This window comes from Macaca mulatta, chromosome 11 (assembly GCF_049350105.2).
Source record: "Macaca mulatta isolate MMU2019108-1 chromosome 11, T2T-MMU8v2.0, whole genome shotgun sequence".
Lineage (NCBI taxonomy): Eukaryota > Metazoa > Chordata > Mammalia > Primates > Cercopithecidae > Macaca > Macaca mulatta.
The window spans coordinates 76,942,262-77,191,085 of NC_133416.1; the positions used below are offsets into that span (position 1 = coordinate 76,942,262).

Here is a 248,824-nt window from a genome sequence, read left to right on the forward strand (position 1 = left end):
TTATATTTAGGAGTGAATCCAGCTACTAGTGACTCAGCTATAAGAATTATTAAATTGGTAATGCAATTTTTGTTGCTTGTTAGAGAGACTTCTCATACTTTATGGTTTATACTTTGGAAGCAAATAAGCTCTAGAGGAAATGGAGCAGGTATGTATTAAGGAATTTAAGTTTTTGCTGTAAGTTTGGAAATACTTAAGAAACTCTAACTTTCTTAGCACAAGACTTTTAAAATTACCTATAGGTATCGAAAGTAATTATATTGATTTATCCCTTTTTTCTAGGTTAAAAAAATAAGTGTCTTTTATTGGTGGTAGCTAAATGGATCTAGTTGATGAAGGTGGAGATATAAATATATTGGTGTAAAAGGACAAATAAGAGATAAGACTATGTATTTATTGCCCATTTATGTAATTACATGTGTCACTAAGGACAAAGGTCCTTAAAGACGAAAAGCAGAGTAGAAACAGTTGCCTATATTAAGAGAGATGAATTTGCTACCTCTTCCCTCTTCATGAATTTTTTAAAAAAATGCATGGTTGCATATCCTTCCAGTTTTATAATCACATTTGAAAACTCAACCGTCTTTCTGGGCACAATTTGATGGCCGAAGATATGCTTCGCTCCAATAAAAAGAAAATGATTTTTCAAGAGCATTCGTAGGCTTCGAATCAAAAGGACAGTACTTACTTCCTGAGGTCTGATAACCATTGTTTTACGAGGAACTAGTACTAGGACCACAGCACCATGGATGTGGTAGGCGAAAATGAGGCCCTGCAGCAGTTCTTTGAAGGTAAGAGGCCAATTTCCAGCATGAATTTGCTGCTTCTGAGAAATGCTCACTATCCCTGTTTCACCTTTTCCGTATTCCCTTAAACTTTGTTTTGAAAGAAATGCTATCATACTTAGATAACTCTCCTAATTATCGAAAGTGGGGGTTTATGTGCTGCATTGGAAGCAAAAAATCGATGGTATGGGTAGAGATTTTAAGCAAAACAGGATTTCCATTTTATAGTTTGGTTGTTAGAATCAAGGAGTCAGCATATTTATATTATTATTACTTGTCCCTGTCCTGTGCTAGATTTTATTTTTTCCCATACCCTATGTTTAAAAAAAAACGACATAGCCATGCTCAGATTCTATGTGAAGGGAAACGTGACTATCCTTTGTACATAGTAAGGTATTTTGCATGAGGGAGAATGAGAAGAAGTGAGGGAAGACCTGTTCATTTACAGAATCTAGGGATCAGTCAGCAGCGCAAGTGCTTTTGGTATTTCTTGTGCTTTGTAAAGTGCCTGACAAATAATATATATTTAAAAGTTGAATGGAATGGACTGAATAGTAAACAGTGCTGAACACTAAAGAGTGACGAGGCATACCAAAGAAATAGTGAGATTCTGTGTCACTATTGGGAGGAATCAACACCATGGGGTAGTTTCTGTGACTTGGATTTTTCCAGAAATGGCAAGAAGGAATATAACACCAAGAGAATTATCACGTTATCTCAGTCCTACCATCCATCCCATTGAGTGTTCTGTCTCTGACAGTGGCCAAGTTGGTATTGTCTACCTGAGTCATGGTTGGCACATGGTAGGCACACTAATGTTGCCAGATTGTTATTGCCTGATTTTACATCATATGTACTTTTCATTTGAGCAGTAAGTAGCAAGCTTCAATCTACCATTGCATCTATTTTAGAGAAACCAGCAATTTATTGTATACATGCAAAAATCTACTCCATTTCCTTCTAGAGCTAGGGAAGACCTGAATATCAAATCTGGTCTACCTTCTGTTTTTTGAAAGAGGTTTTATTTCTATAGGATCCCTATACTGTCCTTGTTTGTACTATTTTTGGAGGTTTCTATGGATATAGTTTCTACAAGTCCCCTCTGCAGCTTGTTGCAATTATCTGATCATTATTATAAAATTATTTTTCTTAGTCCAAACCAAACTCTGTGGCTCCAAGTGAAGCCTTTTTGATGGGGAAAGTCCATTCTCTATCAAAAGAGAATAAAATGGTCAGTGTTTTTCTTACATTATGTTTGAATAGTTGGAAAAGGTGGTAGACGTCACAAATTAAAATGAAGGCACTAGCTTAAGTGATTCCCATCCCCCTGAAAATCACACAGCTAATTGTCAGTTTTTTCTTATCTCTACTATTCAGCAAATACTGAGCACCTACTCTGAGTCAAGTTCAACAACCACTTCCTTTAAATAGTAGCTTGTAGGGCTTTGGATACCTTCTCTTACATTTTAATAATTTCCTTTCTCTTGACCCTTTTCAAATCTTTAAAATGAAGACAGCTGAACTGAAGCTGATATTCTTGATCTGCAGTCTAGTGCTCTCCCTCTGAGCTATACCCTCTCCTTGAATCTGATATTCTCATGAGAAGAGCCAGTTGTTTCATGTCATGCTACTAATGATATGTTACTGTTTCTAATCAAATAAAATTCAAGGTTTGAAAATCAAGAAAAAAATTTGACAATTTGTTACCCACCTGAAAGCTATTTTCTCCATTTCCTCAGGCTCTTCATTCTAAGAAACTAAGCCCTAAATAATGTACTTTTTCCCTTATAGACATGTTTGTATTAGAACTTATCTCGGATTAAATGGCCTTGACTGTCAAAGCTCATGATGATCTTAGTTTTTATTTTAAACTTCCAAACGTGACTAAATCTTCATGGTGTCTCAGGAAAGTGACAAGGGTGGTTGTTCTGGGTAGCTGAGAATTCCGGTTCTAATTCAAATCCCCGTCTGCCACTGATGCAATAGGTAGGCTTGTGAGCTAAAGCAGAAGAGGCGCCATCAGGCACTCTAGAGATTGCAACATCCTCTGGAAACTCGGACATTGAGTTTCATTGTAATTCTCTTTTACATGTAATTACATGTAATTCACTGTGTTTGTGAGATGTTTGGCTTTTTCAGCAAAACAGTACCACTTCAAGAAAAAGGTTGTCAGAAGACAGGTGCATTGTTTTATTTATAATAACTAAAAATTGGTTACAACCTAAATTTCTAATAGTGGTGGATTTATTAATTATGGTTCTAACATATAATGGAATATTTTGTAGCTATTAAAAATGATGATGTTTATGATCTTAAGGAAAAAAGTGAATTACAATGTGGAATATGTAAACCCAATTAGATATATATAGATAACTTTCTATAACAAAGTTTATTAAAACTGGGTTGCAAACAGTTAATATATTTCCATTCATGCACACACAAATACATAGAAAAAACCGGATGAATATACTTTAAGCATTAACAGTAACTACCTCAGAGTGATAGGATTATGAAGATTTTTATTTTCTTTATACTTTATTATCTAAGTGCTTTATAATTTGAATATATAATGTTATAATCAGGGAAGAGTTTATCTTAAAGAAGAATAGGTTTAATTCAGTAAAACGCTTCTGTTTAAGATCCATGTGTCAAGAAAAATTGTAAAAGATTTTGACATGGATTAAAAGGATTACTGGGTGTCTTCCATAGAAAACTATGCCTAAATCACATCATTCTGGGCTATGGGATTCTATGGTATTTGTGCCTTTCGGTGTAGTAGAGCTATTTTAAAACTCTGTAAATTGCAGGAAACTGATATCGATGCAAATGATTTTTATGTATGGATATGCAAATGAAATATGTTCTTAGGGGGATTAATAGTTTCAGTAAAAGCCATTTTTGCGTTTATTTATAAATTCATTCTATACAGTGTATGTGTGTATCTGATGTTTGAATTCTCCTTTGAAACAGTTGTAACATCTTCTTGGTCCCTTCATTAATTAAGTAGTTAAATACAATCTCTAACATGCATTCATATTATATTTCTATGAGAGTCGTGGTTATATCTTTAGAAATCTATATGCTTTAACATTTGCAAAGTTTCAAGTTAACTTGAAACTTTAACGTTTGCCAAGTTTTAAGCTAACTTGAAAACATTGTCAATTTCACTTCAAATTTGAACCAGATTAATAACATCTGTTGAGCATTTACCACGTGCCAACCATTGTGCTATTTACTTTACATCATATCATTTTATTCTTACAACAATCTTCTGGATAAAAAGGAATTAAAAAATAAAGTACAGTAAATCCCATTCCTCACTTTACTTCACTTATCTTTGATAGCTCTAATCTCAGACTCCTAATTTGTACTATCTTAATATCAGAGGACTCATTATTTGTTTCCAAGCTCTTAAAAATAGTTTATTAAAAGTGATTTGAAAACAGTATTGTTGATTATATTTAATCTCTAAAGAACACATTTTTGAGAAGCTATTTATCCTCTTCATCCTGAAGTAGGTGCTCAAATGCTTTGCTAGCTTAGCATTGAAAGCAAAGAGGAGATTCTGGCCCAGATTGAGCAGAGTGGGAAAAAGTATGCTGTGGGAAAAACTACATACTAAGAGTTGATGACAAGTAAAAGCTCATGAAGGAAACTGGCAGAAACTCCAGCTCACTTGTTGAGGTTTGTGGGAGTAGCTGCTAGAACCTGTGGAAGGACAGTAACCACCAGGCAGTTCTTGAGATCTACGAGGAAGAATAGTCTGTTCAGGAAGCTGCCATCAAAAAAGCTTTGAACATTTTCTGTCCATCTCTCTGCTTAAGATTTAAATTCTCCAGGTAGCTATTATCAAAAGAGGGCAGTGGGGATGCAGGGAAGGCAGAAACATCTGCTGTCCATAGGCTGTATAGGAATACCATGGAAGTGCCCCATGTTCAGGAAAATGGGGGAAATGCTGAAGGCTTTGGAGCAGACAAGCAGTGACTGAAGTGCTCAACCCAGATGGGATTAATCTAGAAGGGCTTCAGGGAGGTTAAGCAGAATTGCCGTGTAGAGGAGAGCCGTTGCTTGGAAAAAGTGCCTATATGATACTGGCATTTAGTAGGCACTGATATTTATGGAGTGAATGAATGAAAGAACAGTGCAAAACACTAGTCCATTCAACAAGCAGATACTGAATTCTGACTAGAGCTGGGGCACCTAGCAAGTTCAACTGTATGAAGAGGGAAAACTTGCCCAGTAGCAGAATGGTCCAGTGAATAGAACAAACAGAGGGAGTTGAGACAAAGTGTTGCCAGTTGATAGAATGCCTCAGATTCCATTATTAGCAGAGATAAAATGATCAATGTCTTAAGTGGTTTCTGTATATTATTTCTCCAAAATGTGAAAACAACTTTGATTGGCTGGTTTCTGAATTTCTGACAGAAGAATCAGAAGCTCTGAAAGCCGAATGCAGTGTAGAGGACAGAGGCTGCCCAGTGCTGGCACTGGGCAAGTCTGTCTTATGGGTAAAGAGTATCTCCGGCCTTAGGCCAGTCTCTCAATTCTCTGTCTTTGGGGCCACCACTTTCCCACTCTCTTAGACAACAAGTTTCCTATGTCCTATTCCTTCTGTCCTAATAAAACCTAAGCTTGCACAGAGGAGCAAATGGCAAATGATCTAACACCACCTTACACCTCTGTAGAGTCTTGTATTCAAAGTGCTTTCATAAAACATTGAAGCTCTCTTGATCAAAAGGAGCAGAAAGATTACTTCCTCCAGGGGCAGGTCTGGTTAATCTCTAACGGTGGAATTTTAGGTATTATGTTGTACCCAGCATCTCTGAAATTATCCCACATAGTTATATATACATACCTATATAGATAATATCTCTATATAGATATATATATAGATAAAATATATAGAGATATATCTATACGGATATATATGGATATCTATATATGTGAGATAATTTCAGAGATGCGGGAGTTCATTCTTTACCTGTGCAGGCAGCCTCTGATTCTGTGTGGAAACGGCATGGGCTTCCCAGGAGACTGGGAACAAGAATATGCCAAGGACAGGAAGAACCAGCCAGGTCATGCAAGGAATTTAGGATTATCTGAACATTTCTATGAAATTATCTGAACATTCCTAAGAAATACCTTTCTTCTTTCATGTGGGGATCTCCAAAATGAAGGTGATTTAATTAGAATTTGAAGTGTGCTGTAAGGAGATTAGAGCTGACCTTTTATCACCTGCCCATGCTACCTTTGAGACCTCAGATTTATCACCATCTTTGGGGAGTCCTGGAACAAAATCACCCAAACAAACCCTTCTGAGTGGAGGATCCCCCACCTTTTTTGGTGTTACTGATATTGTCATCTTTCAACTTTGAAGTTAGAACCTGGTTTCTGGAAGACTCCACAATGTCTTGGAAGCTAAACATTCAATACATGGACAATTGTGGATAATATAGGTAACCCAAAAGAAGAAGATAATTATTAGTAGTAATTTTACTATTTAGTGCTAACTATGTTCAGTTTTGTGTCTATCTTGTGTGCTTTTTAAAACAAAAATGGGATTATATAATTTGTGCTTTTTAGTAAACATGCAGTAAGCATCTCTTAATGTTAGTTATTCATCATCAACAGAGGTCAGTAAATTATGGACCACAGGCCAAATCTGGCCTGCCGCCTGTTTTTGCAAATAAGGTTTTACTGGAACATGCTCTTTTACATATTGCCTGTGGCCTGCTTTGATGCTGTGATGGACAAGGTGAATGGTTGCAACAGAGATCAAAACACTATCTGGCTCTTTACAGAAAAAGTTGACCAACCCCTGATCTACAACCTAATTAATAATCATAATAACTGTTTTCAAGCACTTACTATGTGCTGAGTGCAGAATCATCCTTAGGAATATAGGTTCTGAGTTAGTTGTCCTGGCTGTGAATCCTAGCTCTACCATTGACTACTTCTGGGACTAGGGATAGGTTCATAAGGCTCTGCAGGCCTTAGTTTCCTTGCTTGTAAAATGGGGATAACCCTATCATCTCAAAACGTGGTTGTGAAGCACTATGCCTGGCACAGAGAGACAATAATTTTTAGTTACTATTATTCTCATTGTTTCTTAATTATTATTTTCTCCATTTAGCGTCAAGGCAGCCCTAGGGGATTTCTATCCTTGTATGAGAAACATGAGGCTGACAGAGGTTAGGTAACTTGCTTGAGGGTTATCCAGATAGTAAGTGGCTGCAAGGTCATTTATTCCTTACCTTGTTTATTCAGTCATTGTCAAAGTCAAAATAAAAATGTAGAGATGAATCTCTAAATTTAATGTTTTATTTGGGAAGAAATAATCGCAATTTGGAGCATACAGGCAGACTAGGTGGTCTTTGGTATGCCTGAAGAACAAAGAGGAGACTGGAGGTTTTATAGAAAGGAGAAATGTTATGTATTGTTCTTTGAGAGAATTAATTTGCACTATGAAAGTTTAGGGAGCTGGCAAGTTTTGGTTGGTAAGTGACAGCGGTGGATAAAACTAGTTTTAAGAGTTGTAGCAGGTTGTTTCAGCAACGATTATATATAAAACTGGTCTAAGGTTATATAGCAAGCAGTTTCAGCATCCAGGCTTGTAGAGAATTACATTTTTTGAGCAGTGTTATATGCCCTGAGTGCTTTTTCCCCCTGGCCTCATGACTTTGTTTTAGTTGGCTGTGACAAGAATGACCTAATTTGTATGATCAACTTTCACACAATCAAAAAATACTTGACTGTCTCTCATGAGCCTGCTGCTCTCCTAAGAACCAGGGACTCTGTGATGAATAAGCAGAGTCCTTGCCTTATAGTGGCTTCTTCTCTAGACAAAGGGAGAAGACAATAGGAGATAAATAAAACAATGATTTCAAAATGTCATTAATTATGAAGAAAATAAAACCAGATGGTGGTGCAGAGAGTCTGATGAAGACAGAGTTACTTGAGCTAAGACAATCAGGAATGGTTTCTGAGGGGTGACATTCAAGCTGAGACCTGAAGAACGACCAGAAGCAAGTCATGCATCTGTCTGGGAGAAGAATGTTTTAGGTAAAAAGAGCAACTGTGCAGTCACTGAGCTTGAGGTGGTTGGGAGAGGGGTAGGAAAGGAACAGTGAGGTGGAAGCACTTGAAGTATGAGTGACAATGGGGAGGGTGGTAGAAAATGACATGAGAGTTTGGTTTTTATTCTCAGTGTGGAGAGTTTTAAGCAGGAGAACAGGCAGGGGCAGATGGATGGGATGTGGCAGTGAGGAAGACAGAGGAATCTGTTTAGGATGATGCCTAGGTGTTGGTGCCAACAATTCGTGGATGGTAGTACAATGTACTTAGATGTGGAAGACTGAAGAACAGGCATATGTGTGTGTGTGTGTGTGTGTGTGTGTGTGTAATTAAGAATTCATTTGAGACATTTTACATTTGAGATCTCTTTTAGACAACCAAGTGGAAGCGATGAGGCAGTTGGATTATTGAATTTGAAACCCAAGGAAAGATTAGAGCTGCTGATGTCAATTAGAGAGTAATCAGCTTATAAGTAGTATTTAAAGCCCCTGAGACTAAGTGAGATCACCAAGAAGAGTACAGATAGAGAAAAGGGTCCCAGATCACATTTTGGGATCCAAGTGAGAGTAGCAAAGGAATGTTTGTGAGGTAGGAGGGAAACCAGGAGAGTGTGGTTGTTAAACTAGGAAATAAAGTGTTTCAAGAAGAATATGGTCAAACATTTCAAATGTTTCTGAAATGCAAGACAATTGCCTATAGAATCTGGGAAAAAGAGGGTTGTGTGTGACCTTGAAAAGAGGTTTCCATGCAGTGGAGAAGGATGTCCAGTTGGTGGGTTGAAGAGAGCAGCCTGTGATAAATAAGAAAACCACTATCATTTAATGAAGGAAAACCACTGCCATTGAATGAATGCTTTACTTTATGTTAGACATTGTACTAAGATTTTAGCTATATTAATTCTTAATTTGCACAACACAATGAATGATAATGTTGTCAGTATTTTAGAGATGAGGAAACAGATTCAGAGAAGTTCTGTACCTTGTCCAAGGTAACACAGCTATTATGTATGTGAAGTGCTTAGATTTGGACAGAAGTCTGTCTGCTCTGAAGGCTTGTGTCCCTATCCACTGTGCACATTGTCTTCTAAACAGGTCACAGGGAACATCTATAGAGATAGTTGTAGAACTCATGTCTCCTGTTAAGATAACCAGGGCTGGCTGGCTTGCTTTCTCTCTCTCTCTCTTTCTTTCTTTCTTTCTTTCTTTCTTTCTTTCTTTCTTTCTTTCTTTCTTTCTTTCTTTCTTTCTTTCTTTCTTTTCTTTCTCTTTCTTTCTTTCTTTCTCTTTCTTTCTTTCCTTCTTTCTTTCTATAATTTGCATGTAAAATTATTCTGGACTGCTAGCAGTTGGCACTTCACTGCCATCTGCCATTATTCCTTTGAAAATCCCAGCTCTAGCACAAATAAGATGAGGTGTTAGTGGTAAAAAAGTAATGGCTTATGTTCATTGAGCAGGCAGCTCCAGAAACTCACAATGTAAGTCCACTAATAAGAGTACAAAGATATCAGAACACCATCACTGTTCTTTAGTACTGCTCTGTGCATAACAAAAATATACAGAGGGAAGTTAGGCAGAAGGCTATGCCCAGAAGGGCAGTATAAATATTAACTCTTGATCTTGTAATTTTAGGTAACCTGACTCAGGCAAAAAGTCCAGCAAGATGGGACCCCAATGGTTGATACCCTGGTGTTAACAATGTAAGAAACAAATGTCATATATGGCAATAAGAAATAATGTGTTCTGAAGAGAGCATCATGTGACTTGATGCTGAGAATTAGTGTCATTCTCATAGGGTTAAAGCTACCAATAGCTCAACTATTAAGAGCTGAGAAATATGCTTCCTAGGAATCTCTGTGGTATGCAGGCGAATGGCGTATGCCTTGTTTCAGGCAGACTTGGCTTTGAATCCTGGTTTATTTGCATCTTAGTTGTGTGACCTTTTAAAGTTTCAATGTTCTCCATCTGTCAAATGGGGATAATCACACCTACCCTCTTATGGTTGTGAATATGAATGATAAAATGTTAAAATGATAGAATAAATGGTAGTGGTTTTATTATAATATTTGCAAATATGAAGGAACCAAATTGCTTGCTTTATTTATTGTGAAACAAGAATGAGTACAGCTACATACGTAGATCCAGACATTTCTTTTTCAAAGAAACACTCCTGTCTCCAGGGAATTATTACAAGTTTTACATGTTCACATTAATTCCAGTGAATTTATAATCATAAAATCCATTTATAGCCCTTAGTTGCCAAGCAACAAAGGACAAAGTACTGAGTATTTCCTTTTATTGCAAAAGGTTCAGCTTTTTCATGTTGGTCTTGAAATCAACATTTTTCAGAAAACACATAACAGTGAAACTTAATGTATTTCCAAGGTTTAGTTGGCATTCTTTGGGGATAGACTCAAAGCTGAAAGAAATACATTGTTATTATTGTCCTGTTCTTAGATCGTCTAAACCATTTGTTCTAATTTTATAGTAAACTGTAAGAAGTTCTAAAGTTGAGAGACTGCAAATTCATTTTAAGGAGATAACTTTTTTCAGTTTACCTATGTTCTGTGATGCTTTCACTTTAAAAGAACCGGTTCTTTTATCTGTCAACTGTCTTTCAGGAAAGTCTGGGGCGGTACGAAATTCATACAGAAAAATGTTATCTGCTGACCTTGTTAATCACTGATCTCAAGTAGGTCATTTAGCCATGCCTTGGCAAGGTTTGGGGAAGCTGGCTCAGAACTGAACTAAATTCTCTACTTCCTTAAAAGGGATAGAAGTTTTTAACTACTTCTGCTGTTTTTGTTCATGAAAAATCAGAATTAAAGTTTTGAAAGTCCATATAAATCCAGAAGGATATATTACTATTTAACATCCTGTAAAGAACTCCAGTACAACTCATGTATTTAACCGCTCATAAAAGCATGCATGGGAAACAGTTTTTAAATTTGCATAGCTATTTTTTTTAATTCATCTGTATTAAAACAGTGCAAAAGCAGATTAGACTTCTTTGGAATTTTACTGCCTTTGTTCCTATATGTGTTCTGTATATGTAGTGGATTCCATAGATGGAAAGAGTAGAGACAATGATCCCCTTTTTTTCTTCCATTGTTGGATTAGGGAAGCTTGTTGCTTTGAAACAAATCTATCGATAAGTCTCATGAAAGTTCCTGAAATGGAAAAGGTTCCCTTGTCCCCCTCACAGGGCATGTGACAGGGGCAGTGGCTCACTTTTTCAGTGCACCGCTACTCAAACCTCTAGGGGAGCATACAGACTGGCAGGCTGTGGGGCTCCAACACCACGGCAGTGTCTAGAGGTGAATGCTGACAGCTCCTAAAGCCCCAGTGGATGTGTGTTACCGTGTGCTCTTTTAGTTTTGCCATCTGTAGGCTTGTGTTAACCAGCTCAACTAGACCCTCTGCCTTGTCACAAGGACCGAGGGCTTTCTGTATCCCAGGTTCTTGCCTTGGTGTACCGAAAGAATCCGATCATTACATGGGCTTGGAGAATGAGTGCAAGGTTTTATTGAGTGGAAGTAGCTCTCAGCAGATGGGGGAACCAGAAGGGAGACGGTTTTCCCACTCAGTGGCCCGGACTGCCCTGGCCAAATTCCATGTGCCCCTGCCGGTCAGTGGCTAGCCGGCATGCCAGTGTGGGTCCATTCCTCTTGACATCCAGCCGCCTGTGTGTTCCTCCACCAATGTGCTCCTCTTGCCCTCCAGCTGCTTCTGTGTCTGGGTCTCGGGTTTTTATAGGCACAGGATGGGGGACGTGGCAGGCCAGGCTGGTCTTGGGAAACGCAACAGAAATGCCTGTCCTCACCTAGGTCCATGGAGGTGGAGCCCTAACTAGGGAACACGCCCTGCTCTACCCAGCACTCCTGCATCAGTCCTATGTGCAGGAAGAGGCAGAAATGACACAGATGATTATAATTCCACAAGATAACGCTAGTCAAAGCTCTTCTGCTAAGAGTAAATATTCCTTGGAACAATTTTTCTGTGTGAATATAAGAGTAAGATCTAGCTGTTAGCATGAGCAGGCTAATTCCAGTCAATCAGAAGAAGGACACTTTAAAATCTATTATCCATCCATCTCAAGTGTTGTTCCTTCAGAAGCATTTGAAGAACTGCCATTAGCTCCTTTTATCTGCATAAGGATAAGACAAACAAAAATTTGCTTCCTTCCCCTGAGAGAGGCAGGTTTCTGTGTGAGAATCTGAAGTAACCTTTACTGGTGGTAAGGAGGTGAGGTCTGTGAAACAGTGCTCAGGACCTGTCCTCCCCTTTGCTGGCTTTTTGTGAAACAAAAATCTATAGATAGCCACCAATATTAACACGGGTTTATTTTGCCAGTTCATTCTTAACCCAACTTCAAAGTTTCTTTCTCACTCTGCCATTTGTGTTATGCTTGCTTATAGAGTTTGAGATTTTACAAACTCTTGGATTTCCATCAACTTGTTTGTCCTTCACACATTAAAAAAAAAAAATTGAGCCTTAACAAATTGACAGATGTGTCTAAAATCAGACTGATAAATTTCAGGCAAGACCCTGTCTTTTCATTCCAAGTTCAGCGCTCTTTTTATCTGCACACTACTCCGCCTACCTAGAGGGAAAGAGCAGGGAAAGACATGTATTGGCCCATTAGCTTCCGTATTCTAGAGCGAGATGCCAATAAATATAATCAGTATTTGGGAAAATCGCCTCCCTTCTATCCTCCCCTCACTTACCGCTAGCCATTGTATAATTGCTCACAAACTGGCCGCTGGCTACCCAACCCCACTACCTCTTCAGGACAGAGTCAAAGTTTCTATTTTTTCGGACTTTTCCTAACCTTCTGCTAGGATGTAACTGATGTGTCATGAGTTCAACAATCGGTTCATTGTTCTGAGCCCTGTCTCCGGGGGAGTGGAGGCAGAGAGCAGGGGAGGAATTAGAAAGGGATGCACATTTACTGTGTGCCATGCACCAGTAGTAGATTCATATATGTTATCACGTTTCATCTGCAAGCAACTCTCTAAGGGTGGTAAAACCCATCTCCTTTATCCAGATGAGGAAGTAGGCCCAGAGAAGTTAAGTAAAAGTAGAATTTAACCCAGGTCTGCCTGACTTGCAGTTTTCCAAGTCTCATGCTCGTCTTACCTCTGGGTCACATGGGGCTCCCTCTTTCTGGAGCACACTTCCCTGCCTTGTTTACTTGGTTAACTTGGTTCACTCCAGGTTCTGACTTTGGCATCATTCCCCCAGGGGCTCCCAGTGTGTTTCCACAGTACTTTGCACTTCACCTTTCAAAGTATGTAATGAATGCCTTTTTTCTGTGTCTGTCTCCTATGGACACCTGGAAGGAGGGAACTATGCCTCCTTCATTCCTGTTTCCTCAGCACCTAGGGACTGGTACATAGCAGTCACTCAAATGTATGTGTTGAGTCAATAAATAAAAAACTCAAATCCTTTTTCCAGGATTCCAAGTCTTCTGGATTTCCTTCTTTATCCTGCAACTTGGCTGAAGACTAGGCCCTCAGACAGTGCTCTATTGGACTGTCCTTTCCCTTTCTGCCTGACTTGGGAGGACAGAAAGGCATTGCTGGGGCAGGACAGGCACCCCTGAAAGCCATAGGTGAGCAGTTTTCTTGTCACATCTTGCTGAACTTGTGCCATGCAGTGTCAGCCCAGGGGACGTTGATTTAATATTTAACACTGTACATTCCAGGTGAGCCAACTCACCTGCAGAGCCTGTGGGTGGTGTCTCCTCTTTAGCTGTCCTTCCTTTTGAAAGGCTTTGTCCCTTGCTCCCCTGCCTCCTCCTCTTCTCCCCTCTGTTTTCCTTCTTCATCTGCCTCCTCCTTTTTTGGCCTTGGGCAAAATTAGACTTTCTAATAGGCCAAACCAGAACAATAATTCTTCCAAACCTTGGTTATAAACTCAATGAGATTACTCATTTCTATGAGACAGGTTCCTGTCATTTAAAAGAAATTGTCAGCTTCTCTTTCCCAAATTTATCTTCTATGGCTAAAGTTAATATTGCTTAACATGTAGTCAATTGTGTTTTATTTCTTTTTGGTAGTTTTATTTATTCTTCTGTATATTAACATTAATGTGTATTGTTGAAGAAAAAATGGATGTAACATAAAAGTTTAATCCTCACATTGTAGGACTGGGAAAAGGCTTAGCTGTATGGTTTCTCAAACTGCTGAAAAAATTGATTCCCAGACTTCCAGAAAGGCCAGAGGATCATGCTTAATTTATATTTCAAATCACTAATTTAAAAGGAGAAGTGTGAACAGGATAATGTACTAGTAAAGACCCTGAAATACTTTTACCATGATAGAGGTTACATGATGCAATGAGCTAGTCACTTTCCCTTCTTAGTTTGAATCCCATTACAATTTTCAGATTATTCACGAGAAGCTGTGCAAAGCCACAAGGGCAGCTCTCTAAAGACATTGAGCCAACCAGCAATCATTTATTCTTTACCCTGAGTGATTCCTAAGTTTGTGAAAAAGCAGTGAAGGATGGATTCATGTGGCATTTCAGTAACTGTAATGTTAAAGGAACGTAGATCCATAGCATGTTAAAGTTACATATGGCTGAGTTACATATACTAAAGTTACATATACTGTGCCTACATCAGCAGGCACACCCACCTTCTTTCCTGCAAACAGAAGCCAAATCTTTTCAGATAGAGGAGGAGAGTCCTTGAACCTAGAAAGAGCAGGTTCTGACCCAGCTCTGTCAGATGGATTGTAACTGATTTAAACTAGTTATCATCATCTCAGTTTCCCCCTCTCTTTCCCTTTGGTCTTCATAATTCAGCACTGCAACTCTTCTTTGCAACCCCTTCTAATATTTCTAAATAAAGGTTAAATGCCAATATTTACTGAAGTACTTAGCAATATTAATAATAATTTAGCATGTCTTAAATTTTTATTAGATATGTCATTGTTTTTATTAACTTTTAGTGTTTTTATTCAACTCTACATTCTTCTACTATTTTTTGCAGTTCTACAGAAAGCAAGGTTGTTCAGGAACACGTACATTATGTTATGGTAGAAAACACCTGAGCCCCTGCAGTGACACTTGTGTTATTGCAACTTGAGCAATAGTTAAGCTCACTAAGACAGCTTCTCTGAAAAATAGGGATAATCATAGTACCTATCTCATAGAACAAAACTGTTTTGAGGATTAAATGAGAAAGTAAATGTAAAATTCTTAGCATAGTATTGGTACATAATAAGTGTTCACTAAACTTACCAAGTATTATCAATCTTCTCCATTGATTGTCTCTCAAATAGCTTAGCTTGTGATTCTTTTGCTCCTTGCTGGATCTCCTCTGGATCCTCTACTATTTGTTAGCATTCCTTTTAAAACCTGGGTCCCACATCCTCAAGATCCGACCTGTGCATAGAGAAGCAGGAATTGCACTATCCTAGTTCTGTACTCAATATTTTATTATAATTCTACATTAGTTTCCTTGTCTTTTCAAAACCTATGACAAAACTAAAAGACTCGTGTCTTTGTCATCTATTCATTCATAAACCAAATTTGCCCATATTATATTTACATAACTAGAAAAACCAATGCAAACCTGTATGCTTAAGCTACTAAATCTCATCCTGCCAAAGTCAGTCATGAATGCAATCAGTCAAGATTAGAGTCTGACGTTTTCTACTATATTGTTCCTTGCCCACTTCCTTCAGGCTGTCTGAATGTGTGTCCAGTTTGTCTTCTCTATATTTTTCTGAATTACAAGTAACATTGTTGAGAAGGATGAGAGCAAATAATTTTATGCTGAATTTTAGGATTTTCTTCAGTTTAACTCTCTGGGGGGACAGTTATTCTCCCAGGTACAAATTCACCTGATTCTAGCATAATTTCCTCTACATTTCTCCATCTTAGCTACAAATGCAACCATTTTTGACTTCTCCTCTCTACTCCCGAGTTGTATCAAAAGCTCCTTCTAAATGTCTGCTTGGGTCTGACATCCCACTGCAGTGTTCCTGCCTGTTGACTTCCCTGTGCTCCCCTCTCCTGCCTTAGTGCTGCTCACTGTTGTATCCTTGACGCCTTGCACACTGCTCTTCATTACATATGCAATGAATTTTGGATGAGTAAGTTCATTTAGTGTCTAGTTGAAATAAAGATATACATTTCCTTTGAGAGTCTCCTAATCTGCCAGTCAGGCAGCTGAACAGGAAAGGCAATGAAGTCCTTTTGCACGGCTAGTTCTTGGTAGACACATGTAGGTTCCTGGATGTTTTCTGCTGTTCTTAGAGTCCAGCAGCCAAGTTTTTGACAATCTTTGCCAGATTTTTGCATCTGTAACAGTTTTAGAAAACCCATGTGGGAGTTGCCATCCTGTTACACAATGTGCTTGAACTATTTATTTACTCAAGTTGAATAAAGGTTAATTTTGATTTTATCTCTCAATTATCAGGCACATAATAAATTCCAGGTGATTCATGTCATGTTAAAGTCCAGCCAGAGATAGTCTTCTAATTCAGTTATTATTTCCAACAATGGGTCATGTTACTTCTGTTTGAAATAACTGATTAGATTCTTCTCGGGTCAATGTAAGACTATCTGTACTAGGAGACTGGGAGATTCCCAGGATTCCAGGTTGTTAGGTGGAGTTTTTCTTGGGGGCAGTGCCCTGCTGCTCACTTCTGTCTCCAAGAGTACAAAAGAGTACATGGCCCCATGCAGATAAACTCATGCTCCTTCCCCGGCTCCTCATCCAATTCTCTCATATTTCCTATTTCAGGTCACCAGCATGACCATCAAGACAGGGACTGGGAGTCACCTAGATTTCTTACAGTCAATCACAAAATTCAATGGCTTATCCTCCCAAATACTAGTCACATACAGTGATGTGGTAAATGTGTAATAACCAACTCCCTAGTTTTGGGGAAAGGGAAAGTCGGGAAGCAGCCCTGATTTGTAGCGTTTGCTCATTTCCATGGTGTAAATGATCTCACTATGGCCGATTTCAAGCTACTCACATCACATTAAATATGAAGTTGGAAGAGATGTGCACAAGCTTGTACAACCTGGCTCCAGCACATCGCTGCACATTCTTCCACTTTCCTGACCACACCGCACCAGGTCAGACTTTCACAGCATTCAAGGCCCTAAGACCTATTTCTGTTGATAGTTGTAGCCTTGTTCACCCCTGCTCTTAGAAGCTTTTCCTGGCACCTTTTTGCTCCTGTTGAGTCATTAAAGTGCCCCACAAGGCCCTGTGTGCATCTCTGTTGTCACATTATCTTGCTATGATATGTTTTTATGTCAGTTTTTCTTACTGGTCTATAAACTCCTTGAGCACAGAAACTAATGGTAATGACCAGGGGTAGCATTTAGTGAGCTGGGACCTATGCTAAGCACTTTGCATGTATTATCTCATTTAATTCCCACAACAACTCTATGAGGTAGATGCTTGTAGTGTATTAACCTCATTTTGAAAATGAGGAAAGTAAATAAAGAAAGACACTGAGAGGCTAGTTAACTTGTCCTGGGTTACACAGCTAAGTCTCAGCAAGGATGTAAGCCCTAGCCTGACTATAGAACCAGAGTCCTTAACTACTATTGCGCCTTTGTGTTTGGTCCCTAACCCTTAGCACTGTGCCTGGCCCATATCACATGTCCACTGTGTTAAGAAATGCAATATGGGAAGTTTAATGTTGGCAATGTCCTTGACTAGTCTCTTTAAACTAGTCTTGCCCAGCTTCAGTCCAGTCTCCCAACTGCAGGCTAAATGATCTTTCAGAATTATAAACCTAATCACATCACTCTCCTGCTTAAAGTTTTTCAATGGTTCTATCATTTTCAAGATAAAGTTCTTATCATAATACACTTTCCACCATTCATAATTACATCTACTCATTCAAAGCTTTATTTACTCACCTAACAAGGTCAACAGTTATTGAATAGCTATAATGTTTTAAGTCCTGTTCTAGATGCTTAGGATCTGTACAATAAAAAAAAGTTTTTGCCCTAGAAAGGCTTAGAATTGAGCAGAGAGAAAGAGATGCACGATACATAATTGCTATAGTGGTTGAAATAAAAGCACATACAGCTGGCAGTGGGGTCCAGGAATGGTGTGGCTCTCAGTCTCTACCATCTTCTTCACCTGCCTCCTGGCTGTGGTCAGACTATGGGCACGTTTCCACAGAGTCCTGCTGTTGATTATTTGAATTTATTTGCCCGTGCCTTTTGTGTTCCTAGGATGTTTATCATCTTTCACCTAGTGAATCCGTACTTAACCTTAAAAAGCCCTCTCAGGTGTCACTGATAGGAAGTCCTTGGCTCACCCAAGGCCAGCCTAATTAAAAGACTCCCATAGTATCCAAGCACACGTTTATCATTACTTAATACCTTGCATTGCTATAGCTGATTTTCTTGTCCCTCACTGGACCGTGAGCTTATTTCTTATTTTATTTCAGGACACAGAGTGAACACTAAGTAAATGTGTAAGTAAAAGAATAAAGCAATTAGTCAATTAATGATTGGTAATATCTCTAAGAAAATGTCATCCTTACTTCTCTAACTCTGGACTGATTGTGTCTCTACACACCAACATTAGATTTTAGATCCAGTACTACATTTAATGGATTTTTCAAGGCCAAAGTATTCTAAGCAAATGAGAGAAGGGGAGTATTTTATTTCTCTTCATCTCCTCCATCTTCTTTTCTTCCTCTCCTCTTTCTTCTTCTTTGAAATATCTATTAACATTTCCACTCCAGTTTTTCATGAACACTGGCATGTCAGAGGGAAACTATCTTTATGTTTAAATCCAGAAAGCAACCGTTTGGGAGACCCTCATTATTATTTTTAAAATCATTTAAACAGCTAGAGTTGTTGGAACAAATTTTGTCATCTTGCCAGTTGTCTGAATACTCTGGGCGTCACTGTGTGGCACCAAGTGTGAAAGAATAAATCAAGAAGAGGGCCTTATCAGTGTTGGGGAAAGCGATGAAGAAAGCTGTTGGATGGAAATAAAAGATATTTATATAGGACTGGCAGGTGGTGAATGGAGAAGGCAGGGAGTCCTGAAAGCAAGGTCTTTGCTGTGTCTTCCCTGCTCACGCCCTTGGAGAAGCCCCATAGGCATATGTAGACTTTTTAGTAGGTCCTGTGGATGCAACTTGGGTGTGTTTGTAGTACTCCCTGATGGACTCATCTTCATAACCAAGTGCATTTTTATTGTCTGCCAAAGGCCAAGAGCAGCAGGACATCTTACTGTCTTACAGCTCTTGCTGCCCCTGGAAAGGGATGCAGAGAATTAGGGTAAGGAAGGGCTTTGCTTTACAAAAGCAGTACGGGGACAGTTTCTCTGACACACCCAGGAGGCCTAGGCAGCTTTTCCCTTTGTAAGCAAAACTGTGGCAGCCCCTCCTAGCTACAGAAGTAAAGAGTGGAACCTGATTTCAAACTGAGCCTCCCTGATGGGGGATAGGATGCTTACGGGTGCCCTCTTGGCAGGCTTGGGTGTTATAAACAAGTGTTAAAAACATTTAGAGCAAAACGTTTATTTTTAAAAGCATGAGATTTATTTTAGGAGCCATTTGAGAGTTGTTCTCTGTGTGTAAAACCTCCTGAAAACAATTTTATGTGACACTGTGGATTTATCTTTTTGAGTAATTTCCTTTGGATTTGGAAAACACAGATAGGATTTTGGAGTCCAAGAGGAAGCCAGCTACTGCAGGGATCATCTCTCCTGATTCGTTAAGGTGCTTGGGCAAAAGCCACATCAGCCAGGTCCTAGAGCTGTGGCCCATCTCCTATTTCTACCTGGGGGAGTGGGTGGGGGCCGGTGGGTGATATCAAGCAAGTGACATAGAAGTCAGGTCTTAGAATCTATGGGCCACCTCCTATTTCTACCTGAGGAATTGTGTGGGGTGTGTGGAGGGGAGAGTGAAGGGTGCTATATAAAGCAGATGGGACACCAGCAGGGGCTTCAGGGGAAAACTAAACAGATTCCTCCCTCCATCTGCTTCTGTTAGCAGTCGGTTTGCCCAAAGCCCAGTGAAGCAGTAGAAGCAAGTCAGTCCTTCCTCAGTTGGCGGGCATTGCTGGGGAGGCGGCGGAGCACGAGGCGGTGGAGCATAAGGCAGTGGTGAGAGCAGGCTCAGTAGCCTGGGTTGGCTTCCCTGTGTGCCACTTACATGCTGTGTGATTTGGACAAGCTGGGTAACCTGTGTAATCACTTGGCCTTTTCTGTAAACTGGGAGTAGTATTGATGGCCACCTTCTAGGGCTGTTAGGAAGATTAAATAAGATCACATAAGCAAAGTGCTTATTGTTTTGCTTGGCCCAGAGTGAGAAATTCCAACTCCGAGTGTCCCTGGATAACTGCAGAAGTATTCAAATTGATCTCCCTTCTCTTCTTGTACCCTTATAATCTTCCCACAAGCCACCAGAATGACCTTCGAAAACATAAAGTATATGATGTCACTCTCCAAAAGCTTCCTATTGCTCTGCCCTCCTGTCCTATGCCCATGCTCCCATGCTCTAACCCATTGGATGATTTGTTTCTTGCCACTGCCATTTTTCTCCACCTGGCACGCTCTGCCCTTGGTCTCTGCATGGCTCCCTCCTGAGAGAGGAGTCCGCATAGAAAAGCGCTTGCTCCATCACAGTCTATTATACCAGCCTGTTTTGTTTTCCTCATTCTCTGAAAATACCTTGTATTTGTTATTTTTTATATGTCATGTGTGTCCTACCCTACCCCCAATGTCGCCTCCTTTCCCTCCCTTAGAATGCAAGCCCTCTAAGGGGTTCTTGTCTTCTTTTCCACAGCTGTGTCCCCAGAACCTTGTGCAATGCTTGGCACATGGTAGGTCCTTAGTAAATTGTGGTTGAATCAATGAAAGAATGAAGATGTCTTGTCCATCCCAGCCTTTCTTCAAAGTCCAGCTCAAGACTTAACTCCACTATGAGGTCATTTCTGACCATCTAAATCTCCAGGAATCTCTCCTGTGAATCCAGGAGGCATGTGGGATGTATGCCACTCATTTTCGTCTTAGCTCATGTCAACAAATTGAGTTGGTGATGTCTCCTCCACAATTTTCACAATTCTAGAATGTGGAGAAAGAAGAAAAGCCTGCAAATTCTTATGAAGCCAGCATAAAACTTGAGGGGCATTGGGGTGGGGGATAGAAAGCAGAACTATTATATATTTAAACTGTACCTGGAAAAAACCCACAAAATTTATTAAGACCTCATTCAATTTCATCATTCAATATCATCTATTTCAGATTTTAATAAGATGAAAGAAAAACTTTATCACTTTCCACTGTTGGGAAAGGTGAAAAAAAATTTTCAGGTTCTACAGATGTGAGTACTATAATCCTCTAGCAAAGCAAAGCACGGAACAAAGTGTACCTCACAGAATGGCGATTGGGAATTGCCAAAGATAATACCTGCATCATGCGGTGCTCTTGACACTCTTCTAAATGATGGGATTGAGTGCATTTGTTTATCCGTGGCAGCTTAGAGAGCAGTTGACTCCAGCAAAACTGGCTCTCCTCTGCATTCAGCACAAATAAACTCCTCGCCTTAGCTTAACCCTTGGATGCTGGCTTTTAGATATTGTCTATTGACTATCAACTAGTGGCAGTCAGGAGCTACAATTCTTTGGTGATTCTCTGGTGGGGTGGGAGGTTCTTGTGCCACTCAAACTGCTGCGGTAAGACAAAGGCTTAGTCAGAGGACTCTGAAGGAAACTCACATTTCAAGGCCCTTTTGTTGTTGGGTGCTAATGTATTCTTCTGCTCAGAAACTGCAGAAAGGATGGGGGAAGGAGGGCATACAGAACAGAAAGTGTATGCCCCAGTTATGTCACCTCTTTACTAAGGATCATCAATCCAGTCCCTGCTAGTGAAGATATTCATTCATTCATTCAGCAACTATTGTTTTTTTCAAAGAAAAAGATCATTTTATTCTTACTCTGAGATGAATTTCTTATATAACTTGATGATTACAAAAGTAATACATTTAAAGAATAAAACAGATGTATAAAGAAAACAAAACAAAGCACTATCACTGAAGATAATCACCATTAACATTTTGGATTCCATCTCTGTGGCTTTTCTATCCATTTGTTATCCAGACACATATACTTCCTCATTAGCTGACTCGAGTTCTAGAAAATATTTACCTCATTCTTCCAATGACTTCTCTCCCTCTCTCTTTAAAAAAAGAAAAGAAAAAAGCTTTAGTATTATGAGGTTACAGTGACGAATAAGACAACTATGATTTTTGCCCTCATGAACCTTTTCTAGTGAGTAAGATGCAGGCAATCATTAAGAAGCTTTGATTTGGGAATTATTAGTCCAAAACCTTAGAAGCAGCATTTCCTTTCAACCTTGCTTTTCATGTATTCTGAAAAATTCAATTTTTATGTAGTCAAATTTATAGACCTTTTTTTCTGTATATTTTTTGGTATTCCTATCATGGTTTAGGAGTCGTCTTCTCCTTCCAAAATATACACAAATATGTACCTGTTTTCTTCTAGTAATATTATGGTTTATCTAAATCTTCCGTACATTTAGGAATTCATTTTGGTGTAGAAGTGAGATTCTAGTATAGAACGTAGCTTTTTTTCATAGACATAAAATGATACATTTATCACAAACTAAATTCTCATAAATATCTTTGGGTTTATTTCTGGACTTCATTATGCTCAAAATATTGGTCTGTTTATTGTTGCAACAAAATATTTATGTTACTTTTGTACATCTTGTTGGTAAATATCCCTTTTTCACTCACATGTTTTTTATTCACTGGGTACAAGATTTTGCAACCCACTTTCTTCTCTTGAGACTTTGTAAAATTTATTAAATGGCTGCATAATATTTCATTGAATGGACCTTACTTAAGTAATATTCTTGTCAAACATATACAATTTGAATTTAACCGTAAGATAATAGGCAAACTAAAACTGAGGGACATTTTATAAACAACTAGCCTGTACTCTTTGATATGACATGATAACCCAATGCATTATGCTATTCTGGATTAGATTCAGGACTGGAAAAAAATGACTATAAATGCTTACTACCTGGATGATGGGATCCATACTTTCAATCTCAGCATCATGCAATATACCTATGGAATAAACTTGCACATGAACCCTTTATTTCTAAAATCAAAGTTGAAAAAAAATTTTTTTGCTGAATACCGAGGCTTAAACCAAAACAGAAAATATTTCACTTTGTTTTTCATTTTTTTGTATTAAAATACTTATGGTCATCAAAAGACGCTAAAACTATTGGGTAAAAATTTGATGAGAAACAGTATGTATGTAGAATCTCAAAGTATCTCCCCACAAATTACAAAAGGAAAGCTTTTACAGTGAGGAGAGCTGGCAGACAGTACTTTAACCAAGGAATCAACATTAACATCAGTCATAACAGGACATTATTATCCTCCTGGTGTAAGGCACTGAGAAGTCAGTAAGAAACTAGTACATTTATTTTCATTTTGTAAACCAAGGAAAAGGACAGAACTATTTTGTTACCTGTTGGCAGGTCTAAAAAAAATGTGAAACAAGATATTGAACTTCTTGTTGAACTTAACTGGAAATAATTTGGCCAACCAACAAAACTGCCATCCATCCTTCCATCCATCCACCCGTTGAATAAATGTTTACTTTGGACCTCTTCCATTCTATTGATCCTTGTGTATACAGTAAGAAAGACACAGTCCCTGACCTTAGAGATTTGTCAATGTTTTTAACTATTGGCCATACTGAAATCTTCATGGTTCTCAAGATTTTCAATTTGCCTTTGCAGCTCAGGGAGCCAATGGTACTCTGGAGAACCTAGCCCTGGACACAAGTCTGTTGGAGGAATTCTTGGGCAATGACTTTGATTTGGGGGCCTTGTAAGTAATGGGAGCACTGCTCTCTAGTTGATGTTTAAAATATTATGAAATGATTAAATGAGCTAAGAAGTGTTCCCTCCTCTTCTGTTTTCCAAAAGAACTTGGGTAGAGTTGATGTTATTATGTCTATGGATCTTTGACAAATATCACCAGTGCAGAATTTTCTTTATGAGAAATTCCACTCATTCCTCACCTCCACCTGCAAATTCAGTATATTTAATAGATGTGGAACTATTCGGGTTATCTATTGATAGTAATCAGCTTAGGCAGTTTGTGTCTTTCAATGAATTTGTCCATTTCAACTAAGTTGTCAAATTCATCAGCATAAAATTCTTCATATTCCCTCATACTTTTAATGTCTGTAGGATCTATAGTGATGATTCATTTGTTGTTCTTGATGCCAGCAACTTGTGTCTTTTTTTTTCTTGGTTAATCTGGCATGACGTTTATCAGTTTTCTTAATCTCTCAAAGTACTAGCTTTTGGTTAAAGTTAAATTCTTATTTTTTTGTTTTCTATTTCATTGATTTCTGCTCTTATTTTCTGCTGTTAACATAGGCACTCTAGCCTTTCTTATTTTTAATTTACATCTACTAAAGTTCAAATTTTTGTATAAATTTCTATGAGTTTTGACAGGTTCATAGTAATATAACCACTTTATCATAACACACAACACTGAAAAATTTCCCTATGCTGTTCATTTGTGGTCAGACTCACCATCTACCCTGATCTCTGGTAACCACTGGTCTGTTTTTTGTTCCTATGGTTTTGATTTATTTCAGAATGTGACATAAAGGAAATCATACAGTATATAACACTTTGAGTCTGCCTTCTTTCATTTAGCATAATGTCTTTGATCAATATTTTATTCCTTTTTTTATTACAGAGAAAGATATCTTTAAGTGGTTACAACAGTTTGTTTAGCCATTTATCTGTTCAAGGACATTTTAATTATTTCCAGTTGTGGCAATTATAAATCATGCTTCTATAAATATTTATGTATGTGTTTTTGTGTGCTCAGTCGTTTAAATTTCTCTATGATAAGTACTTAGGATAAGAACTGCTATATAATGTTGTAAGTGTAAGCTTAACTGTAGAAATATCCACATTTTGTAGAATGGTGGTACCACTTTGTGTAGCAATGCATGAGATATCCAATTGCTTCTCTTTATTGCCAGTTCTTGGGTATTATGAGTTTAAAATTGTTTTTATTGTAGCATTCTAATTGGTTTGTAGTGATGTATCGTGTATTGATGTGCATTTTTCTAATAACTAATGATGTTGAACATCATTTCATGTAGTAGTTCACCATTTATACATTTTATTTGGTGAAGCGTTAATTCACATCTTTTGTTCATTTTTAAAAATTGGGGTTGTTTTCTTTAAGTTTAGAAAAATTTTTAGATATTCTGGATGTAAAAACTTTGTTAGGTGTGTTATTCATGAATATTTTCTCCAAGTTTGTCACTTATGTTTTAATAATCTTAACAGTGTTTTTCTCAGAGCAAAAGTTTTAATTTTGATGATGTCCAATTTATTGAATTTTTCTTATATGGCTTATGGTTTATAGCTAAGAAATATAGACTTTACCTAATCCAAATTCCCAAAGATTTTCTTTTAAAAGTTTTAGAGTTTTGCATTTAGGTCTGTGATCCATTTTGAATTTTTTTTTTTTTTTTTGTATAAGGCTTGAGATATAGATTGATATTAGTTTCTTTGTGTATGGATGTCCAATTATCCCAGAATATTTGTTGAATAACTTTCTTTCGTTAAATTGCCTTTGCACAGTTGTAAAAAAATCAATTGACAAAAAATATGTGGGTCTATTTCTAGACTCTTTATTCCTTTACATGATCTATGTGCCTATCATTTTGCCAACACAACATTATCTTGATTACTATATATGATCTTTATTACTGTACACAGGCAATTTATCATAAGCCTTAAAATCATATAGTGTAAGTCCTCTGAATTTTTCTTCTGTTTCAATATTGTCTTGGCTATTCTAGTTTCTTTGACTTCCCACATAAATACTAGAATTAGCTTGTCAATATTTAAACAATTCGTCTGTGATTTTGATTAAATTTTTATCAAACCTAGTGATCTATCCAAGAAGACTTGACATTCTAATAAAATTGAGCCTTCCAATCTATGAACATGGTATATCTCTCTATTTATTGAGGGCTTCTTTGATTTCTTTCATCAGTGTTATATAGTTTTCAACATAAAAATACTGCACATATTTTCCTAAATATTTCATGTTCTTCTTTGAACATCATGTTTTTTTCAATTTTTAGTTCCAATTATTCATCATTAGTATATAGAAATATTGATTTTCATATATTGGGCTTACAGTCTTAAGTCATGTATTAATTCTAATAACTTTTTAAAATATGTATTTCTTGGGATTTTCTATGTTGACAGTCATGTTATCTGCAAATTGAGACAGTTGTATGTCTTTCTTTTCAAACTGTATATCTTTTGACACTTTCTTGCCTTACTGAACTAGGTAAGACCCAGCTATAGTATTGAATAAAGAAGTAGTGAGACTAGACATATTTGCCTTGTCCCTGACCTTGGAGAGGAAGCATTTAGGTTTTATCATTAAGTGTAATGTTAGTGATACATTTTTTTAACCATGTCCTTTATTTGCTTAAGGAGCTTCTCTTCCACTGTTAGTTTGCTGATAATTTTTATTATAAATGGATGTTTAATTTTGTCAATTTTTTGTGTATTTATTAATTATATGTTTTTTTCTTCCCATCTGTTAATATAATGGATTACTTCACTTAGTTTTTGACTAATGAACTGCCCTGTATTCCTGAAATAAACCTCATTTAATTGTGATATGTTATCTTTTGATATAATGCTGGATTCAATTTGGTAAAATTTTGTTGAGCATTTTGCATCTATGTTTATAAGAATATTGATCTGCAGTTTTGTTTTTTTATATATTATTTTTTCTGGGTTTAGTATCACAGCAACTATACCCTTTTAAAATTCCTTTGGAAATGTTTCCCTCACTTAAATTCTCTGGATGAGGTAGTATAGAATTGGCTTTATTTCTTGCTTAAATGTTTGGTGGAATTAATCAGCAAAATAATCTGTTCCTTTGCTTTGTTGGAGGGTCTTAAATATAAATTTAATTTATTTAGTAGATTCAGGGCTATTTATGGTATCTCATTCTACTTAAGTGAGTTAGTTTGTTTTACTTTTTTCTCAAGGAATTGATCAATGTTATCTGAGTTGTTAAATTTATGGCCATAGAGTTATTTATAGTATTTTTTATTAACCTTTTAATCTCTGAAGAGTCTGTAGTGATATTCCCTCTTTTGTTCTTCATATTGGTAGTTTGTTTCTTTTTTCTTTTATCCTTAATCAATCTGGACATTTATCAGTTTTGTTGATTCATTCAAATAAGTAGCTTTTGATGTCATTGATTTTCTCTATTGTGTTAGTTTTCAATTTCACTGACTTCTACTCTTATCTTTATTATTTTGTTCCTTACGCTTAATTTGGGTTTAGTTTGCTCTTATTTTTCTAGGTCTTTAGCGTGGAAATGGAGTTTGTGATTTGAGGTTATTCTTTGTTTTCTGATTTAAGCATTCAATGCTATACATTTCCCTCTCTATGTGGCTTTAGCTGCCTCACTCAGTTTTTGATATACTATATATATATATTTTTTTCCAGTTCAAAATACTTTCAAAGTTTCTTTTGAGAAATTTTATTTGACTTTCTTTGACTCATGGGTTGCTGGAACTACATTTCCAAATGTTTGGAAATTTTCCATATGTTTTTCTGTGACTGGTTTCTAGTTTAATACCATTATGAACAGAGAACATCCTTTGTATGATTTCAAATTTTGTTAAGGTTTGCTTTATGATCAAGAATATGATCTATCTTGGTGAATGTTACATATGCACTTGAAAGAATACTCACTGTGCTGTTGTTGGATAGTATTCTATAAATATCAGTTAGGTCAAGTTGGTTGACATTCTTGTTCAGGTCCTCTATATCCTTGCTGATTGCTTTCTACTTACTTTATCTATGACAATGACAGAAATGTTGACGTCTTCAAGTGTGATTGTGGATGTTTCTACTTCTCCTTCAGTTCTATTGGATTTTGCGAAAGCAAAATTGTATTGAATTGAAAAGTTATGTGATTAAATGTGAACACATTTAGTATTGTTTTGTCTTTCTGGTAAACGTAATCTTTTAGCAGAGTGATGTTCCTTTTTATCTCCTTTTTCTTATTCTGAAGTCTATTTGGTCTGATATTAATCCAGCCACTCCAGCTCTCTTTTTTTTTTCTTTTATTCAACTTTTATTTTAAGTTCAGGGGTACATACGTAGGATGAGCAGGCTTGTTACATAGGTAAACTTGGGCCTAGGTGGTTTGCTGCAAGGATCATCCCATCACCTAGGTATTCAGCCCAGCATCCATTAGCTATTCTTCCCGATGATCTCCATCTGCCCCCCACACCTGGGGCCCCCAACAGGCTCCAGTGTATGTTGTTCCCCCTTGTGTTCATGTCTTCTCATAATTCAGCTCCCACTTATAAGTGAGAACATGTGGTGTTTGGTTTTCCATTTCTGCATTAGTTGGCTGTGGATAATGACTTCCAACTCCATCTGTGTCCCTGCAAAGGACATGATCTCATTCCTTTTATGGCTGTATAGTATTCCATGGTGTATCTTACCACACTTTCTTTATCCATTCTATCATTGATGGACATTTAGGTTGATTCCATGTTTTTGCTATTGTGAATAGTTTCGGCTCTCTTTTGGTTAGTATTTGTGTTATATATTTTTGCCATCCTTTAATTTTAACCTATATATAGCATAAAATTTAAATTAGTTTTGTTTTATTCAGCATATCATTGGGTATTTTTCCCTATCTAATTGGACAATTTCTGTTTCAACTTAGACAATTTATATTTAAATTAATTATTGATATGTTTGGATTTGAGTCTCTCTTTTTCTTTTTAAAAATGTCCATCCCCTCTGCTTTGTGTACTTCTTTTCCCCCTTTTCTGCCCTCTTTTAAATTGTGTGAAGATTTTTAGTATTCTGTCTTAATATATTAATTGCCTTTTAGACTCTTTATATGGATTTGTTTTCAGAGGTAACTCGAGGGAAAACAATCTACATACCTAACCTCTTGCAGTCAGTTTAAAGATATTTTACCACTTCATATGAAAACTAGAATGCTTATAGCCATAAAAGTCCCCTTTCTCTTTTATATTGTAGCTATCATGTGTATTGCATCTATATATATTCAAAACTCTGTAAGACAATGCTATAATCTTTGGTTTCAACGTTCATATATATGTTGAGGAACTTAAGAAGAGAAAAAATAGGCTATTATATTGACACAAGCATTTACCATTTCTGTTGGTCTCCTTCATTTGGAAAGTTCCACAATTCTTTCTGGTATCATTCTTCTTCAACCTTAGGAAATCCCTTTAGAATTTCATTTAGAGCAGATTTGTTGGTGATAGATTTTCTTAGTTTTCCTCCACTGAATTTCAACTTCCTTTTTAAAAGACATTTTTTTGCTGAATATAAAATACTTGGTCATTAGGGTTTTTTCCTTCCACAGCATTTAAAAAATGTTGACCCACTGCCTTCTAGCCTCCATGGTTTCTGATGAAAAATAAAAAGCTATTTGAATCATTGTTCCCTTGTATGTAATATATCATTCTTCTCCATCTGCAAGATATTTTCTTTATCTTTGATATTCAGCAGTTTGATTATATGTTTCTAGGTATGAGCATTTTTTTGTATTATACTGTTTGGGATTTGATCAAATTTGAATCTGTAAGTGTATAGTTTTTACCACATCTGCGAAATTTGTAGCCTTTTTTTTTTTTTTTTTTTTTTGAGGCAGAGTCTCGCTCTGTCACCCAGGCTGGAGTGCAGTGGCATGCTCTCAGCTCACTGCAAGCTCCACCTCCCAGGTTCACACCATTCTCCTGCCTCAGTTTCCTGAGTAGCTGGGACTACAGGCACCCACCACCATGCCTGGCTAATTTTTTGTATTTTTAGTAGAGATGGGGTTTCACCGTGTTAGCCAGGATGGTTTCAATCTCCTGACCTGGTGATCCGCCTGCCTCGGCCTCCCAAAGTGCTGGGATTGCAGGCATGAGCCACCTCACCCAACCTGCCATTGTTTTTTTTAACATTTATTTTTCTTTACCAATGTCTTTCTTTTTCCCTTTTAGAACTCCAAAAATTCAAATGTTAGCCCTTTGATAGTTTGCACAGGTCACTGAGGCTCAGTTCATTTTTTTTCAATATTTTTTCTCTCTGTTGCTTATATTGGATAAGTTCTATTGATTTGACTCCAAGTTCACTGGCCCTCCACTGTCACTGTCATCTCCATTCTGTTATTGAGCCCACGTCAGCATACCTGCAAATGCCCCTGCCCTCCTAAGACAGAGAGTGAAACCAGGCCTGAATCTTCAATAGTAATGGAGAAACCTGTATGCGTATACTTCTGGTACCTGGCTCTTATTATTCTCTGCCAACAGAAACTTCCTTGGCAACAAATTGTGGGAAGAAGTTGAATTCAACATTTTTGAAGGAAGTGACACACACACACACACACACACACACACAGCTAGTAGGTTGCCAAATGTCTGAGCCCACACTCTGAGCTGGCTGTTCTGTTCTAGGCACTGCATGGGCTGAACTCAGATACTAATTGCCCCTGTGCCTGCCCTCACATTCCTTTCACTACATCGCAGTAACTTGTATGAATTGTGGACCATGGATATATCCTTTTCTCTGACCTGGAAGCAACCTGCCAAAAGTTGTATAGTCTCTCTCCTCTAAGTGTCTTCTCCTTAAGTGAAGGTTCCACTGATTCTACCTGGGTTCTGTGTAATCATCTAGACTACTTTTTATAACTAATAGAAAGACCTTTAGCTGTTTAGAGGGAAAAGTGAACAAAGGTCTTCATCGAAGAGCTGTCTTTTATAGGGATGGAAATGTATGATACCATTCCTTGTCCACCATAATGGTCACAACCAATGCTCCTATAACAAAAGACAGGCTAACAAGAGAAAAGCATAAAAAATTTACTTAATTAAAGTTTTATGTGATGCAGGAGTGTTCAGAAATGAAATGCAGAGACTCAGGGAAAACTATTTTTATTTTTATGCTTGGGTTCAATGAGGAATGAACAGCTGTGTAGAAATGTAAGTGGACAAAAGGGTGTGATCTAATGGTAACAGACTGAGGGAGGAAACCCAGCAGGGTCTGTTCAGATTTTTCTTGGCTTCTCTGTGTAGCATTGCTTCTTCCAAGCTGTGGGGTAGGGTCTCTTTGGAATGAGAGTCCCTTTGGAATGAGATAGAAGGGAGACAGTGACTTTTCTGGGTTTTATGGCTCGCTTTACGGGGAGGAGTTCTAGTATCTATGAACCATCTTGGGGAAGAAGAATTATGGTTTCTGTGATTTGCTTTGAGGGAGAAAAGGGCATGAGAGGCAGGAGGACAGGGGAAGGTCAGAGATACCTTGCTTCTGAGGTCCTTCCAGTCTCCTTCATTTCAAAGTACTTAGCATGCCAAGGCACCGTACTTTGGGGTATTGTGTTCTGAGCTACCTGGGAGGTCCAAAATCTGCCTTATATTTTAGTCTCCATGAAAATGATGGTCTTTCCTACCAGACCAGAAATATTTGCCTATAGGCTTCCCCCTTGCTATTGAGATTCAGGACTGGTTTGCCCAGGAGGCTTCACTCTCTACCTTTGAGGCAGGTGACAGGGCTTGCAGATGAGGTAGAAGAGGAAGTTACTATTGTTGAGCATTTACTAAGTGTTGGGCATTCTTTGCCCTTCATATATTCACTTATTTAATTATATATTTGATGTAATACATCTCGTTCTCTAAGCTCTTCCAAATAGGTATATTATCTATGTTTTACAGATGAAGAGGATAAGGTGCAGAGAGGTTAAGTAACTCTCCATAGGTCAAGACACTGCAAAGCTGAGATAAAAATCTGCCTGGCTCTAGAAACACGCCTTTTCTTCCACATGAAGCTTTTAGATTAATTGATATTTTAAAGGAATGTGAATCTCAGGGAAATACATGAAATGTGTCTAAAATTATCTACCAAATGGTGTGACTCAGAGTAGATCTGTGCCATAGTTCATAAAGATTGTCAGAGTTCATGTTCATTAAAGGAGAGCCCTATGATCAGATAACCTGTCATTACTTGATTAAAAAAATGCTCAGATGCATGCAGTTAAGTGAACTGCAATAAAATCTGAGTGAGAACAAGCAGAAACACAGCTATTCCATGACCACAGGGACATTGGGCTAGTTCAATGATCATTAGAACTGTACAACCTGTTCAAATACTCCAAGTTTTAAGTATTTCTAAATACCAGGGTCTTTATGCAGGTTAGTTTCATTTCATAGTTTCATATCACAACAGCACTGGTATGTAGGGTTTTTTGTTTTTTTATTTTTGCCTGGATACTAGAGGTGGGATTCAGACCTGGGTTTACTACCAATCATGTTACTTCCCCTCTACCATGTTGCCTACAGTGTGTGTCTTCTAAAGATATCAGTGGCAACCCTTTATCTCAAAAATCTAAGAGACCATTGGGCTGCAAATTTCTGAGAGCTAGTTTAAATCTCATAGGCAGATTTTCAGATCTTAAATATATTAAAACATTGAATTATTGGCCTTGTGAAAAAGGAACAAATGCTCTATGAAAATCTTGTCCTATTAGATGCTGTGAGGAAAAAAAGTTCCATGGTCAATAAATTAGCTTGTGACTCACTGGCTTAAACTAAATTACATAAGTGTTTTTACTGCAGGACTTCTCAGTGCCTTCGATGTGCTAATGTGCAACTAGGGAAGAGCAATGGAATGAAGGGTTCCTCAAACTTATTTGGCCATGGGCCCCATTTGGGACGTATTATTCATGTATGAGCATGTATAGGCATGTATGCAGAGCTGAGGCCAGTCCTGTCAACATGTGAAGGTTTCTGTAAATTGCCCTTAACTCTTTATTTCCTTACGGTAGAGTCTGGGATAGCTGTCTGCTTAGGAGGAGCAGGCTAAGGTCCTCTGTGATTTCCTGGGTTAGCCAGCCAGTTACCCACTTGGTACACAGTTGAGCTACGGTGGTGAGACGTACTAGGAAATGTCCAGGTATGCAATGCTGCTTTGAGAGAGGGAGATTGGAGAGACTTAGGGGAAGCATAAAACCCTGAAATTGCAATGAAAAAGGAAAACAAGCATTATATGTATATGTGTGTAGAGAAGGCAAGGCTCTAGAAAAGAGACTAGTAGGCCGGGCGCGGTGGCTCACGCCTGTAATCCCAGCACTTTGGGAGGCCGAGGCGGGCGGATCACAAGGTCAGGAGATCGAGACCACGGTGAAACCCCGTCTCTACTAAAAATACAAAAAAAAAAAAATTAGCCGGGCGCGGTTGTGGGCGCCTGTAGTCCCAGCTACTCGGGAGGCTGAGGCAGGAGAATGGCGTGAACCCGGGAGGCGGAGCTTGCAATGAGCCGAGATCGCGCCACTGCACTCCAGCCTGGGCGACAGAGCGAGACTCCGTCTCAAAAAAAAAAAAAAAAAAAAAAAGAAAAGAGACTAGTAAATCTTCAAGACAGACTAAATTAATGCAGTTTGGTTTGAGTCAGTGTGCTTAGTAGGGGTAGATATAATGAACTTTAGGCTTTGAGATCTGGTATAGGGGTAGGAGGGAACTAGCTGAGGACACCGGTGTTTGAATAGGGGACGTTACAGGAGGGGAAACAGACGTGTTAGATCTGTGAAGGAATCAACTGCAGGTTTCATTTTGTTTCATTCTAGTGTTAGAGCTTAAGCATCTAATATTATGGGTTTAACTTAGGACTTGGCTTATTGGGTTTGGATGGCAAATGAATTAGGAGTCAGTTACCAGCTGCATGTCTTGGTTCTACCATCACTCTCGTGGGGCTGATAGGCTGTACTGTGATGCTGCGAAAGGGAGTGAGAGAGTACGTGCAGTTCTGTGAGAAGAGCTTGTTAAAAACTGTTTGAGTTCGGTGACTGGTTTGACTTCTGAGTTCAAACTGATAGAATAAGAGAAAGCCTGAAGAAGAAGACTGGGCTAAAACGTTATCTGATACTCCTTGATTCTAAGGATATCTGTGCAAGATGAAATGACTCATAATAATAAGTAATTTGATTAGAATGGTCTGTATTTAAAATACCCTGTTATTTAGAGGATAACCTCTGGTGGTAGACCATCTGACTCCAGCTTGACTAACTATCAGATGAATAATCACGAGTGAATTATTTAACCTCATCAAGCCTCGGTTTCTTTTTTCTTTTTTTTTTTTTTTTTTTTTTGAGACGGAGTCTCGCTCTGTCACCCAGTCTGGAGTGCAGTGGCACGATCTCGGCTCACTGCAACCTCCACCTGCCAGGTTCAAGCAATTCTCCTGCCTCAGCCTCTCAAGTAGCTGGGATTACAGGTGTGTGTCACCATGTCCGGCTAAATTTTTGTATTTTTTTTAGGAGAGACGGGGTTTCACCATGCCGGCCAGGCTGATCTCAAACTCCTGACCTTGTGATCCACCTGCCTCGGCCTCCCAAAGTGCTGGGATTACAGGCGTGAGCCACCGTGCCCGGCCAAGCCTCGGTTTTATTGCCTGAGGATTAAGGACAATGATGGTGCGTTTTCATATGAGAGTCGTGGAGGTTAAATGAGACACACATGCAAAGGGTTAGCATGGTGCCTGGCTCAGGGTAGGTTCTCAAAAAAGTATCTCTATATCTAAAGCAGCAGAGGAGGGGTATGAAAGGGTCAGATCATTGCAGTCTGCCAGCACAGAGCTGGAGGGGAGGAGTGGCATCTTATTTGCCTTGTTTTTGACTGCCCTATCATGAAATGATTTTCTTGGGCAACTATACTCATTGACAACATTTCTTCCAAAACTCTTTCCTGTATCAACTTCTAGATGGTGGCTACAAACCCTAACTGACCTTGATCAAGTATTTATTGAGTGCCTGTCACAATCTCCCCACTGGAGCACTATGGAGTGCACATGCACACACACATGCACAGCATGCACACATGTGCACACACATGCACTCACACACACACTTGCACAGTACACAGTACACATGCAGATATGTGCACTCACACACGTGCACACACATGCACTCACACACACACACAGTTGCATAGTGCACACACATGCACACATGTGCACTCACACATGTGCACACACATGCACTCACACATGTACTCACACGTGCACACACACGTGTACTCACATGTACACACAGATATGCACTCACACATGCCCACACATGCACTCACACAGAGTAGGAAGACATATTATTAATGTGAAAGTTCATATGAAAAGATAAATCATATACATGAAAAATTGGAGGAAATACTTTAAATTAAACAGCCATTTTTATAGTTGGAGCATGGGGTAAAACAGTGAATAAAACAGATGTAATCCCTGCCAGACCAAGGGCACTGTGGGGGGAACAGTCTGCCCTGGCAGGGCACCCAGGCATTTTTCTTAGAATTGGTGATGCATGGTGATAATAAAAAGCAGACTGACTTTTTGTAGGCTTAGTACTGTTTTCAAATTGTCTACAGACAATGCATTTCCTTATTGCCTGCACCTGGGGTGAGCAATTCCCATTCCCTCATCCGTGGCACACCATTGTTGTCATGCCACTCCGGTGGGAAGAAAAAGACAATGGCTGGTCGTCTAAAGTCACTCAGTATGATGAAGACAAATAAGAATAAGGCAAGGAGGAGAGGCTACCATTTTAGATTGGGTGGTCAGGAAGGCTCTCTCGATATATGGATTTATATATACAGCATATTCATGGTCATATGTAGTTTAACACAATCTCTCGTATTTGTTAAGCACCAACTCTGTATTGGGCACTGTGCTGAGCTGAGCTCAGTGTGAGGTGCAATAGAGTGTTAGAGAAGGGGCAATTGGTGTTGTGTGATGGCACCGAGGAATTCATTGGAGAAAACTAGGATTGGATGACTCAATTGTGAGTATCCCACCTAGATAGTCACATGAAGACACACCATGTATGTGTCTTGCCTAGTGCCTGGTAGAGTCATGAGCACAGTAGGCACTCAGTAAAGACTTGAGCAAGCCTGGTTGCAATATGAAAGAAATACTGGCTGCACTGAGGGCAGCATGTTTGCCATGGATGTACGTATCACCTCAACTAGCTGGAGGGCAAAGTCTATTTTGTACACCCTCTTTTGGTTCATGTAGATTCAACCCCTGGGAGACTGTTTCTCCATTCATCCTCCAAAAGACAAAAACAAGTTGTATGTCTGAGAGGAAGGGGTTTAGAAGGCAAATTATTCTATTTTTTATTAGCTGCTAAGAATCTCTTGATTTTCCTTTTTTTTTTTTTTTTTTTTTGTGACAGACTCTTGCTCTGTCGCCCAGGCTGGAGGGCATTGTCGAGATCTTGGCTCACTGCAACCTCTGCCTCCTGGGTTCAAGGAGCACATCTGGCTAATTTTTTTTTTTTTTTTATCTTTAGTAGAGACAGGGTTTTGCCATGTTGACCAGGCTGGTCTTGAACTCCTGACCTCAGGTGATCCACCCGCCTTGGCCTCCTGAATCTCTTGATTTTTACAACTCTTTCCTGCTGAAGCTAGAGACAGAGTTGGCCACTCAAGGTGTGACCCATAGTGTCTGTTGCTCTCTGGTGTTTGTCTGCTTTATGGAAATCCTTTTAGTATAATAGACAAGTTTGGAGCACAAAGACTGAAACACAGTCTGATGTGCATTTCTGGGATTCTTGACATGATGACTGTGAGTAGGAGGGGCTAAGAAGTGAAGAAAAAATTACCAAACAAGTGTTTTACTAGGAGCTAATCATTGCTCTTGTTTGAACAATTTGGTCAGTTTGAAGGTAGCTATCATTAATTCTCCCTTCAAATTCTCTGAAAAGAAGTGCAAAATTTCTCTAACTGTATTAAAATGCATTGAGCATGGAAGCATATAAAATACAATGAGATAAATGAGTAGCTATGGTGAATTTTGGAAGGGGAAGGCACTGTAAAGACAGCATTTAATATTTTTAAATCTTCATCTTAAAACCACCAACACATATTACTGTCACTCAACACAGGGACTTTTGGTTTTCCTTAAGGGACTGCTGGATGGAGACTGCATTCCTGTTTATAATATGCCAAGCCGTATTTTTTTGAGTAGATTGATCATTTACTTGTGATTTTCAGTTTTTATTTATGTTATTGAATTCAGTGATGCCTGTAGTGTAAGGGTAACTAAACAAAGGCCTAGAGCCTTAAATGTGGAATTATGAGATCACAGAGTCAGTTACAAAATTTAATTTATAGACTTAGAGTGATACATGTTAAGAATTTAAGAAGTCAAATGATACTGTATATAGCATATAATGGGAGATTACCAGCAATCCCCCTGCTCTACCCCTGTCTTTAAATTCGCTCCCCCAGAGGCAGCCATTTTCCAACTTTTTGGATATTTCTATTGCCCTATATCTAAATAATGTTTTTATATTGCTTTCTTGCTGTATACACTTGAAGAACATAATATAATCTTCTGGGAAGATTTAATTTTCTTATATCACATCCTACATTCACTTCTACACTCAACTTCCTAATATCATAAAGTTGTCTAAAATTTTAAGTTATCTCAATATCCAGGGCTTACATTACCATAATGTGTCACATATAATTTTCTTTTCTTTTTTTTTTTTTTTTTGCTTTGTTTGAATCATTGCCTTGTTTTTACAATTTGTTTGGCTTTGATTCCCTCAAGTTCTCTAAAAACAGCTGAAAATTTTTCTCAAAAATAATCAGTTATTTTCCTCTTAAATAAATTCCTCAATCTATGTATGTCTTTAGTGACTTTTTGGTTCTAACAACTTGTTCTCCCCATTTTGTTCTATCATCAATGAAAGAGGAATGTTAAAATGTTTAGCTATGTGATTGTACAATTGTCTACATCTTTTAGTTTCACTAATTTTTGCTTTGTATATTTTGAAACTCTGTTATTAAGTACATAAACAATCATGATTCCTATGCCTTCCTAAAGAACGACTCTTTTATTATTGTGAAATGAGTCTCTTTGTCTGTGGTGGTACTCTTTATTTTGAAGTCAGTTTTAGCTATTATTCTTGAAACTGCTTCACCCTTCTTGTACACATTTTTCTCTTGCTTAACTTTTGACTTATCTGTGCCTTTATATTTAAAGTGATTTTGCAGGCAACAGAGAGTTGCTTTTTAAAAATCTGTTCTGATAATTTCTGCCCTTTTTCCCCCTTAGGGACAGGGTCTCACTTTGTCACCTAGGCTGAAGTGCAGTGGCATGATCACAGCTCATCGTAACCTCAAACTTCTGGGCTCAAGTGATCCTCCTGTCTCACCCTCCTGAATAGCTGGGACCATAGGTGTGCACCACCACACCTGGCTAATTTTTAAATTTTTTTTTTTTTTTTTTTGAGATGGAGTCTTGCTCTGTTGCTTAGGCTGGAGTGCAATGGCACGATCTTGGCTCACTGCAACCTTCACCTGCTGAGGTCACACGATTCTCTTGCCTCAGCCTCCTGAGTAGCTGAGATTACAGGTGTGTACCACCATGCCGAGCTAATTTTTGTATTTTTAGTAGAGATGGGTTTCACCATGTTGGCCTGGCTGATCTCAAACTCTTGATCTTGTGATCTACCCTCCTCCGCCTCCCAAAGTGCTGGGATTACAGGCGTGAGCCACTGTGCCTGGCCTTTACATTTTTTTCAGAGACAGGGTCTCACTATGTTGCTGAAGCTGGTCTTGAATTCCTAACCTCAAGCAATCCTCCTGCCTCAGCTTCCCAAATTATTGGGAATTATAGTGGAATTCCCAAATTCCCACTGGAATTATAGGTGTGAGCTACCGTGCCTGGCCTAATTTCTGCCTTTTAATTGGAGTGTTTAATCTTTTAACATCTAATATAATTATTAGTATTGTACAATAGACCCCCTTATTCATGGAGGATAAGTTGCAATACCTCTACTGGATGCCTGAAACTGAGGATAGTACCGAACCCTATATATGCTATGCACAAATTTCTTTTTCTTTCTTTACAATTTCATGAATAGAAGATTAATTCTTACAGTAGATCAGGGGTGTCCAATCTTTTGGCTTCCCTGGGCCACTTTGGAAGAAGAAGAATTGTCTTTGGCCACATGTAAAATACACTAAGATTAATGATAGATGATGACTAAACAAACAAACAAATCACAAAAAAACTCATAACGTTTTTTAAAAGTTTACAAATTTGTGTTGGGCTGCATCCATCCTGGGTTACATGTGGCCCATGGGTGGCGGATTAGACAAGCTTGCAGTAGATTCTAGCGATAAATTTTCAAATGTTCACTTAAAGGAAGCACTTTGTGGCTTCTCTTGGGCATATCCAAATTGCCAACTTTACATGTCTTGTGTTTGGAACCATTATTAAAGTAAAATAAAGGTTACTTGAACACAAGCAATAAGATATCGTGGCAGGCAATCTGTCTGTCTTAGGCTACTAAGACAACGGGTGGGTAGCGGATACAGTGTGGATATACTGGAAAGAGGGATGATTCATGGTGTGTGGTTTCATCATATTACTCAGAATGGTGTCCAATTTAAAACTTATACATTATTTTTTTCTGAAATTTTCCACTTAATATTTTTGGACCAAGGTTGATTGTGGGTAACTGAAACCTTAGAAAGTGAAACCACGAATAAGGGATGACTATATCTGTAGTTAAGTCTGACATTTAATTATTTGTCTCTCTTTTTTTTTTTGTCCTCTTCTGTTTCTTATTCTTCTGTAACTCCTTTCTTGGTTTATTTTGTATTATTTGAATAATTTTAGAATTTCGTTTTTTCTGTTGACTTTAGTTCTACTTCTTTGCGTTATTTAACTTTTTACAGTTTACTTAGAGTTAATGAGTTAATATTGTACCACTTTACATAAAATGTAGAACCATCAACAACATAGTTCCATTCATCTCCAACTCCCATCCCCTATGCTATAGTTGTCCTAAGTATTATACCTATGTGCATTATAAACTTCACAAAATTTGCTTTAAATGCTCAAATGTATTTTATTTGGTTATTTTATTTTATTATTATTTTTGAACTAGGGTCTCAGCCTGTTGCTCAGGCTGGGGAGCAGTGGCAACTCATGGCTCACTCAAGCCTTAAACTCCTGGGCTCAAGTGATCCTTCACTCTCAGCCTCCTAAGTAGCTGGGAACACAGGTGCATGCCACCACGCCCGACTAATTTTAGTATTTTTTGTAGAAACAGGGTCTTGCCATGTTGTCCAGGCTAGTCTTAAACTCCTGATCTTAAGCAGTTCTCCTCCTTCAACCTCCCAAAGTGCTGGGATTATAGGCATGAGCCACTGTGTCCACCTTCAGATGTATTTTTAAAAATTAAGATAAAAAATAATTTACATTCAAACATATATCATTTTTATTCTCTTCATCCCTTTTCATAGTTTCAAATTTCCATCTAGAACCATTTAGAACCATCTAGAACCATTTCCCTTTAGCCAGAATAAGTGTCTTTAACATTTCTTATTGTACATGTCTATTCTCGAATTCACTTAGTTTTCTTTTATCTCAAAGTATCTTTATTTTGATTTCATTCTTGAAGACTATTTTCATTGGATGTCAAATTTGGGCTTACCAGTTTTGTTTTTCTGTAGCACTTTAAAGATGTTTTTGTATTGTCTTCTGGCCTCTGGAGATTTTGATAAGTCAGTGATTATTTGAATCACTATGACCTTGCACATAATGTACTGTTTTTCTTTGGCTACTTTTAAGACTTTCTCTTTATTTTGGTTTACAGTTACTTTACTCTGATGTGGTAGATGTATTTACTTTGCCGAGCTTCTTAAAGATATAAATGTATATATATAAAGTAAATACATGTACATAATGTATATATCTTTATATACATTTATATCTTTTCCTAAATTTGGAAGATTTTGGCTGTTACATCTTAATTTTTTTTCTATTTCATCCTCTCTGCAGGTTCATAAATCTCTTTTTCTGTCTCTTTTTTAAAGTTTTAAAAAAGACATTTTTTTCCTCTCGTTTAGATGGGCTGATGTCTATTGATGTATCTTTGAGTTCTGTTTTAAGCCCATCTGATAATTTTTTAAAACTTTCATTTCTGGAATTTTTCTAAGCTTAGAATTTCGATTTAGTTTTTTTATTTGTAGTTTTGATTTCTTTGCTGAGATTTTATTTATTTCACAAGCATGTGCTTGTCTGTTCCATTTAACTTCTTATAGTAGCTGCTTTGAAGATCCTTGTCTGGTAATCCAGTACCTGGATCATTTCTGGGTTAGTGTTCACTGATTGTTCTATCCCTCCAAGCTAGGCCGCATTTTTCTGATTCTTTGTAGAGCAGTTTTTCCAACCCCTGGCGGCGGCCTGCTACGGGTCCATGGCCTGTTAGAAACCGGGATGCACGCGCATTCCCGCCTGGGCTTAGCCTCCTGTCAGATCAGCAGCGGCATTAGATTCCCTTAGGAGCGGGAAACCTGTTGTGAACTGCATGTGCGAGGGGGATCTAGATTGCATGCGCCTAATGAAAATCTAACTAACGCCTGATGATCTGAGGTGGAGCAGTTTCATCCCGAAACCATCCCCCGCCCCCACTACCTCCATGTCTTCCAAGAAATCAGTCTCTAGTGCCAAAAAGGTTGGGGATTGCTGTTGTAGAGGTAGCTTTACAGAGTGGGGAAGCTGATGTAAGGGTCCAGTTGTTTTTGTTCAAATGTTCAAGCAATCCTTTTGTTTTCAGCTCTACCCTTAGCCCTGAATGTAGAAGCTCATGATGACTTCTGCGTCCTGGGCTTTTTGAGTTCTGTTTGATTGGAAAACTTCTTGGCTCCCTCTGTTACCTCCACCATTTCCAGGCAGTCTTGGTTGTGTTTTTTCCATTCTACTAGTTCAGTTACCATCTGGTCTATTTCTGTCTGCTGCCATGTTATTAAAATTTGGTCTGCTGGGGTCTCTGCTCATATTCTCTATATGCTTTGGTATATATGTCTCTTTATTCCTTTACGTTTATTTGAGTGGGATTTTTGGAAGTGGGTAGATGTGTGTTCTCTCTTCCCTTATTAATAGGAAGTGAATAAATTATAAAGAACTAATTTGAGGAGAAAACAACTTTTCTGGTAAACGATAAAAGCAAGCTTTTCATCATATTATGTTGGACTTTTAAACAACATACTAAACTTGAAGCTTCCTCTCCAAGCAAGAGAATCAAGTAGAGGTTGGGGGTGCTTATGTATGATGCAGCATCACAGAGATGCTGAGCTATAAGCAACTCGTAGGTCTTTTGGAACAGAGATTTTCACACTTTTTTAAAAAATAAAATTTTACTGGCTGGGTGCCGTGGCTCACGCCTGTAATCCCTACACTTTGGGAGGCTGAGATGGGCAGATCACCTAAGGTCAGGAGTTCAAGACCAGCCTGGCCAACATGGTGAAACCCTGTCTCTACTAAAAATACAAAAATTAACCAGGTGTAGTGGCAAGCGCCTGTAATCCCAGCTGCTTGGGAGGCTGAGTCAGGAGAACCGCTTAAACCTGGGAGTCGGAGATTGCAGTGAGCCAAGATCATGCCACTGCACTCCAGCCTGGGTAACAGAGCAGACTCCATCTCAAAAAAAAAAAAAAAAAAAAAAAAAAAAAATTTGCTTGCACTTCAATATATAAAACAGAAAAAAGTTATTTTCTCCCCAGCAATTTAAAATGTTCTTGTTATAAACCCCTTGAGCTCCTTTCAAGAGCTTTGGGATTCCCTGGAGCCCAGATAGAAAATCATTGCTGTGGGGACAGCAATTTACATTTCCTTGGCCCAAACAGTATGTACAACCATTTTTTTTTTTCTGGTATAGAAGTATTAAGAAGTAATTATTTAAAAAATTTTATTGATACATAATAGATGTGTATATATATATTTAGGGGTAAATGTGATAATTTAATACATTCATGTAATTTGTAAAGATTCAATCAGTGCCATTGGGATATCTGTCAGTTTAAATATTTGTCCTTTACAAGAAGCAATAATATTAAACTTTATTGGGCACTCACTATGTTTGGGACATTATGTTATGGGCTTTTTGTACATGATCTCATTTAATTCTCACAACAATGCTGTGAGGTAGATGTAATGATTATTTCCATTATGTAGATGAGGAAATGGAGGCCTGGACAGGTTACATAGTTGTTCATGGATACACAGCTAGGAAGTGGAAGACCTGGGACCCAAAGTCCACTCACTTAACCAGGAAACAACCCTGGGCATGGTCTGCTGGGCCCTCACTTCCCAACCCCCTCATCCCCCATGCCCAGCACCAGGAACCATCACTGTGAGGCCTGTATACTGAGGGTAGTCTCCTATTTCTGACAAAAAATACAATGGATTAGAGTGAAACAAAAATGCAATGCATGTCTCTAATCTTCAGGCAATGCCAGCTCCCAGACACCCCGCCCTATTCTGCATCCGACTCATGCTCTCCTCCGCAGGTCAAAGGTGAGTGCAGTCCGCCTTCAGCACATAACATCTTGCACTGTTGCCCTTCTTCGACTCTGGGCGGTGAGAAAGGGGCACTTCTTGCTTGTGTCTCTCCTCAGGTGCGTGCTACCGAACCCTAAGGCCCACAGCTGGGAGAACTCCAGCTCCTTTTCTCCACCCCACAGCTGCTCCTGCGATGCCGCCCATGCACCCGCTGCAGAGCACCTCTGGAATGAGCGACTCCAGCCAAGTCCACGGAGACTTTCACAGCTGCCACTCAAACGCCAGTCATCTTGCCACCCCCCTAGACCAATCCGTGTCCTCCCATCTGGGGATAGGTTGTTCTTACCACCAGCAGCCTCTGTGCCACAACCCTGGGTAAAGAAAAAGATATTTAGTTATCAAAGACCTCTGCAGAAAGCCTCGGTGCTGCCTGCCTCTGGCAAGGACCTAGAGAGAATGCACAGTGGAGTCCTGTCCAGGAGATGGCAGTGTTGAGACACATATAGGACGTCGCGAGGTCCCAGTGTTCTTGGCTTAGACAATCTTTTAATTAAAAACCCTCTAAATCCAAGGTCCTTCTTCAACCAAAAGTTAAAATGTCAGGAATATACAGTGAGGTTCTGGATGATGGAGGAAACATTGTTAGCTTATGCAGCCTCAGCTCGACTACCCAAGGGGATTGTGAATGAGCTCTCCGAGAAATATCTGCTAATTAAGCCTTAACTAATGTTCTTTTCTTCTGTCTTCTCCCCTTTTCTTTCTTTTATTTCCTCTTCTGGATCTAGAGGGTGACAAAAAGAGTAAAGGCCATCAAAAATTGCGGTAAAACTCCACCTGAAAAAAATGGTCGGGTGTAAAATGTAAACCTATATTTTATGTCTGTATCTTCCCTGTCTCCGTGAGTCCTCTGCCATTATAAACATTGTCAGCTTATCTTTCAGGTTGGTGAATCTCAGATCCACTTGATCAAGGGAAACTGAGTTTCAGCCTAGTAGGGCTCAAGGAACCTTAACTAATTGGAATTAGACTTAGGAAAGCAGAGAGCCTGGGAGATTTAATTTTATTTGATATAACATGGAGCAGAAGGAAGAATCCTAACCTTCATTTTGGTGTCTTGATTTTAGAGCCTCATTGCCTCCAACCAAGAAGAGAAAGTGTACGCAGGCACTTGAGGACTCCAGGGACTGCCAAGTGTGGGCCTGCCACTGCAGACCAAGTGAGCAAACCGGGGCGGGGACAAGGACAATGCCATCAAAGCCTTGGGCATTAAATCAAGGCTTTTTACCAACCTTTGAGCAGCCCTACAGAAGTTTCCCTCTCACAGAAGAGCAATGAGAGGCTCTGGTAGTTTGGTTCTTCCCTCTGGCGTACCTTTCATTCAGGCGGGGTCACACAGGTCCTCCCAGGAAGAGATGCTGTGCTCTCTCTCAGGTGCAGGTGAAATGCCAGTCTTTCAATTTCAGGGACAATGTGTCTTAGAGGATCCAGATTCCAGGCCTGTGGAAGCTGTGCAATATGGCAGTGCCTTCAAAAGCCTGCTGGTGTGCCCATTGCATTGCTGCAATCCTTCTCAACCTTACTGTGCAAGAAATAGCGTGAGGATCTTGGTAAAATGCAGACTCTGATTCAGTCTCCAGGGTCTGAGGTCTGCATTTCTAACAAGCGTCCAGGTGATGGTGATGCTGCTGGCTCATGGAAGGCACTCTGAGAAGCAAAACTTGCCGGGTTTTTCCACTAGAACAGGGAGGTAAAAAGCCGAACTTTTCTTCAAACTCACTTCAAACTGGCAAGTTCCCAGTGGATGTTAGAAATTTTGTAAAATCATTTTGGAAGTCTTTCATCCGAGTCATCTAATGTCCAAGCGGTCAGTCTTCCGGTTTTTTTTTTTTTTTTCCTTGTTTTATATAACGTGTAACGCATCATGTTTTGAGCCAAGAGACCTGATTAACAAAGTAGCTTTTTGAAGTCTAAAGACTTGAACTTCAAAATTTTCAGAGTAAATGCTATGGCACATACTAGCAGAAAAGGATAACATTCTAGGCCAGTTTCTGTTTGTTTGTTTGCTTATTTGTTTTTGTAAAGATGGGTTTCACTAAGTTGCCCAGGCTGGTCTCGAATTCCTGGCTTCAGGTGATTCCCCCACCTCAGCCTCCCAAAGTCTTTGGATTGCAGGCATGAGCCACCATATCTGGCCTCAACCCAGTTCTATTAGCAACTGTGAACACTCAAATGTGGCCAGTGTGAACAAATTCAGTGTACCAAGTCCCATTTCTTCTATCCCGGTTGGTCAGCTTGGCAAGAGGTTGAAGATTTCCTTCTTGGGTCCCCCCGTCCCACCACTGTCCCCAAATTCTAGAGGTTTACACTGTCCAGAAAAGAGATGTGCGTGGCTTCACCTGAGTGGGAAAAAAACACAGTCTTTCTTGCTGGGGCTGCTGCCTTTGCCTTTGACAGCCCCATGGTAAGAGCTGATTCTCTAAGGGACCTCTGGCGTCAGCTCCAGCGTGGGCTGTGGAGGCCTTCTGTGGATGATGACTTCACCCTGTCAGTCAAGTCCCACCCATCTCCTGGGAGTGCGGTCTCAGAATTGCACTGGGCATCCATCCCTCATATCAACTAAACCTCAAACTGCCTGCTTTCTTTTTATATGCATCCAACATGGTCAGCAGTTGCTCACCATTTTTTTTCCAACCTTAGAAACACAAAATGCTACTTAAAGCCCCATTTGTGGATAAGTTGGAGCTCTCCATCCACCTTCCTATGCAATGCTACCCTAATTTCTTCAGGGATCCCCACATCTAGCCTGTAGCTTTTTTTTAAATGATTCTCAGACATAAAAGGCTGAGTAAATTTGTAGCCAGACGGGGGAACCATCTGTTCATTCTCCTGCAGATGCACTAGCTCACTGAGGGATACAGGACAAGTCACTCAAGCCTTCCAAGAATTTCCTCATCAAACCAGATTGCTGCTCAAATTGTCCTGGCCATCCCAGAGTTAGGCTCCATCCTGTCATGGTTTTCTGCTGCCTGTCCCAGAAAGGTCATTGATTCTTCGCCATCTTCAGAGAACAACCATGGAAGAGTGACGGAAATGGCTAGGATTTCCAGCAGATAGGAAATCCTATATCCCTTGTTTAAATCCCATTCACAGGTCACTGAAAAGCAGACTAAAGATAACTGAATCCAGACAACAGTTTCAGAATGAAAATGAGCAGGTTCCAAAGGCCAAAAAAAGAAAAAAGAAAAAAAAGATACAAAACAAAGCATTTAGTTAATCTGAATGCCACATTCTTATTACAATTTGTATTTTTAGCAAAAGTTTTCTAGTCAATAATTCCTATTTGATGTTGCAGGGGCCAAGGTTTCTACAAAGGTCCTGGGGAAACAGCACATTGCTAGAGGAAGGAGGCGGTTATGCCATTCTTACAGGCAGAAGGATCACCAATTTTTGATCAGAGATGTCCTGAACCAATCAATAAAGCTTTTCTAGTGACCTCCTCCCAAGTAGTACACTTTGGCTAAGGGTTCCAAGATCCTCATTTATAGGGCTGAAAATGTAGAATTACTGGATAATTGCTTAGAGAGGAAGTTCTGGTAGGCAGGCTCCTACCAGCTGGTTCCTGGCCCTACTTGGTCTGAACCCCAAATAAAAAAAGGGTTCATGGCCTCCCTGAGAGACTTCAACCCTCTGTTATTTTGAACCTCAAATACAAAAGGGTTTTCCAGCCCTAGAGTCATGGCCGGTGGCCCACAGTCAGAGGTGCACTGGCTGAATTTACACTGTAGCGTCAGAAAATGTACTTATCTTGTCTCTCCAGGAATCTGGGATTCCCAGAGCCTTATTTTTCTTGATTATGAAATGGGAATAATAATTTTGACTTTACCCATCTCTAAGACTTTTTAAAATAAGTGAAGCAAACATATTTTGAAAGGCATTCAAATGCAAGCTATCAGTTTTCTCCAAAAGGTCTGGACTTAGGCAGTTTGCTGCTTTTACATTCTCACTTCTGTTAGATTTTTCTCAAGAGAACCTTAATCTAGCATGAAGTGAAGAGGAAGATTTGAATCTCACCTCTTCCACTTAACAGCTGTGACACTGGGCAAGTTATTTCAGGTCTTTGAAAGTCAGTTTCCACATTTGTTAAATGAGATTAAGAATCCTTACCTCATAACCACTTTAGAAATACTTTAGGCAGTATCTACTAAAGCATGTCCTACAACCCGGTGATTCCATCCCTAGAAGTATAACTAGCAGGAATGTGTACATATGCCCACCAAAAGACATGCAAAAGAATGTCTAGAGCAGCATTACTTATAACAACCACAAACCAAAAAGATACCAAATGGCCATCAATGGCAAGATAAATTGTGGTATATTTATACAACGGAGTACAATATGGCAATGAGAATGAGCAAAGGACTGCCATTTGCAACACTAATGAATGAATCCCATAAATATACTGTTGGGCAAAAGAGGCCAATGAGGCCAGGCATGGTGGCTTATGCCTGTAATCTCAGCGCTTTGGGAGGCTGAGGTGGGTGGATTGCTTGAGCCCAGAAGTTTGAGACCAGCCTGGGAAACAAAGTAAGATCCTGTCTCTACAGAAAAAAAAAAAAAAAAAAAAAAAAAGCCGATGTGGTGGCACGCACCTGTGGTCCCAACTCAGGAGGCTGAGGTGGGAGGATAGCTTCAGCCCAGGAAGTTGAAGCTACAGTGAGCTATGATTGTGCCATTGCACTCCAGCCTGGGTGACAGAGCAAGACCCTTAAAAAAAAAAAAAAAAAAAAAGGCCAGCTCCGCATACAAGAGTATATATTACATCATAGTATTCCATTCCTATAAACTCTGCTATGGTGTTAGATTTTAGGATAGTGGTCAGTCTTGGCGAGGAGAGACTAATTATTGATGGGGGCATGTAGGTATCTCCTGGAGGGCTCAAAATGTCCTATACCGCTAGATCATTTTGTAAAATATAAAATTGTGTACTCATGATCTGTATACTCTTCTTGATGTACAGGGTCCTTCAAAAAAGAAAGTTTATGGAACAAAAGGATTCTTACCTGGGAGATAGTTTAAGGAGCTGATGGAATACTATGTAAAGTGTCTGGGATGGCACCTGTGGTGCAGAAAGCACTCAAAGCAGGAGACCATCACTAGTAGTATTAATATGAATAAGTTCTAGCACTAGGCTCAGGTGTGTGCCTTGGGTTTCAGTGTGGGCCTGTAATCCCAGCTTCTGGTCCCTAGGCTTTTCCCATCTGATAGCCATCTCCCAGGGAAGCCACAACTGTGTCACCCCTACTGGAGCGGCTGCTCTGATACCCCTACTGTTTAGATGACAAAGGGCAGGAAATGCTGTTGTCTTTGACAATCCTCCCTGCCCCTGTCCACTCTCCCCATCAGTGTCTGCAGGAGTCGAGCTGGCTTTTGGATGCATGCCTGGGAACACTGACCTCGCTGCCACGCTTGAGTGGGAAAGGGCATGATTTAGCCGGTATTCAGTCAGGCACATGGGTTAGTCGTTTCACATTAGATAGAGCTACCATGGAGGCCAACAACAGAAGTATTTCCCAAGGCTTCTTAGGAAATTCTGAGCCACCTAAGTTGAAACAAGTACAGCGATAATGACAGCGCCACTAGTGAAGGCACCATTGTTTAAACTCTTACCAGTGGCAGACACTGCGCTCTGCGTTTTGCAGTCATGGCCTCATTGAACCCCTTCAACAACTCGGGAGGTAACATAGTTACTCCCATTTTGCAGATGGAAAAACTGAAGCTCAGAGAGCTTAAATCATTTTTGTAAGATTGTTCAGCCCTTAAGTGTAGAATTGTGATTCAAACCCAGATCTGCCTTGATTCGAAACTCCAAGCTCTCAACCCTTTCTTCATTGTAGGGGAGAGGAAGACAAAAAAGAAAGAATTACGTTCTCTCTTTCTCTCAATTTGGTGTAAGCAGGATAACCATAGAAGGGTTTCTTTCTTTTTTTTGAAAATAGACCAGGTGGCTTTTGGAGGAGTGAGAGCCTGAAGAGCTCCTTGCATTGTCCACTTCCTGTGTTTGTAGCTGGGAAAAAAGTTTTTCAGGGTTTTGAGAAATCTTTCTAAAATAGGTGTTTTATAAAAACAAAAAATGCATATTTTGCTTAAGTGACATTTAATAGCAATACCCCAAAAGAAATACTTTTTTGTTTGTTTGTTTGTTTGTTTTTTACATTTGGGATGAAAAGCAACTTGAAGCAGCTCTATTTATTTATTTTAGGAAGTCCTCAATGGAAGTATAAAGAAAGGAAAAGTTTGAAGATTAAAAAACAACCCAGCTCCTTTCTCTTGCATTCTCCAAGCTGTGGGCTTGGAGAATTCTCCAAGGTGGACGCATTCAATAGGAGCTAATGTCCTATTTGTACATTGTTACTGAGAGCCTGAACCTGGTCTCACAAACACCCACTATTTCCCATTCCCTCCTGATGTCGGGCATGAATGATGGTAAAGGAGTTAAAAGAAAAGGGGACAGCAGGCCAGGTGCAGTGGCTCACACCTGTAATCCCAGCACTTTGGGAGGCCAAGGCAGGCGGATCACCAGGTCAGGAGATTGAGACCACCCTGGCTAACACGGTGAAACCACATCTCTACTAAAAATATAAAAAACAAGCTGGGCGTGGTGGCGGGCGCCTGTGGTCCCAGCTACTCGGGAGGCTGAGGCAGGAGAATGGCGTGAACCAGGGAGGCGGAGCTGGCAGTGAGCTGAGATCGCACCACTGCACTCCAGCCTGGGCGACAGAGTGAGACTCCGTCTCAAAAAAAAAAAAAAAAAAGAAAAGAAAAGAAAAGAAAAGGGAACAGCAACCATACCAATACCATTTTACATAAAAATTATCTGAGGTTGAATCCATATGGTTTAGGAGGCATACTCAAATTAAGACAAGTTGCAAGGATTATGCAAAATAGTAGGTTGCACATGTGAAATTGCTGTTATTTGACCATTTTTGACATAGAAAAGTGGCAGTTTTCTACAGTTGATATTGCACACTAACAAGATTTTCTCTGTTACTTTATCTTGGTTCTAGCTTCTGAAAGTGCTTTCACTTCCATTATGTCATTCTCTCTGCTTGTGTAATGCTGTGATGTGTAAAGATGGCAGGATACATGTTTTTAATTTCTGTTTTGCAGTTGAGGGAAGTAAGACTCCAAGTGAATAAATAACTGGTCTAAGTTCAAAAAACTAGTTGGACCACAGAATCTTGGAGCCACAAAAGACCTGCCAAAATTAAAATATATTGGTTGCAGTGAACAAAAACAAACCAACATTGAAAAAAAAGACAGCAAACCCTCAAACTGTCTTGTGCAAAAAAAGCAAAATAAAACAACAACAACAAAACCAAGCAAAAAACAGAATCAGGGGAACCATTGGCTCCTGTAACCCGAGGTTTAGAATTGGGTCCCAGAACTCATATGACACTGTGAGGACTGGGTGCCCTTCATTTTTAACTCTGCCTTCTGCTGTGCTGGCATCATTCCCAGATGGGCTTTTTCCTCATGTCCCAAAATGGTGCCAGCAGCTGCTGGCGATGTATCTTGCAGGTTCAAACTTCATGGAGAAGAGTGAGCATCCCTGAAGTGCTGAGATCTACTCTGCTTGAATTGGGATAGGCCACATGTCCACCGCTGATGCAATTACTGATGCAAGGACTGAATGCTGTACTTTGATTGATTGAGCTGGGTCACCTACCCTCCTGGCTCTGGGAGTGGACTTCACTGCAACCACACAGACTGAAAGTGAGGAGAAGCTATGCAGGATGTAGGGTAGATAGATATTAGGAACAAAGTTTCCAACAAGTCCCCCCACCCGTTGACATTGCTGACTCCAGGCTGCTTCTTTTACAGATGAGAAAATGAGGTCAGCAGCACACCCCCTACCCCCAGCACATGACACTTCCCTGGTCACTTTGCCTTACACATGGCCCACTCATCAGCTTCATGCTGCTAGCTGTGAGTCTAGGAAAAACAGCCTGGAAGGAAGGCTCTGACCCACCTGTTTCTTTGCAGTGACAAGTAGGAGTCACAGCTGTGAAGTCCAGGACCCTGACAGTGAGGGACAGCACGGAATGCCTCCAGACCAGTGCTCCCCTGCTCTGAAGTGGCAGCCATACCATAGTGTTCCTTGGCACAGCTTACTAAACAGTCATTATGAAAAACTGTAAGTGGCCTTGGGTGGGCTGGAGAGTGAGGGGAGAAAGGCAGTGCCAAATCTCAGTAGTGAGTTCAAGCACTGGAGCTTTGAGGTCACCTCTGGTCAAGTGGGGCAAGTCAATGAGAAAGTGTCTGTCTTACTCCTCATTTTTTGCATCCTAACAAAGAAATAGTTGGGACATGGGTTTCTGGCCTTCAGAAAGCCAGACTTATAGTTCTATCTGATTATAATTTAACCACTAAATGATGGAGAAAGAAGGAATCTTTCTGGGATCATAGGCCCAGTTTAAACTAAAAACTGGAATATAGACGTTCCCCAACTCACTAACATTTAATCCTGCAGTTAATTTATAATGCCATAAAATAATTTTCTGGGGGCCACATTAAATTGTGAGCCAATGACCACCACCAGCATATATGCTGTGAATGAATATTACCAAGTTCATTGGCAATATATCCTGCAGCAATCATGGTAGGTGGTTTCTTTATGGTAAGGAGTCTGAAGCCAAATAATACAAAACATCCTAAAAAAGTGGAAAACCTTCACCCAATTTTTATGACATAATATAGTTTCAAGAAATAAATGTGGACTCCTATATTATTATTCTTAAACATCCTTTAAACTTCTTTATTTCTTAGCATGTAATTTACTTACCTAAATTTTCTAGAATTTTCACTGGGCTATAACTTGAGTGCCTTTTAACATTTTCCAAATTCAAATACAGTAAAACTATCACTAGAGCTTTTATGGTGGATGTACTAGGGGGAAGAAATATTTTCCTTAAAACAAAATCTAGGGAGTTGAACAGACTTTGGGAGTTGGTATGTTTAATAAGCTAAAGGAAGCTCATTGCTCATTGTATCATTGAAATGTCATGACTTTGTGTCTTTTCTACCGTGTGCAATTAGAAAAAGAAATGAGGGGTCCATGGGTTTTGGCTTTGAGGCTTGGCCTTCATTAGATTATCTCTTGGGGAATACTCCATGTTCTATATGAAATATGAGCACCGAGGTATGAAACTGTCACATGCAGGCTCAATGTTTTAATTAAAACTTAACTGCTTCCAAGGCTCTATGCATCAAGTTGATCAAGTTTTCAAGGTAAGTGTTATTTCTCTTCTTATTTGAAAACATTTTTAAGTTTTTTTGAACAGCCTATCTTGGCTCCAATAATCTAGAAGAAAATGAAGAACACAGAGGATATGGAAAGAAAGGAGAACACAGATAGTATCAACTCAAAAGTATTGAGGCAGATTTATGTTGAGTATTTAGTCATAATTCACTTTTCCTAAGCAAAAAAGGCAGGCAATATTTACCCAGATTAGAATTCAGGCCCTCCTAATTTCACTACTTATATCAATGAGACAGAAAAACACCCATCTTTTCTTATATGGTTAGGTCTAATTTGTTACAAAAATATCATTTTCTTAAGTTACCTAAAAACAGTACAGTTAGGGTATTAAAATTTTATCAATTTTTTTTCGGAATAATGTTTCAATGCTATCAAGGAACTTTTAAAAAACCAGTTTAATTGACTTTATACTTAACTTTTGATATCAAAAGCAGAATTGCCATTCTTAGGTAAGCAGATTTCTATAATCAGAGGTTGGTGTTTAAGGTTCAGAATAATCGTCAACAGTATAATTCTTGTTGATTGATTCCATTTCTGATTACTGCTGCCCTAAATTTCAGCCTAATGCTCATATCTTAGCTGTACTTTTTTTCAGAGTTTTTGACAGTGAAGCATAAAACATCACCAAAAATCTCCTTTTATTCTCAACCAAGACAGTTCTTACTACCCTCGGTAGTAAAATCTATATTGTTCTATCCATCTAGCCTTTAGATGAACAAATTAGCAGAAACCTGAGTCAATAAGAAGTTTCCAGATGGCATAAGACGTGTAGTCTTTATGAAATTCTTCATTCAATGGATTTTCTTTTTGCTGCTGGCAGGCACTGTGATTGTGAAGCCTTTGACTGATTGGCTTCTTCAGGGTAATCAATGACTCAATAACTTGATCAATTGGGGAGGTGCAAAGAACATGAACACTCTTCTCCCAAGAGACCCATTAATTTTTTCTGTTTCTGGAATTAGAGGAAAATTTAGAAACTCTGTGTTATTCATCATAATAGCAGCCATCCAAACTGAGATCCCAGGATGCATAGAGCTGTACAGTAGTACAGCAGTGAGTACTGCCCTCCTCTGCTTGTGGAGAGCTTCTTTCTTGAGAAGAAACCCGCATTTAGGAAGCTTGATGAATTAAAAATCCTGCTGCATATTTTCATCATGCATGGGAAAAATTCACCAAAGAAGTTTTCAACTTTTATATTCTCTATTTGATAATGTTATGCATTTAATATGTTTTCTTTTTATGAACATTTTAGAATTATTTTATTAAACCTATTACAGTTTGAGTATTCCTTATCTGAAATGTTGGAGATCAGAAGTATTTCTGATTTGGAAACTCTTTTGGATTTTGGAAGATTGTGTTATACTTATCCTAATCCAAAAATCTGAAATCTGAAATGATCCAGTGAGCATTTCTTTTGAGCATCATATTGATGTTCAAAAAGTTTTGGATCGGCTGGGCGCAGTGGCTCACGCCTGTAATCCCAGCACTCTGGGAGGCCGAGGCGGGCAGATCACCTGAGGTCAGGAGTTCAAGACCAGTCTGGCCAACATGGCGAAACCCCATCTCTACTAAAAAAATACAAAAATTGGTCGGGCATGGTGGCTGGAGCCTGTGATACCAGCTACTCAGGAGACTGAGGCAGGGAGAATTGTTGAACCCAGGAGGCGGAGGTTGCAGTGAGCTGAGATCATGCCACTGCACTCCAGCCCGGGCGACAGAGCAAGACTCTGTCTCAAAAAAAAAAAAAAAAAAAAAAAGTTAGGATCTTGGAGCACTTCAGATTTGGGATTTTCAGATTTGGAATGCTCAATTTATATACACAAAGCATTGCTATTGGAAACAGCAATGTTAAAACCAATAAAGCAAAAATTTGATTAGCCACCCTGCCACTATCCCATTTCTTTCTGCAGAAGTAACCACCATGGTAGGTTTTCGGTGCTTTTACCAAGTTGGGAGAATAAAAAGGAAATGACCATACTCTAGTGAAAACAGGTTTCCAATCGATTGTGTAACTGGCTCTGGTTGATTTGATTTCAGAGCTATTCCTAGTCTAAGCTATTCCTAAGCTAAGTCTGCTTTTTCATATGATCATCAATAGGCTGAATATTCTTTCATCCAAGTGACTTTTTAGATATTGTGTTACTGGTGAAATTTTGGGACTTTTTTTTTTTTTTTTTTTTCCCTAAAGGAGAAAAGAGATTAATTCTACCCCAGATATTTCACAAGTCTAAGTAATGTGTTGACTTCTCAACATCTAGCCTACATTTTTCTATTGTATTGTGGAGTCAAATTAAAAGTCTAGAAAGCACAAAGGGGAAAGGCAATCTGAAAAAATAATGCTTCCATTTGGCAAGAATTATACTTCTGACTGGGTGCAGTGGCTCACGCCTGTAATCCTAGCACTTTGGGGTGCCGAGGCGGGTGGGATCGCTTGAGGTCAGGAGTTTGAAACCCAGCCTGGCCAACATGGCAAAACCCTGTCTCTACTAAAAATACAAAAGTTAGCTGGGCGTGGTGGTGCACACCTGTAGTGCCAGCGACTCAGGAGGCTGAGGCAGGAGAATTGCTTGAACCCGGGATGCTGAGGTTGCAGTGAGTCAAGATGGTGCTACTGCACTCCAGCTTAGGGGACAGAGCAAGACTCCATCTCAAAAAAAAAAAAAAAAAGATTGTATGTTTTTGTGAGAAAATAAAAAGCTGGGAAATAGCCAGCTGTGTTTTGAAATGTTATTTTTATTTCCTCATTAAAAATTTAAGAAATCAATTGATTAAATATAGCAAAAGGCACTTTTCACAGTACATTTTCTTGAAATGTTTATATAACTAGTATTGTTAATGAAAATAAATATGTAGAAAACATTTGTAAAACTGGTTTCTTGGTTTCTCTTTTCATAGACCTGATGTGGGCTATCGAGTTGTAACAGACAAAGGATTTAATTTTTCACCAGCAGATGAAGCTTTTGTTTGCCAAAAGAAGAATCATTTTCAGATAACCATTCATGTCCAAGTTTGGGGAAGTCCAAAATTTGTTGAAACCGAGATGGGCCTAAAGCCAATAGAAATGTTTTACTTGAAAGCTTTTGGCATTAAGGTGTGTCTTTTATTTAGTTCAGTTTACATCAGTCAACATTTATTTTGTTTCAGTTGTCTATTACTGCATGACAAACTATCCCAAAATGACTTAAAAGAATAACAGTCCTTTATTTTGGTCACAAATCTGCAACTGGGTCAGGGTGTGACTATGACAACTCATCTTTGTTCAGAAGTCATCAACTGGGGCAGCTTAACTGGGCCATTTTCAAGAAGTACTCAGATGCCTGTTGAGTTTGGGCTGGCCATCAGCTGGAGCTCAAATGGGGCTCTAACTGACAGGGCTTAGCTCTTCTCCATGTGAACTGCTCTATGGGATAGCTTGTGTTTCTTCACAGCATGGTGGCTGGGTTCTAAGAATAAACATTGCAAGACAAGTGAAGTGAAAGATGTCCCTTTTTCTCTCTTTCTTTCTTTCTTTCTTTCTTTCTTTCTTTCTTTCTTTCTTTCTTTCTTTCTTTCTTTCTTTCATCTCTCTCTCTCTCTCTCTCTCTCTCTCTCCTCTCTCTCTCTCTCTCTCTTTCTCTCTTTCTTTTTTCTTTGAGACATGGTCTTGCTCTGTCACCCGGGCTGGAGCACGGCAGCATGATTATGGCTCATTGCAGCCTTGACCTCCCGGGCTCAAGTGGGAGCCTCCCAAATAGCTGAGACCACAGGTGTGTGTCACCATGTCTGGCTGTTTCTGTGGAGATGAGGTTTCACTATGTTGCCTGGGCTGATCTTGAATTCCTGGGCTCAAGTGGCCCTCCTGCCCCGGCCTCCCAAAGTGCTGGGATAACAGGCATGAGCCACCATATCCAGCCAAGATGCAAATTTCATAAGCCTGGGCTCAGAAAATGGCACAGCATCACTTCAAATTGTAGTTTTATAGTTTTCAGTGAATACTCTTGCAATTCTTTTACTAAATGTATTTTTAATTATTTTTATTGATGTTGATGCATTTCCATATTAAGTAGATCCATTATTTTCATCAGATTATCAAAGAGATCTGTGACCTAAAAAAACGCCAAGGAGCTACTAATTTAGTCAATATCCCTCCTCTACAGTTTAACAGAGGGGAGATTGAGGACCAATAAGGTTATACAATTCATCCAAAGTAGTAAATGATAGAGCTGGGTTCAGAATGTAGGTAATATGACTTCTGAGTGATCAAAAAGTATTTCTTAAATTGTAACTTTATATCCAGTTCCTAAGAGGGAGAAGCGTTCATTATCTGCATATTTTGTTGTTTTTGTTGATGTTTTGTTTTCTTTAAGACAGGGTCTTACTCTGTCACCTAGGCTGGAGTGCAGTGGCTCTATCACAGCTCACTACAGCCTCAACTTCCTGGGCTCAAGCAATCCTCCTGCTTCTGCCCCCTAAAGTGTTGGAATTACAGGCATGAGCCATTGTGCCTGGCCGACATATTTTATTCTGATAGCTAACCTGGGCTTAGGCACTAAGGCTTGGCTACTGCACGCATAACTGTTCTTGTACCAAACTGAGCTGTTAAAAACAAAACAAAAACAAAAATACATAAAAACATCAAACAAACAACAAAAAGACATTCATTTTATGAATATGAATGTAATATTAGTTCATTGTGAAAATTTTGGAACATAATAGAAAAGTATGAAAAAGAGATAAAATTCATTTGTATTTGGGATCCACCATTTGGTAGCCTATTTTTTTCTCATTTTTTCTGTTATTGAAATTAATCTCATATTGCTAGTGCTATATTGTGAACATCACATTGTATGATATTATTAAGGACCCCATAAAAATATTGTTCACAAAGATGATATAGTTTTCCATTGTATGGATGCATCGTGTTAATTATTATTATTAGTTTTGTTTATTTTCCATTTTTTATTGTTAATAAAACTTCAGTGAACATCCATGTAAACCCACCTTTGCATAAGAATACATTCCAGTGGGGAATTTACACATGAAAGATACAAATATTATTAAAACTCTTGATATAGACCACCAATTGCTTTCTAGAAAGATTTGTTACAATGTGAATACCCATCAGTTGTATATTATAGGGCTGGTCTCATAAGTCCTTTTCAATATCACAGAACAAGAAGAGTTGGTAGCAGATGCTGAATAAATGCTAATTCCTATGTTTTATTTATTATATTGTATATCATTGTTTTTTCATAGTAGAATGTAACCTCCCCAAGGACAGGAAATTTTGTTAATTGTGTTCAGTTCTTATCTCTAATGCCTAAAGCAGTTCCTGGTACATAGTGGGTGCTCCATAAGTACTTCTAGAATGAATGAATGAATAAGAAGCTGCCTTACCCCTGATGTTTAGTCATCTTCTAGCCTCCTCTGTATTCACTGCGTACCTGAAATACTCTGCTGTCTTGTGTTCTCGTTGTTTAATTTCACAGGTATTTATTTCTTTCCTCATCAACAGAACACTGCGTTAAGGTAAGGACTCCTGTCTTATGTGTCTTTTCATGACTTGTTCCTCCTGCCCAGTGCCTAGGATGATGCCTTGAAAAGCTTTTTAAGTACTCGAACATTCTTTGCTAATTAACATTTTTATAAATAAATAAATTAATTAATTAATTTACTTTTTGTTGTTTCATATAGGTAGAAGCCACCAATCAAATAATTGCTATTGAACAGTCCCAAGCAGATAGGAGCAAAAAGATTTTCAATCCTGTTAAGTAAGAATTTATTTTCTGAATTCCTATGTGAATATTTTGTGAATAAACATCTAATTTATTTGTTTATATATATATATAATTTTATTTATTATCTAATTTATTTTGCTTACTTAAAATGAAACCTACCACAGCATCCAAATTAATAATGTTAATGTAGGTTTTTTTTTTTTTTTTTGGAGAAAGAATTTTGCTCTTGTTGCCCAGGCTGGAGTGCAGTGGCACACTCTGAGCTCACTGCAACCTCCACCTCCTGGGTTCAAGTGATTCTCCTGCCTCAGCCTCTGGAGTAGCTGGGATTACAGGCATGAGCCACCACGCCCGGCTAATTTTTTGCATCTTTAGTAGAGATGGGGTTTCACCACGTTGGCCAGGTTGGTCTCGAATTCCTGAACTCAGGTGATCTGCCTGGCTCAGCCTACCAAAGTGCTGGGATTACAGGTGTGAGCCACAGCGCCCCTACCATTAATGTAGTATTAATGTTAACATTATGCATATATGTTTATCAACAAAAATAGAGTTGTACTATGCATTGAAACTGTTGTAAAAATTCTTTATAAAATGATCAATTTTTAAACCACTGTTATTTTTATGTTGTTTATTGCTAAAAACTTTGCTAACAACCTTACTAACAATTTTAGTTCCTTGAGATAAATCATGGCTAGATCTTTCTTTTAATTTTTCATTTAAATCAGCATGATGTTGATTGAATTAATTTCAAGATTGTATATCCATGCTGTACTTAGAAGTCATTTTTTCTTATTCTTTAAAGCCATGTTAATAGTTTGCGGAATGGATTCCAATATAGAAAGCATATATAGCTGGTAGTATGCAAAGCAATATGGCAGTCCAAGCTAGAGTCCTCTCTGTAGGATGACTTAGAGTGAGTGGGATTTGCTTTTTGACTGGTTTGGCTGGGATACAGTGGAGACATCTCAGGGTTTTGACCCTGAGTCAACCCCCTTTGGGCTGAGAAGAAGATGGTTTCATGGCCCGGACAGTCCAGAAGCCACTTGTACAAACACAGCACTAAATGTGTGTGGTGCGTCTGGTTCTCCCTTGCCTGGGCAGGGTGTATGTGGCCTTCCTTTGGAGGAAGCTGCCTCCCACTGCTAGGCTAGGAGAGGCAAATACGTGAAGGGCGTGCAAAGGCATTCATGCGAGACCTAAACTGCTTCAGTCAAGAGGTGAATGCTGTCACAACAGTGGCAGTGGCACAAATGAAAGATTTTCTTTCCCCATTGTGGAGGTAAAAGGAACCATGCCGGGTATATGGAGCATACGGCCCTTCTGAGTTGGAAACTCCAGGCTTGAGCTTTTGCTGACTGAGCATTTCTTACCCTTCAAGATATTCCATGGCCTTCCTGGCAGCTATTCCTGACCATGCTGTGGATAGCAGTTAATAATCAGTGACTAGAATAAACTGTTCTCCCAGTGTGGTGACAACTGGGAACCAAGCATAGTTGAGAGTCTGAAAGTGGATTAGATATAATCAGAGATTTGGTGTTCTCTTATAGTCTGTTGGTTTTTTGCTGTTTTAGAATTGACCTACTGGCTGACCAGGTCACCAAAGTAACGCTGGGACGATTACACTTCAGTGAAACCACAGCAAATAATATGAGAAAAAAGGGAAAACCAAATCCAGACCAGAGGTACTGAGGTCACTGTGTGCATGGCAGTGTGGCTGGGTACTTTATCTGTCCAGAAAGTGCCCTCCTGGGGCCCCTCTGATCCTCCTGGTGCTACCAGCCAGCACACAGGGCCTCTAAGCCACTTTCCTCCCTTCTCTGACTCTCAGTTTATTAACATTTCTCCTTTACCTGTGGACATCTTTCTTCTCCCACACCCATACCCTGCAATGCCCACCTTCCTGCCCTGCCCTATCTCTGCCTGGCTCGATTCCCTCCATGGTTTTCTAGAGTGACCACGTTTATGTTTCATTGCCATCCAAAGATTGAGGACTGACTGCATTTCTCAACCAGTGTGCTGGTCTCTAGTCCTGAAGTTCTGCTATGGCCTTTTTGATTAAAAAAGAAAATAAATAACTTGTTTTCATGATTTAAACCTGTGGTTTTCAAAGTGTGATTCCAGGACTAGCAGAGATGGACACTTGTTAAAAATGCGAGTTCTCGGGCCTTACTGAAGAATCAAAAACTCTGAATCAAAAACTCTGGGGATGGAGCTCAGCAATTTGTATTTTAACAAACCCTCCAGGTGACACTGATAATGCTCAAGTTTGAGAACTGCTGGGTTTAGAACATAGGTTTTGGAGTTGGATAGAATTGAATTTGACTATTTTATACTGGCATTTACTAGGTGAGTGACCTTGGGCATATAACTTAACCTCTCTGGGACTCATATTTCTGTCCTGTAAAATAGAGACAATAACAATATTTTACTCCAATAAAGTATTGGAGTAAAATATTGTTATTGTCTCTATTGGGGATCTAAATAGACTAATGTAGGTAAACTGCTTAGCATGGTACATGACACACTGAGCTCTTGATAGTAGCTAATACTAATAATGATAACGGTTACTACTCTTACTGGTTTACTTTAGGTGCAGAGGGAAACTTGTTCTCTAGGAGAACAGGAGTCTTACAGAAGAAGCTGGTGACGTTTTTTCATGCAGTTCTTAGGGCAAAAGCTTCTTTGAAGAAGGCAGTTTTAATTTTGACTTTTAAGAAGTGGTCTAGTCTTAAAACTGTCTCATCAGTGGTACATATGAAGAGGTAATTGAAATAACAGTGATGAAAATTGCCTTGGAAGCAACTGAAAGGGAGGTCTCAGTCTTTGGCTAAAGTCAAGCCCTGAGGTTGTCGAAGACATAGGATACATGGCCAAGAGCAGGCTGAACTGGGAAGCATCCAGTGTGGTGGGGCAGACCCTAGGAGTCAGCCTCCATTAAGGCCCAGGCCTTAATGTGGCTTCTGTGGCTCTGAACAAAGGGACTTTTAAGGTGGCTTCCTGTTGTATTTGTGAGCCATGCTGTGCTGAGGGCCCAGGACTGCAGCGTGGAGAGGCCTGTGCTGAATCAGCACCCCAGACCCCTCCTGGGACATCTCCCCAGGGTGGCTTGCTTTCCTGCTCTTTGGGGGCCTGTAAAACAGCTCACAAATACCACCAACTGGGCAAAGAGCTGACCCAGAACAATAGCAAGGGAATCAACTACTCTCTTGTTTCACTGCGGGGACAACTTAGAACGGAAGGGAAAAGGTAGTCTTTAAATAGGCAAACTCTTCTCGATAAGTTCACTGTTGATCAACTGTTGGGTGGTATTTGATTGTACGAATTGTGTCTCCATTCCTGATGTGTTGGCATTGGTCTGCTGTCTCTGAATTAGATACTTCATGTTGGTGGTTGGACTGTATGCTGCTAACCAAGACCAGTTCTATCTGTTGTCTGCCCACGTCTCCGAAAGGATCATTGTAAGGGTAAGCTCAGTTCTCTGACTTTTCTGGATCCCACATGCTTTCCTCCCATGTAGGCGGAATTTGAATTTTCAGTGGTGTGCTCGAATATACTATTTCGATGATAATGATAGTAATAGCAGAAACTATTATTTTAGTTTTCACACGGTTGTTCACAACCAGGGGCAGTTTTGTTCTCCAAGGGTCACTTGGCAATGTCTGGAGACATTTTTGGTTGTCACAGCTGGCATCTAGTGGGTAGTGACCAAGGATTCTGCTCAGTACCTTACAATGCACGGGACAACCTCCACAACAAAAAATTATACGTCCCAAAATGTCAGTGGTGTTGAGGTTGAGAAACTCTGGTTTTTACTCTATGTTCTAGGCACTGAGCTAAACAATTTCCATATGACATCATTTTACATTGTTATGCTTTCACATTACATTATTTATACCCAGAGCAACTGACGCTTAAGAGGCTAAGTAACTAATCCATGATCTCACGAATTGTAAATAATGGAGCCTGGATCTCTCTGACCTTAAAGCCCACAGGGCGGGGAAAGTGGTAGGAAAGCATTCCAGGCCAAAAGTGATTGGTGGTACAGGGCATCTGGGCCACTGTCTAGCACATAGGAGTGGCTGGCTCAGCACATTTTGCTGAATGAATGATTGGTCACAGCTCTGCAGGGGAGTCTTGGCAGCCACAAAACATAAAGCTGTTGGCAGCTGCAGCTGCAGCTGTGTGAGTTCAGGCTGGCCACCACTGAAAATACCAGAGGCATGAAGTAACAGGTAGCCACAGGCCTGGCAGCCCTGGGAGGGGCTGCGTTGTTATGGATCTTTGAAGTGGTACAGGGAGGTCATGCAAACTCCACTAGAGAACAGTGTTCACTATGGGCCTGCCCATGTATGTGGCTTTAACCTGAGGCCCTGAGGAAGAGAAGAAGATCTGCCCGTTTGGGGAAATGGCATCTCTCCTTGCCCGTGTCAAACTGTTCTGAAACAAAGGGCCTCTGTAATTCCTTTTGTCAATTAAAATTAATAAGCCTTCTATTAGTGGAAATCCTTTAACTATGTCTCAACGTTGTAATGGAGATGAAGTAATGACAGAAATGAGGTAAAACACTTATGTGTTCAGCAATCCCAGGGTTAGGGAAGGACATGCACACCCCAGGCTGCATTTTTGTGGGGTCTGACGTAACCTGCAGCAAATGAGGATCCTCTGGGGCAGAGGCAGGTGGGGCCCTCTCCTTACATCATAAGCTAATCACAGAGGTGGCTGTCCATCCCTCTGCAGGGGCCAGGGCCATCTTTGACATCTTATTTAATGTAATCTGGAATTGCCTTGCTGTGCTAACAAATCTGATTTAAAGTAAAGTCTGGAAACCTAGGTTGCATATTGTTTCTCTTAGGAAGGAATAGAGACAGATAATGCCATTCTTTTCAGAGTCAGCATAGATTAGATATCATGACAGTACTCTCTGGAGCTGTATAACACTTGCTTGAGACAGATAGTCTGCTAGTTACCTGCATACTTGGTATAATTTACCTAGTGACAAGGTTTCTCCATTTGCTCTTGACAGCTCCTGCAAAGTTATACGCAGCTGCCGTGCAAGTCCATACAACAGCAACATGAGAGGGAGGGAGCTCCACTCTCTAGCATTCTGTTTACCAAAAACTCTCTGTTACTTGGCACCTCCTCAAATCCAAAGCACAATGATAATGAGATCATAATGATGACTTTGAGAAGTTGAAAGTTCTATAATTCATATTTGGTATGAATACCAAAAATATTAAATTTACTCAGCACAATTTGGATGTCATGCTATCCACTAAATTTCTATTTTAAAAAATGATTGTATTCCAAATCTGATCGTTTTCTCCCAGACACAATTTTGGTTAAAGAGAATACCCTATTCTACAAGCATGCTGGATAACACAAAAGTTACCTTAACAGCAATGAGAAGAAAAGGATTACTAAGATCAACCGTTCATCCCCCGACTAGAAATATCTTATTGATAGTATTTCATTCAAACTGTAAAACACAGAAGTGAAAATGAATGCAGACTTTTTGGTTTATCTAATTGTTTAAGAAATGGCATTATTGTTTGAATTAGTGAGTTTTAGAAATGTCCACAGAATACATTTTCTGCCACCTGAGATTTTAGAGGGGCCTATACAGGTGCATACAAATGGGTCGGGCAAAGGGCAGACAAGCCAACATTCTACAAAAGAGCTTTTGTAGCTCTGGTTCTGTTAGTTTGAGCTCCAGCATGAAGAAAGGGAAGAAAATTTGACAAAGACACTATAAGCTCTGACCACATTAAATGGAGAAATGAAAACTGCATTTAAGCAAATCCAGACTTGTTCTGTGGCCTAAGAACCACTCGTCCTAATGGCAGAGATTGACATTTTACTATTTGGTAAGGGTGATTGTATAAGGGTTAGATCTAGACGAGTTCCAGGCCTCCAGGAAGGATCCAGGAGACCAAGCTTGTCAGAATTCTACTTGGAGAGAGAATGGTGGGCAGGACCCAGTAATTGTTCATCTGGGTTGTCAATCAAAACAGCTTTAGCAGTATATTATGGTCCTGTAGTATAAATTGACCAATTTAATGAAAATTAAGGCTTACTCCAAAGAACAGATTTATTTGCTGAGTCTTTGTTTCTGGGAGCATTCCCCAGAGGAGTTCCTTCAGATTCCCCTTGTTAATGACTGGGCTCTTCTCTCTCAGCCTCACTTTCCTTCTAAAATACTTAATTAAACTTGGTTTGGAGTGCAGTGTTGCAAGCAGGAGGGATGATTACTTTTGTCTGCCTTTCAAAGACACTCTAGGGTTTCCTCATTTTGAAAACCAATAAATTATTCCAGTTTCTTTTCCAGAAGAATAGAAATGGGCATGTCCCCAAGAATTCTTCCTCTACTGCTCTGCAAATCGCAGTGCGTGACGTGGGAAACCAAACCTAGGATTGGAAAAGATGATCTAATAATGCATATGTGCACACATGCACACACACACACACAAATGCAGACACACACGTTCCTCTTTTGGAGTTCAGATGAATTTTTATTTACTCAAAGAAAACAGTTTATGGAGTAACGCCTGTTTTGAACTCAACAGATCTTTCTGTCAACTACGGAAGGGGAACTTATGACCAGGAGTACATGGTATAAAGAAGTAGTTCTCAAGCTTGTATTATGAATAAGAATCCCCAGAGAGCTTGTAAGAACACAGATACCTGTGTTTTTGATTCAGGAGGTCAGGGATGCCTGAGAATATGCATTTCTAACAGGCTTCCAGGAGATGCTGACATTGCTAGCCTGCAGACCATGCTTCGAGTAGCACCAGCAGAGTATTTCTAGGTCCTTTTTCTGTAACTCTTTCAAACGGCGCAAAAATGGGCTTCCTAAGAGCTACCTTCCTCAGGTCAAGCTCTTCTATTCGTTCTTTGGCTGCTGCTTTCGAATCCCAAATGATGATAAAACAAATTCCAGCTTTTCATTTCCAGCTCAGCACAGGCCTCACATTGCAGCTGATGCTGTTTTCTATTCGAATAACCTGCAGGGGGCGCCATTTACATTGTATTTTTTTAATGAAAGGCGTCCCCCGGAATTGTGCAACTCTGCAGGTGCGTTGCTGAGGAGAGCAGATGAAGCGATTATAGGTTAAATAGCTGCTGCTGTGCCCAGGAGAGTGTGTCGAGAATAACTTTGAGGCGTTTCATCCTCATTTTTGCAAACCGTTCATGCACACGTGATTTCACTTAATCCCACAATAATCCTATGAGGTGGGTAAAGGAGACATGATTCTTTATTCATCCGAGGAGGACACAGTACAGAAGGATTAAGTGACTGCCCCAAGGTCACACAGCTAGTTTGTGTTATAACATAGACTAGGATGCTTGGGTCTCTTCCCTAAATAAGATAATATGAGACAAACAATAAAAGTATTTTAGAAATTTTAATGAATTTGTTTTGGTGTTTGATATCCATCAGCCACTATTGGGTCACATGTGAATACAAACTCATAATTCCAGAAAGAGGTAGTATACTGTGCTTGCTTTAACACATGAGGGTTGTGGATTCTAGAATAGGGAAATAAGTTCACAAATCTTATGAGAACATATCCCGTTACTGATGAGGAATTCTCCCTAGGGCTATATATTTAGAATGTTGTGAATCTGTGGCCCTTTCCAAAATAATGTGAACATATTTTAGGGATTTGAGTTTTCATCTGATGAAAGCTAAGTGAGAATATTGCAACTGTTCCAAAAAATTAAATCTACTTATATCTGCTGTTCCAGTATCAAGTTACCAACAAGATAATAACTATCTCAAAGCTCATTACAAAAAAATTCATCACTGTCTTATTTTGTTTCTTTGAAGTGGCTCATTATGTTCAAAATAGAGAAAAATACACCACCGTCTTATGTGGCATACCTTTGGATTTAGTTGATTGGTTGCTATAAAAGGATTTGAGTCAAAGCCAATTTGCCATTCACAACCAAGGGGCTCTAGGGACCTTGCAGAAAAGCTCTTTGTTCAAGTAAATTTACACAAATAATGTTCAAAGTTTTTACTTTATATTCTTCCCCCACTCCCCACTACCCCCTCCCACCCCATTACTTTACATTACATTGTTTCACTGCTTTTTCTTTTTGAGACAGAGTCTCCCTTTGTCCCCTAGGCTGGAGTGCAGTGGCGTGATCTCAGCTCACTGCAACCCCCGCCTCCCGAGTTAAAGTGATTCTCCTGACTCAGCCTCCCAAGTAGCCGGGACTACAGGAATATGCCACCACACATTGCTAATTTTTGTATTTTTAATAGAGATGGGGCTTCACCATGTTGGCCAGGCTGGTCTTGAACTCCTGACCTCAAGTGATCCACACACCTCAGCCTCCCAAAGTGCTGGGATTACAGGTGTGAGCCACCACACACCTGGCCTCTTTCACTGCTTTTGTCTATCAAGTATCAATGATTGAGTCTTCCAAGCAGCTCAGGGTTCAGACACTTAGGATTGAATTAGGAAATTGAAGACATCAAAAAGTTCTTTAAACCCAAACTAAGAAATAAACTTTGTGGTTTCTTTTGATTATTTTAAAAATTGTAACAAATGCATATGGCAAAACACTCAAATAATACCAAGAGAGTATATAGTGAAAGGTGAATCTTCCTCCTACCACTGTTTCTCCATCTCCCAGGCTCCATCCTTGAGGAAACCATTGTTACTGGTTTCCTGAGTAGTCTTCAGAGAAAATCTATGCATATTCAGGTGCTGAGCTTGCAATGTATCATATACCACCAGAAAGGTAAAAAGTCAAGTATTAGTACTGACTTTTTAGATAATCAGGATCGCAACTGTTTGTCTAAAGTTGTGACAACCTGCCTCAATCATAAAAACACATCATAATTTTAAAGAGAATTTAATTTTGTTGTGAGGATTTTGAGGGATTTAGAGATGCCTACATTAAAATATTTGGGAATAAATTCAGTGGCTACAGGGAAGCAGGGAGGAAGGAATGCAGTGCAGTGGAGCATTCTTTGACAAATAATTTTATTTAAGAGTAAAATCTGCAGAACTTTATCTAGTCCAATGGTTTCACTTGGATTTTCTTTGAAGATTGCCAGGACTACTTCTAAGCAATGCCATGAAATAGGCAAATCATTATTTAATAATCAGAGGACTTGTAGTTCCAGCTCCAGAACTTATTAGCTTTGTGGCTTTGGGCAATTTATTTATCTTTTCAGAGTGTCAGTGTCAATAAAATGAGTACAATAGTACATAGCTCATATAATTGCACTGTGAATTATCGCACAACAAATGTAGCTGTTATTATTCTTCCTTAGTATCGTCTGTGCTTAGGGAATAGTTGATGTATATTAAATATATTTGTATTATCATTTGCTTGTCACTTGTGTATGAAATCATAAATACAAAAGCATTCTGAAACTATAATAGGGCTAGCTAAATGCAAGGTATTTTTATTTATCTGATTTAGTACATCTGTAATATTTTCTGATGTAATGTTCTGATTTTAAATCATGATGATGATGACTATTCCTGAAAAGATAGCCATTTTAAATTTTCTTCTTTATCATCCACCTAGTATAACTGATCACATTCTTAATTCCAGATAGACGCAATAGAGATTGGATGTTTCAAATCAGGGTATACAGAGCTCCTGCCAGTGGGGAGGCAGAGTGGTTAGGGAAACCTCCCTGGCTCTTCTGGGCCCCAGAGTTAGTCGGATATGTCAGAATGTCCCACTCAATACAGGATTCTCTTGTGAAAGACTTAGATAATATTCACTTTGCCTTTGCTCTGAACACTAACATGATCATCTAGCTACTGTAACTTTAATTGTAATATATTTATGTATTTTTCCAGGCCTCTAACCCTGGGCAATTTGAAAATGACAGTGATGCATTGTGGCAGCGAGGACAAGTTCCAGAATCTGTTGTCTGTCACGGTCGAGTGGGAATCAACACAGATGCGCCGGACGAAGCCCTGGTTGTCTGTGGCAACATGAAAGTGATGGGGACCATCATGCATCCCTCTGACAGCCGGGCAAAGCAGAATATCCAGGAGGTGAGCACAAAGTCAGGTCCCGGGCCCCTCCTCTGACACCCCAGTCAGGTGTGCTGGGTGCTCCTGGCCTCTGACACACCTTGTACCACACATCTTTACATGTCACCCACTGGTGTGAGATGAACATAATGCTTAAAAATGATGACCGAGCTGCTGGGCATCTCTGCTGAAATTGTAAAGCAGTTCCTCCCTGAGAGAATGAATTTACCTGACAGGAGCAGTGGGCAAGGACAGCATGTCATTGGCTTCACAGGCAGCAATTCTCAGTTATTTTCCACAGGCCATTGACCTTCCTCCCACACTTTGTCAGCTTCCGCTTCCAGAGTTTGCCTTTCCTTTTCGTCTCTCCGCTCATCTTCCAAGCACTGTCTCAGTCCAGTTGTTCCTATTTCTCTTGGATGTCTCCAGCCTCTTCCTTCTAGAGTCCCTGGCACCAACCCTACTGGCCATTATCTTCCCCAGTTCCTTTCTCTAGGAACTCTTGAGAAGCTCCTCCTCCTCATCCCTTACTTGGTCAGTTCATCGCCAAGAGTTCTGGGTGAAGACCTTTTCCCTCTGTGGAGAGGCAGTTACCCAGAGGTAACTGGAAGTCAGGCCTAGACATCAGGAGATGGCTCCTCCGCTTTGGGCTCTCCCCAGCTATGTGACCTTGGATAAAATGCTTAATCTCCCTGTACTCAGTGTCTTCAGCTGTAAGATGAAAATGGTGCCTGCCTGCCTGACACCCTTGGCTCTTTTTTATTTTTTAACCAGTTGAACTGGATCATCTTGGAAAGCTACAACTGCTATGTAGACCATAAGGATAAGGATTAAGGTTCCAATCCGTTAGCCAGCTACTAACAAAGCTTCCAATCCATTAGCCAGCTACTAACACCTCATTGCAACTTTTCTGCCATTTAATTATTTCCCATTCATTGCTTCTACCACTTCCCCATCATCTCACTCATACTACTTCTCTTGACAGCATTTGCGAAGCTGTGTTTTAAAAGTTCCTTTTCTCTCCTTTCCTTATTCCTTTTTAGCTAGTAGAAGTCCTAATCTGTTCACCATTAGCCCCTCTTCCCCTGCATTCCTTTCTCAGTGCAAATCTGCACTGGTTTTCCTAAACCAGCCAAGGAATGTCCTCCTTTGCTTAGAGGATTCCAAAGAATGGATGTAATTGTAGACTTTTATACTGATTGTGTAGCTGCGGTTCATATTAGAAGAGCTGTGACCTACTAGCCAGATGGGAATGCAGAGCTAGAGAGTTCTTACATACATTTCCAGATATCGGTCCTAGACATTGCACCTTTGAACTTTAGAGAGATAATCTGTCTGCATTTCAGGTCACACCAACTCAAATTTATCCTTGCAATTGGCTATACAATTCACTACCAAGTCTTATTAAAATGTAAATTGAATATAACAAGTGAGAAAAGTCCTGTACAACCCTTCCTGCTACCACCAGGCTTAACACAGAACTTCGTTTACCAAAAGTCTTCAAATATTGCTTCTTGGTTTGAAGAAAATATATTGTCTTAAAATAACAAGCTTCCGGAGAACTTCTCACATCCCTTCTAAAAAGCCTCCTCCATATAAATAAAATGTCACTTCAATCCAGGCTCTTAAGTGTGAAATTTCTGTATCCCTTTCCTGCTCATGGCAGCATGATAGAATAAAGAAAATCCTGGTCCGTGGTTAGAAGACTAAGAGTTTAGTCCTGACTCTGGCAACCACCAGCCCAGGAACTTTGGCCCAGAGGCAATCTGTGGCTCTGTTTTGTTGTCCGTGAACAGGAAATGCTCATATTCATTTTACCTAGGTTAAGAGATTTCTCTAAACTCATATATGTAAGGTATTTTTTAGCTAGACAAGTCTAAGCAAATAGAAATTATTTTCTATTTATACAAAATAAAAATTACATGTGATTTATTTATTAAATGATTTCATATTAGTAGATTTGTTTTAATAGATCTATGCACATTTTTGAGATATATATTCTTAGAAATCTTGCCTGTCCCAATTCACTATTTATTACAGAGATGAGGGAGATGATGGTAATGTTGGTGATGCTGATGACAGGTGTGTGAATTTCATCTTCACCTCTTCCTGACTTAGTTTTTGCAACAAAGAGAGCCTTTCTTTCAAATACTCTGGGGATCTGACACTTGGTCAATTTGATGGCATGCATAGGACTGGAAGCAATTTCTTATTCTTTAATGGTGCATTCTAACCACAGCTGGCTTCTGAATGGATGAGCTGCTACAAAATGTAGTGGTCAAATATGTTGCCTAATACTACAATTGGGGAAAATGGATATAGGCTGCTGCTTTGCCCTATGTGTTTCCTCACTCAGGAAACACAGATTGCTTTGTGGATATGAAGCACATGATTATCTACAAAGTCCTGGTTGGGGAGATCTCTGATGCTCACAGGACACAGATCCAAGACATGGAGAAGATGACGCAGATACGACTGAAACCTCTGCAACTGAGGTCCTGGGCAGAGCAGCAGCTTAACTTGCCCAGCCAATGGCATCATGTCTACTGATGCGACTGCAGACTGTGGAAGGACATGCAGCTCTGACAGTAGAAACTGAGCAGAACTAGGAGTGAAAGGACATGCTGAACACTAAAGTCACGTGAGGAACCTCAATGTCAATGCCCAAAAACATGAGGAAGTTGAGAGTTGAATGCATCAGTCAAATTCTGTGGTGAAGGCTGAAAAAAGGTAGCAAGATATTTAAAAATTCAAGCCAGAAAAGGAATTCATTAAGATGAAATGCTCAAAGGCTGTTTTGATTTTCTCCTAACCACACCACCCGTGTGCTAGTGGAAGACAGAAGTAGACATGAAAAAAGCTCAAGAAAGTCAAACATGCAAAGTCTCCCTCAGGGCCAGGAGCCAAATGCAGAAGTTCCTCTGCTCTGGGTGAGCAGGTGTCATTTAAGCTGCTCCTAGTTCAGACTGCAGCTGGGCTGTGGGCCATCACCCGATGACAGATAGCCTTCCCTGAACAAACTGAGTCCCATGGACTGGAAGATGTTCTCTGTGATACAATTCTTGAACTAATGATATATTATAGAAACCTTGGGTGTGAGGCAGCATGATGCTGATGGCTATTTGCATTCATGGTCAAAACTTTCCAAAACTTCTGTGGGCAAGGTCAAAGCAGATGCCCAAATTCAGTTTTCAGTTTCTTACTCAACAGGCATTGAAGAGCAAGGCACAGCAGTAAGTGCTGGCCTGGGTAGGGTTCCTGGGGAGGATTCAAAGAAGGCACACCCTTTGCCTCAAGCATTTTCCCTAGGCCAAGTGTACACAGAGGGATCATGCAATACAGGCTGCTGTTTATATTTGGCTTTGGGAAATCTACAAGTCCAGAAATTAGAAGAGCATTTTGTTTGAGGAACATTGTCATATAAAATGTTTAGATCTCCAAGTAACCCTCAAAATTTTTCTTGGTTGAAAATCTGTCTAGAGGATGGTAGTAGTACCAGAGAACCTAACGCTATGTCTAGCAATATGTCTTAGGGAAAATGCATTCAAGGATCCAGTTTAGAAACCAGGGACCATTTCCCTCTCTGTAGCCTGGACAGCCTGCATGAGGGCACTTTCTCCTCTGCTTTTCATCTGTAGCAAAGGAGCGAACACTGCCTCTGCTTCCTTCTTTACTGGGGGCCCTGCGGGTGGGGCAGGAACAAAGGGGAAAATAGGAAGTGGGCATAGGACTCCCAGGGGCCTATGGCTGAGGAACTGGGTAGAGCCTAGGCAGTGCAAGGCCAGTCCAGGCTGGCTCCTGATTGACCCTGTCTCTTCAATTCTCTTCATGTCAGGGATTGTCTTGCCACTTCAATACTTTCATTCTTTTATTCTTTTTTTTTCTATCAAAAATTTTAGGTGCCTATTACATGTCAGACACTTTGCTCGGTACTGTGCAGGTCCTGAGATAAATAAAACTCAGGAATGAAACTTTTACTAAAATTTAAGCTCCAAATAAGAAACACTCATTGAATCTCCGGTGCTTAGGAGAGCATCTGGCGCATAGTATCTACTCAATAAATATTTGTTGACTGAGTGAAGGCGCTCACAGTGATAGATACATGCACAGGGCTGTATGGGATTGGGACTGTTCCTTCCAAGTATGACCTGCGATGCCCCCCCTGCTCTGGCCTTAACCATTCCAGTCCAGTAATGCCAAATTCTGCCTTGGTTGTGCAGATGTCATTCAGGGTATTTGCTGTCTCGTGCCTTGGTTCATGGTGTTCCCTCTGGCTAGCATTCCTATCTTAGTCTCATCCTTCCCCCTCCCTTCCTACCTTACATCTTTCCCTAACGCTTAAGGTTATTAATGTATTTTACAATTATTAGTTGAGCACCTACAACATGCAAGGAATTGTACTAGAAACTGGTGATATGGTGATGAACCATGACCTTAAATATGTCCTCACCCTCATGGGGTATATGTGATGTAGGAGAAGACAAAGAATGAGGTTGACACAATTAGTTGTCTTGTAATTGTGACTCCTGCTATGAAGGAGAACTGGTGCTATGAGCACATAAAGCAGAGGAACTTTGGCTGGACTTGGAGGTCAAGAGATCCTTCTCTGAGGAACAATGCTTACTTTGGTGAAGAAGAAGGTAGGGGAATGGGAAGGAAGAGCTTTTGAGTCTGGGAAAACAGTATGAACAAAGGCTGGGAAGTGAAAGGAGCAGAGTTTGTCTGAGGAACTGGAATAAGCCAAGATATCGGTTGGGCTTCATCATCTCTAGGGAGCCTTCCTTTATACTTCCCCGAGAAGATTTTCAGCACCTCCTCAGAGCTGAAACGATTCTCTGTGCATAATTCCATCCTTGTACTGTGTTTCTCAGATTGTAATATAATCACATATGATTATGTATGTATATATCAGGTGGGTCTTCCTGTTTAGACCACAAACTTTTAAAAGGCATTTTTTTTTAACCTTTTATTTTAAGTTCAGGGGTACAAGTGCAGGTTTGTTACATAGGTAAACTTGTGTCATGGGGGTCTGTTGTACAGATTGTTTCATCACCCAGGTATTAAGCCTAGTACCCATCAGTTGTTTTTCCTGATCCTCTCCCTCCTCCCACCCTCCACCCTCCACCTTCAAAAGGCTCCAGTGTGTGTTGCTCCCCTCTATGTGTCCAGGTGTTCTCATCATTTAGCTCTCAGTTAGAAGTGAGAACATGCAGTATTTGGTGTTCTGTTCCTGTGTTGGTTTGCTAAGGATAATGGCCTTCAGCTCAAGGCAATTACTTTTTAAGTCCCAACACTTAGTAGTGCATGATATGTTGAAGGTGATTGGTAAATATTAGTCGAATAAAACAAAGAATGAATGATGGCAGTAAGCTCAGATTTATACTCTGGAATAACTTCCTAAAGTAAAGCTAATCCGTTTAGCCAATTAAGCACCAAGTCACCATCTTTCACAACCAGCCCAACTAGTGAAGGGCCTGAGAATCCTAAACGATGGTGGAAGGGCTCTGCTGCCACCTCAGGGAGTGTGTCAAGGGAGGAGCTGAGGCCCATGACAGTGGTTTTCTTAAAACAACAACAACAAAAAGCATTTTTGGTTCCTCTATCACATGGATGAATGCCCAGGCAGTTTATTTTTAATTGCCAAGACACCACAGGTTTCACAATTCTATTATGTTCCAAAAGAAAATTTAGGGTACTCACAAAGGGCTGCCAACTTTTTACTTGTCAGATAAAGACATTAAAAAAAAAAAACAAAAAAACCAAAACCAGATTCTGCTATTACTATCAATTCATTTACAAAATCTCTCAATTTAAAGAGGTATCCTTTGGATCAAACACATTTAGCTTTAGGGAAAGTTCACTGTACTGTCTTGATTGTTCTCATTTTGCTGGGACCCCGTAGTGACAGTTGGGACAGCCTTTAATGATGTGAGAGCAGTGATTGCAGGTAGAGGATGCCCTGCTGGCCGGGGTGGTGTGGGGGAGGGGTGTTCCGGGGAAGGTGGGTGGCTGGGTCCTGAAGGGCCAGCAGTTGGGTAATCCTGACTTGCAATCCACTTGAAGAAATTATCTCCAGCAAAATGTCCAAAAGCAATTCAGTAATGTCTCTGGGTCACTCTGGGCATTAATTTGAATAGCAAATATCTATGTGAGTAAAATCTGCTCTTCTTTAATTAAATTAGGTTGACACAAATGAACAGCTGAAAAGAATAGCCCAAATGAGAATTGTTGAATATGACTACAAACCTGAATTTGCATCTGCAATGGGAATAAACACTGCCCATCAAACAGGTACACACACAAATTCTCCTTTTAATTTTGTATTGCCAACTATTAAAATTTTAATTTCCTCTTTATTTTGAGGTTATGTGCTATGGCATTTGACAACACTATGTTGATCTAACTTGTTTTCTGGGAAACTCATAGTCACTAGAACAGGAAAGCTTAAAGAATTTCTGTGTCATTTTTATTCAACACCCCCACTCCTCCACCCCAAGGTACTGGTGGAGTAGGTTGACTATATAGTTTCTTTGCACTGAAGTCCTCTTGCTCATGGGCTGAGGGTTCAGGGACAGATGGCAGCTCAACCTATGTGAGGAATGGCATTTGGCAGTCAGGAGATGGAGGGAGAAGGTGGCAGGGTAAGCGGATGTAGATAAGAGAAGGGGTAAGCAAAGCGATGTTTATACTCCAATCCTAAAGAAGGAAGGAATATTTTAGGGGCAAAGGCTTCCTTTAGGAAAAGAAAGGAAATCAAGCTAACACCCCACCTTTACTTCTATGGACAGGAATTTTAAGGCACTTACCTCCCCCTTTCCAATGTTTGGCCCAGAGTCTCAAAAAACAAACAAACAAACCAACAAAAACACTCCCACTTTTAATCCTATAGTGGTTCTTGGCTCAAAATTTCTTCTTTGCCGAAAATCCATTGTAGATCAAAGCAAAAGCTTAGTGAGTTAGTGAGGATTTTCTCCAGAAAAGTCTTTCTTTGAAGATTAAACCTGTGGAGTGTTTTGTATATAGGAATGATTGCCCAGGAGGTGCAAGAAATCCTGCCCAGAGCAGTAAGAGAAGTTGGTGATGTCACCTGCGAAAACGGAGAGACCTTGGAGAACTTCCTCATGGTGGATAAGGTAATCATTGAAAAGATATCAGCTGCTATAAGCTATCAGTCTAGGGATAAACCCCCTTCTGTGATAGAACAATGGGCTGAAACATCCAACCAGGAAGTGGGACATTAAAATAATTCTTCACTGAGCTGTGGAGTGAGTAGGTATCAACTATCTTATAACTGATATTCAATTTGATCATAATCACCAAAAAGAAGTTCCATATGACAAAAAGAAAAATGCATGTGCAATAGTAAGAATTCCAGTTTAGCAGGTCTTATTGTTGGAGAAAAACTGGCACTAGGAAAGTCCACTTAGCATGAATGCACTTTAAACAAGGGCCAAACATCACAATAAATACTGACAAAAAGTTTTAATTAGCTTCACATTTTAAAATGGTAATAAACTTATGAAAAATGCATCATATTTTATGTAATGCAACTTAAATTATAATTACACAATGTGTTTCTTCTTAGAATGACTAAAGATTAAGTGAAGTGTTGAATTTTTTGGGCATAGTTTATTTTAATAAAACTGTGTTTGACTTTTACAGTATAATCATAAAGTGGGCCATTTTTACAAAGATATTCATGGGCCTGATCATTTTTTCCCAAGGGCATCTCTTAATTCTTTGATATTCAAATCATTCTCTTTTGAAGGAATGCCATCATGCCTGTAGATTAGCTCCTCTTCATTTGGTAATGGGTCTAAATCTGCCAGTTCCTTGCTTGTGGATGCTGTGTGTATGATTTGAGGAGTTCCCTAATACCACGTCTATTGATTCTGTGAAATCCTGCATTTTTGCAAGGTTTGCAAATGCACTCTGTTGCTGGTTTGTTTTATATTGCATTATTACATTTGATGCTGAGAGGAAAGACCAATGGATGTAAGGGTTTTGTAGTCATGGGGAGAGATGCTTGAGTGGAGACTAATTTATAATTTGTCAGTTAATGGAGGTAATGCTCCCTGAACTCCAAAGTGCACATGCATCACTGGGAATCTTATTAAAATGTAGATTCTGATTCTGCAAGAATGGGGTGAGGCCAGAGATCCTGCAGTCCCAACCAGCCTCCAGGTGCTGCCAATCTTGCCAACCTTGCTGGTCAGAAGCCACATTTGGAGCAGCAAAGCAGAGGATGCCTTTTCATGTTAGGCACTGCCACCATCTTCCACCTACCAGCCCCTGTACCACAAACACTTAGATGACATGGTCTGGGAGGCCTGTTCAGCCTAGGGCTTCATGAGCAGAGTGGCAGAAGTTGACTTACTGCCTCCTGCTTCCCAAGAACATATCTTTGCTAGAAGCGATTCTTTAGTCTCTCTCCCACACCTAGGCTATCATTTCACTTGAGAGGTATATCATGAAACATTTATTTACATATTTATTTCCCAGGTTTTTTTATTGTGGTGAAATACACAAAATATAACATGTATTATCTTAACCATATTTAAGTATACAGGTCATTGATGTTTGATACGTTCATCATGTTGTACAACCATCACCACCATCCATCTCCAGAACTCTTTTTCATTTTGTAAAACAAAGACTCTGTACCTGTAAAACAATAACTCCCCATTATTCACTTTCCCTAGCCCCTGGCAACCACAATCCTATTGTTTGTTTCTATGATTCTGACTACATATAAGCAGAATCATAGAGCATTTCTTTCTTTTTTTGTGGCTGGCTTATTTCACTCAACTTAATGTCCTTGAGGTTCATCTATGTTGCCGAGTGTATCAAAATTTCCTTTCTTTTTAAGGCTGAATAATTTTCAGCTTTGTTCACATTTTGCGTATCCATTCATACATTGATGAACTCTTGGATTGCTTCCATGTTTTAGGTATTGTGAATAATGCTGCTATGATTGTGAGTATTCAAATGTCTCTTCAAGATTCTGTTTTCAGTTTGGGGGGAATATTTACTCAGAAGTGGAACTGCTGGATCATATGGCAATTCTATTTTTAATTTTTTGAGGAACCACCATACTGTTTCCCACATGACAATATCATTTTACATTCCCACCAACAGTTCCCAAAGATTCCAATTTGACCAAGTCCTCACCAATGCTTGTAATTTTCTGTTTTTTCTTTTTTCAAACAGTTGCCATCCAAATGGGTGTGAGGTGATACCTCATTCTAGTTTTGATTTACATTTCCCTAATGATGAGTGATATTGAGCATCTTTTCATGTGCTTATTTTTCATGTGTATATCTTCTTTGGGAAAATGTCTATTCAAGTCCTTTGCCCATTTTTGAATTGGATTATTTACTGTCGTTAGGTTTTAGGAATTCTCTATATATTCTGGATGTTAATCCCTTATGAGATATATAATTTGCAAATATTTTCTCCCATTCTGTGGGTTGTCTTTTCACTTTCTTGATAGTGTCTTTATGTATGAAAGTTTTAAATTTTAATGATATCCAATTTACCTTTTTCCCTTTTGTTGCCTATGCCAATGGTGTTCTATCCAGGAAATCATTGCCAAATCCAATATTGTAAAGATTGTGCCCTTTGTTTTCTTTTAAGAGTTTTATAATTTTAGGTTTTACGTTCATGTTTTTTATCCATTTGGGGTTAATATTTGTGTTAGGTAAGAGGCTAGCTTCATCTTTTTGTATATGGTTGTCCAGTTTTCCCGGCACCATTTATGGAAAAAGCTGTCCTTTTCACATTGAATGGTCTTGGCATCCTTGTCGAAAATCATTTAACCATATATGTGAGGGTTTATTTCTGTGCTGTTTATTATATTCCATTGGTCTGTATGTCTGTCTTTATGCCAGTACCACACTGTTTTGATTACTCTAACTCTGTAGTAAGTTTTGAAATCAGGAAGTGTGAATCATACAGCTTTGTTCTTATTTTTTGGGATTTCCTTGTCTATTTTCAGGCTCTCTTAAGATATCATGTGAATTTTAGAATGGGTCCTTATATTTCTGCAAAAGACAATTTTGGGATTTTGATAGGGATTGCATTGAATTTGTAGATCACTTTGGGTAGTGTTGACATTGTAACAATATTAAGTCTTCTAATCCCTGAACATGGGATGTATTTCTATTTATTTATGCTTTCTTTAATTTCTTTCAGCAATGTTTTGTAGTTTTTATTGTACAAATCTTTTACCATGTTGGTTAGTTAATTCACAAGAGTCTTATTCTTTTCTATGTGATTGTAAATGGAATTTTTCCCTAGTTTTCTTTTCAGATTGCTCATTGTTATTGTATAGAAATGCAGCTAATTTTTGTGTGTTGACTTTGTATCCTGCTACTTTGCTGAGAAATTTATTTTTAATAATAAAATACTGAAGTCTTCCAATAAATTGCTTAAAAAATAAAATAGGGCCAATTTAGAGGTCCTTTTTTTTGAAGTAAATTATTAGAAAACCTTAGTATTTTATTATTAAAATAAAATTAACGCTTGTTTTCATAAGCTTTCTGCCATGAAAGGAAAGGAGTATAAGCACAGCTATTAGTCCCAGGGTACCGCCTTGGGATCATGTCACCAGGCTGCCAAGGTGGGGGCTTATGGGGTTACCCTCTGGAAGCAGCTATATAACTTCTGGATGTGGTCCTCCACTAGAACACTCAAAAAGAAGTATTCCTGAGTGGCAATGTGTAGGTAATGTCTTCCTGTGGCAGCCAAATAATTAGTTCTCTCCTTTGTTTCCAGTATTTTCCCATTCCCTAGTTGAGTTGATTGGGAATAGTTGAGACAGAATTTTCTCTTTCTATCAGGAGTTCCAAGGTCCATTCTCCTTCTTCTAGGAGAGTCTACAACCTAAGCTCATTCCTAGGAGGGCAAACTCAGAGGTCTGGAGCGGTACAGGGTAGCATTCCTGTTCCAGGAAGTCAGGCTCATTCATATGTCACCTGAGGAGAAAACCATGCCAAGGCAGCACTCCATTTATAGATTGGTAAAACACACAGGAGTCCAGGATGGAAATGTTGTGATTCTCTTAAAAACAGGACCCTGGAGTGATGCAATCTGTGGAGACGTCACTAAGGCCACACTCACTTACAGAATCTGTAACACCACAAGCAAGTGAACATCTCCCCACTCTGATGATGCAGGAGAAGCCCCGCAGTGTGCTTTGCCTCACTTCTGAGGATAGACTTTGCTAGTTTAACACTCAACACGGTGGGCTATCCCTCCCTACCTTATAAAAGCCTCACAGAACATCTCCTTTTTCTTTCTTATTAAGAATATAGGTAAAGTGGCTCCTCTTGTCCCATGTTCTTTGTTAATTGTAAAACAAGCAGGATGTACAGTGAGCTTCTTGCTTTCCTGGACTTCTACCTATTCATGTGGGCAGTGTGGCTTTGGTTGCCACCTCCAGGGCTGCTTGTTTTAAGGAATTCTGCCAGAACATCCTGGGCTTCATGTGCTGTACTAAGTGCAGGAGGTCAGGTAAAGGTGCAGCCTCTCCATTCTTCACTCCATTTCTGTCCCACCACCTGATCTTTTCTTGTAAAGAAATTTTCACTGAAGTTCAAATGCAAATTAGAAACATTTATGAAAATGTTGAAATATTGCTCTCCACGATTGCAATGTCACTTCTGCAGGTACCTCACAACTTGATGCCAAAACAGGAAAAAGAATGGCTGGATCTTTATAGACTGTCTATGCAAGCAACCAAAGTGGGTGATCTTTGTCAAAGTTGGTACAAGCAGCTTTTCTTTCTCCCTTCCCAGGAGAGATGACCTTACAAGACAAACTACTTATCTGGGGTAATTTGCCTGTTCTTATAAATTCCCCATAGTGTCCCTGTGCCCCAGTGAAGGCCCAGTGGCAGGAGGTGGAGTGAGAGGGATTGGGAGTGACACTGAAAGCAGGGGGACTTGTAGGCTGTAGACACCTGGTCTAACCCTGTGTTAGACCGGTGGCAGCTTGGCCTTTTTTGCTTGTTCATCTATCTCTTTATTTGGCAACTTTATTTGCTTCTGTGATTCTTTAGGGGCAGGTGATCACATTTTTTGAGCATTATTATTAGATGTGCTTGGTGTAAGAGAAACATACCCAGTAAATGTAAGTACTGCCTTAAAGTCATTCACAACTGAACCTGTTTAAAGGTGAGGTGTGTCTTATGAATAATTATTCCTTGGACAATTCATGTTTTTTTTTTTTTTTTTTTAAGTTTAAGATTGCATGCTGTATACCACCCTACTGTGGCTTAGTATGTGGGTACTTTTTACTCATTGATTCCATTTTTTTTAATCATAATATAGCAGGAATTGTCTATTTGAATGATGCAATGATAAGTAGCCCTTAGTTCCTGTCTCCAAGTAGCTTATTGTCTAAGAGGGGGATGATAAGACAGGTACACAAGTAATAAAGCTCTAAGTTATAATGTGAGAAATACTAGGGGATGCATAAATAAAGCACTACATCAGCTCAGAGGAAGGAAAGAAGAAAGCTGGAGACAGGGCAGAGGTTCACAGATGGAAAAGAAGGGGGAAGCCTTGAGAGGCAAGCAAAGGAAGACATGATGGACCTTGGGGACTGAAAGTGTGGCCAAAGGAGGACAGATGGCCTCTCAAACCTTTCTTTTTCTTGTCCAAGATATGCAGTTACACACTCAGTCCTATTTTTCTTCCTTTGGCAATATCTTCGTATATGAGTTCTCTTCTTTATTTTCTTTATTCTTTCCATTTTTCTCCCACACTATTATAATGATCTCCTAACTGACCTGCTAGCCACCAGTAGAATTATCTTCCTTAAAAACAAAGCAAAACAAATCTCTGATCATACAATCTCCCTTTCCCACTGGCCCTTTATTGGCTACAGACTGTCATAACCCCTCCACAATCTGGATGGAGTCTTCTCTTTCTAACTCGTTTCCTAATGCTCCCATAACCCCTTAATCCCATGATGCCTTCAGTGCAGCCAGACTAAATGACCTTCTCACCTTTTCTCAAATAAGCTGGGCCCTTTCAGAATATGATATGCTTGTGTCCTTACCTTGGAAGACTTTGCTACTGCTCAACACTTTGCACTGAAAACTCCTACATATTCCTTCAAAGCCTGGCATTTCCCTGTACTGCCTAGCTTTCATCTCTCTCCAGTAACTTCCACTGCTCCCCTTTCCCGGACGCAGGTACCTTTTGTTTGCCAGCCCCTCCCTCTCTCTGTTCCTCAAACCTGCTAAGTATGTTTCTGCCTCAGATGTGTTCTTTTGAGTGGTTCTCAGCCCTAAAGACTCTTCAGATGATCTCATCATTTGGACCTCAATGCCGAGGTCTTCCTTAACCACCCCATCTAAAATAGTCCCTGCATCACTTGGTTTCATTTTGTTTCTAAGAGTCAGGGCCACTGTGAGAAAGTGTAGTGCCTTTGCTCTAATTTTAAAAGGTGCCTCCTCTGGCTACTGCCGACCCTATCCATCCCGTTGGTTGGGCCTCTGTGCTGTAAACAAACTGTGAACTTGTACAGGGCAGCCTGGAGGGTATTTGCCCCTAACTGAAATCATCTTGTTTATTCACAAACTTTTTTTTTTTTTTGGCCAGTCTCTCCTATTAGTTGTATGAGAGCAGAAATTTATGCTTTTTAAAACTATCCAACACTTTATTGTGGCTTTTACCCCAGAACTTCAAGTGCTGTAGGAATTCAACAAATATTGGTAACATGAATTAATGAATTCTGTGATGCCATGGTTGATCCTGTTTCTGTAGTGCCATAGGCCTCTGCATATACATCTTCTAGAGTATTTATCACATTGTACTGCCATTCTCATTCCATTATCTTTCTCCTTCACTAGACTGTGAGACTCCTGAAGTCAGAGAATCTGCCTCATCAATGCTGTGTTGATTAATACAGTATCTGATACATTGTGGATACCCCTGATAAAAACTCGTGTATATTAATGCCTGAGTTTTTAAATCTCCATGAAAGGAAGAGAAGTGATTTTATTAACTTAAGGAAATCTGAAGGAGAAGTGATTTTCTGAGGAAAAGATAAGGTCAATTTTGGCTTTGAGATGTCAACTGGACATTCAGATGAAAAAAAAAATTCCGGAAGGAGACCGTGAGTGTAGAACTTGGGGGGGCAGTTAGGGTAGAGAGGAAGCTGCAGCCACGGATGAAGATATTAAATAAGAAGGGAAAGCTTATGGGTATAGGTCACAGGTTGCAAGCCTGTGGCCAAGTCTGGGTTGCAGACATTTTTTCCCCCATAGTGTTTTAAAACATTTCAGATTTGTTCCCTACTTTTAAAAATTAGGAGATCTTCATAAAAATATCAGATTTATGGCTTCTTTGAAATATCAGAAGGGCTGGGCACTTGGGCTAGGAAGTGGCTCCTCCAGTGAGGCTTCATGTGCCTTCACATCATGGCTACCTGTTACCTTCTTGGCCCTATGGGCTTTCGAGTTTATATGGAATAAGAAACAGAAAGAACCAAAGAACTGAAAGCAACACCTTGAGGAACACACCCAGTTAGGGCCTGTAAAGGAAGAAGAGAACCTGTGAGGGCTTAGAGGATTGGATGAAAGTAGGAGGAAAACATGGGGCAAGCACAGTGTCAAGTCAAGTGAATGAATAGGATCAATAAGGAAATGGGGAGGAGAGAGATGAGATGTGAGGCGCTCTCTGGAACAAATACAAGGAGTGGGGTGCAGGATACACACAGACTTAATTTTATAAAATACTGCCTCCTGTTGCTCAGTTCTCATTAACAACAGCAATGCATGAGGCTTACTGTTTCTCTGTATCCTCAACACCTAACATTATCAGACTTTCTAAAATTTGCAATTCTGATTGAGTTAAAGGGGCATCATATTGTTTTAATTTACCTTTCTCTGATTAGTAATAAAGTTTTGCATCTCTTTCTTATGTTAGCTATTAGGTTTTTCCTTCTGTGAATGGTTTGACTCAGTGTTTTATTGGGTTAACTTGTCTTTTTCAGGACGAGAATATGACTTTTCACTTGACTCTATTATTTTATTTTTTCCTGGTACTTTCAAAAATAAAATTAATATACCAAGTCTATAGTAACAGCTTAAGAGACTGACAATTATTTTCTATTTCAATGCCTTGTTAGCTTCTTCCTAGTGCTAATTACACCTTTGAACTGTATTGTTTATTTGTGGTTTACTTGTTATTGGTCAATCTCTCCCACTAGAAAATATTCTCTATGAGGACAGAGATCCTGTCTACTTTATCTAATTGTTTTATCCCTGCACTCACATGAGTGTCTAGCATATCATAGGTGCTTGATAACTACTGATTGGGGTCATCAATTGAATATTGAGGTGCATGTGTCAGGTCCTGAGTTGGTCCTGAGGAGTCACAAGACAAAGTCACTGCTTTCAAAAGGAGCTTGTTAATCATCTTGGTAAGACAAGAAATCAAAGAATTATAACAAACTCTGATATTTGCTAGTTCAACTGGAAACTTGTCTCAGTCAAACACTCAAGCCCTTTCCACAGAAAATTGCACTTATCTAAAAATAATAAAAATTAAATGAGGCTTCTAAGGCAAACAAAGGGCAACAATACTGCACACAATTTTAAACACTTTTATGAATCTCGTGCTCTTTCCATGTAAAGCGGAAGAAAAATGAGTCCAAGATATGTCCTCTTTGCAAGAGAAATATGCTTGCTAGAGAAGCCCGTCCTCCAGAGACCTGTTGAAAAGCCACCTGGAAGTCTGAGCTTCCACACCATCCCAGCAGCCTGCTTTTCTGATTTAAGGATTCTGTTTTTTTAAATCCATGTCAGGGCCCAGTACGCTCTCCACAAAATCAACTCCTGGACAAAAATCTAAAGCTGAGTTTATTCAAAGCCCAAACAATTGCCAGACACACCCATTGGCTAAAGACAGTTTTTCTCCCTTTGGCAATCATTTTTACAATGCTCAATTACAGGCTATTTTATTCCCATGGTTTTATTATACAACATCAGTCCATGCAACACCAGATGCATCATTTACCATAAGGAGAGATTTTCAAGTCTGCAATGCTGTCTTATGAGGAAAGAAATAAGGGCCTATTTCAACTTCTTGAAGCTTGCTTTGCCATCAGGCTAAGTTACCCTCGCTCAGTGTCGCTAAATAAAGGGTGAATTGTAGCTTCCAAAGAGAGAAGAAATCAGCTCCTCTGCCTGGCTGTGCCCCAATGTCTTGGGTACATTATCTTTAGACCTGCAATGGACCCAGGAACTTCCAGGCTGTGTTCTGCCGAGTCCAGGGGTTTCCTGGAGGGGGTGGGGTGAGAGGGAACTCAAGGGCTTTCAACTGTTTCCTGAGCTAATCTTGTCGCAAAGAGGACAGGACCTAATCTGGGTAGAAGCTGGTTTGTTAGATATCATCGAATCACCAGCCCATTGCCCTAGATGATAAACACTAGTGTTTGTTTAATTCGCTCACATTTCCATGGGCATTTCCCAACATGAAAACGGAATTTGGACCTTAGGTGTTTTCTTTGTTTTTTGTTTTTGTTCTGTTTTGTTTTGTTTTTTGCTTCTCTGAGAGAAACTTCAGATAAAAGAATAAACTAGAAGCTGGTACTGTCTTGATTTCTCTAGAGAGCAACACTATGACCTCTCAGTGCCTCATGCCATGAGCCACCTGTAAGAATATTCATTTAATCATCAGATGTGTACTGAGTTATTAGTTTGTGCTGGCGTGCCAGCTATGGATGAGATGTGAGCCCTGTCCAGGTGAGCCCACTCTCCAGGTAAATCTAACACCAAGTTTAAGGAAGATGGGAGCAGGGGAGGACAGGTGATTCAGGTAGAGGAAGCAGCATGTGCTGGATCCAGAGGCTAGAGGAATCCTGCCGTGTTCAGTGAATGGCAAATGGTTCAATATGGTGAGAGCATAGAGCGTGAAGGAGGCTGTAGTGAAAGATGAATTTTAGATAAGGGATACCTGCTCTGAGCTCACTAACAGCTCTGGTTTCACGAATGCTTTCCTGTTGTTTTCATGTGCAATACACTTGCTGGTGTGCCTCTAGTGCCCATTTAGAAAACATGCTCATTCTGTCCATAGGTATCCTAACTCCATAGCAAGTCTCAGTGAGTAAAAGATTCTTAGGTGAATTGAAGCAGTTGCCACCTTTTGCTTCACAATCTTATTAGCAAATTTTGGTAGCAAGCTGATTTAACCATTTTTACATCACAACTGTAAAGTTGTGTTTCAGCTGAGGTAGTGGACCCCATTTAAAACCGTTAATAGCTGGACAAAGTACAATAATTAATTGGGTTCAATTACAAAATGGTTAGTTGTCAAGGATGAGCATCAAATGGGGAGACTTTTCAAAATGCCCCTCAGCCCTAATGGATCCAAACTTCTTTAAAACTTTTTTTTTTTTTTTTTTTGTAGAGATGGGGTCTCACTCTGTTGCCAAGGCTGGTCTCGAACTCCTGGCCTCAAGCAGTCCTCCCACTTTGGCCTCCCAAAGTGCTGGGATTACAAGTGTGAGCTAATGTGTCTTGCCCATGAATCCAAGATTCTACATGGGGTTCAGACATGTGTATTTAGAAAAAAGTTCCTCAGGCGTCTGTGATATGGGTTCTTGGTTCAAATCTGCTCATATAGACCTAATCACTTGCATAGAAAAGAACATTTTCAGAAAAACTCTGGATTATAGTTTTGAACATATTTATACTGGCTTCACTCTGACAATGGGGGACAGAAGTCAGAACTCCAAATATTTCAGTAAGTGTCAACCCCTATAATATGTATTGGAAATTTACTTTTCAGTAATTTACTATTGGATAGATCCATAAAGTCAGAGCCAGCCATAATTATAATCAGGAAAGTGGTAGTAAATTTCCTCTCCACTTTTATTTCCTCTTGAATAGGAAAACATATGAATTATCTCCTTGCCTATTGGATCCACCTGTAAGATATATGGTACTGGCAAATTTGAGTTGGAGAAATTAAAGCTGACCTTTTATCATTATTGACAAGTAACCAGGCAATTGCAGCCATTGCTTATAGCCTATGAGGCAGTATTGAAAGTCCTGTTGAGGAAAACACTGCAGAAAGAACTTAACTGCGGTTTAGAGGTGACTTTATTATCATTCTCCATAGTCTGCTTTGGCTTGACTGAAATCACAAATTAATGTATTAAGCAATTTTTTTTTTAAAGAAGAAGAAGCCGGTTACCAAGGGAAAAAAAAGAATATCAGTAGTGTCAGTGAGGATGGAGAGAAGTGGTGGCTTTGGGAGATTTAGGATGCGGAACTGACAATCCTGCATGGTAGATTGCCTGCCAGTGAGCAGGGTGCCGGGAGGCGTCAGAGAGGACGGCTGCAAATCTGTTTTGGGCTGCTGGTGGACATCAGCTGACCGTGTGATCTACTGTAAATAATACAGCTGTATTTACAGTGTAAGGCTCTCTACAGGGTAAACATAGTAAATAATGATTTAACATTTGTTATGATTTGGAATCGTAGTATGCTGTTTCTATCTTCATAATTTCTGCCTTATTTTTATTACAACAAATTTGAGAGTAAAGGAAAACCAGTACCAGGATTAGAAAATTTAAAAGGGCTTTTGTCAGGATATTTTTGTTTTTGTTTTGTGATTTAAAAAAAACCAAACAAACCACTTTTAATGAAAAATTTCAAATGTATAAAAATCCAGAGAGAATAGTAATGAAACCCCATGTATGCCTCACTTAAATTCCCCAGTTATTCATATCAATTCTTGTCCAATCTTATTTTATTTAAATCACTCACCGATTACCCTCTCCCACCAACTGGATTATTTAAAGCAACCTCCAACATCATACTATTTTATTATAGATTTTCAATTTTTTTTCTAAAAGAAAAATGGCCTCTTAAAACCAGAACCATATAACATTATCACACCGAAAAATGTACAGTAATTTCTTAATAGTATCAAATCCAGTTGGTGTTGAAATTTCCCCAACTGTTTTTACATATGTATATATAAAACAAAGAAACAAATACCTGCAATAGTTTTAGTACACATTGAGGATTATTGCCTAGATTTATTGTTCCATTAGGGGTTGTAAAACAGTGATATTCTATCATTTCTTCTTTATTTATTCTCTGGAATTTATTATCTGGAATTCTTCTTAAATGAACTTTCAAATATATAGATTTTATATAGGACAGGCAGGATAAAATTTTATTATTTTATTTACAAGATTTTTAAAAAATGAGTTAAGCCCTTAATGTCTCCCAAAGGTAAATAATAAACTATTTTTAAAAATTGAATAGGATTTTGGATGCTTTTAAAGCACATTTGATTCTTTGTTCTCTCATGGTTATTAGTCCTTCGATGTTCTCTCTTTGGCCAATGAGAACTTCTTCAGTTAGCTCCTGAGTCATTTTGACCCAACCACAGTACTCTATGATAGCTTCCTTATTTTCTCATATTGGAAGATATTCCAGGTTCACTTCAGACTTATCCTACCCCAAATCTAGAAGAGTTCCAGGTTCACCTCAGACATATCCTACCCCAAATCTGGAAAAGTATCCAAAATCTGGGTCCTTTCACTGGGAATGGTATTTAGAGACTACAATGAGGAGTCTTCATTGTTAGTAGGTGGGAAGTTTTTTTTCCAGTCCTTTTACTTAACATAGCTAGAAAATATCTTTTTCTTTTAAGAAATGAAATATATCAGGAATTCATACTAATATTTCTAACTTAAATTTAGATTTGCTAGGCTTTTACTGTTTTAATTTTATGTTTATATCTCTTTTCTTAAATGCTAAAAATCTTTGTTTATAGCACTATTAACTATGTATTTGTTTTATTCAAATGTGTGCTGTCTATGCATGTATACTCCATCACTATTATTACTAACAGTATGATTATTGAAATTAAGATTCCCTTGCTGTTTGACTTTTTTTTTTTTAATTTTTATTTTTTTGTCTTTAGGGTCTCTCTCTCTAGGAATGGGCAGTCAAATTACTATGTTTTGAAGTCACTTAATATCAATCTTCTCTGTAAGGTTAAACCAGAAACTCAATACCCAATTAGGCTTATTTGTTTTATTTTGCCTTCTATTTCTAGGGGATGTTTTTAAAATTTTTGTTTAGTTTTTATATGTATTTAAAATACCCGCATATTCTAAAGGTAAATTCATAGAACAAGGTACATTCAGAGAATCTGGGTTCTATCCATTTCACCCATCTTGTTTATTCCTTTCCATTATGTGTAACAATTTTAAGTTAGTTTTTGGTTTATTCTTCATTTTATTAACGTAGATATGTTTTGTATTCTTCTTATACTACAGACTTTGCTCCATAACAGCATATAGAGATATTCTTCCTTTCTTTTTACAGTTGCATAGTATACTGCTATGCAAATGTACCACAGTTTATTATCAATTCCCCTATTAATGGACATTTGGTTTGATTGTGGTCTCTTTTATATCTTACTTTTCTCCAGGAGATCTATGGAATAAACTCCTAGAAGTGGGTTTACTGGCTCAAAAATAAAAATATATGTAATTTTGCTAGATATTGCCAAATTCTACTCCAGAGTGGTTTTATCAATTTGTTATTTGGATGGATTTTGAAGGATGTATGGTAAGACTTCAGAAAAAATGTAGGGTTTTCTGATGACATTTGAGAAGCCAAAACAAGTCTGATTTTTTTGTTGTTGGATTTTTTTGTGTTTTTTTGGTAAGTTTTCTTAAAGCAAACATAGTCCTCAGAAATCAAGCTTTTGGTCACTTTGCATCCCATGTGCGAAGGTTTTCTACTTCCATAAGCTGCTAACTCATAGCCCTTTTCAATTCACTTGTGTCCATTCTTACTGAGCATTTCCTGTGGGCAAAGGCGTGTGCTAAATGCTGGTGAGATATGCAAATCAATCAACATAATTCTGCCCTCCACAAACTCACGATCCAGGTGGGAGACAGACACATAACATCTGATACAAGGCAAATGGCCAGCTGATAGAATTGAACATGCTTTGAGGACATTGTAGAGTGACGGGTGCTCTCTGACTAGTGGTCTCTGGGAGATACTGGGTATGGTGGGATTTGGACTGGCCTTGAGGAAAGGCATTTTTATCATAGGTAATTATGGGAGTGAGGTCTCAAACACTGGAGAGTACGGGGTGTTCAGGGGCCTTATCAGATCTGTGTGGCTGCTCTGGGAGTTTCAGAGAGTTCTCCAGTGTATCATGAGATACATCTGTTTTTGAACTGCATACGCTAAGCCTTGAATCTGGAATGTTCAGCTTTTGATTCTTTCTGAGTGATTGCTCTACAGTGTTTGAAACCTCAAAGCTTCAATTTGGATGATAAGAATCTCAAAGGCACGGAGCCCTGAGTTTGACCCTCAACCACAATACAGTCTCTATTGTCCTTGAACCCAGTCTTGGACCAGCCTCTCTGCAATTCAGAAAGTGCTGTGGGATTTTGAACTTGCAAACAGAGAGAGAGACAGGAGGAGGGGTCATGGGGTTGGGATATGAGTTGATAAGAGCTTTCCAGCTTTTTATTATGGCTGAGAGATGGTCACATGTGTTCATATGACAACTGAAGTGTGTGGCTGCTGAAGAGGATGGCCTGGACTCTCTGGGTTTGGTTGGTCTCCCCTTTCTTTTTCTGATGTGTCATTACATTTTATGAACAGGAAGAAATATGTGCTTTCTTTAAAAAAATTGCTTCAAAGTTAGGCTACAATATAAGCGGTGTACAATAGTTCATTGGATGTTGAAGCAGATATTGACACCTCAAGAATTATCTTCTCATTTATAGATGAAGAAATGGAAGCCCAGAGAAGTTATTGCATTTTGTCTGGAGTCTCACATCTAGTAGGTGGCAGAACTCAGAGAAAAGCCCAGGTCTTTGTTCCTTCTTCCCTCATATGAGCAATTTGATGCACATTTTACAAGGGAGAACTGGAGTCATTTTCTAGGAATTTTGGTGATTAACAGAAAATTTAACATTCAGAAGCCTGTTCTGACTTTCTTTTTTCTTTTTCTTTTTTTTTTTTTTTGAGATGGAGTTTCACTCTTGTTGCCCAGGTTGGATTGCAATGGCGCAATCTTAGCTCACTGCAACCTCCACCTCCCAGGTTCGAGTGATTCTCCTGCCTCAGAATTTTAAATATGGAATAATGGCCATTGAAAATAAATCTTTTGCCAATGTCCTTCAGCTCCTTTTTTGAGTTACAAGGTCATATTTTCATTTTATTGGAAATTGAACAGAAGCAGTTTACTACACAGCCAGCAGTTTAGCAAGACTGCGTTAGGTTTCAAACCTCTGCAGATTTATCTTGAATGAACTTGAAGATGTGGGTGTCTGTAACCATTTTCAACGGTATATTCCAACTGTCTTTGAATGGACTGTGGACAGCTTTGTAGTCGATCTCAAATTGTTAATTTATGCACTCTGTTTGATTTTTCCCTTTTAGGACCAGATCTTTATGGAAAATGTAGGTGCAGTGAAGCAACTGTGCAAACTAACTAACAACCTTGAGGAGAGAATAGAAGAGTTAGAAATATGGAACAGAAAGCTGGCCCAGCTAAAGCGGCTCAGTAGTTGGAAGTCATCAGCCAGTGAAGCAAGCACAATCAGGTACATTCAGCCAGGATTGCCATAGAAATTTGGGGAAAGGAGAGAGTGAGCTCTTTCCAGAATAAGATCAATCTAAATGGTCTTTTTGATCAAACAGCAACTGCTACTTTCTGATAATGAAGTCTGCATTTTTCTTTTAGAATATTTTGGAGGACAATTGTCTTATGTGATAACTTTCTTATTTTTTTTTCTGTTGTTGGTTTTGTTTTTTTTGAGCGTAAGTTTTGTTGTCATCCAGGCTGGAATGCAATGGCGCGATCTTGGCTCACTGCAACCTCCTTCTTCCAGGTTCAAGTGATTCTCCTGCCTCAACCTCCTGAGTAGCTGGGATTATAGGTGCCCGCCACCACGCCCAGCTAATTTTTGTATTTTTAGTAGAGACAGGGTTTTACCATGTTGGCCAGGCTGGTCTTGAACTCCTGACCTCAGGTGTTCCACCCACCTCGGCCTCCCAAAGTGCTGGAATTACAGACGTGGGCCACCATGCCTGGCCCTGTTGCTGTTTTAAAAGTGGAAAAAAACCAGGAGACATCTGTTTAGTAGCAGTTGTTACAGGAAGTGCTAAATTTTCACATAAGGGTGGCTTCTCCTTTAATGAGGAGAAGTGGTCATTTCTAAATTTAGAAAACCATGTTTGGTCCTCAGGGGAAGACTTTTTGTTATTTTTTTCTTAATTGCTTAAGAAGGTAAATGCACATTTCCTGGGGTTTAGTTTTGAGAAAAAGAGAAATATAATGTTTAATTTATTCAGTTATACTTACTGAAGTTCCTTTTCGCAAAAGGAACTCTCAATTGCCATGACTTTTCCTTTTCAAAATGTCACTGTATTGCAAAAGAAAGTCATATTGCTGTGTTAGTGACAGGCTGGGCCTTTGTCATATATCTCCTGGAGAGGTATTTGAATAGTAACCAATTTTCTCTCTCTTTTAAAGCAAATCTAGCAGAGCCGTTAGTGCATCTTCTCCAAGAAGGGCCGTTCATAAAAAAAACAACAAGGTAAATAGACAAATTTACAATGAAAGGAAATGATATTTTCTACTTAAAATGTCTTTAGAGAAATCAGTCAAGAATCTTTTACTCATTTATTTGTTGAGAAAATCCGTAGTTTGCATCCTTATGTACTACATGTGTTTAAATATTAGCCCTCTAGTAGATATTAACTGGCTTTTAAAAGCAAAGTTTAGAGAAACAAGTACAAAATATATTAATCTCAGAATTATTATCTGCAAGTTTTTGTTTGTGTTGTCCCCTTCAGGCGAAAGTCAGCAGCCTCAGCATACAGATGGCCTTGTGCTGCCAGATCTGTGTACATGCCTTGACCCCCACCCCCTTATCTTTGGCTTTAGGAGATCCCAAAGGGACTTTAGTTAATCCTCAAATCCCTCTTTTCCCTTTGATATTTAGTACTAAATATGCAAATGGAAGAATAGGTATTCACTTGCTGGCAAAGGTTAAAATGTGATGGTTTTATTAATGAATAAAGAAAGCATTTATTAAGTAGGATAGTATTTATAGTTAAAGTGAAGGTTAATCATTTATTAACTTGAAGGACACCCTCTCCATCACAGAGAAATATCAGTAAGGGAGAAGCTGCAATACACCCTTCCTAGCAGCACTTCATAAGTAGCTACAAAACTCAGCTTGCTCCCTCTGATCCAGCAGTGGCCCAAAGGTGGCCCTTCCCTGGGGAGGATATCCATGACCTTAACTGACACCCTATTAAAGGTTGACCTGATGCTTGTGTCACTGCCTCATTTTACTCTCTACTCCTCATGCTATACTGTGTTGATTATTCTAAAAGGATTCAGAAAGAGTTCAAAAATTCTTCTACTAAAAACAAGTAAACTATTATGCAGCTGACAAGCTCCTTAGTGTATTGACACACACAAATACCCAGGTAAAAATATATGTAGAATTGCTCTGGGGCAAGTTACTCAACCACACTGGGAAATAGGGACAATTATAGTATTTACACAGATTGTTGATAGGATTTAAATGAGGATTAAGGAGCTACAGCTCTGCACAGCACTCAGCACTTAGTAGGTTACTCAATAAACACAAAACGCGAAAAATATTGTGTAGGAAAGGTACCCTTTGGACTAAATAATTTTCAGTGGGACAGAGGGAATGGTATCCACATCCATGGCAGCCCTGATAGATGCAGTTTGGTCACCTGTAATCTCTGTAGCTCCCATCTTGCAAAATAAGAGATTCTCTTTATTTTGCAGTTATCTCAGAATATTAACTAGAATATATGGCCCATGAGAGCAGGCTCCGTGTCTGCCTTCCTCATTCTCATGTCACTAGGACTAGCACGAAGTAGGCACTCAAGAAATATTTGTCAGATGAATACCTGAGTGGAGAGCCCAGTATGAAAATATTCCCTGAAGTATGACAACTTACATTAAAAAACATTAAGTGGTTCAGCGTCTTGGATATGTGGGTGGGGTATAAGCTGAGGTGTGGTCCCAGGGTCGGGGACTCATGTAGGCCTTAAAGAGCACCCATTCAACTCAGAGACCTCTTGCTGTCACTGTAGAGGGCCTGTGGGAGGCAGAAAGGGTGAGTCAGATCTCTTCTAAGGAACTGCATTGTAGCCAGGGAAGATTGGAAGAAAATACAAAGAACAGTTGTACGTGGATGTCATCAGTGCTGCAGAGGCTCAGAATGTCAGGAGGTTTATGAGAGTTGAGCCTTAAAGGAGGAGTAAGCTTTGGCTAGACAGCGATGAAACTGAAGGAGAAGTTACAGATGGAATGGCATAAATGAAAGTCTGGTGGCTGGAAATGGCTTCCTTGAAGGATTAGGTGGGAGTTGTTTAGGGAAGATAGTGGAAGATAGGGCTGAAAATAAAGAAGCCATGAAGGCCTTTTGAATAACAGCAATATCTAAGTTGTATAGTTTCCTTTCTTTAAAAACAGACAGTAAAAAGGAGGCAGCATAGCATTGCGGTTAAGAGCATAGATTCTGGAGCCAAGTTTTGGGGGGTTCAAATTCCTGGCTGTGTGATTTATTAGCTGTGTGATCTTGAGAGAGAAACTTAGCCTTCCTGTGTCTCATTTTCCCTATTTTTAAAATGGGGTTGATAAAGGTACTTGCTTCATAGGGTTGTAGAGGATTATTGTGAGGATTAAATAAATTGATATATGTAAAGCATTTGCATAGCACATAGTAAGTGCTACATAATAGTTGTTATTAATGTGTTCAAACTCAATATTTTAGCGTATCTCATTTCAGGCTTGTCCAGGGAGCTCAATAAAATACAGATAACTAAAGTGCTTGTTCCCTCTGTGCTGACCTGCTAAGAGATCTGAGCTCTTCCTGTGAGGTTGACTTTTACTTCCATGCTACCACCCATCTCCTAGGTGTCCTCTGTTCCTTGGGGACTCTGTGGGTCATTGAAATGCTTGTGTGTGAGTGGGGAGTGGTATTCTGGAGTAGGGTGGGGGTCTTGTTAATGAGCAAATTGATGCTGTGGGCAGTTAGTGGGTCTTACCAGATGGTAAGAAGCCTGACTGGGCCCTGCCTTTACTTCCACACGGCTCCCAATGCTGGCCAAGATGGTGTTCATTCTGGAGGAAGATTGAAGTCTCTTGATGTAGCTCTCATTCAATCAGTAGGGTTCCTCTTTTTTCCTTCTCTTTCTCCACCTCCAAGAGGTAGGTGGGCCATTCTGGCTATACGTAGGACTCAGGATGAGATAGGAAGCTCCCCAGGATTCAAATAAGAATTCACTGACTATTTGGAGGAGGAGAGGGAAAAGGAAAGAATGAAGATGGCTGGGCATGGTGGCTCACGCTTGTAATCCTAACACTTTGGGAGGCCAGAGTGGGTGGATCACTTGAGCCCAGGAGTTCAAGACTAGCCTGGACAACACAGTGAGACCCCATCTCTACAAAAAATTAAAATATTAACTGGGTTTGATGGCTGTAGTTGCAGTTACTAGGGAGGCTGAGGTGGGAGGATCGCTTGAGCCCAGGTGGTAGAGGCTGCAGTGAGGCAAAATTATGCCATTGCACTCCAGCCTTGGTGACAGAGCAAGACCCTATCTAAGAAAAAAAAATGAACATGGGTAAATACTTTTTATTGTCCTACCTCTTACAGGTTCCCAGTCCCTACTCTCCCCCAAATAAAACCTATTGAATAAGAATTTTACATTTAGGGCATTTAGGGTTTTCTCAAGCACCGTAGTAATTCTATGCACACCTTAATTTGAGAGACATTACACTGTTTATTGGATATACCTAATAACTCTGAAAAGTAGGCAGGTATTATTTTATTATTCCTATTTTATTGATAAGGAAAATGAGGATCAATGACATTTAGATAACTTGAAGACTCAACTCTAAGTCTGACTCCAGGTCTTAGGCCATTTCTCTATATTAGGCCAAAGGATTTGGAGGAAAAGCATGGAGACTTAAAATAATTCAGTAGCTGTGAGGGTAGATTGAAGGGGAAAGCACTTACCCTGAAACTAGTCCTATTTAATTCCAGTCAATTCAACAAATTTCATTGAGTTTCTCCTCTGTGCAGTACACTATTAAGATGTCCTCAGAACAGTTTCTGTGAGACCTCAGAACAGTATAAGCCATTGACTCCTTGGTCATCACAACAGCTTCCAGCTATACTTACGGATGGCTCAGTTACAATAGCCCTAAGGGATAGTGTACTTGGTAAAAATGGTATAGTGAATCCTACACCCCTACCCTATACTACATGGAAGAACATTTGCTTTAGTCAGATAACTAGCCCAATAAATTAAACCAAGAACGAATTTAAAATTATTATCACCTTATTGTACCCAATAAATTAAACCAAGAACCAATTAAAAACTATTACCACTTTATTCTAATACCCTAATAACCAAAAGCATGACTCTATCCTATATCCCCAGAAGGCAGCAGGCATAATACTCCTTATTGCATTTATAGGAAACTCATATTTAAGTAGCACCTCATTTAAGTGGGCAGAAAACTCCTATCTCTTCAGCCAGATTCCCCAGCAATTGCAGAGCTGTCATTCTGTAGCTCTTGGCTTCCCCATATGCAAGTTTGTATGCCAATATGTGTCAGTCCTAAAGTTTTGTCTCATTCACATACTGGAGACTATAATTTACTAATTTTCATGTCTCCTATAGTGTTGTACATAATGCTGCTCAATAAATATTGTAGAATTAATATGAGAATAAATAAGACACAGGCCCAGAGATATCTGTATATAGAGGTGAAAAATTGAATACTGGTGTTATAATTTTAAAAAGCGTTTAGTGGGATTTCATTCTATAAAAACCATTTTCATCATTTGTCATGATACCTGAAATCATTCCATTGGAATTCATCTCTTCATGTCTCGAAGATCTTTTGATTTTCAAAAGTATCCTACTCAAAGAGATGGACATCTGTGGTCTGACAACATCTCGCCTCAGGTCCCCCTTTCTCATAAAACTGCAAAGATAAGTGCCCAATGACTGGCAAAGATCATTGTCTGCAGGATGTCTGGGAAAAGGGAGATTGCTGTAGCTTGGAATTTCAAGGAAAGGGAGGTACTTGAGATAGACTTTGAAAGAATGTTGTTTTCAGAGAGGCAGGGAGGAGGAAAGATGTAAATTGAGGCAAGCACTCAAACTATCCCAAGACAGCAGCAAATACCCGTGCTGGGAGCAATTCTCCAGGCTCCCTTCTCACAGTTAGAGTTACTAATTTATCACTGCTCATTACTGAACCTTTTTATAGGTTTATCTTTCAGGAAAAAGACGGGCGTGTCCTAATTGGGTTTTCCAGACCTTGGTTATAACTCTGATTGCTGTGATGGCATTTTGGTAAGAAAAACTTCACTGTTATGCCATGTCAAGCTCTTTTGTTCCTTCCCATGTTTCTTTTATCACATATGAACTGGGGACTTGCCTGTTTACTTCGAAGACAAGAAGCCCTTTAAACTAGGCCCTGAACTTTGATAGCGGAGAAATGAGGGAACCTTTTTTGAAAACTCTTATTTTGAAGAAAAAAGCACAGGCTTACTGCCTTAAATATGACATGATTTTTTTTCAATTAACTGCTATGTTTAGCAACAAACTGTGCCTTTCATGTGTGTGTGTGTGTGTGTGTGTGTGTGTGTGTGTGTGTGTGTATCTTTCTTAGCTTTGCAAATTCTGTTTTCTTTTCTGTTGACCTTGGAGAAAGAAGTAAATAGGAAATCAAGTATAATCCACTCTCCCTTGGTCACTCATATTTATGGTAACTCTCCTGGATTCTTCAGTGAAGACTTTTCACCAAAGGGACACCAAGATATACCATGTGATGGAATTGTAGCCAAATCTACTAAGCAGTTAAATCAAGCAAATACAGTGAGGACAGCAGTATTTGCTATGCAAATTGGGCAATTTTTGATGCCATCCCTCCTCTGCAGCCCGCAAAGGCAGGCCTTTGCTAGAATGCAGGGCCCTTTCTCAGGTCTCTAGGCTTCTGCTGCTGTGATTCCCCTCCCCCACCACACTGGGCCTTTGAGACCTGGTCATCTTGCTGTGTTCTCTTGCCTGTCTTCTCTGGGCCTTTGAGTGCACCTGGTTTTTTCTTAGTCGGACTATTCACATGGTGAAAGGATATTTATCTGTCACTCAAAAAATGCTTTGTTAGCCTGGGAAAGGACTGGCTTCTGGGGCCTGTCTTAGGGGAGACAATTATTCTCAGGGCAAAGCAAGCTGTGGTCTCAAAGTGCTTCCAGTTGCTTGACCTAAAGCTGCATCCCAGCTATAGAAGATTGTGTAGTTTTATCAGTGCCCTTCTTGTTCCTTAGTGTTTTCGCTTGTGACTTGCTACTGCCCACTGTAGGGAGACACCCAAGTATTTGACACCACTACCTAGAATTCCCATTAGAAGCCTTCGCACTTTTCTTATTCTCCCAGGTGTGCTTGTCTTCTCCTGCTGGGATTCCCAACTCAGGAAGAGTGTGAACCTCTATCTTAGTGGACATACTTAGCATTCTCTGGAGACACAGATTCCCCAGTCCGGTAGAAAAGTTATAAGAAGTCTAATTGTAAGGTAAAGAGACTGCTTTTTAAACATACTTATTAGATCTTATTATTTCCAATATTGTTTACCACTAAGACTGCAGATGGTAGGTGTTAGGCTTACTATCTTGCTTCTGGCATGTGGTACACCTGAGTAGGATCAAAACCAGGGTTTGCCCCCAAAGAATGGAAAAGATGTCCAAAGATGTCCTAGAAGTTTTCTGGGCTTTGTGTTGAGGCAGATGCTGGACACAAATCATAAAGAGTATTTTAGAATTGGAATGGGGAGATGGAGCGTGGGAAAGGTAGGAGAACAAAGAAGGGAAGACTGTGACACAGGATTTTTCTCAGCCTTTTTGCTGGACTCACAGCAGCAGTGCCCCATCTACTTGGCTCGCTGTGCTGCTGAGTGGGAGCACATGAGAGAGTGAGTGCAGGGTTTGGTCGGCCACTCCAGGTGCTGATACAGCAGCAAGCTCCATGCAAGGCTCGTGGCCAGTCCAGGCATGTCACCCCAAGGGGAATGTGGCAGTGCCCTGGTAAGAGTTCCTGGGACCCCGAAACCCCAGAGCGGGTGTTAGTGTGCTAATTAGTGCTTTTAGCTCTGCCATCTGCAGCCCAATGCACAGCAGAGTGTTAGCAGTTTAGTTGACCCCTGGCTTTGTCACATGGGGCAGCTGCCCACCACTGGTGAGGGCAAAGGGTCAATGATACAGCCTTTCTTGGTACCCATGCTCCGTGAGTCCCAAGCTCTTGTCCAGCGTCTAAGAAGAATGAGGTCATGCTGATGATTGAAGGGTGATGAAAGCAGATAATTTTATTGAGCAAAGAAAACAGCTCTCAGCAAAGAGGGGAGCTGAAAAGGGGATGGAAAGTTCAGGTCATCTTCCCCAAAATCAAGTTGTCTCTTCCCTGAAGTCAGGTCATCTCTTCCCCAAAGTCAGGTTATCTCTGTCTCTACTGACTGAGTCTGGGGTTTTTATAGGCACAGGATAGGGGCAGGGCAGGCCATAGGTATTATTGGAAAAGGCAGCATTCGATTGGTTAAAAGGTATTATTCAGAAAGACCCACTTGGGAGAGAGTGGGAAAACAGGAATAGAAGTTCTCACTCTGGGCTGTGGGTTTCAGGCTGTTTTTGGCTTTAAGGTGGAGTTTCACTGGGGACCCAACCCTGTCTGCCTAGGATTACTCTGCCTCCTGCCTCTATTAACTGGACCACAGCAAACAGTTGCCACGATGACACTATAAATTCTATCTGACAGCATCTTTGGGGTTCAGCAACACTTTTCCCAGGCAGAGCTGTGCCTGCTGGGCAGTAACCAGCTGCTGCTGAGAACACTTTGGGAATTTGTTCTTTATGAGCACATATGGCACAGTTTTCTTGTGTATCGTAATAATGGTAAATCCAGCACCTTTGATAGGAAGCAAAATAATGAGGAGTCAAGTTTGGAAAACTGGGTGTGAAGTCAAACTGGCAAGAAGTCAAGTCAGGTAACTCTTTCAAGCCTAGCACAAAATGGAGCTGTAAAGCCATCAGCAGACTTTCTGTGTGACTTGTGAGAGGGTTCTAAAGATGTCTCCCAAAGAGGAGAACACGAAGTATTTGGATGCGTGAGGATTGTTGGGAATAGCTTCCCAAGGCTCGGAACTCTTAAGAAAAGCTTCCATTTGTTTATATAAGTTCCGGTCATGGAGGAGAAGACATCCTCATTGTTTTGAAGTCTCACAGTGTGGAAACAAATACTTTCTTGCAGTTCTTTTCCTTCCTCTGACCTATTCAGTGTATTGTGCTCTGAAAAGACAGGCAGCCGGAAGGAAGATGTCAGAGAAGCAGCCAGAGGGTTTGGCCTCCACAGCTGACTAGACCTGTGCTGCCTTCCATCTCCTGATGCGACAGTGCCGATGCCCTCCACCAGTGGGATGCAAACTGGGCTCTGACTCTTTCCTGCAAGGAGCAGTTGCCTCCAGCCACTTACATGCTTCCTCTTGTAATCTTCCAGTAGTGACAGGCGCCTCTGAGACAGCTTGCCAGGGCTGGGGGGCTGCTCTGTGGAAAAAATCCATCAGCATGGAGTGTCCCAGGAGCCTCTGCGCTCCAGGAAGCTGAGGGCTTTTTCTCTCCAGGGCAGAAAAGCATAACTGTGCTGGTTTCCATGGTGTTTCTGTCAGCCGAGGCCACCCCCTCCCCCCTGCTCCCATCTGTGTGGCCTGTGAGAGTACATCTCTGGCCAGCTGGATGTGTGAGATATATCTGGAAACAAATCTGCCACATAATGCTTTTTTTTTTTTTTTTTTTGACAGTGCTTTGACGATAGTCGCCCTTTATATACTTAGCTTAAAAGATCAAGACCGACGTGTCCCAAATCTCCCTCCAAGGTGAGAGTTCAGTTCAATTTTCTGGCCTAAAATTCCTTTGGAAAGAAGGATTTTTGCAGGCCTCATTCATTAATCATTTCATTCTTTTTCTCCGGCAATATCACAAGCTCTCAGGAGCCGGCTCTGCTGTCCACAGCCTCCTCCTCAGGTAAAGGCTTTACATTCCTCACCCTCAAACCTGGTTTCAAGTGAACTGTCAACAGAAGAAACCAGCATTTCAGGTTAACCTTCTTGCTTCCCCTCCCCCCTGCCCAATGCCTTGCAGCACCTAATACATCCCTGGCAACCACACCGGCCTCCTTACAAGTACCTGAAATTACTTTCTGTGAAATCCTGCCATGTCAGGAGACTTATTGCTGCCCCATCTGGGGAATGAAAGAAGTCTTTTCAAGTCCTGTGCAAAGACAATCTGAAGACAAGGACTTCCATCAGAGGCAATGGTCAGGTAAATGATGTTTGAAGAGAAACAACTAGAGCTTTGAACTTGAGGTTGTTTTTCTTGTCACAGTTTACTTAGATGGTCATTAATGGTTCCAGATAATGGTTCCATGCTTCTATTTGGGGTGGCAAAATCTTTAAAACACAAATACACAAACTGTCAATCACCTGTAATATTGAGTTCCTTGCCCAGGAATGAAATTTTGGTTGATTCAAGTACTTATAATTCTCACCAAGTGAAAGGTTCTCATTTGTCCATTGCCAACAAGGATAGTAATAGTAGCACAAGTGAAGTAATTACATGCACGTGGGTGGATTTTTTTTGGCTCATTTAGAATTTTAAAAATGATGTGGTATCTGGGCTCTCAGCCCAAACCAACTAGGGCAAAATGTAAGAGACTTTGGAAACTCTAATTTAGAGTTCAGGGTGAGATTTAAGGCAGTGAAAAACACCAGGTTGGCATTCCACTTTCAGAATAACTTTTTCCTCTTTCTCCTAGGGACACACACATACATACACACATACCAATGTTTTTCAAGTAACAGAATTTTCATAGTAAAAAAATGTATAGAAACTTAATCAAGGACTGCAAGTGTAATCATATCCATAAGATTATATACAAGTCTTCCAAATGTATACTAATTTATTACTGTTTTTAAAAATTTATTCTATATACACGTATTAATAAAGAGTAATATTAATGATGATGCTAATAAGGATACATATTACTGTGGCTTATTGATTAGGATGCTGTCATAACAATAACTCTCAAATATCAGTGGATTCTTATGGCAAACATTTAATTCTGACTCACTCTATATATTAAATGTGAATCAAAAGAGGGTTCTTGGTCATCATGTCATTTAAAGTCTAGCTGATGAAGATTCCATCACAATAATTATTTCCACAGTCTCCATAGTAGTGGTAAAAGAACAAGGCAAATTATGTACTGGCTCTTAAAGCTTCCACCTAGGTATAACACGTTACCTCTGCTTATACTTTATTGGCCAAAGCAGGTCACGTCACATTGGTCATGTCTAATTTTAAAACGGATGGGGAAGAACAGACCTAACATGTATGGAGAAGATGAACCAGAATACTTATAAGTGGTGCTAATGACCTACGTAGAATATGGTCAGTGGTTGAAATGTTGGGGTGCAATGTCATTTCCTTTCCCTTTTGACATTATTGCATATCCTAGTCTTGGTTGAATAACTTACAAGTTGTCATCATCATCATCATGATTATCATGTTGTAATGAAGTATTACTCTATGCAAGGTTCTGTCATAAGTAGTTTACATGAGTAAATCATTTAATCTTCACAAGCCTACAAGAGAGGTGCCATTATGATCCCAATTTTTTTCTGGTGAGGAAGCTGAGACACAGAGTTCTTTCACTACAGCAATAGGAAGCATTGAGCTTTTCTCATGAAAACTATTTTTGATTGAACTTAGGAGCAGATGCATCACTATAGAGTAAAACTAAAGCTTCATTTTAAATAAAGGAATTCATTTCAGTCATCTTATTCTCAATATTTTTAAATATGAAAAAATCTAGAACTACCACAGAAATCCCCAAGGCTTTTATCCCTTGTGAAAGCACATGGAACCTTGTGGCTGGTAAACACTTTTCTTACTTTGGGAGCCCATGCTGGAGACACTTGAAGTTCTTTTCTGAAAGCGGTCCTTGGAAGAGACCATCTCACCTATGAGAGATGTACTAATAACAGATACTGAATAGGAAGAGGTTGTAGACTGGTCCACTCTTCATTTTCAAGGGTTTCTTGACCGCTGAACAAGTTCATTCCTGAAGTAACCAGCTGTTCACATCAAGGGAATATAGTCATGTGCCACATGTTTCAGTCAACAATGGACCATATGTATACTAGAGGCCCCATAAGATAATAATTGAGCTGAAAAATTCTTATTGCCTGGTGACATCTTGATGATCCTGACCCTGTATAGGCCAGGCTAATGTGTGTATTTTGTACTTTAGTTTCTAATGAAAAAGTTTAAAGGTAAAAAAAAAATTTAATAGAAAAAGCTTATAAAATAAAATTATGAAGAAAGAAAATATCTTTGTACAACTGTACAATGCGTTTGCGTTTTAAGCTAAGTGTTATTGCAAGAGTCAAAAAGTTTCTTAAAATGTAGAAGTTTATAAAGTAAAAAAATTGCAGTAAGCTAAGGTTAATTATTTATTGAAGAAAGAAAATTTAAAAAATAAATTTAGTATAGCCTAAATGTATGGTGTTTATAAAGTCTACAGTAGTATCCCAGGCCTTCAGATTCACTCACCAGTCACTCACTAATTGACTCAGAGCAACTTCTAGCCCTGCAAGCTCCATTCATGGTAAATTCCCTGTACAGGTGGACTAGTTTTTGTCTTTTATACTTTATTTTTTACTGTACCCTTTCTACGTTTAGATATATTCAGATACACAAATACTTACCATTGTGTTACAATTGCCTACAGTATTTACAGTATAATGCTGTACAGGTTTGCAACCAAGAAGCAATATAGCCTAGGTGTGTAGTAGGCTGTACAGTCTAGGTTTGTAAAGTACACTTTGTGATGTTTGTACAACAATGAAATTGCCTAATGACGTATCTCACATATTCATGTAGTTAAGCAATGCATGACTGTATTGGGAGGAACAGCCCTTTTTAAACCAGATCAAGGCTTTTTGCTCTCTGTGACAATGCAGAATTTTCATGTTAAAAAAATTATAGGAACTCAATCAAGGGCTACAAGTGTAATCATGTCCATAAGATTATATATAATTCTTCCAAATGTATACTAATTTATTAATTGTTTTTAGAAATGTTCCCCTAAAAACAATAGCCTAGAAACAAGATGAGCAGACACTCATCTTGTTTCTACAACAATGAAATTGCCTAATGACATATTTCACAGGATCATGTAGTTAAGCAATGCATCACTGTATTGGGAGGAACAACCATTATTAAACCAGATCGAGGCTTGTTGCTCTCTGTGACAATACGGATTTTCATGTTAAAAAAATTACAGAAACTTGATCAAGGGCTACAAGTGTAATCATGTCCATAAGATTATATACAATTCTTCCAAATGTATACTCATTTATTATTGTTTTTAGAAATGTTCCCCTAAAACCAGTAGCCTAGAAACAAGATGAGTGTCTGCTCAACAAGATGAGTGTCTGCTCATCTTGTTTCTATAGCTATATAAATGAGAAAGAAGTGACTCCTAAGGAAAGAAAATTTGCTCCATGGTGCCAGGCTGTGTCCACCCAGACAGAACTAACAGCTTCTTTGACTACAAATGAAATTTATGTTCTGCTTTACTAGGCTCTGTGATACACTGGGAAAGTTGTTGCCTCTTGCTTTTGTCAACTGGAGAAAAATGGAAAGGATTCAAATGTTTGATTCACTTTTGTCTTCAGAAAACCCAAAAACTTTTGGAGATTTAGTCACAGAGTCTCAGAGAACAGCTACGCAAGTGGCACCTGACTTTTTGGCCCTGAGAATCCACTATAAGCATACTTTTACAATGATGTGATTGAGAAAATACTTGAAGGGCAAATGTAACTATAAATTCAGTTAAGCTTTTAACTGAATTGTTTTTATTACTCCAACAGTGGCGTTTGAAAAATAGTACAAATCTATAGGAGAGATGTTGCTTTTCAAGTCTACAGATAGCACCACAGACCCCTTTATGCAATCACCCAAGGTTCCAAGGACCCCATGTCAGGAGAACTGCTGATTTATATCAAATTACCCATTTTGCAGCTGATGAAATGGAGGCACTGGACCTTGCTTAAGATTCCTCAGTTGAGTTTCTAGAAAAGTTGGAATTGAAATCTGGGTCCCCTGCTTCTCTGTCCTGGGTTCCTTCCCATTTGCCACCCTGCCTCCATTGATTTGGACATGGGATGTGCATGTACCTGAGATCAACTCTAGAAGGTACAGAAAGTATCCACTCTATGGCCCTTTCTGGCTCCTCCTGGTAAGTTTGCCTCTGTCCATTGCAATGACCCTGATGTGGGATATTTTCGAGTCTGAGCAAAGCCTCTTCTCTTCTGCTGCTGGTTTACTCTTCCCCTCTGTTCAGGGTACTGTATAACAGCAGCCTTCTAAATACAAAAGAGGAGAAGTCTAGGAAACTATTCTTTTCAGCCAGATGTTTCTAAGGCATTAAAGACCAATTAAAAATTAAGGAATAAAAATAAAAAAGAAATTCAAGAGTAACAACAACAACAACAACAACAAACTTAGGAAAGCTCTCAGTGGGATGCAGAGTAATATCTAACAGTTTACTAAACCCCTAAACACATTTATGAGCCTCCTCCTGAGGAGTAAGACTATAATAAAATAAGCGAAGGGAAATCAGCATTTTTATGACATACTGAGCTCGTGTCATTATTCTTCTTTTGGGCCAAAGTTGATCTTATCTGTGTAAAGTGTCTTTTAGAAAGGTTATCTCTCCCACTCCGCCTCACTTAATAAAAAGTTTGGGTAAGACTAATCAGGAAGTGGAAAGTGAGTATTTTGGAATATTGAGCTTCTACTTTAAGGAACCATCTGAATGTGATGAATTAGATTTTAATCCATGGAACCAGTAAAGATTTAAGTAGACAAGAGAGTTAGATATTAAAAAGTAACGAGCCTGTGGAGAAAAGCATCTATGGAATTCTGTAGAATATATTAGAGTTGGTGAAGATTTAAAAAATATCTGGAATTCATGTTCATTTTGTTTTGGAGACCACGACTCTGAGAAAAGTGAATGGCCAGAAGAAAATGGCGCCCTGTGTTAAAGGACTCAGCCATTGACTAGTGGGGCTCATTGGCTTCTTCATAGCACATGAGTCTGGTTCAATGAAGGGAAGAGAAAGGTATCCAAGATGCTGTACTGGACTCAGCCGCCAATACAGTCTTACAAGTAGTGCAATATACACCTTCTACCATGACAGGAGTATGCTTTTGTTGGGCACCATCCTAAATCTTTACTCTCCAGAAGTTTCTAATTTAGTTTATTGGGAGAGCTCATCCACCAATTGTGAAATATATCTCCAACTTTATAATGAAAACCTCAGGGAATGTACTATATGAAGCTTATAATGAATATCACTGGAAGGCATTTGTAAAATGAGATCAACCCTAGAAGGTACTGACAGTATGCCTTTATAACTTCCTATATGACTACTGGAAGATTTATGGTTTTCCTATAACCAGCCTTTCAGAGTCAAATAATCTTGTTTCAGAGAAGTGTCAAATGGAAGGTGTTTTACGGGAGATTTAAATTTTATTTCTTGCATTTGAAAAATCATTTTTATAATTCTGATCTGCAAGATTGTCTTTCCTTATTCCCACCTATGTATTGCTGTTTTTTTTTTTTTTTTTTTTTAAAGAAAACGTTACCCCACTGGGTACTCAATTGTATCCATAGGGTTTTATGTCTCCAGGACCTGAAAACACAGTTCTGTGGAATAAGGCAAATCTGTAGTTCTATTGCCAGAATTTATAATGAGCTATTTTTCTGCAAATTCAGCAGGCAAGTAGGACAAAAGGTAGGAGAAGAAAACACACAGGATAGAAAAGTCCTGGTTTCCACTTCTCTTTATGCCTCATTTGCCTTGTAAATTTATAACCTTCTGTGGAAGCCGTCTTAAGCAAAACTTATAGTAGAAACGTATTTGGAAATTATTACTGGAATAGCTAGAATCCAAGAAATCTGGAGGTCTTTTTGGCAGTGTATGTGTTCACATGTAAAGGAAAATAAATATTCAGTTTTCTAGAAACTCCTCATGTATCAGGACCCATTTCTTCTTAATGGAAAGCACCATGTTGGGCTCAGACACTCACCCTGCCTTCCAGTTCTGTCTTGCTTCCTATTGCTAATAGAGTAAAGGAGTCTAGCTTCCCATGTTCATTCTCAGCATCCCTCTGCACCGTTCCCCTGGGAAATTTCCCTGTGAATGTGTAAGAGGAAAGTTTTTTAGAGGTTAAATTGGCCTTCCCTCTTCTTTTCCTTCCTCTTTCCCTGGCTCTCTTCCTTCCATCCTTTCACCCATATTCATTGAGCACCACTGTGAGCCCAGCATTACCCTATCTGGGATACAACAGTGAACAGGATGTAGTCTTCAAGGAGCCCACAGTTAGGTGAATGGTTAAGTAAGCTAGTCCTTCCACCTAGTGAGAGGAGTTATAACCAGGATAGGGATGTTTAGGAGTGATTGTCCCCAAGTATTGTCTTTTGCTTTCTATCCTGAAATTGGATACTGAAACTTGAACATAGATCTAAATCTGCAAATTAAAAAAAAAAAGACTGCCAAAACTTCATAAAGTTATTTTGTTAGGCATACTTAGCAACCCACTAAATGATTGCTTTCACTATCTACTTTAAAAAGATACATTAAAAAAACAGCCTTAACAACATTCATCTGAATGGTTACCTTTTCAAAATTGCATTTAAAATGCCTTTTGGGTGATGACAGGAGCCTAGCCACTCCCTGGGCTCCCTCCCTACAAGCCTGCTCTGGCCCCACACCAGCAGCCTGATTCCTCCTTTCAGCTGGCTGCATCTCAGGCCTTACTTTAGACCAAGCTTGTCCAACCTGCGGCCCATGGGCCACGAGCGGCCGAGGACAGCTTTGAATGTGGCTCAACATAAATTTGTAAACTTTCTTAAAACATTATGAGATTTTTTTTTTGTAATTTTTTTAAGCCTTTCAGCTATCATTAGTGTTAGTGTATTTTATGTGTGGCCCAAGACAATTATTCTTCTTCCAGTGTGGCCTAGGGAAGCCAGAAGATTGGACACCTCTGCCTTAGACTTTAAGCTCAAGTTTTTTCCTACGTGGATCACATTTCACATATTCCTGGAATAGCAAAATTGTGGCCTCTGGAATCAGATGGTTTGAATGGGAAACTCCTCATTCCTGTCTACAAGCTGAGTCCTTAGTGCCTCACTTAGCTTATCTGTCAAGCAGGGATAACCTCCCTCTTGGACTTTTGTAAGGCATTCAGAACAATGCTCAGTGAAGAGTAGGCATCAATAAATAGTAGGTGTAATTATATCGCTATCCTTCAATGCAAAAATATAGGTCCCACAGAATTTCCTCTAACATTTCATATTCAAGTTATTAAGCAATTGGGAAGGCATGCTCAATTTTTTTTTTATAAGTTTTGCTTATCTTTAGAGACCACAAACTCTATTTGTATGAAGAAGGTTAATGTTTCATTATTTTACTGTAGGGATAGTCTTGCTCCTATTTTTCTTCATTTTTACCCACTCTCTTGACTGCCCTTGAACCTATTCTCTATTTTAACAGGCTATATTAAGCAGCAGAGAGGTCACAGAAGTAGGCAGGGTTGAAAAACCAATAGGGACCAATATACATTTGATGCTAGGCCCTGGTGCTACCTGGACTCAACTCTAAAGGGATTATTCCATGAAACAGTCCATCTCCCATCTCCATGCTTTCTACTGGGATCTCCAGGAATAGTTCTTTCTCCTTACTAGTTTCCAAATGTTATATCTTTCATAGCCTTTGCTTTCACTCAGAAAAATAAATATGACTAATGAGTATGTCTCTACTCCTTTGCAACTTCATATGAGCTAGGCTTCAGTTGAGCAGAGAAGTTGACTTTAGGGCCTGTTATACTCACTCAAGAAGTAATATCAGGATCAAAAGAAGATCAACAGGAGGGCAGATGCTAGCTCAATAAAAGGGAAAACTGGTATTTAGCATTGCCCAGCAGAAGAATGGGCAGGGAGTCCCTTGTCACTGGAGGTGTTCAAACAGAGATTCCTTGGTTATTTATTTCTTTTTTTACATTAGTATGTGTAATCCTGAGATAGCAATATTAAGATGGATATAAAAGAATCCAGATAATCTAAAGATAATAATTTCAATTAACAATGTTCATTCATAAGCTAGATAGGAAATAAAACTATCATTAGCTTGTCATTAATCAAAGAAAGATGGTTTCCATAGATTGAGCAAGACATTATGCCAGGGGTTACAGAGGATTCAAAGAATGTTAGTAGATGTTCCCTATTCTGGAATTGTCAGGAAAGGGCAAAAATACTTGAAAAGTTAAGTAATAATACAGAGGTAATATGCCCTTCAGTATGGTGACAGATATATCACTGGTTGATGATTGCATTGATGGTTCAGTAATAAATGCTATGGCATTGGAAAGGCAGAATCTGTGAGCTGCAGACCTAGTTAGGGATGGTTTCTTAGTCCACTTTGCCATCATAACAGAATACCACTGACTGGGTGACTTAAACAACAGATATTTATTTTCTCACAGTTCTGGTGGCTGGAAGTCCAAGACCAAGGTGTCAGCAGGTCTGATTTCTTCTGAGACTTCTCTCCTTGGTCTGCAGATGACTATCAACTTGCTGTGTCTTCACGTGATCTTTCCTCTGTGCACACATAGCCCTAGGGTCTCCCGGTGTGTCCTAATCTTCTGCTTTTTTTTTTTTTTTTTTTTTTTTTGAGACAGAGTTTTACTCTTATTGTCCAGGCTGGAGTGCAATGGTGCGATCTTGGCTCACCACAACCTCCACCTCCCAGGTTCAAGTGATTCTCCTGCCTCAGCCTCCCGAGTAGCTGGGATTAGAGACATGTGTCACAATGCCTGGCTAATTTTATATTTTTTAGTAGAGACGGGGTTTCTCCATGTTGGTTAGGCTGGTCTTGAACTCCTGATCTCAAGTGATCTGCCCGCCTTGGCCTCCCAGAGTGCTGGGATTACAGGTGTGAGCCACCGTGCCCGACTCCTAATCTTTTGCTCTTACACGGACACAGGTCAGATTGTATTAGAGCCCACCTTGACAGCCTATTTTAACTTAATCACTGCTTTAAAGACCCTATCAAAAAACAGTCACATTCTGAGGTACTGGGGGGATAAGGCTTCATCATATACATTTGAATTTGGTAGCTGGGAAGGGGGACCCAATTTAGTCCATAACAGATGACTTCTTGCAGAAGGGGGAGAATAAACTAGATCTGTAAGAAATAGGATAGAGATTAGATGGGTTGAAGGATGGGAGACAGAAAGGGTGGGGAGCACTCAACTCACAGAGATGAACTAGGTCACACATGGGGTTTCTTCTCTTCTCCTGAACAAGTCTTCAAGATTGACAGACTTGTTTTCTTTTCAGAAGACAAAAGCAAATCGTTCTTGGCAAGAAATGCTCTTAGCGGCCCTGACTGGAGGAGTGACTGTAAGTTGACATTTAAGTGACAGTATTCTTTGGCTTTGTGGAGCCAGGCAGACTAACAAGTTGTAAAAGCATTGCTGGAGTGAGGAGCAGGGACAAAGGCTGCAGCCTGCCTGCCACGTATATCCATGGGACTGTGTGTTGTAATTGATGCCACCCTAACCACTAATGAGGCATTAGAAATGGTCACTCACTGTCAGACAAGTTGTGGTTGATCTCCATGGATGTTCATAATTTGTTCAAACTTCCTGCCCTCTTCTTCTATTCTGACTATAGTTTGTTTTCTGTGTTCTGAAACAGATTGCATTTCATGTTGCACCCTCCATTTTCAATAAATTTTGATTTAGTAGGACTTCCATGGTCCAGAAATTCTTTTGAATGTTATAGGGGATGTTTATTGGAGCCTGAGTTTTTATTAGTTTTTCTAAAATGTACTATAACCCCCAAAAAGGCCTTCTCCCCTTCCTTTTCCTCCTTTTTTTTTTTTCCATTCGAATACAAATGGAATCTCTTTACCTGGGAAACTCTTACTTCCCATTGTGTAATTTGAGGACTGTGGCTGGAATACAATATTCTTTTCCCTTTCAGAAGAGTTTATTTTCTTTTATCTATTTCTTCTCAATTCAGGGATTGATACAACGATCAGTTCTATTCAGATTATGGAAATCCAGCAAATAATAGATCATCAGTATTGCAGTCGAAGCCTCCAGTGCGGGTGGGTAAGCCTCCCCAGCATGCCCTGGTTGTTTCTGGAATTTACCCATGGCTCTGGGTTTTTAAGACTGCAGTGGAAGCTAAAGCTACATGATAAAATCAATGTGTGCTTACATTGCTCCTTAAGTGAAAACATCTTTATTACATGGTGGGAGAAAGAATCATAAAACGGTTGGTATTAGCAAATGTCAATAAGCCACAGCCCCAGTTATTCCAGTCTTCTGGTTTAATGGATAAGTCCAAAGCAGAAAGCCTAGGGAGCAGTTCTGTTCCTGACTCTCTGAGGGCACATATTAAGGGCACAGAGCTGCCAGTTAATTTTATAGACAAGAAAGACATTGTTGCTGATGGCTCCAAGTTACAAGTGAGCTGACTTTGTATATTTTAATAACAAGGGATATCATTATTTTAATTGCTGAAAAAATATAACTTAGCTTTTCAGATAGGAGGGAAAAATCAGATATAGCAAAAGTTATCAGCAACATCCATCTCCTTATGGATTACAGGTATGCCTTATTACCTGTATCAAGGTAATGATACATCTAGAAACAGACGGTGCAAGTTGCTTCAAAGAGTACAGTGTGCCAGTTGTAGGGATTAAGATTGGAGAGGGCTGGGCGTGATGGTTCACACCTATAATTTCAGCACTTTGGGAGACTGAGGCAGGAGGACTGCTTGAGCCCAGGAGTTCAAGGTCAAGACCAGCCTGGGCAACATGATGAGATCCTATCTCTACCAAAAAAAAAAAAAAAAAATTAGCTGGGCATGATGGTACACACCTGTGGTCCCAGCTAATTGGGAAGCTAAGGTGGGAGGATCTCTTGAGCCCAGGAGGTCAAGGCTGCAGTGAGCTGTGTGTTTGCACCACTGTACTCCAGCCTGGATGACAGAGTGCAACCCGGACACACACACACACACACACACACACACACACACAGAATGGGGGAGTTATTTTTCTTAATTTGACAACTGTTTCTTAGGCACCTGCTAGATTAAAGGCAAGGCCTATAATTTGAACTAGTGTCATAAATCCTGTGGGTTTTCAGCCTCATTTCTTTTCCAACCTGATATAACTTGGGCTTTAAGTTGATGATGGCTGTGAGTTATAAAAGTAACATGTATGGTGCTTTATGATTTATTTATGACCTCTGTGTTCATGATCTCATTGAATTCTCACAAAATCCCTATGAGGTTGGTATAATTTATCCCTGTTTTGTAGTTAAATTTCAGTTATACTTGAAAAAGTTTGCCTAAGATCACCTGTAAGTGGCAGATACAGATATTAATTAATGTGGTAAGATGACATAGTGAAGAGTCAGATGATTCAAGTTCAAGTCCTAGAACTTTGACAAGATGTTTATTCTCCCCGAATACCCATTTCTCAGCTATAAGATGGGGATACTTTCAAAACGGAGTTGGGTTGCTGTGAAGCATGCAGATAATGGGAGAGGCGTCTTAGGAAATGAATTCCGTTTATCTAAGCTTCCCCCAGTCAAACAAACTGCTCCTGATCCCAATGCAGATCTTTCTATTTTAAAAAATACGTTGATTCACTGAAATAACACTGTTCTCAATTTGGTGTGCAAGTTGCACTCTTGTTATTTTCAGCTGTATTGATGTATAATTGACAAGCAAAAATTGTTTATATTCAAGGTGTATAATGTTTCGTTTTGTTGTAATATACCTATCCAATGCAAAATGCAAGATCTTTCCATTTCCTTTACTTTTGCTTTTTACCTTTTTAGCAACTTAGTTTAGCATTACTTAAAAATAAAATGACTGACTCTTTTTCCCATCAATCTGATTTTAAGTTGTTTTTCCATATAATTCAAGGGATGGTCAGGTCATAAGGAGAACTTGTTTTAGAGACCATATGTCTTTTTGCTGGAGTTTTTCATTACAATACGAATCAAAGGAATTTCCCTTTTATCCAAGTATCTCTCTGAAAGATGTGGGGGGATCTATGTATAAGCACTTGTCTTGCAATCTTCTCCATTACTAAATGGTAATTAGAACAATTTTAGCAGATTCAGATTCTAAAATACCTGATATTTCCTCCCAGTGTTGCTCAAAAGGGAGTGATTTAGGATAGAAAAAATGTATTTATTATTTCTAGGGGCATTGTTAGTTTGAGCCTTTGCTTCGTTTGTCTTCAGAAATCTGTGTCTCTTTAAAGGGGACTAAAGTCATTTCCTGTGTGAAAAAGGCATTTCCTGGTCTGGGATTAGACTTTCCATCATTTTTGTTTCTGTGTGTTCTAAAAAACTGTAACTTTTTATAGTACATTTTATATTAAGACCTGAAAGATATCACTCTGAAATTTGACAGGTATATCCTAAAAACAACAACAAAAAATGATACTAGGTTGAACTCAATTTTCTATATTTATTATTTACTATATAATATTTCACTGTTTTTATAGTTTATAATGAGTAGCAAAAAGCCCTTTGAAGACTTTCCTACATATTTTGATTTGTGGTTTTATTTTTTTTCCATAATTAGATCTGGAAATTATAATTACAATATTCCTGTTAATAAACACACACCCACCAATGTCAAGTTCTCTCTGGAAATAAAGTAAGTGCATGGCTGTAAAAATAATTTCATTTTTATCATTAGTTGAATAGCAAGTCTGGATTTACTTCACAATTTGGTCAGTACGTTAAGAGGCAGAAAGCTATCAGTTTGTGTTAACTGATGATGGTTTGAGAGGTGGGCCATTTGAGGGAAACGTTTTCAAAATGAGGGCTGTGATCATCCGGGCTTTCTTCAGGCAATGGAAGGGATCTAAACTCTATACCCATGCCTACAAAGTGGGAGTGATTTTGGTTTGATGCTCACAAGCTGTAGACTTCCCCTGACTCTCTCACTTGGAGAGAGAGAATTGGGATGGGAACAAGAGTAATAACATGCCCCCTATGGGAAGATACACAGCTCCCGGTAGCAATGTTAATGCAGATACCACTCCTATTTTCCAAAAGACAGAAAAAAAAAAAAGGAACCAGAGTTTGGAATTGGACAGACCAGGGTCCAAGGATTCTGTCACTTACTAATTCTGTGATCTTGTAGAAGCCACTTATCTTCTTTGAGCTACTGTTTCTTTATCTGTAATGTAAGTATTACATTACACCATAGCACATAGAGCTGCTGTGAGAATTATTAATAATGGTGAAATTAGTAACTGCCATTTGCTGAGCACAGACTATATGCTACACTTTAATACTGGGTCATAAAATCCTCACAGCAACCCTCCCAGTTGTTTTTTTTCCCCCTAGTTTATATTTTTGAGATGGAGACACTTGGGTTTAGAGTTTCAGAACATGTAAAACACACACACACACACACACACACGTTCTGAAAATCACAGGTAGTAAGTGATGGAGCTGGGCTTCAAATTCAGTCCATCCTCTCAGCCATCACTGTCCTGTCCTGCCTACCCAGTGAGATGAGACATGTAAGGACACTGCCCTTTCCTGACACACCATAAGCACACAGTAAATGGTAGCTTTTATTAGGACTACCTTTCCTCCTAAATCACAAAACTCTAACTTAACCTATTCTTATCAGATATTTTAAATGATTATGGCACTTAAAGACCTTCCACTAAAAAATTATGCAATGAGCTACTTTCCATGAAGATAAATGGTTTTTTGTGCCTCCTGATTTTAGTCTCTCCTTTCCATCCCCCTCCACATTTCCTTTCTTCTTCCCTTCCTTTTCTATCACTCTTTTCCTTCCCTCTGTCCTCCCCTCTCTCCCTCTGCTTGCCCAGCTCTGTTTTCCTCCTCCATCCTTCACCGCATGCCTTCTGCCTCTTCCTCTGTCTCACTCAGGCTTCATACTCTTTTTCTCATCCACTTTGCCTCTGTGAGGAACGAATGTCACTCAACCTAACTGCTAGCCTTGGAAAGGTTTCTTTTAAGCAGCTAATATTTTGTGACTCAGAACCTACCATATTTCAAGGCAGAGCAAAAGCTAAATGTACTATTGTTATAAACTGAAAATACTATTATCTAGCATTCCTTGAGTAACCAGAATAACATTTTCTTACTCATTTCTGGCTTTTAGTGGAAGGAAACAAGGTTATATGCTATATCTCCTGAAGTGGTAGATCACCTTCAGCGGCTAAATCAGGACTTTTAGTTTACAAACCATTTTTTATAAAACGGATGACTTAAAAATAACACATACACTTAACTGAGATTGTAGGTTGCCCTAACTCGTGCAAAAGGATTGTTCCCAAAGACAAATAGATCGCATCCTCTTGATGATGATTAACGGGCCAACCTCCAGAGAAGAACCATACATTCTTGCAGACTTTCAACTCTGATAGCTTTAAAATCTAGTGATTTCTGATAGGACTCACTCCCAAACTCCTACCTGTATTTATTTGCCTTTTTATTTTAAACAGTATCTGCCTAGACCCGGAATTTGCAAAATCAAAAATCCTGAAAGCTTCAGATAAATGCAAACTCAGTGCCAGTGGAAAGAGAAGGAATATATCCAAAAATTATAAAAAAACACATATGCAGATAAGTTTTGATGTAAGATTAGGTTTTAAAAACTATCATACACAGCCAGGCTAATGTCTGTAATCCCAGCACTTTGGGAGGCTGAGGCATTAGGGTTGCTTGAGCCCAGGTGTTTGAAACCAGCCTGGGCAACATAGCGAGACCTTGTCTCTGTGAAAAAATAAAATAAAAAGAAAAGAAAGAAAAAAAGACACCATCATATACTATTTCAGTAGCCATCTGAGACTGGATTTCTTTTTGTAGTAATGAGATGTGAGCTGGCCTATTGGCATCAGTGAGCTTTGTGTAATACAATGCCTATTGTGAACTCTGAATGGATTTCCTAGTTATGTTCCCATTAGACCCTCTTCTTATCAAGGTGTATCCTAGCAGAAGCTGGTAACTGCTTTTTCATGTGTTCTTTCTTTCCTTTGTCTCTTGAAGCACAACAGAGCCATTGATAGTCTTCCAGTGCAAATTCACCCTTGGAAATATATGTTTCCATAGTAAAAGGGAAACCAAAGGGATGGAAAGCCACAGAGAAATCTCCCAGGAGATGACACAGGTAATGTTTTCTGCCTCCTCTGTTCCCCGCTGAGAGAGGGATACATTGAACCAATTGCCAGTGTTTTCCCTCCCTGGCCAACCCTAGTCACAGGGCTTGGCTCAGTCTTTTCCTTGTGTCCTTATGAATCTGCCGACTGTTCTAGCAACACCCATCAAAAGCTGTGATCCCGATACTTCTCCTACAGTCATTGAAGAAACGCTTTTTCAGCCTGTACTCTTTCCTACTGACTGTCAAATGCATGTATGAAATGGATCCTCTTTTATTAATTATTTAGGGATATCAGCACATTTGGAGCCTCCCTGTAGCCCTGTTTTCTGACAGCATGTTCCATTTCCGCGTAGCTGCACCGGTAAGCTTGCTTTTTCTTTTTCTTTTCAGTGAGAAAGAAATTGAGCAATAAAAAAAAATCACTTTAACCACAGTTCATTTTTACATTCATCTTCCTCTTTTTTTCTTCTTTCCTGACAGGATTTAGCTGACTGTTCAACTGATCCTTATTTTGCTGGAATATTCTTCACCGATTACTTCTTTTACTTCTATCGACGCTGTGCCTAATTTGTTCAAGTTTGGGGACTTTACCAAAGAAAAATAGGAATACATTGAACAGAAACGGACATCCTCTTGCAACTTCTTTTTTCTTCTTTGTAAAACATTTACGTTTATTACTAAAGGACTTTTTCAGGCTGTAGCTTCCAACAGTTTTGAGACATTAATGAGGAGAATAAAATGTTTGCTGAAACTTGAAATAATGTGGTGTTTGATTTTGCCATGACTATGAAGAAAACATTTCCTGGAGGAAGCAGTTCTGTTGAATTTAAAAATACTATTTTTGGTATTAAGGAAGTTGTGAGCTCAAAATAAGCAGGTCTAGCCTCTACTTTGTTTTAATGTATTTTAAAGCTTTTGAAAAAAACCAAAAGGGCCATGTCCACTTTGGCCCACTAAACATAGACTCTTGAGAATGTGTGATATGGTATGTCGAGGAGTTGTGGGGGGTGGTATTTGATGCTGAGCTCGCATTTAGGCAAATTGTCCTCTGTGTGTGTGTGCGTGTGTGTGTGTGTGTGTGTGTGTGTGTTGTATAAACACATACACTAGGGTACAGAATGTAGTTTGTTAATAAAATGGATTCAAGAGAAATAATTGCAACTCTGCTTTGCAATGCTTGATGGACACTAAACTTTCTGTGTGGGTAGGATATGCCCCCTTGTAAAGATGGAAACTCCTGTACTCCAGAGCGCACTGAAATGAATCAAACTAGCCAGTCCTAAGCCTGCTTACTCTGCCTCACCTGTTCCTTCCCTCAGATTACCACAATAAAGGGTCATGTCTGCAGTTCCTCCTTCTCCGTCTGCCTCCCGACTGATCCCAGGGCTTCCCCGGGTGGCTCCCTCTGCCATGGTATGCCCCCTTGTCTTGGGGACTATGAGTAACAAACTCTCTTTTGGATGGCAATTATCTCCTCATCTGCTGGTCTTATACCTCAAATTTTCTATTAATATGCTATTTTTTAGAGAATGGAGATCCAAGCCACCCTCACTGTAGTTCCAGGTAACAGGGATGCTGAATGGCTGGCCTTGCCTTATCTTACTGTTGGTCTCTGGGTCAATTAGAATAAGAAATTTGATTTTTTTAGTGTCACAGCAGTAATCAGCAGCAATAAAACATCCTCTTCCTTATTTTCAGCTATTATTAAATATGTGCCATATGGATGGAAATTAATTGTGAGACCCCAACAATTAAGAAAAGATATGGTTCTTTCCCTCACAGAAGGCATTTAAAAATAAACATATTAACACAAAAGTGGTTTACCCAGTTATTAAGAGCTGAGATTCTGAAACCAGATGGTCTTAGCTTAGTCTTGAGTTCAAATCATGATTGTATCTGTGTATCTTTAGGCAAGTTATCTAATTTCCATAAGTTGCAATTTCTTCACTTATGGAAGATAGTGAATATCTACCACAAACAGGATTAAATGAGATAATATATGTAGAGCACAGATAGGTTCTAAATAAATGTGAGCTGTTATTGTTATATCTCCACAGAACAGGTTCTAAATAAATGTGAGCTGTTATTGTTATATCTTCATAGAACAGAATAATTATAAAGATTACAGTGGGATTATAAAGGGATTAAGTAAATACACATACATCAAGGCATTTTCATCAACTATAAAAACTAAATTGTAGGCCGGGTGCGGTGGCTCACACCTGTAATCCCAGCACTTAGGGAGGCCAAGGCGGTGGATCACCTGAGGTCAGGAGTTCGAGACCAGCCTGGCCAAGACGGTGAAACCCCATCTCTACTAAAAGTACAAAAATTAGCCAGGCGTGGTGGTGCATGCCTGTAATCCCAGCTACTTGGGAGGCTGAGGCAGGAGAATCACTTGAACCCAAGAGGGAGAGGTTGCAGTGAGCTGAGATCACGCCATTGCACTCCAGCCTGGGCAACAAGAGCAAAACTCCATCTTAAAAAAACAAAACAAAACAAGAAAACCTAAATTGTAGACAGAACCATATATATATATCATATAATGTTTATATTTTTTCTTTTAAATTTATTTTTATTTTTTTTTTTAAGAAACATGGCCTCACTCTGTTTTCCCGACTGGAGTATGGTGGAGTGATCATATCTCACTGCAGCCTTGAACTCTTGGGCTCAAGAAATCCTTTTACCTCAGCCTCCCAAGTAGCTAAGATGACAGATACATGCCACCAATGCCCAGCTAACTTTTTTTTTTTTTTTTTTTTTTGATGGAGACAGGGTCTCACTATATTGCACAGTCTGGTCTCAAACTCCTGGCCTCAAGTGATTCCCTACTTCCCTGGCCTCCCAAAGTGTTGGGATTACAGGCCTGAACCACTGCACTTGGCCCCCTATATTTGGAAAATTATTTTCCCTTTATTAATACTAATAGCTTAACTTTTGTAGAAAATGGAATAAGGTAGTTAAATTCTTGGGAGGAGCACTTCAGGATTCCTCTAGTTTCTTAGATTCAGATTCAAACTTTTTTCTCCTAAGCTGTAGTGTCAGCCTGTCCTAGCATGACTTAGGTCTAGATACTGCAGTTGTAACACATTTAAAAATGGGATCCCAAGTGGTTGATGTGGGAGAGATTCCATTAATTTGACTCTTAGTAAAGGAATGTTTGTCAGCAGCAGAATTACAAGTGATCTTTTTGGCACATAAATCCCATGTTCTTATTCATGCACTTAAGTTTGGGATAATATGGGGGATTTCAGATATCTAATGTAGTTCAGAAATATTGCTTATAAAGGGATTTCTGTAAAATCAGTGCCATTTTCTCATTAAATTCCATTAAAAGACTGGAAGTATTTTCCTACAGAAAAACTTCTATAGGAGATTGTGTTGAAAGCCTTCAGAAAGGAAGGATTTAAGATAGTGAATAGATCTATGGCAACCTGTGACATGCTTGGATTAGTTAGGCCTATTGGGAGAATAGACTTTGCTGGAAGATTCTCTGTATTTGCAGCACTTTTCCAGTTGTGAGATATTCACTGTGGACCACACTGCTTCAGGCCACAAGGCTTTCCTTTTATGCCAGAGAACTTTCTACTCTTTGAGGAATATCCTCAAACTCAAGTAAATTACTTTGAGGAATATCCTTAAACTCAAGGAAATTAAAGTGTCTATAACAGTCTCTTCCCAGAAACTTGTAACCCGAGGCTAATCATGAGAAAAACACCAGACAAATTCCAACTGAGGGGTATTCTACAAAATATCCGATGACCATTCTTCGCAAATGACATAAAGTGTCAATCAAAGTCATCAAAAACAAGGAAAGTTGGGCTGGCCACAGTGGCTCACGCTTGTAATCCCAGCACTTTGGGAGGCCGAGGCGGGCAGATCACCTGAGGTAAGGAGTTCCAGACCAGCCTGACTGACATGGAAAAACCCTGTCTCTACTAAAAATACAAAATAAGCCAGGCATGGTGGCTCATGCCTGTAATCCCAGCTACTTGGGAGGCTGAAGCAGGATAATCGCTTGAACCCGGGAGGTGGAGGTTGCAGTGAGCCGAGATTGTGCCATTGCACTCCAGCGTGGGCAATAAGAGTGAAACTCAGTCTCAAAAACAAAACAAAACAAACAAACAAACAAAAAAACAAGAACAACAACAACAACAAAAAAACAAACAAGGACAAGTCTGAGAAACTCTCACAGCCAAGAGGAGCTTAAGGTGACATGATGATTAAATGTAATGTGGTGTCCTGGATGGGATCTTGGAACTGGGAAAGGACATTAGGTAAAAACTAAGGAAATCTGAATGAAGTATTAAGTAAAGCATGGACTTTGGTTAATAATAATGTATCAATATTGTCTCATTAATTGTGACAAATGTACCACACTCATGTGAGATATTAACAATAGGGGAAACTGGATGTGAGGTTGATGGGAACTTTGTGTGCAATTATCTTTGCAATTTTTCTGTAAATCTAAAACTGCTCTGAAATAAAAAGGTTATTTTTTTAAAAACTCGGAAAAAGGTTCATAAAAGCCGGGCTGAAAAATTACATCCTGCTACCAGGTGCCATTTGTAATAACATAGGGATAAGTTCAAGCATGAAAAATAGGTACTATATTTAACTTCAGGCCATCAAAGTATCTTAGTTCCCTGCTTTGACAATTATTTAAGGTCAGATTCTGTATATCAATCTAATTAGGCCCAAATATTAGAGAGTATTCTAAGATAATCATATAACATAAATAATTAACAACATGAGTTCTAATAAAGCTACTCAAACAAGATTTTTGAAAGCTGTCAAAATTTTTTTAAACAATTGAACCATAAAAATTCACTTACAGCAAACAACTGGCATGTATGTGTTAAACACTTCAGCATCTAAAAACTAAAACACTTTACAGTGCTTATAACCCATCTCTTTTACTGTTTTTATTTTAATATATTTTTCCTATATAATTTTTGGATTTCAATATTACTGACAGATTCTTAACAATATATTATTTGAATCATGAAACTAAAATCTTCAAAAGAAAAGCAAAAAATAAAAATAAAAAATAAAAGCAATCTGTTAACAGTTTACAAGTATTTTCACTGACGTCTCATTTGATTTTCACAACACTGTGATGTCGGGAGTGAGGGGAAGTATTCATGTTTCTCCATTATATAATTAAGGAAACTCAGGCACAGAGAGGTTAAGCAAGGATAAGAGGTGAGCCGGGTTTTCTGGTGCTAAATTTCATCCCTTTCCACTCCATTACTTAATTTCCTCTTTGAGATTTGTTTCCTCTCTTCATGACTCTTTGGAGTTTGTGAGACCACCAACTCAGATATTGACCCACTGAAAAGTCACTAACACAATAATGGCTCTAAAGTGCTATTCTTCAGGTTTCTTAAGCAGATAGCTTAATTAGAGGCCATTTTGTCAAAATACAGAATAGGGAGTGAACAGAGGGACCTAGATGGGTGGAGTCTCCTATCACCAGCCACTAAGTTACATCTTCTCTTGTGCCAGAGTTTAACAGCTCACTTGAGAATGCTAAATATCAACCTCCATTTGAGAAACACTTCAGTGGAATCTTCACTTGGCAAAACTAAAAGGGTTTTGGTTTTCATTTCTTTAAGGATATGTGTCATTGATGTTTGTAACTGATTCTAAAGAGCCAGTTGAACTCTTAGGAAGCATCCAAGGATTAGAATCTAGTGAATTTTTGATGAGTGATTGTTTAAAGTTTGAAAAAGTGCAGCTTCAGAGACTTCCAATTTACCAACAGTGTTGAGTATACTCCCCCATCTTTTTGGGGGCTGGATTCTGTGAATGGGAAAGTCTTTCTCAGCCCTTAAGATATATAATTGGAGCAGAAATGAGTGCCAAAGATCACAGTCCCAATCCTTCAACTTCTTTATGACTCCACACAAATATGAAATGAGATCATTATTTTAAGAAGACTCCTGATAACACGTCTTCGCCAGAGCTGAGTTCTCAAGACATTTTTAGCTGTACCAGACTGACCCACTGTTTAAATTCAAAAATAACTGGGAAGAGAGCTAAACCCAGAGCCAGGAGACTTGGGCCTAATAATGGCTCAATAATTCGTCATTGGTGTTGTTGTGGATAATTCACTTAACCTCTATGAATTTCACTTTCCCAATTGCAAAATTGGATTTGTAATAGTTTTGACCACTGCTAAGGGTTTTTGTGAACACTAAATGAGATATTTACATGAAACCTCTTTGCAAAGTGGAAGATGCTATATGAATACAGAAGTCATTAAGAATGGTCCCTGGGAAGACATTATTTTGAATGAATAAATCAGATGTTAGAAATTCTCTCTTATTTTAATGAGTTTCAGTCCATGATGCTTAGGATAAGTTACTTACATTTCTAGCTACCATCTTCTTCACCTGGAAAACATGTTGTTTAGCATATAGTAGATGATCAATTAACATTTATTAAGCAAAAAGTGGGTAGTAGAAACATTTTCCTCTTATTTACCAGGGACTATGGCAAGATGATGTACTAAAACAGATTGAATTCCTCTTCCTGTTACTGTGACTTTTTTTATTGCTACTATTTAAAACAACAGGATTATTATTATATTATTATTATCATTTGGAATAATAGGTTATTGTTCTTTTGCCCAAGCACACTTAAAACACTTCTGAATGACTTCCCATAGAAACTAGAAAATTCAAATGGCTTATTATTTGTCTGTTAGAGGATTCCAGAACCATGATAGTCAACTACAGCTTATTATTCATTATTTATATGTATACTGCTGCATTTAATTCTGTTCAGCACAACTGCATAAGTATCTAAATTAGTTTCAGGTTAATTGTAGAGCATTTAATGAATGTTTCATATTATATCTAAATATTGAATGCAATATGTCAGCAATTACGCTGCTGTAGTATTTGCCCTGATGTGAGCTATAAGATCGCAGGCCTGTCATCGTATTCAGTTACCGAAAAAGTGTGGACACTCTTGGGTTTCAGGAGGAGTATCAGGAATTATCTACAGTAGAGAAGCTACTCAAAGTTACGTAAAAAGAAAAAGGCTCTTAGTCGCTTCTTGGAGGTAAAAAACAAAAACCAGACAACACCCCCCGCCCCACCACCACCACACACACACACACACACACACACACACACACACAACTTCAGCCTAGATGAATCTGCACATATTCATTCTGCCTCTGAGCTCTGTAATGGTTTATTCATTTTCACTCACTCACTCACTCACTCACTCACTCACTCACCCACTCACTCGCTCACTTAACAAACATTTGTGGAGGACTTTCGGTGTGCAGAGTTTATACAAGGTGCTAGGATACAGAAGAAGCGTGGCATCATTGCTGACCTTTTCGAGGCATCATGGACTAGCCAGGCAGCCACACAGTCAGCCATCACACGATACCAACAGCCCTGGAAATGTGGCATTGACATTGTGCTGGGAGAGAACAGGGAAGGAGTCATAAATTCTGCCTTTCAGGTAAGTGAGAAAGAGGAAACAGGAAAGGGAAGAAAAGCAGGAAGAGGCATCTGAGCTATCTAGGTCTAAAAGGATGAGAAGGGTTTGGGGATTTTTGTTAAACAGAAATGGAGAAAGGTACATGTTGCATATGAATCTGTTTTTTAAAGAAAAAGTCTGATTTTAAGTGCACCAGGAACTGCAAAGTAATTCCTACCCTCTCCCATCTTAAGCCAGCTCTTCTGTTAGCTTTACTAACAGGAGAGGCACTCTTATTTCTGAAAGACACCACTTCCTTTCCTCAGCTCCAAAAGCCAGCCATCTGTCCCAGGAGATTCAAGGAAACTGTGGGAAAAGCAAAACATGTTGGATGGAGCATGGGATGACTCAGTGAGCTGGCGATGAGACTGTGGGTGGGGAGGCTGAGCCTGAGGACAATGACTGATTCATCCACAGGTACTGCTGTCTCTCTGTGCTACCATAGAGATAAAATTTGTGTAGTGAGCAAGGGACACAAGTCTTTTGGTCACTCTACCCGTTTATAAATACAACGTTTTCCTTCCTAAAGAAAGTTTACTTCTATTTTTAAGTCTCAGGTGCTCATGGTGGGAAGGGCTGGGAGAATCTAAGTTCTCCCTGCATGCCTTTCGCCTTCTTTTGGTAGCAGACCCTGATTTTTCCTTTAGGGAAGTATCATGCCCTAGCACTCAGTCTCTATGAATCAGGTGAGGCTGCTACCATCCCATTGCTCCAGAGAAGAACACATGACTCAGGCTTTGGCAAAGAAAACGTTTCATTCCCTTGGCTACAGTGATTGCTTTAGGGGTAAGCATATGACCCAGGTTAGGCCAATCATACTCATCCTTGGGTGTCTGACTGAAACCATTTCTTTGTGGAAATTATTAAGCTGGCAAGAATAAGCCTGGAGTTTCTGAGAACCACCTTGCCATCATGGTGGGCAGCCTGCCAGAGAATGAAGCCAACACAAAGGAAAATAGAACTGAGATATGAGAAGTGCATGTTTCTAAGTCAGATATGAAATTTACATTTAAATTCCCATGAAAGTCCCCCATGGACTTAGCAGTTGGGTGGACTACACATTTCCATTTCTCTTTAGTTAGGCTGAATTAGGATTTTGCCACATTGCCAAAAGAGTTCTGATGAATATGGCCCTTATTGGAGACTCTTTCAACACTTTGCACACAGGATGCCCAACTGGCTGATTCCAAATGCTGATACCTTGTTTATGAGGTTGTTGGTTATTATTCAGGGTTTGCAAGGTGGCTGTCCTCCATTCCCTAAAGGCCTCCCTCCATTTACCTCTCCTCCATTCCCTATTGGCCGCTAAATCCTAAGTGGATATCAAAGACAAAGTTAATCCTGTATTTGTATAGTGCTTTCATTTTACAGTTCTACAGTTATTTCTCTCTCCTATTTTATTTTTATTTTTGGCAAGGAACAAAAACTCAAAGTAACTAACAAACAGTGGGTTTATTATATAAGAATGTAGAAGAATTGCACACCAAATGTAGGACATGTAGCTGAGCTTCATGAGAACTAGATAGTCACCAGAGGCTAATCTCACCATCTCTTTCTCTTTAGGAGTCCACATGACATCTGCCTGCTTCTCTCTACAAGGCAGCCTCATTCTTCTTTCTTCAGACCAGCTCTTCTGCTTGGTCATTTGCCTGCACCCATCACGGCCACCCTAAAATGTAGTCTTGGACCCCAGGTCTCCATTAACTTCCAACTTGGTTCTCCAGGGCTAAATGACTCAGTATCTCAAGTTTTAAATTCCCAGGAAAGAGAATCTGACTGGTTTAACCTTGCTCAGCTTTCCATGTGGGGTTTAAGCAGCTATGGCCAGGCAAATGTAGTCTGTAAGACTGCCTCTTTCAGGGTACGGTTGGTAGTGGTGGATAGATTCTGTAAGTAGGGAAGAAAATTATAAGCATTTTCAGTGAAGACACTGTATCTCATTTGGTCCTCATATTTCTGAGAGGCAGAAATTATTATTATCCCTATTTTACATAAGATTTAGGATAAGCGGCTTGTCTGAGGCTATACAACTAGGAGGTGACAAATGTAGGATTTTAAACCCGAGACTTTTCACTTCAAATTGCAAGTGGTTTCCTCAGCACTATTCTGTCAATGCGAAATTATATGGTCTCACTTTCTGGAGCATCACAAACATATCCAGTCTGGATTTTTAAGGATTTGTTTTAACAGCACTAACTTATGCTTTTAAATCAAACATTAGTAGTGATCCAGAAAGAAAAGGTTGAAGAAGAAAATCTGAACCATAGGTCTTGGATGAAGCACTGTTATCCATTAACGGAGAAGTGAGCAAGAGTGAAAATCCTGTTGGGAAAAGTTCAAAGGAAAAAGTAGTTGGTTAATGGAGGGCCTATGCTTGGGGCATGGGTGTGGCTCACCGCTGTTGCAGGGGTTTCAGGCGTAGTTAAGACAGCTGGAGATTCAATTCCTAATTGATAGGTTTGAGTAGTAAATGCTGCCAATTGAATGACGGATCTCATCATAAAGTATTCTGTCTGGGTCTTCTGTAAATATGGACAGCCGAATCTCAGATTTATAGTTCATGCTCTCAGAAACTCAGACTTTCCTATTCTGTTTCTTACTTCCCATCTTTCACTAGACTTAGAGTAGAGAGAGGAAAGCAAATGTTTAATACCATTACAAAATTATATAATTTTTATAATTTTAATTCATACAAATTGCAGAACTTGTCTCTAATGTGACCTACTCTGGAGGATTTATCCCGTTCCCCCATCCTGCCACTCTCAAATCCCACCTTAAATAGTTCTGATGTCCCCGAGGGTCCGTTCTTAGTTGTGATGTGACAGTTGCCTTTCTCTTTTCTCTTTTGTGGCTCCTTTGGGAATTATCTTTGGTCACTACCATTAGCAAACTTAGTGGCTCACGCATTGACACTTACCGAAGATGTCACAAATAGCTGCTCAAGGTGCTGCTGTTACTGCCATTGGTGTCTATGCCTTGGCAGCCTTAGCCAAACCAGTGTTGAGGGCTCTCACTGCCACTGGAGGGCTGGGTCTAATGGTGTCAGGCCTCCATCTCAAGGGGGGCTGTGCTAAGCCAGTTCTTTGTTGGCAGCCTCCTCTTCCTAGGATTCAGCCTAAATTGAATTAATGCCACTTGATGTGAAAGTTGGGCTCTACTGTGTTATAAATATCTCCCTCCCAGAAGCTGCTTTTGTCCTAGAGCCAAGCTATTGGCCTCTACTTGCTTCTCCTGGGATGAGCATTTTGGTTTTTCATGTACAAAGATCCTGGGAACTCACCTCATTTTCAGACATGCTTGAATCCTAGGTGAATATAGATTTTAGAACAAAGTATAAAGAAATACATGTGAATACATGGGACAATTTCTGACAGATTTTCCAAGGTTATCAAATAGTGCTTTATCTAATCCCACCTCTGAGGTAGAGTAAAACTAATTCATATTGGAAAAGCAACGTATCCAAGGACACATATGCTCTACTTTAGCTCCTGTGTTTCTCGGCTTAGAATCTTGGTGATCAGGGTCGTCCCAGGTAACGCTATGTCTTACACCCAGAGAGTTTGTGCTCAGCAGCTAGACTTTCAAGGAGAGAGTGCTACTGTCCTTTTATAGACTCACTTTGTTTTTCTTTTGTGACAAGAGCCAAACCAACCAACCAGATAAAAAACTTAAAATACCACTATTCTAGAGGAGCACACAAACCCAACTGGAATACTCCCCAGGTGAGACACTCTCCATCTGAAAGATTTTTCTCTCCCCTGACACATTTCTGCTCAGAACAGATCTCTGACCTTTGAAGTTTTAGACCAATGCACAATTATTTAAGTCTGTGCGCTAATACTTCATTAATGGGTTTTAGTTTTTCATTCACATCTTAGTCATAGACTTTCTGGAACAGCCTGTTTCTTAATTTAGGACATCTACTTAAAGCACTTTCGAAATGCAAAGTTTTTTTTTGTAAATAGTGGTTTCCAAGTGGATTCATTTTGTTTCTGTTATGACATTGACAGGTTATTAAAATCTATATGTTTAGATGTTCGATGGTTAATTTTTTGATCAGGGGAATGGAAAGTGGAGAAAATAACTGGTGAAAAGAAAGAACAATAATTGTGTGTGTGTGTGTCTGTCTGTGTGTGTGTCTGTATGTGTGTGTGTGTGTATTGTGTCTATGCATGTAAAATGAAGTTGAGCTAGCCACAAGTCAAGGAGTTCTTACATTCTATCTATCCAGTCCCTCATATCCTAACAGGCTCATAATTGTATTAAAAGGGCCTTTGGCAGTTAGGAAGCTGATAGTGTTCAAGTCTGTGTAAGGGGTATTTGTGAAGAACCTGTGATGTGTCTCTCATATGAAACAGGGATGTAATCAAGATAAATTTAAAATAAAGCATCTTCCTACTCTGAGTTGCTACCTTTAACTGTTGATCCCAGGCACTCTGAGCTGGAAAGATTAAAATTCACCTCAACTCCACTTTGGCTGCTGATGTGGTTTGGGTGTCCCTGCCCAAATCTCATGTTGAATTATAATTCCCAGTGTTGTAGGTGGGGCCTGGTGGGAGGTGATTGAATCACGCGGGTGGTGCTTCATGAATGGTTCAGCACCATCCTCTTGGTACTGTACTAGTGATAGAGTTCTCATGAGATCTAGTTATTTAAAAGTGTGTGGCACCACCCCCTCCCTTCCTCCTGCTCTGGCCATGTAAGATGCCTGTCCCCATTTGCCTGCTGCCATGATTGGACACTTCCTGAGGTCTTCCCGGAAGCAGAGGCTGCTTTGCTTCTTGTACAGCCTGCAAAATTGCGAGCCCATTAAACCTCTTTTCTTTATAAATTACCTAGTGTTAAGTATTTCTTTATAGCAGTGCAAGAATGGACTAATATAGCTGTTAATTACATTCAGTCTCAAATTTAACAATCTTTCCCAGGACTGAGACAGCTTTGTATATGTAAGTGTGTTAGTCGTTCATTCTCACGTTGCTATAAGGACATACTTGAGACTGGGTAATTTATAAAGAAAAGAGGTTTAATTGACTCACAGTTCCACATGGCTGGGGAGGCCTCAGGAAACTTACAATCATGGCAGAAGGGGAAGCCAAGATGTCCTTCTTCACAAGGGGGCAGGAGAGAGAGGTGCTGAGCAAAGGGGGAAAAGCCATTTATAAAAGCTATCAGATTTCACAAGAACTCACTCACTATCACGAGAACAGCATGAGGGTAACCACCCCCATGATTCAATTAGCTCCCACCAGGTCCCACCCACCACACGTGGGGATTATGGAAACTACAAAAGATGAGATATGGGTGGGGACACAGCCAAACCATATCAGTAGGCTTGCATTTTATTGGTTCTCCTCCCTCGAAAACAAGGAATTTTATAAGGCAATGACTTTCTCAAGTGGTCCATTCCCGAGCAAAGGGAACTGCTCTCCAGGAATAACCCATTCGGCCACATGATGGGCATCTGCTCCCCAATACCTAGGGAGCTCATCAGGACCCAGGGAAAGAGGATTATGGAAAACTCTGAGAGGGGCCCATTTCTTTAGATTTGGCCATGATGTATTTCCTTGGCAGAATATGAAAAGAGTCCAAAATTCCAACACTGCATTTGTTTGGCTCTTTAGCACAGAGCTTCTCAAATGTTAATGTGCACACAATCACCTGGTGATCTTGTGGAAATGCAGACTCTATTTCAGTGGGTCTGGGGTGGGGCCTGAGAATGTGCCTTTCCAACAAAGTCCTGGATGCTGTTGATGCTGCTGGCATGAGACACACCCTGAGGAGCAGGACTTTCCAGTTTGGCAAGTGTTTTCCTATATCATCTCACTCAGTCCTCATGACAAGCCTGTGAGGTACTTGACACATCCCCACTTCCAGCAGTAGAGGCAAGTTCCATGAGGTAAACAGACTTGCTTAGGGTTGCATAGCAGGTATGACTTTCGCTCAGACATCTGAATCCAAGTCCTGTGATTTTTCTCCCACACAACTGTGCCTCCTCCACGTACATCTTGGCCCATAACGCTTCCCAGGGAGATGCTCCAAATCAGGGTTTTTGTTTTCAGAGAGCTTGTTCATCAGCACACCACTGCATTTTTTCCCCGATTCCTCATATCTCATTAGATGGGTTCTTTTATGTTGCTTGTCAGTCTGTTTAGGTGGTGACTGTCATCTAACATACTTGCTATCCCTCTCCACTTTATACTATCCACAAATAGGTATAAAATGTCTAGTTTCTCTTATTTGAATTATAAATACAGGTTTTTCATCAATGTTTGAAGGCTCGAGTATTGATGGATACACAGAGGACTAATCTCTGGGAAGTAATACAGGCAGTATATAAAGATTCAGAGTAAGAGATTAAACATCTCATTGATAATGATCAGGTAACAAAGTGGGAGTCATTTTTGTTAGGCAGGAATCTAGACCCAACATGGCGGTATCACCCGGCATGGCAGGCCCTTTGTTAGGACTCCCCACCCTTCACTTCCTGCTAAGACTCTCAGCGCGTGAAAAAAGCCCGCGCCCGCCAAAAAACCCCCGCCCTGCGCAAGCTCCTGGACACGTCATTCCTCAGAAACCGAAACTTACAAACCCCGCCTACCTCGCCCTATAAAAGGCCCCCGATACCCGCCCCCAGCGCGACTTCCTCGGCCCTCCTCCTAGGGGACCGGTGAACCTCGCCGGGGAGCCCAATAAAGGCTACCTCTGTTCTCATCTGCCTCATGTCTTCTTGCTCGGCTCCCCATTACATTACAATTATAATAGCATAAGCTGGATGTTGACAAACACATAGTGGAAAAACACATGGATTCTGGAGTTTTGAATCCTGGTTCTGCCTGACCAAATGTGTGATGTGGGGCTAGTTACCCAACCTCTCTGTGCTTTGATTTCCTTGTATATTAAAAGGAGATAACATGTTTTTTTGTGACAATACATTTTATTAATTCACAACAGTCCCCCACATATATTAAGTGTTCAATAAGTATCAGTGCCTATCCTTATTACCAATCAGATAGTCCAATCTACTCATTTTTAATTTTTGAGACAGGATCTCACTGTGTCACCCAGGCTAGAGTGCAGTGGCGGGATCTTGGCTCACTGTAGCCTTGACTTCCCAGGCTCCAGTGATTCTCCCACCTCAGCCTCCTTAGTAGCTGGGACCACAGGTGTGTGCTGGGTAATTTTTGTAATTTTGATGGAGACGGGGTTTCGCTGAGTTGCCCAGACTGGTCTCAAACTCCTGAGCTCAAGTGATCCACCCACCTCGGCCTTCCAAAGTGCTGGGATTACAGGCATGAGCCACTGCACCTGGCCAATCTCCTTACTTTTAATATGGAGCCAGAGAGTCCCGAAAAGCTCAAGTGATTTCAATATTCATTAACCAACAATTACGGAGCTTTCACTATGTAGCAGATATTTACTAGTTGGTGACTAGGCAAATGTTTTAAGTTGGGAAGTAGTAGAGCTGATAACTGAACACAAACCCTCTGGTTTCTATTCTATTATGATAAGTGTAAGTGTATGTCTCCACACTCACTGCCACTCTTGATCTGCAATTGTTCTCTGATATTTCCAACAGTTCCAACGGCAGCATTGCCTTTAACTCCATTGACCCTAGTAGCCATCGAACTTTATCTTCTTTTCCCATTTGTCCCAGAAGGATCCTGGGAGTGTGGAATGAAAGACAAATAGCCTTAAGCTGAGCCCTAAGTGCCCTAGATTGGCTAAAGAGATGGGTCTGGAGGTCAGGAGTGCTCTTGAGCCCCAGGGCTTACTGATGCTCTTCCCAGGTCTGAGTTTCTAACCCCACCCAGAGATTGTTGGTTTGACAATCAGCATAGTTCACCTGGCTGAACTTAGCGTTATTGGCATTTCTGTCCTCAAGAACAGCAAGGAATTTGGTTACCCTGGGCCGGGGGTGGGGCACTAGTTAGCAGCTGCCCCTCCTGCTCATTATGTGGCTCTATTTCAACAAGACTTGAAAATCTTTGTCTTCAGAGAACCCTCTGGCTCTGAGCTTCGGTGATTTTGTTTGGAGAAACCTCTTCTTGTACTTGTCGTTTCAGGTAAGGCATCTGATGTGTAACTAAAGGATAAACACAGAGAGAAATAAAAATCTTTTATTACTTACATGAAGTATGTGCAAATGATAAAAAGTGCAAATGAATTTGAGAGAGGAATTTGTGCAAGCCCTTAGGGGGCTATTACCTGTCTTTAAAAACCAAGAGTTGCTTAACATTTTGCTACTTTGTATTTTCGTCTTCATTTAGAACATAAATTTATGGTGATTGCTGGCAGTTTAAGGAGTATCTTCTCTTAATAACTAAGCTTTTTATTACAAATGTTCGAATCTTCCTGCAAATTATTCTGATATTATTACACATCTTCCTCCTTCAACAATACTATCAATAATACTATTATAATACCTCCTGTGTGTGAAGCCTGTGTGTGCAGAAAACCCACAAATGTTAAGAATAAACTTTTATATTTACTCTAGGCCACGGTAATTTGCTGCCCCAGATACAGTGTTTTGGGATTGCATGGGATAAAGGACTCCAAATTGCAAGGTATGCAAGATAGAAGACATTATGGTTCTTTGCTTTTAAACAAGAAATATAACATTTGTAATATTAACTTCCCAACGTATTGATTTGTGGAGCTGGACAATGTTCAACTTAAAAAACTTGTTTTATCAGAAGAATGCATGCACATGGTTTCAGATGTTGAATAGGACTAGTAATCTTATTGATGAAACTATAGTTCTCTCATGCATACCCTTCCACTCTCCACTGATAGCGATTTTCTTTTCTTTTCTTTTCTTTTTTTTTTTTCTGTTTTTGAGACGGAGTCTTGCACTTTCGCCCAGGCAGGAGTGCAGTGGCGCAATCGTGGCTCACTGCAAGCCCCGCCTCCCGGGTTCACACCATTCTCCTGCCTCAGCCTCCAGAGTAACTGAGACTACAGGCGCCCGCCATCATGCCCGGTGGAGACGGGGTTTAGTAGAGACGGGGTTTCACTGTGTTAGACAGGATGGTCTTGATCTCCTGACCTTGTGATCCGCCCACCTCGGCCTCCCAAAGTGCTGGGATTACAGGCATGAGCCACCGCGCCCGGCCCATTGATAGCTATTTTCTACTGTTTCAGCTCTTTATTCTTGCACCAGCTCCATAGTTCTAAATAATATGCATATGCTGCTATTGTTTATCAATTTTAGATATTGAAGTAAATGAGGATTTTAGCTCGTCTACCTCCTACCCCATCCTCCAATATAGTTATATGAAAATTTTCTAACAATTCATATTTTATGTTTTCATTATTCTGACTTTATAAATATTATTCATAGCTGAGCTTAGCAGTACGATTATATTTTCTGTAAATACTTGTTAATGGTTGTTATTATTTTCTGGGCTCTGTTTCCTGCTGCTGTTGAAACATTTTCTATCAGGCACAATTACTTCACTAGGCTGATGACCAGAATTTGCCAGGCACTGTGGTTGGTGGATGTCTGCACTACCTGCACCTCTTCTGGCAGCATGTTTTTCTAGATTGATTCCCTCTGGCATCTACCCAACCCCACTGAGCAGCAGAATGTGAGGCGCCACCATAGCCCAAGATTCATAAGTAAGGTTTAGAGATGGCAAGAAGGAAGAGCAACGTAATTAAAGGCAAGAGACAAGCTTGAGCATGGGATTGTCTAGAAAGAGTTTTCTGAGATCTTTAGATGTTGTGTGCTATAGAATCTTACCATTGGGTGGATGTGGGCACCAAGTTAAGTGATAGCTTTAGAATCACAGTTGAGGTTTCTATTTTCTTTGTAAATAGGCCATGAACATTTGTGCAACCTAGAAATTGATTTCATTCAGAAATACAGTATTTGACTCACAAAACTTGGAATCACCCACCACATGTTTAGCCATTGGACCCCCTTTGGCTCTGTCCTCCTCTTGTCTTTTTCTTGTCACTAGTTGAGAAAAGTCAAATGCCTGCCAGCAGTTTCACTCCAGCCTGTACTGCAAATCCTCAGAAGACTCAAGCTCAAAGGAAATCAAAGCGCACACACACACACACACACACAAACACACAACGGAAGAACCAAGCACAAAAGGAATCAAAGCAAGTGCAAACACACACACACACTGGTCTTCTCTGGATTTTTATTTAACCGTCTCTGATTCTATTAAGACCTTACGTACACACATCAGAGCATATTAAACTTTGAGATGGGGATATATGAGAAGACATTGCTTGATAAATGTTATTTGCTAGACTTTATTTTTAATTCCTGTCTATGAGAATGAGAACCACTTCAGAATCCTCCTTTTTCTGATTCTTTGTGACTAGAGAAATAGAAGAGGTAATAAAAGATGAAAGTATTGGCAGGGATGGGGTGATGGCAAGCTTAGAGAAGACCATCCCTGTTGCATTTTTACTTTCAAACTCTGGATATGGAAAAAAACATCATTTATAATAAAGCAAGTTCACTAGATCATAAGCCAAGAATATGAATAGAAAAATGCTGGTAAGTAATTTTAATAAAAACTGAAGTCCCTGTTTCAGTTTTCCTGTTTTTTATGCCTCTAGGGATGGGAATAATACTCAAAATATTTACAAAATTGTCAGGCGTCTCATGGTCAATGAAGGGAGACTCCTAGACTTTCTTCCAGACTTGTTACTGGTATTTAGTCCATTAGAGCATGGATTAGGATTTTCTTCTTAAAACTTTTACTTTAAAGGCATGATTTACAAGTAGGAAAAACAAATCCTAGACGTGTATTCAAATCTTGAATAAATGGAAAAAGAAATGTTTGACTAATTATTGGAATTAATATATTTCAAGATAGAATTTGTGATACATAAACCAAATGGAAATGGTATACAGAAGATCCAAAGATCAAAAATTTGTGAGTGTTTAGCATTGTTCTTACGAGAAGATGTTAATAAGCTGGCATTATAAGCATTGGGTCCACTTGGCAGGTGTATCAATAAACCTGGAGATTGATACCTCAGCATATCAATCTGATGCATGGATCTTGTTTTTAACTCTACTTGCCCCTAATCTATATTTGTTAGGAAAACTTCATGTTGTAATCTGGCTTTCCATATACAGTTTCTATAGGGAGCAGGTATTTGATCAGCTGACATGAACATCCCAATCAGCTTGGTAGCTTTGGTTCTCACTGTGAATGAACTAGATTTTTGTTTGGGTACCACATTCTAGAGATGTGGACCTGCATAAGCCCAGTCATCAGAGAACTGGCATGTTCTGGTGTACTAACAAAATCAAATTAGCTTTCAAATTTGAGGTGATCCAACTAGCTTACTCCCTTTTCTCCCTGCAGGTCTGTTTCTGCATTTGCAGAGCCCCAGATAAAAATACAAATGAAAAGGTCGGGCCTGTGTCTTATCCTTATTCTCTTTGCACTGATGGCTCTAACCTTTACATCAGGGGTTTGTGAGCATGCATGAAGACGTCCAGCCACCAAGTCCAAGCTCTGTCCTAGTTCCTGCCTGCCCAAAAGCCACCCATTGACCACCTCTTGGCTCTAGGGGTCCATATATGGCAATGGCTGCCCTTGGGAGGAAAGACCCTAGGAGGGCCAAGCAGGACCTGGCACTCACTACAGGCCATTTGGCAAGGATGGTCTGGGGGTGGGGGGTCGACCTTAGGGTGGACAAATCTTTCTGGCTCTATGTACTTTTCACCCTGTGGAGAGGAGATTAGCCAGAGCAAAGCCAAGTTGGGGCTCAAGGCAAGGGACCTGGTTGCTCAGCTCTAACAATGATACTGCCCACTTGATTCCCCCTTCCCCACTCCAAAGACATGCAGGAGTGACCATATTACCTCTTGGGATGACCTCTCTACCTCCGCTATCAAAAACTGCAATTGTTTCTAACAGAATTTATTTTGCCAAATTGTAGTCTAAGGGGGATCTGACTCAAGTCTGTGGACCATAAACAAAAAAGTATCTTGTCTGACATCACTCTCCAGAGAACTGAGAGTAATTCTGGGGCTCTCTATTAACATTTGTAAAGCTTTCTCAGATGCCAGTCCAGAGTCACAGACTCTTAATTATAGGGTCAAAGGCAGAAAAGGCTTTACTTAACTGCTAATGAAAGTCCTTAATCCGAATGAACCTGAACTATTTAGCCCAGGAAAATTCGTGCACAGTATCAGCAAATGATATTCAAATAACTTTAAAATGATCGAGTCTTCCGGAGTTTTGTGCTTGGCTCACGGAAACAAGAATTTGAAAGGAACAAAGTGGAATTCACTTGCTTATAAATGTGCTTTGGGGCAAAATGGTTGCAAAAGCGACCACATTGTGTTTCAAGAGATTTCTCTGCACACACACTCCATCCAGCCTAGCTTACAGAACAAAGCCACAGAGTTGCATTAACTGTGGCACAGAAAATGATTTTCATCTATACAGCCAGCTGGTCTATCATATATATTATAAAGGGGCGTTTGAGGGGAGGAAGAGAAAAGCATAAAACATAACGACACAGAGCAATTTCATGCAATTCCTTGATAGGAGATGCCTTCAAGTTAAAAGGATGGGAAATCAATATTTGCAGAGTTCTGGGTGAGATGAAAGGTTGGCTCTTTCTGATAATATTGAAATGGCTGAAGACGTGTGGCCAGGGGAAGGACTGGCCTCCTTGGCTGTTCATTCCATTTTATTTTATGTCAATCATTTATTCAACCAGTATTTAAATATCTGTTATATGTAAGGTATCATTCAACAAGATACCATTTCTATGAATTATTTTCCTTCACTTCCTTTCTTATCATTTCTTCTATATCCATCTTCAACTCTATCACTGGGCAGGCAGTATAACGTAACAGTTAACTACTCAAGCTCTGTAATCTTGGGGAAGTTATTTTACATTGCTGAATCTTGGTTTCTTCATCTGTAAAATAGGCATAGTAATAGTGTCTACTTTACACTAGTGACTTGGCAAACACTAAACTCCCAATAAATGTTAAATATGAATAATATTATGAAAAAGATGATAATAATTTGCTTTATAGACAGAGATAATTTAGAAGCCACCTTTGGGAAAAATAACATCCACCAGAAGTGAATCTAGGATAATGTTTGTACCTTCCAACATTCTGTATTTCTTGAGCATGAAGGAACCACCAACATTGATTGACCAGGTACTATGCAAAGATATAAGTAAAGATTTTTGAATATGTGATACTTGTCAGGGAGGATAAAAAAAGCTTTTTCCTCTACTTTCAGGTTCAGTGGCTGTGACCCTTGAAAATAAACTGACAAATTAACAGGAGAAAAAGGTTTATTTCATATGCATTTAGGGGGCCTTACAGAAATGAGGTGAAAACTCCAAAGAGGCAGTCAAACCTGGAAGCTTATATATTAATATCATTTTGTAAAAGAGAGATAAATTGTGGAGACGTAACCAGAAAGAAGGAAAAGGGGTTTGTGCTTCTCTGGGTAGTAAATATGGGGAAGGTAAATGTGTGGGGGAAGCTAATGAAAGACAGGTTGTCTTAGCAAGGTTGGTTATGCAGATCCCTCTCCCATGTCTCAGAACAGGTAGAAGTCTAGAGTCATCTGGTGATTAAAAGTTGTTCTGCCTTTCCTGGTATGAGAGAGGGAGAGGAGGACAACTTCATAAAGGGAAATTTATTCCCCAATTTTAGAAAAATGGGGGAACATAGAGAACTTTTTCTTTCATCTACTGTTTCTTGATTGCCTTCAGCTCAAAATAATCTTTATGCCAAAGTGGCAGATTCTGAGATGGCATATTCAGATTCCTTCCATATTAATTAATAACCCTCACACAATAGCCAATACATTGGGTACTGTCACAATCTCCATTTTGGATAAACTGAGACTCAGTGAGGTAAGATACCTGTTACGTTTATACAACTGGTAAGTTGTGGAGCTGGGAATCAAATCCAGGCCTCCAGAGCCCAGAGCCAGTATTCTCAGTCATTACTGTCCCTGAAACTCTTCATGGACAAAATGGTGGCAGAAATCCTGAAACAGCCAGGATTACAGATGAATTCTGATTCTAATTGTTAGATTTAGAAAAATACCAGTTTGTTCAGGAATTGGATCCTAGATTCTGTTTGGTCATCATTTAAAGGAACTCACCATATAGTGCCAGATGACAGGCTCTAATTACAATAAGAAGAAAGGCATGTTCTGAAATTCTGAATTAAGCGTCTGAAGCTACTGTTTACCATGGTTCCATAGTGAGTAGTTATTCTTTCCTCCTTTGTTTATTCTCACTAGAGGGCAGGGACTGTTTTCAGCACTTGGCAGTGTCCTTGCACATTTATGTGGCTCCTTATTTGTAGAATAAGTAAGTGTTGGTAGATTGGTGCTTCTCCCTGTAGATGAAACAAAATCTAATACACAACTGGAGAGAAACAATTAGGGCCTCGAAGAACCTCAAGGTTGACTAATTTGGCTTTACTAAGTAAGCAGTATATATAAAATAATTCCAAGAATTCTGAAACTAGTTCCAGAATTCTTCCTTCCTTTTGTAATTCATCAAATCTAAATTCTCAAGAAACTGGCTCTATTATTTTGCCTGTAATTTATTACGGGTTCAGATTAGTTCATTTTCCTTGTAAACAGAGCACTCCCAGAGTTCACTGACAGATCCTTGGTTTCCCATTTAATGGCTCTAAATGTGTTTTCTCTTGGGACAGGGGTTGTTGGAAATATTTGTGGTTGATGAGCCATTTGTAGATTGATGCCTGATCAAAAAGGTTCAGTTCCTACCAATCCATATATCCATAGAGGCCATAGTAACTGGAGGCTGGGGGCAAATATCAAGGTGAATTTAGACTACTGAATATAAACATTCTCATATTGAGATACAGAAACATACAGGCAATTGCTTTATTATTTCCACACAAATCTCATCTCAGGATATAGTCTAAGCTTCTTTGCACAGGAGGAAGGCTGTTGCAATGGTTAAGAATGCAGTCCTGGAGATGTCCACCCATCCATTGGATTGCGGCACCCATCTTGATGCTAAGAGGAGAGGATGGGCCAAAGAAGGTACCAGCATGGCCAAAAGCAGATCTGAGAGAGTGAGAAACCAAGTCCTGAAGATGCAGTTGGACAGCCCTGATCAAGCTCAGCTCAAAGTCAGAGCTACTCCCACTAGATTGTGCAGGCATATAAGCCAAAATATTTCCATTTTGCCTTAACCATTTTGGGTGGGGTTTTCCCCCATCATTCACATTCTAGTCTCCATATATCAAAAACGTTATCAATCTTCAAGCCTAGTTTAAATATATCTTTCTGTGAAGCCTTTGTCATTCCCAGAAGCTTTCCTTATTCCCTCCCAGCAAAATGATTTCTGTCTGTCTCCCTCCCTTCCTCTACTCCCATCAACTACTCAGTTGGCTCCTCAACTAAGGCCCTTACCAATTATGCCTTGAACTGTTAAGTGCCTGGGGACTCTGGAGCCAGATTGCTGAGACTGCAATCCTGGCTACAACACCTACTAGCTATGTCATGTCTTCCCTAATACTGTATAAGGAGCTCAAGACAAAGATCTTGACTTGAGCTATTTTTCTGTTGTGCCACTTAATCTTGTTAGGCAGTTGTCCAATCTCCATGAACACAGCCTGTTTTTAGACCTCCCTTTGAGTTCATGCATTGCCCTTCTGCCCTCCTCCTCCATCAGAGGACTGATATTTCCTTGGCCTCCATCCTATATTCACACTCTAGGTCTTTGCCTAGCCTTGCAAATATATTGGGATCCTTGACTTCCTGGGTCTTCTCCATTCTGTTGATGGCTAGTCAGGATTATGACAAAAATATGCAACCTAAGTGACAGAATCCTCCTTCTGGACAGGTAAAGGTTGCTCCAGTGGTTTATCTTGACTGCAAATGATTCATTTTGCAGAACGACATAAAGTTAACTCCTATTCCCTGGCTACTAAAAATCATCCCTTCGAAACCTTTACTGTCCCGCCTTTTCATTCCTGAGAGGCAGTCCAAGGGGTTAACTATTGACAAAACTCCTTCATTTAAGTGAACGAATTCTGAAGTTTATGGAAAGGATATTATATCCAGATGTTCATCTAAGATGTTGTTCTTGAGCAAATGGGAAAATAAAACAATATAATTTAATAGAGTCAAGATGCATAAACAGAGAAGAGGGAGGATTAAAGGCTTTTAGACAATGGCCTGGGTTATGATTGCATTTCTGCCACTTAAATATGTGACTTTCAGTAAATCACATAATTTCTCAAAATTGGAAATTGTTCTCTTCTGCAAAATGTGACCAATAATAATCCATTTTATCTCCATTACACTGAGCTGTGATGATGATCAAACTGGCGGGTGTGTAGTTGCTTTCTACATGGATAAGGTGCTGCTGTTATTACTATTACCAAGTGATCTAGGGTGTGAAATCTAATTTCTTAGTTGGACTTTTACACAACATGTGGTAAATATTAAACTCCAGCATCATTGAGAAATGCAAGTTTAACTCTTTATGAATTGGTCACATGTATTTTCTGGCTGAAGTAAGGGCTGAATTTCTGAAATCTGTTCCTATTACCTCCACGTTTAGAGCTCTCACAACTATAATTAGATTAGCTAACAATAATGTAACATAACTATGTAAATATAATTATGACAGGTTAAAGAAATAGAGCACAAAAGCAAGTAGAAAAGCAAGGGGGAGTATTGAACTGGAGGGATCTACCAGGGTGTTGGGTTCAATGTTCTTTAGGCTTATTGTTGTATTCTGGGCTTGTGCTTACCGCATTCTAATCAACATTGGATTTCCCTGCTTTAACATTATATAGCTTTTACCCAGACTCCTTCTCACCATGGTGTGAACTTAAATTTGGTGCTATTGAATTTGTCTTCCTAAAGTATCCCTCAAAAAGATTAATTTAGCTGAGGTCTTCCTATAGATAGTCACTGTGTTGACATTCACAATGATGTTGCAAAAACAACCTGCATAAAACTGATGGCATCATAGCACAGATCAAGGCAGCAGCACCAAACCTTACTAGTAGTCATTGATTGTACTCTTTACCAACAATAACACCCAACCTTGGCTCCCTGAACCCCTCTGTGTAGGGCAAGACCTCAGACGGGATGACCAGGTAGTGTCTTTGGGAGGCTACACCACTGAAGTACTGAGTGCGGGCAAAGACACCTTACCCACAGGCATGGCAGGGAAGCCCAGAGCCTCTGGACTTATTTTTGGGCAACAAGAAACTCAGGAGGAACTGGGACAAACTAGAGATTAGAGATTTTTCTCCTGGTTCTGGGTCCCAAGAATTCTCTTGCTTTCTGGTCTTATCTTGCAAGCAGATTCAGGCTCTTTCCACTAGCCGGGCAAAACGGGAGCCTAAATAAAATAAAGTTAACTTAAAGGAAATAAGGAAATGCCAAGGGAATAATTCTGGCACACTAAAGTTTTCGAATGGAGATGAATATCTACTACTATAATAATAGGTATGGCATTTGTATTCTCCCTGTTTAGGGGACCACTTGTTTTATGGAAGATATGTCATTGAAGTTATGTCTGTGTGGCCTTTGTTTTGTTCTAAAGCCAAACTAAAGTTCATTACACTCTGTTAAGCCCCTAATGACTTACAGGGTGAAAGTGTTTTTTAAGGCAATTGATGACACCACAGCAAAAGCAAAATCAGAATGTGGAAAACGTTCGGCACATTCTTTAGAAGATGGACAAATATAAGCAGAAAGGAATCCAATAGGGAAAGAAGAAATTCACTGAAAGATAAAAAGTAAATGAGGTAGAAAAGACTGACTTTGCCCACACTTTATCCACTTAGTCACTGAATAAGAGAACAAACACGAATCAATAATTCTAGTCAACTCCTTGAATTCTCATTTTCCCCAAATAAGATTCCTTCTCTCATTTTAAATCTACCCAGATTACAACTTTCCTTTTGCTACAAGAATTGAGCCCATCTCAATTACCTACCTCATTTATTTTATTCACATGTCAAATATTTATTGAATACTTCCTAGGTGCCAGCCATTACATATACAAAGAAAATAACATATGATCTTTGATGCAACAGAGACAATATCAATGCAGTACCAAATTGTGTTTCCTGTTCTTTCCAGGCACACAACTAGATGGAAACAGGCTAAGAGAAGGTTAAGTTGGCCAAGGATACATGGCTAGTAAAGTTGCAGAGCAGGATTCACACTTAAGGTAGAGCAGAGTTCACATTAGGTAGTAGGATCAAAAGCATACCCTTAGCTGACATTCCCTAAGTTCTGTGCCAACCTGAATTTCAGTAAGGACTTCACTGGAAGGTAAAGTTTATGAGGGCTGGCAACCTCCCCTGCAATTATATTGGGTAATATGGCAGAGTCAGTGGAGCAGAGGTAGAAATGATGTCTGTCGTTTCCAGTCTTGACTTATCGACATCTCTCTCACAGTCCTCTGTGGGCTCTCTTTTTCCTCATCTGCCAGCCAAATGCTGATGAACCTAGTAGAGGATTCCAAGGTCCTCAGGGATGAGGAAATCACCCAATGGAAGATCCTAGAACCCCGGAACCCTGAATGACTGTGTGGAGTAAATGACTCCTTACTGACTCCCACTGGACTATGACATGTGTGAAAACACACACACACACACATCTTTATTGGGCTAAGCCACTGAGATTTTAGACTTAATTGTTTTAGCAGTTAGACTGCCATGACTAATATATGTGCCATTAAAAAAAAGTCTACAGTCCAGTAGGGGAGAGAGGAACGTAAAAAAAATCACACCTCATAATAATTATTCCTCTCAGAGACGTCATGGTGCTATGGTACTTATGAATGCTCTTTGTTACCATATTCATAGAACCCTGAAAGGGAGATGACCGATTGTCCCACATGTGATGCTCAGAACAGGAGTAAAACACAAATAGTTCAGGGGCCAGTTTTCACACGTGTAAGTGTGAGCCAATGGGAGAGCTGCCAAAAGCGAGACAAGAGGGAGCTCTAGGAAGTGGGCCCGGCTAAAACTGGCACATCCATATCAAAGCAACCAGACTGATTCTTTTAAAAACTTGATTGGCTAAGCAAAAAAATGGCCAGCTTTGTCTATTGATGTCACAGTTCTCATGTGGGAGATTTCACCTAGATGTCCCTAGGTGGCCCATTCTAGTGCTGATTGTTAAGAAGTTCTTGGGTGTATAATACATTCTTATACATTTTTCCTTGAATATCATCTAAAGGCACACTTTCCAGCCCAAGATTCTGGATCCGAGTGCCTTGGATCTTAGTGCCTTTTTACATTGGGACCTACAAGTTTTGATCTCCAAGAGTCCGAATTATTAATCTAATACATAATTATTGACAAGATCAGCTACATAATATGTGGAGTCCTTTGCAAAATGAAAATATGTGTCCTCCCCATCCAAAAAGCATGAAAAAATTCTGTTTTGGTACTGAAATGTTAAACTTTTAAAAATAAAAAACATTATGGGTACATAGTAGATGTATATTTTTATGGGATACATGAGATACTTCGCTACAGGCATGTAATGTGTAATCATCACGTCATGGGAAATGGGGTCTCCATACCCTCAAGCATTTATCCTTTGTGTTAGAAACAATCCAATTATGCTCTTTTAGTTATTTTTAAATGTACAATTAAATTATTATTAATTGTAACCACCCTGTTGTGTTATCAAATATTAGGGCTTACTCATTCTTTCTAACTACAAAATATTAAAATTTTACCATGCCTGATATGTCCTGCCCTGGCTAGGGACAGGTTAGTCCTCCAAGGCATGCAACTTCCGAACCAGAATACACTTGGCACCTGGCTCCAGCATGGGTGAGAGGCTTGCACTTCCTGAACCACCCACTGAGTGCACTGTGGAGCTGTCAATCCAGGGTGGGTCTGTGGCCACCACTCCCTCCCTGAGATACCACAGGGAACACACACCCAACCTCAGCCCTTCCCTCTCCCACACCCAGACTCTGGCCAGAGTCAGAGTCCTGTCCCCTCCCCACAAGACCTGCTTGCCACCCAGGGCACCATGGGTGGGGGGTAAGCAGCCAAGAGCCCAGGTGGTGATGGGCACTGAAGAGGTAGGAGGTGGGGCCCCACGTGAGCAGAGACTCCGGGTGCCCACCTGTGCTCCATAGTCCCATCAGACTTCATCTACAGACAATTCAAAGATAAAATTTTAAGAATCTGAAGACAGCAATGCAGAGCACTGAATCCAAGTGGGAAGCCCTTCTGACTGGAGGCCCCTTGTCACCATGCTGCTCACAGACCCACAAAGTCGGCCCTGATTATGGGACACCTACTACCTCCTAGGCACAGGGATGCCGTTCTGAACAACATAGACCAAGTTTCTACCCTCATGGAGTTTACACTCTTACAAAGTCCTTACTGAAATGTAGATTAGCATGAGAGGGGTCATAGTTCAATGAACAGTTTACTTAGAGGGAAGAGTTTGCAAGAGGTCAGCTTTTGAGCTTACCATAAAGATTTGAATTTTGGACTCTGCTCTTCCATTTTTATTAGCAGTGTTGTGACATTGCACGATTTACTTAACATACTCTAAGCCTGTTTCCTCATCTGTAAAGTGGGAATGATAATAACACCAATTTCTTTTTTTTTACCTTTAAATTTAAGTTCTGGGATACATGTGCAGAACGTGCAGGTTTGTTACATAGGTATACACGTACCATGGTGGTTTGCTGCACCCATCAACTCATCACCTACATTAGGTATTTCTCCTAATGCTATCCCTCCCCTAGCCCCCCACCCCCTGACAGGCCCCGATGTGTGATATTCCCTTCCCTGTATCCATGAATAACACCAATTTCTATAAGCAAAGAGTCTAAATGGGCTCATGCTCATACTACTGTTACCTTTTAGCAATAGTATTAGTACTATTATTAATATTCATTAACTGTAGCCTAAATGAACAAAAAGAAAACACCGTTGTAGACATGGGGCAAAGGAGAGTACTCAGGTGAAAGAAAAACTGGTTGCAGCTAACCGAAATTTAGCTTGTGTTTACTTATTTAATGCCAGCTGAATTCGATTATCGTTTTTCTTTGCTGAATTGCCTAAATAATTTGGTGCTGTGTGGAAAAAAAAAAAATGCAAGTATAGTGCCCTGTCATTTTTGTCAAAGAAAATAGTTTTGAAAGTTAAGCGAAGTAAACTTTTTGCAAAATTAACTGAAGCAAAATCAGTTTATTTCTGATTTCTAGAGGCAAGTAAATGATCACATGTGATGGACTCCTCACTAAACTGTGGGTTGTGAATTTGGGATTTATGTTCACTTTCACCACTAACTGATTGAGTGCATTCTCTTTAACCTCCGGAGAATTGTAGCAGTGGCACTTGCCACATTTCCTACTGAAGTATTTTGAAGAAGATTAGGTCAAATTCTTAAAATACGAGCACTTTAAGGAAACGTACTTGCTCAAAGATTAGGAAAAGCAGTGCAGAAGCTCTGTTTCTTGATTTTATAAAGAATCCAGGAAGTGTTTGAAATACAGTTGGATTTCAACAGATCTTGATTGTGACCTTCCAGAGAGGCATTCATAGGTCTGGAATTTCCCAGGATGTTTTGCTAGGAATTAGGGTTGAATTACCAGAAAATCGATATGACACGTAGCACACACTTATCTAGATAGTAATTCAGCACACACATACACACACTCACACACACCTTTCATTGTTGGTGGAGCTGCAATTCAGGAGAAAAGGGAGTGTCCTAAGCAGAGATGGAAATGATTAATTTTGTAAGTTGTTCTATAAAACAGTCGCTAGCTGGAAATATAGCTTTATTCATGATAAAATGCAAACTCCTTAGATTCTGTACTTCCTTTCATATTTATTTAATCTTATTTTAGATTTATTTTCATAACTCCCCATGCAATTCTCTCAGTCCTTCCTAGTGTCTCATAAATATGAACTATACTCAATCTAAATCATCTCCATTATTTTCCTCCATTTTCTTTTCTTTCATTCCATATGTGTATCCTTGGCAATTTCCCTTTAGCATGAGTCTTCTTTAGAGATTCAAACCTATAGTCCTTTTCTGAGAGCACGGATGGCATCTCCATAAATCTGGTCAGGAATCACTCCATATTGTGTCTGAGGATTTCATTTTTGTCCCTGGGTCTGCATGTTTCCACTCTGTCAGACCTTCTGTGCCTGGCTGAAAGCCCAAGATATTTAGACTATCTAGTAAAATAAATCCTTTCCATCTCTGGTTAGTATACTCCCTGAAAATCCATGTGCTACAAGAGAATCCTAGGGTTAAAAATTCAAAGAGCTGCAGGGAGGGGAGAGACAGGAAGGGGAGCCTGGGAAAAGTGGATAGAGAACTTTTGGCTCTTCGTCTGGGCTGAGTTACTTAATCACTCTACCTTCCACCAGATCCTCAAGAGACCCCAAGAGAATTCCTGGACTCTCTCAGGAAGCAGATTACTCTATCTGAATGAAATCTTCCTTGGGAAATAAATTGCACAAAGAGTGAAGAAGAAAAAAATGTTTCATGTATATTTCAAGTGATTTATCCTCTCCCCAGAATTCTTGAGCTTCTTTATTCCCGGGGTTTATTTTGTTTAAAATAACATTCCAGTGACTACCCATAATTCAGCAACCTAGATTCTGTCTGATTTCAAAGTAAATAGGTAGCAACTGTCAGACACCATAGTGGAGTTTTCCTGTTTCTTCAAGGGAAAGTGAGGAGTGACTCAAGTATCTTTTCATTTAAATTACCTCGAACTTTAAACAAAGCTTATGAAATCCACTCTAAGGTTCAGAGTGCCCAGCGGTAACCTGGATGCATTCTGTTGTGTCTGTTTAGGACCAGTTACAATAATTACGACCTGCCCTCCACATCTGACAGAAATGTCTATAGGTTCTTTCTCCTTCTTGCTGTCTCCTCGTGTGTGTGTGTGTGTGTGTGTGTGTGTGTGTGTGTGTGTACAGAGGAACACTTAGATGCCTTCTTCTCTAACAATTCTATCCACACTTGAAGGCCTTTATAGAGCTTCTCATTGCTAACTACTCCTCAAGGGAGGAAGGTAGATGGGATGGGGTGTTGGTGGGAAGAGTCATCGATGGGAGGAGAGGCTGACATGCTTTGAGGGCTGCTGTGTGCCTGCACTACTCTGGCCATAGAAGGTGGAGGCTGAGATTGTGTTTGCTCCTGTTTCTGCCACTTATTAGGCATGTGAATTTGGGCAAGTTACCTAACTTCTCTAAGCCCCAGTTTCCTCATCTGTAAAATGCGGACACTTGCGGGATCATAGCTAACAATTTTTGAGCACTTTTTGTGCTAGGCACTGTTCTAAGTGCTCATGTGCCCACGGCAACCCTATGAGGTGTTAGAGATACAATAGAGAATTCAAGGAAAGGGCTTAGCAAATAAATGTTCAGTGATAGTTAGCAATTATCATTAGAATATATTTTATATTATTGTGTAATATACCTTATCTATAATATAATCTATCTTATTAAATTTTCTCAAAACCCCTATATAGTTGGTATTATCATCCCCATTTTTTTTACCATGAGGAGACTAAAGGAAGTTAAATAACTTTTACACATTTGCTTAGCAGCTAAGACAAAATAGGAGGACTCAAATTCAGGTCCTTGTAAATCCAGACTTGTTCTTTTTTCCCCAGTGTTGAAAAAACATTGCCAGTTGATTCTGTAGGAACATCATCTTCTGCACTGTGGCTGCAGAGTTTCTTGTCTATGACCCTGCTTCTCAGGACTGAACTTGGTCCCAACAGCTTTGTTGAGAAAAGGGGTCGGCATTCTGGGGCACATGTGCTTTGGTGGCATTTGAGAGTATTTCCACAGATGGGGTTAGCTGTTGCTCTCGTTATATACCCAACCCCAACTCCTTACCCGAGAGTGCCTCTGAGACCACCACCACCACCACCTTGTCCTGACTAGTCCTTGCTCATTTTCCAGGTCCTGGTTCAAACATCATGTCTTGGAGAGCCCTTCCTTGAACACTGACCTTCTATTCTTTTAGTCATTCAATGAGAAGACATTTTAAGAGGTCCTACTATGTGTCGGGTACTCTTCTAGAAGTTGGAGTACAGTATTAAACAAAGCAAACAAAATGCCCTGGCCTCGTGGTACCCTCATTCTTAAGTAAGGCTCCCCATGGCATCCTGAAATTCTTGCTCATACACCATTGCACGCTTCTGGTTATTTGTAAGATTTTGACTTAATGTCTTTATTCCCCACTAATTTCTAAATACAAAGAAGGCACAGATCATAGGAGATTTTTCTCTGTTAACACAGAGTTTTGCATTTAATAGGCACCCAATAAATATTTGTGGAATAACTGACTAGCAGTGGAGCACATCGATTCATCCTTCTAGGGAGTCCTGGCAAAGGACATTCTCAGTACTAACTCCTAGGGTTTCCTCAGGTGCTGTGAGCTCAGGCAGTGAGCCTTGGAGCTAATTACAAAACGTCCATAGTCTGAAAGGAGAGGGTTCCCTATTGTGACCTACTTTGTGTAAATGGTTTCTGCCCTAGGGATGTGGGAACGTAGGAATCTTTGCATAGTGCTCATGGAAGTATAGACTGTTGCAGCCATCTTGGTAAGTAATCTTGTAGAATTTAGTACATTAAGTATGCATATATCCAGTGTTCCAACTATATGCCTCCTGGGTATACATCCCATGGATATTCTCACCCAAGTGCATAAAAGGACAGATATAAAAATGTTAATTTCAATATTTGTGGGTGTCTTCCATCGCTGGAAAAGCAGACGGGTAAGTATTGTGGGGCACACAATTGGGTATTAAGCAGTGATTAGGAACAATCGGTTAGTTATACATACAGCAATATGGAACATAGCAGCATAGAACCACACTAATGCTTAGTGGAATAAGTAGAAAACAGAACAAGATGTTTAACATAACCATTTATGTAAGTTAAAAATCCATGCACATAAATCATTACATCTTATGTCTTAGAAAAACATATACAAATGAAAAGAGCCACACTAAACACATTTAAATGATTGCCTGTGGTGAAAGGAGAATGGAGGTGGTGATGGAAATAAATGGAAATTAATTTGTGTAATAGATTAATTTGTAAGTAAATAAGGGAGGGGCCTTGCATGGACCAATGATGTCACTGAACAGAAGGTTCAAAAGTAAACATGTTCTCTGGAGCATCTGCCCTGTTTGTGGTCCCACTTGCTAGGCTTGTCTGCCTGTTGTGGCCACTCCCTGATGCCGCCTTTAGATCACATAGTTTACAGAGGTGCTTTAGTATATCATAAATTTGTTACTTCTTCTGTGATGGTGACCCTTGTTCCTCTTTCCCCATAGCAGTTGCTTGAGAACTCTGAGTTCCCAGTGTCTGCTCCTGTGCAGCTTACAGGGAAATTTGGCAAAACAAGGGGTATCATTAGGTTGGCTCAGCTGGTACTACTCCTGGAATCTCTGTGAGGGATCTGTCCCTGCCTTGCTGTGATTGCTGAAGCGTAGCCTGCTCAAGAATCCAAATGTGGCATCTGGGAAAGGCTCTGGTCTCCCAGTCACACAGAAATGTTGACATGACTTCTGCTGTTAGTTCGGAGCTCAATGCCACATTAGTGCAGCTGTGGCCTGTCTGTGCCTGGAGTTTCCTGGACACAGGCAACAGTCATGTTCTATTTATTGACTACCCCTAGCACTGTGGTTGTTCCCCATTATTGATACTGTTGTCATGCCATCTCTCTCAAGTCACTATTTCCAGAACCTTGGCTGTCCATACAATAAGCTGCCACAGAGAAGCAATACCACCATGGCATGGCGTTGGGCCCTTACTGTACTGCAACAGGCAACTTCTCACATGGGGTTGATAGAGGCTGGACTCTCCAGTGTAAAAGCTTCTGGGTTGCAATGCCCTGAGGAGCATCCAGATATGTTTTGGGAGCTGTAACACTAGAGAGTCAGGGTATAGTCTGAGAAAGCAGGAATGAGGGAAGCGTGAGGGCTGGATGGAATGGACTATGCCATTGTGCTGAATGACTCCAGCTTGGGATAAAGGTTGAGTCCATTACAAGAGTGTCAGGAGGACCACATGAGGCCAGGCACACATTCCCAAAGGGGCTAAAATTTTGATTTTTGATATTATATCTAAAGGAGTATACAACCAGGTACGGAAATGCTCCGAATGAGGCCGGGCACCGTGGCTCACGCCTGTAATCCCAGCACTTTGGGAGGCCAAGGTGGGCTAATCACAAGGTCAGGAGTTTGAGACCAGCCTGGTCAACATGGTGAAACCCCGTCTCTACTAAAGCTACAAAAATTAACTTGGCATAGTGGTATGTACCTGTAATCCCAGCTACTCAGGAGCCTGAGACAGGAGAATCACTTAAATCCCAGGGTCGGAGGTTGCAGTGAGCTGAGATTGCACCATTGCACTCCAGTCTGGGTGACAAAAAGAGACTCCGTCTAAAAAAGAAAAAAAAGTACTCTGATTAGGTTAGGTTGGTAGGGGAAAAATGTCATCATACCACTTTAAACTTGTGGTCTGTTAGAGGACCACACAGCCTATAGCACACTGCAAATAAAAATGTACCCATAAATCCTATTAGTTATATAGAATGTTTATTGATGATAAAAAGCATTAATTTCTTAAATGTAAATAGTTATAATAGACTAAACATGTTTTAAACCCGCTTTTGTCATTTCTCATATATATATGTATGTATATATATGTGTGTGTGTATATATGTGTGTGACTTAAAGTTCTGTGAGGTGCATATGTCATAGGCAAATGACATATATATATGTGTGTGTGTGTGTATATATATATATATGCTAAAAGCCTCAAAAAATGGAAATGGCCTGCATATTTCAACCTCTGAGAAATCTTTGGTGAAGGACACACACAAACACACTGTCTCTTTCTCTCTCTCCCCCACACTCCTCCCCAACCCTTAACAAATAGAATCAGAGGACACACAACTTTTTTTCCCACTTAGCAAAATAGAAGCATCTATCTTTCCATATCTATAAGTATAGATCCCTATTATCCTAGTTAATGGCTTCATGGTTTTCACTGTGTAGATATGCATAATTATTTAACCAAATTCCTATTGCTAAATGTTCAAGTCACTTCAGATTTATCAGTGTTCTAAACTGTGTGGCAATTAACATCTTGTTTATTCATCTTAGCACATTGATCCAACTGTTTGCTTAGGGTAAATTCCTAGGAGTGGGATTTCTAAGTCAAAGACATTTTTCAAAATCTCTTCTACATGTTGCTAAATTTTCCTCCAGGAAGGTTGTACCAATTTACACTCCCGCAAAAGGGGCACACATGTTCCAGTTTCCCCAACCCTTCATCAGCACTGGATAACATGAGTCTTTCATTCCCATTCTGACATCTGGTTCTTCCTTTGAAGCCTGGGCTTCATCACCAGTAGCTTGACCTTTTTCAAGGTTAAGCAGGCATGCCACTTTATTATTTAAAGGGCTGGCTTCCCACTTGGAGGGAACAAACCAGCTTTCTCCATAAAACAATGAAATGTTTTCCTGGTCTTTAAGGTTGAACTAAACTTTCCTTTAAATATGTGCCTGGATTTGTGAGTTTAACTGGCAAGGATAAACTGAACCTATTTTTAAAGCTCAGTAAAATTAATGGTCAAATGAAGGATCATCTGTGGTCAGGGCTAATCTAAGGTGGAAAATGATTGTCAAGACACCACTGAATTGCATCCAGGTTACCATCCCTCTGATTTATCTTGGAATTCTAGCTAAACAAATTATTTATGTCCTTTAAAAGAAATCTATCTTTTGTTCAATCATGCTATTTGTTTTAGACATTTAAAAATTTTGTTAGTAACAAATCATCTCACAAATCTAATAATATTAACATTTTGTATTTGCTTCATCATTTTTCATTTCTTTGAGATGGAGTCTCAGTCTGTCACCCAGGCTGGAGTGCAGTGGTGCAATATCTCAGCTCACTGCAACCTCTGCCTCCTGGGTTCAAGTTATTCTCCTGCCTCAGCCTTCTGAGAAGCTGGAATTGCAGGTGTGCGGCACCACACCCAACTAAGTTTTGTATTTTTAGTAGGGACAGGGTTTCATCATATTGGCCAGGCTGCTCCTGACTTCAAGTGATCTGTCCGCGTCAGCCTCCCAAAGTGCTGGGATTACTGGCATGAGCCACCACGCCTGGCCTGCTTCATCAATTTTTTTCACTAAAGTAGTCACAAGATAATTTCAGAAATTGTGGCACTTGATCGCCTAACAATAATTCAGTCTTATAATTTATGTTTCCTTTCATTTCAGAATATTCTGTGTGTTAGTTCCATAAATACAGAAACATACACATACATATAAATCCAAATAAAATTTTTTTCCCACTAAGAATCACTTGTCCTTTCAAGAATTACATTTCTGTCCTTTAAAAAAAAAAAAAAAGTTGAGAAGCAGAGTTCTTACCTTTGTCCTGACAACTCATGGAGATGGAGAAGCAGTTTATGAGCTCGGGTTTGCCCTTGTGTCAGTCAAGGACAAAGTCCAGTCTAGAGATGGCATCTATCCTCACGTGACACAGGTATCTCTTTTTAGCCTGATGTTTGGAAAGAAACTGCAAGTGCTACTCAACCCATTTCCATATTTTATGAAATTATTTGTTTTGAAAAGATAAAGTTACAAATGTGACTTTGCCCAGATTATTGTTCCTCTATGGTGAGTCTACTGGATGGCTTCCAGGGCCTGTGAATCAGAGATCCTGGCTGCCTTACCCCGTAGAGAAAGCAGGGGGAAAGAGAGGCTGGCTGTAAGCACTATGAAGGAGGATAAACAAGGAGATTGTGGTGAATGCACAAGATGATTTTCTGCAAACAAGGTCCAGGATTTCAGACTAGGGTGGCATTAGCTAAGAGCACGAACTTTCAAATTAGACAAAAATGAGCCCAAAGCCCAGCCAGCTCTGCCATGTTTTAATGATGTGACCTTGGCCATGTTATTTTTCTTCTCTAAGCCTCAATATTAGAATTTATCTTAGGATCATTTTGAGGATTCAATGAGCCAATACATACAAAGCTCCTAGTAGAGTACTTGTATAAACTGCTCAGTAATGAGAGTTGTTATTATAATTAGTTGAGACATGAAGATCAACTTCTCTTCTTTCACATTACTTAATATACTACACTTCAAGGCAATGTTAGGCAAACTACAACCCGTGGGTCAAATCCACTCCGATGCCTGATTTTGTACAGACCATGAGCTAAGACTGGTTTTTACATTTATAAATGGTTGAAAGAAGGTCAAAAGAAGAATAATATCTTGGGACATAGGCAAATGACATAAATTCAAATTTCAATGTTCATAAATAATATTCTATTGTCATGCAGCCACACCCATCATTTATGTATTGACTATGGTTGTTTTTGTGCTACAAAGGCAGAAGTGAATAGTACTAGCAGCGGCCAGATGGTCTGTAAAGCCAAAAATATTAATTATCTGACTCTTTACAGGGAATGTGCTGACCCCCGCTTTAGGAAGCTGTTCAGCATGGGCAAGCAGGAGGCAACTCTTCCTTGCTAAGGATCAGAGACAGTGCTGTTCTCTGTCTCCTTCCACATACTTTGTCTGGTTTTTGCTAAAGAAACAATCTGGCGGCCGGGCGCGGTGGCTCAAGCCTGTAATCCCAGCACTTTGGGAGGCCGAGACGGGTGGATCACGAGGTCAGGAGATCGAGACCAGCCTGGCTAACACGGTGAAACCCCGTCTCTACTAAAAAATACAAAAAAAAAAAAAACTAGCCGGGCGCGGTGGCGGGCGCCTGTAGTCCCAACTACTCGGGAGGCTGAGGCAGGAGAATGGCGTGAACCCGGGAGGCGGAGCTTGCAGTGAGCTGAGATCCGGCCCCTGCACTCCAGCCTGGGCGGCAGAGCGAGACTCCGTCTCAAAAAAAAAAAAACAAAAAAACAAAACAAAACAAAAAAAAAAAAAAGAAACAATCTGGCGAAGCTTTTCCCTGAAACCCGGAAGGATTAGCCTGGACAAGGGGGTGCAAATTAATGGTTAATAACTGGCTCTATGGAAGGCAGAGAAGCTCTGATGTGTAGTGTTGGCTGATTTCCGTGGTTTGAATCCTTCCACCATGGCTAAATTTTAAGCTTACCAACAACATGACATCAACTGTCTTGAAAAATTCTTATGACTTTGACCATTGATTCTTGTGAGCCCTGCCAGCCAGCTCCAGCACATCTCCTGACCTCTGCGGATCACGTCACCATTGCTTTTCTCCCTGGAGTTCTCTTAGCAATGTCTGTACTATGTGGGGGCACCATAACTGGTTACTGAGTCACCAAGGAGGGCGATGTGACTTAAAGTTCTGTGAGGTGCATATCTCAGAATACATGTTATTCAGAAACAACATATTCTGAACAGAAACTTGTGAGAGATTTAACATAGAGGAAAGCTGACACACGCATGGGGAGAGAGTGCTATGAACAAAGAAGTCTGAGTGGTATGATAAAAGATCTGGTACACGCAGTTTTTTATTGGAGAATGCCACACCCCCTACAAATTTATCCATCTTACTCTTGTCTCCCTGATGCTGGTCTTTTTCTGAACACGGCCAAGGGAGTGAGCCATGAGGCTATCTCAAGGGAGAACATCCAGCCAGGGAGAAGAACAAGTGCAAAGGTCCTGGGGCAATTGCTTCTTGCCTCACTGTCTCCTCTGTGCTTCCTGTGGGCCCTGACCTTTCACCTCTGGGGGCTTTGCTTTGGGAAAGTATTGGGTTGATGACACAGTGATTAGACTGTGAGCTCCTAGAGGCTAGAATTCTCTTATCTGACTTTGCGTCTCCAATGCCTAGCACAAGGCTACTTATAAGTATGTAATAATCCTTCACGATTAGTGTAACCCCCTTACTATGCCTCCTTGGATCTTCTTTCCAGCAATTTGGGTAGGGATTCTGAAAAAGAATCTTGTCTCCATGAAGCCAGCATTTCCAGTGTCCCATGGGAAATGCAGCCCACATTCTCCTCTTCACTCTCATGTGTTGGGGCTCACTTTTCCTCTTCAGATATCCCAGGGAGAGGGTTAAAAGTTAAAACAGAGAAGTATAGAATGGGTTTTTAAACAACTGTTGCCAGCCTGGTGCACAGAGCTTAGAAAAGAAAGGACTGGCCGGGTGCGGTGGCTCATGCCTGTAGTGCCAGCTACTCAGGAGGCTGAGGCAAGAGAATCGCTTGGATCTGGGAGGTGAAGGTTGCAGTGAGCTAAGATCACGTCACTGCACTCCAGCCTGGGCGACAGAGGGAGACTCCATCTCAAAAAAATAAAATAAAGTAAAATAATAAAATAAAGAAGAGGGCTGACTGATTTTCCATGTTCAGATCAAGCCGGAGGACGGAACGGGGAAAAAGAGACTGATTGCAGTTCCCCTGATTTGATCAGTGTGTGAAAATTAAAGAAAATTAATTCTGGTCATTGAAAACCTTCTGAAGAGTGTTCATTTTATCTTCTTTTCTTTCTTCTTCAAATAAATTGCCAGTCTCACACTCATTCCTCTCTCTTCCTCCTTCCCTCTTTCCCTCTGCTCCATCTATTTGCCTTTTTTTTTTTTTTTTTTTTTTTTGTCCATGACTTAATACAGAGCCAGATAGTCTTGAATCTGCATGATGTAAAGTCAATTTCAGGCTATTTTCTCAAGGTGATCTGGGCTGTGCAGGGCCAGCCATATTAAGAATCTGTTTTAGTCGGGAGGCTGAGGTGGGAGAATCACTTGAACCCGGGAGGCGGAGTGCAGTGAACCGAGATCGCGCCCCTGCACTCCAGCCTGGGTGACAGAGCGCAACTCCATCTCAAAAAAAAAAAAAAAAAAAACAAAAACAAAAAAACAAAAAAACCCAAAACCTATTTTGGGCAGCAAACACGTTGACTCATAAGGTGTTATTTTTACATTCCTTGTTTTTCTGGCGTAACTATACTCCAGAAACATATTTGGATTGAAGCTTAAGCATGACGCATAAAAGCCCACATTGTTCTGAACACAGTATAATTTTAAGTTAGACCACCCGTCACACTAACAAGCAAGGAAACATTCCACTATGAGTTCCCATTCTTTCTCAGTCTGAGTAGAAGCAAACTTCTGATTTGCCTCTGGTTTGTACGCTAGGTTATTTTGCTCAGAAAGATGGAAGAATTTGCTGGGTGAGGACGGTAAGCACTTGGTTAAAACAGGCAAACTGAACTAAATAAAAGACTTATTTTGTTGAGACCAATTTCCAATTATTGGCTTCTTTGATGACCCTTGAATAATGGTCCATACAGGGCCAAGAAATGCTTTTCTTCTTTACCTTTCCTAGTGTATGTATGTGCGTGTGTCTGTGTGTGTGTGTGTGTGTGTGTGCACATTAGTGATGTTGATCCTATAGAGTGAGGGATAAAGAATGCCTACAGGCCTATAGGTTCATCAGGGGGTTATCTTACATTCACCATGGTTCAATGTAAATATTGTATTACATCAACTCTAAGATACATACTTTTTTCACATTTAACATCTGCAATATAAGGATGAGCCTCACGCTCTACAACATGCCATAGTTTAACGGCAGTGATCTTTTTGTTTCCTTGATGATACACAAAATTAATGGTGTATATGACAATCAATGGTGTCCTAAATTCAATGATGTGCACTATCTGACTTGGATACTTTATATGCGCCTACAGCTGGGAAGGCAGAGCACACCTGCTAAAGTCTTCACAGGTCAAAACGTCAAGGTATTGCTCTCTGAAAACCCATATGCCACCTCTAGTATTACTGTCTAAATGTTCTTCAGTGTGTCCACATATTATATAGCTATTATTCTTACTACAGCCAGACAATATTCTAAGCACTTTACACATCTGTCTTCACAACCCTGTGAAGTCGGTGTTATTATCCACTTTCAATCTGGGTCCAGTCAGGAGACATAAGCCATATTAGTTATTTAAACAGAGAAAATTGAATAGAAGAATTATTATCTAGGTATAAAGTTGATGACTAGGTCACAAAGGGGTAAAAAGAGACCCTAAGGTATCAAAAAGGTAGCAACTGGAGGAAGCAGCTTCCATCTGTAGGCCTAGGGGAACAAAAAAAAGATGGAGTTGTTAAAACTTAGGGATGTGGAGGAGGGGAGCTTCAAAGCCGAACCTCAGCTCCAAAGGTGCAGCTGCAGGTGTAGCTCCAGAGCTGGCACCTGCAGAGCACGACTTCGTGGTGCACCACTGGCACCTCTGAGGGGCACAGTGAAGATGGCGCTGCAGGTGTTGGAAAAACTGCAAATTGGGGTCTGTTGCTGCTGTGGAAAAGAACTGCTGCTGCTGCTGTGGTGAAGATTTTCAGAAATGATGCTCTCAGGAACAGGAAGCAGATGAGGAGAAACAAGTCCCTTCTTCCTTCTTAGCCCTTCTGGTCTCCCTCTAGTGCCCTCTCTTACCAGCGCTAGGTAGACACTGGCAAAGCCAAAGTGTGGTCTATATAGTTTCAGCCCTGGCATCATAAAGCAGCGTATTTGGAGATAAGAGAAAACTAACTCAATAGCTAGAACATATCCTTATTTTTACCTATGAAGAAACTAAGATACAAATCAGTAAAAGTAGTGAGTGCATTACCCAATATCACATGGATCTGAAGATACAAAGCCAAGATCTGAACCCAGGTCTGCCTGATTCCATAGTCTATATACTTAATGGCTACACGTATTTCTTTCCTATCTCTTGCCTTTCATGTGTTTCTTTCTTTCTCTTTTTCATTTATGCATCCAACAGCTATTTCTTGACTGTCTATGTCAGGCACTGTGCTTGCTCTGGGGAAAATAACAGCAAACAAAATGGACATTCTGTCCTCAAGGAACTGAAAATCCATTTCTATCTATTTCTGTTCTTATTATGTTTTATTGTGGCCCACTCCTCTCTCCTTCTCTGGATGCTTTTCTCTTTTTGTCAGTGTATCTTATCTGAAAATGTGCATTTCTGTCTTTTTCAATTATTTAATGTCTGCCCTTCTCTTCTTTGCTATCCTGATTTTTGTAGCTTCAAATCTGTCTTGGTCCTTTTCTTTTCTCATGTTACCTTCTTTTTCCTTCTTCATAATTCTCCATATTAATTGACCAAAATGTGGACCCAAGTCTAGGTTCTGTTTGTGAGTTTTTTGGGGGACAGTTTCACAAGCTCTGTTCTTAAAATCTTCTAAGTGAATGAGTGAAACTACCTTAAAACACAGACAAATGTTCTGTGTTCTCTACCTTAAAACACAGACAAGTGAAACATAATTCAGTAGACTTTTCTTATTGACCTTTCATTTTCTTACGTGGCTAGTTTCTCCAAGGGAATCAGTCACTGAAAGGTTAAAACAATAGATTGAAGGAAACACATCATTTATAATGGTTCTTACAGACAGACTTTCTGACACACCGGTCATGACCAGCACATTCTTTTCTGTTTAAAGAGTGACAGTGTGTGTAGTGGTTAAGGTTGGTGATCCAGACTACCTTGAGTTTGAACTCCAGGTCTTCCATTTTCTAGCTGTGTAGTATCAGGCAATTCACTCAGTACCTCTATACCTTGGTTTTCCTCATCTGCAAAATGGGAACAATAATACTAGCACTTACCTTACTAGTTTTGGGGAAGGATTAAGTGAATTAATATTTAAAGAAATTCAGAAGAATATCTTTGTTACAGTAGTTATAACCAATTTACTGTTATTAATAACACAAATTATATAATGGCAATAATGGTTTTCAACCTCACAGCCCTTTATTCTGTTTCCCTAGACTCTAGGTTACTGGTCTTTAGACTTTTTGAGTCATGAGCTCTCCTTTCTGTGGATCTGCTCATGTAAGTGCTGAGGAAACACATAATGTCAAAATAACTACTGAGTTTGTCAGTTCTTCCCGGTTGTATGTGACAGAAAACCAACTCAATTCAGCTTAACCAAAATAGGCTACATAACTGGGAAGTCCAACTGTAGAACTGGCAGCCATGAGTACTTCCTGAGCCTCACCAGGAAGCTGAGCCCCATGTCAGTCTCTCTCTTTGGTTTTTAATCCATTGTCTTCCTACTGCAGTCAAGCCTTCTCCTGCTGATGACCATGATGTCCTCTGGAAAACTGTGATTTTCACCTTTACAGCTACCCTAGGGAGTCACACTTACAAGCATTCCTCTTATGGAGAGTCTATGAGTATCTCAAGCTGAGGCCTCTCCCAGGGAAGTCCCTGCCCTCCTGCATAACTCTCTATCTTTGTACATTGGGGCAGCCTTAGTCTCTTCTGTTTATTGGGAATTTCAGCATCACCAGGGCCATGAGAGCAACTCGATTGTCCCCTTCACCATTTTTTTTTTTTTCAGGTGAGCCTGGGTGCCATAATATGTATAAGACTCTTGGTGGCCAGTTTTGGTAATCCAGGATTCCCAAGAAAGGCCTGTGTATTAGGCCCGTGACCCAGCTACACAGCACTGGTACTATACCTGCCTAATGACTGATTGCATTTTGAAGAGGCTTTCATGTGACAGCACTAGACAGGAAAGCAATGTAGGAAAGTAGCCAACTACTAGGCATTGGGCATTCTCTGGCAATTCAAATTTTAGTGTCAGAAACATTGTACGTCATTGCTGCCCATTTCTTCTCTCTCCTTATATCTTATATCTGCCATCCTGCCTTTTCTTTTTCCAGGTAAGCAGACACTGGATTGTTAATGAACACATTTTTCAAAGATCTAGTCTAATCTCTGAACATCTTTAGTCACTGAGTTAAGCAATACAAACAATTAAATTAAATGCCCTAGGTTTCTAAAACTGTATAGAGACTTGTAGTGTCCTTAAATAGTCTCAGTTGTTTATATAAAAAGCAGTTATTAACAGGCAAGGATTAGGACATAAGTATCTAGTCACACAGTTCTAAGTTCTCAAAAACTTCCAGAGATGTTAATGAATAGGCCGCAACTCTGTTCCTAATTTTAAAGAGCTACTTGGACTTAGGGGTGTCTCCCTGTCTCCATGTTGGGTTTTCCTGTTCTCTTTTCTTATCAAGGTCTTCCTTGACACAGTCTGTTCTCAAGGCTTGAGCAGCTCCCTCAGCCACTGAGATGGGGACTCTGGCAAAGGAGAGGGTGTAGATTTGCTGGAAGGATAAAGGTGAGTTCTTCAGAGTGGCGCCATGCACCGAGAAACCAGGAAGAGCCCAATGAGCTTGTCAACTCTCCAATTTCCTTAATGGGGCTTTGAGAACTGAAGGCAGAGATAGTGAATGAAGGAGCAGAGGTGGCTGCAAGGCAGCAGCCCCTGATGCTTGAAGGGCTGGAAGACTTGGACGGCAGAGGCAGGGAGTTCTGTTTCAGGATCCCAGCCAAAGGAATTGGGAACTGGGTGGCCAGGACAGCTGTTTCTGAGCTCTGAAAAGTTAAGCCTGGCCAAGGATTCACGATGTGCTGCCTTGGAAACTAGTCAGAGGCTCCCATCGAGAGCCTCTGGGAAGCTGTTTGAATAAACTGCTCTAGGTCATGCGTTGGTCTTCCACATCTGCTGCCCCAGTGACTTCCCAGTGCTAATTTCTGGTGAAGGAGGAAAATACTGCCTGTGCCCACAACGTCACCCTTCAGAAGGTGGGCAGGTGGGCGCAAGCAGTGTGAGAGGAGGGCCAAGGGGTCTAGGACCCTGCGTTCTACCTTACCTCTGCCTCACAGCCTGTGCAGCGCGTGTCACCGCAGCAGAGGAGGGAGGAGGCAAGAGGAGGCCCAGCTCTCTTCACTCTCTACTTCTCAGGGAGGTCATGAAGGTGCCCGAGGAAAGTCATATTTTATTTCTGACAAAAATTTGGTTGAGGGCCAGGAAAGTAATTCATTTTATTTTTGGTGGGATCTTTTCGGAAGGGAGAAATACAAAATGTTCTAATTCATCTGCTTTGAAATTTAAAGCAGGGACTATTTAAGCAAAATGTTGAGTAAAACCAATAATCAATGAAAAACACATATAGCGGTTCCTCATCTATTAAACTTTGGATAGGGATGACATGCCCCAAAAAACAAATTTAAATGTCCTGTAACCTTTTTCTTTTTACACTTAAAAACATTATGTATTTTACTGACTTTTCAACCAGATTATATGGAGTACAATCTAATCTTCTTTTGGTGAATCAGCATTGTACTTATAAATCAATTACAGTAAATATCTTCAGATTCTTATGCTTTTTCTAATTTTCTTTCTGTCATCTCTGCTAGGCTTTCTCTTATTGCTACTATAAATGTTCTCCTCTAGAAGCAGATTACATTCCTTCCTTTTCCATTCTAATTATTTGTTCATATTATAGGCAAGAAAATAGATGAGCTTATTAGAATTCTAGAAGAAAGGGTGAGCAGGATGGCTACTGGAGCCCTCAGACCCTGAAAGAGACACACATCAGCACATATGGATATTTTTTCTATAAAAGGAGTTTGGATTAATGCATTAAATAGTCTTGAACCTCCCTCTATATGCCAGGCACTTGGCTAGGCACTGGCTGTCAAATAGAAATAATTCCCAGTATCTTTCCTTGAAACATAGACAGTTCATGGGGGACAATGGTTTGTAATAATCAGATGCCTTCTCATGGTTCTTGAAGGATATTTTAATGTGATAAATAACTGCCAAGGAAGTGCTACTGACTACTAAAGAGAAGCCTTAGATCTGAGCATTAGCAGGGCCTCAAGGAAGAGTCCTCCCTCAGTTGGAGTCCCCAGAGATTACATTTATACTTAAATCTCAAAGTAAATTGAGATTTGTCAAACAAATAAATACCATACAGCCATTAAAATGTTGACTAAAAAAAGAATTGTGCAAAAAAAATTACCCACAACATGAATGCATTGATGTAAATTCTAAAAACACACCAGAATACTATATATATGTACTGGAGCACATAAATAAAGCAAAAGTACTTATAAATGGGAAGGAGACAAAGCAACTTTAGGAGAGTGGTGATCTCTGGGAAAGAGTGAGGGGAATAGAATTAAGGAGAGGCATCAAAGGGCCTACAACTCTTTCTGTAATCTTTATCTCCTTATTAAGAACAGAAATGGCCAGGTGCAGTGGCTCACACCTGTAATCCCAGCACTTTGGGAGGCTGAGGCAGGTGGAGCACTTGAGGCAGGTGGATCACTTGAGGCCGGGAGTTCAAGACCACCTTGGCAAACATGGCAAAACCCCACCTCTTCTAAAAATACAAAAATTAACCAGGAATGGTGGCACACACCTGTAATCCCAGCTACTCGGGAGGCTGAAGCAGAAGAATCGCTTGAACCTAGGATGCAGAGGTTGCAGTGAGCCGAGATCACACCAGTGCACTCCAGCCTGGGTGATAGAGCCAGACTCTGTCTCAAAAAAGAACAGAAATAAATGTGCCATGCCAAAAGGTTTAACTATCACTGGATTCAGATGGTGTGAAGAAGCATATTGTTATCTATACCATTCAAAATACTTCCTAATATTTATTAGTTTCCTAATAAATGGAAAACTAAGAAGAAAAAACCTCAAGCCTTTCTACTGAAATATAAGATGGTTCTCCTTCTAATACCAGGGACCTGGAACCTGTCCATATATTTTACTCAGCTGACCTCTTGCTATAATGTGGGAAGCATTGTTATTTACATGTGTCTGCTTTGCCGTGGGTTTATTTATGCCTAGACCTCCTCTTCTCTCCCATTGGATGTAAACCCTTCAAAAGCAGGAAGCAGAACCATTGTACACACGCTGAACTGGCTGGTTTAAGATTCCCTTTGTGCCCCCAGAATTAGCAGTGTCTTGCTTGCAATTGGAATTTGGTAAGTATTGTTTGGGTGAGTGAGTTTAAGCTGACTTCCCTTGAGATCCACTACCGTAGGTTCCAGGATAAGTACTGCCCTCAGGGAGCTCACATGCTAGAGAGAAGACAGCCACAGACACCTACCTGACTGGACGAAAGGATGGCCTAGTGTGGCAGGTGCACAGCCCAGGTGATTAATTCTGACCACGATGGCTGGGGGAGGGCATACTGTGATTAAATTTCCCACATATTGGTGTCCCTCTTTGCAGTAAGAGATTGCTTGCCCCAAAGACTTGGTTAAAATATGAATCTTTTGACGCTTCAAATAGGTAATCTAAGAGAGAATACTGGAATCCAACAAGAAAGTTACAGGAAACACCTAAGGCAAGGAGGGAGAGGGTAGTGAGGCAGCCTGCTAGGCTAGAATTGGCTGGGAGCCTAGATAGGTCCCCTCATGTGGAGAAAGGGTAGTGACAGAACCCTCTTGCTCCCGAGAAGTCCACCTTTCCACTACTTCTACAATCCTAGCCACAGGAGAGCCCTTCAACCCTTGTGGGCCCTGAGACGAATATAGGGAACTTCCCAGAGTCTGTGTGACTGCATTGCTTCAGAGAGGGAGCTCACAGTGGGTCTCACTCACCCCATGAGTCCTGTGAAGCTACAGAATGGCACCATTTTGGGACCCTAGTCCCCACCAGACTGCATACTGCCCTTGGGTCCAAAAGCCTCCGCATCTCCACATCTCTGGAGCCCCATTGACAGTCTCTTCGTAGAGCTGCTGCCAGGGCTGAAGCAGGAACCATTAGTAGCAACCCTGTTGCTCCCAGCAACAAGAGGCTGTGCATTTTCACACACCTTTAGGACAGAAACATGAACGACTGGCAAGCAATCCTGCTGCCCCCAGCAGTGAGGCCACCATGCATTTACAAATACCCCCAAAACAGGCTCCCCTGTTGGCAGCCACCACCTGGGGATGAAGCGCACACTCCCCAGCTGCCTGCCTGTGGCTGCTGCTACTGAAAGCAATCCTGCCCTCCAGAGCAGGCGAGCCACAGCACAGCGGCTGCTACTCCCATCTGAGCATTACAAGGGGGGGGTCGGGGGATTATCCTGTCCTGCCTCCCACAGGAAACACCTGCAAGCACCATGGGCTCCCTGAAGACAGGTTTGCCTGGCCTGGCTCTGTGTGCCCCAGCATGCCCAAGCATGCCATCCAAGGGCCTGAGGATTGCCTTACCCCATCTACCACCATAGGCATCTAAGCACTTCTCCCAGAAGCCTGAGGATGGCCCACTCAATCTGCTGCTACCATCACAGCTGGAACCCACCTGCACATACCATCTGTGGGCCTGGGGACTAGCCCACTCAACTTGTCACAGACACCATCAACACCAGTGTGAACCACTTAGGAGCCAGAAGTTGTCCTACCACTGCTATTGCCATCACCCATGCCACACCCACTGCCCCAAAACCCAAGGGCACACCCACCCTCCTGCTCACCGCTGACACTGCTGGCACACAAGAAAGCCACCTGGAGGCCCAAGAATCAGGCCATCTGGACATGATAACACAGGTTCCAACATATACCACCCTGGGACCCAAGGATGAGCATTTGGCTGTTCACTGTCTACCACTGGGGCCTGAGGACTGGCCTACCTGGCATCCCTATCCCCAGCAAAACTTCACCACAGTCTCCACTAACAACTGCATCCCAATCCATTGAGAAAAGTCACAGGCATTATCAACACTATTTACAGCTGAAGAAATAATATGGAGACTACACTACCATGCATACCCAGAATAAAAGCAAAAGTGCTCTATTCCACCAACACCACAGAAACATCTTCAGGAATAAGTCCTTGTTTATGAAAACAAATTCAAAAAATTGGAAGAAGGAACTGTCACACTAGATATGCAGATATCAATGTGAAGACACAAGAAACATGAAAAAGCAAGGAAATATGACACTCCAAAGGAACACAATAATTTTTGAGTAAAATAATTCAATGAAAAAGAAGTTTATGAATTCCCAGAAAAATAATTTGAAATAATAATATTAAAGAAGCTCAGTGAGATACAAAAGAACATAATAAACAATACAAGTAAATCGGAGAAACAATTCAGATTATGAATGAGAAATTTATCAAAGAGATAGGTATCAAAAAAAGAACTAAACAGAAATCCTGAAACTCAAAAATTCCTTGAATGAAAAAAATCTAAAAGCTTCAATAATATACCAGATCAAGCAGAAGAAACAATTTAGAACTTGAAGATGGGTCTTCTGAAATAACCCATTAGACAAAAATTTTTTAAAAGAATAAAAAAGAATGAAGAAAGCCTGTGTGACACATGGAACACCATAAAGCAACCAAATATTCAAATATTCGGTGTCCAGGAAGGCAAGGGGAAAGTGAAAGGAATAGAAAAACTATTTAATGAAATAATAGCTGAAAACTTTCCCACTCTTGCAAGAGGTTTAGACATCCAGATACTGGAAGCACAAAGATTCCTAAATAGATGCAATTTGAGAAGATCTTCTCTGTGGCATCTGCTGCAGTTTTGTTTGTTTGACTCCAAATTTTATGTTGAAATTTGATCCCCAATGTTGGAGGTAAGCCTTTGGGAGGTGTTTGAGTCATAAGGCTGGATTCCTCATAAATGGCTTGGTGCCATCCTCATGGTAAAAATTGAGTTCTCATTTTATTATTTCCTATGAGAGCTGGTTGTTTAAAAGTCTGGCACCTCCTCCCCTCTTTCTCCTGCTTCTTCTCTCATCAACTGATCTCTGCACATGCCAACCTTAGTGGAAGCAGTCTGAAACCATCATCAGAAGCAGGTGCTGGAACCAAGTTTTTTGTTCAGCCTGCAGAACTGTGAGCCAAATAAACATCTTTCCTTTATAAATTACTAAGCTTCAGGTATTCTTTTGTAGCAACACACAAATGGACATAGACAGCACACAATAATCAAACAGTCAAAAGTCAAAGACAGAGTATTCTAAAAATAGCAAGAGGCCAGGCATGGTGGCTCACACCTGTAATCCCACACTTTGGGAGGCCAAGGCAGGTGGATCACTTGAGGTCAGGAGTTCAAGACCAGCCTGGCCAACATGGTGAAACCCCATCTCTACTAAAAATATAAGAATTAACCAGGCACAGTGGCACATGCCTGTAATCCCAGCTACTTGGAAGGCTGAGGCAGAAGAATTGCTTGAACCTGGGAGACTGAGGTTGTAGTGAGCCAAGATCATGCTGCTGTACTTCAGCCTGGGTGAAAGAGTGAGACCCTGTCTCAAAAAATAAAAAATAAAAATAGCAAGAGAAAAATGTCTGATCACTTATAAAAGAATCTCCATCAGACTAGCAACAGATTTCTCAGCAGAAACCTTATAAGCCAAAAGAGAATGGGAAAATATATTCAAAGTGCTGAAATAAAAAAAAATTGTCAGGCAAGAATACCATACTCAACAAAGTTATTTTTCATAAATGAAGGAGAAATATAGTCTTTCCCAGACAAGCAAAAGCTGAGGGAATTCATTACCACTAGACTAGCTCAACAAAGAATTCTTATCAGAGTCCTGCATTTTGAAGTGAAAGGATGATACATGTCATCATGAAAACACACAAAAGTATAAAGCCCACTGGGTAGAACTCACATACAAATAAGAAGAGAAAGGACTTAAATGTTACCACCTAAGAAAAACAATGATAAACAACGAGGGAGAACAAAATAAACAAAGGCTATACAAAAAAACCTAGAAACCAATTAATAAAATGACAGGAATAAGCCCTCACATATCAATAATAACCTTGAGTATCAACAAATTACGCTTTCCAATGAAAAGATGTAGATTTGCTGCATGGATAGAAAACATGGTCCAACTATATGCTGCCTACTAGAAACTCATGTCACCTTAAAAGACTTATAGACTCAAAATAAAGGGATGGAAAAAGATATTCCATGCAAACAGAAACCAAAAGTGAGTAGAAGTAGCTATATTTACATCAGATAAGACTAACTTTAAGTTAAAAACCACAAAAAAAGAAAAAGAAGGTCATTTTATAATGATAAAAAGATCAATTCAGCATGAGGATATAGCAATTCTAAACATATATGCACCAAACGCCAGAGCATGCAGATTCATAAAACAAATATAACTGTCTGAAAAGAGAGATAGACTTCAATATAATAATAGTTGGAGATTTCAACACCCCACTCTCAGCAATAGTTACATCATCTAGGCAGAAAATGAACAAGGAAACATTGGATTTAAGCTGTACTTTAGACCAAATGCATCTAACAGACATTTACAGAACATTTCATTTAACAGCTACAGAATACACGTTCTTCTCATCATTACATGGGACATTCTCACGGATAAACCATATGTTAGCTCACAAAACAAGTCTCAAAAAAATTTTTAAAGTGAAAATCATATCAGGTATCTTTTCAGATCACAATAGAATGAAACTAATAATAAATAACAAGAGGAACATTGGAAATTGTATAAATACATAAAAGTTAAACAACATGCTCCTGAGTGAAGGAAGAAATTAAGGAGGAAATCAAAAAAATTTTTAAACAAATGAAAATGGAAACACAACATACCAAAACCTGTGGGACCCAACAAAAACAGTGCTCAGAAGGGAGTGCATAGCAATAAATGCCTACATTAAAAAAGTGGAAAGGCAGAGCAAGATGGTTGCATAGAAGCCCCTATTGATGGTCCCCCAATAGGAACACACCAAATGTAACAACAATGTACACGAAAAAAGCACCTTCATAAGAACAAAAAGTCAGATGAGCAATCACAGTACCTGGTTTTAACTTCATATTGCTGAAAGAGGCACTGAAGAGGGTAGGAAAGATGGTCTTGAATCACTGACACCACACCTCCCTCATTTTCTAGCAGCAGTTACTTGGTGTGGAGAGACAATCTGTGCACTTGGGGGAGGGACAGCACAGCAACTCTAGGACTTTGCATTGAACTCAATGTGGCCCTATCACAGCAGAAAGCAAAATTGGGCTGAACTCAGCCAATGCCTGACCACAGAGGTAACATTTAGGGCAGCCCTAGCCAGAGGGGGATTGTCCATCCTAGCAGTCAGAGATTGAGCTTTGGCAAGCCTCACCACCATAAGCTAGAGTCCTCTGGGGTCTTAAATAAATGTGAAAGGTAGTCTAGTATACAAGGACTGCAATTCTTAGGCAAGTCTAGTGCTGTGCTGGGGTTGGAGCTAGTGGAGGTGAGGGGCAAGTGACCTAGTGAGACACCAGCTGGGGCAGCAAAGGGAGTGCTTGTGCCACCCCTCCCTCAGCCCCAGGCAGTGCAGTGTCTTCTGCTTGAGGAGAGAAAAATGAAGAGTAAAAAGGACTTTGTCTTGCATCTTGGATACCAGCTCAGCCACAGCAAGATAGGTCACCAGGCAGTCGTGAGGCCCGCTTTTCAGGCCCTAACTCTCAGACAACATTTCTGGACACACCCTGGGCCAGAAGGGAATCTATTGCCTTGAAGGGAAGGATTTAGTCCCGGCAGGATTCAGCACCTTCTAACTGAAGAGCCCTTGGGCCCAGAATAACTAGCAGTGATACCATGGGCCTTGGGTGAGACTCTGACATGTGCTGGTTTCATACGAGATCCAGCATAGTCCCAGCTGTGGTAGTTATGCAGAGATAATCCTTCTGCTTGAGAAAAGCAGAGGGGAAAGTAAAGGGGTCTTTGTCTTACACCTGCCACAGTGGGATAGAGCAACAAGTAGGCTCTTGGGGTCCCTGATTCCAAGACTTGGCTCTTGAATGGCATTTTTGGAACTGTCCTAGGTCAGAGGGGAGCCCACTGCCTTGAAGGATGAGTTTGACACCTGGCAGTGTTCACAAGCTGACTGAAGAGCACTTGGGCCTTAAGTGAACATTGGCAGTAGCCTGGAAGTACTCACCATGGGCTTGCGGTGGTGGTAGCCATGGGGTGAGGCTCCCCTGCCTATGGAAAGGGGAGGAAAGAGTGGGAAGGACTTTGTCTCATAGTTTGAGTGCCAGCTTAACCACAGTAGAATAGAGCAAGAGTACTAGGTAGATTTCCTAGGTTTTTTTATTGCAGTCCTTGGCTCCTGGATAGTATCTCTGTACCAACCTGGGGTCTGGGAGATCTTGCTGCTCTGAAGGGAATGACACAAACCTGGCTGGCTTCACCACCTGCTGATTGTAGAGCTGTTGGGCCTTGAGCAAACATTGGTGGTAGTGAGGTGGTGGTTACAGCAGGCCTTGGGCAAGACACAGTACTGTGCTAGCTCCAAGTCTCACCCAGTGCAGTCCCAGTGGTGGCCACAGGGGTGCTTGCATCACCATATCCTGTTTCAGGTGGCTCAGCAGACAGAAAGAGAAAGAGAGACTCCATTTATTTTGGAGAAAGTAAGGAATGAGAGTAAGAGTCTCTGCCTGGCAATCCATAGAATTCTTCTGGATCTAATTCAAGATCACCAAAGCATAATCTCTATGAGTCTGCAAGAACCACAGTGTTATTGGGCTTGGGGTGCCCCTAATGCAGATAAGGCTTAGATCACAATTCACAGGTCCCTTTGAATACCTGGAAAGCAATCTCAACAAGTATAGGTACAAACAAGCCCAGACTGCAAAGACTACAATGAATACCTAACTTTTCAATGCCCGGACACCAAAGAACATAGATAAGCATCAAGGCTGTCCAAGAAAACATGGCCTTAGCAAATGTACTAAATAGGGCATGAGGACCTAATCCTAGAGAAACATAGATATATGTGATTTTTCAAACAGAAAATTAAAAATATCTGTTTTGAGAAAGCTCAAATAAACTTAAGATAACACAGAGAAGGAATTCAGAATTCTATCAGATAACTTTAACAAAAAGATTGAAATAACTTTAAAGAATGAAGGAGAAATTCTGGAGTTGAAAAATGCAATTGACATACTGAAGAATGCATCAGTCTCCTGACAGCATAATTGATCAAGCGGAAGAAAAAGAAATGGTGAACTTGAAGATAGGCTATTTGAAAATACACAGTCAGTGGAGACAAAATAAAGAAGGAAGGACACCTACATGATCTAGAAAATAGCCTCAAAAGGGCAAATCTAAGAGTTCTCAGCTTTAAACTGTAGGTAGAGAAAGAGGTAGGTATAGAAAGTTCAAAGGGATATTCAAAGGGACGATAACAGAGAACATCCCAAACTTAAAGAAAGATACCAATATTCAAGTACAAGAAGGTTCTAGAACACCAAGTAGATTTAACTCAAAGAAAACTACCTCCAAGACACTTAATAATAAAACTCCCATGAGGACAAATAAAGGTTCCTAAAAGCAGCAAGAGAAAAGAAACAAATAACACATAATGGAGCTCCAATACATCTCTCAGCAGACATTTCAGTGGAAACCTTACAGGCCCTGAGAGAAAGGCATGACATTTTAAAGTGCTGAAAGAAAAAAGCTTTCACCCTAGGATAGTATATCTGGAAAAATATCTTTCAAACCTGAAAGAGAAATAAAACCCCAGACAAACAAAAGCTGGGAAATTTTCATCAACACTAGACCTGTCCTATGAGAAATGCTAAAGGGAGTTGTTCAATCAGAGAGAAAAGGATGTTACTGAGCAATAAGAAATCATCTGAAGGTACAAAACTGATGAGTAATAGGAAGCACACAAAAAAACACAGAACATGATAACACTAAATTTGGTGCATAAGTTATTCTTAAGTAGAAAGACTAAAAGGTGAGCCAATTAAAAAATGATAACTACAGCTTTTAAGACACAGACAGCACAATAAGACAAAAAGAAACAACAAAAAGTTAAGAAGTGGAAATTAAAGTGTGGAGTTTTTATTAGTTTTTTAAAAATTTTTGTTTGTTTATGTAATCAGTGTTAAATTGTCATCAGTTTAAGATAATGGGTTATAAGGCAGTATTTGCAAACTTCACTTTAATCTCAAATCAAAAAACATATAATGAATACATACACCAAAAAAGCAAAAAATTAAATTATACCACCAGAAAAAATAACCTTCACTGAAAAGACGACAGGAAGTAAGAAAAAAAAAGAAGAGAAGACCACAAAAGAAGCAGAAAACAAATAACAAAATGGCAGGAGTAAGTCTTTACTTCTCAATAAAAACATGGAATGTAAATGGACTAAACCCTCCAATCAAAAGACATAGAGCAGCAGAATGGATAAACAACAACAACAACAACAACAAAACAAGATCCAATAACTTTTTACCTACAAGAAACTCACTTTACCTATAAAGACACACATAGACTGAAAATAAATGGATGTAAAAAGATATTCCATGCCAATGAAAACAAAACAAAACAAAAAAGAAAGAGTAGCTATATTTATATGAGACAAAATAGATTCCAAGTAAAAAACAATAGGAAGAGACAAAGAAGGTCATTATGTAATGATAAAGGGGTCAATTCAGCAAGAGAGTATAAGAATTTTAAATATAAATGTACCCAACACTGGAGCACCTAGATATATAAAGCAAATATTACTAGAGCTAAAGCGAGAGATAGACCACACCACAATACAATAATACCTAGGGACTTCAATACCCCACTTTCAGCATCAGTCAGATCTTCCAGACAGAAAATCAACAAAGAAACATCAGACTTAATCTACAATATGGACCAAATGGACTTAATAGATATTAACAGAACATTTTATCCAGTGATGGCAGAATATATTATTTTTCTCAGCACACGTATCATTCTCAAGGATAGACCATATGTTAGGTCACAAAATACATTTTAAAATATTCAAAAATATTAAAATAATATCAAGAATCTTCTCTGACCACAACAGAACAGAACTAGACATCAATAACAAGAGAAATTTTGGAAATTATATAAACAAGTGGAAATGAAAGAATATGCTCCTAAATGACCAGTGAGTCAATGAAGAAACTAAGAAGGAAATTGAAAGATGTCTTGAAACAAATGATAATGGAAACACAGCATACCAAAACCTATGGGATACAACGTAAGCAGTACTAAGAGGTTTATAGCTAAAAGTGCCTATATCAAAAAAGAAGTAAAACTTCAAATAGATAACTAAATGATCCATCTTAAAGAGCTAGAAAAGCAAGAGCAATCCAAACCCAAAATTAGCAGGAGAAAAGAAATAATAAAAATCAGAGCAGGAATAAATGAAATTGAAATGAAGAAAACAATATGAAAGATTATCAAAACTAAAAGTTTGTTTTTCAAAAAGATAAAAATAACTGACAAACATTTAGCCAGACTGATAAAGAAAAAAAGAGATAATAAAATTAGAGATGAAAAAATACACATTACAACTGATACTATAGAAATTTGAAGGATCATTAGTGGCTACCGTGAACCACTATATGCCAATAAATTGGAAAATCTAGAAGAAATGAATAAATTTCTAGACACATACAACCTACCAATGTTGAAACATAAAGAAATCCAAAACCTAAACAGATTAATAACAAGTTATGTGATCAAAGTCATAATAAAAAGTCTCCTAGCAAGGAAAAACTCAGACCTAATGGCTTCACTGCTAAATTCTACCAAACATTTAAAGAAGAATTAACAGCAATCCTACTTAAACTATTCCAAAAAAACGGAGAAAGAGGAAGTACTTCCAAACTTGTTTTATGAGGCCAGTATTTCCCTGATACCAAAACCAAACAAAGGCACATCAAAAAAGGAAAACCATAGGCCAATATCCCTGATGAATATTGATGCAAAAATTCTCAACAAAACAATAGCAAACTGAATTCAACAACACATTAAAAAGACTACTTCTCATAACCAAGTGGGATTTATCCCAGGGGTGCAAGAATGGTTTGATATACACAGATCAATCAATGTGATACATCATATCAACAGGATGAAAGATGAAAATCATATGATCATGTCAATTGATGCTAAAAAAGCATTTGATAAAATTCTATATCCCTTCATGATAAAAATGCTCAAAAAACAAGGTATAGAGGTAATATACATCAACATATTCAAAGCCATATACAAGAGACTCACAGTTAGTATGACATTGAATGGGGTAAAACTGAAAAACTACCTTCTGTGATCTGGAACATGACAAAGATGCCCACTTTCACCACTGTTACTCAACATCGTACTTGAAGTCTTGGCTAGAGCAATCAGACAAGGGAAAGACATAAAGGGCATCGAAATTGTAAATTAAGAAGTTGAATTATCCTTGTTTGCAAATGATATGATTTCATATTTGGAAAAAGCTAAATACTCCACACACACACAACTATTAGAGCTAATAAACAAATTCAGTGAAGTTTCAGGATACAAAATTAACATGCAAAAATTAGTAGCATTTTTATATGCCAACAGCAAGCAATCTGAAGAAGAAATCAGTAAAATAATAATCCCATTTACAATAGCTACAAATAAAATTAAATACCTAGGAATAACTTAGGCAAAGAAGTGAAAGATCTTTATAATGAAAACTACAAAACATTGATGAAAGAAATTGAAGAGGACACAAAAAATAAAAAGATATTTCATGGTCATGGATTAGAAGAATAAGTATTGTTAAAATGTCTATATTACCCAAAGCAACCTAGAGATTCAATGCAATCCTTATCAAAATACCAATGACATTCTTCACAGAAAGAGGAAAAACAATCTTAAAATTTATATGGAACCACAAAACCCACAAAACAGCCAAAACTATCCTAAGTAAAAAGAAGAAAACTGGAGGAATCACAGTAACTAACTTCAAATTATACTGGCCTGGCTTGGTGGCTCACACCTGTAATCCCAGCACTTTGGGAGGCTGAGGCGGGTGGATCACCTGAGGTCAGCAGTTTGAGACCAGCCTGGCCAGCCTGGCGAAATCCCATCTCTACTAAAAATACAAAAAAATTAGCTGGGTGTTGTGGCACATGCCTGCAATCCCAGCTATGCGGGAGCTGAGGCAGGAGAATTGCTTGAACCCAGGAGATGGAAGTTGTAGTGAGCTGAGATCTCCCCACTGCACTCCAGTCTAGGTGATAGAGCAAGACTCCATCTAAAAACAAAACAAAACAAAACAAAAAAACAGACAAAAAAAAAAAAAAACCCACATAGTACTGGCATTAAAAACAGACACATAGACCAATGAAACAGAATAGAAGACCCAGAAATAAATCCATACACCTATAATGAACTCGTTTTCAACAAAGGCGTCAAGAACATACACTGGGGAAAGAACAATCTCTTCAATAAATGGTGTTAGGAAAACTAGATATTCATATGCTGAAGAATGAAACTTGCCTTACACAAAAATCAAATCAAAATTAATTAAAGACTTAAATATAAGACCTCAAACTATGAAACTACTAAAAGAAAACTTTGGGGAAACTCTCCAGGACATTGCACTGGGCATTAGTTTCTTGACTAATACCCTACAAGCACAGGCAGTCAAAGCAAAGATGGACAAATTGGATCACAAGTTAAAAAGCCTCTGCCGAGCAAAGGAAGCAATTAACAAAGTGAAGAGACAACCCACAGAATGGGAGAAAATATCTGCAAACTACCCATCTGACAAGAGTTTAATAATCAGAATTTATAAGGAGTTAAAACAACTCTATTGGAAAAATAATCTAATAATCTGATTTTAAAATGGGCAAAATATCTGAATAGACATTTTTCAAAAGAAGACATGCAAATAGCGCACAGGTATATGAAACGATGCTCAACATCACCGATTATCAGAGAAATGCAAATTAAAACTACAATGGGATATCATTTTACCCCATTTCAGCCTTTCAGGATTGGACAGATCTTCCAAACAGAATGTCAACAAACAAACATCAGACTTAATTTGCACTATAGACTAAATGGACCTAATAGATATTTACAGAACATTTATTTCAGTGGCTGCAGAATACATTCTTCTCAGCACATGTATCATTCTCAAGGATGGGTCATATATTAGGTCACAAAATAAATTTTTAAATATTCAAAAGACAGACAATAACAAATGCTGGCAAGGATGTGAAGAGAAGGGAACTCTGGTTCACTGTTGGTGGGAAAATAAATAAATGTTACCACTATGGAGAACAGTTTGGAGGGTCCTCAAAAAACTAAAAAGAGCTATCATATGATCCAGCCATCTCACTGCTATATACCCCAAAGAAAGGAAATCAGTATATGAAAGAGAAATCTGAACTCTCATGTTTATTGCAGCACTGTTTACAATAGCCAAGATTTTGAAGCAACCTAAGTGTCCATCAAAAGATGAATGGATAGAGAAAATGTGGTACATATATACAATGGAGTACTATTCAGCCATAAAAAGAATGAGATGCTGTCATTTGCAACAACATGAATGGAATTGGAGGTCATCATGTTAAGTGAAATAAGCCAGGCACAGAAAGATAAACTTTGCATGTTCTCACTTATTTGTGGGAGCTAGAAATGAAAACAATTGAATTCATGGAAACAGAGTAGAAAGATGATTATCAGAGGCTGGGAAGGCGAATTGGGGGGTAGTGGGGAAGTAGAAATGGTTAATGGGTACAAAAAAAGTAATTAGAGAATGTGAATGAGACCTAGTATTTGGTAGCACAACAGGATGGGGTGAGTATAGTTAATAATAATTTAATTGTACATTTAAAAATAACTAAAAGAATATAATTGGATTGTAACAGAAAAGATAAATGCTTGATAAATACCCCATTTAGTCTGATGTGATTATGATGCATTGCATACCTGTATCAAAATTTCTTATGTACTCCATAAGTATATACACCTACTATGTAAATTTCTTATGTATTCCAAAAATACATACACCTACTATGTACCCACAAAAAATAAATATAAAAAATTTGAAACAGGTAGAAATATTTCAAATTAACAATCTAACGATGCACCTCGAGGAATTAGAAAAGCAAGAACAAACCAAACCTCAAATTATCAAAAGTAAATAAATGATAAAGATCAGAGTAGAACTAAATGAAATAAAGAAATATGAAGGATAACAAAAAGTTGGGTTTTTTTAAAAGATAAGCAAAATCAATAAACCACTAGCTATACTAATCAAGAAAAGACCCAAATAAAATCAGAAACAAAAAAGGATACATTGCAACTCATACCACAGAAATACATATGATCATCAGAGAATATACTGAACAACTATATGCTAGCAAACTGGAAAACCTAGAGGAAATAGATAAATTCATGAACATATACAACCTATCAAGATTGAATCAGAAACAAATAGAAAATCTGAACAGACCAGAAATAAGTAACGAAATTGAATCAGCTAGAAAGTCTCCCAACAAAGAAAACGCTGGGACCAGATGGATCTACTGCTGAATTTTACCAAACTTACAAAGAAGAACTAAAATAAATTATCCTCAAACTATTCCAAAAAATTGAAGAGGTGGGAATTCTCCCTAACTCATTCAATAAGACCAGTATTACCATGATACCAAAACCAGACAAAGATGCAACCAAAACAGAAAACTTCAGGCCAATATTCCTGATGAACATAGAAAAATCCATAACTAAATCTGCAACTAAATCAAACCAAATCCATTACTAAATCTGCAACTAAATCAAACCAAACATTTTTGAGTACATCAAAAAGATAACACAGTACTATCAAGTGAGATTTATCCTAGGGATGCAAAGATGGTTCAACATATGCAAATTAATGTGATACATCACAACAACCAAATGAAGGGCAAAAATCATGTGATCATTTCAATACGTGCAGAAGCATTTAATAAAATTCAACATTCCTTCATGATAAAAACTCTCAACAAACTAGCCATAGAAGAAACATACCTCAACAAATAAGGCCATATATGACAAACACACAGCTAACATACTGAATGGTGAAAAGCTGAAAGCCTTTCTTCTAAATACTGAAACAAGATAAGGATGCCCACATTCACCACTTCTATTCCACATAATACTGGAAATCCTAACCAGAGCAATCATGCAAAAGACAGAAATAAAAAGCATCCAAATTGGAAAAAAAGGAAGTCAAGTTGTTCCTATTTTCAGATGAATTGATCTTAAATCTTAAAAAACCTAAACACTCTACCAAAAAACTCTTGGATCTGATAAATACACTCAATAAAGTTGCAGGATACAAAATCAACAAATAAAAATCACTAGCATTTGTATATACCAATAATGGATTAGCTGAGAATTAAGTCAAGAAGGCAATCTCAGCTGGGCACATTGGCTTACACCTGCAATCCTGGCTAGTAAGAAGGTTGAGGTGGTAGGATTGCTTGAGGCCAGGAGTTCAAGACCAGCCTGAGCAACATAGTAAGACCCTCATGTATTAAAAACATTGAGAAAACAAAAAGTAAATAAAAATTTAAAAGAATGCAATCCTATTTACAATAGCTGTAAAAAAATTACCTGGGAATATATTTAACCAAAGAGGTGAAAGACATCTGCAAAACACTGATGAAAAACATTGAAGAGGATGCAAACAAATGGAAAAACATCCCATGCTCACAGATAAGAAAAACTAACATTGTTTAATTACCATACTACCCCAAGCAATATACAGATTCAATGCAATCTCTATCAAAATAACAATGTCATTTTTAACAGAAATAGAAAAAACAATCCTAAAATGTGTATGGAACCAAATAAAAGGATGAATGGCCAAGCAATTCTTAGCAAAAAGAACAAAATTGGAGGCATCACACTACCTGTCTTCCAAATACTTTAAAAGACTATCATAACCAAAACAACATGGCATTGGTATGAAAACTAACTAAAACAGCATGATATTAGTATAAAAACAAATACATAGACCAATGAAACAGAATAGAGAACACAGAAATAAATCCACATATATACAGCCAATTGATTTTTGACAAAGCAGCCAAGAACACACATTGGGGAAAAGACACTTCCTTCAATAAATGGTGCTGGGAAAATGGGATATCCATATGCAGAAGAATAAAAATGGACCCCTATCTCTTAACGTATACAAAAACCAACTGAAGATTGATTAAGACTTAAATTTAAGATCCAAAACTAAAAATACCAGAAGAAAACATAGGAAAAACACTTCAGGACATTGGTCTAGGCAAAGATTTTATGACTAAGACTTCAAAAGCCCAGGCAAGAGAAACAAAGGTAGATGAAATGAACTATATTGAGCTAAAAGGCTTCTGCACAGCAAAGGAAACAATCAACAGAGTGAAGAGGAAGGATTAATGGGAGGAGATATTTGCAAACTATTCATATGACAAGTGACTAATATCTAAAATATATAAGAAACTCAAACAAATCACCACTTAAAAACCAAACAACCAACAACGCTTGTCAATTAAAAAGTGGGCAAAGGAAATGCACAGATATTTCTCAAAAGAATGCCTACAAATAGCCAGCAGGTATATGAAAAAATAATAAAGATGTGGAATCAACGTAAGTGTCCATCAATGGATAAATGGATAAAGCAAAAGAGTGTGTGTGTGTATATATATATATTTAATTGACACACACAATGGAATACTGTATGGTCATAAAAGGAATGAAAAGAATGAAGTCCTGTCATTTGCTGCAATATGGATGGAACTGGAGGTCATTATGTCAAGTGAAATAAGCCAGGCACAGAAAGACAAATATTGCATGTTCTTATTTATATGTGGATGCTAAAAAAGGTGATCTCATGGAGGCAGAGAGTAGAATAACAGATATCAGTGTCTGGGAAGGGTCAGGTAGGGAAATGAAGAGAGATTGCTTAGTGGGTACAAACATATGGGACAGAAGAAATGAATTCCAATGTTTGGTAGCAGAGTAGGATGACTATAATTAACAACAATGATTCATGTATTTCAAAATAGCTAGAAAAGAGGACTTGAAATGCTCTCAACACATAGAAATAATAAATACTTGAGTGATGGATACCCTAAATATCCTGACTTGATCATTACACATTCTATGCATGTAGCAAAAATTATATGTACCCCATAAATGTATGAATATTATGTATCAATAAAAAACAATATGAATCCCTTATCTAGAGAGAATAACTCATCAAGCAGGTTAGGAGGATCCTTCTGGGGGCTCTCCAGAAAAACTCTCTGTGTTGCTATCCTTCCACTTAGAACATTATATGATTTTCATCTGTTTGTGTATCTGCTTATCTAGTCCGTGGAGAGTGGTGGGGTCCTTTCTTATTCATTTTCATCTATGATATATTCAGCACCCAAGTGATGCTTATAACATTAATTGAATAGAATCAAGCTGAAGATGAGCTGACAACTCCTGTTCTCTGTTTGCCACACTCTAGCCTGCTGATTGTTCTGTTCATTTCGTTTTGCTGTGTTGAGTACATAATCCATATTTGAAAGCATCGTCTTACAAAAATTCAAGAAAAAATATAAAGAGTAAAAGGCACAAGTCTGGGTGTATTTCTCTCATTCAACCTCATAATCCCACTCCCCTGCCAGAGGTTGCCACTATTATCAGTTACATCAATTAAGTTTGTTTTCTCTCAGAGATTCTCTTTGCATTTACAAACATATATGTTAGATACGTATATATATGTGTATATATGTATGTGTATATATAGACGTGTGTATATATGTATGTATGTGTGTGTGTGTATACACACACGAAGAAATATGCCATTTTGTTTTCTGAGTCTGCATTTTGCTTTTATCACAATGTTTTGGGCATTCCATGTCAGTGCATATAACCTGTTAATTTTTTTAACTGTTAGAGCAGCTCATACAGACTAGGTAGGGAACTGGGATCGGTTTAACTTTTTAAAAGGAACATATTAAAGGATATTAGCCAGTTCACAGAATTTGTGGCAGGGCAGGAGAACTAGAGCCAGAAGCCACCACACAGCCAGGAACAATGGTCAATCACACTATGGAAACAGGAAAAGTTCCCTTGTCCCCTTTGCAGGGTGAGCGATGTGGGAGTGGCTCACACTATGGAAACAGGAAAAGTTCCCTTGTCCCCTTTGCAGGGTGAGCGATGTGGGAGTGGCTCACTTCTTCGAGCCCCTTCTTCGAGCTCAAAGTCCCTAGCGGGAGCAGGCAAACAGGATAGCGAGGGCTCTGACTCCACGGCAGCATCTAGGGGTGAATGTTTACAACTCCTGAACCCTGGTGGGCGTGTGTTACAGTATGCTCTTTTAGTTTTGCGGTCTGTAGGCTGCTTGTGTTAATCAGCTCAGTTAGACTCTCTGCTTCATCGCAAGGACAGAGGGCTTTCTGTATCTCGGGGCTCTTGCCTTGGTGTACTGGAAAAATCGGCTCACACATGGGCTTGGAGAATGAGTGCAAGGTTTTATTGAATCGTGGAAGCAGCTCTCAGCAGATGGATGGGGAGCCAGCAGGGGTACAGAGCGGAAAGGTGGCTTTCCCCTGGAGTTGGGCTGCCCAGGGGCTGGACTCTCCTCTGACCACCCCGGCCAAATTCCCCTTGGCGTCCACGTCGTTCCGCCAGTCGATGGCCTGCCGGCGTCTGCCGGTGCCTGTTGGTGTGCTTTTCCACTCCTCTGTTCCTCTCGACGTCCAGCCGCCTGTGTGTTCTTCTGCCGGTGTGTTCCTCTTGATGTCCAGCTGCTTACGTGTGTGCCTCCTAGGGTCTGGGGCTTTTTACAGGCACAGGATGGGGGATGTGGCGGGCCACCGTGGTCTTGGAAAATGCAACACTTGGGCATGAAAACGGGAGTGCCTGTGTTCATCTAGGTCTGTGGGCACAGGCCCGAGGGTGAAGCCCTTGCCTGGGACCCTGCCTTTCACTACCCAGCACTTCCCTAGCCCCCTCCCGTATCTCTATGTGTATATGTGTTTGGGGGTGGGGTTAGGGAGGTTGGAGGGATTTCTGTAGCAAAGACCCACTGTCACTACTTTCCAGTACCAGTGGTGTTGAATTCCCAGAGCTTCTCCACTGTCACACTGAAGAATGCAGGTGTCTCTGCCCCACATTTGCTAGAACATTGTTTCCTCCTGCAGTCTTCTCCTCTGGCTTTATTGTTGCATCATGGTCCCTTTCCACTCTCAAGGGGCCAAAACAAGAGACTGAGCTTTGGGAGAATATCAAATCTAATGTCACCAAAATAAGTCATGGAAATGTAGTGGTATATAGTAGCAATAACTAGTCAACCCTTAAATAGAATAGATCCCTTCACAATGGCAACAAAAACTGTGAAACAAGTAGGAACAGATCACTCAATTAGAATCCTAGATTCTGGTATTCAGGTTCCATATGGTGGCAAAGAGGGGTAGAGTCAGTGGAGTTTGTCTTCCTTTGTTGTTGTGCCAGAGAAGGTGAAATGCAATTCCACTTTAGTACCTCTCACAGGCACTAAAATTTACTGACAGAGTTGCAATTAAAATGACAGGTGTGCTCTTGAATTAATTAAGTGCTCACTTTTATGGAAGATACACTGCAACATAGAGCTTATTTTACTAACCACTCATCCTGAGTATTCTTCTACTAACCTCCACTCCACTTGAACATGCCCACACACACACACACACACACACATGGCTCTTCCAATGTGACAATATGAATAATACCTCAGTTTTAAGAAACAGTTTTTGATCACTTCCCATTAGCATATTACATTTACAGCCATAATATTTTCTGAATCCAAACTCACATGCATGCTTTAAGTAAAAAACATTGAGTAGGTTTTCTCGGCTTCTTTGGCCTTCCTCTCCCACAGCCTTGAGTTCAGTAATTTGGTGAGGCTGTTTTGTTTTGAGTGTATTTTGCTGTGATATACATACCTTTAAGTCACGTTCACTTAAAAAGCACCTGTTTCAATCCAGATGTGGACCTTTGGCAAGTACTTGGAATCTCCTAGTCTCTTGGAGACTAAGAAAATGTGAGAAGGAATTGGGAGGGAATGGGGAGAATAAGAGAGTTGAGTGAGTTAATACATAAGACAACACTTTTGGGGAAGAGTAAACTAAGCTGTCCAAATACAAATTATTTCTCTTCAAGCCAGAAACCTGTTTTGTCGTTATTGTATCCAGTGGTCTTCATTGCCTAGCCCAGGGCCTGCAATAGAGGCACGGCTGAGTACAAACAGCCACAGCAGCAAATGATATTTACCACAAACTTTTGTGTGTGGCACTGGGCTAGGCATGTGCACTATATCACTTTAAGCCTGAAATTTCCTTTTGTGTAGGTATTATTGTAATCTATATTTTATAGATAAAGAAAATGATGGATATTTATTAAATTAAAATTCCAAACACACAAACACCCAACAAACTCTTCCAAGGAGAGTCTCTCTTTCTATTGGTGCTTGAAATTGCAAAATTAGAGAGTGCTTGATTTGACATGAAATTTTTTGCTTCTTAAGATGCCAAAACTTTGGGAAGGGAATGGCACAGTTGTGTCTCCTGAGTGCAAGCAGGCTTATCAGATCTTCTGAAAACCAGGTTTGATAAGACGGAGGACAAGAGGACAAAAACTGTAAGGGACTAAAGAGTCCCTCAGAGTGGGAAAGAGAGATTGCCTCTGAGAAATTTGGCGGTTGATAAAGAAGTAGTTTTTCTTAGGGCTCCTCGATCAAATAACCAGACCCACTAGCAGAAACAAGATGAGAGAACAGGAAGGGGCCCAGAAAGCGGGCTGAGCTGGGCAGAGAGGCCGGCTATTGAGATGCTCTGTGGGATAGAGACAAAATGCAGAAGAGACAACAAAGACAGAGACACACGCAGCTGCTGTACAAGCCAACAGACCCACTGCATGCCCACAATTACACATCCATCTCTGAGGACAGATTTCAGAGGCCTCATTCCCTCAGCTTGTCAGGTTCCTAGATCCTTGGTTCCCGCTCACAGAAAAATGCTTCCCCTTTCCTCTGATTCCTGCTACCTTCCTACTGTCTGTCACACAGCCAGCCTGAAAACAAGTTTGAGGTGGTAGGCCAAGTTCCACACAGAAGTTTATTTACTCATGCACTAGGCCACCCTCCGGCAACTGATCTGCCTAATGAGAGAAGCACAGTTAAAACAAGTTCCCTCATGAATAACAGTGAGGAGGAGCAGGCTCACCTTGTTCAACACATTACCTGTGAGGCCAGATGGGTGGGAGGAGTTCTTCTCTGGCCCAAGCTTCCCACGAAAAAGGCCTCCATTTCTTATTATTAAGGTTACATATTTTATCCGAAAGCTACACTGTCAGGTCTGAAAGAAGGGAATACTCATCATATATTAATAGTGTAAGCTGAGAAAACTATATCGCAGGTATTCATTTTTTAAAAAAGAAAATCTAGAAGTTTCTTGCAAAGAACATAATTACATTGTCCCTGTTTTGATGTTAAGACTATTAATTTGTTCCATGTAAATAATTAGAATATGCCACACTATTAAAAATCTTGTTTTGGCATTTTTTCGTTTCTTATACAAAGAGCCTCTCTGAGAAGCCCAGCACATAGTTTGCCTGACTTCACTTTCCATTTTAAAATTAAGGAAACAAAGTTACTGGCTATTCGTTTGTTTACTATTCTTATCATTTAATGTTTGCTATTGCTTCTTTTTTCAAGTTCAACAATTATTTTATTATTTTTCCTTTCCCATAGCTGTCCCAGGCCATTTTTACATCCCACTTGGTCCAGTCATGTTCTCACTCATTAACTAGAATGTATACATTTAAACTAAATTTTTAATGCTCCCCAAACCTTTTCAGGGTTTAGAACTTTTCAGGGGCCTTTGGCTTATCTCACCCTAAGTCCTTACTCCACAGACAATCTGGTGTTCTAATTTTCTCTCCTCCTACCTCGTTTCTCAAAGCTCCATTGGCACTCCTCTTCTAGAGCCTAGAGCCTAGATCCTAGGTATAGATGGGAAAGTTATTTAACTTTGATTTGTTTTGCCAGTTGAATAACCTTACAATGCTCAAAAGTAGTTTTGTCCAATACTTAGAAGCCATTATATCACTCTTCAGGAGGAACAGCCTGCATAAGTTGATTGATAGCAGCTGTTGCTAAATTGAGTGTGAGAATACACAGCCCCTCTGGAAGGCGGTTTAGGAACCCTGCAGGAAAAATAGTACAGCTATGGAAAAGGAGGAACTGAGACAGAGAGTTGGAACCTCAGGCTGTCTCCAGAGTGATTGCTTAGGGTGAGAGAGCCTCAAAGCTATAAGATTTTACATCTCAGAAAGATGTGTGGGACTATAAAAAAGCTAAATATCTGTATTCTAATTAGCTGCTGAGAATATAGCTGGACTAGGTGAGAGAGAAAAATGGCCTGGATGATCCCTCAGTGGGAGAAGATAATAAAACACTTGTAGATCTTGAAAGAAGAGGAGATGTTAAAAGTTAAATGAGGAGTAAACCAACAAGTGGTAGTTCTCTCTGCTTACCTAATTTTAAAGTGAACAATTAAGTTAGCCAAAGTCTGCGGGGCTTCTCAGAGAGGCTCTTTGAATAGAAAAGTGAAACAATGCTAAAACAAGAATTCAAAAGTGTAGTGTACTGTATTTTCTACATTTAACAAATGCAAACCTAAATAGGATGACTGCCTTCAAAAAAGATTAAGGAGGGAACAGTCTCATAACATTAAATCCAAAATGTTGGAGTAAAATAGAAATCATTCATCATAGAAATAACCAAAAAAATCTCAACTTGAATTAGAAAAGACAATCAACCAATGCCAACAAGAAAATACAGAAAGATTAGAATTATCTGACAGGATTTTAAAGCATTATTGTAAAAATGTTTTAACAAGCAATTGTGAATATACCTGAAATGCATTAAAAGATAGAAAGTCTCAGAAAAGAAACAGAAGATGTAAAGAAGAATAAAATGGAGACTTTAGAACTGAAAAAATACAATTTAAAAAACTCTCACTGAATGAACTCAATAGCAGAATGAATAGGACACAGAAAAAAATCAGAGAACTTGAAGTTAGAAAAATAAAAATCACCCAATCTAAACAATGGAAAGAAAATTGAGTGGGGAAAAAAAAAAATGAACAGAGCGGGAGTGACCTAGAACAGAGTAATGGCAGATTTAACATTCATACATTGGATTTCTGGAAAGAGAGGCGAAAGAGTCTGGGGAAGAAAATGTATTCAAATAAATAATGGCTAAAAACTCCCCAGATTTGGCAAAATTTAATAAGGTAAGTGAACCTTAAATGTGGTAAACCTCAAAAAGTTCATGCCTAGACACATTTTAATCACACTTTAGACAACTGAAGACCAAACAATAACAACCACCACCAACCAAACAAAAAACCACCTTGAAAGCAGCCAGAGAGAAATGAAGTGCTACTTGCAGAGGAGCAAGGATTCAAATGACAGTACGTTTCTTGTCAGAAACCATGAAGGAAGGCCAGAAAGAAATGATACACACTGTTCAAGTGCTAAAAGAAAAGAACTGTTAACCCAGAATCTTCTTTCAAGTGAAAATATCCTTTAGGAAAATAAAGAGGAAATCAAAAGACATTCCCAGGTGAAGGAAAACTAAGAGATTTTTGTTCCCAGTAGACCTACCCTAAATTTTAAAAAAGTTTTTCAAACATAAAGGAGATAAAAGAAAGAAAATGGGAATATCAAGAATGAAGAAACGACAATGTAAAGAATAAACATGTGGGTAAATATAATAGCCTGGAAGCAAAACTTTAACATTACCTGATGTGGTTCTCAGTGTATATTAAAGAAAGATTTAAAATAATTATATATATAAAGGTGGAAGAGTAAAGGAACCTAAGTGGAGGCAATGTTTCTATACTTTCCTCAAACTGGCAAAATGTTGACACCAAAGGACTGTGATAAGTTACATGTGTATAATGCAATACCTAGAGCAACCTTTAAAATATCTGTACAAAATGATACACTCTAAAACTACAGATAAATCAAAATGGAATTCTTAAAAAGTTCTAGTAGCCTGTAGTAAGACAAGAAATGTAGAACAGAGGAATAAAAAACAGGGAACAAACAAAAAATAAAATGATATACTTAACTCCCTGGCCTATATGTAGCAATTAAAATACAATAGTTGGTGGAATGGAATGGACAAAAACCAGCTGAACAAAAACTATGACCCAATTATATGCTATCTATAAGGAATTCACTTCAAGTATAATGATATAGATAGATGGAAAGTCAAAGAATAGGAAAAATATACCATGTAAATATTAATCTAGACAAAGCAAGAAGAGCTATATTAGTTCAGATAAAGTCAATTTTAGAGAAAATAAAATCAGCAGTGACAAACAGGGACATAATGACAAAAGGGGGTCAATCCATCAAGAAGACATAGCAAGCCTACCTATATATGCACCAAGCAACAGAGCTTCAAAACACATTAAGAAGAAACTAATCAATCTGAAAAGATAAACAGATAAATCCACAATTATAGTAGAAGATAGCAAGACCCCTTTCTCAACAATTGATACAACTACTATACAGAAATTCAGCAAGGGCATAGAAGAACTTAACAACATCATCAACTAAGAAGATTCAATTGTCTAATTGACATTTACAGAACACTCCACTGAACGACAATAGAATATGCATTGTTTTCAAGTGTTCATGAAACATTCACCAAGACAGGCCATACCTTGGGCCATAAAACAAATGTTAACAAATATAATAGAATTGAATCATACAAGATGTGTTCTTAAATGGAATCAAACTTTATGAACTGAATAAATAATAGAAAGATATGCAAATTTCCAAATGTGGAAATAAAACAACACACTTGTAAATGATTCATGAGTCAAAGGGTAAGTCTCAAAGGAAACAAAAAAAATACACAGAATTGGATGAAAACAAAAATACAACATATCACAATTTGTGGAACACATCTAAAGTGGTAATGAAAGAGAAACTCACATCCTCAAATGACTACATTAGAAAAGAGGAAAGGTTTCACACCGATAATCTATGACCCCATCTTAAGAAACTAGGAGAAAAAATTTACCCAAAGCAAGCAGAAAGAAGGAAATAATAAAAATAAAAACAGAAAGCAATGAAACTGAAAACCAAAAAATAATAAAGAAATAAGTAATAATGAAAAATAATAAATAATAATGAAACAAAGCTTGTTCTTTGGAAAGATAAAATGGACAAAGATCTAGTTAGACTGACAAAGAATAAAGGAGAGAAAAACATTACGTGAAAAAAATTGCAATGATATAGCCAAATTTATGCTAACAAGACATTAAATGCCTTGTTTACAGTATCAAGAAAGAATGAAAACAAATAATTAAGTATTCAATTTCAAAAGTTACAAATAATCACAATATTATAATTGATTAATAAACAGAATATATTATGCATTATATCATAGGCTTCACCACTCTCTATTGTATTAGAGCCAGCCAGATCCATCCATTCATGTTATCAGCCTCATCACTATAGCAATTTTATTTTTTACCACTGCATAGATGTAGTGCATTCTTTAATATATAGTATGTAGTAAGTGTTCAATAACTGTTATATGAACTAATTAACCACTAATTTCAAATAGCATTGCTCACCAATTAATTCTGCTACCAAGCAGACAAATTAGACTTGGAGTTCTGAAAAAAAAAAAAAACTAGTTTCTAAATCAGCTTATTTTATTACCAAAAAATAACTAATTTCTACCTTTCTATTTCTCTGTGATCTTTTCCAAGGCACATCTGTGGGGACCAAACATTATACTAAATGGAATAAAATACAGTCTTAGTCCTGTTCCCCACTGTTTTTTGATAACCCTTTTTACTCATTATGTTTATCATGATAATCTAGACAAATGTAACATGATCAAAGTCTTACACAAATCTTCACTACAGTATCTGTTTATATCATTGCCCTTTGGTCAAAATATAATTGACATGAATATTTAATTAAGAGATTGCTAAGTTCAAGGTGATACAGCAATTTACCATTTTTGGAAACCTTTCCAGGCTCCTCTGGTTGAAGAAAATCACCCCACTCTTCTCTGTTCCCAAAGTAATTTGTACATGTCTTCATACAACTTATATTATGCTATAATACTTGCAATTATTTTCTGTCAATCTATTCCATAATGACCTTTTTATTTCCTAAGTATACAGCATAGTGCTTGACCATAATAAACACACAATATCAGAATAAATGCACAAATGAATGAACTAAAAAGACTGTTTTTGGCCTGAGAAAAAGTGTGACAGCATTTTTTTTTTCCATTTTATGATCTGTTCATGTTGTGTATCTGCAAGGGCTGGAGCTATCTACATGTTTGTTATAGGGTAAAGCTTGTCAAACCGAAAAGGTAATGGAGTCATAAACCCTTTTAACAAACATGAGATTTTAAAAGGTTGATACACCTGAATCCTGTTTGGATTAATAGCAGGGACTCAGCTATTAGTTTAGAGATATGTGACTGCCACACAAGTGCATTGAGATGAATGTTTTCATTAAACTGAATCCTGTGGGAATTGATCACAAAGAGTGAGAACCTCTTCAGATGTTCTCTATGTTATTAATGAAAAAGATCACTCCTAGCTTTGACAGGATGCACTCAACAAGGCTATGAGAATACACTGGCAAATGTAAGGTTCACTATTTTCAGTTGTTGCTGGGAAAAATATGTGGTAGTTTTACAAATGATGTGGGCATTTGGTTTCAAAGTCAGTGAGAAAGGGAAAACCAAGCAGTATCAGAACTGCTCTTAAATTCCTTAAACTACCCATGGTTTTTTACAAATAATCCTCTACCATTATATACATGTATATGTATATATATGTGTATATATGTATATATGTATATATATGTATGTGTATATATGTATATGTATATATATGCATATATATATATACACACACACACACAAATGCATGTTTTGCATAGTAACATACATGCTGGGATTTTAAAGGATGATAATTTTTTTCTTTCATGATTTCAGAGCCAATTGAGAATAGACATAAAGGTCACTTACATGGAACTCAAACATTGTTTTTATTATTGAATAGATATTGGAAAACACAGGATGCATGATTATAATGAAGTTTCTAATATGTTCCTCTTAACTAAACAATGTACACACCTAGGCACAAGCATGATAGACAACTATAGGCCTTCCCCACAGAAGCAAGCTCCTAAATATATGGAAGGAAAAAAATTGGGATACATACCTCTTGTGGATAGGCTGAATGGAAATAGAGACGTCAGAATGCACAGAGCTGAGCATGCTCAGTTCCTTCTCATAAAATTTGCCAATCACATAATCAATTTTTCTCCTAAGAGAGCAAGTAAAAAGACAGGCCAGGATAATTACTCTAGCAGATGTTTCACACAGGGAATAATTAGGCCATCAGAGAGTTGGTTAACTCCTAATAGTATAGTGTATAATTCCACAGGTAGATTCTTTTCAAAAATTAAATATTGGAAACATTTGAAGTTTGGACCACTTCAGGAAATTTATTAATATTTTAATTTGCTGATTCTACCTATTCATAATCATCGTTGTTACTATAAAATGTAATAAGTCCTCTAACTTGTCTTCAGTCTGTGTTCTTCTGCAGCATTCAACTAATTCTTTTTAAAAAATCAATTAATTCTTTTAAAGGTCTTGCTCCAAAAATACAGTGTAGACTATAAGAACATTTCCCAGGACAGAAGTAACTTGAGTTTCCAGATTGAAAGGGCCAACTGAACATCCAATGCAAGAAATGTAAAAAGACACACAGCAATATGCATCCTTACGAAATGATAAAACTAGAAGACAGCAGAACAATGTCTTGAAGTTACTAATGAAAATTATTTCCAATCTAGAATTCTATATTCAATCAGGTGTGAGGGTAAAACAAGTCATTTTCAGACAGCACACATTCAGTATTTACCTTCCATACATCATTTTGCAGGCGGCTGATCAGAGTATGTGCTCCAGAAAAAAGAGGAAATAAACTAAGAAAGAAGAAAACTTGGCATCTAGGAACACAGTAATCCCAAATGGAGGAAGACAAGGCTTATGACATTAGCTGAGCAGCAGGTCTAAAGAGCAGGTAGTCCAGACAGGCAGAAGGAGGAAGAACTTGAATGGAACTGGTATTTTTTTGCACGTTTGAGCATTTGAAACATTATATATTCAAGTATGTACCAACCCAAATATTCATCAATGATAGATTGGATTAAGAAAATGTGGCACGTATACACCATGGAATACTATGCAGCCATAAAAAAGAATGAGTTCATGTCCTTTGCAGGGACATGGATGAAGCTAGAAACCATCATTCTGAGCAAACTATCGGAAGGACAGAAAACCAAACACCGCATGTTCTCACTCATAGGTGGGAATTGAACAATGAGATCACCTGGACACAGGGTGGGGAACATCATACACCAGGGCCTGTCGTGGGGGGGGGGGAGGGGGAGGGATAGCATTGGGAGTTATACCTAATGTAAATGATGAGTTAGTGGGTGCAGCACACCAACATGGCACGTGTATACATATGTACCAAACCTGCACATTGTGCACATGTACCCTAGAACTTAAAGTATAATAATAAAAAATTTTAAAAAGACTTTTCTCTAAAATAAAAAAAAGTATGTAAGAGATACTTGAATGTATAGAAAAAAAGAAGGTACCAAAAAAAAGTAAATGAATTTATGACACTTATTAACTTAAAAAAATTAAAAGTTGTACTAAAACTGATGTACTACTTGACTCAGGAGTGTGTAATATTTACATTATCAAAATAGGGGAAATATTGGTTAAATAAATAATGTTTTAATATATTTATGCTGTGAAGATAGGAGGAGGATATTTGGGAAGCAGAAGAAAGAGAGCCTGCTCTTCATCTTCCATGACAGGAAGTTGACAGAGTGTGTCTAACACCAACAAATCCAAAACAGTAGTAAACAGAATATTTATAAGTATGAAGGTAAATATCAAGTTAAGCAGCTGAAAGAGAGAAGTGTGGTTCTTCTGAAAATAAAAATGCTGGGAAAAAAAATGCAACAAAAAGCGACACTGTGCAGGCCAAACAAATATATTAACAGGATCATTTAACCTGAGGTCTAGCATTTGCGACTCTACTCTCTTGAGACCTTCGCACTAAAGCTTCCAACAAGACTCTGAGTGCTGTTTCAGGCAAAGGAGCAGGAGATGTGTGCACTGAGCAGCCAGGTCTCCAGTCCCCATCCCTGCATCAACCAGAGCAATAACCTTTTTACCTAGTTTACTTTTGGGGCTCCCATGTAAGATTATATATGAAGATAGTCTGACACTGCCTTAACACATTAATAAATGTTCGAAAATAACTGGCCCAGATATGTGGCGCCAGAGAACACTTCCAAAGCAGATATACAAGCCAATAAACCTCCCAGCTGTTCTTGCTGGTTTCTGGAGTGTAGCTTTAGATTAGCTGGAGATACCAGTGAGAAGAAAACCCTGTCAGCTTCAGACAATGCCCCTAGCAGTTAGTGAGTAAGAGTTACAGGTTGTGAGGTTCTGGTGAGATAATATGCTAGTTCTCAGAGCTATTACCTAACAGGTTTAGAACTCTGGCTTCAGCAATATGGGGGAGTCTTGGGTCCTGGAATGCACATTTAAAGACTCAGGAAAGTATACACAAAGAGATATCAGACATCCACTGCATCCAGGTGAAAAAAACTCATAAATGTAAGGAAATCTATGGGAAAAAAGAATAATCTTTGCCATCCTAAATCCAAGGACAGTGGGAAATATTTACATTCATAGAATAAAAAAATCAATGTAGTCAAAAATAGAAAAGGCCGGTTTATACATAGAGATTAAATGAGAAATGAACTGAAAAAGCATATTTTAAACTTAAAGGATTAGAAATTTCCTGAGATAATCCTTAATTTCATGTAATGTACTCTTTGAGAAAAGTAATTTATTAAAAGTCCAATAACATGATTTAATTTTTACGTTTCTATGAGAAAATTCATATAAATAAATTCACGAAGTTGCTAGTGAAAATGTGGCTCTTTGAGTTGTTTCTTTTAGCAGGCAGAACACAAACAAGAAGAAATTGTAATAGCCTCTGTATACAATAAATGTTAATTCCTTTAGCATTAATGTTTTCATAAAATGGGTGGGCTGGCACTGGCAGCTTGAGTTGGACAGTGGACAAAATGAAACAGGAGGTAAAACTGCTAAAGAGGTAAGACCTGTACAAGAGAAGGATTTACGAAACACTTGGGACAAAGAGTCAGCTCTATAGCCAGTGCTCTGGTGGTTGAAATGCAGAAAGTCCAAAGCTCTGCTTCTAGAAAGCTCCTCTTTCAGATGAATTTTGGGATAACTTCACATTTTTCAAATGGATAAACTGTGAATCAGCTTCAGAGCACTGAAATCTCCCAGATTAGGTCAGTTCAAGGATTACATATTGTGAGAACTTACTGATTATTTTTAAAAGGAAGTGTATAAAAAATGTGGTTTTGTGAGAAGTACATTTTTAAAAGTCCTTAATCCTAAAAATGCCATTTGGATTCCTAATGCTTGAGTAACATAATTTTTCAATATTAAAACCTATATGGATATAATTGATATAATTTACTCTATTAAATGGTTAAAAGAGAAATGACATGACTCATTTTTCAATAGATTTTGGAAGGTATTTGACCAAATCTTGTACATATTCTCAATCAAGCCTTCATAATATAACATATATACATATAAAATATTACATAACATATTTTAAAAATCTCTATCTCAAAGCAAAAGCTGGCATATACATAACACTGAAACTTTATAAATATCCCTGCTATGTGGAGGAGCAGTTTGGTACCATTACTATTATTTTTTGTATTATTACTAAGAACAGTTAGGCAGAGAAATAATAGTAAGGATAAAAATATATCAAAAATCTCCTATGCATCTGGTACTCCACTAAGTCCTTGTTATGGGTTATTTATCTTATATAATCTTCTTAACTTTACGAGTTAGATACTATTGTAACAGCAGTTTACTGATGAAAAAGAAAACTGAGGCTAGGGAAATTAACTCAGAGTCATGGTAACATATCCAATAAGCAGTGAAGCCAGGATTCAAACCCAGGCAATGACTACAGACCTGGGCTGTTAATTTTTACACTACATTAATTTAATTGACAAATTTATATTGCGTGCCTACCAGGTCTCAGGCCTATGAGTACCAGAGATATATCAGTGCATAAAAGAGACAAAATCACTGCCCCAGCGAAATTTACAATATAGAAACAAAAATTTTAAAGATTGATTTTTGGGCCAGGCATGCGGGTGACTCATGCCTGTAATCCCAGCACTTTGCGGGGCCGAAATGAGTGGATCACCTGAGGTCAGGAATTCGAGACCAGCCTGGACAACATGGTGAAACCCTGTCTCCACTTAAAAAAAAAAAAAAATTAGCTGGGAAGGAGGTCTATCAGGAAGAAGAGTGAGGACAACCATACCAAATGCTGCTGAGAATTAACCCCTGAATTTAGTGATGTAAAAGTTATTGGTGAAGTTGATAAGAGCAGTTTCAGTGGAATTACGGGGCAAAAACCTGACTACCATGGGTTATTCAAGACAGAGGCGGAGAAGAGGAGTTGGAGAGAGCAAGTATAGACAACACTTTTGAGGAATTTTGTTGCTGAAAATTGCAAAGAAATGAAACAGTAGCTGCAGGAAGAACTGGAACTAAAAAAGGTGTTTTTGTTGTTGTTTTGTTTTGTTTTTGAGACAGAGTCTCACTCTGTCGCCCAGGCTGGAGTTCAGTGGTGTGATCTCAGCTCACTGCAACTCTGCCTTCCGGGTTCAAGCAATTCTCCTTCCTCAGCCTCCTGAGTAGCTGGGACTACAGGCATGTGCCACCACGCCCAGCATTTTTTTTTTTTTTTTTAGTAGAGATGAGGTTTCACCATGTTGGTCAGGCTCGTCTTGAACTCCTGACCTCAAATCATCGACCTGCCTCATCCTCCCAAAGTGCTGGGATTACAGGCGTGAGCCACCACACCTGCCCAAAGTTTGTTTTTAATGAGAGAAATAATACAATGTATAGGGGCTTATGGGAGAAGTCCAGTAAAGAAAAAAATAATAATGCTTTCGGAGAAGGAGAAAAAAATTACTGAGTGATGTCTTTGTAAAAAGGACTGGTTCAATACATATGTGGAGGTATGGGCCTTAGATAGGTGCATGGATAGTCATCTCTAGTAAGAGGCAGGAAAGCAGTGTATACAGGTGCAGATGCTGCTGTGGGTGTAGTAAGGGTCTGAAGAACTGCTCTTCTGAGTGCTTCAATTTTCTTAAGGGAGAATGAAGGAAAGAAGGCAGGAAGGAAAGAAGGAAGGGAGGGAGGGAGGAAGGAGGAAATTATCTGAGAACAAGGAAGGAGAAAAAGTTTTGCTGAGGGTTTGAGGAGAGAGGAGAAGGTGGAAAATATTTGTTTAGCAAAATAGAACGATAAATGGACCAGAGAAGTACAGTGAGATTGCCAGGCAGCAGTCAGGCCATTGGATATTTATAGTCATGAATTTAAAGTAGGACTCATCAGCGAGAACTGGGCTTTCTTTCAGCCAGATGCTGTGCAGAGGAGGCGGAGAGTTAGATTTAAACAGGGTTGTTTTTTGCCAAGTTAATACAAAGTGAGAGAAAGGCAAAGGAATCAAGAGTCCATACGCAGAAATGATGATAGTGTTTGTCACAGTTTTAAATTGAAAAAGAAGAGAACTGAAGGGAAGGTGAGGGAAAAGGGAGAGGTACTATGATCAATGGACTAGAAGTCCTGATAAGGTCAAAGGCTTATTGAAGTTGAACATTATGGGGAAAAGACAATAGATGAGAGAGTGAAATGGAGATAATGAAGGAGTAGCAATTATTGATCCTAAGTAATAAGATTACAATGTGGTGATAGGAATGGGTGGCTGAGGGAGGATAAGGGACAAAATCCACGAAGAAATGGAATTTAAAGTAACTGAAAGACAAGGCTATTGGAAAAATCATATTTGCATATAAAGATATTACCAAGAATTAACACAGAAGATGGGTTTGAGAAAATAACTCTGAGCTACGAAATGAAGATTTTTGATTGATATTTTTGATCAATGGGCTAACAATACAAGTACAGTAGGCCAAGACAAATGTGTTGGCAAAGACATGGCCAAACACATTTTGACAAGATACTCTCAGTTTCAACTGGTCCTCATAGGTCTTTAAGTTTACACTGCAGTGAGAAGTAAAGGTTAATTTATCTGACACTAACCCCTGGCAGTCCTCCCAGAGTGAGAGTTGGCTTCCTACAGGGCGGGACTATTTGGCAAACATCCTGGGAGAACAGAGGTGGAGGAACAAGGCTGAAGGCCAAGGTCCCATGTATCATACACCTCAAACTGCAAGACCTGTGTCTGAGTGCCTGTTCACAGCAGGGAGGATCTGTGACTGGGAGAAAGCCTAGACCAGGAATGCTGAGATGGCAGAAGAAGGGAAGTCCAACAAGGCTGGGATCCAGGTTCTTCTCATACCAGAGGAGATGCTGGCACTTCCCTAAACATGCAGCTTATTAACCCACAGAGCTTGGACTGAATTTTCTGCTAGATCATTTTGCACTGTCCCAGAGAGCGACAGGCAAAGAAGGAACTGTACGCCAGCTCCTCCTCCTGCCTCTGTAAGCTTCTATGGATAAATATCGTTCCAGGTCTAGTGTGTGTGGTGTCAGGCCAGTCATCCTGTGTGTGTTCCATCAGCAGACATGATCAAACTCCCCTGGTTTCTTCTTCCCATTTTATATTTTGAAAACAAGAAGAAAATACGATTTTGTTATTATTATTATTAATATTATTATTATTGTTAACCATACATTCAGTATGATGCATTATAACGACTTAAGCCTTTAACCCTTAATTAACCTGTAAGGGTTTGAGGAATTGTCCTGGGAAGTCCAATAGAAGAAAGAAACTCAAAGCAGTTTTTGCAATACCAGCAATGGGTTGCTAAGGCAGGGATGGCAAGCATAAAACTCTTCATGTGTCCATTGTACTTCCCACATCATGAAAAACATCAAAGCACTCTTTTCTGCTGACTCACCCCTTCCCAGAAGATGTTTTGTACAGCACTCAAGAAAAACACTGCAGTTAGCTGGAGTTAGTACCAGATACCCTCATGCATGATTTCTGAGATAAAGAATACATTGATACATTGATCGTGTAACTGAAAGAGGATGCATCATCGGCATCCACCACTGACTGGGGGCCAGTGCAATGCATCCAGAATTTGTATTTAAAAAGCAACAACAATTCAAAAAATCGAAGATTTATTTCATTTCCCCAATAAATGCAGACACCAATAGGATCTAACAGCCTTCTTACTCCTACCTCATTGCCACCGGTCACATATTAGCAGTCTTGGCTGAAACACTAAAGACGCTTAAAGCTGAATGTAATTCAAATCATAGTTTTGTAATGTTTAATTCCACCGTGAAACTGAGCTATTATGAGATTACTGACAAAGAGAAGACGCTATAGTGTAGTACCGTGTCGTGGATTTTAAAGTCAGCTAGATGTGAATTTGTATCAATTTACCATCTCTTTGATCTTAAATAAGTTTCATACTATCCCAAACCTCAGTTGCTCCTCTATAGAATGGAGACGATAACACTAACATTGCTGAAGGTAATTTTGATCTACCATGATGATTTAATATTATACATCAAGTATTTAGTACAGAGGCTGGGACAGAATTAGTGCCTAATTAATGGTAGCTATTACTATAATTATATAGGTATCATACACTCAACTCACTGTATATTATGTGCAACTTTCCTGTGCCTGGGGTAGACTTCTCCACTAACTATCATTCACCACACACACACAAATCCAGGCAGCTGCATCCATGTGGATTTCTGATCACGTGAGTCACTGTTAAAAACCCTGGCTGCCCTGACCAAAACTTTGATCGTTTTGCAAGCTGTTCCAGAAATGGGTCACAGAGTTTTTAAAAAACTGTTTCTCTGTTAGTGAGAAAATGAAAGGATGGGGTTTTTATGTGTGAGTGTTTTGTTAGCTTCTCTGTTTCTTATCAATGTATGATCTTCCAGAAAGAAACAGACCAGGTGAATTGTAACCACAATCACACCCCTGTGATACACAGATGTGTCATTAAACAGTAAGGATCTTGTCCCCAGCCAATTATCCTAAGATCAAAATAAAGAAGGGGGTTAGCACCATGTTCTCTCCAAAGTCAAAAATCTCTAAAGCCACAGAGGAGATAGCACCACTGCTGGAGAGGCACTCCTTACCCAGAATGAAAACTGGGAGGAATCTTCTAGCTTCTTCCTTTTACCTACCTTCTAATCTCCTACCAGTCTTTTCTATTGGCCAAACATAGCAAAGCCACCTGACTCCTGCAGGCTGAGTCAGGCCCCTATAATACCAACCTACCAGGGGCAGGGACGGGCAGGACAGGATCTGGGGCCAAAAGGAAAACAGCTGATAAGTAGGCCTTCTTTTCAGTTCCTTGAAAATGCCAAGCTCTTTCCAATGTCAGGATGTTCACATATTCCATGTCCTCTGCCTATAATTCTTTTCCCATCACTATTCACCTCATCATTCTTCAGGTCCCAGTTTAAATATTACTTCCTCAGAAAGACCTTCCTTGACTACCTATGTAAAATAGATTTCCTCTGTTATTCTTTCTTTAAAACCCTCTCTTCTTACTAAACTTTATAATTATATACATACATTCTAATTATCTCCTTAATGTCTGACCTATCCAGGGGCTAGGAATATCTGTTTTGCTTTCTACCGCATTGTCAGAATCTAGCACGGTGCCTAGCATATAATGAGTGCTTAGCACTCAGTAAATAGTAACTATAATTATTACTTTTGTTTTTAATAATAGTACCATAATTGGATAATCAGTGAGAGATGTCAGCCCATTCTGAAATATATGTTAATTTCTTTCTGATGCTGTTTTTTTTCTTCCTAATATTTGGTAAACACAAGTTGAATATTTCAGTTCCATGAACACTTTTTAGACATTATATAGAATACCAAATTTCTATATCTTGAGGCTTCAAATACCATTAGAGGAAAATGGATACATTCCTTGAAATGTCAAAACAAAAACTATGTTGGCAAACTTGGAATAAATGAATTCTTTTCATCAAATAATCCAGTAACTGAAAAGAGAAAAATGTGTAGAGTAGAGCAATTTATCATCTGCATAATCTCTTTATGCTTCACACATTCTGGTTTGGATCTTTTGATTTTTGTTCTTTAAATCCACTGAATGATAAATTTTCCTTGACATTTCATAGGAGATCTTCATTATTTTTCTCCTACCATCAATTTATTTTTTTCTCAATAAAACTCAGCTCCCTTTTCTTTCTTAGCATTTTAACCTATCTGCTTCATGTGGGATAAAGAAATGCCCCATCTTTCATAGATAAAATAAATCTCCACATAAACAGCGACTGTTTTGTCTTTAGAGACTTTGTCTCCAAAATTTCCCACATGTGCCACAATCTTCTTAAGTTATCATACAGAGAACAATTCCTGCAGTCTTGGGAAGTGAGGAGTTTGGAGGGCAACAGGTTGGCAATGGGGTGACTGAGGGGACTGTCTTGAAAAATCACCATGTATGGAGCTAAAGAGTCTACTTCCAGGTTCATTTTTGCCATTAGTCTAAGATTCATTTATTCATGAAGCATTTATCAAGTGGCTACTGTGTGTTAGACACTATGCTAGGGCTAGGGACGCATTTACAGATAAGCTGTGGTTTCTGTTCTCAGGGAGCTCATTGTGTAGTATAGGGAAACAAGAAAGTAACAAATATTTACAATTTATTATGTCTAATGCTTTAGGGAAAGTAACACAAGGCACTATGGGAAAATATGGAAGACCCCCTAACCCAATTTTGGGCAGGTGTGAGGGTGGGGATGGTAGAGCAAAGACTTTCTGGAGAAAATAATGCTTGTGCTGAAAGATAAGTACGGATTGCCCAGACAGACAACAGAATAACGTTCCAGAAAAAGCAAACAGTACTTGCAAAAGTTCATAGCAATGTGTTATTGGTGAATTATAAGTAATTTAGGGCCAGGTTCAGGACAGGGAAGGGAGTGAGAAATGAACTGAAAAAATGAGCAGATGTTGAGAGGTTTTGCCTCTGTTCTTTATCATCAGGTCCTCTGAACTAACCCAGGTTAAAGGGATTGATGACAGACAGTGGAAAGAAGAGGGACTTTTGGAGTCAGGCAACTTGAGTTTGAAACTTGGTCTTGCCACTAGTTTGGAACCTTGGTCAAAATTTCTTGGCCTCTCTAAGCCCCAGTTGCTTTAGCAATACAAAATATAATAGTCTGCTCTAAAGGATTATCATTAGGGTTAAATAATATATGCAGTATCAGCACATTGCATGGTGCCATGTTAAATCTCAACTATTATAGAACAAATAAATTGCTGTAATCAAGAATATCCACACAGAGCTTTGAGTCACATACTTAAGTGAACACAAACTAGAGTCTTGTTACCAGAGACATTTGTCTGCCTGAACCTGTTTAGATCTTTTTGTTTTGTTTCTTTGTCACTGTGTTTTTAATGGTGATGTATATTTCACAATTTGGTGCTATATCACTGCTTAATAAATGAGTTATCTAGAGTGAATTATTATGTCTTCAAACTTAATCATGCTTCATTGCCTTCATGCCATAGAATTTTTGAGTTAAAAGAGGTTGCAGAACTAATCTCTGGAAGCTGGAGAAAAAGCACAATGTTGGAATAGAAATATGTGTTAAGAGCAAACAAATTGAGTATCTGTCAGGAGGGGAATGGTTAAATACACTTATATTTCTATGCTACGAAATACCATGCAGCAGCTAAAAGGAATGAGATTGCTCTCTGTGTACTGTCATAGCTAGAGCTCCAAAACCTGTTGTTAAATGAAAAGCTGGCTGCATAAAGATATCTTCAAAATGACATCATTTACATACAAAAATATGCACACTCGTATAAATAATATTATATTACTTCTATATGTGCTTATATATGCTTTCTAGGTTACATGAGTATAAACACATAGAAAAACTTGAAGTATATACACTAAAATGATAAGTGGCTATTTACTGTCACTTGAGAAAGTTTGTTGGGGCAAGGGGGCAGTATTCCAAGGAGGAATTAGCCTTTCAGAAACATTTAAATTTTTTTACAGATAATATACTCTTGCCGTTTATGTAATTCAACATTTGTTTTCAAAAAAGAAACAAGGAAAGAGCAAGGGCTTTGAGGTTGGCTGAAACCGGCTCAAACCCTGGCCTCAGCAACTTGTTAACTCTATGACTTTTTGGGAAAACATGACCCCTCTGTCTCAGTTCCTTCATCAGCAAGATGAGGACAGCAGCACCTGTCTTGCAGGTTTGCTGCAACAACTGAAAGGAAACCTCCTTGTACATTGTTAGCACTACATGCATTAGTTGTTTCTTTTCCCTGTGCTGAATCCAATGGCTTTTCTTCTTCTTTCTTTTTAAAATTTTATCTTTTTACAAAGTAGGAAACCAAATACAAAGTGGCTAAGTCGCTTCCACAAAGCCACACAGCAGGTTAATGTGAGAGCAAGGGGTATAATCCATGGGTCCCACATTATAATAAAGTCAGCATTACACTCAATGGGGAGTTGGGTTATGATGTGTATATTGCTGTTTATAGTAGTAGTTCCAAAGCTCAGATTCCAGGTGGCAGGTTTATTTGCTGATGTGTCATGCAGAGTACCAGATTCTGGGCTTGGGCAACTGTTGAACAAAACAAACCAAGAAAGGCCAGGTAAGGTGTGTTGGGTAGACCTCCAAGGTTATATCTGGCGTGACTGTTCTTTTGACCTTGCTGTCAAGGAAACCTAGCAGTAGATATCAGGGGCCTCGCTACAAGAAAAACATTGGTATCAGGCAATAAATTAGTTAGCACAAAAGGATATAGGGTCAAAAATGGACATCTGACATTCTTTTTGGCCACCTAGAATCTGAACCCTCTTCCTATGTTGGGTAATTTTTCGACTTTATGAGGCAGAGATTGACACCCACCATATTAGTTGAAAATGACAGCTAATTTTCCAGCTGTCTTTGCAGCGAGGCTATAGTCAGATGGCCTAGGCTCTAGCAATCAGAAGTACCTTCCTTATCAGGGCCCACTTTCTTTAGAATGACAGGGATTATTTGCAGGCCTATGGAGTTACCCACCAAGGGCTTTTACTACTGATTTTAAATGAAGCCCTGAATTTTAATTTTAACTGTATTTTAATTTTAAACTATTTCGTGAATCCAAAACAAAGGGGATTTTTCTCTCTGACGCCATTGCATAGGAGCAAGATGCTCTATGTCAGGGAGCTATGCAATGGCATTCTGTAACATTCTATGCAGTTCAATGATCTTAACCCAGATGAAACCACACCAGAGCTGTGGTTTTTCCTGTTCCAGGAAAGAGGGTGTATTTCCTGGGAACCTCTAAGAGCTGGTTGAACCTCCTGGTTGACTTCCTTGGAAGAATGAATGACTAAGTGAACATTTTCATATTCCTCCCCTTTTTGTGCTATGTAATCGCTGCTTGTCTAAAGTGTCTGAAGACTGCTTTCTGGGCCAGGGCGTGAGAACTTACTTCAGTGCCTATGTAGGACTGCAAGCTAAGCTTCTGCATCTTAGCCTTTAATAGGCATCCCAACTACTTGTAACATTCTAGAACTGTGTGGCTCCTTTCTGTCCTGCAGAAAAGGACTCATGTCTGGCACCTCTGAGGCCTCAGCTTCACCCATTTCCTGTTTCGATACCACTAATGCCATCAGTTCTATATTGGCTCCCAGTGGCTTTACATAGGTATATCCTGATAGTGTCTCACCTCAAGCTGCACCATACGCCCCTCACCTCCCACCCTAGGGAGGTGTTAGTGCTAAGATATGGAAGCCACAGATGCTGCTTATGGCCCACACATGGGAAACCCTGAAGGGCGGGGAGTTAGTATCCCATGAGGTAAGCTTTTGATTTTAAAAGTCAGCTGGTACATAAGTTCTTCCCGTTTTCTCCCTCTAGATGGACTTTTTTGAGATGCAGTTTATGTGACTTCTTGCTGGACGATCCTGTGAATTTTTTCAGTAAGTCTCAGTAGCTTCAAACTTGATCACGTGGTCTCATATTGGCTTCCCCTTTCCTCCTTCTCTCCCTTTGTTTTCTCATACCTGGAATTGCATCTCCTAATAGAGTAGAAGTGTTATACCATAAGCTCATTGTCTCAGGCTCTGTCTTCTGGGTAACCCAAGCTAGGCAATACCACAGAATTCTATAAACAAAATTAGGCCAGTTTTGCCATCTTTGGGAGTTTTTCCTCACTTGGGAATCTTTTCTGAGTTTTCACTCAGTTATATTCTAAATGTGTGACTTTGGGAAAGTTGCTTAAGCTCTCTGACTCTCATATTCTTCAACATAACGTAGTAATGATGCTTGTGTCATGAGAGAAGGGATTAAAAGGAAAAAAATGACTGAAGATCACTTAGTACAGTGCCTGACATGTAACAAATGCTCAATAAATGTTATTATAAAATCAGTCATATGTGCAACTTGATGAAGCCCTGAGGGATGAAAAAAGGGGGCTCACTGGCAGACAATTTAAGCAGCTTGGAAAGATATGTTGGCATACCTGTGAACACATATGATAATATTGCATAATGAATCCTCTAAGTTCCATTCTGTTGTCAAAAAAAATTGTTTCAGAAATGGAATTACAACTTATTCCAGAGTTAGACTTTTGTGACCACGGTGAACATGATCCTTTTAAATAGAGAGAAGGGCCTAGGTAAGTTTAAACTGAATTGGGTTCTCAGTTCTCGCAGGCTTTGACCTTGTCATCTGTCGCTTCCCTCTCAAAGGGCTGGCATAGCCCAGGGTAGCTCAGGATTCTCTCATCTGAAGTTCTGTCCATGGATTCTGAGGGGAGCCTGGGCTGCTGACAGTCGATGGCCTGCCTCTCACATCTCACTGTTCTTTGATCTCACAGTTACAATTGTGCTGCTTTTGTTTTTCACTTGCTGATGAAGAGATTTATGTGAATTTAATTTTCTTCTGTCTCTGACTGCCAGAGACTTTAGTGTTTGTATTATTCACAGGGAACTAGATTAACTATAACCATTTTTTAATTTTATTTTTATTATTTTGCTGCGTGTAGTTTCTCACAGTAGTGGGAAGCCGGAATGCTTTGTACGTTACTGAATCTTGGGCTTCGCTTAACATGTAATTATTATGGCCAGTGAGAACAAGTAAGGCCCTGATATTTCAGAACTTCTCAAAGGAAGTTAGCTAGAATGAAAAATTACATTATTCAGCAACCAAACCTAGCAATTGCATAATGAATATTCTCAGAAAACATAATCTTGACCCCTCCTTCAATCTCATTTTTGTCCTCTGAGTCTGGAATTCTTGTTAAATTAACTTTTGGTACTTGTTTTCCTTTGGTAATGTAGCAAATGCAAAATGTCCCTCATACTCCATACAAACATGCAAAGCAGATGTAGTTTCCTTGAGTAGCTCTTAATTGATGTTCTCTCCCTGATGTTCCCTTAGCCTGCTGGATAACAGAAAATTAAAAAGCCAGTTTTAGGCTAAGTGTGGAACGTTGGTCTGGTCCAATCATTTAAAATCTGTTTAGGGAGTTCAATCTCTGGACAGTAACTCAGGTGAATGCTAAATGTTTCCGTGCTCTGTTTTGCTTCTCTCCAAGATGATGTCTAGGGATGGGGAGTAGTATAGGTAGGGTTTATGCGTCAAGATGGGGGTCCTCAAATCTATGTAGGGCTCTGACCTCATGGCCTATGATATACAGATGTACAGTGGCAGGACAATCCTCATCTGGTAACTAAGGTGGGGTATAAGGGCTTGGCCAATTCAGCAGATTGCAACACAATACTGATGGGTCATTCTTACTCCAGAATTTCCCTTCGGGTTAGCTGAGGCTTTGTTGGGTTGCATTGCAGTTCAACTTTGCCCCCTGACCAATCCTGCTTCCTCCTTTTTTTTTCCACAGGTATTACACCCCAAACTCTGTCTCAGAAAGCCAACTCACAAAACTCATCAATTCACCTGTCTTCTGCCTTCATACCATCCCTACACATTGTGAGGAGCTAACTCTGAAGGCTGTTTCCAAAGGCTCTCAGTCTTCCTGTGTTCAAAGGACATGGCACTATTCCCAGTGCTCTTGGTCTCCTATTTCCATTTGGGTACTTTTAAAAAGCAGTCCCTAACCTCTTCTCAGAGCCTGTCATTGAAGGAGGACAGGACAGGGAACCTGTCCTTAATTTCTACCTCCTTAATTTCTACCTCTCTCTCTTTCTTATTCTCTAAATTCCTCACATCAGAAGGGAGTAACCTTTCAGTTTCTCTTCATCTCTTTTCTCTTCTTCATCCTGGGCATAGAGTAAAATTCTCTGATCTCATTGACAAGTCTGTCTATTGATATAATGAAATTAGGTGTTAAATTTCAGAAATCTTTTTCTTTCTCAAAAAAGTCTGACTTCCAAGTCTGTTATCTTATTGTGTATTCAAAAAGCCTATTCAGAATGCTAGAAACTGCAGTCACTGTATCTGTCTCTCTGCATTTCAGTATGACAATCTTAACCCCTTAATCTTTCTCATAGTTTTGTGGTCCTGCTCCCAAGACAACTTTGTGTTTTAATTTTGGCCAGGATTATAACAAGCCCTAGGTGTAAATACATGTTACACATTTATTTCTATTTATTCCACAGGCCCTTACATGAGGTAATATGTGCAAAAGAACTCTACATCATTATTTCCTATTTCTCCTCTGCTCTACCCCAGGAAACCCAACCCATCAGGTAGCAGGAAAAAATACACTGCATTTTGATATAATCCAATAATGTCAGTCTGATCTATGATCTCTACAATTTCTGCCTAGATGCTGCAGGTACATTTTCTGTCTTTCTACCCTTTTTCTACTGGGAAAGAGTTCTACTCTTTTCCCCTGCTCCTGAAGGGAAGAGAAGCTCTACAGGCTTACCTTTAGCTATGGGGAAAGATAGTTGTCAGATCCTTAATGATCCCTGCTATGCAGTTTCTGATTTGGATTGCTTTGTGGCCCAATGGTCACTAAGATGTAGCCAGAATGGTCACAGGTTGTGGGGAGACATATCAGCACTAATTACGGGATCTGTGTTTTCTACTGTGAGTTTCTGGGGTGGGAGTCCCTGCTTTGTTTTAACCCCAGGCTTCTGCTGCCCTCTGGCCTTTACAGTACCTCTGCTTGCTTTTCTGCATGGCTTCAGCCACCTATGAGCTCCAGGAAACCAGCAGCACTGCTAAGAATGATTAAATTTGCCTTCTTCTACCACCATGCCCTTGCTCTCATGCCATGGGGATGTAGCAATTAGCCCCAAACTAGGCTTTTCCCAGAGGCCTGCAGCTTCCCCATTTTGTGCCCAGGCCAGGGAAGCTGACCATTAGCCCTGATGTTTCAGGGTATTTCCTACCTCTCTGTGTGCTTCTGAAAGTGTTTCCTTCAATCTGCTCTCCGGAGGTGCTTCCCGGTGCTCCCAGTCTTGAGGAGAAAGGGCTACTATAAGGATTCTTCTATCTGACTTCTTTAATCTCCTTTGGCTCCTCTAACCTGTACTTCCTCTATGTAACGTCCTCACTGTAGCATAGACAGAAAACCAACCAAGAGAGATTCAGAAGAGTGTCTTCCCTACTCAAAGGAAGAAATTGACATTGTAAACATTCAAACCTAATTCTCTGCATGCTAATAGAAGCTAAAGGAAATTTCTTTCTTAGAAAAACTTGTCTTTTGAGTTTATTGTCTTACTTCAACTCAAACAAAAAGTTAAGCAACTATCTTCTTGTCCTAACAGGTAGCTATCCTTCTTCTGAAGCACTGGAACCTCCTTCCTTTTTCTCTCTGTCGTCCAGACCGTAGCGCAGTGGTACGATCTCAGCTCACTGCAACCTCCACCTCCCTGGTTCAAGCGATTCTCCTTGGCCTCCTGAGTAGCTGGGCCTACAGGCGCGCACCATCACACCTGGCTAATTTTTGTATTTTTCAGTAGAGACAGATTTTTCACTATGTTGGCCAGGCTGGTCTCAAACTCCTGACCTCAGGTAGTCCTCTAGCCTTGGCCACTCAAAGTGCTGGGATTATAGACGTGGGCCATCATGCCCGACCCCTCTTTCTTTATGGGACGAAAAGTTGCCAGGTAACAAGACGTATACAAGTCATGGAAATGTATCTGAAAATAATTCAAAAGAATCTTATATCTGTTTTACATTAATAAGTTTTACAGCGATTTTTCTATACACTTGTGATTGTGCTTTGCATTTAACTTTCATAACAACCCTTCAGATAAATATTATTCTACCCTAATTTTTAAAGTGATACATGAGGCCCAAGAAGGTTAAACAACTTGCCTGAGGTCATGTAGTTAATTGGGATGGATCCATGATTCAAATTCAGGTCCATCTAACTCTAAATCCCTTGTGCTAACCACTACAATTCCTCCATTTGAAAAAGTTGACTACAAAATATAATTTTGGTCACACGAAACTCTCCTGTGGTGGTTTAACTTTTCTATCCGGTGAGAAATGGCTAGGCAGAGTGTTCGAGAGTCAGTCTTTGAGGGTGGGCTATGTTTCTCTGCTTCATTACCTGTAAAATGGAGATAATGCTACCCTGAACTCACAGGATCATTGTGAGGTTTCAGTGAGTTAATACAGGACAAGCATTTGGCACAGTGCTTGGCACATAGGAGGCCACAGTAACTATTAGTTACTGCTGTTGTAAAAGTCTCAGGGCAATATTGTCTTGATCATCAGGCTAAAGGTTTCAAAACCAAACGTAAAAAAGATGGGTTTTTAATTTTTGACATTCATAAATATTTAAATTGTGTTCTGTTGTTTCTTTTTTCCCCTTTATCTTTTAGAAATTAACCTCTATTCAACTGTAGGAAGGAAAGTCCTGCTGTGAATGTTTAGGCAGACTTGAAGCTTTGAGTCAGAAATATCATGGATTGTTTTCATCTGTTTGTTGTTTTTTGCTCTGCTGTTTTTGCTAGAAGAAGAAATTGCTTCAATAAAACATTTCTATGAATTATTGTTATTATTACTATCAGTATCATAATTATTAATACTTTGTCTTTGCAGAGCAGAAAAGAGAGTACCTAGAGGAAAGCGCCTGGGCTTTGTGGTCAGGCATATCTACATCTGAATCCAGTTTCTAATTGATTATTGGAAAGTAACTTAATCACTATGAATCTCAGTTTTTGTTATTTGTGCCTATCTCCTTGATACAATATGCTTCAAAGGCCTGAATATTAACTGACTCGTTACAAGAGTTCAGTGAAAGTTCTTTCTCCTTCTTATCCCTGCCTCCTATTTGTCCTTTCCAATTACCTTTACATTAGAAGGGTGACCATAAGTGTATGGGTACGAGGTGAGTGTTGAGGGGCCGTATGCTTATTCTTGAGATCTGTCTACTATCTACTATATAGTAAATGTTATGAGTTAAATTTACTGGTTGAAGTCCTCATACTCAGTACATCAGAATGCAGCCTTACTTGGAAATAGAATTTCTGCAAATATAAAAATTACTTAAGATTGGTTTATACTGGAGCAGCTTGGGCCAGTAACTCCATGTCTCCTGCCTTTATGAGATGGGAAAATCCAGACACAGACATATGCACAGGGAGAACACAATGTGAAGAGAGATGCAGAGATTAGAGTGATACTTCTACAAGCCAAAAATGCCCAAGATTGCCAGCAAACCACCAGAAGCTAGGTGAGACATATGGAACAGATTCTCTCTTGCAGCCCTCAGAAAGAATAAGTCTTGCTGACAGCTTGATTTTGGACTTCCAGTCTCCAGAACTGTGAGACAATAAATTTCTGTTGTTTAAGTCACTCAGTTTGCAATACTTTGTTATGGTAGCCCTAGCAAACCAATACAGGAAATGACGAGAACCAAAGTTTTCTCTGAAATGTTAACTTGGAGATTCTAAATTTTATACTTAATAGTTTTTAGTCATTTTAAAAATTATATTTTGCAATCAAAATCAAAGGAGGTAAATACTTTATCCAGAGAAAAAATTACCAAAAATGAAGAATGTAAATGACATTCAAATCCCTCAGGGATTTTATACAACACTGCTATAAAAAATCTAATAAAATTTTCAAATGACTTCTGATGCAACTTTTACCAATTCCCCATTAAAATAATTAGATAAAATCCAGAAAAAAATGAGACAATCATAATAATACTAAAAACTAAGACTGCTAATCAAATTTTTGCCAAAATCTAATACATATACAAATCACAGATTGATGGAACTGGATTTAGAAAACATTTTTAATGACCTATAAACGTGTGTCTTTCTGAAACAGAGGAACTGTTGACCTGAATGAAAGTCTTTCCCTTCATCTCTTTCCCTCTGCCTGTCTCCAGACTACTCTATTCAGAATTTATACCCATAGGAAAAGTACATGGCCACAGGTTTTGGTTTTTGAAGTTGTCCGTATTATGATTCACCATCCTCCCATCCTGTTAGTGTCTAACTTTCCACATTAATTCAGAAATTGAATTTCTTTATTGTAACAGGGAAAATATTAGGTGAAAAAACCAGTAATGATTTTTTTGCATACTTAAATATGGGCTTTTCATAAATATAGTGTTTATGGAAGTCATAGGGCTATTGACAAATATTCTGGTTCCTTTCTCCTTCTAGGCACATGATACAACTGCATTTTCCCACCCTCTTTGGAGGGCAGCTTTCTTGGTCAAAGAGATGCAAACAGAGGTGATGTGTGTCATTTCTGGGTGGAGGCTATAAAACCAGTACGTAATTTGCCATGCTGTCTTCCCTCTGCCATGGTCTATATGCCAGGGTTGCTGTCACTACCTGTTTCCATAGAAATAATTAGGCCTGTGAACTATACCTCCTAGGGAAGCCTTCCTCTCATACTCATATTTGTTTAAATGCTCTCCTTTCCTATAATCTAAACCTTCAATCAGTTGGCCCTGCTGACTAAGATTCCTGTGGCCTGTCAGCATCTTCTCTGCTCAGCAGAACCTTCATGTTAAGGCTGGTGTTGTATAGTTAAAAGTCAAGTAGCTAAGCCACTCACCCTCTTTTGCAATAAATGCAGCAAAGTATTAGTATGTCCTCTATATAAAGTAATAATTAAAAATCCGTGGACTTTTAAATTATTTCTAAATTAATGTGTTAATTTATTGGTTAAAAAATCCATGATATCTCTAAAAATAGGCAGATAAGGTAGGAAGGAAATGGCAAGAACAAATAAAACTGGCTAGTAAGCCACATCAAAAAGTTAGAAAAATTTCAAGTAAACAATCTAACATCATGCCTAGAAGAACTAGAAAAACAATAGCAAACCAACCCCAAAGTTAGCAGAAGAAAAGAAACAACTAAAATCAGAGCTGAACTGAATGAAATGGAGATGAGAAAAAACACACAAAAGATCAACAAAACTAAAAGTTTGTTATTTGAAAGAATAAATAGGATTGATGGACTGCTAGCTAGACTAATAAAGAAGAGATGATTCAAATAAACACAATCAGAAATGACAAACGGTATGTTACCACCGACCCCACAGAAATACAAACAACCCTCAGAGGTTTTTGAGGTTTTTATTATGAACACCTTTATGCACACAAACTACAAAACCTAGAAGAAATGGAAACATTCCTGGAAACACACAACGTCCAAAGACCGAGCCAGTAAAAATGAAAACTCTGAACAGACTAATAACAAGTTCTGAAATTGAATGAGTAATTAAAAAACAAACAAAAAGCAGAAAAAGCTCTGGACCAGAAGGATTCACAGCTGAATTCTACCAGATGTATAAATAAGAGTTGGTACCAATCCTACTGAAACTATTCCAAAAAATCAAGGAAGAGGGACTCTTCCCTAACGCATTCTATGAGGCCAGCATCATTCTGTTACCAAAACCTGGCAGAGACACAATGTAAAAGAACACTTCAGGCCAATACCCCTGATGAACATAGATGCAAAAATCTTCAACAAAATACTAGCAAACTGAATCCAGCAGCAAATTAAAGCTAATCCACCATGATCATGTAGGCTTTATTCTTATGATACAAGGTTAGTTCAACATATGCATCAGTAAATGTGATTCATCACACAAATAGAACTGAAAACAAAAACAACACGATCTTCTCAATAGACACAGAAAAGGATTTCTATAAAATTCAACATCCCTTCGTGTTAAAAATCTCAACAAACTAAGCATCGAAGGAACATATCCCAAACTAATAAGATCCATTTATAAAAAACCCACAGCCAACATCATACCAAACAGAAAAAAGCTGGAAGGATTCCCTTTGAGAACCAGAACAAGACAAGGATGCCCACTTTCACCACTCCTATTCAACATAGTGTTGAAAGTCCGAGCCAGAGCAATCAGGTAAGACAAAGAAATAAAAGGCATCCAAATAGGAAAAAGAAGCAGTCAAACTATATCTCTTCACAGACAATATGATTACATACCTAGAAAACCCCAAACTCTCTGCCCAAAGGCTCCTAGATCTGATAAACAACTTCAGTAAAGTTTCAGAATACAAGACCAATGTACAAAAATCAGTAGAATTTCCATACACCAATAATGTCCAACGTGAGAGTCAAATCTAGAATGTAATTCCATTCACAATAGCCATAAAAAGAATAAAGTATCTAGAAACATGGCTAACCAGAGAAGTAAAAGATCTCTACAATGAGAATTTCAAAATGCTGCTAAAAGAAATCAGAGACAACACAAACAAATGGGAAAACATTCCATGCCCATGGATAGGAAGAATCAATATTGTTAAAGTGGTCATACTGCCCAAAGCAATTTACACATTCAATGCTATTCCTATCAAAGTATCAATGACATTTTTCACATAATTAGAAAAAATGATTCTAAAATTCATTTGGAACCAGAAAGGAGCCTGCATAGCCAAAGCAATCCTAGGAAAAAAGAACAAAGCTAGAGGAATCACATTACCTGACTTCAAACTATACTATAAGGCTACAGTAACCAAAATAGCATGATACTGGTACAAAAACAAACACAGAGCAATGGAACAGAATAGAAAACTCAGAAATAAAGCAGAATGCCTATAACCATCTGATCTTCAACAAAGCCAACAATAACAAGCAATAAGGAAATGACTCCTTCGTCAATAAATGGTGCTGAGTTAAGTGAATAGCCATACACAGAAAATTGAAGCTGGACTCCTGCCTCTCACCATATACAAAAATTGACTCAAGATTGATTAAAGACTTAAATGTAAAACCAAAAAATATCAAAACCCTGAAGAAAACCTAGGAAATACCATTCTGGACATAGGCCTTGGCAAAAACTTTATGAGGAAGACTCCAAAAGCAATTGCAACAACAACAAAAATTAACAAGTGGGATTTAATTAAACTAAAGAGCTTCTGCACAGGAAAAGAAACTATCAACAGAGTAAACAGCCTACAAAATGCGGGAAAATCTTTGCAAACTATGCATCCAACAAAAGTCTAATATCTAGAATCTATAAGGAACTTAAAAAAATCAACAAGCAAAAAACAAACAACCCCATTAAAAAATGGGCAAAGGACATGAGCAGATACTTCTCAAAAGAAGACACATACGTGACCAAGAAGCATATGAAAATATGCTCAATATCACTAATCATTAAGTAAATGCAAATCAAAACCACAGTGAAATCAAAACCACAATGAGATAACATCTCACACCAGTCAAAGTGGCTCTTATTAAAAAGTCAAAAAGAAGACATGCTGGTGAGGTTGTGAAGAAAAGTGAATGCTTACGCATGGCTGGTGGAAATGTAAATTAGTTCAGTCACTGTGGAAAGCAGTGTGGTTGTTTCTCAAAGAACTTAAAACAGAATTACCATTCGACCCAGCAATCTCATTATTGGGTATATACCCAAAGGAATATAAATCATTCTACTATAAAGACAAATGCATTTGTATGTTCACTGCAGCCCTATTCACAGTAGTGAAGACATGGAATCAACCTAGATGTCCATCAACAGTGGACTGGATAAAGGAAGTGTGCTGTATATACACCATGGAATTCTACACAGCCATTAAAAAAAGAACAAAATCATGTCCTTTGCTGTAACACAGATGGAGCTGGAGCTCATTATCCTAAGTGAATTAATGCAGGGACATAAAACCAAATACCACATGTTCCCAATTACAAGAGGGAGCTAAATATTGAGTACACATGAACACAAAGAAGATAACAATAGACACTGGGGCCTACTTGAGGGTGGAGGGTGAGAGAAGGGTGAGGATTAAAAAAAACTACCTCTAGTGTAGTATGCTGATTACCTGGGTGACAAAATGATCTGTACACCAAACCTCCATGATACACAATTTACTCATGTAACACACCTGAACATGCACCCTTTGAGCCTAAAATCAACGTTGGAATGAAAAGTAATGGCTAGTAAGCATATAAAAATTTTCAATCTTACTATAATGTATATAATAACAAAAATATAATCAGTTTGCCTACACATTTAGAAAATATTAAGAAAAGTTATTTTCTGTATTGGGGGCTCGCAAAACACTGTAAATTGGCATGAATGAATGAATGAATGAATAACTGTACAAATTTATTCAAGCTTTCCAAAAGCTTGTGGCAATATATGTCAATAACCTTTAAAAAGCTTTAACCCTTTGTCCCAGTTATTCAGTTTCTAGGAATCTATGCCAAAGACATAATCAGAGATGCAAACGGGATGTTCATCACAGTATATCCCGTGTTTTTTTAATGTTAAAAGTTAAAAATAAACTAAATCACAAAATAGTCAATAAGTTATGATACATATATAAGGTGGAATATTTTGTAAACAATATAAATGGCATATAAAAAGAATTTCTAGTGTGAACAAAACCTTATGTTTTTTGAAACAACGTTTAGCTTTTAGAAAAGTAGCAGTAGTACACAGAACACCTATAAACCGTTTATCCACATTTACGTTTTTAACATTTTGTCTTTATTATTCTGCGTGTGTTAAATACGTTTTTTTTTCCTACCAGAACCATCTGAGAGCAGGTTGCTTTATCATGCCTCGTCGCCCCTTAATACTTCAGTGTGTCTTTTCTAAGACCAGAAACATTTTCTTGTGTAACCACAGTACAGTTATCAAATTCAGGAAATTTAACATTGGTACAATACTTTACAGTGCATGTTTTAATGTTGTCAATTTTCTCAATAACGTCCCTTACAGCAGGTTCCCCACCCCCACCTCCAACCCCTCAGTCATTAGTCCAGTCTGTAACATTTAGCAACATTTTTAATCTGGAAGAGTTCTTCAGCCTTTCTTTGTCGTTACAACATAATATATCTGAAGAATACAGTAAATTATTTTACTGAATGTTATTCAATTTGTGTTTATCCAGTGTTTCCTCATGATTAAATTCAGATTATGTACTTTTGGCTGGAATATCACATTAGTGATGGTATATTCTCAGGAAAATTTCTATTATTACTGACATTAATTTTGATTATTTGGTTGAAGAGTTGTCTACTTTTTCTACCATATTTACCTTCTTTTCTTGTGAAGTTAAATAATTTGCAGTGACAGATTTTGAAATGCTGTAAGTATCCTATTTATCATCAAACCTTTATGCTTAGGTTTAGGATCTACTGATGTTTGCCTGGATCACTTTTTACTCCTGTAGTTGCAAACTCTGATTTTTCTAACTTCATCATTCTTTCTATGTTTATTACAGTTAGCCTTTAACTGTAATAAAGATCTTTCTTTTTCCCTTTTCCATTCTCTCTCTCTCTTTCTCTCTCTTTCTGTTTCTCTTCAGTTTGAACTCATAGATTCTTCTTTTTTCAATGGATTATAATCTATTAGTGTCTTTATTTATTTTAAGATGGAGCCTTGTTGTTGTCCAGGTTGGACGGCAGTGGTGCGATCTCGGCTTACTGCAACCTTCGCCTCCCGGGTTCAAGCGGTTCTCATGCCTCAGCCTCCCACGCTTACCGGCACGCACCCTGACACCCGGCTAATTTTGTATTTTTAATAGAAACGGGGTTTCACCATGTTGGCCAGGCTGGTCTCAAACTCTGACCTCAGGTGATCTGCCCACCTCGGCTTCCCCAAGTGCTGGGATTACAGGCGTGAGCCAACGCATCTGGCCTATTTTGATGCTTAAGGTGACTCCTGTGTCTTCTTAACATGCCCTGTCAATTGTTTTTAGTATTTTCTTAATTTATGGCACAATGAGATGCTCCAGGTTTATCTTATACCTTCTCTGTGCCAACCCCAGAATTGGGCATTTCTTCATGGAGCCCTGGCTCCTTTTGGAAGGTAAGGGTATTTAGAAATCAAGCTCTGGGTGCTAAATATGTTCATCACTGTTGAGATAGCATTGCTTCTAAGCTTTTTCAACAAGCAGAAATATATTTAGATGTTTTGTATTTTGTATATGTTGGAAATCTCAGTTCTAATGTATATATTTTAGAAACTACGAGTTTATAGTAAAATCTTCTACTCCTTTTAGCCCCAAAGTGTTGTCCTTTGCCTTTACCCAATCCATACTTGTATCTCTCTTCTTCTACAACTAGAGCTTTGGCTTCCAACATCAATCCATTTACTCATTTGTTAAAATATACAATACATGCAAAAGTTTGAGATTTGTTATACCCATATGATGATGAAAAACAAACCTACTGAAAAGAATTTAATATTAGGCCATTCCTCTTTCTCTTCACACTGAGGGTATACGTACTAGTTTTCTAATGCTACATAGCAAATTATTATACACTTAGCAACTACAAACATCCATTTATTACCTCACAGTTCTCCAGGCTAGAAGTCTGAGCACAAAGCACCTGGGTTCTCTTTCACGGTCTTGCAAGGTTGAAATCAAGATGTCATCCATGTTGCAGTTCTCACGCGGAGTTTGGGGTCCTCTTTCAAGCACATTCAGGCTGTTGGCTGAATTCAGTTCCATGCGGTTGTAGGCACAAAGACATACATTCTTGTTGCTTGTCAGCTGGGGACTATTTTCCACTCCCTTAAAAGCCACCTGCTAGTCCCTGCCACATTGTCAGTTTGCTCTTTCAAGGTCAGCAGGAGAATCCTGCAGTGGGGTAGTCTGGGCTATCTGCTCTGATGAAATTTTAAGCAACATAACATAATAATGGGAATGAGTATCTCATCACTTTGCTCACATGGAGCAACTATCCCATCATATTCACTAATTCCTACAATACTCAAGGGGAGGGGATTTTATAGGGTTTATACACCAGGGGGTGGGAATCTTGGGAGCTGCTACAGCTTGAATGTTCCTTCCAAAACTCATGTTGAAATGTAATTCCCATTGCGACAGTGTTAGGAGATAGGACTGAATGGGAGATATTTAGGTCATGTAGATATTAGGGCTCCACCCTCATGGACTGATTGTCATTATCACAGGCGTAGGTTAGTTAATCTCAGGAGTGGGTTTTTACAAAGCAAGTGCAGTGTCTTGTGCTTTTCTCTTTTGCATGTGCCCCACTCTTCTTCCATGGGATGAGGCAGCCTAAAGCCCTCACCATATGCCAGCCCCTTGATATTGGACTTCCAAGTCTCCAGACCCATGAACTAAATAAATTTCTGGTCATCATAAATTACCCGGTCTGCAGTATTCTGTTACAGCTACAGAAGATGGACTGAGAGAGAAAGTTGCTACTGAGAAGTGGGGTTGTTGCTATGACTGATACCTAAAAAGTGGAAGCAGCTTTAGAACTGGATAATGCGTAGAGGCTAAAAGAGTTTGAAGGAACAGGCTAGAAAAAGCCTGCATTGCCAAAAATGTAGCATTAAAATTGATTCTAGTGAGGTCTAAGAAGAAAAGTATACAGAATTTCTTACAGATTAGTCAATGGTCATGACTAGAATGTTGAGAGGAATATAAACAGTAAAGGCCATTCTGAAAAGGTCTCAAATGGAAATGAGGAATAAGGTATTGAAAATTAGAGTAAAGGCCATTCTGGTTATAAAGTAGCAAATAACATGGTTGAACTGCATCGATGCCTGAGGACTTTATGGAAGGCAGAATTTAAGAGGGACAAACTAGGATATCTAACAGAATATCTAAGCAGCAAAGCATTCAGGTTATTGAACGGCTATTTTAAACTGCTTATAGTGAGATGCTAGAGGAGAGAAATTATTTAAGGTGAAATTTATAATTAAAAGGAAAGAAAGCAGAAAGATTTAGAAAATTTGCAGCCTGGTCATGTAAAGAGTGAAAAAGCATGTAAGGGTGCAGCCAAGCCACCCTTTAACAAAAAGATTAGCATGGATTGAAGGCAGCCAGAGGCTACTCATCAGGACAATGAGAGCAAGACTTCCCAGACATTTCAGACATCTTTGAGGCTGCCCCTCCTATCATAAGTCCAGAGATCTAGGAGGGCAGAATGATTCTGGGAGATTGGCCTAAGGCACCCTCTATGGGCTCACTGCCCAGGACCACCTCAGGTCTCTGCTCTCTGCGTTCCAGCGCAGTGCTCCTCAGCTATACCAGTTGTGCCTCAACCTGCTGCTCTGGAAGGTGCAAGCGATAAATCTTGGTGGATCCATGTGGTAAATCTGCAGGCATGCAGCATGCAAGGGCTGTGGGGACATGGCTTCCCCTGCCTAGAGTTTGAAGGATGTTGCTGACAATGAAAATGAGGGGTCAGAGCTGGAGCTGCCACAGACAGCCCCCACTAGGGCAGTACTTAATGGAGCCAAGGGAACAGGACTGCCACAGAGACACCAGAACATAAGGTTACCAGCATTCAGCTCCAGCCTAAGAGAGCTGCAGGCTTAAGACTCCAACCCATGAAAGCTGCTGGGTGGACTGAGCCCAGGAAAATCATAGGGACAGGACTGCCCAAGGCTTTGTAGGCCCATTCCTTGGCCCAGTATGCACAGAATGCAGGACATGGAGACAAATTCTGAAGCTTTAAAATTTAAATGATGTTTTCCTTGTTGGGTTTTGAACCTATACTCAGGGCCTGTTACTCCTTTCTTCTTCCCTATTTCTCCCTTTCGGTATGGGAATGGCACTCCCATGCCTGCCTCATCCTTGTATTTTGGAAGTCTGTAATTTGTTTTGATTTCACAGGCTTGTACCAGGAGATAAATTTGCCTCAAGGTGAATCATCCCTTGAGGCTCACCCATATCTAATTTAGATGAGGCTCTAGACTTTGGATCTTTGAGGTGATTCTGGAACAAGCTAAGATTCTGGGGGCTAATGGGATGGAATAAATGCATTACATTTGTGAGAAGGACATGAATTTGGGGGTCAGGGGTGAGATGCTATGGTTTGAATGTGTCTCCTCTGAAAGTCATGTTGAAGCATAATCCCCAATGCAAGAATATTGAGAGGTGGGGCTGAATGGGAGGCATTAAGGTCATGAAGACTGTGCCCTCTTGAATGGATTAATGTCACTATCTCAGGAGTAGGTTAGTTATCTCGGGAAGTGGTTGTTACAAAGTTAGCAGGTTCTTCAACTCCTTGAGCTTTTCTCTTTTGCATGCCATTACTTCTCCTGCAACCCAAAGACCTTTACCTGATGCCGTCCTGTGGATATTGGACTTCCCAGCCTCCACACTGTGAGCTAAATACGTTTCTATATGTTATAAATTTCCCTGTCTGTGGTTCTGTTATAGCAACAGAAAACAAAGCCAGGAACCATCCTAGAATGCTGCCTGTCACAGTACATACTAAAATATGTTGTTCAAAAGCAACTTTGACTAGTTCCATTTTCATCAACAATCCTTTGAGTTTGGTTGTGTTATTCATTTGAAATACAGTGGATTCCATTGTTTATGTTTGCACTCAGTTTTAGGGACTCTTCCCCATCTTTGTTTGATTTATTTTAAAAAACATACAGAACATTAGCATGATTTCAAAATAGAAACTATACAAAACCATATACACAAAGAACTGTTACTTTCTCCTCAATCTCTTCCATTGCATTTCCTCTACCCCAACAGGCAAACAATTTTATTTAGCTTCTCGTTTATCATTTCTGTTATTTTTGCAAAATTAATTGCAAACATGAATAAAGGATATTTTCTTATTTCCTCTTATTTCTTGCAAAAAGGTAGCATACTGTAGATACTGTTTTGTAGTTAACATATCATAGAAATTCATATAAATCTACAAAGATATTCCTCTTTTTAAAAATATATAGATGCATGATACTACATTACATGCTTGTATCATATTTTATTCAACTTTTTTTTGTGTGTGTGTGTATTTAGGTGGTTTCCAATATTTTGCAATCACAAATAATGTTTCAAAGAATGGCCTTGTGCATATGTATTTTCTTTTCTTTTTTTTTTTTTTAAATTTATTTATTATTATTATACTTTAAGTTGTAGGGTACATGTGCATAACGTGCAGGTTTGTTACATATGTATACTTGTGCCATGTTGGTGTGCTGCACCCATCAACTCATCATTTACATCAGGTATAACTCCCAATGCAATCCCTCCCCCCTCTCCCCTCCCCATGATAGGCCCCTGTGTGTGATGTTCCCCTTCCTGAGTCCAAGTGATCTTATTGTTCAGTTCCCACCTGTATTTTCATATCCTGGAGTACATCATCAGAGTAAATTCTTAGGAGTAAGATTGCTGAGTCAAAGGATAAAAGCTTATGTAGTTTATTAGATATTGTCATATCCCCCTCCATGAGGATTGTACCATTTTGCATTCCCACCAGCAATGTATAAGGGTTTCTGTTGCCTGTCAGTCTTGCCAAGCTTTTACATTTTTGCAGTCTAATAGGTTAGATGTAGTATATTCATCTTCCTTCAATTTGCATTTCTTGTATTATGAATAAAACTGGTCATCTCTTTATGTTTTATATATATATATGTAATCTGTTAATGTTCACTTTTTTCTCTAGGATTTTTGGTCTTTTTTTCTTTAAAGTTCTTTATATATCAGATAAATTAGTACTTTGTGACATATGTTGCAAATAGTTATTCTCAATCTGTTGTTTGTCATTTGACTTTGCTTGTGGTGGGGTTCTGAGGTTTTTGTTTTGTTTTGTTTTTTCCAATGCAAAAGGTTTTGATTTTTATGTGGTGACATTTATCAAATTTTAGAAATTGTATCTGAATTCTAAGTCATATTTAGATAGCATTCCCTCCACTCAGGCTATAGAGAAAATCATCTCAATTTTCCTTCAGCATTGTTAGGTCAATATTTTAACATTTAGATCTCTGATTCATTTGGAGTTTATTCTTATGTATGGTATTGTTAAAAGAAAAACCTTAGCCAAATTAAATTTAACAGAATTTAATTGAGCAACGAACAGTTCATGAATTGGCAGATTCCTGGGCCAGAGTAAGCTCGGATGGACTCTAGGGCAGCCACATTGTGAAATATTTATAGACAGAAGAAGGAAAGTGACATACAGAAAACAGAAGTGAGGTAAAGAAACAGCCAGATTGGTTACAGCTTGGCATTTGCTTTATTTGAATGTGGTCTGAACAGTTGGCCCCCTTAGGATGGTCCAAACTCAGTGAGTGGCACAAGAGTAGGTTACAGCCTGTTTATACCTTTAGGTTACAGTTCATTACATACACAGAAACCTTTAGGCTGAACTTAAAATATATAAGGAGGCAACTTCAGGCTAACCTCGATTTAACAGTATGATGAATTGATCAAATTTTATCTTTAAAACAATTTTCAATTACGTGGAGAAATGCACCTAGGAATGATAATTCAAAAGGAGGAAGATATAAAATTGTTCAATATGATCCCTACATTGGCCAAAAAAAAAAAGTCAAACTCTGTAAAATATTTTAAGATTTAAGAGTCTTATTCTGAGCCAAATATGAATGATCATGGCCTGAGGCACAGTCTCAAGAGGTCCTGAGAACATGTGCCCAAGGTGGTTTGGGTTACAGCTTGGTTTTATACATCAGTCAATGCATGTGAGGTATACATTGGTTTGGAACGGAAAGGCGGGACAACTCTAAGCGGGAAGGGGGTGGGGCTGAAGGTCATAGGTGGATTCAAAGATTTTCTAATTGGCAATTGGTTGGAAGAGTTAAGTTACCATCTAAAGACCTGGAATCAATAGAAAAGAACGTCTGAGTTAAAATAAGGGGTTGTGGAGACCAAGGGTCTTAAGAAGTCCGTAGGTGGCCACCCTTAGAGATAATAGATGCCAAATGTTTCCTATTCACACCTTTAAAAGGGATTAGAATCTCAGCTAATCTCTTCAGGATTTCAGGGCCTGGAAGGGAAAAGATCTCATTATGTTAATAGAGATTCTTTACAGATGCAAACTATCCACCACAAAAGATGGCTTTGCGGAGCCATTTCAAAACATGACAGAGAAATACATTTTGAGGTTTTTCAGTCTCATTAAAAAAAATATCGTGAGATAAAATATTTTGATTTCCTTTTTAATCTGTCATGTGATGTTATGCCAGAATCAGGATGGAAAGGAAGCCACATTGTGTAGGGTTAAATAAAACCCATCTGGTGAGATTTTTATGGTTTGCAGGGTGTGAGTCCCCAGGCCCTTACATAGGAATTTGGGCAAAAGAGAAAAAAGATCAGAGTTTAGACCTCACCAACATGCATACATAGAAGACTGATTATCAGTAGAAGGAAATGTACCAAACATCACAAATATTTATGTCTGGTTAATAATATTATAGTGAATTTAGTTTTTTCTTCAATGTGCTTTTCATATTTTGTATAAGGAACATGTATTACTTCATTATCAGAAAAAAGCAGTACATGTACTTTAATTTTTTTAAAAAGGATTAAGACTTGGCCCTGCTTTTTTTCTTTGTAGTCTGAGAAATAGACTTACAAAATACATGTTTAGTTGAAGTAAAATAAGAACAGGATCGTTACATACTTTTTCTCCCTCTTTTCTTTGCACATCCTCTCTCTGCCTCTTCTCATGGTTTTTCTCTCCTATCTTCTCACTCCCCAAGTCTAACATAGCAGTAAAATGCATGCAGAAAATGAGAAGCCTTCCACAGCATAATATTTTATTACTGCAAAAGCTACTTGGGGTTAATTTGTTCATAAAACACCGCTGTAAGTTATGACAAGAACTCAGAGACCACAATGCTAATGGATAATGTAAAACCCTCTGGCATACAAAATACTCCTTCGCTCTTAGCTAACAGTCTTGAAACAAGCAACGGGAACCCTATTACAAGGCTTTCTCTGTGTTATCCTAGAGGGTGTAAAATTCCAGGTCCCTTCATTTTAGCAGTTGAGTGGTCAAGGGAGAATTATTGCTTCCTTTATTTTATGGCCCTAGTGAGTCTCCAGGATGTGCAACTGAAAAATCAATACCAGATGGCTCAGTAGGAGACAGGTCTAATGGTTCTGTGTTGCTCTCAGTCTCCCCAAGAGGAAAGCTATACAGTGGGTTACTCGGGATTGTCATCTCCAGTGGTTAATAACATTCGTTCAGTGTTCACAGTGTGCTGAGGTCTGTCTTATACACATTGTCTCATGAAATCATCACTGCAACCCTGTAAGGTAGGTATGGTGTTATGTCATCTATATTATTCATGTCATAGCTGAGGCATAAGTGACTTTCCCTAAATCAGACACCCTGGAGGTGGCAGAATCAGAATTTGAGCACATAATTTTTTTGGCACCAATGTCAGTGCTTTGAAGTCTATTTTGATGCCATTGGGTGAAATGTTGGTACCAAGAAACAAGTAAGTTAACATCTCAGTATATCAGTGAAATCTATGACATATCCAGATGGGACAAAGTCTCCTTTGAATATGTTTTCTAGCAGCCTTTCTCAATGGGAGTTTCACAAGAAAATTAAACTCTACCAAAAACTGATTTGAATATTATCTTCTCATTTCTTCAAAGGAGGATGGCACATAACTAATATTCTAGATGCAAATGAGAGAGGTTAATTCATTATATACAATAGATGCCTTAAGGCATCAGGGTTTATTCTCTCTCTCTCTCTTCTTCTCTTTCTCAAATTTGCAAGGGTAACAAGGATATACTGCAATTATCAGCTGAATTTTCCCCAGTTTCATTAACAACACTTGAAGGAGGTCTTTTACTCAGGACTTTATACTGCTGACAAAAGGATAAATGCTATATTGTGTATTGTTACTCATTGTGCCACATTGTGTAGGGTTAAATAAAACCCATCTGGTGAGATTTTTATGGTTTGCAGGGTGTGAGTCCCCAGGCCCTTACATAGGAATTTGGGTAAAAGAGAAAAAAGATCAGAGTTTAGACCTCACCAACATGCATTCATAGAAAACAGATTATCAATAGAAGGAAATGTACCAAACATCACAAATATTTATGTCTGGTTAATAATATTATAGCAAACCTAAACAACCACTTATAACACAACAGACTACAAATTAGATATAGAGTGCCTCTGGTAGTCACTTTAATCTGTCATTGTTAAGGGACAGGCAAATTAAATTCTGAGCTGGGAGGGCCAAAAGAGAAGTTCCTCACCTTGCCCTTTGCCCTATGTGGATAGTTTTTTGTGGGGTTTTGTTTTGTTTTGTTTTTGAGACAGGATCTCACTTTATCACCCAGGCTGGATGGAGTGCAGTGGCCCCATTTTGAACACCTGGGCTCAAGTGATCCTCCACCTCAGCCCCTCAAGTAGCTAGGCCCACAGGCACACACCACCATGTTCAGCTAATTTTTGTACATTTGTAGAGATGAGGTTTCATCATGTTGTCCAGGCTTGTCTCAAACTCCCGGGTTTAAGTGATCCCCCCACCTCAGTCTCCCAAAGTGTTGGGATTGCATGCATGAACCAACACACACACCAATCGTCTTTTTAAAATTTGTCTTATTTATAATTGTTCGGTGATCCTTTTTGGAGTTCTGCACTCCCTACTGGAGGGGGATTTACACATTACTACTTGTATTAATACAATTACTCAGAGTTCAAACTTTAACTACAAAATCTCCATCAAAGCTAATTTATATCTCTGAAATGTGTTGCTGCTGACTTGCTAGTCAAGAAATAATGGCACTTGGAGTAGTATGTTTGGATAGTGGTGCATACTCTACAGTTTGTTTGGATAGTAGTGTGCATGTTCTGTAAATGCCAAATAACTAGGACTTCCTTTTCAATTTCTCTCCCTTTCTTTCTTATCGTTCCTTAATCTTGCTCTTTTATTTTTCAAAAGAGATCAACGATCAGGTTAAGTACGAGGTGAAAAAGTCTTTTCTTTTGATACTGATATTCCCATAACTTAATGAGTGTCATTGTTCATGGTTAGGTGTGACAATTTGGTTGCTTCATGCCGACTTTCATTTAAGCAAATCTATCATAGATAGCTATCAATGATTGTTTGGTGTTCCAAAGAATGTTTTTTTTTTTTCAGTAAATATGAAATGTTTCAATAATATTTGCTTTGTGTAGAAAAGTAAAAAGTATAAATTTCATGAAGTGTTTTCAAGAAAGTTTATAGGATGTCTCATAGACTGTAATTGGCTTGCAGGATCTAAATACCAGCAACATCAGTGACAACATGAAAAGTGTCACAGGGCATGCCAAGTTCTCTTGTTTTTCATCTTTGGATACCTGATAGAGTGGAATGATGCCAGTTCCTGAACTATTTCTTTGACTCGCCCTCTATTAAACCTCCAGTCACATGGGGCTTGTGATTAAGAGTGTGGGCTTCAGACTCAGAGCACTCAAGCACAGCTCCACCATTCCTAGATAATAATACTGAGGCAGAAGAATAGGGTCTGGAGGCAGGGAACCTAAGGACTTCCTAGAACTAAATCAAACAGGAAAAACCCCAACCTTCTACACCCAAGTAAAAAACTTTGTAACTTTACCTCAGCTATGGCAGGAAACATCCTCTTCATTTGCATAAGGTGTACACTAAGTGAATAATCTTGTAACTTCACTTCATCCTCTTCATTTACATAGGATGTTCACCAAGTAACCAGTGGGAAACCTCTAGAGGATAATAATATTTAAATCCTAGAAAATTCTGTAATTGGTGCTCTTGAGCTACTTGCTCTAGCCAACTCCCACTCTGTGGAGTGTACTTTAGTTTCAAGAAATCTGTGCTTCTCAGGCCGGGTGTGGTGGCTCACACCTGTAATCCCAGCACTTTGGGAGGCAGAGGCGAGTGGATCACCTAAGGGTCAGGAGTTCAAGACCAGCCTGACCAACATGGTGAAACCCTGTCTCTACTAAAAATACAAAAATTAGCCGGGCGTGGTGGTGGGCACCTGTAATCCCAACTACTCAGGAGGCTGAGACGGGAGGATTGCTTGAACCTGGGAGGCGGAGGTTGCAGTGAGCCGAGATTATGCCATTGCATTCCAGCCTGGGCAACAGAACAAGACTCCATCTCAAAAGTAATAATAATAATAAAAATTTAAAATGTGCTTTTCTTTCATTGCTATGTTTGTGCATTTTGTCCGATTTTTTGTTCAAAACACCAAGAACCTGGACACCCTCTGCCAGTAACAATACTACCACGTAGGTGTGCTGTGAGGGTAAAGGAAACAACGGATCACTTAGCACAGTATGTGGCACAAAGGCATACTCATAATCATTCTAATTTTTTTTTTTTTTGCCATGATTGATATTTATTGAGTACACAATGAATGCCAAACATTATGCTAATAACTTCTATGGATCATCTAATTTACTCCTCACAACCACCTTAGGAAGAAGATACTGTTATTATTTTCATTCCATAGGTGAGAAAACTAACATAAAGAAAAGTTAAGCAACTCGTCCAAAGTCACACTGCCTATGTGAGAGTCTGGATACCAAATCAGGCAATCTGATTACACTGCACTATGCTGTTCTGCTAAATAAAAAACTCTTAGCAAAATATGACGTTACCTCTGTGATGCTTGCAAGCAACTTAAAGCACTAGACATTTAAGCAGAAGTTCCTAATTTAAAGATCTAAACTCAGAAGCCTTTCAATGTTGCTCATTGTCAGAATTAAGTAGCTAAAGCATCATCCATAATCAGTTCCCACTACCCTTGGGAAGGTAAAGCTTGAAAAAAAAATATTTTCCCACCAAGAACAACAATGAGCTCATTGTCTTTGAGATTAGGAAGTGTGAACTGCTTAAATCTTTATCCAAAGATTGTAATCTCTCTCCCAAATTTTCATCCTTCTTAGGACGGTTGTGAGGGAGTTTTATACATCCTAATGGCATTGGGCACACAGGTCTATGGTTCCATATGTGATCTTTTGTGTTTTAAAATGTTCCTGGGATTTGTTTTAATCAGCTATGGCAAGACATGCAGGCGGAGAAATGACTGTTATGAATGGAGAAATGGCTATCATGCAAGGCCACATGGGGAAGCACAAAAGTCAGTGAGGAGGCCAAGGAAGCAAGAGGAAAGCATGGGAAAGAGCCCTTATTGTGTTTTTCACAGGAAGGAAATGGTGAGGCAGGGTAAACAGGTTTAAGATTGGCTAGTTTGAAAAATCTTACAAGTTCTCCGACATTGGGGCTGCCCCAGTTATCTGATACCTGGACCTGGGATGAATAAAGCAGGGCTACAGTGGCTTGGCCCAGTAGAGGAGGTGGTTGAAGGTATGGGGCCTGGATTGGTTGATTTGAAGAACAGACTCTTGGGCAAGTGTTTTCTGTCTCTAAGATTTAGCTAACCCTGGAAAGAGCAGACTCTCCCCAGCGAGCAGGGCCTCAAGATGTCAAAGTATCATAACATACAGAAAATAAAAAAACATGATTAATATACTCTAGTTAAAATGTCTTATCCCATTTGTCTCCAACATTGTCCTTGGTCCTTAACTATTTCTACTCTTAAAGTGTCTGGAACCCATGCCACCTTGCTTGATATGAGCAAGGTGTTTGCTTCAGGACAGCTCAGCTTTCTCTGTGGCTGACTAGGCCCCAATCTCTGCTATTCTTTACACTGAGGATTCTTTAATTTTAACTACAACTCCTATGCAACCCAAGCTTATGTAGGTGGTTAGCAAAGGGGTTGACAGAAATGGCAATACGAAGGCAGCTTGTGTCCTTTTGGAATCACTGAGAAGATTACCTTACAGAATATCTTCATGCCAATAGCATTCAGTTGTAGTGGAGTCAAAATGGCAGCATGATGTGTTCAGGCAGAGGGTGAGTCTGGGCCAGCACTACCAAATTTTCAGCAGTTCCTGTTTGACATTGAAGAGGTTTACTAGTGTCCACTATGAGGGTGAGAGGAAAGAATGTTACCTGGGGTAGAAAAGAAATATCAAGTGACTTTTTTTGCACATAAGAGATGCAGTGGGTAAATTGCCAACTCCAATCTACAGAGAACATTTGGTAATAATAATTTTGAAAATAGTAACAAAGTAGACAAACTTCCAGGTAGGCCGATCAAAATCAAAAGTGACAAAACAGCAACATAAGGAATTATAAATACAATAGTCTTATTAAAATAATTAAAAGCTATAGATAATTTTATGCCAATAAATTTGAAAATTTCAGTGAAATGGTCAGTTTTCTAGAAAAAAAGTTTACCAAATAACTCTTCAAATGTATCAGAAATATTCCTATCTCAGGGTTGTCTCAGAGTTGTTCAACTTCTGTTTCCTCTGCCTGGTATATTCTTCACCCAGATAGCTGAGAGCTAGGCTCCCTCACTTTCTACAGGCTTTTTTCAAGTTTGCATTTTTATGAGGACTTCTGTGGCCACTCAACTTAAATTTGAGCTCTTCTTACAGAGTTTGTATTTCTTTTTTCTTGTTCTTTTCTTTAACAGTGATCACTGTATAACATACTATATATGTTACTTACTAATCATAATTTCTTTTTGTTTTTGTTTTGTTTTGTTTTTGTTTTTTTTGAGACAGAGTCTTGCTCTGTCACCCAGGCTGGAGTGTAGTGGTGTGATCTCGGCTCACTGCAAGCTCCGCCTCCCGGGTTCACGTCATTCTCCTGCCTCAGCCTCCCGAGTAGCTGGGACTACAGGCGCCCGCCACCACGCCCGGCTAATTTTTTGTATTTTTAGTAGAAACGGGGTTTCCCTGTGGTCTCAATCTCCTGACCTCGTGATCCACCAGCCTTGGCCTCCCAAAGTGCTGGGATTACAGGCGTGAGCCACCAAGACTGGCCTATTAATCATAATTGTTAACCAATTCCTTCAATGTAATTGATGAAGGCAACGATTTCTTAAAATTTGTTTTATTTACTGCTGTACTTCTATTGCCTAAGTGCCTGTCATGAAAGTATTCAATGAGTACTTACTAAATGAATGAATGAACGAAAAAGTCCCGAAATTGCCATGTTTAATTAAATTTGTGTGTGACCAAATAGATTCATGCTAGGAAGGCAAGGGTGATTTAAAAATCAGGAAAGCCTATAAAATTAATAATATTTACCATATTAAGAGATTGAGGCTGGGCGCAGTGGCTTACACTTGTAATCCCAGCACTCTGGAAGGCCAAGGCGGGCAGATCACGTGGTCAGGAGAATGAGACAATCCTGGCCAGCATGTTGAAACTCTGTCTCTACTAAAAATCCAAAAAAAATTAGCTAGGTGTAGTGGTGCGTGACTGTAATCCCAGCTACTGGGGAGGCTGAGGCAGGAGAATCGCTTGAACCCCGGAGGCAGAGCTTGCAGTGAGCCAAGATCACACCACTGCACTCCAACCTGAGGACAAGAGCAAGACTCCATCTCAAAAAAAAAAAAAAAAAAAAAAAAAGAGAGAGAGAGATTGACAGAGAAATGCCATACACTCCTCTCAATAAAGCAGAAAAACCAACTCAAAAAATGTGTATAGACGGCAACTTCACCTACCCAATCAAGTGAATCTACTAAACACTGACAGCAAGTATTAGTCAAAATGGTGAAACTTCAGAACCGTTTATATTAAAATAAGAAATAAAACATGGATACCCACAATCGTTTTGCTTTCCAATATTGTACTGGCATTGCTAACAAAAGCAATAATAAGAGAAAAAAAGAGATATAAGGATTGAAAAGAAGAGAGGAAATTTTCATCAGCAGACTATATAATTGCCTTCCTAGAAGAAATCTAAAGAGCATTTAGCTAACTTGCAAAATTTAGTGAATGCAGAAAATTACCCAATCTAAGATCGATTGTCAAAAAACAACACCATACTTAACAGCAGTAATGATTAGAAAAAGCAACACAATTATTTAAAAAATTGGTCAAGACATTTATGGAGAATATTACAAAGCTACATTAAAATGCATAAAATAAATAGAGTACAAACACAAAAATATAATTGGGATGCATACACCAGATGATGCCAACCTTCAGGAAAAGGGAAAAGAATGGGCCTGGTTAAGAAAACACACAGTATTTTAAAAAGAAAAGAAAATCTGAAGAAAATAAAAGTTGTTTGTTCGTTTTGGTGGTGAGCATTTATCACAGATATTCATTACATTTTCTGTATTTTGGGGCCATCCCTTCCAAATATAAATAAATTAAGGGAGGGATTTCATTAATCTGAAAAAAAGATCTTGTGAAAAATATTAATATTAATATCTTCATTGATGACTCAAACAATTACCATCTAATGTTCATAGCCATTTATCAATGTTTTCAGAAATATTACAATATCCTTAAATCCTCTATTCAGAGCCTTGTAGGCATCATCCACTTCCTGGGTTGCAACAGAAATTTTTGAGACTAGACATAAATTGCTGCAGAGATTTCTGGGCTATATTCTCGTAGATTTGTCAAAGGTGTTTGAACCAGAGCAACTCCATCTTGAATAAGGGCTGGGTAAAATAAGGCTAAGACCTGCTGGTCTGCATTCCCAGGAGGTAAGGCATTCTAAGTCACAGAATGAGACAGGAGGTCAGCACAAGATACAGGTCATAAAGACCTTGCTGATAAAACAGGTTACAGTAAAGAAGTTGGCTAAAACCCACCAAAGATGGTAATGAGAGTGACCTCTGGTTGTCCTCACTGCTACACTCCCACCAGTGCCATGACAATTTACAAATGCCATAGCAACATCAGAAAGTTACCCTATATGGTCTAAAAGGGGGAGGCATGAATAATCCACCCCTTGCTTAGCATATGGTCAAGAAATAACCATAAAATGGGCAACCAGCAGCCTTTGGGGCTGCTCTGCCTATGGAGTAACCATTCTTTTATTCCTTTACTTTCCTGATAAACTTGCTTTCACTTTACTGTGTGAACTTGCCCTGAATTCTTTCTTGCACGAGATCCAAAACCCTCTCTTGGGGTCTGGATTGGGACTCCTTTCTAGTAACAGATTGAACACTATTCTCAGGTACTTTTTTTTTTTTTTCCAGAATCTGCATCCTGGTCATTGAAGCTACATGTAGAGTGTGAGAGTATTAAATAACTGAACAGCCTTAGCATGCCTAGGCAGATATCCCAAAACTTGTACTCTCTACCTTCTGCTGACCTATTTGGCAAGACATTTTTGCCCAACATTAAAGAAAGTCTTTTATTGGAAATGACTCAAAATTCTATGGCACAGTGAGGCAGTCTTACATGTTTTCAGAATCTTGAGTTCTTTTTCCATTTTGAATTATGGGAAATTCTAGTGTGTGGAGAGAGATTTTATGAGCTTGGTTTTATTTTATGTAATTGTTCCAGAGTTTATGCACTTTTCAGAATATGCTTTGTGAGTTAATTTATATGTTAATAACTACCACCCAAAGGGCAAAACGATATACAAATTATTAAACCAGCCTGGCTCCATATTATCTTTTTTTTGGACAACTACTTTTTCCAAATAACACCAATCAGACAGCTATAATTAGTTTGTGTCCTGCTAATAGAGATCTGGTAGAGAGCTAGCAATCAGAGGAGTCATTATCTGAGGCTACAAGGAAGACTGTTTCTTAGAATGTCTTATAGGCATAGGTTTCATTTAAATAATAAGAAGTTACCAGTTTACTTCATGAGAGCAATATATATGTTTTGACCTAATATGTGAACATTTTGGTTTACTTTTTATTCACTGATCTACTTTATAACAACTCTCAATATGATACTGCTTCTGTATATATAGGCGTTGGGCAAACTCCGATGTGACTATTAAAAAAAGAATATTCATAACAGGTGTCAAAGTGAGGAGGGGAATAAGCTCAGAGTATTTTTCTCTGACCCTTTTCTGAACAGTTTAGTTCTGAAACAGAGCCTCTGTTCAGCAAAACTATAAGACAAACAAACTGATATGAATTTGGTGTCCTTCTACCTCTTTTTGTGCCTCTCTCCTTTCTCCTTTTCCATTGTAATTCATACTCCCATGGCATGTAGTACTGCCCTTCATTGCATTCCGTAGACTTGGGCAGCACCCAGGGCATCAAAATGACACTTCCTCCCTCCCCTCACATCAAAATCCTGTTTCTGTAGTACTGCGCTCTGAGGCATTAGTTCTGGAATAAAGTAATTCCTCGCTAACTTGCTAATGATTAGTGATGACTCTATATGGACCTCTACAGACAGCAACTCTGTAGGAACTGTCTAGCGTTCCTCTAATTGTTCTATGGGCCTACTCACACATCCTATCTCTCCTAGTAATGCCAGCACCAATCAGAGACCCAAGAGACTGCAGGGTCATAGAGCAAATTTAGCACCAAATTCAGCCATGTTGACTTTGTCTTCTTATTTCAGAGGACGTGGCAGTAAAACGATCACAGATAACTTATAACACTGGAAAAATACTTTCTGTGACTCAAAGCCTGAAGAGCACTCTGAATGTCATAATAATTCTGTAAAGTCTACCAAGCCTTTAGAGGGGATTATCCTGGGATTTGGGGGAGGGAGACATAGTATAGATAATGACAGCTTCAGGAAGTCACTCCTTCGCAAGTAGCATTAGACAAACTACTCTGATGTTTTGTAAACATATAGCAGTCAGAAAAAGTATGGAAAAAACATTTTTGAAGTGAATATTGGAAAGTAGAATGGTTCTTGTTAAGTCTTAAAAACTTAGGAGGCATAGAATTCAGAATAAAGCCTAGATACCTAAAGTCTATTTGTTTTTTAAGCTTCAGTTAAAGACTGTAGAGCCTTTGAAAATTAAATCCAGAGCAAATCCAGCAGGAGGATTATATGGTAAATATACAGATGTTTGGAATGAGGGTGGGGTTTTTTTTGTCCTTAGAAATAATTATGTCCATGAAAGAGGATTGACTAGTAAATGGACATAGATTGACTCTACTATTAAAACTATCCAGGGTCAGGCACGATGGCTCACGCCTGTAATCCCAGCACTTTGGGAGGCTAAGGCAGGCGGATCACCTGAGGTCAGGAATTCAAGACCAGCCTGGTCAACCCCATCTCTACTAAACATACAAAAATTAGCTGGGCATGGTTGCACGCACCTGTAGTCCCAGCTACTAGGGTGGCTGAGCCAAGAGAATTGCTTGAACTGAACTGGGGAGGCAGAGGTTGCAGTAAGCCAGGATCACACCATTGCACTCCAATCTGCGTGACAGAGCAAGACTGCAACTCAAAAATAAATAATACATAAATAAATAAATCTGAAATATTTTAGTTTCCTTCTGTAATGTGTGTGTGTGTGTGTGTGTGTGCCTAATGAAAACTAATGAACTACGAAGTCAATAGGAATTTTGAAAGTCTAAGTGACTTCAGTTTCCTCTGTTAGAAAGTCACAATCACCTAATTTATACTGCAACCTTTTATTCTATGATGTGAGTAAATAAACATTAAATAGAAAGCACCATTAGGGAACAATGTTTTCTTTTTCTTTTTTTGAGATGGAGTCTTGAGGGAGCAATGTTTTCTACAGCTCCTTTTGAGGAAAGAGGAAATAGACTGTGAAGAGGATCAGAACATGTCACCCCAAAATATACCACTTTGGCATATTTATTATTTTGAGTTGAAAGCCATTGAGAAACAGCAGCAGGAGGGAGTCTCTGTCTTTCCACTTTCTACCTGAAGGCAGGGCATACGTTTCCCATGAGAAAGGTGACCTCCCTATACCAGGAGGAGGAGAACATTCTTATCACCAAAGACAAGCCTTACTATTAATAAAATAGCTCTTATCATTCATTAGTTTCCCCATATATTTTATAGTTACTTTTCCACACTTCCCCACCCGTAGCCCAAACCTCTTTTTCCTTTACTTTGTCATGTCTCCATTATTTGTTGCTCTTTGTGAGAATAACACAGAAGACCTGGACCTAATGGCTTCCTTAGAATTTTCACTTCTTTCTATGAAGCCCCCTGCACCACATAAAAATATTAATATCAAACAAAATCTGTATGCTTTTTCTCCTATTAATCTGTCTTTTGTCAGTCCAAATCACAGGCCAGAGCAGCAGAACCTAAGAGAACAGAGTAAAAGTCTTTCCTCCCCCACAACTACAAATATAAGAGATTTAGATGTGAGCTTCATTATCTCAGGAAATTTTTTCAAAGGGGACAAGTATTGACCCATATTTCTGTGCTCATGAAATTCTCTTTTTTTTTTTTTTTTTTTTTTTTTGAGACTGTCTTCCTCTGTTGCCAGGCTGGAGTGCAGTGGCGCTATCTCGGCTCACTGCAACCTCCGCCTGCTCGGTTCAAGCAATTCTTGTGTCTCAGCCTCCCGAGTAGCTGAGATTATAGGCACACACCACCACGCCCAGCTGATTTTTGTATTTTTAGTAGAGACGGGGTTTCACCATGTTGGTCAGGCTGGTCTCAATCTCCTGAGCTCATGATCCGCCCACCTTGGCCTCCCAAAGTGCTGGGATTACAGGTGTGAGCCACTGCGCCCAGCCGAAATTCTTACCTGACTAAAAATTCTTAGCTTGTGAAGAAAACTAAGACCAACTAGCTTAAGGAAAAAAAAAAATGTGTTGTCTCATGTAATTGAAAAGCAAAGTTGACTTTAGTCCTAATTAGATCAGGGAGTTTAAAAACTGTCACTGGGACTTAATTTCTCCATCTTTCCAACTCATGGCTCTATCTTTTTCTTTGTTGATTGTGCTGTCAGGCAGACTTTCCCCTTATGATACCAAGATGGCTCACCAGCAGCTCCAAACTCAGATCTCTGCCAGCATGACAACTCTAGAGGAAAAAGTAATTTTATTTTTCAGTTGTCCCTATAAAACTCCAGGATTGAGTCTCATTAAACCAACATGTAACTACAGATTAAGCACTGTACCATCATGGGATTAGCATGGTGACCAAGAGTATGGGGTACACTGACTGGCTAAATTTAGTTATTTGCCATTCCTTGGAGCTGAGGGTGGGTCACCACTACACTAACCACATAGATTGAGGGTAAGAGGATAGTGGTTCCCCAAAGGAAAAGGAAAATGCTGCTATCAAAAGAAGAACAAGTAAATGCTGAACAGATAAAAACAACAGATGTTTGCCACTTTCCCACATGCGGTGTAATCCTAACCACCTTTTAAGATCCAAAACAAATCTTTTTTTCTCCACTAATACCCGACCCCAAATACCACTGGACATACATATTTAGCAACTGCAATTATTAGTACGACCTGGGGACATCGCCATCATTGTTATCTTGTACATCATAAACATATTAAGGCCACATAATTATTATATAACTAGAAAAACTATCACGATTTCAGCCACAAATTATAGATATGCTGACTCAACCTAAACAATTATGCTAAACAATAAAGAAAATAATAATTATTATTTTATTTATTTATTTTTTAGAGAGAGTCTCACTCTGTCACCCAGGCTGGAGTGCGGTGGTGTGATCTCTGCTCACTGCAACCTCCACCTCCCGGGTTCAAGTGATTCTCCTGCCTCAGCCTCCCAAGTAGCTGGGATTACAGGTGCACATCACCACGCCCGGTTAATTTTTGTATTTTTAGTAGAGATGGGATTTCACCATGTTGGCCAGGCTAGTCTCAAACTCCTCACCTCAGATGATCTGCCCACCTTGGCCTCCCAAAGTGCTGGGATAATAGGCTTGAGCCACTGCACCCAGCAAGAAAATTATTTTATAATGTAGTAGCAAATCCTATGCTGGACTACGTGGTTAATCTATCAGCTCAAGAACCTCAGTTCTTGCCATTTGTTGGCTCTGTCATCCTCAATGTTAGTGTCATTCTCAAAATGGCAAGATGGCTATGAATATAATGGACAGAAGAGGAAAAATGGTATCTTCCTATAATTCTGTCTTTAGAGAATGGAAACTTTTCTTCAAAGTACAGCCTTCCAGCATATCCATATTTCCTCTCACACATCAGTGCCAGAATTGTATCTCATAACTATTCCTGAACTAATCATAGATAAATACATTTTTTACTTAGACCAGTTAGGTCCACCTCTGGAACTGAAGGTGGCATTTGCTTCCCAATACTTTTGGCTACATGGAGGTGGGAGATACACACAAAATTTAGGTTTTTATTATGAAGAAATAAGGGGAAAATGGATGCTGGGTAGACAATAAACAGTGTCTAATGCACCTTCCTCTTACACTTATGAAAAGCTTTATCTAGATAATGACGTGTATAATCTTTAATCCATTCATTTTACAGGTGAGGTAGGTGAGACCAAGAAAGATTAAGTGACTTGTGCAAATTCACAAGCTTGGCAAAGCTACAGTTAAAGCCCAGAAGTGGTTGTCTCCCTTTATGAATTAAATTGCAAGCTATTGGGCCGGATGTGGTGGCTCATGCCTGTAATCCCAACACTTTGGGAGGCCGAGGTGGGTGGATCACGAGGTCAGTAAATGGAGACCATCCTGGCTAACACGGTGAAACCCTGTCTCTACTAAAAATACAAAAAATTAGCAGGGCGTGGTGGCTGGCGCCTGTAGTCCCAGCTCCTCAGGAGGTTGGGGCAGGAAAATGGCGTGAACCGGGGGGGCGGAGCTTACAGTGAGCCAAGATGGCGGCCCTGTGCTCCAGCCTGGTGACAGAACAAGACTCCATCTCAAAAAAAAAAATCAAATAAATAAAAATAAAATGAAATAAATTGTAAGCTATTAAGAGGAAGGGATAAAGTCTTTTGCATTTGTGTTCCTATCAGCGTTAGAATGGTTCTGATGCTCGAATAGAGGTTCAAAGCACATTGTTCATTCTGGAGGGATGGTTTAGATTTTGATAATGTTGTATCCACAGACAGCAAATTGATCTATCTTCTTAGATCTTGGATTCAGAAAACGTTTACCCTTTCCTGAACATTTAATAACTTAAATGTTGTAGAGGTCTATATAAGGAAAACTACAAAACTCTAATGGGAGAAATTTTAAAAAACTAAATAAATGGAGACATATTTCTGTTCATGCATAACAAGATTCAATATTGTTGAAATGTCAGTTTTCCTCAACTTGGTTTATAGATTCAATGCAATCATAATAAAAATCCCAGCAAGTTATTTTGCAGATATATCAACAAGCTGATTCTAAAATTTATATGGAGCCGGGTGTGGTGGCTCACACCAGTAATCCCAGCACTTTCAGAGGCAAAGGCAGGAGAATGGCTTGAGGTCAGGAAGTTTGATACTAGCCTGAGCAATATAGTGAGACCTTGTATCTACAAAAATTTTCAAGATTAGCCAGTCGGGTGGCATGTGGTTATAGTCCCATCTACTCAAGAGGTTGAGGTAGGAGGATCACTTGAGCTGGGGAGAGGTAGGCTGCTGTGAGCTATGATCGTGCTACTGCACTCCAGTCTTGGGGGACAGAGTGAGACCCTATCTCAATAAATAAATAAATAATAAATGTATTTATTTATATGGAGAAGCAAATTTATATGGAGAGGCAAAAGACCCAGAATAGCAAACATAATATTGAAGGAGAAGAACAAAGACAACAGACACTACCCAACTTCTTCACACACTATAAAGCTACAATAATCAAGACAATGTGGTATTGGCAAAAGAATAGACAAGTAGATCAATGGAACAGAGGAGAAAGCCCAGAAATAGACCTACTTAAATATAGTCAACTGATCTTCGACCAAAGAGTAAAGGCAACACAGTGAGGAAAGATACCTTTTTGACAAATGGTGCTGAAAATAATTGGAACGACACATTAAAAAAAAAAAAAAAGAAAGAAACTCGATGCTGACTTTGCACATTTCAAAAAAATTAACTCAAAAATAGATCACAGGCCTAAAAGTAAAATGTAAAACTCCTAGAGGATAACAGGTGAATATCTAGATGATTTTGGCTTTGGCAATGACTTTTTAGATACTACACCAAAGGCCTGATTCATGAAAGAAGGATTGATAAGCTGGAGGTAATTAAAATTAAAATTTTATTTCTCACACTATTATCCCCCATACTCAGAGATTATAAACCATAGCAAGAGGGGGCACATATGTTTAAAACAGGATGGGTAGGCATTTGCCCTAAGGGCGGGACATGCAATCAACCTAGTTGCTCATCAACAGTGGATTGGATAAAGCAAATGTGACACATATGCACCATGGAAAACTATGCAGCCATAAAAAAATGAAATCATGTTCTTTGCAGCAACATGGATGCAGTTGGAGGCCATTATCCTCAGAGAATTAACACAGAAACAGAGAACCAAATATCACATGTTTTCACTTATAAGTGGGAGCTAAACATTGGGTACACATGGACACAAAGGTGGGAACGAAAGACACTGGGGATTCTAAAAGTGGGGAAGAATTGAAAAACTACCTATTGGGTACCATATTCATTACTTGGGTGATGGGATCAATAGAAGTTCAAACCTCAGCATCATGCAATATACCCACATAACAAACCTGCACATATAATCCTTAAATTTCAAACAACTAAAATAATTTAATTATTAATAATAAATATATTAATAATAATAAATAATAATTTAATAATTATTAATAATAAATAAAATAAAATAAATCCATAAATTTCAAATAAATAAAAGAGTCTGTTTAAACATTAAAAGAACACGACACAGATTGGTAGAAAATGTTCACTATACAGCAGGGCACGTTGCCTCACACGTGTAATCCCAGCACTTTGGGAGGCTGAGGCAAATGAATTACTTGAGGCCAGGAGTTTAAGATCAGCCTGGCCAACATGGCAAGGCAAAACTTGTCTCTACCTAAAATACAAAAATTAGCCAGGCATGGTGGCATGCCTGTAATTCCAGCTACTCAAGTGGCTCAGTCACGAGAATCATTTGAACCCTGGAGGCAGAGGTTGCAGTGAGCCGAGATCAAACCACTGCACTCCACCTGGGTGACAGAGTGAGACTATGTCAAAAATAATAATAATAGTAATAATAATAATAAAATAAAAGGAAAGAAAGAAAAGAAATATGAAAAGGAAGGAAGGATGGAAGGAAGGACGGAAGGAAGGAAGCATTCACTATACATAGACCAGACCAAAGACTTGTATCCAAAATATTTAGAGAAGTCTTACAACTAAAAATCACCAAGAAAAAAAATTTTTAATGCGCAAAAGTTGTAAATAGATACTTCAAAAAATAAGATATATTAACAACCAATATACACACAAAAAGATCAAGATCTTCAACATCAGTCATCAGGGAAGTATAAACTGAAACCACAGTGAAATGCCACCCAAAGCCTATTAGAATGGCTAAAATTAGAAATACTGATAATACAACATGTTGGTAAGAATACAAAGCAACTGGAACACTCATATACTGGAATTTAAAATAGCAAACCACATTGGACAATTGGCAGTTTTTTATACTGTTAAACACATACTAACCATACAATCTAGTGATCCCACTTATAGGTATTTACCCAAAGGAAATGAAAACATGTCCACACAAAGGATTGTATATGAATATGAATATGCATAGCAACTTTATCAGTAAAAGCCCACAACTGGAAATGACCCAAATAATTTGTTTAGCAGACTAAACAAATTATTCTAAATCCATGCAATGAAATTATTCTGCAATAAAAAGAAATAAGCTATGCGTGCATGCAGCAACACAGATGAATTTTAGAAACATACCGGGTAAAATCAACCAGACAAAAGATTACACACTATGTGTTTTCATATATATAAAATTCTAGGGCAGGCAAAACTAATCCATAGTGACAGAAAGCAGACCAGTAGTTGCCTAAGGTCAGGGGTGAAGTATATTGAAAGAAAAGGGACACAGGGTGATAGAAATATTCTGTATCTTATGTTACTGGTTACATAGGCAGTATTCATTTGTCAAAATGCATTGAAGTGTATGCATATAGTTGTTGCATTTTATTGTATGTAAATTATTTCTTAGTAAAGTTTATTTTTAAATTTTTGGGAAAATATTACCTTCAAAAAAATGAATTGTAACAGAATTATGATTGAAGGTAGTATTATAAAAAAAATGAGTGAGTACCACAGATGTCCTATACTAAATTATGAAATAGGTGAAACTTTTAAAATGCTCTTTAACTTTTTCTATAATATGTTCTTCTTTCTCCCAGCTTCCAAAGGAAAGGAAGGAAATTGATATGCAAAAAAACCATACAAAAGATAAACAAATCCAGGAGTTGGTTATTTGAAAGATGTAATAAGATAAATAAACTGCTACCTAGACTAATAAAGAAAAAAAGAGAGATGGTTCAAATAAGCACAATCAGAAATGACAAAGGGGATGTTACCACTCACACCACAGAAATACAAAAAAACCATCAGCAACTATTACAAACACCTCTGTGCAAACAAGCTAGAAAACCTCATAGAAATGGATAAATTCATGGAAATATTCAACCTCCCAAGATTGAAGCAGGTAGAAGTTGAATTCTTGCACAAACCAATAATAAGTTCCAAAATTCAATTCGTACTAAAAAGCCTACACTTACTATTTTTTATTATTTTTATTCAATGATGGTGCTGAAACAATTACCTATACATACAGGGGGAAAAAAGAACTTTGACCCTGACCTTATCTACACAAAAATGAACTTGAAGTACACGAACAACGTGTAATGGTGAAACTATTACAATTCTAGAAGAAAACAAAACATTTATGAGCTGAAAGTACATAAACATTTCTGTTTCACAGTGGGCAGGCCTATGCAAACCTATCCCAAAGTCAAAGAAAGCTGAGAGGCCAAAGAAAGACACTGATGAATGCAGTTTGTCAGAAAGAAACATTTAATAGGAACTTATGAACAGAATCCATGTTTGTGTCTCAGGCAGTGAGTGGCAAGACAAGATGATGGATTCCTACACTATAGTTACAGTTTCGCCAATGCACCACAATGTAGCAATCTCTCATTGTCTGAGGTAGTACCCAGAGTCCTTTGTCTCATGACCAAGAAAGCTAAGGAGTGCAGACACCAAGGGTGAGATTGGAGCAAAAGTTTAGTAAGTCAAAGGAGAAAGCTCTCTGCTGTGGAGAGGGTACCTGGAAGAGGGTTGCCATTCTTACAGTTGAATGTAAAGGCCTTTATAAGAAACTGATGGCCAGGCGCAGTGGCTCAAGCCTGTAATCCCAGCACTTTGGGAGGCCGAGACGGGCGGATCATGAGGTCAGGAGATCGAGACCATCCTGGCTAACGCGGTGAAACCCCGTCTCTACTAAAAAATACAAAAAACTAGCCGGGCGAGGTGGTGGGCGCCTGTAGTCCCAGCTACTCGGGAGGCTGAGGCAGGAGAATGGCGTAAACCCGGGAGGCGTAGCTTGCAGTGAGCTGAGATCCGGCCACTGCCCTCCAGCCCGGGCCACAGAGCAAGACTCCGTCTCAAAAAAAAAAAAAAAGAAAAAAAGAAACTGATGAGGGCTGGGCATCTTATTTGCATAAGGGGTGAATGTCTGGTAGCTCCACCCTGTCCTCCTAACGAGCATGTCGGCCCTTAGCTTGAGTTACTCCATGTTGCTTTTTTCCCTTTACTGTGCATGTGCCAGGGGACAGAATTTTTCATTGCGGGCATGACTAGGTAAGTCGCCCGTGTAGTCTTTCTTATCTGTGTGGTTGTGGGCATGTCTTAGGCAAGCCACCCCCCCAGCCCCCCCACCCCCCCCACCCCCCCGCCCCGTGCAAGTTCCCTTATCTGTGCCTGCAGGCTGTTTTTTCGTTTGAAAGAATTCAACCAAGGACCCACCCTCACCGCCTGACCAGTTTCTTCCTTTCTCCTCTCTTACTATTATCCCCCAGACCCATAATGAAGGGGCACAGGTGTTTGGGTTGGAATTTCCCCTAAGGGCAGGATTTAAGGTAAGTACAAGTTTGCCAGAATTGATTTGCTCTACAGGCAGGATTTACATACAGTAAATGCATGATCTTAAACAAGGAACAATAGATAAACTAGAAATTTCAGAGGCATTCCTGAAACAAGGGTTGGTCAGAAGTCAACATGGTGGATTAGCTTCCAAGATAGAGTTGCTTTGGCCTCTGCAATTTCATAAACAGTAGAAAAATAACACTAATCATCAAAGAAAAAAATTCATAAATTAGACTTCATCAATATTAAAACCTTTTGCTCTTTAAAAGAGTCCATTAAAAATTAGACCATTGGAACAGAATAGAGAACCCTAAAGTAAAGACACACACTACCAACTGATTTTCAACAAAGCCGACAAAAATAAACAACGGGAAAAGGATATTCTATTCAACAAATTGTGCTGGGAAAATTGGCTAACCATATGCAAATAAATGAAACTGGACCCCTACCTCTCACTATATACAACAATGAAGTCAAGATGGATTAAATACTTAAATGTGAGACCTCAAACTATACAAATCCTAGAAGAGGTTGCGTGCCATGGCTCATGCCTGCAATCTCAGTATTTTGGAAGGCCAAGGCAGGTGAGTCACCTAAGCTCAGGAGTTTGAGACCAGCCTGGGCAACATGGCAAAACCTTGTCTCTACAAAAAACACAAAAATTAGCTGGGTGCAGTGGCATTTGCCTGTAGTCCCAGTCACTCAAGAAGCCGAGGCAGGAGAATTTCTTGAGCCTGGGAGGTACAGGTTGCAGTGAGCTGAGATCATGTCATTGCACTCTAGCCTGGGTGAAAAAAACAAAAAACAAAAAACAAAAAAACAAAACCTAGCAGAAAATCTAGGAAATACTCCCCTGGATATTGGCTTAGGTAAATAATTGATGAGTAAGTTCTCAAAAGCAAATGCAACAACAACAACAAAAAAAATGGACAAATGGGACCTACGTAAGCTAAAGAGCTTCTGCAAAAGAAACTATCACAGAGTTAACAGACAACCAGGGAATGGGAGAAAATATTTGCAAACTATGCATCTGACAAAGGACTTATGTCCAGAATCTACAAGGAACTTAAACAAATCAACAAGATTAAAAACAAATAATCCTACTAAAAAGTGGGCAAAGTATCTGAACAGATATTTCTCAATAGAAGACATACAGCAGCCAACAGGCATATGAAAAAATGCTCCAAATCACGAATCGTCAGAGAGATGCAAATCAAAACCACAATGAAATACCATCTCACACCACTCAGAATGGTTATTATTAAAAAGTCAAACAAAGGCTGGGTGTGGTGGCCCGCAACTGTAATCCCAGCACTTTGGGAGGCCAAGGTGGGTGGATTGCTTGAGCCCGGGAATTTGAGACCAGTATGGGCAAAATAGGGAGACCCCCATCTCTACAAAAAATAAAAATTAAAAAAATTAGTGGGGCATGGTAGCACGTGCCTGTAATCCCAGCTACTCATGAAGCTGAGGTGGGAGGATCGCTTGAGCCTGGAATGTCGAGGCTACAGTGAGCTGAGATCTTGCCACTGCACTCCAGCCTGGGTGACAAAGTGATACCCTATCATAAAAAGAAAAAAGAAAAAAAAAGAAATTCAAAAAATAATGAATGTTGGCAAAGTTGTAGAGAAAAGGGAATGCCTATACACTGTTGGTTGGAATGTAAACTTATTCAGCCACTGTGAAAGTAGTTTAGAGATATCTCAAAGAACTAAAAATTACCATTAGACCCAGCAACCTCGTTACTGAATATATACCTAAAGGAAAATAAATCATTCTACCACAAAGACACCTACACTCATATGCTTCCAGCTTTTCCACATTCGGTATGATGTTGACTGTGGGTTTTTCATAGACAGCTTATCATTTTGAGGTATGTTCCTTCAATGTCTAGTTTGTTGAGGGTTTTTATCATGAAGAGATATTGAATTTTATCAAAAGCCTTTTCTGCATCTATTGAGATGACCCTGTGTTTTTTTCTTTTTTTAGTTATGTTTATGTGGTGAATCACATTTATTGATTTGCTTATGTTGAATCAAACTTGCATCCTAACAATAAAGCCTACCTGATGGTGGTGGCTTAGCTTTTTTATATGCTGCTGGATTTGGTTTACTAGTATTTTGTTGAGGATTTTTGCATCAATGTTTATCAAAGATATTAGCCTGAAGTTTTCTTCTTTTGTTGTGTCTTTGCCAGGTTTTGGTATTAGAATGATACTGGCTTCATAGAGTGAGTTAGGGAGGAGTACCTCCTCCTCCTTTTTTTGGAATAGTTTCACTGGGAATGGTACCAGATCTTCTTTATACATCTGGTAGAATTTGGCTATGAATTCCTCTGATCCTGGGCTTTTTCTGGTTTGTAGGCTTTTTATTACTGATTCAATTTTGGAACTCACTACTGATCTGTCCAGGGATTCAATTTCTTCCTGGTTCAATCTTGAAATCAGAGATGACACAAACAGATAGAAGAATTTTCATGGATATGGATAGAAAGAATCAATATTGTTAAAATGGTCATACTCCCCAAAGCAGTGTACACATTCAATGCTATTTCCATCAACCAACCAATAACATTCTTCATAGAATTAAAAAAAAAAAAAAAAACTACTTAAAAATTCATATGGAAGCAAAAAAAGCCTGGATAGCCAAGGTAATCCCAAGCAAAAAGAACAAGACTGGAGGCCTCACATTACCCAACTTAAAACTATACTACAAGGCTACAGTAACCGAAACAGCATGACACTGGTACAAAAACAGACACATAGGCCAATGGAACAGAATAGAGAACCCGGAAATAAAGCTGCACACCTACAACTATCTGATCTTCAATACAGCCCATAATAACAAGCAATGGGGAAAGAACTCCCTACTCAGTAAATGATGCTGGGACAACTGGACAGTTACTTGCAGAAGATTGAAACTGCACCCCCTTACTTACATCATATACAAAAATCAACTCAAGATGGATTAAAGACTTAAATGTAAAACCTAAAACTACAAAAACTCTGGAAGATAGGAAATACCATCTCGGACATAGGACCTAGTAAAGATTTCATGATGAAGACTCCAAAAGCAATTGCAACAAAAACAAAAATGGACAAATGGGACCTAATTAAACCAAAGAGCTTCTGCACAGCAAAAGAAACTATCAGGAGAGTAAACAGGCAACCTACAGAGTGGGAGAAAATATTTGCAAACTATGCATCCTACAAAGATCTAATATCCAGAATGTATAAGGAAATTAAACAAATCAATAAGCAGAAAAAAACACACACACACACACACACAAACCCATTAAAAAGTGGGCAAAGGACATGAACAGCCCCTTTAAAAAAGAAGACATGCATGTGGCCAAGAAGAATATGAAAAAAATGCTCAACATCACTAATCATTAGAGAAATGCAAATGAAAACCACAATGAGACACCATCTCACACCAGTAAGAATGGCTATTACTAAAAAGTCAGAAAATAACAGATGTTGGTGAGGTTGTAGAGAAACGGAAACACTTACACATGGCTGGTGGGAATGCAAATTAGTTTAGCCATTGTGGAAAGCAGTTTGGTGATTTGTCAAAGAACTTAGAAGAGAACTACCATTTGATCCAGCAATCTCATTATTGGGTATATACCCATTCTACCATAAAGACACATGCATGTGTATGTTCATTGCAGCATTATTCACAATAGCAAAGACATGGAATCAACATAAATGCCCATCAACAGTAGACTGGATAAAGAAAATGTGGTACATATACCCCATGGAGTATTAGGCAGCCATAAAACAATGAGATCGGGTCCTTTGCAGAAACATGGATGGAGCTGGAAGCCATTATCCTAAGCAAACTAATATAGGAACAGAAAACCAAACACTGGCTGGGTACGGTGGATCACATCTGTAATCCCAGCACTTTGGGAGGCCGAGGCAGGTGGGATCGTGTGAAGTTAGGAGTTCAAGATCAGTCTGGGGAACATGGTGAAGGTGAAACCCCATCTCCATTAAAAATACAAAAATTAGCCAGGCATGGTGGCAGGCGCCTGTAATCCCAGCTACTTGGGAGGCTGTGGTGTGAGAATTGCTTGAATGCAGGAGGTGGAGGTTGCAGTGAGCTGAAATGTGACCATTGCACTCCAGCCTGGGTGACAGAGTGAGAAAGAAAGAAGGAAAGAAAGAATGAACGAACAAATGAAAGAAAGAAGAAAGAAAGAAAGAAAGAAAGAAAGAAAGAAAGAAAGAAAGAAAGAAAGAAAGAAAGAAAGAAAGAAAGAAGGAAAGAAAGAAGAGAAGAGAGAGAGAAGGAAGGAAGGAAGAAGAAAGAGAAAGAAAGAGAGAGAAAGGAAGGAAGGAAGAGAAAGAAAGAAGGGAAAAGAGAGAGAAGGAAGGAAGAAAGAAGAAAGAGAAAGAAAAAGAGAAAGGAAGGAAGGAAGAGAAAGAAAGAAAGAGAAAGAAAGAAAGAGACAAGGAGGGAGGGAGGGAAGGAGGGAGGGAGGCAGGCAGGGAGGGAGGAAAGAAGGAAGGAAGGAAGGCAGGCAGGCAGGCAGGCAGGCAGAACCAAATGCTGCATGTTCTCACTTATAAGTTGGAGCTAAAGATTGAGTACATAAGGACACAAAGAAGGAAACAATAAATATTGAGCTGGAAGGAGGGTGGGAGGAGAGTGAGGATTGAAAAATGATCAGGTACTATACTGGTTACCCGGAGGATAAAATAAGCTGTGCACCAAACCCCTGTAACATGCAATTTACCTATATAACAAATCTGCGTGTGTACCCCTGAACATAAAAGAAAAGTTATTTAAAAAGAAAGGAAGAAAGCTGGGCCTTGTTTTCTTATATTCTCAGCTCCTGGCTAGAGTTCTTGCCACAGAATAAATCCAGGACCTACAACCACGATGTTGTTGCTCGAATGAGTTTTATTACTCCCTGGCTTTGGACTCCCACTTCCTATCAGATAAAACTAACTTGAGTACTAATGACAGCTGGAAGCAAGCTTACTATACCTTTTGGACTTACCATATTAGACTGCTGACTAGTCTATAGGGACTCAGTGTGGTTAAAGTAAGGCCAAAAAAAAAAAAAAAATAGACTTCAGCCCGGCAAATCCGCTAATCCTATTACCAGCTTCTTTTCCCTACCAGTCTCTGCCACTAAGGTCTCAGCATGCTTTTCAGTTACACTGCCTGAGTAACAACTAGAGGAGACAGGAAGCTTCAGGAAAGAAGTTATGGGCAGAATGTCAGTTTTTTTAGAAGGAATTGAGCAAAGTCGTAACGCTAGGACTGAGTAACTTGGCTTGTCACTAAGTTCATGACAGAAGAAACTATATCTGTCTTGTACACCAAATACTTCCAATGCCTAGAACAGATGTTAGCACCTATTAGGAGCCAATTTGTTCCTAATTTGCCTATTAGACAAATGATGTACTAAGCAAGGATATGAGTACAAAAAAGACAGAAGCCTGGTTATGAAAACCAAGACTATGGATATACCAAATATTCCCTATCTGCCAACATCTTCTGATAAGAAAATCTGCCTATACCAATGAGTCTTGCCCCATATCAGCAGAATCAGGTCCATAATTTATGGGGCCCTGTGTAAAGCGAAAATGCAGCACCCCTTGTTCCAAAATTAAGAATTTCATTAGAGTGACAGCTGAACATTAAACTGAGTATGCAGATCTCTTCTGAGCCCAGGACCCTGGGCAACTGCACAGGTCACATGCCTGTGAAGCTGCCTGTCCAACAGCGCTGTTTACATAAGTAATCCCTGATCCCCAGACTCAGCTAACCCAAAAAATGTCAATTTGATTCTCTGTGAAGAACTGGATCTAAGAGATAAAGAAACTTAGTTAGATAGGTGTGGGCACTGAGCTCTAAGCTGATGTGGCCTTAGGGCTGGTGGCCATTTTCAACCGTATACATGCAGTTTTATAAGCAGAAAAAGCCACTCATGAGAAAAGTCGGAGAATGTAGCAGCTTTGGGTGAGATAATCAAGACCACATGACCACAGAAGAATGAGAGGCAGAGAGAGAAGCTGTCTGAGAAGTTCTTGGGAGACCCAATTGTGTAGACCATTTTCCTGTTCTCTTGAGGCCCAGCTGAACTTCTGGCAATCCTACTCATAATTTGATCTAATTGGAGTAGTGGTTATGGTGGGGGTTTTGCTGGTTTTGTTTTTGTTTTTTTCTTTCAACCTAAAAATCCCTGAAAAAGCCAGGAAGATATAATAAGCCAACATTGTGGCATCCTAAAGGTTTGGGTTGCAGTTTCTTAATCTCTTCTGCCTGTCTGCTGGTGGTAGAAACCTTAACAAGACTAGCAACAGAGGTGGCAGTCAAGGGGTCCAGGTAGAGGGAAGAAAAAGGCTATAGAGTCTCAGAGAAAAATGGTTCAGTAGAAGCCCCTTAGCTGTTATGATATGGATTAATAGCTGGTCGAAATAGGGGATGAGGTAGGGGATCATAAAAACTAGGATATATGTTAAGTATTTTATTTTATTTTATTATTTTTTTTTTGAGACGGAATCTCGCTGTGTCGCCCAGGCTGGAGTGCAGTGGCGCAATCTCGGCTCACTGCAAGCTCCGCCTCCCGGGTTCACGCCATTCTCCCGCCTCAGCCTCCGAGTTGCTGGGACTACAGGCGCCCGCCACCGCGCCCGGCTAGTTTTTTGTATTTTTAGTAGAGACGGGGTTTCACCATGTTAGCCAGGATGGTCTCGATCTCCTGACCTCGTGATCCACCCGCCTCGGCCTCCCAAAGTGCTGGGATTACAGGCTTGAGCCACCGCGCCCGGCCTAAGTATTTTATAAATTTAAAACACTTAGTGGATATTTTCCCACCAAATTTTGTAATATAGGGCCAAAGCCTTATTTTACTAGTACATGAAATAGAGTTCAGAATAATTTTTCTTTCATCTTCCACCCATAACACGACATCGCTGACTTCCAGTTCTGATTTCTCTAAATTGTGTTAGGAATTTAAAGGTTCATGCAAATTTATTTTATGTGAGTGTAAATTTTTCCCAAATTTTTATATTTATTAATCTTTTATATTTGTCTAATTAGCAATTCATTTTGACGGCTACTTTTTAGTTACTTGTTGAGTCTTTTCAACCATGTAACTTACTTTTTAAAGAAATATTTTACATACAGTTAAAATTGTCAGTTTTAAGTGGAAGACTCTATGAATGTTGACATAGGCATGCACCTATTTAACCACTATTCCAATCAAGGTGTAGAACATTTCCATCCCCCACCTAAATTTCTCTTGTACCCTTGCACAGTCAATCTCCTCTCCCATTACCCAGCCCTTGGAATCTACTGATTGGAACTAGTGCTTTCTATAACTCTAGTTTTGTCTTTTCTATAATTTTATATAAATAGAAGAATATCGAATATAGTCTTCTGGGTCCACTTTTTCACTTAGCATAATGCTTTTGAGAGTATCTATGTTTTTGCATGTATCAGTAATTCATTCCTTTTTTATTAGAGTAATATACTGGTGTATTAACTTAGAACAATTGTTTTATACACTCACTTGCTGATAGATGTTTAGATTGTTTTCAGTTTTTGGCTACTACAAACAAAGCTACTATGAACATTTATGGGTAAATCCTGGTATGGACTTCCATGTTCTTAAAAGTAAAGTGACTAGGTTGTATGGTAGGTGTGCTTTTAACCTTTTAAGGAACTGCCAAAATCTTTTTCTAAGTTGGTTGTGCGATTTTGCATTCCCGCCAGCAATGAACCAGCGTTTCAGTTGCTCTACATCCTCATCAATTCTTGCCAATGATCCTTTCTATTTTAGCAATTCTAGTGAATGTGTGATGGTATCTCACGTGGTTTTAATCTGCAGTTCCTTGATGACTAATGTTATGTATCTGTTTATATATATCTTCTTTGACATCTGCATATACTCTTTGATCAAGTGTCCAAATCTTTTGACTTTTTTTGTTTGTTTTTGATGATGACAAGTTTAGTGTGTTATTAGAAAAATGGGTTTAAATGGAGAGTAGACCTCTGAGAAAGACCACTTTTCCTTACTAGAAAGATTATTTGATTTAGTGTCACAGTTCCAGCTGTGGTTCTGCCACATACGGACAAATTATGCAATCTCTTTCAGACACCATCTACAACATGGGGAAAATAATTATACTCTTCTCATTCAGTTATTTCAAGAATCAGACCAGACAGCTGATATACAACATCTAGCACTGACATTGAGGATGCATTCAGTAAACAATGGTGTTTGTAATTATGATTATATGGTATTAAGATTGCATATTGCTTTTTCTCTCTTTCTTCCCTTCCTCCCTATTTCTCTCTCTGTTGTTGTTTTTGTTTATGTGTGTGCGTGCGTGTGTGTGTGTGTGTGTATATATATATATATATATATTTTTTTTTTTTTTTTTTTTTTGGAGAGATGGCATCTCTCTATGTTGCCCAGGCTGGTCTTGAACTCCCGGGCTCAAGCAAATCCTCCTCACCTCCATCTCCCAAAGTGCTGGGCTCAAAGGTGTGAGCCACTGTGCCCAGCCTCTGTTGTTTTGAATTGCAGAATACACAAGTCATACAAAACCTGGTCTCCAGACAGCTCTGACTAGTGGTCCCTGCTACTTTTCCTTAGCATATTGCAGCTGCAAACCCAAACTCCTACACAATTCTGTCTGGTGCAACTGGGATGAGAATTTCTCTCTGCCCTAGTCACAGACTAGCAAGTACAGCATGTGATTGGGTCAGAAGAGAAACCACGTGATAATTAGGCCCATTATCATTTTGAAGAATTTCTGGAAATTTTATAAGTTAAAATGGTGTTTGGAATATTTGCATTTGAAAGAACAATAGAATCTATACTTCATAGATTGTATTTGCAAAAGCTAGTGACCCATGACCTGAAAAAAAAATTGCCAGCGGTTCAATATTTTTTTCCTGGGGACCCAGCAGGGGCTGTAGGGTTAGGATCAAGGCTATACTTTTGGAGATTATTTCTATAGTTTCCTACTAGAGAACAAACCCTACCATATAGAGTGTTGAATACTAGGAGGAGTCGTTTCTCTCCCTTTGCATGAGGTAAGAGGGAGGGAACAAAGTCTGAGTGCTCTGTTTTAATTTTGGCTTCCAAAGCTGACTTTTCTTGAATAGTGTTCTCTTCTATATCTTACTCTATTTGTCAAATATTTTTCAGTGTTTTCCAGTGTTTGCCACTTTTTGGCTTTAAGGTGGTACATTGATTAAATAAGTAATTATATTTTTGGTTATGAGTTTGAAAAAATCAACTGTTTGCTTTGGGATAATTTATAGTTGTGCAAAAGTTGTAAGATGGTGCAGAGAGTACCCTTAGACCCTTCACCCAGTTTTAGTTTCCCTTACTGTTATACACTTACATTATGATAGTACATTTGTAAGAAATAGACCTAAGTATATTATGATTAACTAAGGTCAAGACATTATTTGAATGTCACCAGGTTTTCCATTAATTTGCCTTTTTTGTTCTAAAATCTCATCCAGGATACTTCATTGCATTTAGTTGTCATGGCTCCTTAGTCATCTCTGGTTTCTGACAGTTTCTTAGGCTTTAGTTGTTTTTCATAACCTTGAAAGTTCTAAGGACTGCTAGTCAGGTATTTTGTATAATGTCCCTCAAATTGTGTTTGTCTGATGTTTTTATTTTGGTTGGGATGGGGTTATGGAGTTTTGAAATGAATAACACAGAGATGAAGTGCCTTTTTCATTGCATTATATTAGGGGGCATATGATATTCATGTG

The 248,824-nt window shown here is 39.2% G+C and overlaps 1 protein-coding gene, 1 long non-coding RNA gene and 1 pseudogene across 8 annotated transcripts; 2 read left to right on the plus strand and 1 right to left on the minus strand.

Moving 5' to 3' along the window:
- The first annotated feature begins 429 nt into the window (after positions 1-429).
- Positions 430-116,527, plus strand: MYRFL (myelin regulatory factor like). 7 transcript variants are annotated; one of them, XM_077954719.1, is made up of 26 exons: positions 436-791; positions 13,313-13,469; positions 23,643-23,733; positions 43,243-43,310; positions 43,412-43,670; positions 44,420-44,511; positions 51,339-51,489; positions 55,510-55,705; positions 58,288-58,364; positions 59,903-60,013; positions 61,705-61,795; positions 68,162-68,362; positions 74,524-74,632; positions 75,365-75,474; positions 90,792-90,955; positions 91,888-91,951; positions 96,688-96,773; positions 100,264-100,338; positions 100,446-100,486; positions 100,604-100,783; positions 109,935-109,997; positions 110,622-110,709; positions 113,211-113,285; positions 115,664-115,784; positions 116,062-116,136; positions 116,256-116,527. In XM_077954719.1, exons 5-26 carry the CDS (start codon positions 43,489-43,491, stop codon positions 116,340-116,342), a joined length of 2,439 nt encoding a protein of 812 aa, XP_077810845.1. In that variant the 5' UTR covers positions 436-791; positions 13,313-13,469; positions 23,643-23,733; positions 43,243-43,310; positions 43,412-43,488; the 3' UTR covers positions 116,343-116,527. The 7 variants fall into 7 exon arrangements, 6 of the variants coding, with proteins under 6 accessions (XP_077810843.1, XP_077810844.1, XP_077810847.1 ...); XM_077954717.1 differs by lacking the exon at positions 13,313-13,469 and having other exon boundaries at positions 435-791; XM_077954718.1 differs by lacking the exons at positions 13,313-13,469; positions 109,935-109,997 and having other exon boundaries at positions 435-791.
- Positions 116,528-130,192: 13,665 nt separating this feature from the next.
- LOC144332959 (uncharacterized) lies at positions 130,193-151,982 on the minus strand. The gene is made up of 3 exons (XR_013401233.1): positions 151,716-151,982; positions 149,593-149,714; positions 130,193-131,361 (listed from the first exon to the last, which is right to left on the minus strand). It is a non-coding gene; the product is annotated as an uncharacterized LOC144332959 (long non-coding RNA).
- A 96,039-nt stretch (positions 151,983-248,021) lies between these two features.
- On the plus strand, positions 248,022-248,158 carry LOC114671241 (small nucleolar RNA U3; annotated as a pseudogene).
- Positions 248,159-248,824: the final 666 nt, after the last annotated feature.

Bases quoted from the DNA above. Each gene is read 5' to 3' on its own strand.
- MYRFL (XM_077954717.1), top strand. From the start codon at position 746: ATGGATGTGGTAGGCGAAAATGAGGCCCTGCAGCAGTTCTTTGAAG. The intron at 792-23,642 runs GTAAGAGGCCAA...TTGCCTTTGCAG, and splicing joins CCTGCAGCAGTTCTTTGAAG to CTCAGGGAGCCAATGGTACT. The intron at 116,137-116,255 runs GTAAGCTTGCTT...CTTTCCTGACAG, and splicing joins ATTTCCGCGTAGCTGCACCG to GATTTAGCTGACTGTTCAAC.